General features: G+C 38.7%; 3 protein-coding genes across 17 annotated transcripts; 1 reads left to right on the forward strand and 2 right to left on the reverse strand.

Annotated features, from left to right (window-relative positions):
• Nucleotides 1-4,027: 4,027 nt before the first annotated feature.
• On the reverse strand, nt 4,028-122,182 carry CCNY (cyclin Y). Of its 4 annotated transcripts, none has more exons than XM_071559897.1 (10): nt 121,584-122,182; nt 51,492-51,566; nt 45,756-45,790; nt 34,961-35,061; nt 32,275-32,310; nt 28,446-28,503; nt 28,223-28,342; nt 17,081-17,247; nt 12,471-12,633; nt 4,028-6,974 (listed from the first exon to the last, which is right to left on the reverse strand). In XM_071559897.1, the coding sequence occupies exons 1-10, from the start codon at nt 121,735-121,737 to the stop codon at nt 6,858-6,860; spliced, it is 1,026 nt and encodes a 341-aa protein (XP_071415998.1). In that variant the 5' UTR covers nt 121,738-122,182; the 3' UTR covers nt 4,028-6,857. The 4 variants fall into 4 exon arrangements, with proteins under 4 accessions (XP_071415998.1, XP_071415999.1, XP_071416001.1 ...); XM_071559898.1 differs by lacking the exon at nt 121,584-122,182 and adding an exon at nt 110,641-110,709; XM_071559900.1 differs by lacking the exon at nt 45,756-45,790 and having other exon boundaries at nt 121,584-121,597.
• Nucleotides 122,183-135,400: 13,218 nt separating this feature from the next.
• Nucleotides 135,401-181,331, reverse strand: CREM (cAMP responsive element modulator). Of its 10 annotated transcripts, XR_011698243.1 has the most exons (9): nt 176,265-176,372; nt 175,510-175,627; nt 168,007-168,153; nt 164,098-164,189; nt 163,810-163,955; nt 157,735-157,878; nt 148,782-148,938; nt 145,631-146,745; nt 135,401-145,162 (listed from the first exon to the last, which is right to left on the reverse strand). XR_011698243.1 is itself a non-coding variant. In XM_071559902.1 (8 exons), exons 1-8 carry the CDS (start codon nt 176,303-176,305, stop codon nt 146,601-146,603), a joined length of 990 nt encoding a protein of 329 aa, XP_071416003.1. In that variant the 5' UTR covers nt 176,306-176,372; the 3' UTR covers nt 135,401-146,600. The 10 variants fall into 10 exon arrangements, 9 of the variants coding, with proteins under 9 accessions (XP_071416003.1, XP_071416008.1, XP_071416010.1 ...); XM_071559902.1 differs by having other exon boundaries at nt 135,401-146,745; XM_071559904.1 differs by lacking the exons at nt 135,401-145,162; nt 176,265-176,372 and adding an exon at nt 181,187-181,331 and having other exon boundaries at nt 146,658-147,145; nt 175,510-175,623.
• An 11,876-nt stretch (nt 181,332-193,207) lies between these two features.
• CUL2 (cullin 2) lies at nt 193,208-233,023 on the forward strand. Of its 3 annotated transcripts, none has more exons than XM_071559912.1 (22): nt 193,208-193,312; nt 195,992-196,130; nt 201,439-201,541; nt 203,410-203,504; nt 207,240-207,345; nt 209,400-209,482; nt 212,222-212,308; nt 215,283-215,379; nt 215,472-215,582; nt 216,708-216,870; nt 217,913-218,037; nt 219,600-219,707; nt 221,598-221,657; nt 222,025-222,153; nt 222,262-222,348; nt 222,831-222,983; nt 223,369-223,446; nt 224,065-224,131; nt 225,262-225,464; nt 227,955-228,056; nt 228,748-228,864; nt 232,411-233,023. In XM_071559912.1, exons 2-22 carry the CDS (start codon nt 196,012-196,014, stop codon nt 232,540-232,542), a joined length of 2,325 nt encoding a protein of 774 aa, XP_071416013.1. In that variant the 5' UTR covers nt 193,208-193,312; nt 195,992-196,011; the 3' UTR covers nt 232,543-233,023. The 3 variants fall into 3 exon arrangements, with proteins under 3 accessions (XP_071416013.1, XP_071416012.1, XP_071416014.1); XM_071559911.1 differs by lacking the exon at nt 193,208-193,312 and adding an exon at nt 193,406-193,524; XM_071559913.1 differs by lacking the exons at nt 193,208-193,312; nt 212,222-212,308 and adding an exon at nt 193,406-193,524.
• Nucleotides 233,024-247,522: the final 14,499 nt, after the last annotated feature.

Raw genomic sequence — 247,522 nt, forward strand, 5'->3', positions numbered from 1 at the left:
GAAGGAATCATTGACCCAAAGTCAAATCCAAGCAAACCTGGGAGATCACTTTATCTGACAGTATTCAAAAGTATCAAGATACACCCAAATATTTTCCTAGGTTACAAGAATTATTTGTCTAGTTTCTCAGAGGACAGATTTAGAATAGATGCCCTATAAAACACCACTGAGCACTCATTCAAACTGTGGACTCATTCCTATGGTAAAATATAAGATACATACATTTTGACACTAATAAGGAAGTTAAATATTTAATGTTACAAATGCTGGTGGTGATTTGGACATTTAAACCATTTTCACTTTTGTGCAAAGCAACTACATAAGCTGGAAGACAATTTCCCTCTTCTGTTCAAAATTATTTAACTACAATGGACTTGGGTGTGGGTTGTTTTTATTTTGGGGGGGGTGTTATCTACAATTCTTCTCACCTTTCCACCCTGTGACTTCAAAAGTGTCACTGACATGTACTGGAAAGTGTCACAAACAGCTGATTCTCTTTACTGCTCCCTACCCAACGTTCATAATGATGAAGCCCCACAGCAGCACCAAGTTATGCCCCACACCGTTTTTTCTTAACAGGTGATCTTCTACCTTTTTTTTTTTTTTGTAAAGTCTACTCCAAATATTAGGCAGTTAAATGCCACCCTGACTCCCGATCCCGTCAGATCTTGGAAGCTAAGCAGGGTCAGCCCCGGTTAGTATTTGGATGGGAGATCTCCTGGGAACACTGGGGGCTGTAGGTTCTAGTCCTGAGGACTTCACTGTCACCATCCAAGCTCGCTCGGCCGCGGCAGATGAACCTGAGGAGTTAAAGTGTGGGGCCAGTTCTGCACACGCTGTGCCTCACCTAAAAAATCCACTGCACAGGCTCAAAGGACACACCCTTGTGGGGAGAGCCCTTCCCAAATCTTCGTTCATGAAGCCTGGCCATCATCACTCCAAATATTACTGATTATATTCTAGTACTTGACAAAGTGTACTAAGCTTTTGCGTACACAGGATGACCTTTTACTGTAAGGCCACAAAAGGAATAGGATGTTAATATGTAAGTACATTGACCACCAATACTTTCCAAATGCTGCTAGATTGTGTATCAACAGCAAGATAGTTCTGCCATTCCAATGCATGATGTTCATGTATGTTCATCATGTTACTTGGTGTATGTACTAGTGTGTTCTTCTATGCCATTTGGTCCCAGGATCTGTGGCAAAACAATCTGCATATCCTGTTCCACTGAAGGGAGACAATATCACCTTAAGATCTTTGCCCAAGGAATTTAACATTCACACCCTACTTCAGGTATCATCAATACCTTTTGCTATTGACAGCACAGAAGGTACAAATACATTTCCCTGTCTTTTTCTCCTGGATTATTTTAAAACAATGCACACCTAATTGTGCCTCATAACTCTTCTAACACACCAATCCCCATCTTTTTGGCCTTTCCTTTTTCTACAGAAGAATGCTTCACTTGTCTGAAGCACATGAAAGAGAAGTATGTGGCCACAGGATGATCTGTATGGTTTAAATATAAGACAACAAGTGTATTACAGCTGCCAGTTCCCAAGATACTGTTTCAAAGGAGAATAATTTTTATTAACATCTAAAATAAAGGGGCATGAAAACCCAGAGGCAGTGAAGCAAGAAAATACACAGAATTAGAATTAGCTCTAGACTTCAGTATGCTGTGGAATCTCTTACGTGAAGGTGATGTCTTACTCTAATGCCTGTTTAGTTAAGGCCTCATGAGCAAGTCTTCAACTGCTTTTTGAGGATTTGCTTCACTGCCAGTGAATTCAAAGGGGCAGCAGTGCTAGTTCCAGAGGTTTTCCAGCTGTAGAGTTTTACTGTATTAGTTACAAAGCACCCCAGTCTATGTGTCAGAGATGCAAGGAAAAAAGGTTTGAAACAATTATGTAAGTACATTAAGTAAATTATGTAAGTATATTGGGAAATTGTATTTTATAAAACACAATTTGTGACATTTTGTTATTTGCTGCCCTCCATCTATAGAGACTATTGATATCTTCCCAAAACATACTGCCCAGTGCCTTGAGTGAGCTTTACAAACTCTTTACAGAGATTACAGACAACTGATATGGGAAACACAGGTATACTGTCACCTATCACCACACCAAGGAGCTTACTCAGAATGTCATCACCAAAGAATATCTCCTGTAACAGCTGAAAGTCCACGCTGATAATGCTGAAACGTTACACATGGTATAAAGGGCATGAAAAAAACAACCCTCTTTTTAAATAACAAATTGTATCAGACCAAATACTCTAGAAGGAACAAAACAAATACAGTCTATTTGTACTGCTCTGTCACCTGCCTTTCTTCAACCTGCCATCCTGTTGGCTTCTTCCTTTAATGGGAAGAGGCCCAATGGTCCAGGCCAGGCAACAGAAGTAAACTCAGGCATGGCTTTCTTGGCTATAATCAGACAAATCATAGAAAAGCTTGAGTTGGAAAGGACCTTAAGGATTAAGGACACCTTCCACTAGATTAGGTTGCTCAGGGCTTCATACAAATTGGCCTTGAACACTGCCATGGATGGGGCACCAACAACTTATCTGAGCAACCTGTTTCAGTGTCTCTCACTGCCCTCAGTGCATTCAGTCATTTTCAAGCTGTGGTTCTGCAATTCATCAGCTACTTTTTGTGGATTCCTGTAAGAAGATCCAGAAAAGCAGGTTCACACACACAGTGAAAACAATCCTTTTCAGTATCTAACCCATGTCTGCTATCACTATTGGTTTCCTTACAATCAGCAGCTTTTCTTCTGCATCTTGTTTCTCCTTTTAAAGTATTTTCTCTGAATGGCGGTTGTCACATATCTTCAATCATTACCTTTAGTTTATGCAACTGACAGTCTCATCAGTTCTATGGTTTCCTCAAGACAGAGTTCAGCTGAAGAGAAAAACAAACCAGCAGAAAGACATTTCCTGCACTTTGACTGTAGATACATTCCCATGTTCACACAGGTATGTTTGTGTTTATATTTGAGTTGGTTTCTCAGAACCTGTTTGAGACACTATGTGGGAGTTCCACTGCAGGGTAGGCAAATGTGGTCAACAAATAAAATGTGATCAATTGAAGTAAAAAAAATAAATTTTTTATTACAGAAAATGTGTTTGAAACAGAAAGGATGAAGGAGTTAAAAGTTAGGTTGAGTGCATTCCATATGAACACCAAGGAGGAGCAGGGAGCAATATGAGTCTGCAGTAGATGTGCAGCACTTCAGTTAGGAGCATAAACATGTAATTGGAAAATGCAATGTTCATTACCAACTAAGGATGACTGTAAATAATTTGTTGCTTCAGCTGTTAAGATTTTGGGGTTTTCCCTGTCCTTTCAATTTCTCTATCCCTTCACATATACTGTTATTTTTATATATAACCAACACTACCAGCTGTCATTTTGTCATCTGCCACCATTACACCATCACCCTTTTCTGATGAGGTTTTGCTACTTCTAATCTTTATATTATAGCTAAGGTTTCTGTCATTAGGAGAGCTGGAAAGTAGAGAAAGAGGTGTTAAAAAACAAAATCTTAGTTCACCCTGCATAAATGTAAACAGCAACTAAGCCATATATGCTGATCACTCTCTCAAAAAACCAAACCCAAACTCAATTAGTGAAACAGATACCATTACCCTGCTAGCAGGATTTTGTATGTTTTTAGCAATAGAAAATATGTATCATGTGAAAGACTGACTGGGTTTGTGGAAGGTGAAAAAAGGTGATTTCACTGTTTTATTTTTGCTCTCAGTCCCATAGAACAGTATCAGTCAGAATGATACATATCACTGACAAAAAATAAAATATAAACAGCAAATCAAATATAAACAAAGAAGATGGAAAGAGGAATTAGGGAAACACCTCTGGGTTGCATGATCTGGGATGCCTGATTAAAAGCCTTATAAGATGCCTTTTTCAAATACTGATCTAAATAACAATGCATAATGACCAAACAAGTGGCCCATTGACTCATCATATAAAAATAATTCATTAAGACAATGATGCTTGAAGGGACAGGTTTATTGTATCTCCCACACCTTTTAATTTCTGAGCCTGCGACCAAAGCAATAATGAAAACTTTTATCCAGAAAACATTTACAGCAAAACACAATGTATTTGTGCTGTTAATTAAAATGCTATATTGTTCTCCTCCCTTCTCACATCCCAGGTGATTCTCTAACTTTGCAATGGCATTTTCCATACAGTAATGCTTAAAAAAATACACTAAACACAACATAATCCTAAATAATAATTATTTTTAATTACCTGGTATAGAATACCTTGCAAACAAAAGACACTCATTCAGATTTAATGACAGGTACTGTATTTTTTGGCAACCCTGGAACAAACGAAAGAAAAGGCAAAGAATTATTCTATAACCATGAGGGAAAGAAACATCCATCTAAATGTAGAGGATTAATACAGCAAAACTAAAGAAAAAATCCACACTTACAGCAGATTTTTTTAATTCTTAGTGCAAGAAACATAACCAAGTTAATCACAGAGTCAGTACTAATTAAGAATATGGAAAATTCTCCTATACAGAGGTAGAGTCCAGTGCACAAGGCTAAAACGATATTCAATAGTCTAAACAAGACTAAGCCAGGTTTTACGGAATCCACTTTTTAAAGTATCAGACTGTATGTACATACATACAATAAATAGACTATACAATCTTTAAAGTAGTTTAATAAACTTCACAAAAATTATAGTAGATGCATTGATATCTTTACATAATCCAAAGTTCATATCTCTATCACCCAGAAATGGATAAAACCAATATTCCTGATATCAAGTTAAATGGAAAATAGTTTAGCAAAGTGTTGATAAATCAAAATACTTTACATATTTTAAAGCCTCAATTTATGCTTATAAAGGATGAATTTCAAATGCTCTGAAAATGTTCCTTTTGATACTATCTGTAAAGAGGTTTCAAATGCTGCAATTTGTTATAAACACTTGCCTTACATTCCACGTTCAAGGGAAAAATGGACTTAGACACTCACAGTTCTGATGCATTGGCACAACGAGAAGTGATGAGAATTAGATTATTCTAAAGGCCCAAAGAACATCAGGAGAATTTATGGACAAAATCTTCATGTCTCAAACTACACAAATCACGTTAGAAAGTTAACAGAAAACTGTTTGGTTTCACTGCTTCAATCCCGCTGGTGCCTCTCTGCCCGGAAGCACCTGATTAGCATCTCTCTGGGAGTCAAGTGTGCATCTCTGGGCCCCCAGCTTTGCTACAAGCCCATAGGGCTTAACAAAACAAACATGGAATCGTTATGGTGCATAAATCAGGGACGTCTGTTGCCATTCATTTCAGTGATAGTCACAAGGAAAGGATTTCAGGAAACTGAGAGGTTTAGCTCTATCTTTCGAAACTGTGCAAGAAAAAATTGGGAAAGAAAGAAAATCACCCTGGGGCGTTACGAAGCAAATACGCTTATACTGACAAGTGATTTTCTATAAAAGCTTCTTCCAATTATCAAGAGGGCAACAGCCACAGTAAGAGGGAAAGAGTAACAACAATAGTAAGAGCTTAATAATCAGAGTTGGAAATTATGTCCACTGTTCGGTTACTTTTAATTTCTGTAAGCACCTACGCTGAAAAACATGAGGGTTTGTATTTTAGCTTCCAAATCAGATCTCCTTGTGACAAATACCTTGTTAATATTTGAATTCTGCGCTTCTAAAGGCCTTCTCATTGGAACTTTTTTTTATTATTTTTTATTTTATATAAACAGACTTACTTTGATTTAAAGTAAACATATAAAAATTGAGTATATTGCTTGCAACAATGGACCTGGAGGTGAAGGAATGAACTAGTCAGGCCATACGAAAAAAAATTCTCCCTCAAAATAAATGAATTCTGCTAAACTTGTAATGCTATGAAAATCTGCAAAAAGGATCAAAAGATCTGTTGCAAATTTCAGAGATTTGGCCCAAGTCTTATCATCACCATCTCAAGACTTTCACAACTGTATCTTTATATGACGGAAAAATAAATGATTCCAAGAACTCAGGAAGGCACACGCACCCAAGTATACTATAAATAAAAGACATCATGAAATAACGAAGATCTTCTGATCCCAGTACACACTTTTGGTTCAGCACTATGGTCAAGTTCTCTTTTAGAAATACAATAAAAGGCATACAAGAAATGTAACATATGCATAATAATTAAGAAGAATAATGCTAATAAAACAGCTTACAGAGAAAAGTGCAGTGAAAAAACCCAATGCTATTTATTCAGGGGCTTGTGCTACTGTAAATACAGACTTTTTACTTCCTGCTGTGCAAAGGGAAGAATTTATCCTGGGAAGCAGCAATGAGGAACGCAAAACAACAACAACAACAACAACAACAAAAAGATATTAAGAGAAACCATTAAGATGTAAATCTCCCAACTTCATTCCTCTAGTGCACAGTCATCTGACTATACGGTTTGTTTTCATGCTGCCATTTCCCTTCATGAGTACAGTAAAATAGAAAATGGCACAGTTCTTAAATGTAGTTTTCTGCCTCTACTTCATTTTTTGTTTCTTCTTTCAAGCACCTGCTTTGCTGTTTCCTCATAAAAAGTGTAAAGCTGTTAGTGAAAGTGAGAAAAAAATTGTTGCTCGTCATCTGTCCCGAACACCCATTTCTCCTTCCACTGGGTTTTCTCTTGTGTGCTACACAATGGGGAGGCACTGTAAAGGCAGCTTGACAGATTTAAAAATAAAAAAATCAAAAGTCTTTTTTCTTTATCCCCCCGCCCCCAGCCCACTCCGAAAAAATGGATGGATGAAAGAGTACGTCCGTAGGAATATTCCAGACTCCTCTGTTAGGAGATAATCGCAGGGGACCATCTAACCACAGTCAGATTGTCAGCACTGACCGACCGTTTCTTTGCAGCTTTCCTGAAGTCCTTGTATTTATCTTCACACAAGCGAGAAATGGCCTGTAAGAGAAAAGATGAGAAATAGGCAGCTCTTAGTTTTTTATTTCCTAAAAAGTTCTGTAGTAATTTTATTTTTCTCTACTGAGCAATGGTCTGGCAGAACAGTTGTCCTACTTTGCTTCCAGAGCTGATGTTCACTTGCCTCTTGGAAGCAGGTGGTGATTTCTGTGTGATCAGGCTATCCTTTATAGTGGTAGAGGAAAACATAACTCATATTCAGAATACTTCAACTTACACTATAAACACATAACAATTTTAAAGACTTTAAAGAGAGAAACAAACATTATTCAAGCACTGACTCCTTTTATGCTATACTGGAGTTAATGTTTTATGTTTCTTCTACTGTTTTTAGTGAAGTCTAAAACAAGTACTTATTATGGACCTCAATGCATAAATATACTGTGCACTGTGCATTAAAATAACCTGTCTAATTAGTAGAGTTTATATAGCTGGGACAGGCTATGGTTGGCATCACTAGAGATGTTAACTCTGGTGATCAAACCTGCAGAGCTGCAGAGAAAGCTCCCTGCAAGGAGTACTCAAGGTTAAATCAAAACATAAGATGAACTAAAGCAGTATTTTTATTTACTAAGGAATGCTTTCAAGTGGTGTCTCAAGATAAGATGTTTAATAAAAAATGCTGTACAAACAAAACCAGTACAAGTGTTTGATTATAAAACAGGGCATTACAAATAATTAAACAGCCTGACTCTATGGATCATCATTTTCTTTCTTGACCTTTACTTCTACAGCATAGCAAGTTGTAGCAGTGAAGAGTCCTTTAATTTTAATAGTCCTGCAAAGACCAGAGGCAGGTATGACAGAAGTACACAACTCACATTCGAGAGCAAGTTCACCAAATGCTTTTATCAAGTCAGCCAGAAATCATCGTTAAAAAAAAAAAACTAAACAAACTCCTCCAAAACACACAAAGAACACCCCAAGCCTAAACAACATAAAAACTACCACCACTAAGAGACCAGTTTCTGCTTTTCAGCTGAAAACTGAACTTTCTTTTATTAAGACTACTCTCATACAGTTTTCTTTCATGGTGCACATGAAGAGAACAGAATAAAATAAAAGAAATATTCCTATTGCTTTTTAGACCTTAATTTAACAGACTTAAAACTGCCTAATAACAATTTATTTATTTAACCAGAAACTCAATGGACTGAGAGAGTTTATGCAATTCAATTGGATTTAAAATTCAATAGGTTAAAAGTGAAATACTACCATGAAATCATGTGCCAAGGTATGGCTTGACAAATAGACATACTGAGGTGGAACTCAGCTTCTTTCAGCTGCCAAATTAGACTATTACCTGAGGCATCAAACAGTCAGAGAAGGTAACCACTTCAAAACTGCCTCATTCACAGGGATATTTGTGTTCTGGCACTGGGTCAGACAAAATGAAATTTTGCCTGGAAGTAGCATTTAATATTTGGCATCTCTAGGAGATGCTGGTTGTTCATATGGATAAGAAACACAGTGACTCCCACTTAAAGCAGTTCTGTATCTAAAGATGCCTCTTCATTTTCAAGTAATTTACAAAGTTGATGTCTGGATCCTATTTGGCAAGGTAGTTAGTCAACTTTAGCATAACACATGGGGAAACAAGACAAAAGCAGAAAATTGTAAATATTTATTTTTGTCCTTCATTTAAAATATATCCAGATAGGTTATAAACATTCTTCTCTCATCTGGTATTTCTGTTGCTTTTTATTGTTAGGATAAAAAAATATTTTTGAGAGTTGCAAGGAACCATTTCTGATATGAAATCAAAATATTATTTAAAACAGCAACACTATTCCATCATGTGAAATTTTGTTGGACTTGATTACAATATATGTAATCAGCTAGAATGCATACATACATATTCTTCCATTATATATATGCTCACGGAACTAAAGCCAGTTCCTCTGCTGAGTTACATGATTCTAGATGAGACTTTTGTCACTGGAGAAGGGGATAAGTAAGGTGAAAGGAGGTGGGAGAATGGCAGTAGAAGAAGTAGTAAAAGTAGTAGTAAGTAGTAGTAGTAGTGTAAATTTTGGCTGCATGCACATTTCTGCAGGGCAGAAAAACAGCGTGGCTGGCTCTGGCTTCACTACCAGGAATGCACAAAGGACTGCTGTGACTGCTGCACACCCTCCAAAAACTGACACACAAGAGAAAACAGCAGAGACAGACAGCACCAAGTCTGGGAGGGTTGTATATGAGGAAAATGTAAAGTGATGGTGGTGGTTCTTCTTAATTTATAGAGCATGAAAGAAAAAGTAATTGTTTACTCCTAACAAAAGAGAAGGTGAGTTTTGCTCTGCTTTGCTCTCCCTTAGCTCCTTGGATAAGAGGGATCTGAACAGACAAAGCGTGCAGGACTGTAAACAGTTCCTGTGACGCTGGGAAGCTGAAGAGATACAAACACACTTCTCTACTTGTAACTTACATATTTTTCTCCTATTTGTTTTCTGTTTGATCTATAGGACTGTAACTCCCAGAGTCAGGAAAATTCAGCAAATATTTCAAAGGGTTTGAGCTATGTGCTCAAGTAACATCCTAACAATAAATAGCTCAGACAACATATAGTCATTTAAATTGGGAGTGCAAATGCTCCTACAAAACCCAGCCTTCAAACAAGCACAGGGCTAAGATCACAAGCAGCAGCAGGGTAGGCACGTTTTGTGTACTTACCCCAAAGAGGAGAATCTGACTCATATTTAGCTCAGCACACGAGAGAATAACCAGGTGTGAGAGTAGGAAATTACAAAATAGTGGGTTAAGGTTGGACATCCAACAACCTCCTTGGCTGAACAATCTCCCATATTAGAAAACAGTTCTCAGGAGAAGCAAAGGAAGCCTTGACATTTGACATAATTAAAAGGAAGAAGAAGACACACTACAACATATGCTGGTTGGAACAAACTGCATTGGCAGGTGGACAGACTGGATGATGTAATGAAACGTTATTTGCCATTTTTAACTTGCCTGATTCGATAAAACAGGGAAAATCCCAAGAGGGTTCATAAAACAGGTTTCTCACTACTAGGTGGGCTGTTGTAACAAATTCACAACACTTTAGTCCACTGATTAACGAAAGGTAAGAAAAAATTACTTAATCATTTAGTCATTTAAAAGACAAAGCTGGTTCTTAAGTGACAACTCTGAGAACAAGAAGGAAAAACACCCACTGCAGATGCTTGGGAAATCGATGGAATTTTAACAACCTCTCATAACACCTCCAAGCTGATGGATCTTGTCCAATGTTTCCAGTTCATGTGGAACAGTATTTACCACCCTTGCCCTTGGTCTTTTTAGGACAGCTTTTTTCATCACAAGTATGTCAGCCTCATGTTTTTTGCAGAAATAGCAATGCAGATTCTGCCATGTCAGATCTAATACTCCTGCTTTAGATATGTAAAATAGCATTAAAATGCAAAAGCATCAAAACTGCATTACAGTATTACCATTTCTCTGTGCAAGACCTTTCGTGATCTCCCATGCCAGTAAATAAGTTGCTTTAAATCTTCAAACTGAGCAAGGACCTTTCAGTTTATCAGACAAGACAAGTCCTTCCACTGCATGTGTACATTTGCCACGAGCCTGTTGTGCTTCATCACCAGCTGCAGCTTTTCCCTCAGTACCAAAAATATCACAACCTGTGTGGTACTACATCTACTCCACTTGACAATCCAGGCAACTATTTTAAAAACAGACAACTCTGGTCTGAACAGCACACAAGAGACCTAGAGAAGTGCTGCAAATGCATTTTGATAACTCTTGGCAAGCTAAATGCTTAACTGAGCTCAGGGAACTAGGCTATAAATTATGCTGTCAAGTAGTTTCAAGGGCACACTAATGACAACCAAGTACTGCCAGGGAACAAGGCAGTTCCCTTCCTTCTGGCCACAGAACAGAGGCAAGGAGGTGGCAGACCAAGCTGAATTTACAGCAAATACTCTTTCTCTGCCCTGAAGACATCCTCTGACTAGCAGGGTTATTTACAACCAGCTTCTGCTGTCAGCACAAAGCATCCCCAACATGAAAAATTTTTAATAATACAGATTTATTTAAAAAATATTTCATTAATTCTTTTTAAATATGTCTTTTCTTTAGTTAGTACAGAAGAATCACCAGTATTCTCTGGGTATTTAACATCATTTCCTATTTTCCTTTTCTTCTAAGGTTTTAGGAGCTGTCATTGTAACCTTAGTTTGCAACCTACAGTTATGTGCAATATAGATGAACAGAAACTGTTATGAAACTGTGTGCTAAATCAAAAAGTAATTAATTTAATTTTAAGATATGTAACAGCACTTATTAGCAAAGAGCTCTATAACTCAATAAACTACCTCTTTTCATTTAAGATTACAAATCAAAAGAATTTTTTTAATAGTCTCTTTAATCAAAACAAAATCAGATGCAAATTTAGATCACACTTGATACACAGATTTAAGTTACATTCTTATTGGAATTATCCATGAAATTTAGAAGACATATTTAGAAAGAATGAGAAATACACCTTTAGTGAAATTTGCTTTGATTTTTCCACCACTTTCTGTTCCCATTAAAGTCACAAACAAGCCAATTAAACTTCCCACACACCATTTCCCCCCACAAAAATGTGCATAGTACTGCCTGCCTGTTTTACAGGAGCACTAGGAATTTCAGAACATGCAAAGTTCACTCTAACCCTGAAGGCAAACAACCTTCAGTGCAAAGATGTTATGTAATTAAAGATGTGTTATGTTAAAAGCAGTCAGCATCGAATAAGAAATCTCCCAAATTAGTAACAAAATGTGTACACACGCATGCAATAATGCCCTTGTTTGAAAAACATATCAGAAAAATCAGAAAAAAATGTATTTCAGTCTTGCAAAGGGCCCACAATTAGGTGATGATTTAAATTCTTCCTGTGTCTGTGGGTATTCACAGTGCCCAGCATTTCACAGGTCCAGATCATCCAACACAGTGCTTTGGGCATATGGTATTTTCAGGTCTCATAAGCATTCATTACTTATTCACTAAAGGCATGTGCTCATTTCTGTTCTGCCATTGCTGAGAAAGACACCACAGGAGATAACAGACTTAGATCCACATGAAGTGAAGCAGCAGCAGGTAACAAGAACATGGAATAGCTGTTTTCAGCAAAACTTGTTAATATTTTGTCCTTTAAGGTGGATAAACAGTTTTAAGAAACCCAAATGAACACACAACAACAGACTGTACCTGTGTGTACTTCCACTAGGCCAACACAGACAACTGCAATTGAAAAAGAAATGGAAAGCAAGGCAAAGTATGAAGCAAATTGGGCCAAAAAGCTGTCCCCATAGCCACAAATACTCAAAGCACTAACAAAACCATTATGAAAATTGGGCACAAAATACTCTAGTATGTCATGGCAGTACCTGGGGAAAAGACAGAAGGGAGAAACAATGAAGAAATTCCAAATCCCTCTATATATTTAACACTGAGAATGCTAAAAAGAAAGTGTCTTACCTCAAGTTTATATGCCCTGTCTCTGCTGAGGGGCTCCAAAGGAAAGCTCAGGTTATTTGCTTCTGCCAGGGAACGCAAATCAAAATAATACTTGGCATAAACACTGGAGGGAACATTAATATTGAACTGCAACAGCTCAAGAAACTGGCGTTCCAGCTCATTCCTGTAGAAAGAAGATAAATGTGAAAATGTGTTTCAGACTAAGCATTCTGAATGTAACTTTACTTTAAATTGCAAATAGTCTAAACCAAGTTCATTTCTTATTCTTGCCAGATTATTCCAGCCTAAGGTTTGACCTACTCTACCGTTCTATCAGCATAGATAGGGCAGTGAAGAACATGAGATGCTGCATCCTGCAGCTGCAACTGTGATGCCAATCAAGTCCAGGCACAAAGTTTTGCTAGTGGAAGGGCACCTTTATCAGCTTAGCTAATGTAATTGGAAAAGAAAAGCTAGTAGAAAAAAAAAAGTTCTTGTAGTTTCTGCTGTACCTCCACTAGGTGGGTCTGCACACACAGCTATGCCAAAACAACACACACACATGCCCTAAATTTTTCAGATGTGTCTTATAAATGCTGCAAATTACTCTAACACCTAAATTACTGGAGAATTTATTTATTCTCTTCAGTCTTTCATAGTCAATCATTTAGAATTAGTCATGGGAAACCTGAATTTTTCAGCATGCTCTCTCTATGAACAGCATAAAGCAATTTTTCCCTTAGATGTGCAACCAAAATTCACAATAGTGATCATTTGTTTTCCAGCACCTAAAACAAATGTGTTTGTCCAAATATCTTACAGGAACAGAGCTTCTATTTGAGGTCCCACCTTGTAAAGCTTTGGTATAGCAATATGTTATTACCTACACCAGTACATTAAAAAGTAGGTTGAGAAACAAGCCAATCAACAAAATTAAAGTCTGGAAATTTTCATAAATTGTGCAGTGGCTAGATATCCTATGTAATATTTATACAGGGACATATGGTGTGTTCCAATCAGTGATTTCAAGATATGAGAAATAAAAACCATGAATAGCTGCTGAAAGCTGCAGATGTTTGCTGAAGAGCACAGGGACTGCCATGTTACCAGCAGGCACTGACTGTGACACTGCTTTTAAGTTACATTTTGACTGCTGTGTTAGTGTGCAAGGAATGTGCAATAGAGGTTGCACAGCTGGCAGTAGAAGAGAAAGGATTTGAGGATAAAAAGTACTGGTAACAGTACTTATCCTCACTCTCTCTCTGCCAAAATTCTATGTTTACATATTGATAAATATTAATTAACATTAAAAGACTAACTAAAAGCTAGATATGGACTCTTTGGCAAGAATTCACATTGTTGAAGATTCCAGCTTTTAAAAAAACAAATAAAAAATGACATTTTAAGATGTCTATGAAAAATCCAGGTCATTATCTTTTATACTGCCAAGATTTTACTTTCTGCAAGCTAAGCCTAAGGATCTATGTTAATGGATGATACAAAGCCTGTTTTAATGGCAAAAGATGTTGGCTGTACCTCTTTTGAAGAGCATCCTCAAAACTGTAAGAAAAATACTTAGCCTCAGACTCCTACAATGCCCCAGCTCCCAGCTCTGAAAGTTAGGTCAGCAGAATAACTACAGCTGAGAAAGGACAAAATCACACAAATGCTTTCTATTTGAACTAATGTAATTTACCTAACCACCATACCCTTCTTCTACCACACACCGACCTCAGACTGCTTTACATGTGCTTCCCTGGGGCACTCCCCAAACTCACACAGAAATTCAATGTAATGCTACATACAGGACTACAGATACCCACTGCACTTCAGTCCTCCCAAGTTTTCTACTAGGTTTTAGGGCACAGTTCACTGTAGTGATGCTGACTTATAAAACACTGAAAAGTCTGCAAGATGTTTTGCAAGATACACTTATGCTGAATGATTCACAGCAGCTGAAGATTCTGACCTAGAGCTCCTCTGCCTTACTAATACAATGAACAGCCCCCTCTTGCTTAGAGCTAGACATTTTGAACTCATCAGACTGTACTGTCCCAACTACCTGAAAAATAAGAAATAAGGAAAAATCCAACGCACAACAGATGGATGGGGAAAAAAATCTGGAAAAACTGGCAGCAGGAATCTAAGCACCATGTCAACAAGCAACAACATCTTTGCTGGGGGATTCACAAGGAGCCCTAAACACAAAGCCCATGAACCAGATCATCAAGTACCATATAGAGAACTCGGGCTCCCCAAAGACTTCTGGTTTTGCAGTTTATGAGAACCCCAAGATCTTTAAGAGAAGGTTAAGAAGCTAAAAAGCTTGAGAACAAGGACTCAACATAGCTTGGCTTAGGTACAGTGCAGAAAGAGGGCCGATGTTAACACAAGTCTGCCATGTGAGTAAATAGCTCCAGTGCAAATTCCAACAGTAGCACCATCACATGCGTTTGTCAAAAACAATAACGCCTTTTTTTGGTTTCCTTTCACACCACCACAATATGCTTCATCACCTGCCTTCAAGTAGAACCCTGAGAATGAGCCATTTCAAAACTCATGCTTATACCCATTTCTGATTAACACCCTCACACAGCATATTCAAACTTGTCACTCTACTTCCAGCTGTTCAGCACTTGAGGTCATGCCTCAGCTTCAGAAATACTTTAAAAAAGCACTGAGATTTGCCTTGGAGAATGAGTGAATGAAGGGAGACCCTTACTGCTACTAAATACTCAAAAGTATGAAAAGGATCAAGGAAAGAAGTAATTTAGCAAAATCATTTAGGAAACACTCCAACAGCCAACGAAGCATTATCAAATTATATTGCATGGAATAATACTGCACATAGAAATGTGACGGGCTTGATTTTGGTTCTTGTTCCTCTTATCTCTCTCCCTTTTATTCTGGAAACTTCATTCTGTCTGGGCTATGTCAGAAAACAACCATCATCAACCATTCTTTAAAGTAGCTTACATATTCGAAAACAGATACTGAAATGCCATTACGTGGTGTTTCCTACCTGTATTTTGAAGAAAACTTTCCCCAAAACTAATGAAAGTATCTACAGCCTGCCACAGCAATGCAAGCTTTGTGTTTTTCACTTTGATTCAGGTGAAAAAAACCCCCACCTTATTACAAATGGCTTGTTAATACAAGATTTAGAGATAACTTTTATAATGCCTGAGCAATGACAGCTACTCAAAATTTATAAGACTTATCTAGCAGTGCATGAACACGCTTAATTTAAAACAATCAGCTGACTCCTAACATTCAACCTTTCCCTTACAGATCATTTTCAGATCAGTTATAAAACTGACATACAGCAAAATATTAAGAAACTAAATTATGGCTCCTTTCACAAAAATGCTTGGCCTTTCACTGTTCTGAGATTGCGAACTGAGATTCAAAAACCATTCTGGCTGCCTAAAAATTTCTTCTCATCTACTTCCCTCCTTCCCTCCTCCCAGAGGGGTTATCCGCTCTCCAGTGGCTGTGATCCTGACTGAAGTGAGCAAAAGCAGGGACAAGTCTTTATACTTCTCATTACAGATACTTTGCTCTGCTTCAGAGAGCTCTGAAACATGCAGGCACTGTACTAGAACATATTTTCAATAATTTTATTGTTACTGGTTTTTATAAAAGAGGGGTGCACCAGTAGGCTAAAAATGTCACCCTCTGAATACACAAGCTGTAGATGAGGGATCTGGCCACCCCCAGCACCATCCCAGTGGCAATTCCAGCTGCATCCCTTCCAGCACTGCCCTCGCACACGCACCAGCTCAGGGAAGGGCAGCCCAGAAAGCGCACACTGTATGTCACTCAGCCCTGGACACGTGGGTGATACAGGCCCAGGGCACTTCAGACAATGTACATAACACCTGTTAACCCACCAAACAAAGGAAGTACTAGACTATTTAGTGAATGAAGACTCATTCTAGTATTTGTAAACATTATGATAATAATTGTGTTTATTCTTATGATAGTTATTTTTTACTGCTGTTTGAATGTACTCCTAATATGATTGGAGTATCCAGCCACATATCAGAATCGTTAAATTATGTACTTAAGAATGCCATCAAATTAAAAAATGGAAAAATGGAAATTTTTTTTCCATTTTCAAGTTAAAATACTAGATTTTTAACATCTTGCAAACTAATTTGTAAGGATACAGAGGGAAGAAACCTTAAACCCCAAAAGCACCAATTTAGAAAATGGCTAAATGATCTTAGGGTCATTAGGATCACAATTTTTTCCCTGCTTGTTTTACATGTTCATCTACTGTTGGTGTGGAGAATTAGCACAACAGTAAATAATGCTGAAGTGAATAAATGCAGGGTCACTGGATGTGGGGATTTTGGTCAAAGATTACATTAAATATTCTGCAAATCTGTTTTCATTATGGTGCATGAACATCCAGTGGCAAAATACACTTCAAGCAGAAATCAAAAATAATTCATGTCTTTTATATAAGCAATTGTCAAACAGATCTCATGCCATCTATCAGCATTTACCATGTTTAGATACAACACAAATATAAAAACTTCATAGAATTTATGGGAGAACTTCCTGTCACCCTCATACACATAGATCTTGGCATTCATTGACAAAGATAAACAAACTGTACTCACATGTCTTCGACCGTGATATCTTTCAGGATCTGGCAGTAATCCACATTCCACACTGCCTGGTCGTCCCAAACTTTGGATGCCAGTAGAATTGCCCCCAGTACAATTCGCTTCCAGTTTGCTGGACAAATATCTATCTCTGCATAAGTTAAAAGTCTTTCAAGATATACCTGTGGAAACACATTAAAATCAAGACTTGATCTATTTTGCTAATAGTTTAAATGAATAAGAAAACTGTTCTCACAAATCCATTCCAGTATATTTAAGACAGTAATCTGCTCTTAAGAAGCCTCTTGTATTATAGAAGTTGTACGTTTGAATATATATATTTATGCCAAGCTCAAAAACAGATGTGATAAATCCATTTTAGTTGGCCTTTGCCTTCTGATCCTATTACGAATTTCAAGAGGCCAGACAGCAGACTCCTGAATACACCATTTCTTCTCCAGCTGTGCTTTGTCCCTGCCTGCCCCCCTAATGCTGAAGAAAACCTTAGCATTATCTTGTAATACTGTAAAACAAAATATCGCTAATCATTCAAAAATTCACTTTCCTTCATAAGGAAGGCAAAGCCTTATTTAAGCACAAAATTAAAAATTCCAAATTATGAGTCAAGCCCATTATTAAAAGTGGAGGTTTGACCTTTTTTTTAAGAGCATCACTCTGAGAAGATTTTGATGTATAAAATTTGGTACTGGGAAACCAGAGAAACACAAAGCTCAGTAAAAAGATGGCACATGGATCTCCCCAGCATCTGCATTACCTGAAGGTTCTGTGCAAATGGTTGCCTTTTGTTTTCTGGGCAGTCTGTGTAAAGAACCCCCTTACACTCTATATTGCACAAAAAAACTTGTCCACTTTGCAAGCAAAACTGCTCCTTGAATTATGAAGAAACAGCATTCCTTGGAATTGTACTTAGGAAGCAAAAAACTTCTTTAAAGCAATACACTGTGCTAATGCAGGCAGCTTCATAAACAGAAAGCCTATAGAAGCCATAATATCATGCCACTTAAATTAGGAAACTATATTAATTTTCTTCACATTAGTGCAGAACTTGACTCCTTACTGTTAATGCAAACCTTTTAAATTTCAACTTTTCACATCAAGTGTTAGTAGATTTTGAATAAATACTCCTCATCTATAGATACATAAAGCATACAAAAATCAGAAAATAGTATCCTTTCTTATGTGTACTTGAGCTTAGAAAGAGGTAATAGAGGGGAAAAAAAGAAAAAAAACTAAGCAAGGATTTTGTGTGGGTTCAAATTCAAAGGCATTTATAGAAGAATAAGTTAACAGATAAAAATCATATTGCAAATAAAGACATAGAATAGTTTGGGTTGAAGGGGCCTTTAAAGGCCATCTAATTCCAATGCCCCTGCTGTGGGGAGAGACACCTTCCACTAAACCAGGTTGCTCAGAGTCTCATCCAACCTGGCCTTGAACAATTCCAGGGATGGAGCATCCACAGCTTCTCTCAGCAACCTGTTCCAGTGTCTCACAACCCTTACAGCAAAGATTTTCTTCCTAAATATGTAATCTAACTCAACTCTGTTTCAGTTTAAAGCCAGTTATAGCCCTTGTATCACTACAAGCCCTCATAAAAAGTCCTTCTCCAGTTTTCCTGTAAACCCCCTTTAAGTGCTATAAGGTCTCCCTAGAGTCTTCTTTCCTCCAGGCTGAACAGCCCCAACTCTCTCAGCCTGTCTTCATAAGGAGAGGTGCTCCAGCCCTCTGATCAGCTTCATTACTGTTCTCTGGACTCGCTCCAGCAGATCCCACCATTCTTATACTGGAGACTTTAGAGCTGGATGCAGCACTCCAGGTGGGTCTCACCAGAGCAGGCCACAGGGACAGAATCACCTCCCTTGACATGCTGGTCACACCTCTTTCAATTCAACCCAGGACACATTTGGCTTTCTGAGCTGGGAGTGCACACTGGAGGTCATGTTGAGCTTCTCCTCAACCAACACTCCCAAGTCCTTCTCCTCAGGGCTGCTCTCCATCCATTCTGTGCCCAGTCTTTATTTGTACTTGGGATTGCCCTGACTCAGGGGCAGGACCTTGCACTTGGCCTTGTTGAATTTACTGAGATTGGCACAGGCCCACCTCTCAGGCCTGTCAAGGTCCCTCTGGATGGCAGATGAACTTATACCTGAGTAAAAAGGGAGCATAAACTTGGCACTATTTTCCCACCAGCAGGTACTTGTGAAATCAGCTTTAAAAATTAAATAGGCGCTTGATAAGACATTATGTGAATTACTACTCTTGCTTCCTTGGTGAGAACTTGGGCTTAACTCCAGATATACTGTTTGCTGGAATGAGGCTCTGTATCATCCTTGGATAAGACTGAAGATGATAAATGGCTCTCCAGGAGAAAGGTGCTTAGTGTAACTTTCAACTCCTTTCTTGAAAATGTCTTAAAAGAGAGCATTTGTTTTATTCACTTGCTGTGGCCTCCTTGACTCAGTCTTGGGTTTTAAGTATATGTGATCAAGCGAGAAAAGAAAAAACCCCAAGCCTTCTTCTTGCAGCAAACATTTGTAAAAGTTTATCAACGTCCTCAGCTAATATGGGAGTTCACTGTAATCTAGGATTTGTGACAGCATCAGCATATTTTTGAGAGACACTAGTTAGTTCTTCAACTTTCAAACAAACTCACTCAGCTACACGGGCAATTTTTGCTCTAGCTCTCTCTCTTTAGTTTGGAGAGGACACACTGACTGCAGATAGGAAACTTAGGCAGAGGAAAGGCTCGTACATACTTGAACTGATTTAGAGCAACCTCCTAACAGCAGCATACACACAGCCAAGTGATCTCTGTCCTCGATGCAAATGTGCCAAAGTTCACTATTCCTGAAACATGGAGGTCTTGACTGCTGGTTTAATCTCAGAGCATTTCAATGCATGAGGCCCTAGTGGGATGTAGTACCAGTCCAAGCCCCAGTGATGGGACATCAGAATAGGACAGGCAGAGTCTGTCATGCACTGACTACTGAGGGGGATGCTTCTGGCTGCTGCAAAGATGTGCTGAATCAGTACAGACTTTTGGAGAAGGGCCAGGTGGCTCTCAGCCCATTTGAAGAGGAAGGCTGGTGGGGTGGTTAGTCACTACGCTACTCATCCCAAACAAATTCGTGGCTGGTGGGAGAACACCACCTGCTTTTGCTGGCAAAAGCCAGCCAGTCTTCCCACACACACAGGCAGACATGCTCTACATCATTTAAAAAAAAAATCACTGAAAATGTTGGCCCCATAATGGTAAATGTAAGATATGAAAATACAATTTGTATGCAATTATGACTACACATTGAATAGTATCTTAAACACAGGGGTCATTTTCTTAAATATGAGGTTTGTGTCAGACTGGGATTCTGAGTGTACCACATGGTTTAGTATATTTGCTTGTTGTAATGATTTTCACTGGCTTAATTTTCAAAAGCAAAACACTTTCTACATTATCCTTAGAACTAGCTGCTGTGAAGTCATATAATAAAATGAATTTTAAAAGATTACAGGAGAAAGGAATATTAGAACTTGCATCCCAGAATGCTCGAAGAAATTTAATTTTATGTCAAAAGACAAAAAAAAAAGGCAGGAAAAACAATGTAAGAATGATTATTTTGGCAGGTGTTCCTTTAAACTAGAACTAATCAGCTTTTAGTATCTAGAAGTAAGTAAATATTATTTGTCTACACCCACATCCAACAGCTGTATCCATGCTCAAAAAATGGAACTAAAGCTTAAAACAAATTGAAGCTGTTACACCATTGTTACTTTTCTTCAATTTACATCATCCTTTGCAGGACCTCAAAGTAAGCTTTTGTGGCAACACTTTTCAGTACTTCTTTATTAAACATTCAAAAGTTTAATTCCTAAAAACACAAAGATTTATTCTGATTTAATTCAACATCTAGTTCTGCTCAAACACTTTAACAGCATCCAAGACCCATCTTATCATACTTATCATTGCCCACTTAGTTCTATGACTATATGTTTATGTATTTTTTACAGAATGATAACAAGACTACTTATATAGACTAAAGTTACTGATGTGACATTAGCAAAAACTTTCAGTGGCTTCAGTCAAATAATATATCGTTCTAAATTTTTCCCAGCTTGCAAAGAACAAATACAACTCAGTGTTAATACCAATAATACTAAAATATTCGAAACTCATTTGTACCATAATTCAATTCCTAGCTGAAATGAAAACACAATTCTGATTGGGAAAATGCCAGTGGACATTGGTCTATCAATATATTTTGCTTACGAACTCAGTATCTCAGAGTCTGATACCTCCATTATTAATCTATTGCACTTGGGAAAAAACCACGAGGTTTTACATGACTCTCAGTCTACCAAGCTTTGATGGACAACAGTTGCACCTCTTTGGAGACATTTTAATAACCGAGCACGGGTCATTACACTGTACAGAATTAAGATTTCAGAAGAGCAATACTAGATTATTATTTTTCATCTCTTCCCACAGACTCACACCAAGATTTCTCAATGAATGACCTTTATATTTGGAGTATCAGCAAATTATTATTTAATCATAAGAGAAACTAATTTGGTGATTTGCCTTTGTTAAGAATTCATTTATCTGAATGAAAAAGAATTTATTTCTACTAATTAAATAAAATTACCACTCCATGAGTATAGATAATCTCAAACTGGTTCTGAGGTCAGTGAACTCTGGAGAGGTCCATTCACTTAGATGAGGCAGCACAGGAATGTAGTTAAATGGCTTCCAAAGCCACTTCAGTTCCAGAGGTACAGAAGTGATTTGTTTCAGTACATACCTTGAGCTCAAAAATCTGGCAGACCTGAAACAGCTCCAGGCTGACCTAGTTTAGATGCCTCTGATCTTGACTCCCAGGACCTGCACTTGCAATGGCATGATGGAGAATGGCATTTAGCCATCCATTATAACCACCAGACCTGGGAGGCTTTTTTTATCCAAGCACAGAACTGTAACATGGCACAAACTAAAAGGATCAGCAACTGCATCCAAGCTCCAGCAGTGCTGCTCCAGCAGGGCCACTGCTAAGCCTGAACTAATCCCCTGGGTGATTATTTGCAGATGGGTGAATCCATCCTGGACTAATAACATCTAATAGTAACTAACCACAGTATCCAGTGCCGTCCCACTTATCTAGGATGTCAGGCTCCCCATGATACTGGATAGCAGAGTGCTGGTTACACAACATCCCAATCAACAGAACATAAATCATTTGAAGAAAATGAAAAATAAAGTTAGCACTGAAGAGCTCAGTTTTAATTAATGTGAAAAACAGCATCTCATGTTTCCCATCTAAGAAGACATTATAGCAGACTTTCAATATTATATAATACACTCAAGGAGAAAGAAAACTTAAAATACTGGAGGTTTCTTCTTTCCCCTTCAGGAGGCTATATACCAAATATGAAAGTGTCAAATCATTTCACTTCGATACTTTATAATCACAAAAACCTCTCAAATTTTATTAAAAACTATAGAAGTTTTGCATCTCTTTGCTACTTCATTTTGGAGCTGTTCAACATTAACTTCCAATATCCTACTGATACCTCTTATAACACTGGAATTGCTATTTACCCACCCAAAATATCATAGTTCTTTTTTTAGGTTTTCCTAAAACAATGGAGAAGGTTTTCTGTGAAGGTTATGAAATTTCCATCCTCAGAGAAACTCAGAACTCAACTGGTCAGGCCCTGATCAGCTGGACCCAGCCTGTTTGTGCTTCAGGAAAAGACCAAACCAGACATGACCCCCCAGAAGTCCCTTTCAACCTAAATTATTCTGCGATTATATCTGTCTGCAGTACTAGAATTTCCTGTAGTGCCATACAGAGAGGTCAGAAGTTGCGTGTTGCCTCCAAGGAAGCTGACAGGGAGTCTCAGCACACTGAAGAAGTGGGCAATCACTCAAGGATGTCCCTGACATTTCTAGAATAATTCTGAATTTTGAGGCAGCAACAAGAACAAAGCATTATCTTCTCTCATGTGGTTTTGATATGGCTTTATGTCAAATTCTATCTCTGTTTTACCAATAAAACTCTGGTGGCTTTAATTATTTCTCACTTGATTTACACTAATGGAAAGGAGACAACATTTTTAGTATTTTAATTACCATAACTTAGAATCTACAAGTGAGACTGTATTTACAAAAACCTCATTCCCTCCCTCACTAGGTAACCCACATTGTAAGTTGCAGGAGCACAGAGCAACTAATGAAGCTATTTCCATCCCAACATATCATGGAGAAATACACAGTTCTGTCTCTTTAATGAGAAAACTTCAGTGTGTCACAATGCCTTGAAACTAAAACGATCTCTATATAGAAAAGATTGTAATTGGTGGTGGGTCTCATACAGTCAAACCACGGCTCTAATCCAATTACTAAATTGCCATATGCTCTGTTCTAAGCAATCAGCCAGTTCCCTACCACGACTCTCCAGAAATAACTGTGCTTTGCAATTGCCCAGATGGGCATTTAGAATGTTCCACAAAGGTCTGGTGCCACCCATTTGGTGGAAAGGGACATCATATCTTCATGGTTCTTGCTAATTCACCCCATTTTTATTTTTAAGACCAAGTGGTAAAAAGAAGTAATAAAAGCAGTCACACAACACTGAAAAAATGCAAACTGCAAAGTACCATTGCAGGTATTAGAAACACTAATGGAACTGAAAGTCACACATCTACTACAGGTTTGCCCTGTAATTTGCTCATTTTAAGACAAATATCTGTAATACATATAAAATGCACTCTAATTGTTAGACAACATTGACTTTTTAGTCTAGAATTGTGATTACTATTTGTTCCTTGCCCACACTCTAGGAGCCCTGGGGAGGCACCAGCAAACAGACACCCATTCTTTGACTGAATGTCCTCTTCTCATGCAGATTTAAGAATTCCATCCCTATCCTTGCTTTGAACATTCTCTTTTCATATCCCAGTGGGCCTAAAGCAAGAACTGACCAAATCCATGTGTAAATATTAACTGAAAATCATTCATGTGTTGTGTGTTAGAGTGTAGTCAAAAGATGAGAATAGCCCTAAAACCAGGGACCAGTCTCCAAATCCCACCAGAGCACAGTTCCCAGAGCACAGTTACAAAGCTCTTGTTACTGTTGACCTTCTCCAGAATGTACCCTGACACATGTCCAGCTGCCAAGGGGCTCAGGAGTGACAGCACAGATGGAGTGACCTTCTCCAGGGGTGGCCAAGTGCTGGGCTTTAGCCACCTCCCAGGGAATGCTTGAAGCCCAGGACAGAGGTAGACACCAACAATATTGGGTACACACAATTCTACCTATGGATTTCTCACACAAGATGGAGGCCAGTTTCATAGCTTTGCTTTGCTCACTACCCAGCTGCACCCATGACCCCCTTACAGTCACTGGATGGAGAATGACAGCATCACATCAGGCAACGAGCATTACCTTGCTCCAAGGTCTTTGGAGGAACCTGCATCTTCCATCAGCTGTATAAGGCTTGGCAATTATACTGGGGCAGCTGCAAAGGACCTCTGCTGCAGATCAAATATCTCTATGGACTCTGATAACTTTATTTGTGTTTTTGTTTTCTTTTAGACAAGCATTAGAATTTTTGATTGAAATACGTATTTTTAAAGAAGGTCTTTTATCACCATTTCAAAGTAAAAATATCCCACTGAAAGGAAATCAATACAAAACTTTACCCATTTCCTCCAAAACTTGAAAAAACAAAATTCTCCTTAGCACACTACTTTTCACAATACAGTTCAAGAGCGTTCTCTTTTTACCTAGTTGCTGAAAATGTGACCAAAGGGTCAGTAAGAACTCAGGAACATCTGGGTGGATTAATTAAATCCCAATTTTGCATTAGGAGAATTTATTCTTACATACTTCAAATTTCAAATTTCCCAAGATCAAATCCCCTCAGCACAATATAAACTTTTTAAAATATTTTAAAAGCATTCTGCTCTAAACTTCACAGAGTAATTCAGTTCCTGTACTATATGTATTTACCTATCACTGTATCTGATCAGTCTACAGTCTACATAATGTGTCCTCTCTGAAACTACTATGGGCACAGAAGTATATTAAAAGAACCTTAAATTTAGCCTATTTGCAAAAAACTGAGAAAGCCATGTCAAGGCAAAACAGAAAAAACGGATCATAGTGCTCTTCAGCTCTAGTTCATAGGATTGTTTTCACAGAACAAAAGAACAAAGCATAAATATTTAATTCCCCTGACATGCAAACACTGTACTGTTTTCCTGTTGGTATGGGTAACACTCTTGTTCATATTTTAATTTGCCATTCAATTAGTAGATTAACATAAATACAACTTGCCACCTCTGCACTTGGGGAGATGGTGAAGAGGAGAGGCATTTCTATTTTGGCAAAGGTGGGAATACTCTGGGGTCAGGGAGACACATGTGCATTACTTTCCTCACAAAGTCAGGTCACAGTGTAGTTCAGTTGTTCATGGGGATTAACAACACACTATTTGCAACGCTTTAAATCAGCAATATGATTCTTAAAACTAATTTTATTCTTATGGTATTGTTTTATAAATAAATAATAGGAATTAGTACTTAATTGTTTCAACCTGAGATTTTAATTTTCTACCTATCAGTATGGGAAATCTCTTGGCAGCTCTGGAAGCTGTGTGGAAATTAAATTTTTTGTTTAATTATGAATTGGTTTTGCTGTAATAGTGGAGGCTTTAATTGAAATATTTTAATTAAATGCTTGAAGCAACACAATGCCAGCTTTTTGCTGGAGTCTAGCTTATCTCATAGTCTGGAGTTTCACATTTCCCCAGCGCCTGTGCTGAACACAAACTGCTACAGAACTATCTGTTCCCGCTGCTTCTACCTGGATAATGGCAGGTACCATGACAAACAACAAGTGCACTGAAGTACACACCACATTAATAGTGTGGGCAGTAAAAAGGATTTAGGACTGTTTAAAATAATTAGAGTGAGCGAAAGAAAGATAAAGCTGTAGCATCTTGTTCAAAATGTACTGTGATCCCCACAGATACACTTCCTGCCTTCTGGCAACCCTCCCAGGGGGAACGAGTGGCAGACAGGGCTATCAGATTGCTCTCCAACGGGCAGCCAGACTATGGCAAAACATAAGCTCCAGCAGGGAATGCTGATCACTTCTGCTCCAGACAGGAGATCAAAACTGAAAGCACATGCAAGGTTCATGAATAGCAGTATCAACACTATCAAGATTTCAGGAGTGTGGGGAGGGGGGACGGGTTGATTGCTTTTTCACAGATTAACTTCCACATTTGAATATTTCAGAAACAACACAGTCTGTGTCTGGGGCCACTCCTAAAGACACAAACAAAAAAATGAAATGGAATCTGCAAGTACAGAGGAAACTGAGAACAACAGCAAAAGAATTTCATACTTGTAAAACACAACCCAAAACACTTGAAGGTTTCTGGAGAGATGGGTCTGGCAGGTGCTATTATCCTGAAAACATGGACAACAACAGCAGAACAGTAAACTCTGATGACCTGCACCAAATCTATCTGTAAACATCTGCATGGCTGCTTTGAGAACCAGGCTATAATACATTTTCCTGTTACTACTGTGCTGGGTAAAAAAACCCCAAGTCACCAGAGTTTTCAAGCACTAACAACTATGGAAACTGCCTCTGCATTGTAGCAAAAGTTAAAACCACCTTTACTTCATTGGAGGTCACACCAAAAGAGTTACTTGCATGGAATCCACAAGAGAACCAGAAGAGGCAAGGGAAAAGGTAAAATGAAAGATATTGAAATATATGCCTAGGTTTACAAGATCTATGGGAAAGAACTTTCCAAGCACTGCAGTAACAGGAAGATACTGCTGGTTAACCAAAAAAAAAAAAAAGTCCCTTCCTTTCTACTAAACAGTGCCCTCATTGATTAAATAACCTAAGATTGAATAATAGATAACTACAACAAGGTTCCACTGTATCTGACAGTGGATTAATTAAATTACAGAAGAACATACTGATTCACACAACATATCTTTTCTCCAGCAGAAAACACTTAAGAAGAAAAGGAAGAAGGACAAGCACTTAGTGCAATTATGTAAAAGAGACAGGCAAAATGTCATTTCAGAAAAAAAGTAATGGCTTGGTCAAGTCACTAGGTAGAGTAATACTACAAAATACAAGGGTGGAGCACTGCAGTGTGTTTCTTGCCCTATTTCTCTCATATTCCTGTTCTGTACTGGCTAGTGCAATTCATTTTGACTGTCTGAGAGAAAAGTCTGCCAACTAATCTTAGAAGCCAAGGGAAATAGATTAAGAGAGGAAATGAGTAGGCCTGGGCTTCAAAATCCACCTTCTCCAATTTCCCCCTCTTCCATCTAAAATGCATAACAAAGCTGTTATGAAACCACATGTTGTAGTGCTAAAATCTCTAAGTCAAGAACATGGCCAAAATTGTGCCTGAAAGCTGAAGAGACTTGTCAGAGCTGGCAGGATAAAAATTTCAAGAAAATTAAGAAATTCCCAGCTGGTGGAGATCATTTTATCTCCTCTAATCCACATTGCTATGCTGATCCACACCAGCTGAAAATTTGAACCTTCTTTTGTGTTGTGCTATTTTTAAGTAGCTAAACTTCAGACTTGAGTACAATTGTTAATCCCATGTCAAGTATAGTAGAAGTAAAAAAAAGCCATTACCAACATGTCCCAGTCACTCATCGAATCCTTCCTGTGCCTGTCAATTCTTACTAGTGCTATCAAATTACCTACAGCTGTTCCTGAGTCTCTGCTGGGAGCTCCAGTGATTCACATCAAATCCCCCCAAAGTGGAAGCCTTTGTGTTTTTAACATTCCCTCCTGTTCTGACCACCTATGCCACCTGCATTTTTTATTAGTCACCTTGGTGGCCTGTAATATTATCACCCTGAGAGGGCAGGACCCTGGGTTTTGTGTCACATGTTACCCAATCTCTTCTTCCATCACTTACTCTCCCCAAGAAAATTAACTGCAGTATCTCTTCCCATCAAGAAATATCCTTGGTCTCTATGGTGAGATAAAATTCCCTGGCAGCACCTAGATCTATTAAATCATACAAACCCAAGCTCTGAGAACAAAATGGGGTCTGTCAGATGGCTGATGTCATCTCTCAGACACTCACCAGGGTGACAATGGCACATTCAGCAGTCAGTTGAGCAGCACTGAACAACGTACGAACAAAGCGGTAAATCTGTTTCTGCTCTGGGTCATGTTTGTCATAGTCTGGTGGCACTTCGGATTTCTAAGGAAGAAATACTTCCAAATAGGTGACTGAAACAAAATGAAGCAGACAGAAAAAAAAAAGACAGTTCATGTGAAAGGGAAGGAGAGGCAGAAGAACTTACCGAAAGGGGATGAAGGTTTTCATCAAAAATATCTAAGAGCATTCTTCCGTCTGTGTCCCTAAAAAAGCATTAAAACCAAAGTAGTGTCATTATCTGAACACAACAGCACACAGCTCTCATACACACACGTGTATTGTTAAAACTACAACACTTCTCATGCTGCTGGGTGCTTAGAAACAGACAAAACATGATTTCCAAATAGAAGCTGGACTTATTCTGCTGTAAAGTTTTTGTGTAAAATGAAATTCATATTACAAAGTATGCTAAAACATTCAGCTTTCAATGCCCATGATACAAAACTTTTGTGCTCTTTCCTGTGAGGATTAAGAAGTATTACTACAAACTTGTGATAAAATTAGCCCAGCTTACTCTCCTTTTTTTGAATTTCATCATGTCCACCCCTGCAATCTCTTAACTCCTCCCTTACTGCCAACATTGTGAGTACTTACAAATATGCAATGCTATTTTTACAGTAATCCTGTAGTTAATACATACATACTTCACTTTTTATTTATTTGGAAAGCCCTATCATACTAATGATTTCTGAAAGCAAAAAGGAGCACATACAAAAAAAATCAGACAAAATAACATTCCTATTCATTGGTTTTATTAGCTATTTCTCTCTCTCAGATCCTTGTAGCTCAACATTGGCATGCAAGTTGATGCAACTTCTCAAGTCTAACATCCAGAATGCAATGTAAGAGTTTTGCTGTGTGTAATTTTGGCAGGAACACTAACAATCACAAAAGCAAGTGGTATAACAGTACCAGTTAGAACTGGCACTTTCTGGACAGATGCATCCATGTGACCTACTTATTACAATCCCATCTTTATTTTTAGCATCTCTGGTACTCTGGTCATAGAGGTCTTAAGAGAGAAACCACTGAATATGTCTTCTATCTTTACGCAGCAGCACATGTCTTTCAGAGCATCCAAATCACAAGTTTTACAGTGTATTCAAGTCTCCAAAATACATTTATTACAGGTAACATTTAACCCTCAACATCCAGAGATGGCTTTTTTCCCCTAATAAAAAGAAAGCTAACACTGAAAATATACACTTAAAACAAAGTAAAAAAAAAGTACCTAAATTAAAACAGACAAACAAAAAACTACCACAGACTGGGATAATTACTAGAAAATTCCTAATCCAAGGATTTCAGGACACACTCTTCTACCACTCTTATACCCCCCACATAAAAAAGGGAGTATCTTTAATGCAGAGGTAGTCTCCCTGGAATCACTGAGGTGCTACAGTAAACTATGGCCCTTCAAAATGAGAAGAGAGAAAGAATATTCCATTTTTAGGTTAGCTGCTGCATGTAGCTATGAAGGCACATTTGACTGCTCTCAAAAATCTATTAAAAGAAAGTTGAGATGTTTTAATCTTCACTACAATTCACATTGTGCTCTTTCAAAAATAGACCATTACTAATTGATCTAAGCATTCTTCATGGTTAAGTTTGCTGGGGTTTATTTTGTTTATTTATTTAGAAAATTCACCCATACTTATGTATTCCTTTAAAAACAAGATGGGTACAGTTTTTTACCACGTGTTGAATAGCTAAGCACAACAAAAGCTGCAGAAAACTGGTCAGTATAACCACGATAGGGAGGCACTGGAAAAAGAAAGAATGATAACGAGAATGATACAATCAGATGAAATGTGTGAAACATATGAAGAAATAACACATTTCACACAGAGTTTCTCAAAAAACCCTGAGACTGGTTAGAGTTAGAAATATTAGGAAATACTTTTGTTTTAAGTCCCCTGTGCAGAAGAAAAGGAACAACTAAATACTGTCTGAAAAGAATTCTCTGGCACAGCAGATGCTTGATTCATTTTCTGTCAAAATCAACCTTGAGTCTCTGTCAGAGCTACACACTCCCCACCCCCCACAATCTACCACATACGTCAACAACTTCCTTTTCGCCTATAATAGCAGGAAACAGAACATATGTTTTGTTCTTGCTGTTTCAGCAGTAAGTACAACTGAGTGCTGTTATCACGTTGTCCCTCCATTCCTAAATCACAGACAACCAAAGACAGAGCAGTCACTTCACACCCTTCATTTCAGAGCTGCTAATTGACATGCACGTCCTGCTCCAGCATCACTGCGGAGACTGTCACAAGTGTGTGTGCAGCACCTCCTCAGCCCAGGCACGTTCTGGAGGAAGCAGAAGTAACCAGCTTCCTGAATAAATCACCTCTCCATGCCAAAAGTGAAAGGGCAGATAGCAACTTTCCTAAGAAGGTAACATTCATGAGGCCTTCGTTGTCAAGATGCTGACATGAGACTCTTCATTTTGTAAAGGCTTAGTCTCCCTGTCTATTTGTTGTATGTATCGGTTCTGCAAGCCCACAAATGGGCATTTGTTACTGCAGGCAGAAATCAGCTCCATGGCAGTCAGCATGAGATGCCTCGGGATCTGGATGTCTTTGGCTCTGGATTCTTCCTGCTCTTACTGAGTTTTCTCACCTTTCATAGTTCCCAGTGTGCCCCATTCTCCTGAGCCTTTTACCCAGTTGGCATGATACTCAACAAAGCATTTAACTTATTTGTACAAAACTTTGGAGTCTGATTACCTTTGAGATCTCTATTATTTAGATGGGCATAGCAAAAATTGACTAGTTAACCAAATTAATCCAGGGACCATGAAGAAAAGGGGGAAAAGGAGCCACAGATGGATAAAGAAGTAATCCAAGCATGACCACTCATGCCTCATTTCCTAAGAAATGAGATTAGAAAGTCTGAGAGATGATTTCACTCCAACTTTTGCTTTATATATTGCCATGTTTCTGTCCAAGCCCCACTGATGTCTTGGAAAGCCTTCTAAGAGCTTTCATCAGGAATCAAGCCCTAAGCCTTTCTGCCCTTTTGCACTTTTAAAGATTTTTCTTGAGATGTCATCCTTGTTTTAAGAAGTGTGATGGGTTCCAGTGACCTGAAACATGGTCCCAAATGATGTGCCAGCTGAACTTTAAACTCATGAGTAACTCCTTTTGTTCTAGTTGGACTTCTTATAGTCCACAAGAAAAAAAGGTCTAAGTGGCTTGTTAGATCAAGATCTGAGCCAAGTTTTCTGAAAAGGCCAATTGAAAAGCCATGGACACAAAAGTCACTTAAGTATTTATACAATCTCTCATTAGAAATGTCAGGAAATATTATTTTAGGATACTGTGACATATCATGAGGACAGGGAATTTAAGATACAAAAGCACAATTCAACATGAAGAAAACTCATTTATGTGCCAAGTTACGTTTTAGGGAACCTTTTTTCTATTCAATTACAATCAACTTGACCGAGCAGCGATCTAAAACATACTACAGCAGAAAAGATAAGCCAGAACCTGCTCTGTTTCTGAGGAATCTTCAATTACATCTCTTCACAATGTCCCTTTCACTTTATAATTCATGTTTCATATTTCAAAATCCATTAACTAACTGAACACTGATAAACACAGTTAACTTTACAAAGGTGTAGCTAAAAGTAGAAAACTGAAAGACACTCTTCAGATTTTTCTGTTGTAACTGCAACATATGGAATAATGCAGAAGTGTCCAGTGTGTGGCAAACCCCACAGTGAATCAAAGTTTTTCAATGCTGAAGGGTACTTCCAGACTTTTATGAGGCTTAATCCTCTAACTTTTTAATGTAAAATAATATACAGAAAAAATACATATGTTTCTTATTTCCAGCATGGGAATCAAGGAAACTACTACCCAAAAACATCTTGAAAAAAAAAAAAGCATGGATCTTTAGGGTTTGGACAGTTAATTTCTTTCAATAAAAGATATTTTCAGGACAATATTCCATTATTCACATACCTGTTTTTGATGTGGTAATATATTGCAAGAGCTACACTGTAAAGAAAAACACAGAGTTAATATCTCAGAACTTTCAAATTATATTATGTCATATTAACATGTACTTTTAAAACCTAGTACAATGCATGAGAAACAGTATGCTCAACAGTCTGCTTTCTTTTGTTTACTGTTAGGGAAAACTGCTGTAAACGGACAATTTTGTAACATTTGTTCAGCACACTTCAAGTGTCTCCTTTTTACTGGTATTTAAGTACCTTACAAAAATACTCATATTCCACATATCAAGTTGCACATACTTTCCATTTAATGCCCTACTCCAATAAAGTTAATGATAAAACTCCTACTGACTTCCAAGGTTGAAGGTAAAGCATCACAGGTATTGGACTCTTAGTGTTTGCTAAAGCTGCCAGGCTAACATGAAATGTTTTAATCACCATTGGCTTATGATTTTATATTTATAGCCATTAACTTTTGTCTATGTATTTATTCACTAGCAGACTCAAATAACAGGTTTCTGCAGTTTTATGGCATCAAGTTACTTATTTTAACCCAGGAAAGATGACTCCCTGAATAACTTGGTGCATTATGCATTTCTTGTGTTCTCAAGCATGCACCAAAGCACTTCTGCTTATCTTCTGCACACAAAGTGTCCTTATATTCTCAGAAAGTTAAGATGCTGATGACATACACGACTAACTGATCTCATTCATGTGTGAGATGGAAGAAAATTAAGGCATAGATCTCATGGTTATCCTCCAGTTTCCAACTCATGACTCAGCTTTACTCTCAAAATAGCTTTATTGAAGGGCAAAGCCAAGCCAGGACCCTCCCTGCTTGTTCCAGTAGCACAAAACCCAGTCAAAGCTAAAGGGGAAAGAGGACAGAGGAGGGACTTCACCAATTCTATCTGTTGACAATTTGTTTTGTCAGTCATTCACTGTAAGATGCTTATGCTTTATAATGATGCAAAATTCCCCCCTTTTCCATAAAAGGCCTTTTAAAAGAAGAGTCAAATGGTTGCTTTGTAATTTTATTCCAGAATTTCGACATGGAAATTGAGATACTGCATGTTAGGAAAACAATATATTTGAGATACCTCATTAGCAGAATTTTAAATTATTTCAGGTTTAGTTGTTGTTTGGTTGGTTTTTTTTAAACAGCCATATAATGCCAAATATTTTTCTCAGTTGAAAGTAAATATATTTTGCTAAACTTGTATGAGCTGTTATCTCACTGCATTAGAAGATTTTAGATCATAAATGCCTCTTAAATTTTACTTTTTTCCTATAGATACATATTTAAGGAATTAAGATATATTGAGTACCACGTGGATTTAAAGGACACAGTTGTTACTGAACACAAGAAAACCCCACATTTGTGAATGAGTTTAATTTGACCGAAAGCTATTCACAAAGTGAATTAGTCCTAAAATTTTTCAAGCTCCCACACCCCTTGGGACTCCCTGAAAGTGCTTCTTGGCTTCTGCAGCCAGCTGAAGCCACCTCTTTCTCCCAAGAGCAGGCTCAGTTCTGATGCGAAAACGATCCCAAAACACATGGAAAAAGCTGCACTGACAAAAATGTGCACACAAAGGATTTTAGACAGGAAAAGTATGAGATTCCAGGATGAAAAAACAACAACAAAGAAACAAAAACCCAACCAACTAAAAAACACCAGCTCAAAAATGAGAAACCTTTTTTCAGTATTCATCTGAACTATTTTTAAGTTACTAATTATAGAAACTTGATTAAAAGCAAGACTATATTTCAGGCAGATATAGCTGACAAAGAATCAGTCAGTTTGACTGTAAAGCCCTTCTCCCTTTCTCCTCCTTTTTCCTTACACAGAAAACTTAAGAACTGTTTTACAAACTCCTTTGTATGTGTTAGCCTGAATATATCTGTCTGTCATATAAGTATCTCTGCAGCACAAATATTGACTTAATAAATTTCTGCACTGGAGTACACCAAGGTAACCAGCCCACAGACAACTCAAGAGAGGCTCTCAGCAACCATGAACAAATAGCATAAAACGTCTGAGCATTCGGTCTCTCTCTTTTTTCCCCTTACTGTACAAAAATGTAAAGAACAACATCCTACAAGTATCAATTTAATTTCTCTCCAAATGTAAAAAGGCTTCAGAGAAACCTCAAATGCTCATCTGAGACATCACCCAAGGGTAAACCCATGTGCACACACACCACATACAAAGCTCCCACTGCTGTGTAATAGATGTCCAGTGCCCTTGTATTTAATAAGGAAAGGATTACAGAGGCAAACAACTCCCATTTCAAACAGAAAACTGAAAGGAAGGCTAAGCAAATGAGCATTTCCTCATGAACAGAAAAGAGCTCTTCAATTTTAAATAATTCCAAAATTCTGAATAAACAAGCATGCAAGCAAGTTTTTAGGACTCATCCAAATCAAGTACCCCATCGAATGCTGAAGCACAAGGATTTCAGCTGCTGAAATATGAGATCCTTAACTGCTGCTTTCTGACCTACAATATGAGTAACATCTATTGCTTATATTATCCACTGACTCTGGAGCATGACCGATTAAGTAAATTTACTACTTCAAAAACTAAAAACTTATAACCTTGCTTAGTAGTGGTTCAGAAATATGTACACATAAATACTCATGTAAAATGTAGGTTCTGGCAAGAATAAATAAATTGCAAAACCCACCATTTGATGGTGTACTTGAGGTTTGGTTGACTGACTGTGCTGTCATCCAGGAAAATAGTGGAGCAGGAACTGTACTTCCTTCTCAACTGCCCAGGAGGATGCTATGAAAAACATGCAAAAGAACAATGGCAATTATGTAATACCAAAGCATTTTTGTGGGGAGATGTAAGACTTTAAAAAAGACAAATTTCTGTCTCTCACAATGACACACAGTAACGTGATCACATTTTGAAGCAGTTCAGAAAGTTCAGAAAGAATTACCAGTGCAAAAGTCACAACAATCCCTGCCTGAGACTTGACTAACACTTCCAAGTCCCAAACGCCTCTCCACCCCTCCTTCCCCAAAACCATGCAAAATTTTTGGTGCAGAATTATTCAAATACATACATACACTTGGAAAGAAAAAATGAACAAGACCTATGTTTCTGCGCTCATTCCAAAAGAGTAAGTGGAAGAGTGAAAGAGAAATTGTGTTAGCAATGAAGACTGATTTAACAATGGATATAAAACCATGGCTGGAGAAAGAAAAAGCGTAAACCCCTCAAAGAAACAAGTCCTATGGAGAATTCAGAAAAAAATAACCGAGAATAGATCATTATTGGAAAGAAAATAAACTGATTGAAGGACATAAAAGAAAGGACACAAGCAAACTAAAAAAGAAACATATCTCTTAATAGAAAAGGCTTTCAATGTATTTGAATTCTTTTTCTGTAGTACCATAGGAAAACATCGGAAAATTCAGCCAAAAATTGACATTTGACAACACTACTTATTTCTGAAGACTTTTTTTGCTGAGGGCTTCTCCTTTAGCTGTTTAGAGCAGCCAGCACTCCATCAGTCTAACGAGAGCTATTTCATTACATCAGCTAATACTTATCACAGTCATTAACTCTCTTTGATTTTATCCTTGCTTATTCTATCTACACTAGTGAATAACTTGACCAAGAACCTGTGTCAGGAATGCCAAGATCAGTCAAATTACATATTTAACTTGTAACAGGAGAGGTTCAAAATTCAGTTGGCACATCAACATGGAAATTTTAATTTGCAGTGTTTCAGTGGAGACACCGATGTCAATACCATCAGTGGAACTCACAGACTTCTTTCTACCAGCTGAGAGCAACTGAGTATCCAGGATACAGTCCTGTGACTCCTACCTCAGCACATCTTCCCCTGCCCAGTTTCCAAAACAGGTATTATACAAGTGCCAGCACCCACCATCTCACTAATTTTCCATAGCAGCAGACGTCCTAACCACACCCATTATTATATAGAGACACAGGCTCCTGGTAAAACCTACATGAATCAAAGTCATCTTTCTGTATTTCCCAGCTATGAGTGAAAAAACATACAAAGTCTCCAATTAATTGAAAAAATCATTATCTGAAGTTGTCACAACAGTAGAAACATTAAATTCGAATTATATGAAAGCTCACCAACAAATTCTATCAAAGTCCTCATATGACCAATAAAATCATAGGTTAAACTTTTTTTCTTGGAAATGAAAAAGTTTATTAAGAAAATGAAAATGATTCCCTTTCAAAATTTCTCCAGGAATTTGGAAAGATAGTTTGTAATAATTTGGAAGCTGAAAATCCATCTACCTTCCAAGTTACTATATGTTAAGCAAGGCAATAAAGAGAAAATGTAGAAGCACTGGGAATATTAATGACATAAAATGTATTATCTAGCACTGATGCATACAGAGAGAATTACTACAGCACTGCTGATCTATAGCTTTTATTCTACCACAGTTCAGTTCAAATTGCTGGATTAGTCTGTTGAGTATCTTTCACAGGTATGATAAAGGCAAAGCAACTTAAAACCAGGTGAAAATGAGACTCTAGAGGTTGGAAAGAGAAGCAGAGGCACAGACATTTCAGCACTGTTAATAAAAAAAAAAAGCATATGGAAAGTTTTCATTCTACATTTTACCTGTCAACATGTTTTAAAGGTTTAGATAAAATTTAAGATAAATGGACTGGATTCACTGAAGGGAAACATGAGTAGAAAACAAAACTGTAGAAGCATCACTATCAGATTTAAATTTTCTTATGTAAACAGCACTCTAACATTTGACACACGTCAAATTAAAGTCACACACCTTATTTCTGAAACAAAACTGTTCACGGGTTTTCAGCCCACATCACACTTCATTAGGCTTTAGAAGTTTTCACACTTCAGGAAATACGTGGTGTCTTATGCCTCACTTTCTGTGCTACCAAGCTGGCAGGAAGGAGCACCTCTCCCAGTCTGAAGGATGGTGCCAAATGTAAACCTGCTCTCTCAGGTACATATACACACATCTGTGCCATGCAAATAACTAACCTATCGATAGATCAACATTCCCAGCTACTCCTCTGGTGCCCAACTGCAGCCATATGGTGAACCAGGTAGCAGACTTTCTGCCTTTTCCAAATTACTGGAAAGCATCCTCAGTTCCATATTCTAGCTTGACTAAGCTGGGAGACATCTGAAGTCCCACAGTTCAGTCAAATAGGCTTTTCTGAACCTTCCTAAAATGCTGCACAGGAACCTTCTCCATTCTTGCAAAGGACTAAAGAGGTTGCTGAGCATCACCTTAGTATTCAGCACTGTCCTAGAGACAAAATCCCTTCTGTGGCTGTTTCAATGGGATAAACCCAAAGTCAGAATTGTTCAGGAGCTTAATGCCTCTGCATTTCAAATCCATCACGGCTGACCACAAAAATCTTCCATTTAGATAATCAGAGAATCTAATTGAGAACAATCAGACGAGTTGAGAAGGACTACAGAGCCTTCGAAGAAATTAGCCAAACCCTCTAACACTGATGGGATTCTTCTCAGGTTCTATCCCACCACAGGGGTTACATGGGGAAAAGAAAGAACTGGTACAACTCCTTTCGTAAATCTTACACACAAACATGAACAGAGGACACATGTGGAGCCTTGACAATCTCTGCTATTATAAATATTCACAGATTAAAAGCACTTCATTGATTATGAAGCAGGATTCAACTTATTTGTACTTTAAGTTGCAGTAGTACTATTTTTGTATTCAAGCTGCAATTCAATACATGTCATACTTCTCAACTTCAGCAAGACTTCCAACTTCACCACGCATAAATTTCCAAAGGGCAAGCCAAGGAAAATATGGCAGGTAAAAACTACTCGGAAAATTATACCCTGGCTACCCAGGATCACTTTCAAGTTGGAAAGGTGAACTAAGGGACACTCCACAAACATCTGGTCTACTCAGTGTAAGATATTGAGTAATAACTTTGATAACAATATCCAGGTATTTTTTACTGAATTTGCAGCTGGCATTAACTTTCAGAGAACACTTTTCTAAAAAAAAGGAAAACATAATACTCATAATAGAGTTACCACATATACAACAGGGTAAAGGGCATATCCACTCTGCTCAGCTGGAATTTTATGTCCAGTTTAGAACACTGTATTTCAAGAAAGATAAATTGATTTCACAGTCAGGAGGACAGAGAAGCAAGATTAATCAGAGATTGGAAAAACTCGATTTAGGAGGGAAAGCTGACAGACTGGAAAGGTTTCCTCCAGGAATAAAGCAACAATAAAGGCTTTAAGTCACTCAACTCAAGGGATTTCCAAAGAAGAGAACACTGTTCTCCATGACCACTGTGGATGGGATAAGATAGAGCAGGTTCATATGAGACGATGAAAAATTAAGAGTGGTCATGAAAGAGTGAGAGGAGCAAATGGCAAGAAAAATCCCTAACTACCACCTTTTTCTAATAGCAGGGATAGCTTGAGTGATAGAATCTCCATACTGAAAGTTGTAAAGAACACGTAAAACACACATATGCCAGAAATAGTTTAGACACAGGGTTGTGCTCTTAGACAAGAAACCAGACTGAACAACCTCTTCAGATGAATTCTGGACCAATTTTCTATCATTGGTGATTTCTTTTGGTGGAAAGGATTTGTAGCTCTTTATTCCAGAACCAGTCATTATTTTTCTGATTTCAACCAAAGAGATTCACTAAGAAATGCTGATATTACAGACTAATACCAGCATAAATAGGTGTTGTGGAATTACTTTCTTACTAGGAAAAGACATGTAACAGAAAAAGTTGCTTTACAACTTGCTAAGCTTTTGAATGGGATACAGAAAAAGCCCTAAGAGATCAAGATTGAATGTATTTCCATTAATGCCAAGTATTTCTAGCTCTTAAAACTAGAATTTTTTCGCTCTTGGACACTTAGCACTAAGTAAGTATCACTGCTTTATTTTTCTTCCAGCTTCATCACAAAACTTACCAATTTTCCAAATCCTGGTTATTTTAAGATGTTTGAACAACAGGTGTTACTTGAAGTTTACATAAAACACATCTTACCAGAAATCAAATGGCTGGCTTAGTTTGCAATCAAAATTATACAAGCTTTGCAGAACTGCTTCTATTGTATCTGCTGCGAAAGAAATCACAACAAATTCCTAATTCACAATGAGAACACACCAAAGCACAAATTTCTCTCAGAAAGCAACCCTCAGAAATTAAATCTCAATTTGGTGGGGTAAGAGGAAATGTTACTATTTCCTTTGTTAAAACAGTCACTTAACAGGGGGGGTTAGGTAGAAACATCTAACAAACAGGTGCATGCTGACCAAAACCAGCACTCAAGAATTGACCTGAAGGGGTAGTGGCCAGCCCTGTACTCTTTAGCAGCACTAGGGTGGTTGTGGCTCTCTGCCCTGATGCTCAGCAGGATTTGTTCATTTGGGCACAACACTTCCCTAATGAAGCTTTTGTACCAGTGCTGGCCTGCAGCCAGTCAGCTTCCAGTTTGGCAGGGGAGCTCCAGCCTTTTTCAGTGCTCTTTTGCACTTGTCCATCAAATGATAATTTGGAGCTTCTGTACTAAATAATGATAGCACTGTCCCTTCTTCCAGCAAACCAGGTGTAAGTTACTGCATGATTTTAAAAGGTATATTAAATAATATTTTCTCCATGGAACAATTGAGGCTTGCTTGCACCCATCTGTGGAGACATGCCCATGAGCTGCCGGGCAGCAGAGCCTGGCCAACATGCTACAAGGCAAAACTGGCATGTAAAGTATACATGAAGCCAAATTACAACGACAAGCAAAAATACCAGGATTGCTTCTAACTTGGAAAAGGGAGGTTCCTATCTCGGAGATCTTCTGTTGCTTCAGGACATGATTTAGTTCTGACAATATTTTTCACAGAAGAAACATGATTTTACAGGCCATCGAAGTGCTTCTGAAATCAAGCAAGCCATGAAACACAATTCCCTGCATGGCTCTGCAAAGCACTGCACTTATTTTCATCTCATCTAATGTCAATATAGCCAAATTATCTGAATTTGGTGTAGATATATTCACCTGAAAAAAAGTAATAGGAAACTTGTAAGCTCACCTGCCTCTGTTAATAACTATAACTAAAATAGATCCCATCCAACTATCTTGAGTAATACCCTTTGTAACTCATGATTCAACTTTGTCCTCAGTTGATTAGTTTCACCAATGTTTGATAATGTCCAAAACTGATGGCTTAAACTAGATCTGTACTTGCAGGTTTTTTGTTCTCAAAGCTTGTTTGTACTCATGTCAGCTACAGAAAACTATGTCAGTGAATGGCTGAGCTCTTGGAGGGCTCAGGAACCACTGGTACACTCTCCTGCAACACATGCAGGCTGCACTTAACCACCGATAAAATGCCCTGCTTTACAAACCTGAAAGATTAAATATTTCTTTGAACACTAAAATCAGCTCAAAGGCTCATATTTACAAAGCATGTAATTGCCAGTGTTGAGCAATTTGACCAGAGGAACTTTACTATGCTCCCTGCAAAGCAAGTATTACGTAGCACCTTCTAAAAGAACTCCCCTGCATGTTCTCATTCTACCTTAAAAGTTATATTTTGTTTCTCTCCCTAAAAAGCTTGTCAAATCATATAACTTATTGCCATGTGACTGACAGGACAGGTAAAATTCTTCACCCTAGAGGACAGGAATAGAAGTGAGGGGCTGAAAGACATTAGAAAAACACATTTCAGACATTATGTTTAGGTAAGCCATTAAAGAAAACCTGTTAATTCCAGCTTACTAGATGCCAGAGAAAGAATCTTAAACAGCATCTACTAGGAATGGCATCAGCACAGGGAATCTGTGACCAGGCAGCCATAAAGGCCCCCTCCAGACCTGTTTTTCAGTGATCTTGCAATGGAGAGAGGCAAAAGACCTCAGTACGCAATCTCTTCAAGAACACCTGAGAAGCCTCTAATCTATCTTCCAGTTGATCTTGTTCTTCTCTTTAAGTAAGGAATGTTAATTAAAATATCTTAAGGAATTTGGACAGCAATTACAAGCCTTTACAATAGCCAGCCTCGGGCAGTCTACTTGAAAAAAACATTTCACATTTTATGTCGTGTTTTGCATTTTCCGTGGATTAAACTACTCCTCAGACTATGTTCCCATTTCAGCATGTATTTATTTACTCTTTAATTGCTAGTTGAAAGTGTTTGATTATCAGTCACATGCCTAGTAGTTTTACAACAGGGAAGCAGAACAGTCTCTTTATCCAGTCTGACAAGAAAATTTGGGGGTTACACAGGAGCAAGTGCCATACATCATTTCAAGCATGCAAAAAGGCTCACAGAAATTGCTTGTGCCACACCATGTACAGCAACAACCCTCTGTTCTCTGCCAGTCCCTATCACCAGTACTGCCTCTGGGAAGAAGCTTCCCCTGATGTGAATCACCACAGGGTTACTCACAAGGACCAGGGCTGTGACGTGAGTGATGCCCAGGAACCTTTCCCCAGGATGCTGAAAAAGAATGTTGCTCCACACACAGATGTTAATTTTTCTACTTGGAACGATAAAAATAGTATTAGCATGTTGGAATTTGAACATCCAGTTGCCAGACACCAGACAGTGGAAGTCATGTCCAGATCCCTAAAAAAGACAATGCTGAAAAGACACGGTTGCTACCAGGCTGGTGAAGAGTCTCCGGAATAAAAAAAAATATGTAGAAGTGAGATATTACTTCCCTTTATCTTATATCCCCTTTCCTAATCTTTATCTTCCTTCAGAAATATTTCAACATGCAAAAAATATCCCTTCTTTTGACTGGATATTACTGCTCATAAACACAGATTCAATATTAAGAGTGTATCTTGTCAAAAGGAGAATAAATTACTTGGGCTAATGGAACATTTTCACTTTGTCTGAAAGGGAAAATTTCCAGAAAAACTTGAAGGAGAAAACAACCTTTTTTCTCCTCTGCAAAAACAACAATCACCCAATACAAAGAACTAGATCTTGCAAACAATAAGAAAAGCTTCACTCTTTCAGCACCACCTCCTCAGAAAACATAAAAAACGTCTTCCTGTTTGCTTTCCTTGTACAAGCAGAGATACTGATGCAAACTCTCTTCTCTCAAAAAGGAAAAGCCCTATCTCAGCCTGCATCTTTATTCCCTCAGCAGCTTGACTAAGCAGATTAAAAGACATGTGCACACTGAAGCAGCGTGAAAGCTGTAACAAAAAACAGTGACTGCCAATGCAACGGGAAAGGGAAGCAGAGTCTGCTGCAGCTGCTCAGAAATGAAAATAGTCTGGAAGAAAGCAAACAGGTCAGGTACACTGTAACTAGGGAACTTCCAGCGCCTCGAATGGTGCAAAGGATCCGGCACCATCCCCAAGCTGTCATCTGTCTCCTTGGGCTCCGTGGGAAGACTGAGAGATGACAGCTTCTCCACAGCACTCTGTCACTCCCTACTTTCATTCCTTCCCCACCCCCCAAAAAAAAAGAACAGCTGCTGCCTTCTTCCATCACACCTCCTGACAAGGTGAACCCGAAACATGGCAACTGTCAGCCCTTGATAAAATGTAACAAACCAAAGTAGGAACCCATGATTTGTACTTGTGGATAAACTATTCAGCCAAATAAAATATTCTACCAACAAAACAAAGTAGGAAAGGAAAAGAACAGTAGTGCATTTTTAAATGAGAAAGAGTCAATATTAATTCCTTTTTTATATATAATACTTCAAAACTGCATTTGTATAAACTACTATTCTTACCTGTTACTACACAGAATTTGATAGACAGTTAAAAAAGAAATAGCACAGCTTTTATTGACAAGCTTCTCTTGCTAGCCAGTCATCCTGATCACTTGGGAGAAGTTCAGCTCTGCCTGCAAAATAACCAGTTGTGCAGACATTGCACAAAAGGATAAAAATATAGTGTTGCTTATCTTGGTTATTTATCACAAAAGGAGAATAAGTATAAAAAATAACAACAACAAAAAAGATGACGTTATGGAAAAGGCACAAAAGAGGAAAGTGCTGCATTATGATGAGATGTTCTTGTAAAAGAAAGACAAAACAACACTCCAGAATTTATGTCCTTTGGCATGTTTCCTCCAGAGCAGATGTGGGGACCCAGCACTTCACATCAACAGGGAAATAGATGAGTAGCAAAAGCTCCTGTTAGAAATGCATTTGCACACACTTAGAGAAACAGCGGAAAAGAACTGATCAATCAATAGAGTATTATCATAAACTCCCCACATAAATACAACCTATCATTTGTCACACACAATTGTTAAATCCAACTGATTCCTTAAATTTCTCCCAGCAAGGTAGTCTAGGAAAATCATGATGGCTCCCTGCAGTCTGAAAACCTAAACACAGTTGCCAGTTACAACGCACATCTACCCCTTCAAAAATGATCACCAGTTTGTCCACCAACTTTAGAAGACTGAAAGTTTAGGAGGTGCTGAATGAATAGTCACAGGTGTGCTGAAGGAACAACTTAAATATCACAGACCACATTTGAAAACACAATTTATCTGTGAATGTTGTCTAAAAAACTTAACTCACTTGAAAGGACACACGGAGAAAGGACTTCAGGATCATAAAAGTTATGTTTAGCTTTGTAATTCAGAAGAAGTCCTTTATAAGTACAAAGGAGTCAGACTTGAGGGAGCAGTAAACCAGACTACTGAAGGAAGTTTACAGTACTGCAACCTCAGCCAATGCTTTGAATGACACTCCGGGTTAAAAAAAACCAAAGCAAAACAGAAACTAAGAAGAGGTCCAGTGTTTAGGGTGTCAGCTGCATAAGCTGCTACACAGAGCTCCCAAGAACACAGCCCCTCAGTGATATGATCATCCTTGCCTTTTCGGTAACATGCCCAGCATTGTTTAAAACCACTTCATACCAGAGTTTGCAATAATGTGGTTTCAGCAGCATCTGCAACAGTCATCTTTGTTCAGTCTGCCAGGGGAATCCACTTGCAGTCTGCCTAACACAGACCACATCTTTTACATATGAAATGATTCAGGACATGTGAGAATTTCATCCACGACACGTGGACTGTCACAGAAACTCAGTTAATACCTTGCTGTGCAGTGTCTAAATATTCTTTTTTTTTTTTTTTGCATTTAAACCTTCAAGTTTGAGGCTAAAAAGCATGCTGGAAGTTACTGAGCACACACATATCGTTTACAGGAACCCAGTGCATTAGCTGTACAAGACAATTTTTATAACAAGACAATTGCTCTGCAAACCACCCTCACATGCACTGTAAACAATGGAAATGTTTTACAGGGAAAGAGAAGATAAGCACCAAGAATATTTGCTAACCCAGTAGGGCCAACTTTAAGGCTTTTATAAGCCTCACAGTATCTCATGACTTCTCAGAATCTTAACTCTTGGGAAACTGAAAATCTCAGCTTGCTTTTGAAGCCAGGCTGTAGTTTCAGAAACACTCAACACAAACCTGTTCTGTCAACAAATGAAGAAATCCTGCCTTCTCACTCCACCCAGCAGTTCATTCCTGCCCTTTTGGCTCCTTCCCTTTCTGCAGGTGCAAGCCCTGGGCTGAATCTCATTTAAGAGCTCCATTTTAGCTTTTAGCTGAGTCTATCTGTATTTGTGCTCCAACCCAGTTTACCTGGAGCTAGACAAACATTTGCCCCAGCATAAAAGGCTGAAGAGGTTATAAACCACACCTGTGTGTTTCAGCAGCTGCAGTGGCTTAAAAATTAAGACAGTCGGTATTTCCAGATTGAAAAAAACTTGAGAACCTCTCCCCGTGCCACCTCAAAGACAAATAGCATCCTTCATACAATTAGTTCTTTCCCTTCTCCGTTTTACTGAGCCATGACTCCAGGTATTTCAGCATAAGGTTTTACATACTTGGCACGACACTTTTCCACCAGGTGCTTCAGCAGTACAAACAATACTTACTGAGGCAAAGAGCCTGGTCCTGCACCCAAAGCAGCTGCAGGGAATTTGCTCTCAGCTTCACCAAGAATTTTATTCAAACAGAAGAGAATTGAACTGAAAAATGCCCAGGGGTACATAAGCATATCAGACGCCCATCTTCATTCCCAGCATGTACCACATGTCAATCCACATTTACATTGCATCAACACTGGTCAGGCACTTCAGAACAACCGTGTAAATATCAAATGCTGCAGCTCTCTGCCAATGCAAACTTGCATACAAATGTAATCTAAACTTTCAAAAGTTTCTGTAATATTTTTAAAAATCATACTAACGTGTGCAGCTCTTTTTCCCATGTACCAGTTACTTATGTACACTGGTTGTGAGAGTGATACTGTCTTCAAACAAACAGATTTGTTCCACTACCTCAAAAGTCGAGACCTATACTTCTGGATCCTGATGCAGAACAAACGTGAAGCATCAGCACCCTCTCACCGATATGGAAATCATGTGTAGTAACTCTTATTTACTGTATAATATAGACAACAAGGAGAAAGCTGCATAGCGAGGCATTTTCACTTACGTGGTTTATATAGAGACTCTTGCGTTTTTCTCTCACTGCAAAAACACAAAATATGATAGAAATATTACATGACTATTTTTCCCCATTAAGCTTCTTATACACCATTTATAATAAAAAAAACAGGAGACTGTCTATGTGCAACATTATAATTGCTTTTGCACTAACCAAGTATATTTATATAGCAAACACAGAAGGAACATATATATTTGTATGCATAAAGGCATTTATGCTCACTAGTGTGGTGATGGGTCAGAATTCTCATCCGATTGGGTACTTCACCAGGCGCTGGTCCACATGGGCAAGTTAATATGCGGTAAGCTACAGTCCAAGTTGGCAATGGATTAGCCATCCTTCACCAGCTCCCAGTGTGGGTACTCCTGAGCCACCAGTGCCTTCGTGTAAGGTACCTTGCTGCAAAGTGGCCTACACTCCTTTGCAGGTATGGAAGCACCTAAACAGCTACACCGCAGAGTTAGCGAGTTCTCATCACAGCTTACTGTGCACTAACTCCCACAGAGGGGCCATGAAACCATATGTATTACACCACTGCCTTCTATAATGATCAGGTGCAACCCTGAAACTATCACTCATGTCGGATGTAACAATGAAAATTTATTACTTTGGAGAGTATGAACCAGTCACCACAAGCAATGGTTGCAAGTGAAAGCCACAATTAGCCAAAACAGTCAGAAAGTAAACAGCAACAGCAAGGGAGATAGATGTATAGAGTCTTAATTGTCAGGCAAATGCTTATTACAGCTGATTAAATATAGTATATTTAATTTTTTTAAAGCACTTCCCCAATTAACTCACCCCACAGAGGGCCTGCAGAGCTCTGTTTCAGTGAAAACACCACAGCATTTAGGATACAGGTCTGGAGGCAACTAACACATAAATCAAACTGCAGGATTAAAATAATAATGGTTTCATGCTGTAGGTGATTAAATGCACTTTGGTGCACCATGATTTGAAAGCTATGGAACCCAATACACTTAGCAAAATAAGAGTGTTCATAATGGTGCCATAGCCTGTCCATTCCCTGTTGGATGCGAAGCCATTATTTGTGATTTATTATAAGCAAGCAATCTCACATAAACAAGGCTGTATGTGCGAATACTGTGAAATAATTGTGTTTAATGCAGACATAAAATTAAAATAAAAAAAAATAAGAGAAAACTTTTAAAAATCCTTACATAATTTTCCTCCCAGGGAGCAGAAAGGAGAATCACACATGACAGATGTTAGCCATGTCACTTAGAATATGCTCAGATCCACAATTATGGACATTGTATAAGAAACAGAATTAAAAAGGAACAGTGGAAAAATTCTGATCATCTAGTTAATAGTTAAACTACTTGAAATCCTGCTGAAACACTGCACTACAGTTAAGTACCACACACTGCATTTATCACCAGCAAGAGACATAAGTCATCTAAAGGGAGACAACACAATGATGGTAGATAGTCTAAGAATAGCCAAAGTATTTCTCTAGAATCATATATTGCAATGTACAGGCAGTAAACATTTTGATAAGCTGTGTGTAAACCTAGTATAGCACATAACTCAAAGTTAACACCTATTAACTGCAAGATTTTGAACACAGTTAAGTATTTAACAGTGTTTTAATAATAAGTAATTACACTGTATACAAAGTTCTTATGGGCAAAATAAGCCCACAATACAAAGACAGCCAAGTTTCACTTTAATCACCTTTTCTTCCCCTTTGTTTTTTTCTTCTATATTTTATCTTGTATCAATTATTCAATTCTCCATGAAAGTACAATCATCTATTTCCCAAAGCAAGCATATTACTTACAGCTCAATCCCATTTGCTATTTCCAGTCTCCAGAAGAATTATGTTAACATATTTATATACATCCCTCACTTCTCCCTGCTCAAGCACTTCTTGTACTGCACATCCTTCCAAGCACCACGCTGACCTCCTTTCCCTATTTTCCTTATATAAGAGAAAGTCAGTTAGCCTGGACTCTTGGATGAGGGACTACAAGAAGGCAGCTGTGCTCCTGGCTCACTCTGCCATAGCATAAGGCTCAGCTCTCTTCAGAACATTTGCCAATGGGGAATTGGACATAGTCAAAACCTGTTTGGTTACAACCACTCTCTTTTGTGATAATAACCCCCACTTCAAACAAGGGGAACCCAATTGTTGCTCAAGACAAAAGGTTATTCCTCCCAACCTAAAATGTCTGCAAAGAGGTAATTCCATCACTTGGGCTTCAGTCAATTTAAAAATGCTTTGCACTGTTTACATAGCTCAGTATGGTCTGCAGCAGAACAGAATGTCGTGTCAGAATTAACCAGCATTTTGCAGCATAAACTCCCAACTGAAATTCCAGGCTTTTGGGGTTTAGGCACAGGGTTTTGATGACGTGGAGCTCCACAGATCTGGACAGTTTAAACAACTAAACTGCTACTTTGTTTTTAACATTTTAAAACTTGAAAGTCAGAATGGAACTCTTGAAGTGGAACTTGAGACATTGCCAAATTATCTTAGTTTTCCTCACTCTGAGGTCGATGACCTGATCCTATTGCTGCAAGCACTTTCAACTGTTATTGTTGAACCTTCACAATAGTAGGGAAGTATCCTGAAATTAAAGGGAGTGAGGGAATACACACATACATGCACATGTGTGTATACGTACGTATGTATTTATTTTTCGTTAAGCTGTACTAAAAGCTTTCACTGTGCAATTTCTATAGACTATTATTTTAATGTTAACCTTATCAGGATCAAAGACAAAATTCTCAAGAATTACAACAATAAGAATGTCTTGCATTTTGGAGTTGGTAACTCATTTCTTTTTGTTTTGTCCAAGGAGACTGCTCCTAGTTGACATTAAAGACTAAGTGCAGCTTACTCCACTTCTATCCACATATATAAACACAATTTCAAAATCCTCTTTGTCTGAAGCCCATTGCTGCACTGATACTGCAAAATTTAGCCAGTACATTGAATGTGTAAAGCCCAGTCTAAGTTAGGAGAGGTGAATGGCTGGAACCCACCAACAGGAAAGATTATCAGCACACTGAAGGAGCAACCATTGCTGCCTTGCCATCATAAAGGAGTTACCTTGCTGGAGTGCTAAGGTTTAGAGACCATGGCTTCATCACAGTCACACACTGAATAGTGCATGGCTTTCCAGTCCTCTAGACCATCCAGCTTACTGGCCAAGCTCAGCAAGCAAGGGAGAACTTGCATAAAGCACTCACAGAAGTTAAGACATAAAAGCTCATATTCTTTACTAGCTCTCTAAACAGGGAAAATTCCTCCTGTATGATTCAGCATCTAGAAAGATTCAGCACTCAAAGAGATGGAAACATTTAGAAAAGCTACTTTAGTTAGGAATGGAATTAATATTTACTGTGACTAACTGTACTACATATTCATTGAATGCCCAGGTAATTAAGGATGCATTCAGACTACTAATAGGGACAGGATAGTTTGATGCTTAGTATGGCAACCAAGCTTCACAGAAAAAAGGGAACTGGAGACCATGTAATAAATAGAGATGCCATGTCCTGTCTCATTGTACTTGGGGCAGTCTGTTGCTCTTCACTCACGTGTTGACCTCAGCAGGTCAAGCACAGCTCTCATGCCAGGACACACTGAAAGACTACCAGTGAGGTTGAAAGAGTACAGGGTTATTAGAAAGACAAACATGGAACTGCCTGAAGATAACGTTGCCAAGTCACTCTAGCATATAGTGATGGACTTGGCCATTTCCCACTGTAAAATCATGTGATGTATGCTCACAGTCACAGCCAGATCTTGGATGAAACCTGGAATCCTGATGTCATTTGACTCTCTGGTATGTGTATTTTAGATGTCTGCAGGTCGTATCTATAGAAATATTTTCACTTACAGTCAACAGGAAGGTTTACCAGCCCAATACTATACAAGTAATGGAGCATGCCCAAGTTAAGTGTTGGCAACATTGCCAGCTCAGCTCTCCTCTTCTACACTGTCTTAAGAAGTCTTGAGGGTCCCATAGACTCCACAGCAGGCTGTCAGATTACAACCCTACACACCCTAAAAAAATTCTTCTATTTTCCCCTTTACAAGGGGGAATTGCATTTTGGCATTAGGCAACATCCTTGAACAGTGCAGTAACTCCTACAACTCACTTGGTTCAACAAGGGGCCCAAGGTACAGCAAAGCAAAATGCTTACAACTTAGTTGTCCCACCAGAACAGGACGGTTTTTGGCAATACATCAGTAGATAAATGTTTGCAGAATCCTTTTTCTTTTGCACAAACAAAATAACCTTTGTAATTTTTCGAACGTGACAAAGCACAGCTGAACAGATCTTACACTCCCGTTTGTAACGTTTCTACAGTGCTTTGCTAAATTCATTGTTCTTACTCAAAAATGTGTTCTTCATATTACTTAAACTACAACAAAGCTTCATACATAGACCAACTCTAGCAGGGGTGTAAACTGTATTTTTTATAAAATGCTTAACTCCATATTGCAACAAATTAACCACTATTACTACAAGAAAGAATAATCATCTGATCTGGTCAAAATTTTAGTTGCTGGACTTGGTCTATCTTGTCCTTTCTTTCAATAAGCTGTAACAAGAAACAAGTAGCATCCATGTGGGATTAAAGAGTTTCAGAATACTGCAAAATCACTCTAACATAGACATCAATCTTCATAACATAATGTACTATGGAAATATTATCATACTTGCTTTACAGACTACCAAACTAGATTAGTATGGGAAATCACATCCAAAATGATGCAACATGGCATTGACAGAACCAAGGTTGAATTCAAAAGGACAGTCTGAAGGGTAGATGAGGTACTCACATAATCAACTCTTCAATTAGGGCCTAACTGTATATCGTCTTTGTTCTAGTCATGCTCAAAAATTAGCAAAAAATATACAGTAAGTGAAAACTACATTTTTCAAGTGATGCATTTGACACTGCAATTTACTATGTAAATCAAAACCAGCATTTACAGGCAGCAGAAAGGAGGACAAAAAATTCATACTGAACAGTCAGAATTACAATGTAGAAACTGCTTTGAAAGTCTTGGTAGAAAATAATGTATTTTGCATCAATTATTCATCTACTTCTAAAACAACATGTCATACATGTCCAACAGGGAACAAAAGAGCCAGAGTAAATGGCTTCTATTCTGCTAAGTCTATCAAGAGGCTTGTTTGCAATTTCAGAGAGATCATTTTGTCTATCTATAAAAAAACCTCAATCGAACTCCATAGGATTATATCAAATCCACAATGAAAGGAGAAGAGAGAATGTTTGGGTAGGATAGGAGTTATTTTGTTATTAAAATATACTACTGAGCTCATTTGCAGTATCACTTAAACCAGAGAAACTCTGGGCTGTCTTCTTAGCTAATGTAAATGGGCATTTTCTCAAAAAAAGACTTTCCACACATTCTCCTGAAGCTTGACCTAATGTTCAGAGTTTAAAAAAAAACCAAAACCAAACAAAAAAATAAGAAACAGTTTAGGGGAAATATTTTTAAAATATAATTGCATTAGGCTTTATCCATATTTGTACTACCAGTCTGAAAAAACAATTAACTAAGGGTGTGACTACTTAAGCTCTAATATGATGCCTCTAAATGCCTCTTTTTTGGGGAAAAGGGGCAACTATATATTAAAAGACTATCACATGCATTCTAAAAAGGGTTTAGAGATAACAGCAATAGCAAATACTGTAATAAATTCAGTAACCTACCATCTGTTTGTGATTTACTGAGAAATATTGTACTGGCCCGTGGATGATCTGATGGGTTGAATTCCATGTTCAAATCTGGAAAGAAAGAACAGCACAAAACCATTTATGATTATCCAACAGCATACACAGATTTTCTTGTTCTTTTTAGTAAGACCAAGTTTACATAGTTAGGCAGCTACTGTAAAACAAAATCCATCTTGAGGCATGTTTTTTTATCCTTCTTCACACACATGGTTCTTTTTGGCATGTAAATCATTTGCATCAACACAGTTTTAGGATCAGAGTTCAGTTCTAAGGGCTGCTTTTGGATTAAGACAGATAAAGCAGCTTGAGAAATTTGTACACAAGAAATCAGGAATTTCCCATTTACCATCACTTTCTTCCCACCCTGCCCCAAAGCCACAGCTTAGGACAGGAACACAGCTTGTTGTATATAATTACAGAATAATTAAGCACTACAAACAAATGCACAACCCTCTAAAGATAGACAGTTTCCAAGATTAGACATGATTAAAGAAAGTAGTTATTGCAGCTGAATGTAAAGAAGTCTAGGTTGGGGTATTTTAAATGGTCAAGATTAGAAAGACTTGTAACTTTCACAGATTAACACATTCCTTGCTGTAACAACCAGGAAAAAAACAAACCACACCATGAGCAAACAAAATAAAACAAGAAAAATACAAAAAAACCCCACAAACAACTCTCCCTTCCCAAAAAATCCCAAACTAGTCCTAAAAAATATTTAGCAGGCTAAAAATTCAAATCTGTTATACATTGAACAAACTGCTGTGAATGCTGTTTTCCCTTCCAAGGATACAATCCACTTGATTTACTTGTTCCCTAACTCAGTTCCTGTACCATTTTGTCAAAGCTCACATGCCTATATCCAGTGGAAAACATGGTGCTAAAACAGTACACAAACTTTTTGCATTTCCTTTCTCTCCCAGTGTGGCTGTCTCAGCTTTAGTGCTCTGACATTCTCTTCATCTCCAAATACACATTCTCTTACATTTGATACAGGCATTTATGTAAGACCACACATGAGCACTGATACATTTCTCTTCTGTGGTTATCCCAGGCTTTCTACAATTCTCTCACTCCCCTTTCACATCTCTGAGAAAGTTCAACAAAACCAGCAATTAAGCCTCAGGTCTTAAGAAAACAAAGTCTTTTCATCCAGGGGTCGAATTCTTTTCTCTACAGCTTTCTCTGTTCCTTCACCATCCATCATCATATTCTGCTCTTCTTTTCCCTTTTATTTAATAATTTACTAGGTCTTCCAGTTCCCTGCTTTTTTTCTCCTGACCACACACCTCTCTAAAATGTACTTTCTATCTGTACTTTTCCCTTTTTTGCTCTCTTGGTTTCCTTTTTATGTCCCCGCATTCTGCAAGCCCATGAGATGAGCAGCCCAACATGCTGCTGCTACCTGAGCATAACTTCTGGAAAAAACATGATCTCCTTTCCTACATGGAAGAACCCAAAAACAAAGAAGTGCAATTCCTCAGTTGCAGAAGGATATTATTATTATTATTATTATTATTATTATTATCATCATCATCATCATCAGTGCCACAAAAGAAAAGATATCTAGGAATTTCAGAGGAAAACCATTTTGATACTCCCAGAAACCACAGACAAGTTTGGAGATCCTAGGAATGTCATCTTATGCTACGAATTCTGACTTCAAAGGGCTGTGAATTAGAATGTTTCCATGTTACCCTCTGCATCTCATTTATATATACAGAATAAAAAATAATCACCAATTGTGATAGTTGTGGTAAAGATGCTTTCAATTCAGGCCAGTTCTTGCATTAAGCAGAATTCAAGATGCTTTTCATTAAGTGAAGAGTAATCAGCATTTAAAAATGCAGAATACATTGTCCTTTATCATCTTGTCTTCCAACAAGCACATCACCAAAAAAAAAAACCCAGCTCTTTTCTTTTTTAAACCACTACAGATACTTTTTTTGCAAATATTTCCAAGTACAACAGTGCAAATACAGTCAATAAAATAGGACCAGCCACATGAAATTGAATCCATCTTACAAAACAATGGACAACAGAAGAGCACTTTGTTCCTTCAAGCCTAGAAAATTATCTGCTCAAGGAGTAATAACAACCTGGTACAGGCTCTCGGTTTGTTTGCAGGACTGAAAAGAAAGAAAAAACAATTACCACATCTTGCAGTCAAGTTGAATCTCTAAGATTCCTGTGCTACAAGAGGCTATTTTGCAGAAGCAATAAACCAACAGAGGACTTAAAAGTCTTTCTGAAATAAACCCCACGAACTACCAAAAAGCACTGGCTCTCAGAAAAACTTGTTCTTCTGAGAGGAGCTGAAAGGTGGCCAGCAAAACCCCATCTCAGCAGTTGCAGAGGCCAGTCCAGGGATTCTGAACCATCTTGGAAGAGGGAGCTGCCCACAGACAGGGAACCAGTGGCTCCTTCCCACTGCTGAACCCCACAAAGCACCTCATGTCCTCTTCCCTCCACATCCCTTCTCTCACATCCTCCCCAGCAACAGCAACCTCCTAACACATCATCTGTCTTTCTCAAACTGTCTGCACAAAAATCAGAGGAGAACACGGGTATGGGGAAGGATAAATCCTGTTTTACCCAGCCCAAGCTGACCAAAAGAGGACAGGTGCTGCTGCGAGAGGCTGGCTCCCCACCTCCTCTGAGGAACAGCACAGGTCTCATGGGCTTGCAGGCAGAAGAAAGGACTGTTTGGGATGTACCTGCAACTTGGCCACTCCCAGCTCCTCCAGGGAAAAGTATTAGGCAAATCTAAGCATCCCACAGGCCACCTGTGGGACCACATCACTGCAGGCCCCCACTGCTGGCACACAGGAGTATTGGCATGGATGAAGTTTCATAATATGTGAGTAAGATTTCAGTCTCTGGTTGTTCTTAGGTGTCTTAAGTCATTGTACAGCTTGAAAACAAATGTCTTTTAGACTATGACAACAGATTCTTACAGACCTGTCACTAGAAACTGTGTTACAGAGGAAAAGAGATCAAACTGCAGATATACAAATACCTGAAGCCAGTACCTCATCACCAAAGGGCGTTTTCCATCATAAGATTAATTCCATCAAACATACACATAAACAAAATAATACTCATACTGCTTTAGTGTTACTAGTAGCTCTTTCTAGCGTTTGAAAAGTACCATGAAAACCAGCCATAACTGGAAAGATTTACCCATTTTGTAATGAAATAGTCAAAGACAGAGATTTAAACTCACACAAGCAACACTCAATTATTCAAAAGAAAGGAAAATGAAAGACAGAATTTCAATTATTGAAATCAGCACAAAAATGTTCTTCAGTCTGCTCTGTAACTCATTATAGCTCTCAAAGGAAAGACTTACAGTGGGTACTTCTTCCAAGAGTTACCCAGCACACCAAAAGCAGCTTTTTAGAAAAAGCCACTGTTTCATAGACAGTCCAAAACAGAAATCTTTCACAGTAGATGTTCTTTCCAGTTAAACAGGTTTGGAATATTTTTCTACATCTTGTACAAGTTCAAAGATCAAGTTGTTAGTTTTTTTTTTTTGTTACTAAAGGACTAAGTTTATGCAAAATACAACTCACTATCTGTAAATACCTAAACAGTTTGATACCCCATGAAAATTTCAGGGGTTTTGTCTTCTCAGGATTAGGAACCAAAGACTTGTGTCTATAAATACACGTATACATACACATGCATATATCTATAGATAGATAGATTTATATTTAAATGCAAGCCAATGTTTGGTTAGCCAAGGCAAAGTCAGACTCAGGTACGCTTCAGCTAAGAGATCATGAGTCTAAGAGAATTCAAAAAATTTTGAAGAATTTGGGCAAGAAGTTACAAATGCATGCAAATATACTTAAGGTTGTCATCCTCTTATTTGCTTAACAGCAGCCAGAATAATTTATTATAATGGCCATTATGATTTACCACATCAAAATAGATTCACTCTCCAAGAAAAACAAAAAAGGAGTAGATTTTGCATATAACTTAATTTGGTATGTAACTGTGCTGAAGTTTCAGATAACCACCAGAAGAGCACAATGAGATTCATCCTAAACACCATGAGAAACTTAGTTCCTAAACCTACAGCAGCTGCTTTCAAATATGGCCATACAAAGAAGCAAACTGTAAAATAGTTTGCTTTCAGACTTGGACTAAAGCCCAGGCAAGATTTTAAATCTTAAAACAAGATCTTAAAAAGCATTACTGAGACCAAAAATACTAAATACAGCTTCAGTTTGCACTTTTTAAAGAACAAAAAGGGTAAGAATAAAGTTTAGATGAGTGTAAAGGCCAAGCTACAAGAATGGCAGGCTGCTGAAAATGCCTTCAAATGAGACTCTGAGTTGAAACTCTTTAGCAGATGAAAAAGGAAAACTAGGAGGGATCTGCAGTTCACATGTAACTTCATAAGTACTAAAAGCTCTCTCTCATCTACCACACAGGATAACAAAAAAAGTGGAGAACAAAAGCAGAGGAAAAGATCTTAATTATGACCTTTGATGAAAAAAGAGGGAGGATAATTAGGTACTGAAGCTCCACACCCAAGGAACATGCACTCAACTTATCTGGATGTTTTCCCTTTCTAGAAGACTGCTCCAGCCAAACATCTTTGGGCTTTAGTCCAGCATGAGTATTCAGGGTCAATTTAAGAATAACTTATGCAAGTTACTGACTTATGATTCATATGCAGGTCAGATCAGATGATCCCATGGGCCTCAAGTGTAAGTTCTATAAAATCTTCAAAAATAGCAATATTTAAATTATTAAGTACAAAACCTCTGCAAATCCCAGTGGAACATCTGTAAACTTTCTAAAACTGCATGAAACTCTACTGCAATTCTTCAGAAAGAGCTAAATTTTCAGACTTGTGGTCAGAATACATTATGCAAGATAAAAACAGTCAAGGATGAGACTAAACCTCTCATGGCAGAATTTTAATTGAAAAACAACTGCTTCTTCAGCTCATGAGTCTATTGCAATAGAAACAGGCATGACAAGAGGATGAAGGATGGGTGCTGTAGCAACCAACTTCCGAGCAACACACATCAAAGCTTCTGCCGTGACACAAACAGGAAAAACCAACACAGTCGCTGCTTTTCCAACAGTGCACGTGGGCTGTGTCAGGTCTGAAAATGTGTTTATTCTGTCAGAAAAATAAGATGTTATTTCCTTTCTTGTGAACAATGAAAGGTAAGCTTGCACTGCCAAAGCTCTGATGCTGATTTGATAACAGACTAAAGGCTAAAATGAGTAAAACACTGGCTTTAGGCTTACACAGTTCTGAAGTAATCTGGTGAAATTACTTTCTTTCCTTCCCTTCACCCCTGGGACCACAGTCTATCACTGCCACTGCACAGCCACCACTATCATTAGAGACAGTGCCTGTATTAATGACCTATCATATGCTTAAAAAGAAGAAACCAATCCGTGTTTCTTCCTCCTGTAAGGTTTACTTCTTTTTTTTTTTCCAGTTATTTAAAGGGACTTTGGGTAAGAAAAGAACATCCTTGTCCAGGGCATGTTGCAGAGGAAACTGAGCTGACCAGCTACTAGACAAATTTCTTTTTTTCTTTGCCATCTTTTCTCCCTGCCCTGAGCCTGACATTACAGTGTGACTGCCTGGTATCGTCTGGTGGCTGGAAAACAAGCAAAGCACCACAAAGGTGCTTATCAAGCAATTACAGGAATGCAAGCCAGGAGCAGTGTGTAAGCCCTACACGTTTCCAGGAAGTGTGTCGAAACAAGAGAAAACAATCACCACAGGAGCAAAGGGAAAGGGAAGCACAGGTGACCCAAGGGAATGGAACAGTTTCATAGAGATGTCAAGGACGTGGCTTTCCATGTACCCTGATGTGGGTGGGAATCAGCATGGCTGTGCCTCCCTTGCCTATGCCACGCAGCACCTGAGATGTTATTTGTCCAGCTGGCAGAAAGAGCAAAGTTGTTGCTCCATCCAGCTCTCAGTGTACCAGCCTGTATGAACCAGCTGATGTCATCTGCAGGAAGAGAAACAGAAACAGTATTCTCCAGGGACAGACAGGGAAAGAAGTTTCCTCAACACTGAGCCTAGAAAAAACTGCTGAAATAAATTTCAGGAGTCTCATGAAAATCTCATTACATCTTATGCCTTTCTGCTTCTTTCTTACTCTGGTGGGCTCCTCCCCTCTATTAACAGCAATTAACCACATGTACACTAATGAAAATACTCCCTCAAACATTACTATGTTATTATCATTCCCTCAGGAGTTGGTAAGAGTTAAAGGACTCCTCAGCTAAGAGGATCTCCCTCATCTATCTCCAGTCAAACGAAGCCAAAAATAAAGACTGAAACAGAACAGAGAGCAAAGAAACTAGACTGAAAAAAGCAATCTCTCACAATTATTATCCATTATCTTCGATAATGTTTTAAATCACCATAATTTATGCAAAAGAGGCCGATACAGTCTTACATTCAGAACACCCTATGACTAAACCAAGTAGCAAAGTTTCCATCTGAGATGTCTGTACATCACTCTCTCTGAAACTGGAATGCACCAGATACTGGGACTAAAATAATTCACTGGGACAAATAGATAAAGCACTGGGATGCTTTCTATTCAGCGGTTTTATAACTTTCAAGACAAAATAAGACTGAATGGTATAGGTGGATTTCGCTGGCTAAGAACCATAACTGCACCTGCTTTTACACTAAAGCTTCCAAGATGCGAGATCCACTACTAAAAGTTTCAGCTCATGTCATTCAAACATGACACAACCACGGCACGAAGATTTACCAGTATCAGACCGTAAAATTTATCTGTTCCTTTTTACAGTACCTCATGTCCAACGTTAGCAGTAACTAAGCTACCACAAGTGAAAATGCCTCTCGGCTGCTTGCAGTATCCTTGTAAGAACGAATGTTACTGATCGTGTTCCAGTACAATTTAACAGGGATTATGAAAGAAAAGAAAGTTGGAAATTGGAAGGCTTTCAAGAGCCAGTTGGCTGGAAGGGTAAACTCCTTCAGGTTTGGCTAGGTCACTGGAAAAACTTGGATATGATCTTTGCTACCCTGGAGCTATGGTATTCTCTGCCTTCCATTCCAAGCAAACATTGGCACGACATTTCTCAGCAAGCTCCAATTACACGGTGACTCTGTTCCAGGCTCTGCTCTGATCTTGGTTTTCGAGGGAGACAGAGATAGTTCACCAACAAAAGGAGCCCTCTGTGGCAAATAATACTCGTTTCTGTACAGTTATTCCTGACCAACCAGCCAAGTAAGAACACAAAGCAGTTATCATGGGCACAGCTGTATTTATTTTCTCTTCTACAAGCAAAATCACAGATATAACTTCCCACAGGCAGAACAATATTTGTATCCAGGATTTTAAGTTTTGTATCATTTTTCAGGATTTGCTTTCCCTTACACAGCAGTCTCTCCCAAATAACTAGACATATCTCAAAAGCAAATTAAATTATTTGACATTACGTGATACGTAAGTCTCCGTTTTAAATGTCCCCTTGTATTAGAACATGAAAGATACCAATTAAATCTTCTTCCTCTCAAGTTCATCTCATGAAAGCTTTTCAGATAATCCAGTACTACAGTTATAGTTTTTGCTTTACCTCTAACCAAAATTAATTTTTGAAGTTTGATTGATATATAAGACAGAATATAAGAAAAAAATAATAATGCAAACATTTACCCATTTCCTCTCCCTCAGGAAAACAAATGGCAATAGACAATTTCACCACACTACATGAAGAGTTCAGCATGGACTGAAGAGAGCAACAATTCAGTGCTATTATTCTGTGAGATTCAGAGAGGGACAATTCTGTGCTTTTATTAGCTGAGGAGCATCCCCCTTTAAACCCAACTGGCCACTGTAAAAAGTGCCCAACACAACATATAAGGCTTTGCATACTTGTATTTCCATCATACTCAAATACAGCTCCTCTGGCTTTTTGAGTGTAACATAGAATCATTGAATTACAGAATTATTTAGGTTGGAAAATACCTCTAAGACTACTGAGTTCATCCACTACCCCAACACTGCTGAGTTCACCACTAAACCACATCCCTAAGTGCCATATCTACATGTCTTTAAAATACCTCCAGGGATGGTATTATCAGTGACAGGCTACACAGTTCAATGATGCCTACAAAGACAATGCTTCAAATGCAGAAGCATGACTTTCTGGCAACCTTATTTCCATAGCAAACATCCAAGCAGAAAGTTGAAATAAAACCACTTTTTAAATGTCAATGTTTTAAGATTGAAACATTATATACTGTTTCTGGTAGAAGTTAAAATCAAGGAGAAAATCTAAGTAAAAGTAGTCCAAAATTAATAGTGTGTAAACAAATATCAACTGGAAGAATATACTCTACTACTTTTTAAGATGTCTAAATATGCTTTTAAATTTTTCTTTTGCCTTTTCATGATCAATTTCTTCAATTACCCAATCTAAATTTATCTTGACCAAATTTACTGCTAAGGTATTAGAACAGGTTGGAAGATGGGAAAAATTTTAAGTTCACTACTCAGTCCTTTTTCACATTGTAACAAAAAAGAACTAGTAGTCAAAACAGAGATCCTACTTAAAAACACTGCAATTTATTAAGTTATTTTAAAAAGTTAGCTATATGATTAATGGAATGTAAATATTTGAGCAGGTTTAGATAAGGATTGAAAGGAGAAAAAAATTTTTGAAATTTTCAAGTTTTTCCTTTAGTGCTCTTTCAAGTCTTTGGAACATGTTCATGATGTGGACACTGCAGAAATTGAGGGCCACTCCTTAGAACCTACACCTGAAGACAGCTGAGGACATAATGCAGGCTGGAGTCAGGCTAACAGATTGACCTTTTTCTTCAAACCTATAGCTCAAGGGAGGACTTCACTGTTACTGCTGAGGGTGGTTGTGGATGTCCCAACCTTGGAAGTGTCCAAGGCCATGTTGAGTTAGGGCTTGAGTAACCTGGTCTACTGGAAGTTGTCCTTGCCCATGGCAGAAGGGTTTGGGACTAGATGATCTTTAACGTTCCTTTCAACCCTTACCATTCCATGGTGACTCAACCACCTCCCTGGGCAGCCTGTTCCAGAGCTTGATAACCCTTTGCAGCGAAGAAGTGTTTCCTAATGTCCAATTTAAACTCCCCTGGCACAACTTGAGGCCATTTTCTCTCGTCCTATCACTTCTTACTTGGGAGAAGACACTGCCCCCCACTTGGCTACAGCCTCCTGTATGCCAGTTGCATAAAGCATAAGGTTGCCCCTGAGGCCTCTGTTCTACAGGCTAAACAATGACAGTTCCCTCAGACACTCCTCCTAACACTTATGTATGCTCCAGACCCTTCACCAGCTTCACTGTCCTCCTTTGGACATGCCCCAGCACCTCACTGCCATAAAGCATGATTCTTCTGACAGTACCCTAAAACACCTGAAGAGTAGACCAAATAAAATATAACAATAGAATGCAGCACAGTCTATTCAAAAAAGCCCGTTCTTTGGATCAAAGTATCTTGACATAAAAGTGTATCACTTCATCAGGAAAATCTAAGTCCAGCAAAGCAGAACAACTTCTCAAAGGTACCTCTAAGACTTTCCAGTTAAAATTAGCAAGAATGACGACAAGCAGGTGTGTGTGCACGTCTCCTTTCCTGCCTGCCAGCCAAAGACATGCTACAGCACAAAGGACATCAACAAACATTCAGTTGAAAACTGTCCTCCCAGAAAGCCTCCACTCTTCTAAACAATATTTTTTTTAATTTTTTTTCAACAGAACCTAGCCCAAGAATCACAACTGGACCCAAAACTTGTTCATATGCAGGATATTCGGGGACATCAAGCAGGCATGTGCTGAAATACAGACAAACTGACTCCAGAATGGGGAAAAACATTTCCTAAGACATACATTACTGGTTTTCATGGACAAAAATTCATTCTGAAACACCAGTTTCATTATACTGAGATTATTACCAGAATTTTGGAATGAAAAAATTACACTGGGACAGCAAGAGGAGCCCGGTGAGACCACCACATATGAGACCTCACGTCGCTTTTGGCACCGAGGACGAAGCAGGTTTCAGCCCAGCAGACACAGGCAGTCTGAGAGAGATGCAGTAGATGCAGCAGCCTCCCTCAGGGGTCTCAGAATGCAAACAACCACCTGCCTCACTCATCTGGATGAACACACTTTTAGTGGCACACAGGTGAAGCCAAGTGAAGCTGGTTTAACACTTCTCATCAAAAGGCAAGGAAAGACTCTTGACATTTCAGTTCTGCTATTGAAGTTCAAAGATGGGGTAAGGTTTGCCATCATTTTTTCAGAACAGTCTGCTCTGAACATTTTAAGTAATATAAACAATAACATGAAGACATTATTCTCAGAAAATCTTTTTTTTCCCAATAATTATACATGATGTGGGTGCACCAAGTAATACAAGACGGTGAAAGAAACTCCAGTGCAGATTTTAACAGCATCTTGCTTTGCACCTCTGCTTTGCTGTGCATCCCCCATCACTACTCATTTTCTCACAGGTGACCTTTCCATTTTGTAACTAAACAACACCTTGAGGCACTTGACAACACAGTACTCAAGTTTCCCAGTTCCACCTTCTCTCTTAATCACCTTCCTTGATTAAATGCCAGAGCCAGCTAACACATACCAGAAGTGACTGTATCACCAGGCATCCCCTCAGGAGCATCTCCCCATTCCAACGGCATTTCTGCATAAGGCAGCAGAATGTCACCACATGAATAACTTCATCAACTGCTTCCAGTGGTATTATTAGCACCTTAACCACTGCCTACTTTTGTCAGAGTCACTCATGGCCCACTTAGGGCACACGTAGAACAAAAGGAGCTAAGCCACTGTCCTAATAACCTCAAACTGAAAGTCACACATTTCTCTAATGCCCCTGTGACACTAAGCACCAAAAATGCTCTCTCCCTAATGCACTTTTACTTAATTTCTACACCATTTTACAATGAATTTACGCTGCCCTGTTCGATCCAAAGGTAGACAAAACGGAATATAAAAGGTTGTGACATTTGATTTTTTTTTATCTTATTTTTCTCCACATAAATGTATCAGAAAAAATTACATTATGATCACTTACTACTCACTATAATTACTTTACATGATACATGTAAAATCTTCTAGATATAAACACGGTATCATTACAGACCTGAAAAAATTACATCAGCTGTTACCATACCAAATTCCTTTACTTTTTGTGTCAAACAGTAGTACCATGCTCTGCACCAAGAGACATCAAGCCATCCATGCCCCAGGTGAGGCTGGCTGTGAACCCAGCCGCTCTTGCCACAGATTTAACCCAGAGGTTGGCAGCTGGCAGGGAATTATTTGTCACTGAGCCAAACATGCAATACCAGTCAGCAGAAGTGTTGGCTTAACCTACAGCAAAGTGAAGCAACTTTACTTGAAGAAACGGATCAATACAAAGTCATCAGCATAATCATCATCATTTCACAGCTGAGCTGACATAAGCCTGAATCTTACATTGAAGCATTATCTGCAGTTTTGCACCAGGGTGTACACATTTCACCATTCTTAAAACAGACATTACTGCCACACAAATCAGTAAGAAAGTGAATGACCTCAAGGATGCATTATGTTCTGAAAATCAGGACACAGGAGCTTGAGTTGCAGCTCAACTCTACAACTTGAAAAAGGCACCTCATAATAGTGATTCAAGTTCTGAGGAGCCCTCACACCAGCCCAGCAGGGTAGGATGAGTTTACCCTTGCTCATTCCTTTACAGAAATTATTTTTTAAAATGCCAGGGAAAATGGCATCTTTCCAGGCCCTCTTCTTTTTTCTTTTGCTTCCCTACTGAGCTGTGTGACCTAAAGTTAAAGTAAGTAGGTAATCTGTGAAATACAAAGAGGAAAATATCAATCCTGGTTTCTCAGAAAATTTAGTGCAAGTGTATTATACAACACTTACAAAGGTACATCTGTGACCTCAAGGGCAGCAGCTGCTTTTTTAATATGCAAAACCATAATTTGCTATCTTTTCTGAGGGGCGCCACAGGATACTTGGTAAACTACAATAACAGGCTTTCAATTTTCCACCTGCGGATTTGTATTCACATGGCAAACAAATTACCATGAAACCAAGATACAGTGTTAAAATCAAACATACACATTGCCATCTAAAACTGGAAGTAAATAATATCAAAAACCTCTCTAATGAATGAATCTCTACATCTGGGCATGTGTGCAAAATCCCACAAACACACACAGCTGAAGCACGTGTGCATGTACATGCACACACCTGAGCCTCTGAGCGCTTCCACTGCTCAGGTGTCCTGCTGTCCCGACACCCAGGGGGCTCAGCCTCATTAAAGGCTGATGGCAGAACATGTACAATACAGCTTGCTGAACATCCATCCACATCATCAGCACACAGAATTCAGACACTAAAGCTTCTAAACCCCTGTGACTTCCACACTCACACATCCCATATACCAGGCAAAAAAAATGGAGCAAGAAGAGGGAAAACAATAAATAAACTCTAAAGAAAAGGTATACAGCTCTTTAACTGACATTTATTCTCAGTCTATAAGTTCTTTAATTGACATTTGTTCTCAGAAGATCCAGCTCAGTCATTAAGTGCTGATCTTGGAGAACAACAGAGTATGTTGCAAAATTGTCACTGTAAGAGTTACCGTTTCCAGTGTGATAAAAAGCAGTATATTGATATTTTGCTATTTCCTGGGAATTTACAACAATCTAAAACACCTTCATCTACCTTCATTGTGATTTACGATATTAATCTCAATATTTGTATAGCTTTTAACAACAACAGAAAAGTCTTAAATTTACTTTTAAATCAAAACCATACAGAAATGTTCTTTTCTCCTAAATATGAAATGATTCCTAAGATTATATTGGCTCAATGCCCAGGACAAGTAACAATTCAGTCCCAGAGCAGCAACTAGTTTCAGATCCAGTACCTTGCAACTATCCAGCCCTTAGTAAGAGCCCTGGGCAACTGGAAAAGGGATAAAAGCAACTTCCAGTTTTCTCTTTTTCCAAGTCAGGTAGACACAGAGACTGCATATAATATTCAGGTCTTGAGGCTGACCTGATCAGCCACAACCAGTGCAGCCATTCTAAATTCAGGCAGACAAATCCTTACCAACTCAAATCCAGAACAGGGATACCAGGGCCACTGGTAAAAAGGGGGAAGGTCCCTGTGAAAAAGCAATCCAAAGACAAGTCTCAGAGAACACATGCAAGGTTAAATTATGCGCAGTAGGGACAAAAAAGTTGACAAGGGTACTGCTATTTCCACTACAGATGAGGAACTGAGGCAAAGGAACAAAGTCAATGCAGCTTTAAAATCCCAGTGCCATTTTGCACTTAGTCCACAGCTCTCTAGATCAGATCCCAAGCCTTGAAGAAGAGCACATACTTACGGGATCACAGGACTGTCTTGCCCAAACTTTGAAGTTACTTTTAGATGTCTAACTCAGAGCTAATCATCCAGTTGCCCTTCAATCCGCAAAGTATGCACTTTTAGAAGTGCCTTTTTTAGTGGGTATTTTACAGAATCCTAAAACAAATGTTTGGGATAGAACAGACATGTCATACTCTGGACATACAGACTCTTTTCCACTGATTGTACATGGAATCAGTGGTGACAAATTCAGACTAAACCAAAATTCATTCACCTAAAGTTAAACCAAATTAACCTTCTCTTGGTTATGACATTTCTTATTCGACTGTGTCACCGAGGACAGGCCACTGACTGGTCACTCTGCATTGTGAATGAAGCTTGGACTCCTTGCCCTCACATCACTCTCTCCTTTGATATCCTACATACACAATCTTTCATTTCACAGACAAGTCAGTCTGGATTCCTAGAGACCATCTTTCCTTCCCTGCACTGCCTGATGCATTGCTTGGACCAGTCCAGTCTTGATACAGGATAAGGCAGGAGTCTTCAGAAACAGCACATGGTCATGTAATTTAAGAAAACAGGGAAAGACAGAGCAAATTTCCTTGATTCTGTCTAATCTTGAAAGTTCCAGAATCAGTTTTCCTTCCTTAATCTTTCAAGTCTTTACTCAAAACCATGAGTACACAGGAAGCTTGCTTCAACATCGAAGCAAAACCTGTTGTCCTGAGAAGCTTTCCTGATTCAGAAGATGACCTTTGAATGTGTCAAGTAACGTCATCAAACAACTTGGTCTCTCTTGTTTCTCAGGCACATCAGAGACAGACAAAGTTGGACTTCCCTTATCTTTCTTGATACATTTATTGATAAACATAACAGAGAATTAATTAAAATATACATAAAATAATGTACCACACTAACCCAGTCATCATTCTAATCATTCACATTGACACTATGTACTGCTTTTTTATTAAACAGTAGCTTATTTCCAGATTATGGGAACTGTTCCATGTACCAAGGCTACTGGAAAGATACATGCAAATGTCAGACCAAATGTAATGTAACATTTTTGAACAAACACTCCCTATTATTGCCTGGCAGGGAAATGCTAATTTAACTCACCAAGTTCAGTTCTTCTGAGTTTTTTTTTTCCTTAAATAGCTCAACACATTCAAATGTTCACTGCCAAATTCAGACCTGTGGTCAACCCATTAGACAGATATACTGCAAGCAGCAACAGTGAACTGGTACCACAGAGCAGCTAAAATCCCCTTGTGTGACTTTAGAACACTGCTTTCAGAGTTGCTATGAGAAAAGAGAACTAGAAAGAAGATATATTAAATCAGAAAAGATAATACCTAATGCAGCATGCTAATCAGAATGATTTCATCAAGTCTTCTCTAAGACAATCTACTGAGGGAATCTACTGACAGGGAAGAACAACCACATCATTAGCAATTTGTACTGCTGTCAGGAATGCATTTAGTCACACCATAGATTAAATGTTTAAGCAATTGCTAAGCAGACATGAAATTTTCCAATATGAATGCAAATGTCTAATCTGCCAATAAAAAATTAAATGCAGTGAGTCATTTTAGTCAGGATAGCAATTCCTCATCTCAAATATCATCACAGGGTTTTTTCGTTAAAACGTGGTAGTTGACATCACAGGAGAGGTTTTACTGGCACATGGTCTCTGTATAGAAGCAGACAACCAGTGGAACTCTGACTGGCCTTAAAAAGTGAAAACAAAAATACAATTTCATACATTCAGGAGTCACCACCTAAAACGAACATGTGGCATTTACTTCTGAACAACTTAGTTTTAACAATGGTGTCCTCACATTGAAATTATCTGGATACAGAGAGGGCAAGTCGATCATGTTTTTGTAACGGAAGGTTATGTCTCTCAGATTTTCTGAAGTTCCTTAATGGGATGAAAAACATAAGGGAGAAAAGCATAAGGGAGATGTGGCAAATACATAGAATCAAGGAATCAGTCAGGTTGGAAAAGACCTCTGAGATGATAAGTCCAGCCTACGACTGAACACCACAATGTCAACTAGACCATGGCACTGACTGCCATGTCCAGTTCTCCTTAAATACCTCTAGGGACGGGGACTTCATCACCTCCCTGGGCAGCCCATTCCAATGTCTGATCACCTTTTCTGGGAGAAATTCTTACTAATGTCCAACCTAAACCTGCTCTGGCCAACCTGTCTGAGGTTTGAAAGGCTTTAATAAGGTCACCTGCGTCTGAAACTAAGCAAATATTCATTGCTCAGAAAGGCCAGGCACAAATTGCAAAAAAGATGGGAAAGGAAATATAGGATGAAAGGGTCACTTTTCAACAACTTTTCCCTGTTGTTTTTTCAATACATTCAGAACCATGAAGTGATTTTAGTAAGATGGCAAAGTTTGCACTTGATAGGCCATAACATCACAAACCAGCATCAGCTATGAAGAATGTCTTAGTTATGGTCAGCAATATGGCAGATGTAGGTGAATGCAAAAAACTGGAGCATATAGAGAAAAAAATTCAAAATTCATCTTCAAAATTATAAAGCTTTGAATATTTCTACTCAGGAAATATGTTGTAGGAATTGGGAAAAAATGCAGTTACTACAGATACACTCAAATCATAGAGAAGGAGGAGGCTCCTCAGGAACATTAATGCTGTGGAACTACTTTCCACACAATACCAAAGTTTTACAGTATCAAAGGGTTCAAAAGGGATTAGATAAGTTCTAGAGAACAAACTCACTAAGAATTGGAAAGTACGTAGTAACTGCTCAGGGAATTCCCAGTGTGCAATCTTAGGGCAAATATTGTTATGTTCCTGGTTTACCATGCTGGTACCGACTCAGAACAAGACAGGAGACAAGGCCAGTCAGAACTCCTAAATAACCAAGGCTGATCACATTAAAATCCTGTTACATTGTCATCTGATAAAAGAGCCAAACAAACAGCTTAAATTAAACAAAATTTAAGCTCTGTCTTTGAAGTGGTACTAAAATATCTGAATTAACTAAACCCCAAGCAGGGAATTTACTAGACCAACGTGTACTTTTTAAGCAAGGAACAAAGCTGTCACTGCCTCATAGTTTAACATTAACTAACTTGTCTCCACTGCTGTAGTTTTGTCAACTTTCCAGTGTCAGATTTATGGCAGCATATGGACTTTTATCCTCAGAAGCATTTGTCATTCTGGTAGCTGATGTTTTGGTAAGCAGCACAAAAGGGAGGTACATGGACCACAAGAACCAAAATACATGAGTCAGAAGTGAAAAAAGTCCAAATCAAATTTTCAGTAAGGCTTAATTAGTGATCAGCTACAGGCCATGTTACCACTCCAGTCAACTCTGAGGTCAGTGGACTGCCGTACTGCAGTTTTTCTGGTTAGAATAATGCTCATGTACCATCTAACACTATATACATGCTCATCCACTGCAAACTGCCTAAAGATGTAGACAAGTCCAGGAAGAACTCATGATGAACCATCCTCTTCCTACTAGTATGGATCTAGACTGGACCCATATACTAAAAAACATCTCCAATTCGTAAAATAGTGACTAGATTTTCTAGTTCTGCATTAAAAATTTACCGTACTTTTTGTGTACAGAGGAAGAGAGGCTTTAGATTTTGTGTTTGGTGTTTTGAATAATTTTCTTTTTCCTTCCTGAAAATGGATTAAATGCAGAGGATCTTGCAGGCCTTCCTATCTATGAAAGAAATACAAGAGGGATTTCAGTTTCCACCTGGGTTGTGTTCCTTATTATGGTCCCTGTATTTTTGCAGTGGGCAGTGGCTTCAGGTATGGGGAATAAAAGCACAGTATCATAGAATGGCCTGGGTTGGAAAGGACCTCAAAGATCATCTAGTTCCAATCCCCTTGCCATGGTCAGGGACATCTGTCACTAGATCAAGTCGCTCAGAGCCCCATTCAACCTGGCCTTAAAGCACTTCCAGGGACAGAGCACCCACAACTGCCCTGGGCAACGTGTTCAAGTGTCCCACCACCCTGACAGTAAAAAGTTTTTTCCCTAATATCTAATCTAAACCTACTCTCCTTTAGGTTGAAACTATTCCTCCTTGTCCTGTCACTACATGCTCTTGTAAAAAGTCCTTACCCAGATTTCTTGTAGGCTCCATTCAGGCACTGAAAAGCCACAATTAGGTCAACACAAAGCTTTCTCTTTTCCAGGCTCAACAAACACAATTCTCTCAGCCTTTCCTCACAGGAGAGATGCTCCATCCCTCTCTACTCAACTTGGTGGCCTCCTCTGGACTTGCTCCAACAGGTGTATGTCCTTTCTGTGCTGGGGACCCCAGAGCTGGATGCAGCATTCCAGGTGGGGTCTCAGTGCCCTCTCTTGAGCTGTTGGCCATGCTGCTTTGGATGCAGCCCACAACACATTTGGCTTTCCGGGCTGCAAGTGCACGCGCCGTGTCACGTCCAGCCTCTCATCACCAGTTCCCCCAAACCCTTCTCTGCAAGCTTGCTCTTGATCTGTTCATCCCCCAGCCTGTATTGATACCAGAGGTTGCCCTGACTCAGGTGCAGCACCTTCCACTTGGTCTTATTAAACCTCAGGAGATTCTTAGGCACCCATTTCTTCAGCTTATCCAGGGCCCTCTGGATGGTACCCCATCCTTCAGGTGTGTCAAATGTATCACTCACTTTGGTGTCATCTCCAAATCTGCTGAGGGTGCATTTGATCACTTCACCTATGTCATTAGTGAAGATAATAAATAGCACGAGAAACAGGAAAACAGAGTATGAAATACACTGAAGAACAGCTAGAGAGGCAAATTAGAAATGGAAGATCACAAAACAGACAGAATCCTCTTAAAACTGTGATGTTTAAATATTCCCTCACTGCCTTAAATTTCTTCAAAACTGTGTAAGATGCAATGCTGTATTATGATTTGAATGACCCAACTGGCCTCTCAGCATCTGCAAAAAGACAACAGAGTTGACCTTCTCTGCCTGCCACTCATTAACATCTAAGTTTTCCAGAAAAATGGCTTGACTGACCAGCTTCACCCACTGTCTGATCCGTCTGGATCTAATCTGTACTTCATCCTTGCTAACTCTCCCAAAAAATTCCCTACTACTTTTGCTGTAATAATGCTGCAAAATTTGGCACCTCACAGCCTCATTAAATAAAAGAAGAATTAACTTCACTTTGCTGTTTGTACTTTGTCCTAGCAACATGAAACACACAGAATTTGATTATATAATCTCCAGATATGTGGGAGGGATTTGGAGGGTTGCCTGAAAACCTGTCACTTCTCATGCATTCAAACGCTCAACAGTATGTTTTTCCAAAGTACACATCCATGTAAGCTGAAATCACAATTGAGGTCCTTCACCCTACATGATCAAAAAAAATTACCAAAAAACCCAAAAACCACAAAGGATAAAATAAAATTAAAACATGCAAGACATCTATGCACTAACCTGAGCTGGGTCCTGCCACAAAAAAGAACTTTGAAACAGTTAATGGATTTACATCAATTTATACTATCCAATAACTTCAGCGGTTTCAATCCAAATACCAGCAGATCAGTCACTGTAAAATACAGTCACCAGAACTGACATTGACGTCACTTTAGTTGGCAGCTTTTTCTGAGAATCTGTGGCCTGGCTGAACCTTTGCCTTTTTTTCAATAAACACTCAGGCATGTAACACATCAGTACTTCCAGTGACAGCAGTGTTAGGTCTTCCCTGTTCACTGTATTTCCCTTTATCTATCAATCTTCAGTGTGCCTTGGTCTTTAGGCAACTGGAAGTCTTCCAGTTATCAATGAAGTCAGTCTGTTTTCATTTCCAGGCTAGAATTTTCAAAAACACCACAAAAAAGTTTTAAAATGCACTTTTGTATGTTAAGAAAAGTTCCAATTATTCTATTTGAAGATTCACAGAACTGAAGAAAAGCATAGAAAAGAGACAAGGTTCAACTCGACACACTTTTACAACACAAGTACTAGCAAGTTGAATCTACCTGAAATGTATCAGCCTTTGAAAAATCATTAGCATCATCTTCCTTTTCTCTTTTTCAACCTTTAAAACTTGATGCTGTCTCCAACCTGTCTGACTTCAAAAGTAGAAAATTATTTGTCCTCAATATGATTATCTCTGCATACTGAAAAACACTTTATGAATGTTTTAATCACGGCCTTTTTTATCTTACATTTCCTCTTTGAGATATGCAGATGGAACTTCACATCTGGACACCAATTTGCTCCCATACAAATAAGTGGATAAGAGGTGATCTATTTCTGAACTATTTTTGAAATCTTTGACACTTTTCACCAACACTGACAAGAGATGCTCTAAATTACTTTGGTTAACATGGAAATATATTCTGAAAGTTCACAGGACTTCATTTCTTCAAAACACCGTGATGATTGAAGAAACAGAAAAAATTTTTAAGACACCCATGTCAAAACTCTGCCACAGGCCTTCACCTTGGCTGCATTGTGTTCCATGCCTGCAAGCCATCACTTACCAGCACTCCTGGTATTGTCTCTTCCTCAGCATGGTAAAGGAAGGTTGTCACTGCATTCAAGGCAAAAGGCTGGGAGTCTCGAGATTCAGAGTAAGCATTCAACTCTGTCAGAGATTCCTAAAATTGATATATTGATCTCTGACAGTTTTAAGCCTTTCCAAAGAACAGTTGTCTCTAATTTTGCCACACAGCACTGCAGGGCTCATGCAGCACTCGGTAAGGGATTGTCCACACTAAAGCGGCACAAGTTAATTTCAAATCAATAGCTGAGTGTAATGATTCAGAGGAAAAGTTTACATAAAGCTTAGGAAAACATTCAGATGTTCAGAAGTTCCTACAAAGAAAGGTGCCATATCTTGAACATGCCCTTTAATCTATCCTTTCTAAAGCAGACTTGACTATGCATCCACCAAAATAAGATGACTGACTAAAACATTCATACTGAAACCGAATTTTTGAAGAAGTAATGAGAATGGTTAAAAAAGCTACTTTTCTTACCTAAGAAAATGAATTTGGGAACTGGAAAACACCAAATGCATCAAGAGGACAGAGCTTACACAGGCAGGCTTTGGGCAGGTTTGAGATGGGGAAGGGATGAACACAAGTGCTCTTAGAAAAGGATCCTGGATTTTCATACTGAGCCAAAGCAGAGTTCCAGAGGGGGAAACAGATGAGAGGGTACAGACTTTTGCCTAATCTATGTGTAATTTATACTCCTAAGTAAATAGCACTGATGACTTAAAATCATTCAAAAGTATAGGGTGACACATGACACACCTATACATGCAGAGATGTCCCAGAAAGCCAATATGGCTGGAGATCTGGGACACTGTTGTGTTTAGGTCCCAAATACGCTGGAAGTTGGGACAGATCTGAGAGTCGAAGGCAGTCAGGATGCTCCCTATTCATTTTGTGACAGGGTAACAATAAGCCTAAAGTCATGAAATCTTTCAGACATGCCAGGAAAGAAACAATATGAAGGTCCCCGTGATACACAAAGCATAGCAGATGCCACGGCACTGCCAAAATCCTGAAACGGGGAGCAGGGTGAGGACTGTTCAAAAAGACTGGGATCAGTTCCACCGATCTGACCAGTCAGATCAGCTTTGGAAAAGACAGGACACTACAAATCAGACTTCCTGCACTTCTACCATCAGGTGAGTATGTCTTCTCATAAGTAAGTTTCCATTTTTTGACACTACAAAGAACAAGGTTTAGGTAACTATAGAGGCAATCCATGTTGGCCTACTCCAGTTTTTTTAAACCTGGGAGACTGGAACACAGCAGAAAACTCTTATGTATTTTCCTAAATATTGAACAGGGTTACACTTTTTTCTTCTGTTAAGCTATAAGCTTTTTTTTTTCACTTTTGTTCCAAGTTTGTCACATTAGTGTCAGAAGAATCATATTTTTGCAGGGGACATCCTTTCCAAACCACCGTCTTGTTCACTTCTGCCTCCAAGGTGATGGAAACAAACATTCTGGCAAAGACAAGCAAAGCTGGTCTCAAAAAGCTGTAAGAAATATCTGCTGAAATGCTTTTTTTCATAAAATTTTCTCATTATTTTTAACTGCCATAAAAAAATCTTTCTTTCTTTTCTTCCTCCTACTTCTCATCACTAGAAAAATTTCATATCCATTCTGTAATAAATTAGTATGTCTTCAACTGTCATAGAGTAACACATACACAAAAGGGATATAGGGTCCCTTCAATCCACCCTAAAATTGTTCTCCTTAATCCAACACAGAAAGCAACAAGCAATAATTTTTTTTTTTTAATTTAAAAATATTATTAGAACAGAACAGGAGCGTTCAAAACATCTCTCTTTACTTCTCTTTCTTTTATAAACATTATAAACATAAAAGTGCTACTGTCCAGTTCTATATAGAAGTCTAGAAACCGAGCTGTTAATACAGCTCTAAAGCCAGGGGCGGGTGCTTAGTGGGAACAAGTCTCATACTTCTGTTTCCAAAAGTCTGTGAATAGTATTATCCTACAGTCTCCTCCTGCCAAAGGTCTGTTCCACAGTAAACTCCTGTGTTGCTGTTCCCAGTCAAAGCTGAGGCAGAAATCAATGCAAGCTGAATGGGAGGGGAAGTGAGGGTCTGTTGTAGTTTGGGATTATTATGTAAATTCTCTCCCCTGCCACTTAACTGCCCAGGCCAGCGGTTAACAAAAGAGGCAGTTAACTGTGATCGCTGGGGTGGGGGCAGGTTTGTCTCTTTTGGGTTTTTTTTTTGGATATTCTCCTCAGTCTTGGCTCGGCGGAACGGGGGAGTGGGGGCTCCAAGGAGGCAGGCTGCCCTGCTGGTTACTGCTGGGGTTTTCCCTGGCTGTCTTGCCGCTGCCTACTTCGGATTACTTTTTCCTGCCGTGCTGCTACCTGCCTTGGATTTGCTGCTGGTTGCTCGTACCTTTTCTGCTTCTTGGACGGGGAACACAGGGGGAAGAGACTGAGTCCATCTGAAAGCCCACTGCTCGTCTGTTTCGCTGGAGAGGGACTGAAACTCACCCTGCAGCCAGCGGGCTGTGACAAGGACACTTAAGTATAACCTTTCCTCCCGGAGGAAAACCTGCTGGGTTTTGTTGTTGTTGTTTTTTTTTTTTTGTTTTGTTTTTTGTTTTTTGTTTTTTTTCTTCTTTTCTCTTATGGTGTTGGGGAAGTGGGTTGCACTAGTCTGTTTACATATATATATATATATAGCAGTTATCCTTCTTGTATTAAAATTCCTTTTCTTAAATTTGATAAAGAGTGGGGTGATTATTGTGGAGGAGGCCCCTCCCCTGCTTGTGGGTAAAACATTTTGGTTTTTCCCCTCAAACCGAGACATTTCTTGGCGCCCAACGTGTGGGGCTTGTAAACAAAGAAGGATAACTGCTATTTTGTGGCACCATGTGGGTCTTGAGCTTAGGGTTCATCAGGACCATCCTGTATAATATATTGGCTTTTTGTTGGTACAAATTCATGCCAAAAGGAGCGGCAGGTTTAAGTCTTATCAACAAATCAATGAGCAAAACTCAAATAGCCGCAATTATTATTGAGTTCTTACTCTGGATTTATGGTGCCATGAATTCGATGCCTTTGGATGTCATGTGGGTGATGCAGGAAGATGGAGAGACACGATGTGTACCTCAAGGGGAACTTATCTCTGGGTAAACGACTCATATTACTGTATTTGTAAACACTTAATTATTTGAAAGAAAATTTAAGTTTAATGTAGAGTATCGGCATGGAAGAGAATTTAGGGGTGGATAATGTTGTAGTTTGGGATTATTATGTAAATTCTCTCCCCTGCCACTTAACTGCCCAGGCCAGCGGTTAACAAAAGAGGCAGTTAACTGTGATCGCTGGGGTGGGGGCAGGTTTGTCTCTTTTGGGTTTTTTTTTTGGATATTCTCCTCAGTCTTGGCTCGGCGGAACGGGGGAGTGGGGGCTCCAAGGAGGCAGGCTGCCCTGCTGGTTACTGCTGGGGTTTTCCCTGGCTGTCTTGCCGCTGCCTACTTCGGATTACTTTTTCCTGCCGTGCTGCTACCTGCCTTGGATTTTGCTGCTGGTTGCTCGTACCTTTCGGCTTCTTGGACGGGGAACACAGGGGAAAGAGACTGAGTCCATCTGAAAGCCCACTGCTCGTCTGTTTCGCTGGAGAGGGACTGAAACTCACTCTGCAGCCAGCGGGCTGTGACAAGGACACTTAAGTATAACCTTTTCTCCCGGAGGAAAACCTGCTGGGTTTTGTTGTTGTTGGTTTTTTTTTTTTTTTTTTTTCTTCTTTTCTCTTATGGTGTTGGGGAAGTGGGTTGCACTAGTCTGTTTACATATATATATATATATATATATAGCAGTTATCCTTCTTGTATTAAAATTCCTTTTCTTAAATTTGATAAAGAGTGGGGTGATTATTGTGGAGGAGGCCCCTCCCCTGCTTGTGGGTAAAACATTTTGGTTTTTCCCCTCAAACCGAGACAGGGTCAAAGGAAGGGATTTCAATTAACTCATTTCCCTCACGCAAACTGCCCCTTCCTCCATGACGTGTGACTTTTGGTTTGGGCAACAGGAGAAGAGTGGCCCAAAAAGAAACCCTGACTGCCTCAAGTTCTTGAATCCTTGGTGGAAACTCCTACACCAGCCTATGTGCAAGAGGGGACGTGCGGTATGAAAAAAACCCAGCTATTAAATAATGGGGACGTTTTACTTGTCCTAGGCTGAGACATCAGGGTGTTTGCATAATTTTTCCCCTATATTTTCAATTGATGCTTTAAAATGCTTCAATTGATGTGAGTTGCTGGCCAAACATTCGATCAGTTTGTGTCAGTAATGGCTTCTCCTCCAAGGGCAGGATCTATTTTCCTAAATATAACTGAGTGAAGAAGTCAAGTTCAATTTGAAACAGGAAAGTCTACCTACTCTATGAATAAAACCAGTAGAGATCAAACCATTAGTTCTAGATTTCAAAAGGATAAAGGGTCTAGAAACAATACAAGAATAATTGTGAGATCTTCCTCCTTAATTAGTGTAAGAAATATATCAATACTTTCCTGACATTCTTAGCATATGGGTTAATTTATTCACTAAGACAATTTTAACTAGATTTGTGCATTTCTTTTAAATCCTAAATTCCTTTCACATAAAGCTTGACATACATGACATTTAAAAGTGAGTTATGTGTTAGCACCGTTTCAAGTATATACTTGTATTTTTATCAAGCACAACTATCACTACAGACATCTTTGAAAGACAGCACGAAATATCACTAGAAGTCATCCCTGATATAGATCAGACAGCTTAACATTCTGAAGAAGTTTGCATACTCTTAGTGACAACATATTTGGGGAACCTTATCATGTAAATAAAAAATACTGTTTAGCATCTCCTAACAAATAAAAATATTCCCTCTGTATCATTTCATCTTTAATTGAATATAATTTTTTATCTACCCTGTAGATCTTTCCTCTGTGATCAACAAAAAAATTACTATATAAAAGAGATTCAATCTATTCTACAGTTGCTGCTGGAATAGAAATTTTTCTGCTAAACTGCTTCAAAATCACATTTCTATTAATAAACAGTTCAAAATATAAAGTAAAGCTTGCCATTTAGTCTCATTTATTGTTCTGCACCTTTAAGTACTACACAGTTAAGTTCCTTGTTATTAATCATATGAACTGATTTTCTATCATTCTGCCACCCTACAACATTGGCTGGAGAATTGCTGTCAGTTCTGAGATACAACGATCAATGTCAGCAGACTGACAAAAAGATCCAGTTTCAAATCACAAAAACATTATGCTGTGGCTTTAATATTTCGAAAGGAGTCATCACCAAACATTAGTGAAAGTGAATAGGAATATCATGCTCTACTTCCAGCTTCAACATCTTGCTGTTCTCATTTGTTTCCTTGGAAGAATGTTTTAGACACTTTAGGTCTTTGTGAAAGACGTTCCTTCTTCTTCGTTTTTTTTTCCTTACAGGACTATACTTAGATCTTGGAGTTAGTTCAGGAAGCTTTTTAATTAAAAATGACATAGGCCTCCTGTAGCTGTTCTCTTTTTCATCTTGCCAGAATTCCCACAAGTCTCGCCTCCCCCAAAGACAGCTCGAGAGGAAAATTATGACAAGTGCCTCCAATGTACAGAAACAGCAGGAGGAACAAAATCAGCAGGGAGCAGGGACTATGGAGCATGTGAAGAAAAAGAGAACATTTCTCTAATAACTGATTTTTAACATTGTCCCTATAGCTGGTGATAGGCTGCAGTGGCTGAAAACGCAAATGAAAAACTGTTGTCCATTTTCCTGGAGCAATTAAAACCTTTGCTCTTGGCCCACTCTGTGCCAGGTCAAACAGTAACAGAAAGATTAAAATACTCCCTATGGGACACGGCACTGGAATACTCCTGAGTCATCCTTTCAGTTCTGCCAGTGACTCTCACTACATGTAAGGCTCTCCATGTCTCTTGTCAGTGCCATGAGAATTAAAACTTTCCCTTTTTATCCCATGAAGGCTAAGAAAATCTTGCACCATGCAGCTCTGCTTCTAATGAAATGCAACTTTGGAACACAAATTCAAAGAAAACTGTGGGCCACCAAAGCTCACGTTCCCTCCCTCCCATTTTACACAGCGGAAAACAGCAAATGGTGCACCAGAGAAAAAATGCCAGAGGACCAAGACAGTAGAATTTACAGGTAAATTAGCAATTGGGACAGTCAGCCACTGAGGAAAGGGGTTAAACTCGAAAGTCCATGACCATGCCTTCCCATCCTTATTTACATTCTTCCTCAATTTTTTGTATATGATATGGTGATAGATAGCTATAGTGAAGCTGATTTAACCTGATTATTTCTAACAGTAAAAGAAACAAAATGTTGAAGATGCTAATAAAGAAATAAGGTATGACAAAAGTGAGAGGAAAAGATACTACAAATTGCCACTCTAATGGACATAGCACAAAAAACCATAATATGATTTCATTTTCTTATTGTGAGGTTGTTTGTTTTGAAAAAAAAGAGAGAACAAAAAAACCTTTGGCCATCAGAAAAATATTACTGAACAATTTCAGCACTTGGTCATTCTAGATTTATACAGATTTGATGGATTAGCTGGAAGATCAAAAGACCAAAAGTACATCAGGGAAAACAGTTACAAACTAGGTTTCATAAAAATAACAGATCAGGCATTCAAAGATATACTGGCTCTTATTTCTCACAATCATCCTTTCTGGAGCTTGAATGTGTATAAATAGAAACTTTTCACTAAGAGGTTTATTATATTTCATTTTGAAACAGCAGGAAGTCTGACACTTCAGACAATGAAGGACTTCACATGTACGTATTCTTCATGAATAATTAATAATCAGTCAGCTGGTTTTGCTGCTTTTAAAGCAGCTTGGTTCTTTTCTTTCTTTAATTGCTACCCTCCTACTTGCAACTGTAGGACAGGTAACAACACTTACTCCTTCCTGCCAAGACAGGAAAATACTCCTCAAATACATAGGCTAAAACAACTTTCTAGATTACAGAAATACGTCACTATTCTCTCTGTAACTTTTTAACTCCTTAAGTGAGTTGAAGTTCAGCAGGTTGACTTAAAAATATTCTGAATAACCACTCAGAATTTTTTTTGTTCTCCCTATTGCTAAAATATTTTAAGGCAATATAAACTGATAATTAATATTAAGACTAATTTTAATACCTTAAGATGCTTAACACAGCATAAGGCAAACTGTATTTTATTTTGTGTTCCGTAATATAGCAAATAAACATTACTGGTAAAGCACATCAGACCAGACCAAACCATATACAATTGTACTAAAAGGTGTAATACCACAAAAGTTCTGTTCTGCAATGGGAGATACAGTTGATTTACTATGGGAAATTCTTCATTTTCCTTTTCTATGTTTTTAGAGAACCAGGATCCTTTCTGCCTTTAGAGTAAGAAATACCTATGGCATTATTTGAGAGTTCTCTGTATATATTCTGTATTCACTCTGAGTAAGTATTAGGACACTACATCAAAAGCAACTTCACTGGTAAAAAAAAAAAGTAAGCTTGTCTGTCATTTTCATAGAATCACAGAAGTTTGAGAATAGGTTGAGATCGTTTCGGCTCCAAGACCGATATAGCTCAAAAGGGTAATTTCACAGTCACATTTAATATCTGCTGCTGTAACAAAATTTGAAACACCATCTATCCTACTAATGCATGACATAATCACTACATGGGCATATTTTCTATTTAAACTAAATGAATGCAGCACACAACTCAGGCAGATGGAATACTTTGAATGCTAATAACAAGTTTTGAATGTTATGCTAGAAATGTAAACCCCATCCTACAGGACATTAATCAGGAGAGTGCTCCTCTTGATCTGGCAGACATTCTAGCAAGAAGACTATTTACTTATTTTGTTCTGAACCCTGAAGTACTAAGTAGATGCTGAAAAAAAAGAGTTTCCAAGCTGGCAGACTGATGGTATGATGCAGCAACTTTTGCTTACAAACGTTTCACTCAGGGGGCAAGTGATACATTAATGAAGTCACAGGACAACGCCAAGAATCACACCATGTGTCTGAGAACATTGTCCAACACCTCTGGAACTCTAGCAGGCTTGGTGCTGTGCTCACTTCCCTGGGGAGCCTAACCCAGAGCCCAACCCACCCTCTTCAAAAGGGTGAGAACCTTTTCCTAATAACCAACCCAAATCTCCCCTGACATAGGTTCATGCCACTCCCTTGAGTCCTATCACACTGGTCGCCAGAGAGAAGAGATCAGCGTCTGCCTTTCCACTTCCTCATGAACTACCTCTCTGAGGCTGTTCTTCACATGGTTCTTCTGTGTGTTTGCGTATCAAAATATATGGCACTATAGGCTTCTCTCTCCAAAGAGAGCCAAGAAAATCTAAGGTAATGGGACTAGAAATAATAGGCATATGAAACTACAAATGAAAGATGTTAAGTACATATCACAGAATTACACAGTCATGGAAACAATTAGAGTGAAAAAGACCTCTGAGATCTTCAAGTCCAACCTCTGGCTGAACACCACCATGGCACCAAGTGGCACATCCAATCCTTCCTTAGGCACCTCCAGGAAGGGTGATTTCACCACCTCCTTGGGTACCCCATTCCAATGTCTAACCACCCTTTCTGTAAAACTTTCCTCCTAATGTCCAATCTGAGCCAGGCACAGCTTGAGACCACACCCTCTCATCCTGTCACCAGTTGCTTGGGAGAACTGGCTGAACCCCACCTTGCTCCACCATTCTTGCAGGTAGCTTTAAAGAGCCATAAAGTCACCCCTGGGCTTCCTCTTCTCCAGGCTAAACAACTCCAGCTCCCTCAGCTGGTCCTTATATGACTCACTCTCTAGACCCTAAATCAGCTTTGTTGCCCTTCTCTAGAATCATTCCAGCACCTCAATGTCTTTCGTAACATAAGAGGGCCAGAACTGGACCCAGGTCTCAAGGTGCAGCCAATTTCTATTTCCTTGAAATATTCTGAATCATTACCCTTATTTTTACAATCTAAATTATTACCCTAAATATCCTGAGAGCTTCTGATATCTCCTATTTGTAAGGAAACTTTCACCACTAATTGAGCCGAAGGTACAGTCTCACAACTGAAATAAATACATAAGGAAATGTTTATGTATGAATATTTTATTGTACTGTATTCTGAAAAATTTATATTTGGCTAGGCTAGTAGTCTCCACAACACTCCCAGCCGATCAGCTTATGTTTTCAATATGTAGGTTTTGACCTATTACTTACAGCTTTGGAAAACTTCAGAAAAGGTGATCAGAAACCTTACAGCACAGTTCTCAGACTTGGGGAGTTCAGCCAAAGTAGTTTGGTCTGTGTGCAACTTTTCATCAGGCCTCCTTCATTTTGAGAACCTTTACTCACACAAAGAACACACTTTCCTCTCCCCTGTGGCTACAGAGGCAATAGACACAATGAACAAACTAGGCCAGCTGTAGGAACAATCTGCAGCACTGAATGAAGACAGCAGTTATTTGAAGGACCTCTTCCTCTCATCACAGAAAACAAGGTGTGCAGTGGACTGTATAAAGAGAAACCAGTCACTCATGCTGGCAGAAAAAATGGTTCCTCTGCCTCCAGACAATGCTTGTTTGCTGCTAGGCAAAGCCCAAACTTTCCAGAGGCAATCCATAGCTGCAAGTTCCTCATATTCTGCATGTCTGGACTTGGCATCATTATGTTACTGGCTGGACTCAATGATCCTACAGGTCTTTTCCAAACTAAATGATTCTCTAATGCTATGTCAAATTATTCCTGATAAAAAGACTGTCAGAGTTAAAATTCGCAACCAAGAACAGCAGCTTTGCTAAGAACATGAACTGCTACATAATGCTCAGAACCTGTAAACTGAGTTCCTGGGCACTCAAAAATGAGATTAAATTAGCAGGCCTTTCTAAAATTACTCTGTATATTAACTCACCATCTGCAGTGTAAGAATAAACCTCCTAAAACTCTTGAAAGACTAGGAAAAATGCTTGTGTCCACAAGCACTACAGTGTAACTTGCCTTGGAACAAGATTTTATTAGTATAAAATCTGGGCCCACAAAGTGACAAAAAGATGAGAAAGACGCTGAAAACCCTTCCATTAGGTGGCCAATGCTACTGAATAAGGCAGGAAAGTGTTTGGTTCTGAATGTGCATATAACAAGAGGGGAATGGCAAGATGAATTGTTTGAAAGGCAGCTTTAACTCTGGAATTTCCTACTTTTCAAATGTTTGATTTTCAGCTCAATGATTTTTGAATGCATCTTTTATAAAACAATTCATACAAAGAGTGCCCACTGCCCATCTGTTCATAACATGTTCATGAAATGTTATACTGTGCTTCCTTTAAACAAAAAAATTTAGAGGAACAGGAACTATGCTTCACAGTTGGCCACTATACAATTTTAAAAGCAGGTTCTTGTTTTGGTTTTGCAGCTGGGCAACTTCTTCTATTAAAAGTAGCCACATGAAGTAAAAATCCCTTATGAAACCTTATGAAAAAAATTGGTACATATATTATTAACAAATTGGATTTTAATAACTCTGAATTTTTTTAATACCCTAAATCTGAATTTTTTCATTATGAACACAACCCTGAAATAAGTTTTTAATACTATTTTATTCTAGATTATTCACTGGCTTCAGAGGACAAGAATTAGGAGAGAAGTACATATATTTTTTATTGTCAGGTGCAATAAGTTTTTGAAGAGAATAAGTGAGTCCTGCTTTGGAATTCAGGTGTAGATCATCACAACAAAAGCTACTTGGCTGTCAGCTTCCCAAGCATGAGATAAATGACATAGTTCTTTAAAACAGCTGTGAATTACTTGTTTCTAAATGATAAAACACTGTGCTATCGATAACTACACAGACCTTTATTCTGAATAAACACTAAGTAAGTCACGTCTTAGCATCAGCTGAGAGGCAAATGTTTGTCCATTGCCATTTGGTCTGAAACTGAGAACAAAAACCATGAAGCTTTCAGAAAGTCTCAATGCAGTATTTTCAAATCTATTAATGTGTGCTTTTCTACACTGACTGGGTGTTTAACCAGTAAATAAAGTAGCTGAGCTGTTAGCCTCATTAATCTCCAGTTCTTCATTAAATATGAATCAGTACTCTTTTCTGAGTTCTGTTACACAAAAATCGTGCTTGTACCTACATAGAAAAGATAGTGGAAAAAACAGGGAAATTGGAGCAACAAATGAAGACAATAATGAGGGTACAAAAACAAGCAGCCAAATTACAATCCTGCCTCTGACACAGTATTTCATTAGTGCTTGCTGCACTAAGTGCTGCATTTCACACCAGTAAACTGCTGTTGAAGAGACCAATTTTTTCATTGTTTGTTAACTGGAATACATGTAATACAAAATATTAGACAAAAAGTCTAATTACACAAAAATCTAGGCATTTGTATGAGGACCATTGCTCAGACAGCAATTGTCTTCATCCGCCCTGGCAACAGAGCAGGTACAGACACAAAGAGGCTCTGGATTTGAGCAAAACAGACAAGGAGAGGTATGAATTACCTGCAGACAGAGCTTTCATGATTTATTATTATGATGCTGCTAAATCCAGCTGCCAAAGAAAAACTTTTTTCAAAAGTCAGGTCTCTTGGCAAAGTATTTCTTGGCACACAGAGTACCCTACATAACCCAAAGGCCCAAGAAGTCTACCAAATAATAAAACAATGGTTACAGGGTATTTATATATGCAACAATTCTTTCATGTATTCGACTACATCGAAAAAGTTATAACATATTAAAAGGAAAAAAAAAAGAGGGGACCAAACAAAGAGGAAAAAGAAGAGAAAAGGGTCAAAAAAACCCAAACAACCAAGGAAAAAGAAAATAAATCACCACAAAACAAAGCAACACACCTCTCCCCCGCCAAAAAAAAATAGTGAGAGACTGCATTTGGGTAAAAAACTAAGTAGGAAAGTACTGAGCATCTTACTACCTGTGTTAGGAAATTTCAGCTCTCTCTTTTCTAAATTGGCACTTACAGAATTTTCATACTTGTTATTCACAAACAGGGTTTGCAGACAATAGATGATGTCAGTGTCTTGGCTTGCAGATAAATATTAAAGCATAATCCTATTTTTAGCTAACTTCCTAAGGAAATCAGGCACATGCAACTGTGCTAATACTCAGCTCTCTCTCCTCATACTTTCTGAACAAAAAACCAACTTTGGCAAATTTATAAAAGCCCATATCTCAAATGAACAACCCGCCTGTGTATTTCTGGAGAGATGGCAGGTTGGTGTAAGAAAGGCACTGTATCCAAGACCTTGCTAAAAGAAAGGAGGAATTGATAGTTCATCCCAAGGGGTGGTAGCTGGCCAGCAACTTGCCGTTTCCAGCCCAGACACAGCACTTGTATCCAAAGGCATAAGAAAATGGAAGACAGGGCACAGCAGCACAGCATAGGAGTAGTAAGCATCTATGAAGAGGAGAAGAAAATAAAATTTAAAAAAGAGAGAAACTTCATTAGACTTGCTACTCATGGAACACTACATATAGACCTGCATACAGCATGCTATGCACTGTCTTGGCAGGAAGATTACCTCAATTGTTTAATGGGACTTATCCATCCCTGATTAAAATGATCCTAAGTGCTCCTCACAATCTTTAAAACAAGCCCCCTGGCTCTAATAATTTTATGATGAAGGCTAAATTATGTTCAGATTGAATTAAAAAAATTGAGGCAAATTGCATTAGGCTATTTAATACAAATGTTCATTCTGAACAGCAATTACATGTTTATTCTCATGTCCTGTGGAAACAAGGACATAAAGGTGATCTGTCTTAACAAAATCTCCAGATGCAATGAGAAGCAAAGACATGGATCTTAACTAGTGGCATCTGGTTTTCCGGTGTCGGTGGCCCTATTGCTGGTAAGCACCATAAATCACTTTTGTATCATCAACTAGGACATCACACCACCATGTGTCTCTTCTCATTAACTTGCTCTTGGTGCTGCGAATTTGGAAAATGAATTTTCCTTTACTTTCCAGATGTTCTATTTTCTTCCACAACAAACTCTAATGTTACAGTAACACACAGCATCATCTATTTGTACATCTCTCCCCTTGAATTTAGGTTTCCCGTTCTGTGGTCCCAGAGTTCAATTTTTTCCTTTCCTAGATACATCCTTTTTCAAAGTTACATTACGTATCTTCTCCCTCTTTTGGATTTATTTCTCTTGCCCCGGGGCTTTGTCTTTTATATTTACTACATTTTCTTTCCTCTTCCTTAGCAGAAGAGAAACTGAAGAAAGACTGCTATGTAGGGGAACTGTGCTGTAGCAGAAAGCAGCTTAAAGGAGGGCTGTGGCCTAGGAAAATGGAAGATGCAAGAGGTTTGCATGAGAACAGAGATCACACTATAATACTAAATTCCATTTAAATATCACTAATTTTCCCCCAAAAAAAGAAAAAAATCTTTTGCTAAGCTCACACTCAAGCCATCTTGCTAAATAAATCCTGAATTATGGGCTAATCACCTCAGCCTCCCTGCACAGCTGACAGAGATGAAAACAATGTCTCTGTGTTATTCTGTGCACATCTGAACATGAAGATACAGAACAGAAATTTACTCCATTTGGAGAAGAATGACCTCAAAAAAATCCCAAACTAACACCAAAACATTCACGACCATGCAATGAAACCCCTACAGTCTTTCTTTTGGTGTGCTTGTAGAACAGCAAGAAGGCAGCAAGTTAATTTGTTAAAATTGTACGTTGGAAGACCGAGATAGAGTGTGGTTGGGAAAGGGATTTGGTCCCAGACCTTCCTAAGCACATTGTTCTCTCTGACATTTGGTCCTCAGCTTCCCTTACCTCCCCATGCTCACTGCCCTTCCAAAGGCTGAATTCCTCCTAGACAGACAGCAGCATCTTCGCTTTTCTTCCCAGCAGATCGGACTGATCCTTGCTTCCTCCATCTCTGATTTCTCTTGCAAGCTCCCAGTCTTCCCACACTGCCTGCACTCCTACCATGGATACCTGGCAACTTAGAACACACCTACACATGTATATCTCTTTCACATGTTCTGCACTGTAACTCAAACAAAAGCACATAACTTTACGTAAAAGAGACAGAGTGATGCTTCATTTATAAAAGGTGACAGCACACTGCATATCTGATATAATAATGTGTCTGTTACACATATGTACTTTATATAATTCGTATCTCACACCAATGGAGACAGGCATCAAAATTACTATAAATTGATAATATAAATTTTATTATCAGGCTCCTGTCTTGGCCAGAACTTCACACAGGTGGTTGAGGAAATATTTCAGGTGCTTTTCCCCTCCCTGCATATCTGAGCCTACTGATGGGAGCTGCTACACACCATCAGATACACTCCCACTTAGCCAAGACTTTCACCTTTTAGATATTAGCATTAAAAATTTGAGGGGAAAGTGAAAAAAAAAGGCATACAAAAGAGAGAAGAAATAAATAAAAGAGTAGGCAGATGTAGGTTTTCACCTCCACAGGCATCGCTCAAGTTAAAAATTAAGTCAAACATCAAACCACTAGAACTTTTTCCTGTCCAAATCTTTATCAGTTTTCAGTTCACTACTACTTTGTTACCTTATTCGAACCCTCCCAATTTTCTTGGCACTAAGCCAAAGCAATGGTATTTCCCAGAGGTCTATATTCAACATGCATGCACAAATGTCAGGATAAACTAAAGGTGTTTATAAGCACTGCACAAGCAGAACTATGGCCATGATTCTATGATTCTAAATGGTTTTCTGAATGATAAGCACTTTTGCAGAATACCTATCCATATTTCTAAGGCATTTATCACTGTAGGATCTTCTGACAAAAAAGCTTTGTTCTATTTACGTCTCCAAAGACTTCCTTTTTCAGTGCTGGAACACAGTGCACAGAAGGTGAAAAAAAAAAGTTGCCACATAAATGTAGGCATAGAAAAATCCTGCAAGTCCCACATTATGTTACTGATGCCTTCTTTGCTCTGGGCACAAATGAGTGGTACAAACAAGACAGAATCACAGGCACACAGCAGACAGCCTGTGAACTCATCGGGGGCGCATTCAAAAAGGCATGTACTCAACAACTGATTGCTTTGGGAAAGAAAACAGCACAGAGCGTTACACCTACAAGGCTTCTAAACTAATTGTAGGGCAAGCAACACTCAGCCCTGATTTACAACAGGCCGAGGTTTATTACAAAGCTCCAGAAACTGTTTCCTGGTCAGTACCACAAAAATATGCAGAATTAAAACTAAGGCTTGGGCAGAACACTTCAGCTGTGTATTATAACGCCAAACTTCCAGCTAGAAAAGCAAATCTAGCGACACCAGTCTTGCAGAAGAGATGGCAAAAAGTTCATCCCTATGCTACACATACATCATCCAATCTTAACCCAAGGGATTAAGCATCACACATGTCACCCATGAACTCACAACTACTCTGTAATGTGTGTGCTTGTGAAAAAAATACATTCACAGGAGCTCATCAAACATCACTATAAAGACAGGAAAACTTACTTTTTTTTAACCTTATTTACCTTAGGTTTAAAGCTCTGCTGGGGACAGACCCTATAATCGCTGATGAAATAACCACTGCAATACAGAGATCCAGTTGTTCAAATTTTATTTTCCCTTTAAGAGTATACTGACATCCCTCAAAATGACTAAAATGGGTCACAATACCTTTACTCAAAAAGGCACACATCTTTATAAGGCAATATTCACTATTAAATCAAGAGTTAAGTTTTTAAGAGATGTACATAGATGCCATATAACAGATGTCATATAATTCTTTGTTACTTATAAAAACAGTAAAGGTTCTGCATATTGAAATGGTTGCTCATCATTATAAAGGGAGTGAAGAAAGATTCCCTGAGCAAGACAGATGTGCATTTAAAAATAAATAACTCTAGGGATGACAGAGGCCCCTGTGCAACCTCATTAGGTGGGAATGAATTCAGGACTGAGTCTTTGCAATGATATTTTCTATAACTTATTTTTAACAGACAGCTATAAATTTTGATCTGAATGCAATACAGTCATGGCTTTCTGCTACAGAAGAGCAGCTAAAACAATGTTCAACACTGTATTAAAAGAGGTGAGCTTCAAACCTGCAAAAGAAATTAGTGTTCTAAACCATTTTTGGCCTATGAATCCCTCCTACTGCTAGCCAAAGGACACTTGCATTATGATGAGTATATACAGGCATAAAATTAAAGATTTACCTGCTGTTAATTTCAAAATAATAAGTTTAAAAAATGTATCTGCAAGCACATAAATGTCCACTGCATTTCTGCACTAAGTAGGACAGAACTTTGGCTATAAAGAAAACAAAACAATCATCAAATAAAATCCAGCCTTTACAGATTTTCTTCTAAAATAAGAAGAAAATCTATATTGTCTTACTCATTTATGAAGGAAATGAAGACTAGCCTTTCATTCCCATTGAATCCCAGTCACTAGCTCTGTAGCAGCTGCTCAGCAGCTTGGATGAAACTAAAGCACCCACAGTAGAAGGAACACTGCTATGTCATATACACCACAAAGGAGGCTGCTTACTCAGCCAAAGGGCTAAAATGGAGTGGCACAGGGAACTGCAAGAATAAAGTATCCCTATAGAAAGGATCACAGAAGTAGCCATGAAGTCATCCCTGAACTGTCTCAGGACAGTTTTGGACCAATTGAAAAATCACTGAGTGGCTACTCTGAACCATCAGCCTGTACCAGGCCACTGACAGAGGTGGTGAGTGAGCAACAGTGCTGTCCCTCAGGTATTCTCCCACACAGACGTGGAATCCATTAAGGGAAAAATGCAGAGCAAGCCTGAAGTGACCCTGAGACTGTGTTGAAGAGCTGACAGCTCCAAAGTCCCTCAGTTAATTTTCCTCTAGAGATGTACTTATGTACTTTATAAAATACATCCAGGAGCCCAAGATCAGCCTTATTCTACATTCTTCCTCCTGGGCTGCAAAAGATTATGTCAGAAGTCATGCCTGCTTATCCAGGGATTTTACATAACTGCCCTCGACAGGCACACAAACAGCATGTCAGCACACATGATGTTCCCACACCAGCCCTCACTACTTGACCTCACCTGGACAGCACCACTGGTGGAAAACTGCAAAAAGAGAATTAGCTGGAAACCTAAGACCCAAATATCCTACAGCAGTTCAAGGCACTGGATCTAGACCCAAGTTTATCCAGAACACATACTGCTCAGGAAATAAAGAAAACTAGAAATGTCATTGTATTTACTTGTTGGCAAATCAATTATGTGCATTAACAGGTTATCATGGCCAAATAAGGGAAATGGAATGTCTCATTCCTCCTCATGCCTAACACTGTGGTTTAACTGTTCCCTTCTACAGCACAAGGAGACTCTTCCATAAGCCACTCCTAGTCTCTGCTGCTTCTGGAGGAAGTTATAATCCAACAAAAAGACTTAAGGAAATTTAAAATTGCATTTTCACTTAAATAGGAGGCAGTACACACACAGACATGGCTTGCAATAAATACTCTCTACAACAGGGAGGAAACCTAGCAGAAGAACACCACCACACAGGTAACCACAGGGATGATCAGTCATGGGCACCAGGACCTTCCACTGCCGGAGGACACCCTGGGGCCTGCACGGTGCACTCAAATCAGACATTTCATAGAATCATAGAATGGAGTTAGGGTTGGAACACAAGGCCTGTAAACCAGAAACTTGTACTCCTACAAACCCAGCCCATACGCAAACCAAGGAGAATGTGGAGGGCTCTGCACCAACACCACTACACCACCTGGAGATGGGCATACAGGGATGCCTGTCCACAGTTGGGAATTTGCACAAATTGGAGGTGAAAGGGGAAAAAAGCAAGGAAAAGCATTCACAGGACAGATGAAGGTCATATTAGGAAAGGAAATGCTGGATAAAGACAGTAGCCTACTTTCAGAAAATGAAAATGCAGTGCTGTAAGCCAGTGTCACTACTGTCATAAGTTTGGTTACTGTTGTCGTTTGCCTTGAACAGCACCCAAGGACATTTTAATAAACTGACCAAAGTTCCCTAGTTTACCTAGTTCTGCAAGGATTTCCACCAGACACAGAATACTATTTGGCAGCAACAAATACATTTTTCAGCAACTTCAATACAACTTTTTACCTTCCAGAGCAGCAATTCAGCATGCTAAGATTAAATAATGTCACCTCTCCAGTGGAGGTGACAAAGCACTTTAGTGACAGCTGTGTCCCATAAACAGAGCTAAAAACTTCATCTCACAAAACACTTCAAGAAGACTATTATAATAAACATAGAAAAAAACAGAAGCCTGAAAAGTAGGCGCTTTACAGATCACATTTTTTTAAAAAAAGTTTCTATTAATACTTCTAGTTTGAACTGTTCTGACTTAATTCTTTCCATCATGTTACTATTTTGCACATGAAACCAATATTTAATCTTCAGTTTGCCTTACAAAACCCAGGCTGCCTGTTGTCAATGCTGACCAAGTAGTAAAAAACATGAGCAGGGGACATATTTACTGCTTGAGAGAGCTCATCTTTGAAGACTCAAGCTTTGAGTGCACTAAAGTTCAGTCAAGTCCTTTTTGAAGTATTTTTCAAAAAATCACTTCTACTGCTGCATTCAACAAACGAAAACAACCTAGTTTTATCTCATTTAATCTGCTTTTAACTTAGCCTTATACCAAGCTTCATTTATATTTGAAATGGGAAATTTGTCATTCATTGGAGAATAACTATCAAACCACAAAACATGCTCTTCTGTGAAGGTAAGAACAAATGTCACTCCAAATGCACACTGTATATTCTGGCTGCTTAAAACAGGGCAAGACAACAAAATTAGTCCCTATGTGAAATCCCTGAAAAATATCTCTAATGAGCAAAGAAAGCCTCTAAAGTTGAGCAAAACCAAATTTAATTAGCTCAGTTGTTTCATGATGTCAAAAAAAACTATCAAAGTTTTTCAGCAGAAAATGTAATATACTTACACAAAAATTAGATACTGAGTTTAAAAGACAGGAAGGAAACAATTCATACCAGATACAAAAAGGGATGACAAATTTTAAATAATTAACTGGACCCGTCCTGTCCCTCTGCAGTACTTCAGCCAGCACTTCAAATGGCTTTGGTTTGATCTATACTGACCAAAGAAAAGGCAAAAATCAAAGAAAACCTAAGGTATATGTTCCATGCAGTTCATGCAGCAGGCACAAACTCCAAGGACAAGCCCTTGCTTCAAAGGCAAACTAAGGAAAAAGATCTGTTACTCCACCAGCAATTCTTCTTGTTCTAGTTCTGTCATTTTCCCTCCTAGGAGCAGAAGCATTTATTTTTTTAAATATTTAATATGTTGTAATATATTCCATCGTAAGTAGCACTGAACGTGTATATGTTTCTGTCACCTTACAAGCACCATGGGCCATTCTACAGAACACCACAGCCTGTGCAAAGCAAACAGATCTTTGTCACAAATATATGTTTAAGCTAATTTTCCTGTAGGTAAAAGACTCAGAATAAGCAGAATAGGAAGAAAATCATCCTTGAATACAAGAATAAGACATGTGAAATACACAATATTTGCCTGATAAGTTTTCTAAGTAAAATATTGAGCCTTGTACAACTGAAATTATAAAATGTAACAAAAGAGAATGATAACACTACAACACACCATTGTGGAATTACTGCTGATAGCAAGAAATAAACAAATCCGTCCACAGAATGTGGTGCTTTTTAGGAATAAAGTTCAGACAAAACCCAAGACTCCTTTCTCAAAGAAATAAATGTAGATGAAAACATCTGGGGCTATTGGCAAGAGACATCAGTTTCCAACTAAAATGGAGGTACATTACCAAAATGAAGGAGCAAACGGAAGCAATGGGAAATCTAAGGAAAAGCAGAGAAAGGCAGCAGAGAAAATTTTATTAAGCAGCACAGTGTAAGCGAGTTGAAAGCTTTCATTAAGAAAACCTAAAGAAGGAAAGACGTGTACAGCTTCAAGATATACCAATTTCACCAGGAGAGGACAGGAACTGTTTCCCATTACCATTCTAATAATGGAAAAATGCCCAAGGGAGGCAAACCTATAACGCAGCAGCAGAAAGCAAACGTTTCAAAAAGTGTTTGTGGCAACAAGCTGCACAAAGCCAACACCCACACTGCTCCCTGCAGCCAGCTCTGCTAAGCCCCACAGAACAGAGAACACCTGCAGAAAAGCGGAGAACATGAGACAGAAAGAACAGTCCACTGATACTAAAAAAGGCAGCTGAGAAAAAAAAAAGGACTGGAACAGGGACACCCCTTCTAAAACTGCTGGAAGATGTGAGCACAGATGGACAATTGGAGACAAATGTCCCAGAAGCTTTGTGCTGCCCTGAAGGAACCCTTCTATCATGTGGTCTTCTGCTGCTGGAAATGACAATAAATACACTCCAAGGACTTCAGAACAACAATGGCAAAAACACTGTGGGTGGTTTCATTGTTTTGGTTTTTTTTGTTTAAAAATTTTCAGATAACTGGCATCAATAAGAAACCTGAGTGTTTTGTCTCATTCTGTCAGCAGAGTCAATTAACAAATTGTGCAGCCTCTCCCTAAAACTGAGTGCCTTCTGAAGCAGTGCCCAAAGACAGCCCCTCTGGGAGGACACCTTCCCAGAAACACTTCTACAGGGAACCCACACTGAAGAGAAACATCTCCAGCACCCCGAATTCAGAGTCTCAAGGGATAGCCTACCCAAATCTATCAATACCTCTTAATTAATTTTTCAAGGCTCAGAAGATATGGGGTCAAGTAACAAAACAAGGGCAAGATAGAGATTAGTAGGTTTTTATCACAGTCAAAGAATGAAGAGTAGCTATAAAAAGGGCACAGCTTGCACACAGCACTTTTCAAGTATTTATATGAAACAGTTGTTGGAAACCCACAACAGGCACACCTCTCTCCGGAACAGAGGTGGAGACGGAAAGGAAACCCAAAACCCACACCCCAAACCCCAAAGGGCATTACTGGAGAATGACCACCACTCCTTCCCCCACTGCTGCCAAGGCCAGACGAGTAAAGCAGTCTGTGCCAGCACGCACTGGCTCTGGCACAAGGCATCACCTACACTTGGGTTCACAGGCACACACGACACACTTGCCACTGTACAGCCCAATTCTCTGCCTGTTTTTGAAAACTGAAGGGCAGAAATAAAGATTCAGGAAGCCATTGAGTCCTCACACTTTTTTCTTTTTCTATGAAACAAGACCTCAACCATAATCCTAAAAGGACAGAAAGCAACAGTTCACAGGAAAAATACACAAGTAAGGTCAGGACACCCTCAGCTCCACTTTGTCCCCTGGAAGTTTGGTGACAACAACCAACAAAACTCAAGCCCAACTACTACTAATGCACAAAGGCCAATGGGATTATCTACTCAGATCCCTATTTAATATATAAAATATTTATTTATAGATGTCAGGTAAAAAACACCTTTGTTTTGGGGAAAAAATACTTCACAAAATTATATAGTCAGGGAGAACTAAACTAAACATAAAATTACAACATAGCTAGAAATAAACAACTTTGAACTTAGCTGTCCAAAAAGGTGTAACAAAGAGAAAGAAAGTGAAGAGTAATTATTTTGATTGTTGCCACTGCAAATTAATTTTTCTAAATATCAAGGATTTAATATCATTATCTGCTATTAAGTCAATTTTCTTCAGAACAGCAGATTCCATACCCAAATAAACATGTGTTTCTAATTCTCCAATCCCTGTTCTTTCTTTACAATAATAATAACAACAACAACCACCACCCAATGAGAAGAGTGGGTTCAAGTAAGCCCCGGGATGCACAGGCAGCCCATGACACAGTGTGATTCACCCAGCATTAGATTCATTTTTGAACAGGAAGGAGGAAAGGAAGATTAGTTACCTGAATAATCCTTACGGAAGGGGAAAATAATCAGACTGCAAAATACAGAACTAAGATTTGTCTTACAGAAACAAATATAATGTTTATGTTTACCTGCAGTTCCTGATGAAGCACAGGAAGCCACAAAACCTTATAGGTTTTAAAGACTATTTAAAGATCTCATTAAAGGTATGTGGAAATTTAAAAAAAAACACTGAAAGTCTTGAAGAATACCCCTGGTCTACAAATTGAGATGCTGCATATTTGGTTACCTCGTGCTGATTTTTCTTCACAATTCAGTATTTTAAAACAAAAGCAGCTCACTTAGGATGAAGACTTACTGAAGATTTTGTGTAACCCAGCTAAAACAGATAAATCTCCACATCAAGAGTACTCACATGATTCAGTATTTCTGGAGGCCTAAGATAAATACAATGGCAGTATTCACAGACTGAGACTTTATCAGCAGATGTCAAGGTCCAACACAAAGCTGCTGTAAAAGGCTGCAGCTCTCTGGCAGAGCAGGCAGGGCACCACGGCAGGATGCATATCACAACACTGTTGTGTACTGTTGCATCAGAAAGATTTCCACTGACTGTAATCTCTGTCTCTCTCTTTGGCCATGAACTATAAATAGCATCAACTCCAAAGCATTAGGAAATACAACATGGCAAGTGGAATCTCCGCTGAAAGAAATCAATTCAACCAGAAGTCCGTATTTTGGGGTTGGTAAATAGTTTCTTATGACATAAGACACAAAAGATGACTGCCTAATGCAGTGCATGCCAGCAGCTCAAATAATCCAAGCCTGAAGATGCAGGAAGCATGAAGCTTCCTAAGGAAGTAAATACAGATTTCAGCTGCAAGACTAAAAAGCAGTAACAAGCAAGTAGTACCTGTTCACTTGGTCTCATTCTGTAGTGGAGAAGCCCCCTTCATTCATTTTCAAAACCAAGTTTCCACCTACACAAGCCTCTACGTTAAATCTTTGTCTAAGCTGGTGGCCAATGAGGATTATAATACATTATAATCTGCTATAAAATTTGTTACTAGCTATAATTTTTTACTAGGCATAGAAGGAAGCATAGAGTTAGCACTGGGGTAAAAATTCAAGTCACACGACCTTAGAAGCCCATGGAACATCCACCCAAATCTTTAAACTGCTTCATTATTGGTGTTCATGCCATGGTTAGTATTTTTCATCTGGGAAAAGGCTTGCAGTAGCTGATTGAGGTGAAGAGATCCCTACTGACATAGTATGTAATTCCACAACAATTTCAATCATGAAACTGCATTATAAAAATGGATAAATTACAATAATAAAAGCAGGTGTGAGAGTAGGAGAGGAACTCTAAGAAATATTTTCGCCATATAATAAAGAATGCATCTAATATCCCATTGGATTTATTTTTTGCAAGTTTAATCATGTTAAAAGTATCTTACTGTGCAATTTTTTTGTACCAAATAAAGTATATAAGCTAAATAAAAGTTATAGTTATTGAGATAGTGAATTATTCAACAAGAGTCGGAGTGGCAGATTTATCAACCTTGCAAAGGAAAAATGTATTTTAAAATGTATTATATACCTACACTGCTAAATATTTCACACACACACAAAAAAATCACAAACACAGTAAGTGCACTCCTAATGAGAACATTACTTTGATGTGCATCTAAGCTATGGAAACAAAGAAATGTCATCTAAGAATAAATCGCGCGCACACACACACCAGTCCACGCCCCCCAAACTGCCCACCATTGCCTTGTCGGCATTTCACTGGACCAATCAACCTAAAAGCAAAAAAAATTAACAATTAGTGTAGTATCTTCTCAGGCTCTGAAATCACATCCTGCAGTATTTCCTATACCATTAAAAACATACAGTGATGCCGTAATTTGCAGGAGTTCAGTTCCTCCTACAATGTGCCCAAAAATATTTAAAACAACTCCTAACACTATTTAAATTACAGAATATGTATATAGAGGGGCAAAGCCGAAGAGCATGTTGGGGGCAATCTTTAAAAAAATGTAACACTAATTACACTTCAGAATTCTGACGAGAATCTCCCAAGGAAACAGGAGTGTATCAGTGCCCGAAAGACTGAAGATCCTGCACTGGAGGAGAAGTTCAGGGAGAAAAACCCAACACCAAAACCCTTTCGGAAAAACACTAGTGGTAGGCTGCATATTTGATAATCTGAAAATATGCAAAGTAGACATTTAGCAGTTAATAATATTCTCTACAAAAGCCTTTTGGTGTTTCATTCTTTTAAATAAACTTCAGCCATTAGAGGCTGTCAATCATTCCTTATGTCAACTATTCTCCATGTAAATCACCCCAGGTTTCAAAAAAATTAGAAATTTCAGACATTATATTTTTCTTAAAATAAATCCACAGTTTATTATGGAGGAGAAAGAAAACAAAAAAGAGAAATCAACTATTGCTTAGTCAGATGAAGAGTACCTCTCTTGCCAGCAAAAAAAGCTGAGAAGGAAAGCTAGTTTGAATTCTTTCAGTGAATATCATTAAAGCTAAAAGCTGAAGTCTATACATGCTAAAGAAAATAAAGATCCAGGCCTCCCTTAGCCAGCTATTAATGTGAACAAGCTTCTGAAGTGTGGGGTTATGCAATAATTGAAATAAAACAGTCAAGACCTCCCAGCAAGATCTAAAGCAACGCCATATGGTAAGTAACGGGGAAATTTTATTTATTTATTTATTTCCAAGAACACTTAGAAGCATTTGTTCAGATACTAATGGAATTTATGATAGCTTTTGTCCTCCTCGGGAATCACTGCTTATTTTATTTATCAGAAAGACAACTGCTGTAAGAACATTATGTATTAGAGTCTAACATTTTCAGAAGAGGAGACAAAACGTTTTTCAAAAACTACGTAATTCCTTAGTCTCAGGTATAGTCATAAATATTTAAAGAACTAAGACACTGAATATTGACTCTGAGGATAAAACTACCTTTCAATGACCTAACCCATAACCGTAACACATGTGCAAATGTTTCACAAATCAGGACACTATGCAAACTCAGGATACTCAAAACAGAATACACTTTACAAATACTTTCTAAGGCTGTTACTATTTCACAGTCTTTGTATGGTGATAATTTCCTCTTTTCCAAGCTCTAAAAACATTTGCTTCAGATTAATAAGTAAAGAATAGTCTGGAGTGAAGAGGCTGTAAGGAAAAAGTATTCTGTAACAGAGAGAAAAACCGACAGTTGACTTTATCTTTGTACATTTTACAAATGCAAACTCACAGATTAACAAATCACTAAAGATTTGAGCTCCACCTTGGGTTTTTTGTATATGAAAGTTTTTAATAAACATTAAAAATGTAAGTGAATTTAGAACTAGTTTCATTTACAAACTTCCCAAAACATTTTTTTTTAAATTTCCAGAGCCAAAGAGAAAGAAAGGCTGAAGAATTGCAAACAGCATTTGGATTTCTTACACACTGCCATGAACATTAACAATTATAAGGCACGAGTCTCCTCCCCAGGGCACTGCAGCGCACCCAAACCAATTCTCTCCTGTTTTCTATCACACGCATTTCTGAACATACCAAAAATATTCTGAAGACAACAGTTAACATAAACATCCACCACAAGCAAAAGGAATTGCTATATTGATGTGGTTCCTTTCATCCTGACTTGAAACCATGCTGAGATCTAACGACAACAAGAAACACAGAAGGCAGAGTTTGTCACTGCTCTCACTGCAATTTTGACATCTGTTTCACAGCTCTTGAAAACCCCATTTCTATTAATCTATCATGAGAAAGGACAGGAGAAAAATTTCCCAGGCTGCAGAGGGCATTAGGAGACCTTTCTAGCTGACTGTACCTTAAGAAAGAACTGTTACAGCCAAATTATGTTTCTGTGAATAGACGGAAGATGCTGTAATTCTATTCCTCCTTTTGTCTTAATGGAGTTATTTATGTTGCAATCCTGAGGGCAGACCACTTACCAAAGACATTGCCAACCACCTGACATACTGAGAGAACAGACTAAGAACAGAAGGTGACATCCTGGTCCCATTCAGCAGACGCTGCCTCCCCTTCCCTGACTTAGCCTGCAAATTATCATTCATAACAGTTTATGTATCTTCTTGTTCCTGCTGCACACCATTATTTAAGCAGATTCCACCAAACAACAGAGATTCATTATTAAATTTAGGTAAAGGGAAATGACTGAAGGCCTCACCACAGAGAGTTTTAAATTGCTTAAAAGCATAGCTTTTGTTGTGTTTGTGCATTTTAAGAACAAAAGTATGTTTGCCATTCAGTATCATTAAAACATAATCAGTTACTTTAAAGTTGAACCTTCCTCAGATTAACAGTATCCTAAATCAAAGAGTGATAGAATGCTGGTCATACGCAGTTTCCACAGAAATTATGTACACTCAGTATGCCATTAATAACTAGACTTCTTCTATTTAAAAAATTAATTTCAAGCACCTGGCCTTGAAAGATCTCTATTTTTATTACAAGATACCAAACTGGCCTCCCTCATACACAAGCAAAAGCAATACAAAAAGTAAATACAGTATCTGACAACAAAAGAAGTTTGTGGAGAAGAAGGAATGAAACAAGGAGAAAGAAATTAACTAAATTAAACCATTCATCTTATATATGTCACAGGTTTTCTAATTTCCTGAAGGATACTAACACTCTGTACTCATCATATTTGCTACTGAGAAATAAAAAGAGGACACTAAAGAGAACTTACCTCCTTTATGCAACTTTGACTTACTAACCCCAAATTCTAAGTTTACAGAAGTAAATGTTAGAAATGCTTCTTCAAACATGAAGAACAGTCTGTGATATTAAAGTATGTTAGTACTCAGTTTGCAATCCTAAATACAGAAACACAGTGGCTCAGCCATTTGAAAGAGAAAAGTAATTGGAAATAGCTCCTCTGCATTAACCTAATAACCAAAAAGTCCAATGATACTGATCCATATGGTGGGAGCTGTGTGGGTTGAAAGATATTTCACTTTTAAGAGTTTACTTTGAAGTCTAAAATAAAATAAACATGGTGGTCTCAGCCCAAGTCCAAACACCACCAAAACTCATCTCATTTAATCTGGACCAGCTGATTTCCTGGTAGGATGCATAATAAGAAATTATGTTTCTCTGAATAAGACTGGCAGTAGGAAAACAAAGCACCGACAATTTCACAGCACAGCTAAAGGATCTCTCTGCATTGGCTTAAGGAACAGAGAACAACCACCCCATTGCCCGAAGGATGTTTGTTATCTAGAGTCATAATTAAGGCCATTTCAGTTAAACTGCATATGGGAAAGCAGCAGGAATGAAAAGTAAATACCAAAACTCCTGTCAAATGGAAAATTATTTCAACAAGCTATGAATACTTGTCATTATCTCTGTGACTGTACTTACTGGGCTTTGACTCCCTTTTAAACACTCTTTTCATTCAATCTCAGCATGGAAAAAAATGCAAGACTTCAGGTTTGTTCAGTCTTCCTATTCGAGATGGGGCAGGAAACATTGATGTTTGTACGGATTTACAGAAATCTCTATTTTTCAGACAGGATTTAAACATAATCCTACAAAATACTTTTCATTTGAAGGAAAAGTTTGGGGAGTCACACATCTCCTGACTTGCAGGCTACTTTTTATGCAGTAAAACACTCACAGCACATTTCCTTAAGTATGAAGGAAACCAAGAGATACTAGTCCAGTTTACCACACATTTTGTGGTTAAACCACAAGAAAAAAAAAGTAGTTAGTCCATGGGAGAATGTCTGCATGCAGCAGGGCCATGCTTGAACCAAAACTATCCCTAGCACTGCTTTAGCTACAACAAAGCAGGAAACAGAAGACCCTGCTTTATGCATTACATAATACATTCAGCATTCTACTTCTGATGTTGTGCGACAGATTTTCACTAGTTGGCATCCACTGAAAAATATATTTATGTTGAATTATGCTATATACAGCCCTCAAGCTACAGGCATGCTTATCAGTAAGATAACCTTACATCATCTATAAAGATTTAAGTCCTCTCTTCCACCTCCTCGTACAAATTTATTCCTTTGTTTTCAACTTTACCACCCTAGAAAATTATAAACCTTAGTTTACTCATTTCTGTTCCTCTGTTTTGTCAAGCTACCCTGACTAAGGAGGTCTTCATTCACTGTCAACAGTGAGTTCAACCAGAGAACCAAAGGACAAAAGAAAAGGCCAAGGAGGGATGGGGAGCTTCAGATGCTTGAATCCAAGCTGCAATCTTAGACACAAAAATGCAAGAAATGTTTTACTGTTGTCTCTTTCCTCCAACATCACACTACTGCTGGAAATAGCATACAAAAAACGGGATAGAACAAACCCAAAAAAACCTGTAATGAAAAGACAGCCAGGGCCAAACCAACACTTGGCTTTATTTCAACCCAGAAAGAAAACAAACTTCAACACAGGGAAGAGCAAACATTGAGAAGGGTGACCATTTGCAGGCAAGAAAGGTCAGACATCTGAACAAACTTGCTGGAGCAAGGGAGCTCTCCAGACAAACACTTCCTTTTGGTAAACATCTTCTCTCTTACAAGACACTTTTCCCCCATGAACACACAATGCATTCACAACCTTCTCAGTGTATGCAGCATGCCACTGGGCACGTCCCTGTGATGTTACCAAAGTTAGTCTGGAACAGAAGTCTCCAGGGTTTGCATCAGCAGTGAGCATATCCCTGAGAAAAAGGAGAATATGGATTGCTCAGGTCACGGGTCCACTTTGCACTTGATCAGGCATAGACACAAAGGTTTGCTTTCCCATCACAAAGGGCTCAGCCAAGGGAAGTATGACCAGTAAGTTACAATATAACAGTACTGCCACTGTAGCATTGACATTAGCATTATTACTTACAAACTGATAGCAGCAAAAATGAAACTAAAATGAACCAAGTTTGCAAAAGGTGTTATCTGGGGACAGGGAGAGAAGGAGGAAGTTTATTCAAAATCATCTGGTGGAATGTTCCACTAACTTACAGAAAGAAGGTAAGCATTTCTGCAAACAGAAAATAATTTTAAATTATTCTTCCCTAGTGACATAAACATGTAGAACACATAGATTCAACAAAGAGGCTGGAAGTGGATCACCTTCCTTCCAACATTACCCATCTCCGGGAAACAGATCCTAGCTTCAAATTGCTCATTCTTAAAAATTACAACCCAGTCAAATCTAAAGAATAAGCTATGCAGAGCTCTCCACTGGCTGAATTCTGAAGTCCAATTATGTAGCACTCCTGACTTCAGAAGACAAAATGACTGGGGGAAAAATTACTTTAAAAAATTGCAACATACATGTAAGTCAGAATCAGAATTTAAAGGTATTCCTCGTGCATTGGTTACATTTCAGTGCAACAGCAAAAGGATCAGCATAACTTTTTTACTTCAGCTTTACTTGACCTGTTAATCTGAGGGAAAAAAAGGAACCCTTGTCAATCAAATTTGTTCAGAGAATATTAAATGTTCTTAATTTTCAGTAAAACTCAGTGAGTACATAAACATGTTAGTGCAATGCAATTTAACTGAAGCATCAGGTTTGTAACAAAATCTTGTTTCAAATCATTGAGCACACATACAGTATTTCTTATTCCTCTCTGCAGGTGCAGTTCAATGGTTCTACATCTGGAACACCCTGTCTGAGAAACTCAACAGCACAGACAACTCGTGTGCCCTCAACCACTACCTAATTAAAACAAGGTGGAAATCCGGCAGGACTTTGCAAATGCTCAGAAAAGAGAAGAGCCAAAGGCAACCAAAAGTTAATACAACCTGTCCCCTAAAGCCTGATGTAACTTGACAGGCCAAGTTATGCACCTCCAATACCAACACATCAATGTCCAAGAAAAACACAGAAGTAAGTTAAAATCCCCAAATCAGAAGACAAGCTTCAGGAAGATACGGTAAAATAAAAGCAATTATTAACTTCATTACCATCAATTAAGGCAATATTTTACACCTCTGATTTAGACAGCTTTTTTACCAGTTCAGTAGCTTCCTGTGCTTATTTGCAGACACTTGCACCAAGCTGAAAAGCAGATTGTTACACAGCTCCAACATTTCCATTTAGTGCCAGCTACACTCAGGTCTATTTTACAGCAGCCTCTGTTATAACAAGAATTACCTCAAAAAACTTCTTTCTCACAGTCAATTTTCTGATGCCAGTTTTCAGGATACTCCAATTCCCCTCTATCTGAAAGCTGTTTGAAAATTTGTTCACCCTCTGGTTGACAAGTGTTGTTTTACAAAACAAAATACAGACTATAAAATACAGCTCCTGCTAGTTATCCATTCAGCCTTCTGAAAAGACAGAACTAGTTTAGGATCTGTTCTTGTTTCACATGAACTTTAGGACCTATCTAGTTCCCTTATGATAGAGCTTCAGATACAGGAGATTCTAAAGGTGGAGATCCATAGTGTCTCCAAGTTCACCCCCAAAGGGTTAGGGTTAGGATTCCCCAAAGGGTTAGGGGTAGGATTAGTAACTCAGCAGTAACTCAGCATTTAGTGGTAAAAAACAAACATAATAGCTCTTTTCCTACAGCAGCAACACAGTGACTTCACAGACAAGCATGAAGGAGCTTTCAACTGCAAAGTAAGGAAAGATTATCCAGTGTCTCTCCTAAACCATGCCAGAATCCCCAGGCCATTGAGCCAAGACCCTAAGGCCAGCTCTGATCATTAATATTTCTAGGGACTGAAAGATCCTTAAATCTCCAAGAAGCAGGACTAACATGCACAAAGGATGCAAGTTTGCTGCATTCTATCCTACAGGCTTTGGGGCAAGGAACTCTCCATGGAGCAGTCGACTCTGAGTTCACTGTCTCATTCACTTGTAAAACTCTGGAACCAAATACACAACCTGCCAGCACCCTCCCAGGGCAAAACCAAGGCATGCTGCATCCTATATGGCCCACAGACCTGCTGCTTGATAAACAGCACAGTCATTTCACAAATGTTATAAAATCCGAAGTCTTTCACACATTTTCTAAAGTCCTGTATTTACACAGCAGCTTTGTATCAACCGCACGAGAAACGTTATTTTAAAATTATAGTTCTGTATTGGTTACCTATTGGTTAATTGCATTTGCGCCACTGAAATTAAATCACTGGCACAGGACTTTTAGAATACAAAAATAAAATGATTATACCTGAAACTGTGCCTACTATAGGCCCATTATGGCAGACAGAGATAAAATTCCCCAGGCTGCAGCCTGCTACAGCCTCACATGGTATCAGCGATCAGCTTCAGAGCACACATGAGTGGCTTTGAAAGGAGACTTTGTGATGTAAGCCTGCAGATTAGAAAGGAAAATTCAAGCCCTTAAAAGGGATTGCATGGTTGAGATAAATGAGCACAGGTGTCACTGCTGTAGCTGGAATTGGCACCAGAACTTGGGACTCTCGAGAATTTAGAATGTTTAGAAGTCTGTAAATAAATTAATTTAGTGAAGGAAAATGATCTGTTAAAAGAGAACTTCATTACTTGGGGGTTAAGTTTCTCCACCGCAGAAGCAAGGATTAGAGGTAGACAAAACACACAAAGACACTCCTTCCAAGGGATCAATGTGCCCACAGAGACCAGGGTTACCCTTGAAGCTTTTTTGCTCTCGGCACACTTGCAATTCTGTTCTGACCAGTTTTGCTAGAAAATTAACCATCTCTGCATTACAGCATCCAGGAACATGCTAAAGCACCCGTAAAAAGATAAACTCAACTTCTCTGTGATGGAAAAAATACTTTCCAGGGATTTTGTTAACCAATACAAAACTAATATTTTAAACATTTAAATGCTAAGGCATACAGATGGGATTTGGTGTTTCCCTAAAAATAACACGTCTCAAATTCCCTGAAAAAAAGGCCATTCAACTATACGCCTGAAGCCTACTGAATCATTTGCTTTCTTTAAAGGGGACAAGAAAATAACCCAGTCAAATCTTTTACAACTTAAATGCTGTTAACAGAGGTTTTAAAGTTTGGGTTCCTGTGTCTTAATTTCACAGTGTCCCATCAAGTTATTTAAACTGAATAATAAGCACGTTTCTTAAGGCAGCAGGTCCTCTCTGACTTCTGAGCACAATTCAGACTGGTATTGTTCTTGCTGATAATGCACACTCCTTTCAGGGAGATTTTTGAAATATAATTTACTTATTTTTAGAACTTTCAGTTTTAGGTAATTAATAATGTCAAAATTATGATAACAAAAAATAGCATGGGCACGTTTGTGAAAAAAAGTTATTTTGCATGATTAGGCATCAACTCTTTAGTCAAAACTAAAATGAAAATACATATTTCTTAGTTTGGTTCAGTTTAAGAAACATTGAAACATTAACCAAACATTGCTCATCTCACTTACTTGCACACTTACATTTCAAGGTGATGCATCTATTTTGTAAATATTCACCCATGTTAACTTTCCACACCAACATTTAGTAAGCAATGAGTAACACAGAAAGGGAGAGGGAGGGACAGAGATGCTGTATTTGCTTAGAACCCCTACAACAAAGTTTCTGTACCACCTGGCTGTATTTGTGTGTATTCTGTAATTTTCAATATCCTGCAGTGTACAATCAGAAGTTCCAAACCATTCTCCATTATTTTAAGAATATACACACATATATGCAAGCAGGAATATGCTGGAATTGTCACTGTTACTAGAAGAATTATTACATTTAAAAAAAAAAAAAGAATGAGCATAGTAATTAAGCTGTGAAATTACCCTGTGCAAAAGGGCATTTTTCACAATGCAACAGAGAAAAGAGGAACAGAAAATACTGTCAGGAAGACTAAAAAGGGTCATTTGAAATGGAAAACATTGGAAGTAAATTGAAACAAACTGCAACAAGAAAATATATTGATTTCAAAACAAGAATATTTTAACTACTCAGAACAAGAAAGAAACAACATACACCCAAAAAGCAGACAATGCTTTAGTGGTCTACAGGGCTTTCTACACATCAGTCAGAAGGAGGTATGGCAGTCCAACTGAAACAGAAAACAAGCAGTGCTTGCAAAAAACAGCATACTTTCTTTTAAGCATGAAAACTGGTAGTGAACACATCAAACATATTTCAAGGGCAATACAAATAAAACTGGAATCACTTACTAATAGTCTAAAAGCTAACTTAATCTTATCAAAATGACAGAAGAGCAGCCTCACAAAGAAAATGCTTATTTATCTTTGTTAGCAGATAACAGTTGAAAGGATAAACACAAAACAGTATTAAAAATATTAACACCTGCTTGCAATTATTTTTTTCTTTAATTAAAGCAACATTCTTCCACTCCTTAATGACAAAGTTAAAACAGAAGAAAGAACTGAGACAGGCTTGACAAAGCAAGGACTTGAACTTTGTTAAATCTAAAAGCCTTCTGCTGCCTTTCCATCTGCCTAGCTGGAGTATCAGTGCCCATCACTGAACAATTTCCAGTTAAAAAACAAAACCAGGATTAGTGCCGATAGTGGACTCTGTTCATCCACCAATTAAATAAAGCCCCCTCCAGGCAGAAGCACAACATGTGCTTGCTGTACCTTCTCCCCAGCACAGCTGCCCCTGCTGCTGCTCACACCCAATGAAAGCAAGGACAGAATTCAACCCAGAGAGCAACACTGGGCAGGGGATACTCCACTGAAATGCCCATTTCCCATATAATACTCCATGTTGCACTCTACACAGCACTTACCAGCTGGTTTCTCTTATCTTTGGATACACGAAAGGGCAGAACACCAAATGGCTGTTTATCACATGTGACTTGTAAGAAACAAAACTAAGGGAGCGTCTGAGACATCAGTGAAGCCACAGGCAGTGGCTGGGAGTAGGTAACTGCAAGCAATAACAGAGACAACAGAATAATATCACCTTCTGTCTACTTACTTTTATGTTCAGACTTTGTAAAGTAACACAGACAATGTAGAGACTTTATTGCAACTTGAGAAATGACTGGGGATGGCTTTGTAATGGTGATAGAAGCAATATTAAAAATGGACAAGATTTCAAACCTCAGAAATTGAACTGGATAAGGGGTAGTTTTGAAAACACTAACAGTATAACACCTCACAGTTTTTATCTGTTGGGTTCCTCATTAGGTTTCAAACGAAGATATGCAAAGACATGTAGAGAAATTAAATATTTTCTTTTTCTTTTTTTAACTCGATGAAAATAGTTCATGTTAAAGTATTTTCTTAATCAGTGTTCTGGCTAGGCTTTAGATAAAATACATAAAATTATGGTCTAGAATGTCACCTGTTGACTATCATAAATGGAATATTCTGAACACTAACCTTCTGTGAAATGCAATCTTTGCAAAGGTTTTTCTATCCATTGGAATGAAGGGGAACTGAAACAATAACACCACAAATGCATGAGCACTTGACTGTGGTTTCAAATTGCAATATTGCTTCCTCCTTGAATATCCATCTTGTGAATACAATGCAGTACAGAATTCAGCAGGAGGGATGTTAGAATTTTTTTCCGCTTAATCTACTGCTTAAGGCACCAGCAGACTTGATATGCACATTCACTTTCCCAGCCACTCTGTGGCTAGTCCCCTCAACTTTAGTTTAGCCTCTGAATTTTACTTACCTTTCAAGTATGTAATTCTTGCAATGACTAAAGATGCCTATATATTCAAATGCAGTATCTGGAATACACCCTTTCTAACAAAAGCACTTCGTTTTATCCAGTAGTAATACATTTTCCAATATAAATATACTTTTCTTTGCAGTGCATGCTAACAATGCCCTCCAATACACAGAGCAGCAAAAAGGTAACTGTTAACAGAAGTTTCATTATTTTAATTTGGTTTTCCCCTCTCACACTGCTTAGGCAAGGAAATGCCAGACCAGGAAGCACAGCTAATGGTTCCACTGTATTTCTAACAAAGTATAAGATATGTAATACTCAAATACTCCCAGCATTCTATGCAGAAAAGTTAAGAACTACAGACACCAGAAGGTAGTTCTATTTCTTACCTCTGTCTTTTACACATTTGCAGGTATGCTTTAGTTCTGTACAGATCTTTTAGTACACCACAATATAGATGTTCTGTGCACTTTCTCTGAGCAGCTGCTTCTGTCAGAGACACTGTCTTGACCAGCTTCTCGAATTCTCTGCTACATGCTAATAGAACACTTCTAGACAAGTATGTAAGACACTTTTTGTAAGGAAGTAAAATTTAATAAAGGCTTATTTTGCAATTGTTTTTTAACTTTACAGAGTAATGGAGTGGTTTGCCTTTCTGAAAGTCAGTCTTATACTGTGAGTATTTTAGCATAATATATAAATAGCAAATAGCCATCAGAAAACAAAACAGGCAGTAACAGACGGTTAGTCTGAAGGAAGGGAGGGAGATGGAAGAGCAGTCAGTCAGGTACTTTTTAAGTACACTTTCACAGAGAAAATATTAGAGATAGGAAAAAATCTGTCCTTTGCAAAAACCACAAGGGAGTTGAAAAGGTAAGAAAGGATTTTCACAGCTCAAGGCTTGTAACCACCATCAAAATAGCTATAAATTAATCTCCAAGTAGAGACAGTGCTGAACTTCACTCAAAAAGAAAACAGCAAGTCAAATGTATAATTGAAAGCTAAATGAATCTTTAACAGGAGACCAAAGTTGCGAATCTTGTCTTGGGTAAATCCCAGCCAAGTACCCAAACAAACACACTACATGCTTGTTCACCTTGCAGGTCCCATAAGGCACTTCTCAGTGTATGTCCTTCTCATCTTAACAGTCAGCACAGAGGAGAACAGTTTTCTGCCAGGATTGGTGGGAATGAAAAACTCCTATGTGAGCCAAGAACTAAGTACCAAACCCCAAAAGGATACCTTAGTTTTGACAGCAAACAGGAAGGTCATTTTTCACTTTTTTTTTTTTTGAGAACAAACAATAGAAGTCAAGAAGACCTATTGTACAGAAGTGTAAAGGAATTAGCAAAGTCAGTCTTTGGCTGTTACCAGCTCTATTTGATTTACATATTCCTGGCAGGAACCTATGTTTCAATAGCTTCTACTTTCACACAGAACCCTGGATCTTCTTTTCTAAAATGTTTCAGTTGCTGGGGGTTTTATATAAATGTACACAAGTATACATACACACATACAAATACACACACAAAAGTATAAAAAACAAACAATCCCACAACTAAAACAAAATCTATTCCATAACTCTTACAGCATTATTTGACTTTCAAGGAAACAATTTTACTACAAGAACTTTTTATTTGGTCTAAACTGGCAGAAAATCTCTCTCTTTTCCTACAGGCTTCTGAAAAATTACACAGCCTGAAGGAACTGTCAAACATTGGATCTGATCTACCTTCAAGAGCTGCCTCAATACATGACCTTGGAAAATAAAGAGATAAATCTTCTTAAGTGTGGTTCTACTGAGTTCAGTTAAGCTTATTCACAACAGATCAGTATTTAACCATTCACGACTTAAAAAGCCAAGAGAAGGGTATTGAACAAGCAATTTGGGGATGCTGCAATTCCTACCACAGTCTGCAGTACCAATGAATAGGACAGTATTTCCCACCCATTCACCATATGTCTTCTAACGTGTTTCAAGGGCTTTTAATTCTCTCACAAATATTACTTGTTGACATGGAGATTGCTTTGCTTGAAAGATGCCTCCTGTTATTTTTATTGCTAGCTTGCAGCATCAAGATACTGTCTTTACAAAATAAAAATCTTTTATAACAGGGAAATAAAAGAACTTCCATTAAGAGGAAGAGGACATATATTAACTTAAAAATAAATTCTGCTATGAAAAGACAGACACAGTATTTCACAGATTATTTAATATCCAAACTGGTTTTTGTACATCTCATCAATCCATCTTTCTAGTAAACAGAGAGTCATGGACATTTCTTTACTGCTGTCTGAGCTTGAAAACACAGTAACTTAACCATTATTAATATATTATACTAATAAGCACAAGCATGAATACATAAAGTGTGTTGTTCATCACAGAAATCCTCATTTGCAAGTAATTTCTGATTCTCCATTCTTCACTAGGTCCATGTACCATCATGGTGATGATAATGACCCTGTTTAATGAAAGGTGCGAAACTAATGGAAATAATTAACTGTAACTACCAATGTATTAGCCATTTATTTAAGACACACAGGCATGTGCCTGAACAGAACTGCTACATAAAATCTGAAGGAAACTGTGACTTTTTCAGCCCATCTGTTTAAAACTCCATTAAAAAAATACACTCACCCCCAACTTTAGTTACGGGATCAAAAAATGCTGTCATGACCCAGTCCTGGATAATACCTTCAGCCTGCAGGATAAGAAAGCTTACCAGTGGCAAAACAATAAACTCTGCCACAAAGGGATAAACATAAGATGAAAGAGAAGGATACAAGAAAAATATAGAGGGTGAATAAAGACCACCAGACCCAAACAATAAGATAAACAGAGGTAATGCCATTTAACAGTGACACAAAACTGCTTTCTTGAACCAAGCCTTGGGTTTCTCTCCGAGCAATAAGTAAATATTGTCAAACTCTTACTTGAAAGATGCCACAGACATGTTTCCAGAGATAAGTTACTGGGTAAAATTACTTTCCAGGTTTACGGGTATATATTACCAACTCAATACTTGCCCTATTATTTTCTATCAGATAACAAGGAAAAAGTACCTGAGTTACTTGAGGAAAGAGAACTGTAGCAAGCAATAGGAAGCTATTAGGACTATTTGTAGATCACACACAATATCCTCTCTCACCAAGTGCATTGTTGAACAGACATCTGAATTCTAAGCAACTTGCAAGAGCAAGCTCCACATTCTGAATTACTTCAACAAGCCTAACGATCACACAGGCCCTGTTTAGCCAACTTCTCACAGGAATTAACTGCAACAATACACTCAGATGCTTTCATATCACTGCAAATAGAAGTGTTTCACAGTTAACAATGGACTCAGTACACACTTGACATGCACTGCTGAACTGAACTTCACACTTCATGATACACTGCTGTAGCCTTGCCAAAGCAGTTACATCAGGAGCTACCTCTCACCCCCATTTGATAGTTACCTTTAACAGCTTGTTTCTGGGATACCTGCATCAAAACTATTTTACCTCAATGAAAACCAGCATTAAAACCCCCATGTAAGAACTGAAAACGGCTCAAGCAACTCAGCATGTTCTCATCAGATCTTGGTGGTAAAATACACACTTTTAATCAGGTAAGACAAATCATAGAGCTACAGTGACATTTGGCAGTGTGCTGATTTAACATGTGACGCTCCCCACAGTTTTGGTTTAGCACAGCATGATCAGTGTGAAGGAACTGCAGGTGGAGATGTTGGGATGGGCAGCAAGGGGAGCACAGGGAGCACTCATGACCATTTCAGCAATCTGCAGAACACTTTCTAGGAGAAGTAGACAGCAGGGCTGGAGAGCTCTTCTGACCTATGGAGCCACCAGCTAAAACCTTCACATGGACAAGATCCACAGACTAAAAAAACCAAGAGAAGGAAGAGTACCAGACATGGGTCACACGTGGGAGATGAAAACTCCCTGAAGGTCCCACCATTTCCTGGCAGGACAGGGATGGGCTGGACTTCAGCAATCCAACAGACAGCACCACTGCTCTTCCTGCCCTGCCAACTCCCCAGGGCGCCACCTGATTTACCAGGCAACACTGCCCAGAAGAGGCCAGTCACTAATCCCACAGGCCACAACCGAGCTCAGAAGTCACACACACATTCCCACTCTTTCAAAAGAAAGAAAACCTTTTGCAGCACAAACTCTGCCTTTCAGTTACACAATTACCAAATGAATCATACTGGAGTCCCTGAAAGAAATCAAGAAGATTCCTTATTTGCATGAGGAAAGAAGTGTAAAAATTCATGGTTAGAGAAGATTTACATACAGCTGGACACATTGAATCATGGGCTGAGTATCAATTACAAAGATGGTAATTAGCAGGAAATTTCTTCCATGAACTACAAATCTTAAGATTACTATTAACTAAATTTCTTTCAGCTTTTATTTAGAAGAAAGCACTGTATATGCATTCCACTACTCTTTAAAAAGAAATATCCTATACAGCCTCACAACTTATTTTTAAAATTACAACTCATGCACCACTGTTTATTTGCAATCCCAAACTGCAATCCAGGATACACATTCATCATAAAGCACACATTTGCAAAAGACATAAAGAAAATTTAAAAATGTTACTTAGAAGCCCAAAGATACAGTGAAGAAATAACAGAAGCCTTACTAATTTGTGGGAAACCATCACAGAGATCCAAGAAAACAAGGACTGTTTCATTTGCTTGTCCGTAAAACACGTAGGAGAGGGAGGAAAGCAGGAATGTGCAGCAAATGTTGAAATGCGAACATGATGTAATATAAAATGGGGTTTTGAAATCAACATTTAAAGTTACAATGCCACCCTGGAGCCTTCACTGACCCTGCTCTAGAACACACTGTATGTGTTGTGCACTTTTCATCACTCAAAAAGAACTGCAAAACAGAAAGGGTCAAATAAGAAGAGACAGAAACATCTGTGTGTTGTGGGTAGAAAAAGGTTGAGCTGAGCACATGGGTAGAAGGCAAGTAAGGCAGATTATGACAGAGTGGTACAAAACAAAGGGGGAAAGGGGAAAGGAGATAAAAATCAGAAAATCCTGCTAAAGCTGCAGGGATGGAGGAATGATCAAAAACGAAAGTATTTGTCTTTTAGCTCAAAGCTGTTTTTACCATGGTACTAGCAGGATGACAAAAACCCCCAATAAACTAACTTTTTACTTTAAAAATGCTATTTTCCAATACCTTTGTTAAACATAAAATCTTAAGAACAAAGTTTTCATGCAGAAACACACAAACAAACACACCAAGAAAAAAATCGGGGCAGAATCTTCTACCTGTTCTTCCAACAAAGCCAGGAGAGCCCTCGCCTTCACTTCTGGAGCTTCTCGATGCTCACAGATATCCCAAGGACAAATGCCATGCTGGGTTTATATCCCAGTTATGCAGCAGAGGCTCTCAGGTAACCTCAGCCCCAGGAACAGAAGGAAACACAGACAGGAGGGGCATGGCCAGACCTCACTGCACTTGCCAGTTCCACCATGCAGGGGTTTACCCCAGTCAGCACCTTCTCCTTAGCTTGGCAGAAGTCACAATCCCAGACAGCATCAAACTTCACTTGAATAACCACTGTGTATAGTCAGTATAAGTACACCTTTTTTTTCCCCCCTAGAGTAACAACTACAATGATATCCATGTGAACCCATTTTGAGATAATCAACACAAAATCAGAGACAAAAGAACAGCTGAAGTGCTTTCTTAAGTTCTCTTCTCGTTTTCTACCCACACACATGCATAATTTCACTGCTCTTGAACTGCAAATTTATATTCAAAAATTAAACATGATGTAATGAGAAAAAGAAAGAAAAATATAAAGAAAGAACAAATCCCATAAGTAGATGCATGAAAAATATGAGAGCAGTTGAACAACACAAGTTGGGGTTCTCATGTAGTAACGTAAAACTTCAATGTTTGGAGTGCATGAACTCTGATTCAAATACTTGTTATAATTCTTTACCATCATATCTTTTAAAGAAATGTGACTTAATGTCGAGAGCTCACTTTTCACAAAAAATTCAATTCCATTTTGGTTTAACTTGGCAATGTCCCTTTCACTTAAATTTTTGTCAAGGGGAAACAAGTTTCTAGATTTAGAATTTACATCACTGCTTATATATGGAATTTTAATTTTTTTTCTTGTTTGCTTTATCTCTCAAAGGTGATGCTGGTTTCTTTGTCTCCACAAACAACCAATTAAGTCTCTCCTACTGCATACTATTTTTATCACAGACTGGATCTCTAGGACAACTCAGTTACAGGAATCCTCCTCATATCTAAACCATTGAAAAAGTACACAAAACCCTCCGTAAAATTACAATTCCAGTTTCTTTCTATATCTGAAACAGAGAGGATAACTGTGTATTGTCAATGCAGCATACTAAAGACTTATCCTAGTGAATTATCCTAGAAAGAACATTTAGCTGCAGGAAGCATGACTTGAAAGCTTAAAACACAATTGCATTTCCAAACTCCTCACCCCCTTTGAACCTCCAATGACTGCCTGAATAAAATGGATATGGATTTCTGCCAGCCAGGAACAGTCATAACATCAGCTGCAAGAAGCAAGTGCCACTAAGAACTGTGCATTCACAGGGAGCATCAGGTGGGATGGACACACAGCTGGAGTAGAGGAACATGCAAAAGATCCTGCTGTTCACCTGTGAAACTGGATTTTATCTTGATGCCTATTTTAACATCTGAACTTCAAAATCTACTATATATGACCATAACAAGAAATGCCAAAACACTAATCAGAAGAAAGCTCACATATCTTCATTTCAGAATCACTTTTCAGGAACTATTTGCTCTAAACACAAATAAATCAATCACTGATTACTGTTTAGTAATCTAAATACTAGGATTTCAAACTATATGCCTGAACAACTATGTCAAGTGGTTGATTACAGTCCTTATTTTAAAAGTGATAGTGAATAGGGCAGAGAATTTCAAATTAAAGATCATCCTCAACACATCCTACTGAATTTGGGGATCCAATAAATGTAGGATTCTGCCTATTGCTGCAGTTGAAACTTACTTAGCAACCAGAAATAAAATTCTTTCTAATAAGATCTGAAACTGTTTTTTCCCCTAGTTACAAACACAGCAGAATAATGCCCTGAATGATCAGGCAAAATATTCTGGCACTGGACTTACCATTATGAATTTTATCTCTGTCAATTTCAGTTACACAGTCTCATAAACTTAATAAGACCAAAATGAGTCCTTCAAAATTCTCTGAAATGAAAACAAAATTCACCACAAAACAAACAGGAATCAGAAGAGGTTATAAAGATCCCAACTCCTAACAGCTGTGGTTCTACTTCTCAAACACACAGGAGACTACAATCCTATAATAAGCAAACCAACCTGGAAATAAAAATTTCTATTAGGATTATCTCCATGTTCTTGATCCTAACTTCTTTTCCCAACCTATATTTCACACTGGCTATTTTAACAACATTCTTTGAGGAGGAGAGGGAAGTGGGGGAAACATGCCAAATTAGCAGAGGCTACAGTATGAAAACTGCATATCTGATGGTTTTACATTGAGACTACTTTGTTTCAAGCTAGAAAAACACATGAGATTAACACTCTGAACATGGGTTTAGGAATTACAGAATCACAGACTATTCTGAGTTGGAAGGGACCCACAAGGATCATCGAGTCCAACTCTTAAGTCAATGGCCCACACAGGGGACTGAACCCATGACCTTGGCATTACCACAACCAAGTTTTAACCAACTGAGCTAATGCTGACAAGGTCTTTACATCACTTGCATTCTTTTTCAGCATAGCACAGCTCACACAGTAAATCAGAGATGTAGTTACTGCTTGTAAAACTCACTGGCCACAAAGTTTCTTTTAGCCAAAGCAGGGAAGCACGGCCTGCCCTGTTCAGGACAAGCCACGACTCTCACACTTTGGATCTTCAACTAATGCAGTGTCCCAAACCAGGAAAGAGGATAAAGAAACCACTGTATACTTAGATGTAAAATGGAACTATTAATAAATAGCACAAAAGCATAACTACTGCCAGTCACTTCACAGACACAGCCTTATCCACGCACAATTCCTAAATTACCCCCTCCTTAGGGAGCTTGCACAGAAGTGAAAAAGTGTAGGACAGCAATTCAAAACATCTTTGCTGACCAAGCATGGCTTCTTTCCCAAGCAGTATTACTTTCAATATCTGAAATGAATATTTTTTTTTCAGGAACAAAGATGGTAATAAGTTTATCACCTGGAAGCATCTATTAAGATGTCACAACACAAACAACAAGGCAACAAAACGGAACATAGAATACTCATGTGCAAGGACAAAATGCAAACCAGAAACAATTTTAAGCATGTCCATGATTTGCTAATTCCAAATCTAGAAAAGAATTCCTGTATAATCAAGTCTTGCATCTTCATTTAGTAACACTACACCTTTATGAAGACACTTTGGGTAGCCTGGCTTTACAAAACCCTGATGTAATTAGCACTTCCTCCATACAGAAGGTAAGTTTTGTCTCCTTAGAATCCAATTTTTGGATTCAAGAATAACTCATCAATTCCCACTCTTAATGAAACATCAACACAGGAAAGAAAAGAATCTTTTAAAATTTCATCACAATCTCATATTTGTTTCAGTAGTGTTGAAAGTAATTATTTTCACTTCCCATCTGATATCTTCTGGATCTCAGCCACAGGTGTGTAAGAATCATACTGGAAACAAAAAAAATAAGCAAGCAAAAAGCCTGAGATACAATTTCTTTAATTTGAGTTGGATGGGGTTTCATTTAAAAGAAAAGTATGAATCAGTAATTAAAGGCTGACTCTTTTTATTGGAAAGAGACAAGGATATCACAGTGCAGACTCTTTCCCTCTAAAAATCACGACGGAGAAGAGTGTGGGAAATGTTACTCAAGGTACATGAAAATTCACTTTTAATCTTGGGATTAGCTCTACTCCATAAACTTGTTTGAGCATTCAACTTTTGCAGCATTCTGCAACATTTTCACATGGACAGAGACAGTAATAAAGTGCCACAAAAAGTGATTTTATTGATACATTTTGTTGAAATCACCATAAGCTACAGGAGGAGAGGACAAGTTTTGCAGTGTGAACTACATCTATGATGGCATTGCCAAGGTATTTCAGTAACATGGCTACAGCATTAGCCTGATTTAAAAGAAACAGTATTAATTTTCAAAGAAATCGGGAGAGAAGTATATAAATAGGAGTTGGACTTCAATGATCCTTGTGGGCCTCTTCCAACTCAAGATATTCTATTATTCTCTGATTGTAACGCCCATTAAAGGAAAATGTACATTCTTGATGATCTGAGATACTTGTCTTAGCTGAATGATCACTGGTCTAAAAAATCCTTTCCAGTTTGCAGGCCCAGAATAAGCATGATGAGAAAGGGAACAAACAAATGAAAACAAAGGGCAAAAAACAGGATTTCATGCAATTTACCCAACCAGCTTTCATTAGTAACTTTCCATTAATGCCAACCATACTTCCCTAGACAGCTTCTATATTAGCTGAGGATTAGAAGCAGGAGCATTGTCCTGAAGACTAAGCTCTTTCTCCACCCAATCCAGGCTAATAAGTGCTCCAAGTTTAAGCTAATCCTCCCAGAAGCAGCTCAAGAGCTGGTGATGCTCCAACAGCACTGTCTGAGGGGTGGATTACATATGGAGCCTACACAATCAGCAATAAAAGTAGTTTAAGTTGAGCTCAGTAAAACCATCTCTGAATTTTGGTCAACCTCTTCAAAAAGTTTCACTCATAAAACATGAAAATCCCAACAGTCCATTTCAGCAATTTTGAAATATTTGTTTTTAAAGCTGTGACAAAAATGTTACAGAAGATAACTGGTAACTATCCATGCATAGTACTGGGAGTATTCTACCCAAATAATAAATTGCTAGACTTATAAGGTTTTAAATATTCACTAGGTCTTCACATACATCTCAGAGATGTATGGCACATATATTAAATATTTTGCAGAACCAAGTAAAAAAGATCACTCCATATGTCAGAATGTGCACAGAAAATTAATAGATTTTAAAAGTTCTATTTATCCAAGTTCAAAGGAATGGAAAAAAACCCAAAAGTAATGTTGACTCAGACAAAGGCTATACATTCTGTGTGTTTTCAGTTTATAAAGTGTACTTCATATTCTTGTAAAGACGTTAAACAAGGAAGATATTTATACTGTGTCTGAGGTGCAGCTGGCTGGCAGGGCAAGGACAGCTATCAGGTAGTGCCAGGCACTGCTCACTTACTCCTCTTCCAGCCCCAGGATATATAAAAGGGAGCAGCTGGAAAAAGGCATTCACAGTGTCAGTAAGCTGCTATAGATACCAGCAAAGACCATCTCACGTGTTTCAGAAACTGGTGTCCCCCCATGTGAGTGCCAAACTTAGGACTCCTTTCTGTATCATCCGACCTGAGCAAGACCTGAAGATGCAGGAAACATACCCTGGAAGTCTGAAAAACCTTCAGTAAGCACATAAAATTAGATAAACCAGATATGACCACACAGCGGAGAGAGGTTCTCATTCCTTTTAATTACATTATTCTTATTACATGTAAAGCCCAAGGGGGACAAAAAACCCAAACAAACAAAACAACTGAAAATACAGTAGTCCTTCCATTTTCTGAGACCTATAATTTTAAGTCTTGCCACTCTGTTTCAAGTACCAATTTAATGAGCCGACACTGGTGATCTTGTGTAACTCACTTTCAAAGAAAATGTTAATCAGATAGCAGTGCACTAGCAAAATTTGTTAGAGGTAATTTCAAATATGACTAGTCTTACCCTGCATTCATCTGAAAGCTTCTAAAGCTAAATATAAAAATACCAACTTCATATATGGCATAAATTCAGTGATTTGGTGTGAACAGTGTGAAAAGGAGGTTTTAGGAAGGCTTCGCTTAACATAATGGTACCTCTCAGGAGAAGCAGGGCACAGATAGGATAACCAGATGAAGCTGATAGAAGAAGGAAAAACAAAGATCTGCAGGATGCATCATTAGCAGTGTGCAGTGCAGTTCAGTGATGCAGGCCACAGCAGGCTCTATTTTTAATTTTTTGATGCACCTTGATACATGACCTCTGACAAATGCTTGGGTAGGTAATGCAAACAGTAGTATTGAAAAGCCAACTAAGATTATTTTTTTAAAACAAACTCTGTCTTTTTACGATCCAATTTTTAGCAGGCATGTCTATGTGTAACACACTAGATGTTGAATTTGCTTTTGAAGTGCTTATATCTTGACTTTCGTGAATGTAGGTCAGCTCCTTCAAAACATGCAACCCATCATGTCCTACCCTTGAAAACACCACTATTCCCTTTCAGCAAAATTCCATTAGGTATGTGGGACAGACATTTTAAAACCTCCTTGTGTTCTGCTAAAATCTCTTCAGTCTTATAAAACCCAGTAAACAGAGATACACAAATATTAGCTAATCTCACATCACAGGCTCTCACATGCCAGTTCCAAGAAGAAAAAAATATGTAAATGAACAAATAAGTGGCTTTTTAAAAAGTAATCCATTCTTTAGAGCCTGTGCATTATGCAGCAAAAAATTAACATGATTGACTACACATGAAAAGGGCTGAAGACATTTATCAGTGATGCACAGTTGCACAGGTCATTATCTAGCAATGCATGACCCAGTGACATTAGCAGAAGTTTACAAAAAGGGGAGAGAAAAAAAATCAGATTTTTGCAGGGGGAGGGGAGGAGCTCATCATTAAGAGCTGTCTTTTCTTGAAATAGCCTAGGAACTCTCTACCTAGTCTCTATTTCAAGAACAGCCTTTGGGCCAATTTCATTGTATGGTATCAGCTTTGCTTCACACCATCATGTTTGTGTTAACACGTTCCCTTTTGCCTCCTCACCACAGCTCCATACTTGAAAAACTATAGAAATTATTTTTCAAAGAAATCCCATGCGAGTACATGGTGGTTTTGCACAAGGTAAACCACCACTGGGCCTGACTCTGTGAGTTGGTGATGCAATGAGCAAGTGGAGCCTGGGCCATGGTCAGCTCAGCCAGCAAGGACTTACACAGTGCACTCACCAAGACATTTACCCACCTTGCACAGACAAAAGATTGCAACCACTTTTACTTATTGTTGCCATTAAAAGTGCTGTAAAAAAGTCTTGATGACAAACAGACAGGTGTAGGAATCTGCAAGTCTTGAATCCACTGCCGTGATTTTCTTACACTAAACTTTTACAGGTGAAGCACTGAAAAATGTAGAAGCTCATCCTTGGCAATAAATCATCAGAAACAGATGGTAACCTCTCTATGTTACAATTACCCTCTTGCTCTTCCTCAAAAGAAAAAGACATAAACATCTTTTAGGTGTTCTTCATTATCATGAACCTGTACAAACAAACACATAAAGAACATATAAACATATAAACATAAACACATAAATATATAAACATAAACATATAAAGAAGTCAAGCATTCTGGTGACTGCACAATATTCAGAGAGACAATTTTGCATCTTCTTATAAATTTTGGAGGAAAAAAAGTTATAATAGGTCAATTCCACATGATTATGGTCCAAAACAAGTCACTTGATAAATTCTTCCTAATCAAAGCTCTGTCAAATTCCCTTCTCTTTCAGATACCAACTCATAAACAGTAGTGAAATATTACAGAAACTGAGATTTTTCTGACAAGGTACCCAGTGACATATAGGTAACATTTTGCCATAAAACCAGGTCTTACTGAAATAGAATTGCTGCAGCCATTCTTTGAAAAACTGCTAATGGAGTGGGTATGGAACTGGAATTAGAGGAGTCAATTCAAAGGCATGATTTTGAAGGCAGATTTGATGAGTATTTCTTTATGAAATATATAAGACAGGCAAACGTCAAACAGTTCCACTAATACTAAAACTTCCAGTTAAATCAGTCTTAAAGGTTTGACATCCCTCCCTCTTTTTCTTTCTCCTTCTCCTACTCAACAGGGCCTGCAACAGTGAAAACCACACATCTCTTTAAAGCTTAAAACAGCCCACAGCTTATTTAAAGGCTCTAAAAGTTGATTTATTCAAGCAGCTTTACTCATTTAAAAATGTTTCCTGAATTTCCATCCATATGATCATGAAAACAACTTCCACACAAAACATATTAGACACTGCATGGCATGATTTTTACAGTTCCCAAAAGTACCACTTACAAGGTAAACACTTATCAGAGACACAAATTTTCACTTTGAGACCTGTCACTGCCACAACACTTGAGTAGGATGGAAGGGCTCTCACTTAAAGAACAGTGAGAAATATAAATTTGAAGTGTCAAAAATGCTTCCTTTCAGTGCACCAGTCTTTGTAATCACTTATTTAATTAAAAAAAGAAAAAAGTACATTTGGCAATACTGCCAATTTGAGAAACTTCATGACTTGCAGGAATGCTAAGGAATCAACATCAAGCATTTTCTCTTTATGACACAGATAACCAGACTATTGTTCTTTCATTGTAAAATGGTAAGAATATCATTAGAGTTCTCTACTGTGAAGGGGTTTTCCCATCCCAGTGTCTCATCTGTAGACTGCTGTAATGACATACAATTTCAAACAATCTAACAATTAAAACATAATAGCTAGTCTAATAGGAAATAAATTTCAGAAATCCAGAATCATTTTATGACATTTAGTAACCAGTCTACTATCTAACCAAAACACCTTCAGTGAGTATGACTCTCGGGTAAAGGACCTGCCAACTAACCACTCTTCAGAGTTGTTTTATTCAAAGCCTGTCCAGTTGTTTTTTGTGAACAGACATTTATTATCTATCAGTTTCTTCAGTGAACACTTACTTCCCAGACTCTATCCATAAAAAGTGGCAAGACCAGAGTAAAACACAAAAAGGAAACTCAAAAGTGTTTGCTCTTTTTCAGATTTGAAGACAGCTTGTCCATTTGAAAATGTGTCATTGCACTGTAAGTGGCCCCAGACCAACACCAACAAAACCTAAAAATAAGTAATGCATGAGGTATTTTCTCTCTTCTAACAACAGGTTACAACTTTAGACTTGAAACATGCCACAGTTTAAAGGAAAAGAGACAGAACACACAGGTACCTTGACCCAATAAATGAAACAATCAACCAATAAATATTTTTTGATGAATAACTACTCAGGAACTTATCTGCATTACATGCACATTTTAGAAAGTACACATGCACTTACTATTTTCACCAATGTCCTTCTTCCTCTACATCAAAAAACAAAACAAAACCAAAAACAAACCTCAAACACAGAAAGAACAAGGCACAAACTCCACACATCTCTGACCAAAAGCTTTACGGCAGGCTGTGTTGGTAGAGCTGGAGAAATCCGTACCATCAGAGAGAGCCGCATCCTGCTACGCTGGACACCACTGATGTTAGAAGAATCAATCATTCTAGATCAACAATTGGTTCTTTCATCTCCCTGGCTTTCTCAGACCAAACCATTATGTATTTTTTCCACCTACTGATCCTGTTACAGTCTAATTTTTCAGCTGCATGTAGCAAAGACTTTGGAAAAATATCCATATTTCCAGAACACAACTCACTGAAAGAAACCAGTGAGGGTGCTGTCTGCTTCTACAGGCTTCACAACTTTACCACTCTCAAGAATTGACTCAACATAAAACTCTGTACTAAAATCACAATCAAATAAGCTATGGAAAAAATGTGGAAGGCAAATTGAAGTGGACTCAAGTCCCTCTTTCTGGCTTTCTACCAAAGGCAGTTCATGTGAATTAATCCATGAGATAGCTGACCTTTTACCAAGTTTTAGGACTAAATACTTCAGCTAATCAAAAACTAAATGACATGTATACATTAACTCAACCCACATCTTTAGAATTCAGCTGTGTTCTGGCTAGCTAAACCAGTGGCACATTCGGTCACTACTAAACCAACAGGAATACAGCTTTTCAATACCACTGCAGAGAAAGAGAGGAAAAGGTGGTATTCATGATTCCAGAGCACTGCGCCTCATCACGACAGTAACAGGGAAGAAAAAGTCACTGGAAGAGAAGGTTGTCATGGGAAACATCTCTCCCACTTTTATTGCCGGCTGGGTTTGTCCTTTAAAGGCTCACCCCTGCAGCGGCCTGGCAGGTGACATCCCGGCAGGTGACGTGAGCTCGGCACAGCCAACCCTGCCAAGGGCGAGGGACTTCCCTGGGCCAAGCCGAGCCCCAAGTGTCCGAGCCCGCCGGGTCTGTCCATAATCCCGCCTCGCAAGGCTTTGAAGGGCGAAGGGTCTCGGCAGCGCAGACCCGGGGCCAAACCCCGCTGCACGGTGCCAGAGGATGGGGGCGGGAGGATGCTCCGCAGCCCTCGCTAGAAGGGTCCCGCACAGCCGTCCCCGGGGACAGGCGCAGCTCTGGATCAGCATCCCGGCAGATGTACCGCGGCATCCCCGTGAGCCCCGCGGGGACGGGCAGGGGACCAGCCCGGCCGGGGAGCCGCGGTGTGCGGGTAGCGGGTCCCGCCGGGGCACCGCCGTGTCCGCGGGGAGAGGAGGAAAGGGATGGGGGGCTCCCGGGGCACCCATCGCACTCACCGTCGATGTTCTCCCGGTCGCTGATGTGCTGCAGGTTGCAGCCCGTGTCCTCCCGGCTCAGCTCGGCCTCGGGGCGGTAGGACTCCAGACGGGAGTGTGCATTCCGGCGCAGCTTGGGGCTGGAGGAGACGCAGCAGGACGTGGTGTTCCCCATCTTCTCCGCCCGGGCCCGGCCCCGGCCCCGGCCCGGCTCGGCAGGAGGCGAGGGGCGGCCGGTCAGCGGGGGCGGTGGGGAGCCATGGGCGGCAGCGGCGACGAGAGGGAGCGGCGGGGGAGGAGGCGGCGGCTGCGGCGCCCTGCGGCTGCTCTCGCCGGTGGGTCCCCCCGGCGGCTCATCCGCGGAGGCGGCCCCGCAGCGCGGCGTGGGCTGCGGCAGCTAAGCCGCCCTGCTGCGCGGGCGGGCGGTGCGGGGCCCGCGGGGGCGCAGCCCCAGCCTCAGCCCCAGCGCCAGCCCCATCTCCCGCCCCCGCCGGGCCCGCTCCGCGCACAACCCACGCGGCAGCGCCGCAGCCCCCGCGCCGGCGGCACCGCAACCGCGGCGGCAGCAGCAGCAGCAGCGACAGCCCGGGGCGGCCCCGCGAACCGGTTCCGGTTCAAGCGGGCGGTGCCACCTCCCGCCGGGCGCGCTGCGGGAGCGGCGGAGCTGCCGTGCCCGCTCCCGGGGGGCGGCGGAGGGGCCGCCCCGGAGTCCCGCCGGGTCCGCGGCCCTCCCGCCCCGCTCAGGGCGCTGTCCCGCAGCGGCGGAGCTCGGCAGGCTGGCGCTGAGCGGAGCGGGGGCTGCCGGCGCTCCCCTCGCCGCACCGCTGCCCCCCGGCCCGGGGCGATGCTCGGGACAGCCCCGGAGCCGCCCCCGGTCTAGGCCAGAGCCCGGAACGGCCCCGCCGCGAGGGGCCCGTGGGCAGCAGGGAACATTCCCCGCTGTCCCAGAGCTTTTTAGGGACTGTGAGCTATGTGAGGACTCGTTGGGATCTCCTGCAGAGTGACAGGGCCAAAGACAACTGGCCAGAGACGGGGAGTGTATTGCACCCCTTTTGTACCACCTTCCCTGCCATGAGGGCTTTCCCGGGCAAACTCCACTTTTGCTGTATCAGTGTAATGCTAAAGATAGATAGGCATTGTGCATGGTTTTCATTACTTGCCCCCCCCCCCTTTAAATCTCTCTAAGCGAATCTCATGACTGCTGGAGGTCTGAGTCATGGTAGTTGAATGGTTACACTGATGATTCGATAACACAAAAACACTTTTCTGTGTTTATAAAAAAATGCTTTTGACTTACAGCCCTGTGCCCAGGGAGGCATTAGTTGTTATTATACCAGGCATCTCATGATACTTGATTTTTCACAAGATCTGCTCAAGTCAGATGATTACATGAAAGACTTGTAAGTTTTCATCCTACTTCTTTTTTTCAGATCCCACATTGCAAAGAAAAATTAATTTTTAATTTTCAACTACCTTTGAATGTTTATTTAATGCAAAGGTACTGTAGTGGGGTACAAAGACCCAAGAAGAAAGAATAAGTGTGGGGTTTTTAAATACAACCATTTTGAGGATGTTTCCTGTAGCTAGTTTTGTGACACCCCCTCCCCAAGCATAGATTGGCAGCCCACTTTGAGTTACATCGTCCCTTTGTGTTGGAGTAACTCCAGACAAATAAGGATGGGTTTAGCATATTTTGTATAGCAGTGTCTTCAGTAGTTTGCACGCAGTCCAAAGGAAATTAGGTGTTTGCTGGAGTTCTGGGTTAGAAGTGTTGTCTTGTAGGATGTTAGGCTAACTAGTGCCTTCCAATGTCCTCACCTGCTGAGGGCACTTCAGCTCCTCCCTTGGAGCTCACACTGCTCTTCCACTGAGCCTGAGCCTGCAGCCAGCTTGGTCTGTGCTGACCAGGCCTGGGCTGAACCTGCTGGCAGGTTTGGTTAAATCTCCAATGCCCACAGGCAACAATCAGAAAATCTCAAACACGTTTTTTTTTTTTTTAAGAATCACATCATTCTAGTATATATACAATAGAATAGCAAGATGTTACTGAAACACCACATCTCACAAGAGGACCTCAACTGAGCTAGAGAGATCTCTGTGGTCGAAATGCCTGTTAGCTTGTTTGCCATGGCTCCCTGGCCTGCCCTGTTAAATTGTGCCTTCCTGCAGGAATCAGAGACATGTACTCATTAGTGACCTTCTTGACCTGTGGTCTCCCTGCATGACTGGGGCACTCAGGGCACCAGTGCCATTGTCATTTATGTACCTGCTTGGGTAGTGCTAACTGGGAAACCATTGTGTTGCCTTGCCCTGCTGTAACAATCCCACTACATTTTTGGATAAACATTTCATAACCCCTAACTATTTAGGAACTTTAATAGGTGTAAACCTATTGTAGCAAATTCTTAGACAAAACTTGCAGCTTGTACTTGTTCCACAATTTTCATAAGCTTTGAAACAAAACAGACAACCACATAATGATGGATAGGGGTTAATTACCAAGTTTACTTCTTTAAGTATGTAAGTAGAGCTTAAAATAACATTTTATTAGAAAAGAATTATTTAAACTTTGGTTTATATTTAAAACTAATATTCTAAAAATTAAACATTTAAAATATTTTAAAGTATTTAAAACTTGTGATCACCAGTTGCGACCATGTAATCACTATGTGATCAGTAGATGTATGATATCTAACGTCCTTTCCAACCCAAACTATTTTATGATTCTCTCCATTATTCTATGTAGCTACCTAATTTCTTACTTGCAGTTTTTCATTCTTTTTCGTATACCTATATTCCTCCTCTTCTCATTCCAAGAGCTTGCTGAAATACATTATAATGACAAAGGCACTACAATACATATTTAAAGTTGAAGAAGAGGGATGCTGCTCCAGGGTAATGGTCTCCCACTGGTATCTAAGAGCTGAGAATAGTACATATTCCAAATATACACCAGGAAAACGTATTTGGTTTTCAATTTTCATTACTTTGTTTCAGCTATCTCAAGTGTATGATGCAAATGTAATTGCATTATTGATAAATACTGGTACAGCAAAGCAAGACAGTTCCCTGTACCTCACTGAGATGCTTAGATGTCATGTGTATCTTTCTTTGCCTAGAGACTATTCTCTTCTAGAGGATTACCATTATGTATTTCAATGAGTTTGCCCTCCTGAGCAACTGCATGTGTCAGCTGAGGAACACTGAGAGCTCCTTACTCTAAGGCCAAGGCTTTCAAGATTGGTCAGTGCTGACTACCATGTTTACAAAGGGCTTATTACTCCAGAAAAATATTTAAAAATCTGTAGCATCTCCCCTATACGGAAAACATTCCACTATACAGAAGACAATGGATTTTAATAGGCTAAAATAAGAATGTGACCCATTAAGTCTTGTGTTTGAAATCTTCCTGGAACATTGTCGATAAATGTGTTTCAAATCAGCAGATGTAGGTCAGAGTTTTGCTTATATAAGCTTTTTATATGTTTTGAGTAGATAAAAACTGTAACAATTATTCAATCCAAAACTACTTTCTTCCAGCAAACCAAACAATTTGAGAAGCACAGTTAAAAGGCCTTCAGATAAATGATTGGTGACAACCAGGTCTTTTGATTCTGCTCAAATGCTGTCTGAGAAATTTGTGTCCCACAATACCTTCACCACCACTGCCATCTGATGTTTAGTGAGAGTCCTACTCGCAGTTTGGCTATACATTCACTCTAATGCCATGTTGTCAAATTTATCACAGAGTTAATCATTGTTTGGAGTTTAAGCTAAAGCTTGAAATTACCATTCTACATACAAAGTGATCTGGCTGGTCAACTGAACCATACCCTAAACTTTGTTGATTTTAATAGCCACATTTCTTTTGACCATAGTAATTAGTTCCAAATCAACTAAACCCAGTCATGAACACATCTGAGGAATGTTATTATCCCTCTGACTATTCTTATTGTTAATACTTTATTGTTCCAAGCTTAAATTCAGTAGCATTAATACTTCCTTCCTCAAGAAAAGATCCCACTTGATTCTGACCCAGCCTGCATGGCAAAACCTTTCACTGTGCTGCTCCTCAGGAGAGTGTATTCACAGATCTCCTCTTAAATTCCCACTCCCGTGGATTTGAATGGACTACTTCTGTGCCAGATTTCCCCATTTCTGAAGGTGTCGATTCTTCCAGCATTAAGGCAGTTATTTCTTTCTTGGAGGTAGAAATCCAGTGCTTGCCAGAAAACATCCTTTCAGCCTTGATAAGTTATCTGAAGTTCTGTCTATGCCAACCCAACCACTGTACTGTCATCTGAGGCGTTTGGAGGTTTCTGTGGTACACTGCAGGTAGCTGCAGCTACAGGAAACAGGAGAGACATCCAGCCCTAACAGGAAGTATGTAAGACAGGGGAGCTACTGCTCTAGTGTTACCTGACTTAAAAATACTCCAATGGTATCAGTGAAGTGCTTTACTTGAATCAGAGAGAAACAAGTAAAGGGTAAATCAAGACTCTTTTGGAGTTCAAGGGAGAAATGTGGACTACCTAGTTCATGTCTTTAACTTAGGTGCATAAATTGAGATATTAATCTTGTGATAGCCAATGAGGAGATACTACCGTAGGCACTAATGCAGAGCACAAAGTCATGCTCCTACTCTGAAGTGTGTGGCAACAAGAGGACCCTGCCTTTCCATTTACTATACAGGAGGAAATAGTTGCTTCTAGAATGAAGGTGACAGACCAGAGAGCAGGTGTTAGAAGGGTTCTGTAAAGATGAGTAGCCCAGATAAGTGCATATTATATTATGTTATCTTTTTTTACTATTGCCATGTTACCAGCTTGAAGTCACTGCAGAAAGATGCAGTTTCCCCTCAGCTGGGGAAAGATTGTTCATTGTTTTAGGGGAAACAATTCAAGAACAACTATGCTACAATATTAAAATAGACATATAACTGAGGTTTTTATTTTATTTCTTCAAAGATTGAACAAGTTAAGATCTGCACTTGGAAGCAGCCAGAAAACCACGCATTGCACATGAGGGAAGATCACCCACACTGCACAGATTTGCCATGAGCACTGGGAGGGGAAGAGGCAGCTCAGCCAAGTGTACCATGGATGCCCTTGCATTGTGGAGGAAGGCACAGGCAATTGGATTTAACCAGCTGGGTGGAATTTGATTTGATTAGCTTTGGCACAGTTTCACATACTCTCAATTCATCAGTGAATGGAGTAACTATATTGGAAAGCTACTGGGGAAAAACAACATTGCCCCTGATGCTACTGTCACAGGCAGATAGAGCACAATTCCATACAGTCTCGCTCTGTGTTTTTCTCTCTTTGCCTCTCCAGTTAGTTTTTCTGTGCCAGTGTGTGTCTTCCTGTATCAGGATTGGCTGCCTTTCCTTGGTCTGAGATCTTGGCATGTAAAAAGCAGTAATTACTCCATGGTATGACTCGATGACTATGAGCAAGGGTGGGAGTGCCCCCTCTTGAACAATAAAACCCCTTGTACAGAAAAGCATAACTAAACAAAACAAAATAATGTGTAAAACCAGGCAGTGCTGCCACAAAGCACTTTGCCAGCTAGAGAGTCTATATGGAGTATGAATAAGGGCCTACTGTGTTTTAGCCTGTTCTGCCTGTGAAAGATCCCATTCTATACAGAGGCATCTGTTAATCTGTTCTGATTTCATACAAGTCCAGACAAATGTAACTTAGTTTCAACCCAATTTACACTAAAAATGAGAACTGAACCAGGCCCAGCAATCTGGGATAGCATGTCCAGACAAACCCTTTTTTTCCTCAAATTCATCTTGAGAAAATAAAATCCCCCCCTTTTACCCAACTCTCACTACCTAGCAATTCTGAGTATCAGTCATGGCAGCTCACAGTTAGAAACATTTATGTGTAGTCCTGTAACATCAGCTAATAGAGGTTAATATTCAGGGGATTAAAGTCTTTAGAAACTTAGCTCACCAGAAAAGCACGTGTCTGCACGTACATTTGCTCAGGTTGAGCTGTCTATATGAAGAAGAACCTCAGGGAAGTTTATTGCTTTATCCTACAGCTCCCCAAAAGACCAGTCTTTTAAAGTAGAATAAAGAGGGCTTTGTTTGAGGAATGGATTTGAAGAAAAGTTAAAGGTTTCAGAGACAGAGAATGAAGCTAAATATGGTGAACTGTACAGACTCATCTCAAAAAATGTTCCTATGAAACACATTCTCAAACTGAGTAAAGTTCTCCTAAGTATTAATATCTGTATTGAGTGAAAATAGACTTTCCTTAGTTAATTTTCAAATCAAGAGGTGAAATTTAAAAGTGAGAAAATTGTCAGTATGAAAATGAAAGCTCTTGAAGCATCCAAGTTTTCAATAAAGAAGTGTCCAGGCATGATCCTTTTTGTTTTTTTAGCAAGGTACTACAATTGTAAATACCTGTAGGAACTCAGTTGGAATTGTAGAGAAGCCAAAAATCACCCTTGTCCAGACAAAACCCCCGTGTATATGCTTGGAAAACACAGAAAATGGAAATATAGATTTAGAGGTAAAGAAACAAAAATTAATTAATGTACTGAACAAATGAACAATAGATACATAACTGAATGTGTATTTCTTACAGATTTTTTTTCACTTTCTCAGGTCCTATATGGTATTAGGCAGTACTTTTTCCTTTGAAAAATAATGCAAGATGGAAAATTATACACCAAAATGGGCCAAAAGTAGGAAGGCTACAAAAGCAATAGAAGTAATGAAAACGTTACCCTTTTGTATTCTAATGAAAAAGCACCCAGAACATAAGCAAGTCTACAGAACTAAAACTGAGGCTTCCATGTGAACATGTAAAAATTTCCCCTCAAATACAGCAAAGGCTGGCATTATCCTTAGAATCAGTTTCCATTATTTTGGAGGGAAAAAAATCAACTTTTTGCTCCATTGCAGATTGTGTAAGACTTTTGCAAACCACTTAACCCCTGTATCTCAGGTCTTTCAGTGATTGGGAACCATATAATCTCACCATACAAAAGGGTATTTTTAAGACTAAACTCTTTAAAACAGCAAGTTGTTCATGTGTTACAGGAAAGGGGACCAAGTAAATAAAATGGAGAGATTACTCTGTAATTGTAGATGTGCTGTCCTACCACAGTATTTCTGACATGCACACCAACACTGCTGGATGCAGTGCCTGTAATGGCAATTAAATGTGAGACAAATTCCTGTCTGTTGTAATGCATTTTGCCACTTGTGTAGTTTATTAACTTTGCTGTCATCATCACTCTACAAGCAGATACATCAGCTAATAGAAGAAATGCCAACATGAAGATAGCAAGTTCATAGATTAAAAGAGTCATCTTTTCTCTATAAATAGAGTTGGTATAAATCACCAGAGTCTGCAAAATGGGCCTGGGAAAATTAGTCACTGACCTACAAACACTTCCTGCTGGATGTCTGGGAATCCATTTCACAGCGTTAAAAGTGACATGAACTAAAACAGCTAAAGAAGCAGGACTTTATGGAAAAAATAAAGAATAGAATGTCCTAGCAAACATGAAAATAGATCCAAGTCCAATTAATAAAAATACAGTTATACTACTGTGCAAGTGTACTAAATAATCAAAAGCCAAAATGAGCCATTTAAAGCTGTCATTTAATAAAAAATAAAAACTCGGGAATAGTTTTTAAATTCTTAGTGAGGAAATTACTAAATCTTTCCAGTGTCCTGCAGTCCTTAAGGCAGCTCTGGAACTTTAGCAGCTGACCAGCCAGCAGGCTCATGATCTGCTGCTGGATCTAGGAACATGTGGTTAAATAGCAAACCCAGAACAGCAATTTCTGTAGGAAACTGCTGACTAACTTTGGTAGAATCTAGTCAGTTTGAATTATACTTCAAATTAAAGAGCATATAATTAATAAAGACATTTTTATCTCAAGTAAGGAACTAGCTTGCTGTTCTTCCTTCAAAGTTAATGCTACCCTTCACTGCTGGAACTCTTCACCTAACATTTTACTGCTGTCACTCAAAAAATGCCCTTAGGGAGTGTTACAGGAAATAAAATATATGCATTAAACAAGGTATTTCCTTAGGCCCAGTTCATTGCATCACCAGGTTTACTGCAGCCTACTTTTGTTGCACTCATGATTGGACACTTTCAAACACTAATTCAGCAATGACTGTCCCTTTATTTTAAAGCTACTTAACTAGAAAGGATTTAGAGAGACCAGATTTTTACAATTCAGGAACTTTGAACTGTCACATAATTGGACAATTAAGTTCAAAAGAATAACATAAAAACATATTACAAGATATGACTATGAATTGCAACCCTCCTCGATAAGCTTGGCTCCAAGTAGAGAAGACAGGCCTCCCCAAATTCACTTTGAAAAATAGAAAAGTATCTTGTGTAACACAGGACAGACTATTTGCCCATAAATTATATGTATGTTTTCTTCAAATTTGTAGTAAAACTTTTAAAACAGCATTAAGACCTTTTAATAAATAGCAAAAGCACAATAAAATGTAATTATTTATTTCTGAAATCTTGGAGTTAAAATAATTTCTAATACTGGGTAAGTTATATGAATTGTAAAATTTAGTACAAGAATACAAAGCAACGTTCTTTGTTTGGAGTGCTTAGAAAATTCAGATCAAATGTTTGCAGCTGCCTCTAAGGATTTAAGGCCAATGAAATCCAGTCCATATTCAAGTTATACCAAGTCTCCAACCTCAATCTTCATTGCCTTTGTCCAAAATAAAGTTGCCAAAGATACATCTCAATGTTTAATATGGTGGTTTATCCATAAGGATAATATGGTATTTTCTCTTAGTCTGTTAACTGGTTTCATAATTTTCCCAGTAGTTCAGACTGAGATATGTTAAGAATTCACAGCTGCTATGGGACTGCCTGCATAGCTAAAATATGTGTCTTGATAATGACTAATATCTCTCATCATATATATGTTGGCAAAGTGTTTAAGTTCAGGATAAATGATGCTGCTGGCCACAGTGTAGCCAACAAAAGGATAAAAAATTATACATGATGTAATGCAAATAAGATTTCCATCATTCATCTAGAGTGTTAAGGCTCACAGACTCTTTGAGTTTGATCTGTACCTTTAATCATGCACAAGCCCATTGATAGAGTTAAAAAAGCCAAAACCAAAACACCTGAACCAGCTTTGCAGAACAAAACTCACCAGAACAACCACTGGGAGAAGCAGAAATACAATCACTGAGTTAACTGTCTCATTGCAAGCACTTGCACTTCAAAACATCCTGCTTTTAGATGTACTTAATATACAATTCTGCAGATGCCATCAAAGCAGTAAATGTGTCAGGAGCCCCTGCAGAATAAGAGCATCACTAAAAACTGCATGGGAGGGTCAGTCTTAGGGAGAGTCCCAACAACTCCAAGACCAGGCCTGACCATTCCTTCAGCCTGGCTCTACCAACCAATTTAGTCCATATTTAGTAAGAATATTCTGGTTTTGATTTTTTTGTTCTTCCATAGAGGACCAGTTATGTTGTAAAGTGTCTTTCCAGTGACATTGAATCAGATCTCTCAGATCCAATGACAGCAACACTTGCACATATGTACGAGGGTCATTTTAAAGCAGAGATTTGCCATCCTGAGCTTTGGAGGTAAATGCCTCCTTTCCATTGAAAGTAAATAAGAACCAACAGCCTAATTTTCAATTGCAAAACTGAAAATCTCAGCTACAACTGACACATCCAGTACACAGAACTTCCAGATCCTACTAATGCTACACAAAATATTTCAAAATGGCCAACTCTGAAAGATACAAAACTGTCCCTCTTTCCTTTCCCAGGGACAAGTACACTACCAGAGGAAGGAAAATCTTGGTGTGCTATTTATTCTGCAGGCACAGAAGTTGGGAACTTCTCCTGCCCCAACTTTTGCACCCATCTCCTTAGAAAGCTGTAATATATTGCCTGAAACTCACTCTAAATCACGTGTTCACTGTTATAAAAACGGCTGTCCTCATCTCCCACATGTATGACAATGTTCCCCCCACCAACACTATCCAGTTGTATGGCCATACAGGAAGATACATCAGGAGCCTATTCTGGTTGAAGCTAAATCAGCCAAAGGAGTTTTCAGCCAGTCCCTAACCCAGCTCACCATGTAATTGTGCTAACATTATTACTAGCTCGAGAGAAGCAGTGGAAATATGCGACAGGGGAAACATAGGACTGCTTTTCTGGGTCATGGTCTCACTCAAGGGGCTTAAGTGACTGAGACAGCAGCCTAAACTGGGAATCATGTCTGAGAGTAAATGTATTCTCATGAATCTTCTCTATCACTACTCCTATACTGCCATTTGCTTTTGCAGGACATTTCAACAGTTTTCCAAAGTAAGATGCTAAAATAAAAGCAGGACAGTATTTTTAATCATGTAAATTTGACTAGTGCCAGACAACTGTAGCTTCAGCAGTTTATTTAAAACCTTCTACCATCCTGTTCTCTCTGTATTGGTTGTACCATTTGCTTCCACTTCAAGAATCTGGAACACTGGACAGCATTGCTGAGCACAGACCAAGAATCAGAAATATATAATACAGATACTGAAACAAGCACCAGCTTTTTATTAATCTTGTTAAGTCTATCTATCGTGCTGCAAATAATAACTTTGAATTATCTCATCTCACAACTACAGTTGCTGGATCTCTGCTTGTGCAATACTGGAAATGTATTTTTAAGTAAAGGATGTAGAGTTCTTTGCTGTGCCAAAGGAAAATTAGAATTGTAATGTTCTTTCAAAGGAGGAGTTACATATGTTTTTACAAAAGAAAAAAGTTTGGGGAAATGAGAGGCTATATAATGAAGCCTAATCTCTTTTCATGCCACTTCTGAGAAAGAAAATATTAACAGCTACTGTGTAATCACCCACCCACTCCAAGTTATTGGTTAGACATGCAGAAATTGCAAGCTACTGGTTTCTACTTCCAAAGTTGTGATGTCATGCCAGACTTCTAGCAATCTACTTGAGCATAAAGGGAGCTGATGCAATAGACAAAAGTGAGAAGCATTTTATCTGACTGCTACCTTCACAAACCCAACAAAATATGTTACATAAAGAAACAAGCAATTATAATACATTTGAGGTGTTTTACCCTTTGAGGAAGGGCGTACAAATGCAAAGTCCTCTCACTTCCTTCTAACACTTTTGAGATTATATAGCATTATTTCTATGAGAACTGTTGGCATGAGCATCCTAGAAAACTAATTTTCACACACTCATAGAAGCATAGCCCAGAAGAATCAAACTTGGCTTCCTCACAGTTGTCTTCAAGTTTACTGAATTCCACATGAAATAAGACAAAATTTCTTCCTTCAGTTCTTGAAGTCTAGGTCCAGAGTGGGCAGTTTCAGTTCTGAGAATTTTTGAGATAAAGATACTTGTGGATTGTCCTGCATATCATTTTTACTTATAGAAATACTTGTTTTACTCTTTACTGTACACATCCAAGACTTCGCCTGGAAATATTTTTGTGGGCAGAAGTCAAGGTTTTTCAGATATTCTCCATGATTTCTAGACCCAAATATATTCAGATTGGACTAATGCATTGTCCATGTAATCTGCCTGTTAAGTCTACATGCAATAATTTTTCACATTTCTGGAAAGGTTCCACAGCATTGTATATTCACAGCTGTGTATACCAAGTGTACTTGCTTTTTCTTCCCCTGAGATCTGGGAAATATTACTTTTTTTCCCCTGTCAAGGCATTCCAGCAATTCTTTTCATTTTACAAAGGAGGGACATAGGCCATCTCTAGTACCTCTATTTTATTCACCTTAGCATCATTTACATGTTTGAAGCTTCTCTCATCCGCAGTAGAGTGGTGAGTAGTTGCTGCTTTGATTATCGCACCCTGTATATACATGAATAAAATCATCCATCTGCAGTTGTAATTCTGGAATACATAAATGTATTTTAATAGAGAAACAATTCCTGCCTCCAAAATCAGGTTTTTGCAGCAGAATTTGGAAGCTGCATAAGGCACAGGATGGTCAACAGCCCTGGGACAGAATTCCCAACTCAGGCATACTCCAATCCTTGTGAACGCACAGGAATCCATCACCTCCAGTCTTCATCCTGTTTTTAGGGCATGTTTCTGGGGAATACACATTTGAAGTGAACCTTGCCTCATTTGTGTAATTAGCTAACAAGTGTGTTGTGGTTGAACCCCAAGTGGCAGCTCAGCCCCACACAGCCGCTCACTCATTCCCTCCCCCCATTCTTGCACAATTTCCTTTGTAAGACTATCACCTCCAAGCACTGGACAGGAAGTTTAGGCAACAGACTAAGGCATCAGAACATGTGGTATTTAGACCTTACTTGTTATTCACACAAGAACTTGTTGGCTATAGTAGGAATAATTAACTTGGAAGGTCACAGATTTGAGATTTGAAGTCACAGAAGCAAACAACACAATAAGAGATGCATTATTAACTAAGCATTATAAAATACACATTTACACTAAGCTCCATTCCCAGCATTTAATGTATGTAGCACAGAGAGTTTCTGTTCTGTTAATTCTCTTACTTTGAAATGCATCCTAATTTCTTTGCCCTAGTCTTTCATCACATATCCAAGGAGAATGTAGAAATTGTCGTATCAGCACTGTAACCACCTTCCCTTCCTGTGTCATGGACATCGTGGATGTAAATTAAATGGCATTTGTGTTAGCAAAAGTTCCCAACAAAAGAATACCCTGCTCACCTCATTTTATAATTTCTGGAGTTCATTTATTAAAAGCCAGAAACCAGATGGCATCTTCACCACACGCACTGGTCTCTTCTGATCAAAAGAGACCAATGGAAGGTATCACAGGGAACTTTAATGTTCTTCTATTCATTCTGGCATTTCAAACTCATGAAATGTCAAGTCAGAAGCCTTCAGCGGCATTTTATGTTTGATTTTATTTTCTGTAAGAAAAGAGATGAAATATTATTCCATTGCAAACGAAGTATTTTTAGCCAGTCATAGCAGGAGGCAGCTGCCTTCATCACTAAGTACTTTCCTTTATATCATAAAGGGAAAAGTACTGCTGAAGAAAGTACCGAGGTGCTAATTGTTTGCCAGAAGAGACTAACTCAATATCTGCAGGATTTTCTGACAAAGGCGTGTATGTACATGTACCCATCTCTTTTTGGCAACTAAAGATCTCAGTTTCGTAACTCTAGACCACTGCTACTTTCACCATGGATCTAAGTATCCTGGAGTCAATTGTTACTGCACACATATGTTGGAACCCTATTATGTGTGTGATTTAACTATATGGACCAACCCCCCCCCCACACACACACACATTTTCAGAGACAACTATTCTGACAGTTTTATTTCAACAAGCTGAACTTTATTTCTCTATCCATATGTCCTGGGCATCACCAATTAAAAGCCTTTGCTATCCTACCTACTAAATGCAAATCAATTTCTGTAAATAGAAAGGTGAGGTGTACAGAAGCTGCAAGAGCATAAGACAACCACTGGTTTCCAGATGGGATTGATCGGGTCAGGAATACAGAATTGGAGAAGCAAAATCCATAACGGCTCAGTAAGTCAAGATTTTTTGTGAAGTAGGGGTTAAGACTGAAAGCGTAAATACAGGATTAGCAAATAGGTTTCTGTCTGCACAGAGGAGTAATCACGCATGTCCTGAAGCTGTCAGCATCAGTGGCAAGTGATACTGCAAATGAAGACAAAAATATCTTCAAACATTTTCAGATCTGCACAGATTATTAATTTATGTTGTTCACCTGAATAACATAACTCTTGAAGTTGACATCAGGAATCCACATAAACTAAATAACTATCTAGGTTAGACTAGAGATACAGGTTGGGGAACTTTATTGAAATATACAATTTGTACAATGTTAAACAAAGAAAAAAAATTGTGAGGAGTTTTGGGTTTTTATTCTGAGACTGTTCCTCAGGTAACAGTGAGTTCTCCTTTACATACCATTGCTGACAACTATTGACAAAAATACAACCCATTTTAACAAAATAGCTCAACAACACTCTAGAATATCCTCCTGAGACTGTGTATTTTCAATTCCAAACAAATAGTTCACTCATTCCCAAAACCCTCAGAGCCACACATTAGTTAAAGCCCTGCCTGCTTATGCAATTTTTTCAAGTCTGTAAATATCCATAAAATATTTCTAGAATACATTTGAAAGGTTAGGAAGCCCTCAGAAATAACTTTTTACTTAATGCTAAAAAAGTTAAAATATGTTAGCTGATAAAGAAGAGTAAAGAAAAGAGTAATAAAATAATCATTATCTAGTATTTAACAGTCATGGGTATCTTCGTACTTCAGGCTTAATTATATCTACATTCACCAAAGTAGAAATATTAATGAGAACATGATATTTGACTAAGCATACTGCAAGAGATTCAGATCTAAAGATCAATTACCATTGTTAGGTAAGACAAGTATTACTTCTGGCAATTAACAAACTTGTCCAGAAGCCTGGAGAAAGAATCTTGGACTCTCCATGCCTATTCCTACAAACTTTTCTGAATTTTAATATAAGTAGTCATGCATTGTGTAGAGAGCTTGTGCACACTGAGAGATCCAGTTACCACTCTCAGGACCAGCTATCAAGCATTTAGATGTGCAACAATTTACAGTACAACCTAATGTATGGCCCCTAAGATAACAGTTATTTCCACAGCACTCCTGGATACCATCAATATGGGATGCCCCTCTATCACTTTTGCAGTGATGAGGCACAAGTACATCTGCAGCTCAGGTTCTGGCTCTCAGGCGCTCTGTTCTTCAGGCAGGGCTGGTTCTCCCATCACTGGACACATCTGCCTTCACAAACACTGAAGGAGAACCAGGCATAGAACTCCAGACTCTTTCATACCACTCCTACCAAATACTGAGCTAGGACAGGAGGCACTAGTATCTTTTCCAATCTATTTGTTCCAGTAGATTCCTTCATTTTGCCTCATGTACCTACTGGATTTGCTGGGCTTTTTTTTTTTTTAAGCTTAGATGCTGCTTCTAGATACAACTGAGCTTTCTGCTGCAATTATTGACTAATTTGAACAAACAAATCATGCTGATTTGGGCTAAAGATCACATACCAAGTGTCACCCGGTCATGTATCAGCTACATTCCCTGCATTTTTGAATACCTTTAACTTATGTTATATTGCTAAAAATTCAAAGCGGATAAATTCATCAAGAATATAATCTTTAATCACATTTTAAATGCATTTAGTCATTATCCTTATGATCTTCTTAATTTTATATCCTTATGTCCTGATCAAGTATGTATTTTAAAACCAACCTGTTGTCTTTACACCACTTCTCTACATCATTGCAAAGTTAATGTTTGATTTTAATACGATTATTTTTGTATCAGCAATTCCATTAAGTGTGTTTCACTTTGCTGGGCATCTGCCCAAGATCCCAGATAACTAATCTCTAAAAAGTGACCTACATACTTAACCATTGTCCTCTCCATATGCAACATTAATTGACTCATATTTTGTTTGATCTATACAATATTCCTCTTGTGCAATTGCATAAATCATTATAAATTAGTAATTTTCTTCTGTATATGAAGACTTTTCAAAGCATCAATTCAGACAGATAAAATTGCCCCATATCTGAACTAAAGTTTATACAGACATGGTTAACCATGTTTTCCTCTGTCCTAAATATAGTCTTTCTGGAGTGCATAATAAACACATGTAAGCAGTAATTTATTTGCTTGGAATTTCAGCTGAGGTAGGCACTGGAATCAGATTTTTTACATAATGTGCTAGAAACTGATTCTTTCAGACTCTTTAGACTGGCTGTACAGCTGAAATTTTGCATTTTCAAAACCTTTGCAGAGGGCAGAGGGATGTGTTTAGAAATTCTTTGGCCAGATTTAAAGTCTTTTATGAATCTTTAGAGTTTTGATAATTTTACTACGGGGGTGCCTTCCTCTTGCTGGGAGAAAGCTTTGTCAACTTTTAAATTTGAGCATTGCCTTTATTTTACCTTACTACACATGAAAAAGCTCTTGGATATCTCTGTAGCCATTCCCTTAGTGCGAAGTGTGTATGAAAGAGAATATCAAGTTCCACTACCAAAGGTGGAAGCTGACTACCTTGCTAGAGAAGAATTCAAACTTCAACATTGTTATCTAAAGGCAAGTAAGTCAAACTCCACTGGAAGAGTCATCACGCTGAGAAGAGACTTTGAAAAACAAACTTAAAGGAGCTGATGGAAAGTGATACTTGGCAGAAATAACTTGAACAAGCTCTTATGTGTGTTTCTGGGCAAAAGTGCAGTAGAAAGCAGAGTTTTTCTTGTGAGTCCTTTACTAAGGGGATGTGCTACAAGTGTCACTAGAGGTGGCTCTGACCTGAGGCCTGCAGATATTGCGGTGTATATTTGGATGTTTCTCTTCTCCCCGTATACATTTCCAAGTCAGACAGTGAGACCTCTGCTGTTCATAAAAGTGCTCAACTATGTTATGAGGAAAAATCCATTTCTGATCCTTGGGGAGTTAATGGCAAATGCAGGAGACCAAACACAAGACTTAAGCATTTCCATGGCTGAAGAAATGTAGCATTTATTTCTTTCATTCTTGAAAGAGGTATGTGTGAAAACTGGAAACAGGAGGTCCTTGTCTGTGAAATCAACTGATCTACTAAAACAGCAACAGATAATGTTAGAGAGTGTTTGAGCATGGAATTTATAACCCTAGAAAACTGCAGTCTGAAGAAGAGATACCCACCCAGATCTAACACTGGCCAAACCAGCTACGCTGAAAACAGCTGGACAGCAAAGGAACTTCATAAGCTTTGCAGTCATACACTACAGTAAAAGTGGATACAACCCTCTTCAGACTGTATCAGTTGCAACACAAACTTTAAGAATTTAAACTATAACCAACATTACATTTTGCATGACATTAGAAACTGATTTAACTGTCAAATTATATAAATATTTAATCACTTATTCAGTAGCAATTCCCAAAGCATGTATTTGCATTTTTTCATTGAACAGGCCCATAAATTTACCATATGGAAATTATTTTGTTGTTCTAGATTTTGATATCACATCTCATGTATTTGACTAATTCTCCTGAATGAGCTAAAAAAAATGTTTACATGTTCAGTTCACTCCTCAGAAATACTGTGGAAAAACACTACACAGTCTTATGTCTGCATACAGACAGCCACTTGCAGATGTGACTGTGGAGGACAGAATACTATATAATCATGGTTGTAAAGCAGAAGTGAGCAATTTATTAGAAAAGTCAAATTTATCCAGCCTGAAGAATTATTTTCTTCATCACTGTGCCATTATCTCTTCCTGTGTTGTGCCTTCACTGTGTTTACCTCCCTCTCCTATTTGCAGAATGGTATTTCCAAATGCCTGGATTAAAACTGCACTATTTCATTTTCCCTTTGCACCATTACATTTCAAAAATACTTATTTTTTTATATTTAATTTTTATGACCCAGAACTAACAATTACTGTGCTTCAATAGCAGTATTTGTAATAACATGTAGGTATCATTTGTAATAGCATCTAGATAACATTTTATCATTATTATAATTTCTATAAATCAAGATTAAATAATTCTCATTTTGTCTTTCTTTAAGTGGGATTATTGGTCAGGAAGACTCCACAAATTGAAAATTTGTCAGTACTTTTTTCCTCTTAGAAGGCTATCAAATTATGAATCACTTATTTCTAACTACATATTAGAACAGGAACAGCAGGAAAAATGAGTTTGTGTCCTCAATAGCCACACAACACCCCACTCCCACATTTCCTCCCCAGAACACAAGAAATTCACTACTTCTAGAACATCCTTTGGCTGCCTAATCAGTTTGGAACTAAAGTGCAGACATTTATACTCCACAAGGTGTCACTCTAAAACAGCTGGGAAAAAAATCGTCTCTGCTTTGAACTTCACCCAAAAAGTCAGAAATTACCAGCATTTAAATTTAAGAGTGACCAACCAGACTCTACTGAAAGCTACTACGACAGTAAAGGCAGTGGGTATTTTTTCTTGGAAATAGTGTATTTCAAACCCAGTCTATTTTTATCTTATTTGCCTAGCTGAAGTGTGCAAAATTGTCACTAATTGTTTAAATGTGGGAGAGCATCCAGCAGCTATATCATCATGATACACTCCACTGTCCTTTAATCAAGTACTGCTGGCTTGGTGAAGGGGCAGAGAACAACACCAGACCCAACAGCTCAGGTCTACAAGGTATGTAAGCTTTTTAATAAAATACATTTTGTTTATCAACACACTGTCCTTTCAAACAAATATGGTATATTTCATAGGAATTTGAACATCCTCTAAAAATACAAATAATTGTCAGCAATAAAAGTAACAAAACTTTGCTTTCTATGGTTCAGCTGCAATCAGTGAACTAATTCTCTGGAATCTAACAGGAGAGAATTCCCAGGAAGTTTTCTTACATCTATCAAAGCTTACATTCCAACTTTTCCTTTATGCCTTCACTGCTAACCACCTATTTTCATGAACTTTTGAGAGATCTCTGACACATCAACTTTAATTGATGTTGACCGTCAGGTTGAAAACATAAAAGAAGGAATCAGACACAGACATGAGCAACTGTCATCTCATGGGAAATGAGATTAGTAATTCAAGAAAATGAAAATGATGTATGAAAAAGAACAAAAAATGTATGGAACAAGTCTGTTAGCTATAGGTGACAATTTACACAACAGAAACTGGAAGCAATTTTGAAATGTTAATGCTTTTCATTCAGTGCTCACTACTGGAGAGCTCTGATCCCTGCACAGACTAACAGGGTTCTTGCACAAAAAATACAGAAACAAGTCCTACATGCAAGCTCACAATACCTGCTTGTTTGTGTTACTCTGGAACAGTACAGCTTTCAAACACTTTGTTCACTCTATCCTGACTTCCTTCCCTGTTTCTGACTATCTTTCACGTTAGGCCCATTTCTAGTAGACACACCTCAGAACGGCTAATTAGGCCAGGCCTCAAATGAGAGAAGCAGAAGAATGTCTGCTTCAAAGACCTCAACACGAATGGGCTGTTCACTTGTGTCAAGAAAGTTGCTGTAGCAGGCCCATGTCTGGATCTTTGAAGTAACTGACAACTTCACTGTTAAAGATGCAGGGGTGTAAGAATTTAAGCATTTTCTTGTTTGTATGTCAGCTGACAGACTTCAGAAAGCTTTTAGTTTATACAACCAGGATCTTAGGAGGATCTAGTTGTTCAAAATCAACCTCATCACGCAAAATACCTCAGTATGCATTAAACTTAAAATTGTGTTTGCAGTTCTCTCACTTCCATAAGAATTAATGAAAGCTAGAAATGTGATTAATGTCTTGCTGAGGGAAAAACCCCAAAATCTTAGGAGAACTATTTTAGAGAAAGCAAACTCTGTGCTCCAGACTGAGGTTGTCAAACAGCTCTGCAGCAGCTTTTATCTGATGTAAGCACAAACACGTTGAGAAGGGGGAAGGCAGAATCATGAAAATAAGAACATTAGAAGCTTCATTCAAGGATGTTTGGAAATCATATTTTTGAAGTCACAAAACAAAAACAATTACTTGGCTAAGTAACCAGATTTCTGAATTGTGACATTTTTATAGCTATAATTCCATTCACAAGATGTGTTAATCACACTTGATTCCACTGATATTGGCTATTAAAGGAGAGGAAAAACCTCAGCAGTAACCATAACAAATACACTTCCTTCACTGTTTTTTCCACTCAAGTCACACAGAATACAATGAAGTTATTTTTTTTGTAGTCTACACAGAACACCAACTCTCACACTACTCTCTCTGTTCATGTACACAGCTTCTGCTTCATACTATGCCAAACAAGCCAGTTGCAAGAAAGAAGTTCTAACTCAGACACAGAAAAAAGCAGAAACCTGAAAAACTGGACCAGAAAAATTCATTAGACACAGAAGAAACTGATTTTTGCTACCTGTTATTGCCTGCCTGAATAAGATGCTATCAAATTGCCTTAGAACTTAACTCATTTTCTTCAGGTTTTAAATTAAGCAAATACTAGTACTAACATAATTTTTGCTGGAATAATGAAATCATTGTCATCCCTTGTCCAGAAGAGCCTCATTATGCCTTTAAAAAATCCCCCACTAAATTAAACCCCCTTCCCACACAACATTATTTTACACAAGAAGGCTGACAACCAAAAAGGCAGCTACTTTTGTCAGCTGCTTAACAGCTCAGCATTCACTGCAGTCTTGCCATGTACACACCCACACACTCAACACCAAGGGGATGAACAGAAAAAAAATGTGGGCAAAATGAGTCAATCCAAACCAGAAGCTGAGCAGACCCCTTTGTTTTCTCTGAAGTGATACTTCATTCAGAAAAAGATCACACTAAATTTAGCTATTACACTGATGCCTGCAGGGTAACAATAGAGATTAGCAATTATGTTTGTTAAGAATGGAAAGAAACCAAATGGGAGACAACTTGTACTCCTTAGGACTCTATCAATGCAGCCAAAAAAAAAATTCTATAATTATTCTTGCAAACAGCAAAATTCATGGGAAATAACTATCCAAAAAATTCCCCCAAAGAAACTAAATGCACACCTATTTACATCATATGCTTATTTAGATCCCTTTTTCCCCAGGTCACAACAGCTGGGGCTGTTTTAGAGAGTCAAGAGAGATCTGCCTGGATAGTCTAGAGATTTCTCTTTGCAAGTCTGCTTAAGAAACACTTATGACTCACAGCTGTATCTTAAGAGGAAGCTGACTATTACATTCCTCATCGCCCACAACTCTACAAGGTTGAAGACATTTTTCAAAGATCATCTTCACTGAGCTATATGCAAATCTATTTGAAATTTAAAAAATATTAAAAAATTCATGCAGTCTTGTGTGCACCTTCCTGTAAAGGCCAATTCTCCAGGTACCTGTCTTAAAGAAATCTGTTTGGTTTCAGCAAGAAAGAAAAGTTTCCTACCATAGGAATGCAGTTTTCTTACAGAAATCAAAAATAGTTATTTTGGCCTTTTTTCTGACAATGAGGAAACCAAATTCCTCACTCCGACAAATCCAAGCTTGGGCACTGCTCAAATTCTCTTGTAATAAACCAACTTGGATTCAATTAATAATTCTTTATTAAAAATAATACTGGGTTGAAAAGGTCTTTTTCCTGCACCATGTCAAGCAATCTGTTTCACAAATTTGAACTGGACTCAGGTTCCTGTGGAAATTATATTGGTATCCAAAGGTCAGAGCTATGTTTTTATTAGAAAAGTAGGTACTTTCCAGTCTTGTCAAGTGAGAGGGTGGCACAATCAAGCAGGAGAATTAAGACTGAACACCTCTTCAGTTACTGTTTCTACTCTCAGAGGTTGCTAAGATTGTACAAACAGTATCAAATTGTGGAAAAAGGCATTAAAACTAATACCACACACACAGTACAAAACAGAAAGTAGGTTTTGGTCTTGTGGTCAAGAAGTTCTTTGGAAAGAATACTGAACCCAAAGACCAGTTCAACTCAATTCAGATCCCAGTCAAATTTCAGACTTCTTCCATGATGAGTAAGTAACAATTAGTTCCAACCATTTCCACTTACTCTGCCCTTGGGAGGAGCACTAGGAAGAACAGGACCTGATGAACAGCCAAGTCAAAAGAAAAATTCCTGTTCGTAGCACATGTGCTCCTACTCTGGATACCCAGCAAAGACAACACATTCAGGAACATTCAGTACATTGATGTAGAACAAATTGAGCCCCACAAGTGATCTAAAACATGGAAGGCCTAAATTGACATTTTGAAGAGAAAAAATAAACTCAAAGAAACTTTATATATTTTCTTTTATAATCTAAACTAATTTGTATATCCTACCATATATATCCTATTTATTGCTTTAATCCTCTGACACACTGCTTGAATAGAGACCCGGGCTCCAGAATTTCCATCTCAATTTTTGGAACCTATGTTTTTTGGTATTATTTCTCAAACAACCCCCCTGTTGTATATAGACTTTTCCTTGAAATCTTTTAATCTCAATGAAGTATCTCACAAAGCTTTCAGTGCATATTTCTCAATCCAATTCAGAACTTTTCGGGGTTTATTGTTTTAAGTAGCAATTTTTGTGGTACCAATCTGACAAGGGATTCCTGTCATTTGTGCACACCTGCCTTTGCCCATTTTAAAGTAAGTTATTTCTTTCATCACAAAATACATCTTGGTTCTAGTTTACCAACTGTAATTTACCAACTGTCTTAAATGTTCTTATTCAATAACAAATTCAGTCATTCTTATTTTAAAATACAGAATTGTGAGTTGGTAATTCTTTCAAAAGTTGTTATACCAAACAATTACTGAGAATGGTAGAATCATAATCAATTGTTTTTCCTAGTCTTAGCCTAAATGAGCTAGCTTTTGTGCAGTTGCTTTTCTGAAGAAGGATATTTCTCCCTGGTGCAGATAAACAGATCAAATGGAATTTTCCAAAATGACCAAACACATGCCAAGAGCATTTGGGTTTAGCTCTCATTATTAACAAAGCACACTCCCACACACAAGTAACCATTTAAATACAAAATAAACCTTAATCAAATGTTTTAAAAACAGGGTGTACTACTCTGCACATAAGGAATTGCTGGGATGGACACAGCAAGAGTTTCAGTCAATGGCTCTATGCCCAGGTCAAGGCTGGTGACAAGTGGTGTCCCACAGGACTCTGTCTTGAACCAGTGCCCTTTAGTGTCTTTATCAATGACAGAGACACTAAGGTCAAGTACTCCCTCAGCAAGTTTGTGGGTGACACAAAGCTGAGCATTGTAGTTGACACAAGAGAAGGACAGGTTGTCATCCAGGGGAACCTGGACAGGCTTGAGAGGTGGGCCCATGAGAACCTCATGACATTCAGTAAGGCCAAGTGTAAGGTGTTGCAGAGGAGGGCATGGATGAAAAAGGTTATCATGACCCAAAATGTGCACTTACTGCAAAGGAGGTCAACCCCATGCGGGGCTACATTAAAAGCAGCAAGGCCAGCAGGGGGAGAGGGAATTTTGCCCCTCTGCTCTGTCCTCATGAGACCCTGCCTGGAGTGCTGCATCCAGCTCTGGGGTCCTTCGCACTAGAAAGACATGGACCTGTTAGAGCAAGTCTGGAGGACAGCTATGAACACAAGCACAGGGCTGGAGCATCTCTCCTGTGAAAGTGGGCTGAGGTGGCTGGGTTGTTCATACTGGAAAACAGAAAGCTTCAGGGAGACCTCATTGGGGCCTTTCAGTACTTAAAAGAGGGCTTACTTTTTTACACAGGCGCACAGTAACAGGACAAGGGTGGACGATTTTAAAGTAAAAGACCAAAGATTCCTATTAGATGTTGGCAATAAATTCTATACTCAAGAGGGTGAGGTGGCACTGAACGGGTTGCCCAGCAAAGCTGTGGATATTATCCCATACCTTGAAGTGTTCAAGTGAAGAGGTATTTCAAAGTTTCCTTTTGTTCCAGACCTCCATCAGAGCCTTAGGGGCCAAAAACAGCTTGTTGCCTCCTTAAATCAACTGCTGTGGCTGCTGGGAGTGAATAGCTCTTCTTACAAACACTCTCACATACATCTAATGGAATTTTCAAAAGATTCAAGAAAATTATCATGTGTATTTCAAGCAATTGGGGAAAAAGGAAAAAATATATATACAAACAAACCCGCTTCAACAGAGTGAAATGGGTTAAATACAAATGGAGTTTAAATTAAGAAGTGTCAGTGACTTCAGTATGATTCCATCCCTCCTGGCCTCACACACACTCCCCTCAGTAAAGCCAGTAATGTAGGAACCAAGCCTTTATTCCTACCACATCAGTAAGGCAATGGTGCTATTAGTTCCAGCAAAGCTCCTGAATACTCTGCTCATAGACTGTACTGGCCAACAAACAATTAGATCACTCCTGAATTAAAGAAATACTCAGAAGGCAACTTTGCATAAGCACTATTTTCTTTCAAAGCAAAATGGAAAGTGGCACATACTGCATTTTATGAGAACTGTAATCTTCTTTAAACATTTATTTTAAAGATCTTCAGCTCTCACCTATGGGCTACTCCAGAACTCAGTGAATCAGCAGTTACGGTTTATTGGAAAGTTTCCTTCTTTAGGATGCCGTTATCAACTCAGTAGTTTGTTGAAATTGTGAAAAGAACTGCACCATCAGTCTTCGCTATAGGCAACTGCACACAGGTGTACAGAATCTAGAATATGAAGTATTCAGAATGCAAATTTAAATTTTCATATACAGATCTCTCACATATCAAGTATTCTGCAGACTACAGAAAGTTTAGAGCAGCCATAACAGAGAGTTTCTTGCAGGTATTTACAATATACTTAGCATCATGTCACAAGCTTAGGTGTGTTTTTTCTTTGTCCTCTTCCAGATACTCATGGATTTTAAAGCAGCTCAACCAGGTGTTTAAAGGAAATCAGACACTACACAGGTTAAACAACATGGTTCTATTAAAAACTATCTTTAACCATGGCACTCAGTGACAGCAATACAATACTTTTTTTTCACAAAGCAACTAATATAAAAATATGCCATAAAATCATCTGTAGACTAGTATGCTAGTACATACATATAATCATAACATTCTTTTACAAACTCTTTCCTGAGATACCTTGGGTTGTTTGATTTTCTTGTATTACTGGATGCATTATCTTTATGATTCTTCAAAAACAATTGTAAAATATTTTCTATGTGCAGGACACTCAGTAACATGTAAAAAGTAGTACGTAAATACATGGCAAAGAAAGCTCTTAGAAATTATGCGCTTCTTTACTTGGTTATTTTTTTTAACATTTGGCTCCTTGGGAGACAGAAGGGAGGAGCATGAAAAACCTGAAATTAGAGCTATGAATTGACAAAAAGCAGGAAAGCATTCAGGAATGTTAGGAGTTGGAATATAATATAAATGACACGAAGAGAAAGCCATAATGCACACTGCCTTTGTATTGTCTTATAAAGCAACTGGACATATCTTAGTTCACAGTATAATAAATATTTTTACTAATCTGTTTTGGAAGAGCAAATGTCTTTTAGGGTTTCAAGCTCCTGTATAAGTTTCTTGTTCTGAACTTCTAGCACTGCAACACGACTCTCCAGACATTTTATGTATTCTTTCTTCCGACGTCGACATTCTTTAGCAGCTTCCCTGCAAAAAGCAGAAGTAAAAAGTGCAAAAAAAAAGCCATTTGCATGCCATTAGAAAGCTCAGCAGAGTATGGAGGCTATGACAGAATTCCAAATTTTGGAATATCTCCCAAATCAGTCTGAAAACACTAAGCAAAACTGGGTTCCACAAGGGCCTCAAGTGTCTCTTTCTCAAGTTCATATGGCAATCTGTAGAATTGCTTCCTCTCATGCCTTGATTAAAGTTCATTATAAACGAGGTCCAAATGAAAGACAGTTATTCTGCTTTATGACAATAAAGATCTTTGAGGGCCTTGAGTTCCTCAATGAGAGTCTTGTTTTGGTTTTCAAGCACAGCCACACGATTTTCAAGACATTTGACATATTCTTTCTTCTTTCTGCGACATTCTCTGGCAGCTTCCCTGGAACCAATACAAGGCAAATGACTACAGGAACAGCCACAACATGGCAAAGACTGGATAAATGCAATTACCTGCAACCCCTGTGGTAGTAACAAGAACAACCACCAACCAACTGCTGGATTGCACAAACAGAACGTCAGGTAACAGCCAAAAGCAGTAACATAGTTAAAATACAATTTGAAAAAAACTAGAACTTGAAACTAATTCAGCATCATCAAATACAAGATGGAACTAAAAGAGAAGAACTGAGTAAAATAGTGAGTAAATGATAACATATCTACTTGAATTGTACTAAACATTAGGACAGAAAGCAGTATTTCTTCTTACAGTCACATCTCATTTTGTGTGATTATTGGGAGCATTGTCTTCTGCCATCTTAAAACCAAACCAAATGAATTTACTTTCAGAAAACACAAGCATAACACTACTCTCTTCAGATAAAAAGCTGGATGCCAAGCTTACAACATGCTCTAAGTTTTTACCTTGTAAACAATGCACAATAAAATTTAACTCCAAGCAAATACAATTTATTAGCATTTTAGAACTGGCCACCTTGAGCACATTCACATGCATCTGTGTTTTTTGTTGGTGGCAAATGATAGCCTGAAGCCATTCTCACAGTTCTGCTCACATGTCTGTTATAGTAAAGCTAAACACTTGTCAGAGCATGTGACTAAACAAGCATTCAATTCCAGAAGAAATACTGGAAGTACTGGGAGTCAACTCCTTTACCACCTTAGAACATGATTAACTGTCAGATTGTGAGAGTAACATTTCAGCAAGTAATGAGCTTTAGCAGAGGCACTAGTTTTAAAACTGAAGAGAAGAGCAACAAAGGGAGGCACAACAATGCAGTGATCCTCATGAGTAATTTAAAATAAAGGACAGGCATGAGAGCAAAGCAATACCATTAATTCAGTTGTAAGGCAAGTGGTTAGTCAGTGTAATAGAGATCTGCACAACAGAGCATTTCTTCTATTAATCTGCCAATGATAGAGGTGGCTACATATTTTAAAAAAGACAGACTCCCTTAAGAATAGCAAGAAGAATGTACAGAGAAAGACGGATACTTACAATGTTCTGCCAAGTCCATGCTGACTAATTAAAAAATATACAGCCACTTCACACAATATGCCTAACAAAATGACAGGGGCACTGCAAAGTAACTTATCCCAGCAGCCAAGTACTTAAGAAAGTCTGTAATTATCATTCCATTCTAGAGTAAGTCCTCTTCACAGCATCATTAATGGACAGCTGTTAATGAGCTACTCAGATATTTTCCTAACCAATTTTTTGCTGGGATGTTTTGAAATGCAAAAGCCCATCCTGGTCATTTTACTGTCAGTAGTGGAGGAGGAAGTGAATTAAAATTCAACAAAAAAATATAACGTCACAAAAATTATCTGATAAATTCTTTTGAATTACCATAATATTTTCAAACTAAAAATCTATGGGGATAAGATTGACTCTAACTCTGCAGTTAACAGCCAACACTCTGTGCCGTAGGGACATGGAATGACTGACAAAGAATTTCCTGCCTTCCCTTCATCAATTACAGGCAGTGCTCATGACCTTTAGAAGAAAATTTCTTTAGAATGTTTTGGGGGTTTTTTGAACACTGATTATGATATCTTACCTATTTTTCAAGAGTCTCAGCTCTCTCTTGCGTGTTGCCTCTTCTGCCATTTGCTGAGGACTATGCAAAGTCCCTGGTGAGGCTGCCATAACCACTCCCTGAGGTAAGGTAGTAGTGGGAGTTCGAATCTGGTAAGCTGGCATGTCTCCAGTGGCAGCTATATAAAACAAACATATTTAAATTTTATGGCAAAAAAGAACTATGCATAAGTTTTCTCTCTGAAAATAACAGATTTCTGTCAATGAGTTATCCAGGATCCCTGATACATAAAATATTTCACAGGTCTGTAATGTCACAAATGTATTTTTTACCTTAATACCACTTATTCCACACTGTAAAATATCTAAATAGCTCTAGCATCTAGGCCCACCAGCCAGCTGGACTGAACCCTGTGAAAGCTTCCACATGGCTCTCTTCAGAAAATCAATGAGAGCTGATTTTAGCTGTTGCTAAAATGAAAAGGAACAGACAGGTAGTCATGATGCACAGGAGCATGATGACCACGGAGAGGATGCTGTGGCATTAGCAAAAGGAGGTGGAAGTGGTTGCACAGGAAGGGGTGTAGCTGTACACTAAGTCAGAGGGCAAAAGTTCAGATTGAGCACCTGAGCCTACCAGTTTTGAGCTCTCCCCAAACTAAATGCAGATCTAACATATTACTTGAACCTGGTTCCTTTCTGATAGTCTCACCTCATTTCCTTATTTCTGATGTATTTTGTTCCTACTTGATGTATCTAAACTTTAAAACACTGTGAAAGTCCTAAACACTTGTGTCTTGTCTCACGTAGAAAAAAAGAACCAAGCAAAAAATGTATCTTTCTTCAAATTCTAAGCAAGTACTTACCTACTCCTTTCCATCAATATTTTGTTATCACAGAACAAAACTTCAAATTTTGTCATTAAAATAGCTAAATATAAAAGATGGTGTTTCAAAGGCTACTATGTTACACTTAACTTATACTTTAATTCTTAAAAGTACTTTTTGAATAATACAAAAACTTGTGTGTCACAGTTTAACCCCAGCCTGCTCCTAAGCACCACACAACTCCTTGCTCACTCCACCCACCAACCCCCCTCCAGTGGGATGGAGTAAGAAAACTCATAGGTTGAGATGGGAACAGTTTAATAATGAAAATAAAATCAACTAATAATAAATGAAAAGAAAAGGAAAATAACAAAAATAAAGAGAAATAAAAGCCAAGAAAAACAAGTGATGCAAATGAAAAGCAATTGCTCACTGCCCACCAATTTCCTGACATGCTGGGCAGCAGTTCCCTGGCTAGCTTTCCCTACAGTTTATGTGCTGAGCATGATGCCTTATGGTATGGAATAATCCTTTGGCTAGTTGGAGTCATCTGTCCCAGCTGTAATCCCTCCCAGCTTCTTGTGCGCCCCAGCCTATATACTGGCAGAACATGAGAAGCTGGAAAGTCTTTGACTTAGTGCAAGCACTGATCAGCAACAACTAAAACATTGGTGTGCTCTCAGCATCACTCTAATCTTAAATCCAAAACACAGCAGTGTACCAGCTACTAGAAGAAAATTAACTCAATTCCAGATGAAACTCAGACAACTTGGAAAAATAAAATGTAGACAAAAACATTTTGGGGAGGCTGGCAGGTACAGAAGTAAAGGAACATCAACTACAGGGGGAAAAAACTAAAAAATATACTATTATTCTTATTATATTAGTGCAGTTACTTCACTCATTAAATAAAAAAACCAGGATGAAGTTGTGTTTAGGCTACAATTCCACAGCCATGTCCTGGAATCATTATCAGCTTAAACCTCTTGCACCTCCCCCAGCTCTCCATCCTGTGGGTAAAAGTGTTTGTGGAATTACAAGATGAACTGGACCAGTGAACTGACCTGGATAATCCCCTGGGGAGGGAGGGGGAGAAGGAGGGAGGGAAAGAGAAAGCAATCCAGAACAGCCCTGTGAGCACTGACAGGCAGCTACCATGAATACAGAGGACATGTTCATCTTGTACATCTACAGGGGAATTACTGAACCCTTCCTTTAAGTTCTCCACATTTCTTAGCAGTCCGAGTCACGTCAATGGAACAATATTTCAGCTTACTATTTGTAAAAATGGAATTTTAGCAACTCTTCAGGCTCACCTTTATGCTGACCACATCACATGCATTTTACAGATTCTATGGTATTAACTACTTTTTTCTATCTCATCACTAGGCATAAAATGTCTTAGCTTACATTACCTATAATGAATTAGAAATCCAAACAAGCCATTTTGCATATCAAGTCACAGGGAAAGCCCCATAAGCCAGGTCACTTCAGCCTGGCAAGACCAACTACATTGTTGTCTTTGTTTGTTCACACTCAGATGGCAGCAAACAGGAACAGGACTTGGTGCGATCATGTACCTGCAGCAAGGCTTAACACAGTGATTCCCTATCTTAGCTGGGATCAGCAAACACCACTGTAACTAAGGACATGTTGCAGTGAATAGTCACAGAAGGTCCCACAGTGGCTGTCCCTGCCCAGCAGCTGTGTTACTTACAAACCTGCCAGGATGGTAACACCGATAAATAACCCTTCTGGTGGTACAGAACTTGCAAACTCAGACTTTGGTATTTAAAAAAAAAACAACAGCCAAACAAACAAACAAAAAAAAAACCAGAAGAAAAGAAAAAAAACATAGGATAGCATTGACAAAGTATCGTTTAGCTGGGCAGTCACAGGTACTTTATGATAGATCATTGCAAATCAGTAATTTCAGACTGCAAATTATTTTGTATAGTGTCTCAAAAAGTTATAATGTTACTGATCTCCCTGGAAAAATACCTTGGGAAAGATGAAACAGCCTTTAAGCAGGGAGGAATAAACTCATTTTTCAAGGGTATTTTAAATCTAGTAATGTATCTATAAAAAAAAGAAGCACACATTTCTGCATCTGAGACAAAAATCCCACACACCTTATCTAAGCTGACAAACCTCTGTGGCCATTTCTAACGAAACTTCACAAAGGAGTAAAGTAATTCCTAAGGCACCAGAGGTTGGACCAAAGATTATTAACAAAGCAACAAACCTAGAGCTGGCACATTTCCCTAACAAACTGCCTAGGTCAAGTTGGTTTTTTTCCAGCTCCTTGAAATTGCAAGGGAGTAAAAAGTCACTGAAAACCTGAGGCTTTCAATTGGGACTTACAAAAAGAAAATTATTAACAGGAAGAGAAACAGACAAAAAACCCAGACCACATCCAGAAGAGCACAATGAACCTTGTAAATCAAACTCTGACAATTTAAAAAAAAAAAAAGGCAACATCTGCTTGGAAAAAGTAGCTTGGTCAACACTAGAGAGCATCCCTGCACTCTTTCAGTGCCTATCCAGGAGAAAAACAGCCTGATGTATTTGTATGTCTGTTCTCCCCTTCTGTGAGTCATAATGGTGTGATTTGATTATCAAAGGGTTTTTAACTTCACCACTAAACTAGCTATACAAGGCATGAATCATTATCCCTTTGAGCATTAAAAGCATCGACTCCAAGAAGAAGATACTTATCTTTGGGTTAATCAAACAGTGAGCACCAGCTCTGAGCAGTAGCACGTAGGTGCCCGTGCCGGCTGCGAAGTAGTTAAAGTTACTGAGCTGCCGGAGGCAATTGACGAAGCAGAAAGGAACTGACTAAATCGCAGCATGACTTGGAGCTGACGTCAATGTGTATCTTGTTTGGAGTTTAACTTTTCCAGTTCCCTACTGCAACACGATTCCAGGAAATCTAATGACGTCAGCCTTTTGAACTCAATTAGCTGAGGAACAGACCATTTTAACAGTGGAGGAGAAACAAACAGGCGCTACAATACTTAGAATTATTGCTCTCAAATTTGTTTGCATTCAGTATTTTTTAGTAACGCGAGCATAGGGTTTATTTACACTGCTGAAACAATGAACACATTTTCTTTACAGCTAGGCTTAAGCCCACAGCTATCAAATCTGTTGTGTTTATTGCTAAGCAAAAAAAAGCAGTGTCATTTTTACAAAACAAAAAGCAACTATAAACATAGTAACATATATGACTATCTCCACAATAAAGAAGAATGCAAAAATAGAGTGGTGGATTTTTTTCAGCAAAATTCTGCATCGAGTAGTAAAGATTAGTTATTTGAATCAATCTCTGCAAGAACTCGTGCATTAACACTGGGTTTTTTTGTTTTTCCTCTCTAATGAAACAGTTGAAACTGCCCTGAAATCCTACACTAACTAGATAGAATCAGAAGCTATTTGTACGAGCTTTGAGAGATTAAAGAGTTACAGCAACAGGTTCAAAAGAAAATGTCACAAATAGTAACTAAATGCTGCTTAGACATACAATACACCAAGTAAAAAGCTAACATTTTTACCTGTTTCATCTCCTGTTACAGCCATGATCAGCCTCTGCACACAGGATTCTTCTGTTCCTCTACCAGAGCTCAGCATGAACTGTTCCAAACTAGCAAGCATGTGCAGGATTACAAGCAAGAGCACTGACATCACAGTGACCTCACTTGCTTACCACTGTCATTAATATGCTCTCTCACTGGAACAGCTCACTGAAACTGCAGCCCGAAGAATTCCTTTTCCACTAAACCTGTTTCAATTTTTTTCCTCTGCCATATTTCTATAATCCTGGCTTTGTTCTTTTTTCCCTGAATTATTCATAAAGCTACAGAAAGCACCCACCACAAAGCTGGCTGTAAAGTGCGACCTGAAAATTCACAGCATTGACTGACAGAAATTAAAACGTAGCTCTGGCATTCATGAATAAATCAGAGTGATAAAGCCATGATGGGATAGAAAATAAGGACATTTTAAACAGACATGCAATTGTTTTGATTGAAGTAGTTCCACTAAAAGGCTGAGAACTCTGCTGGACAGATATACAAGACAGGAGAGCTAACAAGCTATTACAAATAGGTAAATTAAAGGCTAGAGCTCCTTGTTTTATGGGGTACCAATAACCCACTCATTTAATTTCAGTTAAAAGCTTCTGAAATTATTAAAGAATGCTTCAACCAAGTAAGTCAACCTAATGCTATTGATTTTAGATGCTGTAACTGGCAAAAAAATAATTCCGGATAATGGCTACTTTGTTCCCCTTCACTCCTTTTTGAAAATATGTCCAAGAAATATGATTGACTTAGTTTAAAAAAAAATAAATTCTAAAAAAGCTCAGGTCTAAGAGAGTTACTCCTTATTTGCATCAATTTAAATAAAATTAAGTTTCAGACCAACAGTACAAGCACTGGTCCACATGTAGCAGAGCACAGCAAATTGATAAGGTCTTTGTCTGTAATAAAGAAATTCAGACTGATAATTCATCAGCTGTGAAACTCTGCTGGATGACAAGAGTGAAAGTATCAATGCAAAAAGGGAGTGTTTTGTGATTACAGGACCACTTCAGGATCAGATGAGCAGAAGATCAGAACTGAAGCACACAAGAAATTCAAACCACAGATCTCAAATATCAGTGACCATATAATGAAAACACACATAGATCCCAACAGAATGATTTTTATACTTTTCTACACTCATTTTCATAAATAATAAAACACTTTCTTCTTCAGCTAGCTAAAAACCCCTTAACCTGTATTAAGAAATTGTCCAGACATTAGAGCTGCCTCTTACTGTGCCTACAAATGTAAACTTGTAGCACATACAATGCCACTCAGTTGGATCAACACTTTTGGCACCTTTCTTCTAATATTTTTTCCCACCACAGGTTATCAGAAAATATCAAGCAGAGGGTTTATGTGATGCCATCCATTATTATACGAGATTCATCAACAAATGCTTTAGAGAAAAATACCAATACACATGCTAACTGAAAGATTCTGAAACAGGTATTTTCTGCCCTGGGACTAATATTTGTTGTATTTTTTCTTTCCTTTACTTCTGCGATTATGACCAAAACATTTATACGCTACCTACCCAAAATCATTATAAATGATTACCATATAAGTAAGTGGAAGGATACTAAGCACAAAGTTTTTTCCTATTATAATCTCTGCTATCACAATATAACGTGACCAGTCAACTACAAAGTGTACATAAATGACAAATGTTCATAAACTATATTCTTACAGACCTTCTAGCACAGGCAAGATGACCTGTACTTAGGACGCATCAAACACTTGTATATTCATCTAATTCCATCATCTCACTCCATCCTGAATAACTCAGGTTTTTGGACTACATGCAATTGCATTCCTGTAAACTTCCTCAGATACTTTCACGCTCTTTTTATATGCCCTTTTTTAATTAAAGATTTTTTTTAAGAACCATTTCCCGGTGTCAATAGCATGTATAATAAGTTGAAGCCTTTTATCTCCAAGTTCATGCTCACTTAGTGTTTGTTTGTACTTTTCCCTGTATGTATTATGTAGCACTTTTCTTCTGTGCCAACAGCTATGAGCCTCACTAAAACACTGGACTTTGAGCCAAAGGAACAGAGAATTCCAGGAAGTCAACTTCTCCGAGCATAGACAGAGAACACATCAATGTAGTTAAAAGTATCTCGAAGCCTCCAGAAACATGATACGGCAGGTATTCAGTACTGTCTCTGAATCCATTGTGAAGGTTTCCATCACAGGTAAGACACTTAATGAGCTATTCCATCTTACTGAGCCCATCACTGAGACTGAGTAGCCCTGTCTGAAGACAACTCTTTAATGGAGAGTCTGTAAAGAAAGGTTGGTCGAATGATGTTCCCAAGGACTGAAATGCTGTGAGATACAATCCTTAAATGCTGTGCCTTCTTCACAGAACTTGGGAAGTTTTTTGAAACAGGTGAGGAGTTACTCTCTCTGCCTTGACCCCAAAGCTCTGAAGAATCAAAGCAATATATATATATAATACTACAGTCAGGCTGGTGAGATGAAGAAGTCCTCTGATTTAAGAGATGTGTAGGCTCATGCATAGAAAACACTCAGAAAACATATACTACCAGAGTGGGAAATTTGGTTGCAGGACAGCCAACTTTGGATCTGAAGGCTTTGCTAAGAATGTATTCATAATAACATTGAAGGAATTTATTAAAGTACTCTCTGCACAATAAAACCTAACATTTGGGTAAGGGTTTTTCATACAGTCTTAATACTTACTTGAAATGCTTCTGAGAAGTCTTGGCACAACAATGTATTTCAACAAAGAAGTAACCAGAGGCAATGGAAGAACTCAAATTTGGTATCCCTATTTCACATTGTCTAAACAAGTTCAGGTATCTGCAAGTTCTTAGTTTTATTGACACTCTTGGCTGCCTTTACACCAAAGGGAGAGAAACAGCCACCCAAACCCAGAACTTATTTCAAACACTCATAGCAGGTTAATAAAAAGGCACCTCAACCTGGACTTCATTCAGATATCTGTGCCTACATCTATTTGATTACTCTCATGCACTCCATGAATACTTACTTGTCCTAGGTTCAGCAGCCAGGACCAGTTTATCACTGTGTGGGTGTGACCAAAACTGTGTATTCCACAACCTCTATATCATTTCTAAGGAACTGTTAGCAATGGACCATTTGCAGCAGCTGCCCAGGGCACACCTGACCCCTCAGGCTACAAGCTGGGTGTTTGAGCACCCTGGGAGACAGAGTATTGACACCAACGACTCAGGTGTGGTAATTCCCCTTTGGGGAGACATCAGCACCTTCACACCGAACCTTGAGGGGTCATGCCTGCTCATGGGCCATCAAGGATTACAAAAATATCCCATGATTTGGAGAGTAGATTACCCATTGTGAAACTCCTGGGCCTGGGGGAAGTACTGGGCATTCCCATCTGAACCTAAGCATATATAACCTTGGGGTTGGGAGACTTCTGGTACCACTCCGGATCCCAAGGAGGACCAGAAGCTCGCCAGGACTGCAACCACCTCTCTCAACCAGACTGTGACCATCATTTGCATCAACAGGTTTTCCTTTGCTTTTACTTCAGACTCAGGGAGACCATGTGGTGCTCAGCACAGGGGCTAATGAACATCACTTTGTGCCTGAGAGTGCTGAGTTATACTTGTTTTTCTGTGGGTTAAACCAATTTCTCTTTGAATCATTGCATTTATTGTATATTATTAAATTGTAACTGTGACATAATCTCTTTTGAGTTGGGTTCATTTTTCCTGCTGGTTTACCTTTGAACCAGCAAACATATTTGAAGCCTTCCTAGCTCTTCCCATAGTTTATTTCAGAGAGCTGTTTTGGCTTAAGAAAAGTATTCATACAGCCCTCTCTCCTTACTTCTCTGTATCAATTAAAAAGAAAATGTATTTCCCTATATCCTCCATAGCTACTAATTTGGTGTCTCCATAGAGAAATCTCTTCCCCATTTTCAAAGGTTTTCATCGATTTCCCTGGTTAACGATAAGAATTTGAGACACACCTTTGATTATCCAACACCCTCGGCATTACCAAAAGGCTGAGAAAACAGTGGAAGGGCAAAAAACCCGACATGCATAAATGACAGTAAGTCTCAAGAATTCACTACTCTAAGTTCAGTTTATGGTGCATTATATAGGACCTTCAAAGTGTTCTGTGAGAAAACCAGCTTCTAATAATGACAAGAATTGTAAGTTGCAAAGAAATTCTGCCATAAACATATCCAAAGAAATTCAGAATTTGTGTTTTAATCAGATTACCTGCTGAAAAAACCCAAGTTAGTTTCACACATTGAGGTCCAGCATCCAATTAAACACTCCAATAAACATATATATCAAAAATCTGAACAAGAGAATTCAAAGCAGAAAGTGATTTTATATTATTTCCTTCCTTTTAATCAAAAGTAGTAGCTGGCTTGCTGAGCACAGAACCCCCCTAACCCTAACCTCTTGACTTTCCTCTTGCTATGCATAAGTATTTTATTTTATAGTACAATAATGTCAACACAAAATAAAAAGCCTTTTAGGAAAAATTACTTAATATGAAAGAAACTAAAATGCAGTAGAATAATAAAATATACCTTGAACAACAACTTGGCTTCCAGGAACAAAAAATTGCTGTGTGCCATCAGATGACTGTCCTGCATATTGCACAATGGTAGCACCTGGCTGAGGAGCTCCTGAATTTGTCACTGTCTGGATTGTACCAGCTTGAGATATAGTAACTAAACAGAAAAGAAAAGGATCAGTTAGGCAATAGGAAGAGAACGCATGCTAAAAAAGCACATAGCCCTTTTTGAAATAAACATTGGTCTTCTCCTTGCTTAAAGATCAACTGTACAATAAAACTTAGATAATATTAATACTGATTTCCACAAATATAAAGCCTGTTTTGTACTACATGCCATATGTAAAACAGATAAACAGGCATGTTCAACACATTTTATCTCTCTTTCCAGAAATACTAACTTCCCTAAAACAGTTTTAATGTAAGGGAAAAAAATAGTAGCTCCTAGCCATATACAATCATTGTCATTTTAACCATTAATGTAAAAGTTATTTAAAAAATAAAAATAAAAGCTATCCTTACTGACTTCCACAAAACAAAACCCAAGACATCTAGACAAAGGGTGAGAGAAAGTTTAGCAATAATAATATTTATCCAAGTTGTACAAAGTTGCAAAGAGTCCAATACTTAGGTAAAAACAATAGAACAAAGTGGGGGTTTGTCATCCATGTAATCAGCAATATGAAAAATACAACAAATACTTGCCCAATCAAAAGAATCATGTTGTATTCCTTGCCATAATTAAATATTCAGAAAAAATGCAATCACCTAGAGACACTGGTAACTATACTCCTTTTGAAATCAGCACTGCCTTTCTTAAACACAGAAATATCACAGAACCATAGAATAGTTTGAATTGGAAGGAATCTTCAAGATCATCTAGATCCAACTCCCCTACCATGGGCAGGAGCACCTTCCACTACATCAGGTTGTTCAGAGCCCCATCCAACCTGGCCTTGAACACTTGCATGGGTGGGGCATCCACAAGTTCTCTGAGTAACCTGTTCCTGTGTCTCACCACCCCCACAGTAAAGATTTTATCCTAATACCTAAGTCTACTCTCTCTGTTTAGGACTGTTACTCTCTCATTTTATCGCCACACTCCCTGATAAAGAGTCCCTCCCCATCTTTCCTGCAGGCCCCCCAAGTACTGGAAGACCACTGCAAGGTCTCCTTAGAGCCTCCCAACTCTCTCAGCCTGTCTTTATAGTGAAGACCTCCAGTCCCTCATCATGGGCATGGCCCTCCTCTGGATCTGCTCAAGCAGGTCCACATCTGTCTTGTGCTGGGCACCCCAGAGCTGGATGCAGAGGAGGAGAATCACCTCTCTTGACCTGCTGGCCAAGCTGCTTTTGATGTAGCTCAGGAGATGATTGGCTCCTGGGCTGCAAGTGCACATGGCTGGCTCAAACTGAGTTTTTCATCCACTAGCACATCCAAGTCCTTCATGGCAAAGCTGCTCTCCATCTACTCATTGCCCAGCTTGTACCCATGTTTTGGATTGCCCTGACCCACATGCACTTGGCCTTGAACTTCAAGGGGTTTGCATGGGTCCACCTTAATTATGTCAAAGTGTGACTATCCAGCCAGTTCCTTATCTACCAAAGTGGTCCACCAGCCAAATCCATGTCTCTCATGTCAATTAAAACAAATCCTAAAACTTTTAGCTGAGAACCCAATTCCCAAAAAGTAACAAACTCCTTTCTCCCCTAAAAGTTATTTAAAGTGATCTGAGGTACTACACGAGTCAGACATAAGTACATATTCAGGCTTGTCAACTTCTCTGAATTCACTGTCAGATTCACAGTATCTGATGACTTTCTTGAAGGTCCAGCTTGGCCTATCTGATTTACGTGAATTTTGGAGATACCAGATTTCAAATGTTCTGTTTTAACAGTAGGGCATCTGAAAGAGCAACTTCAGATGTAAACATTTCAAAGCGCACTGAGACTGCTGAATCCCAGCAGCTGAATTAGCTTCTTTTTGGGAAAAATGTGAATGTGGAATTCCTCCCATGTCGAATGAAGTTCAGAGCCCTCTCTGTAATACTGCAACAGGGTTCAGGACCTCCAGTCCTGCCCTTGGAATGGGGAACACATAATGCAGGAACTAGCTGGGTACTGCACACAGTCTCCATAAGGCACTGAGGAGGAGGGGAAGGGGGTAACAGTGTGAAGAGAGCGAGATGTTGTTTTGGTATGGCCTTCAAAGCAGAAAGTGCCCCATTCTGGGGCAGGACGTAAGAGAGAGAAGCAAGATAAATACATCTGTTCTCCACAAGATTCAGGACAAGAGCAGCAGGATTTGTCAACTCTACCTCCCAGAAAAGTTACAGTGCCAATTCTGCCTCTCAAGAGTTAGCACCAAAAATCTTATCTCTAAACCACCACAGAACTATACCACATAAAACCCAGTCAGTTTGCCTTCATAAGCAGTAAAACATCAGCACAGAATGATACAAAGCTCTTGGCTCCACAGTGAGTCTGGGTAAAGAATTATGTCACAAAAGTCCTGCAATTATTCATTCACAACCCAGATCACAATCCAGGATTTTCTAAACAAAAGTGAATTAACTCCAGTAACAGTCCCCCTACAGGACTGTCAGTCCTGCCATATTCCCAGAACCACACACTGCTGGCCCCCTCATTCACTGTCCTGATTCCAACATACTTAGTTGTGCTGGAGCTCTGCTGATAACTGAGCTTTCTATGAAGACCATAGGACTTTCCTGGACAGTCCCTGCAAGTGGATAGATATAAGTGGCATCTTCTCTTCTAGCTAGGACTGAACACAATACTAATACCACCCTCTGATCATGATCAAGAGCTCTAAACCAGGAAAAAAAAATCAGGACTTTCCCTTCCTTCCAAAATAGGAAAAGGAACTAAAGTTGGTCTTTACCAAAAGATTTCTTAATTCTCCAATTGTTAAAACGCTGCCCTAAGACAGCAAGTAACCCAAACAGATGGCAAAAGAACTAATAATTTTCACTTTCCCTGCATCTTTTCAGTCTGATCATCATGATGTGCACAAGTAGGCAGGGGAGTGGGGAGGTTGATTTCACATGCTCCAACTGAACAAAACATTCTTGCACATTAGACCACCACAACAGGTGAGGAAAAAATATTTTCCCAATATTAAATAACCAACATGACAGAACTGCAGCCAACACAACAGGTTTGTAGCTGGATGAGGGAACAAGGCTCCTACACAAGACAGTGCCTGGTGCAAAACCACTCACTCCCCTGACAGGAAGATAACACACATGTTAATGGAGGTAACTGGCAAAGACATGTTATCTGGTCAGGCCTGTCAGTCTGTCTGCTTCCATAAGCCAAAGCCAAGAAGCTTTAAGGAAAAAAGATATTTGGAAACCATGGCAACATCCCATTTTAGCTGCTAAAAAGTAAGTGGAGAACAGCCATCACTGCTGCTAATAGAAAAAATACACGTTTTCCAGAAAAAATTACTTATCAAATTCTTCCAAAAATAGTCATCCCAGACATCGAGACACCAACATATAGTCAAAACTATCTTTTCACCTAAAGTGCCTTTCCTAGGCAGGAATAGAGACAACAGGAGAGAAAATAAGAAACCAGCAAATGTAGTAACACATGACATCTCCTCTCGACCTCGGCACAGTACAGATGTCCACAGTGACAGTGCAGGATCAGTCCTTCATTGCCATGGACACTACAGAAGCTTAATGCACAAACTGCTGGGTGCCTGCACAGATTGCCTGTGCAGACAATGCTGCCAGGAAGAGAGGAGCACTCAGGCACAAAAACGATAGGCAGAAGTAAAGAGCTCTTGACAGGAGACGTAAAGTAGATACATGTAGTGACCCACATCATATCCAGTTTAGTATCAACACACAAGTTCCTGCATTCCCACACAGTGTTCCTTGTTTTAGCTAACAGCAGTTCCTGAGGATCACAGGCAGACAACAGGACAGCTCAGAAACACTCCAGATCTGTGCTTTATACATGTAAGGACTAGAACCCAACAGTTAAGCTCTTTGGTAAATTCCAAATTAGGATCCACACTACTACAAGGAAATGACCGTTCTTGCTACCACCTGGTCCCAATTGTTTCTAACCAGAATTAGAACACACAGACTTCATTGAAGCAAAAGGATGAACTTAACAAAAATGAACAAAGATGAAGTTTAAAAAAACAAAAACAAAAACCAAATTAAGGAACAAATAGAATGGGTCAAAAAACCATTTCCAGGAAAACAAAGCTCTCAAAACAAGGTTTTTGACCCCGAATCAAGTCCACGAAGGCTAACATTGCATCCTGAAGCAATGTCTCATTATAATGAGAACCTTAAATAATACAGGACATGGTTTAGGCTATAACTTACTCAAACTAAAAGCAGCAAAACCCAGAAATCTTCCAACCTTGGCTTATAAACAAGTTTAAATTAAGAGAAATGAGATGTAAGTAAATTTTTGCAGATTCTGCTGTTCAAGCACATTGTTGGTGTTGCTCTCTGTTGCCTAATTTTCACAAAAAAAGTCTGATTGAATAAGAAAATAAAACCAGTGAATTTCATTATTTATTTATACACTTCCCTATCCCTATTACAGCTGGACAGGGATAGCTGTGTTCAAATGAAAATATACTCTACTAAGAATCACCTGCTGCAAGACATTGCTAGTCGAAGTACGACTCTGGTTTCCCAAGGGAAACTACGATTAAGAAACACCAACTCTAAAATTTTTTAGAAATCCTAAAGGTTTGCAAGCTCACTAGACAATAGTACAGATGTTACAGTGCCTCTTTTTAAGCCTTGAAATGGCAAATTAATTTTTTTAGTTAAACTTAAGGAAAACAAAAAATATTATTCAAAAATTGAAAAAAATTATTTAACTTGGTCATGAATACCTGTCAGATTCTGTACTGGATAACTGTAATTTAGCAAGAACGTAAGTCCACAGAAAAGTATACTTCATATGCTGGACATCATAAAGCAAACATTTATCTATGTCTGTAGCTTACAGAAAGGGTAAAAAAAATTCCTAGGAGCACAAGCAAAATTACTTATCTATGCTGAAAGGATAAATAATATTATAGGCAAATTCTGCCTTCTCAGAGTTTATAATTAGTTTAGTTGCATAAAATAAAAATAACTGAAGAACTCTAAGAGTGACTAGAATACAACCAGAGAGCCATTCTGTCGTCTTTTATATGCCACTGCAATGTTTTAACAGATTTCCTCTGTTCTCTCATTTCAGGAAAAACCCCCACAACATTTTTCATGCAATCTTCCTGTTATTATATAAAAGGAAAAAACCTGCACTTTAGTGTGTCTTGTTTATGAACAGACATGAAAAACTCTATGAACAGTAGGGGTGAAGCTTTACCTAACACATAATTGAAAAAACAAAGTTATTATATAGTTATCCCTTAGATTAAATGTGACTAAGTAAACGAAGCCATAGAAAGCAGATTATGCAACACTTTTACCATAAATACAGGAATCAAAATATAAAAAACCAAATCTACAGAACACAACTGTGAATCTAACTTCTGACTTGTATTTGGATGAAGTATCAAATGTTGGAAACTCCAATTTAGGTTAATTCTGCAGTTAAAGTGTTCATATGTGACAACTGGAGACAAAGAGACATCATTCTTTTAAGAACAAAAATTGAAAGTTAACAAATAATTTCACACTCCAACTTTACATTTCAAAAAAGTCTAACTAATTGTCATTTCATATACTAGCACTAATACATAGCAAATCACAGGAATTTGAAATAGCAATGATTTGTAACACTGAACATTCACATAAAAGTGTCAACATTTTTTCATTTCATCTGAGCTTCACCTCCACATTTTAATGCACAGAAGCTCTAGAAGAACTAAATGTAGCAGCCAACAAACTTTACAAGAAACAGACTGAAAGCCTATAATGACCATGTTAAGAAAAATTAAATATAATAATTGAAATTATTTAGAAATACGGAAGCTCTTATTCTTCTTCATCAAAATCCAACATCCTATTTCATTATGGAACTTTTAGAAAGAAATTTGTGCTATGTATGTTCTGCAACATCACATAGTACACGTGCAAACATACGGTATTGCCCCGTGTTAGTATGATACAGGCTGGTTGGCATGGCCATGGCAGAAATACCAGAAGGCGTTCCTTCATCTTCAGACTTCTCTTCTTCTTCAATCTTCGCTACTGCGGGAACATCTGAGGAGAGTTCATTCAAAATTTTTCTAAAAAAGAAGGTTAAGTAATTATATGTATTTGAAAATCCATATCCATAAAAAACCTAAATAACTGGCTTTTATCAGACGGTTTTGCTGTAATATATAAGCTGCCTTTAAAACCAGCAAAACCAAAATAAGAAGTTCTTACCGGTATGAAGGCCTTCTTGAAAGTATTTCCCTACGTTTTTGAGAATCAATTATCACTTCTGATACTGCAGCTTCATCTGCAATCGATGCTACCTGTAATAGCAAAGTTCCTGAAATTCATAACTTCATAATAAAAAGATAGCAATAGAGAAAAATACTATTTAAAAAATTCCTTCCATGTTTGGATTTGGGAAATTTATTTGGTTATTCATCTCTAATCATGTGATTTCAGACTTTTTTCCAAAGTAAATAACAAATTATGAGATTTTTCCAGACATGGCTACTTAGATGACATCTTCCATTTGAAAAAGAAAAAGGTCAAAATAATCCAGGTTGGTTTTTTTTGTGACTGACACTTTAAAAAAGTCCTGAAGACAGAGTTTTTAAAATAGAAAAATATTATACAATTTAATTAGCTCTTAAATGAAGTCAAACATCTGAAACACAATATTGCATTAATGTGCCTTAAATCATAGTATACAATATAAAAAAGTCTCTCCACACCACACCAAAGCTATTTAGAAAATAACTTTATTTAAATGTACACATTTATTACACTTACTAACACACATGCATAAATACAAAGACATTGCTTAGCAATGTTGTGTGAGCTTTGGAAACGTCTGACATATCCACAATGTCTCATTTTCTCAGACCTTTAGTATTAGTATTCTCACAAGTTCTTCTCTTAAAATGACCCAAGGGAACATGAGGGCCTGTGGCTGAATCACACTTTTGACCACCAACTATATTATTACACAGAACAAAAAGTCATTATTGAACAAGGAAAACACACTATTTTCTTGGATTCATTTAACTGCTCAGAACTATCGATGTGTTAAGGTTTCCAAACTGAAACAGTTTGATACAAAACCTTTTGACATACAGATAGACCAGACTGCAGTTTCAGACTAAGCACTGTGTTAAGCACTGAACAAACATGATGTGACTAAAAGGCTCAACTGTCTGACCTGGGAGCAGAAGAAGCTCTGAAGTCAAGGGAGAGCTCTAGAATTCACACATCTGCCAGGCTTCAGTGTTAGAAACAAAACCTGCCTGACCTCAACAGAAAATTACCATCTGGAAGGTTCTGGAAATCTACAGGCGTGGGTCACCTCAACTTAAACCTGTAAAACTACACCTTGAAGGAACTATAGATTATTGCAGAATAAAATTGTCTCTTCTTCTACTCATCACATTCCAATCCTGTGTAAAAATATTTAATGTTGCCTCATTTTGCTGGGTAAGATGCAGCAAACATCATCGAATCACTCTGTGTCTGCCACCCAGAAGAAGAGAGGTATTTCTGCACATGTACAGACATGCAGCTCCAAGCCAGACATCAAAGCTGACTGGCAGAGATACAGGCACTTTAAGAAGTTTCTATTCCTCCTTTTGCAGGATGGACCAATGCTGAGAGGCAGAGTGAGGTCCTGAAAGGCATTTCCCTCCCAGTGTGCCCTTCAGCAATCTGCTTATGGGTCGACCTTCAAGCCTCTGGCATAATCCTTCCAAACTAAGCCAGTATTGCACAGCCAAGAGCCTGGGCATCTTAACCCAAAATAGAATTTTCACTCTGCTGGGGAGTGGGAGGTAATAAATCATCATTTGTCTCAGTACAAACAGCAGAAAAACAAGACCTTAGTTGCTTTTCAACCTTCACATTTCACTAAGGGTTTTCAATAGCCCTTCCTAGTTTGTGAAGTCGGCCGAGGAAGTGGGGAACAGTCACACTTTTGGGAAGAAGGTAAAGAAATCACAAGATGACTTAAGCATTTTAATGTGGAATTATTATAAATGTGGAAGACATTTTCTGGCAGAAATTGCAGAAGTTTTAATTTCTCTCATTGTCATGATGAAAATTAACATTTCAGATCACTCTAACAGCAAGCAACCATGTCCACAATGTCAACAAACAGAAACCATTGTCATTTGTTCCTGGACATCATTCAGACTTCAACTTTACCTACTTCAACTTTATCTGCATTGGAAGAAATTTAACTTCAAACTCACATTACCCTGCCAAGACCTAATATACTATAGGAGGAGCAAGCAGTAAGTCAAATAACAATCTGAACTTCCAATCTTCTTACAAATAAAACAATAAGGAATGCTATATAGATAAGCATTTTTTTCATACAAAACACAACAGCACTACGAGAAAAAATTTTGAACACCTTCCGGCTGGGAGCTGCAGATGTTTGAGGGAGAGGTCACACAAGCTCCAACATCAACCTTCTGCATACTTTTTTTTAATTAAACTGATACAATTTCCTAAGTTTCCCACTGTCTGGCAGAGAGAAGACACCAAGTTAATGCCAAGTGATCTGGAGGAAATGTCAGGTGGCAGGATAAAGTACTGAAGAGGAACACAGAAGGGCTGAACAAGCTCAGTAATTGAGTCCTTTGCAGAACCTTCAAGCCCTTCTTCTGGAGTCATTTCATTTGCCATTAGCACAACCAAATGAAACCAAAGAAAAAACCTGGAACTAACTAGTCAGTATTAATTGAGACAAAACTTTCTTGATTCTACTCCTTTGTGAAAGACAGCCAGAAATAGTTGACTTCCACTCCCCTAAGACAACACAGAAGCAGCTGGCAAGAGATTCCTGAGAAATTGCTCCTTTTGAGCTTTGAAGAAAGTCCTCTACCTATGCATGCAAATACTGACTATAATGATTTGAAGAAAAGCAGTGACAGAAACTGGGAATGACTAAAATGCTTATCAAATAAAGGTTACTTTGGTAAACTACAGTTAGAAAGCATTCCAATTAAAAAAGGTAATTACTTTGAATACTCTGATTTGACTTCAAGTTTGATCAAACCCAAGTCTCTTGACATTTACTGCACCTCTTTCAAAAGTAATCTAGAATTTCAAAACCTTACAAGATTCCATCATCTACACCTACTCCTCAAAAATAAAGCATTCATTAGTTGGCCAAGGTTTTATTCCTTTTGTCTAAAATAAATCATACTTACATTATGTCTTTTTATTTATCATATTTGAAAGCTACTAAGAAGTCTCTAACATTAAAGGCAGCTTCTCCAGAAGACTGCAACATGTTAAAGAAAAGTTATTATGTTGTCAATGGTCACAAGTAAAACTGTTCCCACATAACAGTGTCTCGTGTCTCTTACCGGAGATGTCAACCAAATAGCTTTTTGCAAAGAGAATTGATTATTTTCCAATCAGATTTTAATACAACTAAAGCAAAGGCCTTCCTAGCTACAACAAAAACACCAATGGAAAGCTGAGTCATTTCCAAAACACTGTAAAGTCATTCTCTCTAATCTTTTTCACTATTTAAAACCTCTGAAAAGTCTTATGCATTTTACACTGGTCCCTGTTTTCCAATACCAGTAACGCTAAACATGTGAACATTTGTCACATAAAAGTTTATTTTGAGGCCGCCTGTATTTTTGGTCTCTACATATCCACATCCACAAAAAGCAATACTTGATGCTCTAACAGGGCTTCCTACAGACAAGGAACCACTTGACTGCATGTTTAGTTTCATCACATCCACACTCTGCAAAAATAAAATATGAGATACTTGAAAATTTATGAGTTCGTAGCCTCATTAGAAACATGATGTTTGTAGAACTTAACAAAACAAAAAAACTGAAAGATACACTGAAGTAAGACTATGTTATTACAGAAATGTGCTGTTGTATGAGTGCAGAGTTCCAAGACGCCATTTTTTAAAAGATAAACAGGAAGCATTAAGGAATTGCTACACAATGCTTGTAGAGCTGCTATGCATGTTTGTCACCTTTCCCTCCGCTGTTTCCTGTGCCATATGAGTAAATCCTGCAGCACTGGTAGGAATGAAAAGAAACTGAAGATGGGTTGGGAAAAGAGATATGAGGTACCAAATATTCATGAAAATGTAAGAATAAAAGAGCTAACCTGAACAGCTTGCATATGTGGTGACTGAATGACTGAGGGCTGTGTGGCTTGAATGACACCCTGGACATGAACAGTTTGACCAGAAGGCAACTGCACTACAGTTACAGCTGGAGATCCTCTTCCAGCACTTGAAGCAGCTACAGAAACCTGCAAAAATTACAATCATCATGTTTAAGTAACATGCCTTAAGACTTCAGCAAATGCTTTTAGAAGTGACATTAAAACAAACTGATTTTGTTGCCATATTCAAAATAGCTTAGATGTGTATAATTATCACACACAAAAATAAACATGTTTTACTAGCAGAAGTTTGATGTGTACCTTTCCAAACAGTATGGAAAGCTGAAAACTGTTCTCTAATAAATTGCAACTCTTTCTTCCTTTTTTTATCTCTAAAGACAACATGTTTTCTTTTCAATTAAAAAAAAAAACAAACAACCCTAGGCCATCACATGCCAAATGTGCTGTTGCTAGCATGAAAGTTAGGAAGAAACTAAAAATGTAACAAAAAATAGGCATATTCAGTGAAGTGGTATGTTGCTGCAACAACATAATGGATAGAACGTTCTAATAAGGAAAAAATATTTCAGAACTGCTTCAGTTGTGCTTTTCAGATCAATGTCTCAAGAGATGAGAATTTCTCAGATAGTAAAAAAACACCCTGTTAAATAAAACAATAAAAGGATCCATAAATTGATTTAGTTTAATGAAATTTTGGGTTATATGTATTTATATATCAAGAAAAACAGAGTTGGAGTGTATCAGGGCTTCAAAACAGCAACAAAAATAAAGAACAGCTGAATCTTTAAGCCCAGCACAGCTGAAGAGAATGTTCTGCTTAGGAATAATCTGGTCCCCTTTTCTGATGACTTTTTAGAGGACACACAGCTTTCCCCGGCCTTTGGCTCCCAACCCTCAGTGTTGAGGATGAACGGGTTAAGAACCAGTTTAACACTTACGGGCTAAGAAATAGTTCAGTATTTCTGCTATTACTGTTAAGTCTATTAACAAAGACAATTACTGATGCAAAGGGAAAACAACTACACTTGATCTCAAGTGCTGTGTGATGAAACATCTCTAAACTCAGAAGAGAATGACAAGCATAAACCATATGATGAAAAAAACCCCTGTGTTTCTTAAAGTAAACATGCACTGAAAAGTCATTTCTAGAATCTGCACATCCAACAAGCCCAGTCTCATATAAAATTCAGCTATTATTTCCTTCCTAGCTTTGTACTCAGCCACAAAACATTTCTGCATTAGTAAAGCTAAAATGTAGATCACAGAATCACAGAATATGCCAAGTTGGAAGGGACCCACATGGACCATCCCCAAGAGACACACCATGTGCCTGAGAGTGCCACCCAAACACTTCTTGAGCTCTGGCAGGCCTTGGTGCTGTGACCACTTCCCTGGGGAGCCTGTTCCAGTACCCAACAACACCTCTGGGTGAAGAACCTTTTTCCAATATCCAACCTAAACCTCCCCTGGCACAACCTCAGGCCATTCCCTTGGGTCCTGTCACTGGTCACCACAGAGAAGAGATCAGTGCCTGGCCCTTTTCTACCCCTCACAAGGAAGTTGTAGACTGTGATGTGTGATAAGATGACAGAAAAAATCCCCATGATAAATGCAGAGTATTAAAAAAAAGTTAAAAGAAAGTTTTGTAGTTTTTCTGTATTTGCACTGAAGAGGGGTTTAATTTTCAACTATGAAAGAAGTTTTTGTTCCTGATCCATAAGCCACTTCTTGCCTGGGAAATTCTCTTTCTTGAAGCAAGAGAAATATTTTAACTACTATTAAGACACATTACTATTGAAAAGACCTGATGTTGGTTCAAATTATCTTGAAAAAACACTTTTTCTAGGAAACAGAGACAGGAACTTGTCCACATTGACTATGCAAGTGTTCGCTGTTATAGGAACCTGGACTGCTTTTCAGGAAATAGAACAATTGAGGGCATTTATAACCCTAAAATGGAAAAAATTCCTTAAAGGGCATGAAATGACATGTAAATAGGACAGATAAACCTTTTTCCCAATCTACAGAATAAATATTAATGTTATGAGAAATTTATCAGAAATAGGTATTTGAGGTTGAGCGCCAGAAGGTCTCAAAGGTCTGAAGAGTAAAATCTATTTCGTGGCAAAACTGACATCCTAAACCCTTCAAGGAGATAGCACAGAGCAGTCCACATGTTTACAAAGCATGCTAACTTTCCAAAACATCATAAAGGCAATTTTAGTAAACCTTTCGACTTACTGCTATCTTTGTAAGAGTTAGAATTTGACACAATACTCTGTGTATCAGAAAGAACTTTCTGAGTACAACACACACAAAACAGTACCAAGTGAAGAGTTTAAGAGTTTCTTTTTCTACACACTGGGTCAGGGACACACAATCAGGAACTAATCCAGTACTCAGGATTAAGAAACTACATTCACTTAAAAGCTTATCTAGTATAACCTCAGAAGAAAAAAGAAGAACCGACACTCAGCTAATACTCTTTTAGACTAAAGTTTACAATATCACAGGAGAAATTGTTTTGTTCCCATTAATTCAGATAGGAGATTAAACGCAGGGGGGTTGGGTTGAACGAAGAGGAGATGGTATTATTATAAATCTTTCAAACATCATATTCTGCATAATTTTTATAAATATTTGAAATTATTAAACCAACTTCAATTCACATTTCCCTTGGCAGTTTTCAAACTGAATATTCCTGTGGTAACTGAAATAGGAGAACTTTTTGATGCTATCCTGTGTAAATGCTGACTGAAACAGTTGGCAAAAAAAATCCTTTCTGACATCAGTGATGAGCAATGCTATCTTTATCGTCATTACTTCAAGGGCTGTCTGGCACAGCGACTGAAAACAATCCACAGAAGCAACTCAGGAACACAGTGGGTGAGGGGAAGCTTAACACATTCTATGGATTCTGTGCTCCTTGGCGTACAACAGTAAAGTGCAATCACTTCAACAAACACCAACCACGCAATCCACAATAGCACTATGGTACTACACTTCATGTCCTTCAGAATATAAGTGCTGTCTCTTCCACAGCAGCCAACAAAGATCACACACTACCTTCATACCAAGGCAGAGAGAGAGGTTACTCATCAGTTATGTGACTTCAAGATGTACTATCCATCTGAGCAGTCACTCTGTGGATGTGCACACCCTCACTCACAAGGTCAGATGACTTCTCCCTCAGAGTAATAGAGAGGGTACGTTCACCTTCAACCCTTCGTACCTTCAACATGGCCAGTATAAAGTAAGCAGTACAAAGGTCCATCTGATTTCTGCCCCTGCTACAGGATCTAAACACTGCAATTCTGGAAAAGGAAAAGTCAAGACAAACCCATCCAGGACGTGCCACACTCAGGGACTGATCAGCCTCTAGAGGGAAAAGCTAGAGACAGGGAATTTTTGATCAATTCCAAAGCTGATGTCAAAATAGAAACACATATTTTAAGGAAAACATGATTAGGCTGATTTCAGACATTTGGTGACAGCATACCCTTCAAGAAAGCACCAAATGGTGACAAAGCTGCATGTTTAATCTTCTAACATCAACTTTCTTATTGGTCTGCAGTTGCATTTAGCAGGCTGGTTTTACGGCCAAATTTTTAACAGTCTGGCAAATTCCTACAGGGCTCAATCTACAAGATTTAACATAGTTTGATGTTGGGAGCCCACAAGACAACACTCCTGAAATGCTAAACCTGAGAAGTCTCAGCTTGCAATGGCTATGCATTCCAGGCCCTGAAAATCTCTCTCTGCTCTCTGACAGCAGTTCACACGTTGTAAACCCTGACTTACGTCTAACTCAGGGCCAGCCCCAAGAGGTCAACTCAAACAAGGACAGCAGACAGCTCTACCGATAAGACAACATGATAAAGTCAACAAAAAGTAAATCAAAGAAGAATTATCAAGATGTAGGATTTAAAAAAGAGGAAAGATAACATCACAACTGAAAGCATTTTTTAAACATGAAAAAGGCTGAGATACATTCATCTTACATTTTCAGATTTATGTGTAACTGAGCACAGGGCAACACAACACAAAACGCAGTATGGCTTCTAGAAATCCTTCTGCAGAAACAACATCTAATTCTGACTATCATCAACACTATCAGAATATTCCAATACAAATTGACTTCCTTTTAAGAACAGCTCTATATGTATCAATAGATCTGTGCATGTGAGACAACCCATGGAGCCCATCTCAAAACAGGTTGAGAAATTTTCCATCTTGCACCTTTGCTCCTTCCTCAAAGCATAAAGCTTCTTTACAGATGTTCTTTTCACTTTCAGCAGTGTCTAAAGAAAAGGACCAAGACTTTGACCAATTAATATTTTCTTACTTATTTCTTTTGGTGGCTATGTCAATTCATTAACTGGCTGAAAGTGAGGGATGCAAGAAAATAAACTATAAATGCAATCCTATTCTACATTGAGTCATTTTATTAAAAAAATAAGCCTTTAATGGACAAAAAATGCACCTCACGTTTTGCTAGTTTCAAATTGACTCATTTTTGCTTCTGAAGAATAAGTAATTTTACTTTCATCAGCAAAAAATTGCAGGACTATATAGCAGTATCTATGATACAAGCCACTATCTTTTCCCTATTAATAACGTATAGTAGGCCCTTCTTAGCATTGGAGGTTATCCCATAATACCATGGAGCTCCACCTCAGACATTTTTATGTCTCCTCTGCCTCCCAACAGGGGACACATTAAAAATGCTTCATCACAAAACAATCTCTGAACTCCAGAGATTATCATCTTATGGAATACCTTGTACCTTTTTAAAACTAAATGGCAGGTATTTCTTTAAAAAGCCTGAACTTCAGAGGAAGGAAAAACAAACACGCACACAAAAAAAAACACCAAACCAAAACAGAATTCCACACCAACTCCCCCTCCAAAACAAACCAAAAAAGCCCACCTCCTATGTAGTTGTATCCCTCAGCATTTTGCTAGTCATTTCTCACTCAAACTCATACCAAAACCATTAAATTCCATCCAGACATAAAACCCCCCACCTTTTTACTGGAAGGGCAGTCACCTGCTGGCACAGAAACCCAGAGAGGTTCTAGAGACACCATCCTTGGAGACATTTACAACCCAAGAAGACACAGTCCTTGGCAACCTGCTCTCACTGGCACTGCTTGAGCAGAGGGGTCAGACCAGATAATCCCAAAAGGTCCTTCCAAACTCGACCCTTCTACAATACTTTGTTAATACACCAAAAGCCACAAATTGAGTATTAAAAGATAGTGTATTAAAATGTTTTACTTCTGACTGAAAAAAAAACAGGTAGAACAAATAGTTTGCTAAAATACCAAACATCAGCCCCACTCCCCCATACCTGCTTTTGAGACGTCTGAAAAGGAGCCCCCAGTTTCAGCGACCAGGCATTTTAGCTCTTGGTGAGAATTAAGTCATTCTTTCCTCTATTTCTGCATGTTTGCAACAAAATTAGTAGGAGGGATGGTTGGAACTTGGCACGAGATACATTTCAGTCTCTTTTAGGGGCTGGCTTCTCTTGACTGCACTCCTCCTGAGGCCAAAGAGGGAGAAGGGATCTGTGGCCCTCTGTGACACTCAAAACACACAGACACTGGACCAGCAGCACAGCCATGAATTCACCAGGAACACCCTGAGCTTCCCATCTGGTACCACCAGCAAAACCAGTCAGGTGTCCCACATGAACCTCTCTCTCCACATGCACCCCTGACTTTTGCCACAACAAAGCACCTCACCTTCCAATGCGGCCAGGTAGGAACATAAACCAATGAAATTCTACTCCTGTTAAGCCAAAGGAGTGTCACGACAGGGCCTGTCAGCAATAAGTGTCCTGTCCAGGGCTGTTTTACCCAAGCAAACCCCACGGCAGTGCAGGCTCCGGGAACTGCCCAGCGGCCGAGGACACAGACCTGTCCCCGCAGCCCTTCCAGCTCCGCTCTTTGTCAGTGGCACCAACACCCTTCTCTGCAAACACCATGAGAGGGATGTCGGCTCCAGCTCCGTGCACCAAGAAGCCCTGACAGGTCCAGGACAGCTCTCTGGGCCATCTGACCAGAAAAAGGGGCTCCAAAGGTCAACTCCAGACTGTTATCCTCAGCCTTCAAACTCAAGTACATGTTTTGGTTTAGTGCTAACTGAACTAAATTCATCACTACTTCAGAGTTATTGGTTTTAACTGAAAGAGATAAGGCCCATACCCAGATGGCCAAACCTTCACACACAGTATTCATGCATTAAACGCAGGCAAACATAAAAAGCACTTTTCCCTGGGGACCCAGTAGAAGCTCTCCCACAGCAGTAGTGACAGCTTTGTCTCTAGATCAACATTAAAAATCCCAAGTGACAAAATTCACAGGTATCTTCTTCACAGACTATTGCACAAGCCAACAGATTTTACATATAAATCATCCTATGAAGTTTAATGAATAAAATTTGAACTGTACTAAAGAAAGAAGAAATGGGGGGATGACATCAACTGAACAACCCAAACAAAATTCTTGGTTTCATGCTCCATTCTTAAGGCAAAAAAAGAAGAAAAAACACAACAAACAATATTCCCAATGCTGCATGTATTAAAACCAAGAAAAAAAATGTTGATAAATGGTTTGCAGATTTTGTGTCTGAAGATGTGAGAAAAAGAGCAGCTGTCTTCAGTTTTTAAAACAGACCTATAATGTAAATCAAGTATCTAACATACCAAACACATGGGAACAAATCATACCAGTGAATAAACTCAGTAAGACATATTTTTACATCAGTCCCTTTATTTCACAAAGGGGTTGTGAAGATCCTTCTAAGTGGTCCATACAGTTTTCTGAAGCTATAAATCTTAGTAAGGTCAAGAGCCTTATCTCTCTCCAGTGTCAAATGTTTCATACTTTAACATGCATATATTTTTAAGGTTTGTATCCATTAACTACCAAAGAATAATCCAGGCAGAGCAACCATACAGAACATGTGAAGTGTGGTTTTAGAACTCCAGACACTGTCATTGGATACATTGAAAAACTACTTGCAGTTAGATGAGATAGATATGTTCTGTACAAAATCTGAAACTAGGAGAGAATCATGGTTGGTTTTATTCATGTTTTCATTTTTGTTATACAACACATTTTCAAGATACACGTTTCAGATATGTTTGATGTTGCAGCCACCTCAATTCTTTAAGACCCTCTTCCCACCTCTATAAAAATCACCTTGTAAAAGTGAAAGAAAAAACCCCACATGTCTACCAATCACTCTGCTCTCAAACTGACCTCCTCAAAGTGTTACCTTTTAACAGACCTGATGTTATACTGGTACCTTGTTAACTACTGCAGACAGTTTCCAACATACCTTTGCTATATTTTCCCTATTTAATAGCAACACTTACGAAACATGAGAATGGCATACAAATTGGTAATGTTAAAATCATAGAGGCTCTGAATATCACTTTTTCAATTCTTCTCAACTTTCCACATTTCAGCTTACCTCAGATCCTGAGGAAATCTGACTTCGGCTTGGCTGATTCTGAAGGTGACCAGCATTTCTCTCTGCCATAGAATCCACTGCACTGTCATCCTGTTCAACCATTTCCATGGTCATCTGTCTAAAAATAAATACATACACATTTAAATAATGCAGTACATGGAGCTATATAATGCAGTACATGGAGGAGAGCAATTCCAAACTACTTTATATTTGGAGCAGACAACTAACAGAGAACATATAAAGTTTTGTCAAAACAATTAGATAAACTGAAGGCCTTTCTTCCCATTCCCCTGTATTAAAATATTCATTCATATAGCCAGGAGCTCTAAAACAAGTATTTTGGAAAGCTGCAGAGGCAGTTCTGGAAATGGTTGTTGGGGAGGGACAAGCACAGGGTCCCAGGGTCCCATGCAGTGCTGCCAGTGGGGCTGGGAGCACAGAGCTCCAGAGCAGCCCAGCAGTCCCTCGGGCCTCATGTCTCCCACTGGACATGGCCCAAGTTGCCCAGCAGCCCGCCCTGTGCTGCCACAGCCCCTGGAAACTTCCAAGGTGCTGATTCCCAGGTGGGATCCATATTTGAATTGTATGTAAACTACTCGTGGCTCAAGACCCACGATTGTTGTCATTTTGCAGGATTAAAAGTAAGGTAAGTTTCATAGGAAAATAACTAACTTGCTGATCCTCAATTTAAACTAAGAGTTTCAACTTCATACAGAAAGCTTCCAAATATATCTACTATATAAAAATGCAATTACCTGACAGCTCCTTTTCGATATTTCTTGGCACACTTAGTCATAATGGAAGGTGTGAGTTTTAAAACAAGAGCTTGGTTATCTTCGGCTCCCTTTCTCTCCTACCAAACCCTGCACTGAAGGTGCAACATTGAACAGGTGATGTCAAACATTGCCATGGCAACAGGTCAGTGTACAAACAGAACAGACAGGAGAGGGTCAGGCAGAGGCAGGCAGGGTGCCCTCAGGCACTCTCCCACCTACACCCTATTTAACAACCAATTGAGGCCGCAAAAGGAAGACATGATAAAGCTGAGGGATCTAAGAGGCAGTAAATCTCAGTTCCTTGGGTTCAGCTGCTGTAACCAGGGGGTGGCAGGCCCGTCTGAACTCAGAGTTCAACTATTTCAACTGGCTGACAGTTACTTCCGTTTCTTCTCAGGTCTTACACAGAGATGGCAGAGGCGGGGGAGGAAAAGTGCCTTCTGCCTCACCCTGAGACTCCAGACTTCTGTCCCAAGTGTTAAAAGTTAACTACATTGAGCCAAATTAAATGTAAACTGAACTCCTTTTGCGGCACTGTCTTAGAGAACATCCCACAATCTTTGAGAAGAATAAATTTTACTGTTATTTTTTAAAGTCACCCTTTTCACCCAGAGTAAAGGCATGAAAATATGAAAAGGTATCCAGTCAAATGATGCAGAGAAGCAGCTGTAGCTCATCTGCCTCCAGTGGATTTCTGCTGACCAGACTTTACAGTCCATACCTAGTGGTACCCAAGCTGAACACAATTTAACATTTTATGAGTTAACATTAGTATTTCTGCCTACAGGATTTACAGACCCCGTGCCAGTATCAATTCAGATTAGAATCATAAGAAGCTATTTTACACCTAAGTTAGATTTTTCTACATTTTTGTCTTGCTAGTAACCACTACCTACCTTTTTCTCTAGACGCTATCTAATTAAGGATCTACTGAAATTCACCGAAGTCAAACAATTCTGCAGAGAATAATTTTACCAAGCTTTCAACCATAATCTTCCATACACAGTACCTTATTAAACCATTCTGGGTTTATACATATATGCAATATAATAACAATAATAAAGTAAAAAAATAAGTTCCTTGTTCATAAACTAGGGCCATCCATAGAGTCTTAACCATGAAAGCTCATGGTTCATGTAAGAATGCCTCTATAAGCTGCAGAACAGCTCACACACCAAGGAAGATAAAACAGTGCATAGGTACTGGCAACATATTCATTGCAATCTCTTTCTAAAGATGGGGATATAGTCAGAATTAATTCACTTTATGAAGGCCCTTAAGTATTTTTGTATCCAGAGCCATCTGTCACAGAAAGCTTACTGTTGGGGGGGGGGAACAAAACAAAACCCAAACAAGTACTTTTAATTCCCACTAAATGTATTTCATAGACATTTTACCAGGAAAGAGATCTTTTTGATCGGGGCGGGGGGGGGAGGATTTAGATCCTAATTTTTACCTTAGTTCCTCTGACTGCAGAATTCCTCGCCCTGTAATAATTTCTTTATTTTTACTACTTCATCAGATTTTTTTCCCCCAAATCTCTTCTTCTGCATTGCTCTAGTAACTGATTTAGCAAATAATTGCTAGTGGAGAAGAAAGTCTAACAAAGTTATTCCCCATATTTTACAAAATAAAATACAGAGGAAGGGGTATATTTTTAGATCATTTATGTTTAATTAGAAACACAACAGTAAGCAATATACACCTCAGTGAAATTACAAATATAACTAAGATATATGACATACAGAAAACATTCTAAATTTATATAGATTTTCCATCTATAACAGTGTATGTTCTGACTCTAAATACAAATAATCGCTTAACTTAAAACTTTAGCAAGGTAGGGCAAAGACAGAAAATCTGACTGCCACAAAATCCAACTGTTACCACCAAACTACTCTTCCTAGATAAGGTCAAACCCAAAACTCTTTGTGACAACCTCTGTTTGTAAACACTTGACTAGAAACAACATTCAAACAAAGATCCAACTACAGCCTAAAAGGTACAAAAATAATGAAGTATGTATATAATTGTAAAAGATGCACTAGTTATCTTGGCATAAAACTTCAATGAGAAAAATGACTAAAGACAAAATGCAGCACACCAGTATCATAATTCAGACATGTTAAAAGATTAGCAACGTCTGACAGACATAAGTATGGGGGATCACTACACTTGCAGGAGCAGGTCAGGCAGTTGCAGTCACTGGAGCCCACGGTGTCAGCAGTGAACGGTCAACACAGAGCTGTCACCTCACATGGGCCTGTGCACAGCTCAAGGCCAGGTGTGCTGAGGAACTCCTGAATTTCACATCCAGTCTAAATTGTCACAGTCTTTGCAGCACTCTCATAAACTGTCAGATTTCTATAACCCGAATTTCAGAGGGTTTGTATTTCATGTATTATGTATCATTCTAATATGAATACATCAAAATGTTCTTAATAAATACACAGGAAAAATACTGAGCAGGATCATAATTATGCTTTTTCTAAAACATCACTAATACAGACTGTGGCATGAAACAGTTACTAATCACATCCAGAAACCACCAACATAAACAGTTTCCACATGTATCAGTCTACACTGCAAGCAAATTCTAACATTTGCATTGCTTTTAAGTTTCAGAGAAAGAAAAGAAGAATTTTCTGCCAAGCACTTAAATTCCTTTATAAAAATCTACCAGTAGTAGTACATATCACACTTTAAAGTTAACATCCTTCTACTTTTAAAGGAAAACTAAGCAAACAGATTTAAAGTATGTGGTCTCAGGTTCTGTTCAAAATTCTGTTTTTTTTCGTTGCATGATTAACTATACACAAGTTTTAGTCTTATACTCAGTATTAACACATTATTTTCTTACATTTTCTACCTTAGTTGCTCACAATCACTGAACAGCAGTTTTAAAGTCTGGATTAACTTAAAATCTGGATTTTTTAATTATTAAACAAATTATACCTCTGTACTCCCATAAAAAAACAGGCAAAAATGGTTTTCTATAATGTAAACAAAGATACCTGCTTCTTCCTACAACTTAGCAAAGAAGTCTTCAGGATCTGGCAGAAAGTTTAGCTGTTACCAAAGCCAGTAACACTGCAATGTGCATAAGCACATGTTTACTCCAGTCACTGAGAGGAATGTACAGCAGGTCAGCAGCCGATACACACTAAGATGATACACACAGTGAACATCAAAAGCTGCTAAAACTGCCATCAGTTGAAGCATTCCTGGCAGGATAAGTCTGGCAGACAGCACTAGCTAGAGGAAAACACTGCCAGGTTTCCTACAAAACTGAGAGTAATTTACAGCTAAAGGTATTAACTTTTGCCCATAGGTAAAAGATGAAGGAGAACATCTCCATCAAGATAGGCTCTTCTGTAAAAAAGAGCACCAAAAAACCCCTTTCACTCCCCTCAATACCGCTGTTTGTTTTACATCACCGAATATTAATATAAATACTTAATGTCTGTTGATGAAATTAAACTGCAAAAGCAAAGTGGTACAATATTTTGCATATCCGGAAATGTGTGACTGTCTAATGAAATATCCAGAGACATTTTAAAAAAGAACTTTTTTATTTCAATCATAATTTATACATCAGAGGCTGCTTACAAAGGAGGTTCATTACAAACAAACTTCTAAGAGACTAAGAAATAATTTTCGGCCCTTGCTCCAAGTTACTTTTAAGGCTTTTATTCACAAGGGAGCTACTAGAAAGCAAGGATGTGAATTTACAAACACCTGTTTTGCATTTATTGATGATCCCACACTGGGTGTAAAAACTCTCAGAATGCACTCGTTTCAGAAGGGCATTGTGTTTTCAAATATAAAATAACTCTGTAATAACCTATTTCTGGCGTTCAGCCAGATGAAATGTGCAACAGCACAACAGACTAGATTTTGAGAGCATAAACTTCCAGTTTTCGGTATCATCAAAAGCTTCATCACTAAGCTTCCTATGCCTCCTAAACCCTCAGCGTTTTCTTTTTCTTCCCCATCCTTTTCGTCCTTGAACACTTTAGCAAAAAAACCAAATTTTAAAAGCCCAACCTGCCATTCTTGTGTGCACAAGCAACGCTACGCGGCCACTCTGCATCCGCCACCTCAAAAGGCAGTGCCGAGCCTGCTGTGAATTGGACACACGGTCCTCCTTTGGAAGGTTCCAGCCAGCCCCTGGACAAGCCACAGGCTCATTTCAGCATCAATCTGTCTGGAATCACCTCGCACTTACCACCACGGCAGTGGGCGATGCAGACCAAACCCTCAAACTTAAAGCAGGACCTCGGAATCAACGAAGCCCACTGTGATCCGCACCCACCTATTATTCTGACACAGCTCAGAAAGCCCTATGGCAAGGATGTAACGGGGCGCACCGGACTAAGGGGGAAAGGACACGGGGCACCCGCTCTGCCCGCGGCCGGGACAGCCCCGCGGGGCCCCAGGACGAGCCGGCCGGGGCGCTCCGCCCGCACTCCCCGCGCTGTGCTGGGCGACCCGACCCGCTCGCGGAGGCAGGGCCGGAGCCGCCTGTGCCAGAGCCCGGCGAGCACGGCGTCCCCCGGCCGGTAACGGAGCCGGCGCCCCGCGCGTCCCTTCTGAAATTGCGGGGCAGCGCCGTCCGGGCTCCGCGCGGCGGTCCCTGAGCTGAGCAGGGCGCGCTCCCGGCCCGCGGCGGGGACGCGCCTCGGCCGCGTCCTGCGCGCTCCCTGCGGCGGGGCTGGGCTGGGCTGAGCCGAGCGCGGCACAGCGCCCCCCGCCTGCCCTGCCCGTCCTGCTCTGCCCTGTCCGCCCGCCTCTGCCCTCCGCGCCACCGGCGCCGCCCGCTGCCCTCCGCGCTGCCCCGCTCCGGGCCCGCGGGGGGTCGGGCTGCGCGCACACGTGTCCCCGCCCCCTCCCGCACTCACCCGCCGCCCTGTACGTGCTGCCCCCGTCACAGGGGGTGGGGGGGACCGGGCCGGGCGGAGCCGCGCGTCGGCCTCACGTCAGCGCTGATGCAGCCGCGCCGCCGCGGGGGCGCCGAGGAAATGGCGTCTGCGGGGCCTGCGAGCGCAGCGGCCGCGGCGGGAGGGCGGGGCGGCGGCGCGGGGCGCTAACGGCGGCCACGCTGACCAACCGCCGCCCGCGGCCGCCGCCGGCACCGCCCATGGCCGGGGCGGGACGGGACGGGACGGGACGCGCCGCCGAGGGGGGGCGGGGGCGGCCGGTAACGGCCCTGCGGGCGCGGCGGCCTCGCGGCGATAGCGGCGATACTGGCGATTGCGGCGATAGCGCCCGCCCGCCGGGCCCGCCGATAAAGGCGGTTAGCAGGGCCCCCCAGCCCCGCGCACCCCCCGAGTGTCCCCTGGGCGGGGCCGCAGCGCCGAGGGACGCGCCCTGGGGCCCGCGGCGCGTTTCGTAATTTGGCTGCTTGGTGAAAGCACGACCATTACATCGCTGATTCGTAGTGTGTGACATAGTAGTTTGTATTTATTCAGACAAATAAATCATAAATTGCCGGTAGGGAGCGACGTGCGGGTTTTCCCGCTCGCTGCCCCGGGATACGTGCCCAGTCCCGCGGCTGGTGCTGGGGGTGAGCGCGGCCTATGCCAGGGACCGCCCCTGCCCTGGGCGTTAGTAAATGTTATAAATGCAGGAGCCGTGAGCTTTGTTAGTAATGGTGTTTTAACAGCATATGTCTTAATACTGCTCAGTATTTACAATGCACTGTAATGGATTATAATGCAATATATTTTACATTACATGCCTATACAGCCATTCACTTACATTTTGAAGTTATGTCATGTACTTACCCGTTTTTACTTTTTTTTTTACTGTGAGAAACCATTCAGCACTGTTCTAAATAAACACCAAAAACTTAAGTTAATGTCACATAACTCATTGTGACTGAAGAATTGGAGGATGTGTGTGTCAGGATTGGTGATATGTCCGTACAGTCCAAACACTCAGCCTTATTCATGGCATGAAGAGAACCTGGGTATTGCTTTCCTGTGTTTAAAAAAAGCCAAATAACTCTTATCTCTGAATTCATAAAAGATCAATCGTATTGACTTGCAAAGATTTTTGCCTTTAAGAATTTAGTTCATTAATTTGCTTCACAGAAGTTATTTAGCACAGATACCAAAATTGCAATCTAGTGGAAATAATACAAAATCTTCAATGTCCCTATTGCTTGTGCAAGTTTTCAGTTTTCATCCTACATTTCCTTTGTTGAAATACGGAGCAACACCCCCTTCCTGTTTTGAGTTCTGTTTCCCTCCGTTTGTTTGTTGCATTATATTTTATGTGTCTAGTCAGGATTTTAAATAGGAATTTCTCTTCTCATGATTAATAACCTTCTCGTTTGACAGCTCACCCATTAGGTACACTATAGTTATGCTCATTCATTGAAAGATACACTTGACTAGAAAATCTCTGATCAATTAGCAAATCGTTGATAGAACAATAAGATAATCAAATGAACAGGCAAGTGTGAAACTGCTGAGAATTACAATGCAGAAACCTTTTGGAAGAAATTCCAGCTTTGGTTAGTATACTCAGAAAACCAAAAGTAGCTTGAGATCCTAGTAATACCTCAAAAATGTTTTTGAAGGTAGAAGTCTTTTTACAAACAGGAAGAAATATCAAAAGAGTGTGTTAAATAACGGAAACTGCTGGAGTGAGTTACTTATAAACAAGCTGAGGATTTCCATGAACTTTTTAAGCATGAATTTGGAGCTACTGTTTTTTAGTAGTTTTCAAGTAAGTCTTAAGCAGCTTTGAAATGTTTAACTAAGAATTTACTACTATTTATACCTCTTCTCTCTGATAATTTAATGATGTATATTAGAGGAATGAGTGAACTGCCAGAGGAGTTTAGATCTTGGTGATACAAAGATGACTAACTAGTTTTGGCTCTTAATACAGCTCACTGAAGTTGGTGGGCTGGAAAAGGAAGGCAATGAAGAGCAAGAGTTGTGTTCCTACTGTGGCATGTTTGGGGTACCGTGTTTGTTACTTGAGGCCAGAATGGCCTTTGCCACAAAAGTGCTCACGTAAGCTAAATCAGTTCTTGTTGGTATCAATCCCTGATACAAACCCATTTAATTTCAATTGCTAAAACCAGAAGCAATTCATGAGCAGGCTGCACAGGTCAGGATTCTTTATGGTTGTCATAATTTAGCAAGATGGTTCTGAACATAAATTTGAAAGCCAGACTCTCTGCTGCTGTCCAAATAAGCACTGAGTCATCTTTTCTCTCTAACCTGAAATGTCCAAGGAGATGTTTTGTCCTGAAAGTTTAACAAAGTATCAGTGATTCAGTAGCCATTACTTTAAATTGTTTGAGGGTTTTTTCTTTGGTGGGCAAAGCCAGAAATACTCTTTCAACCTAGATCAAGTGTGATCCACTGCACCCTCACACAGAGAGAACTACCTCAACCAAGGTGGGGTAATAAATGAGCAGGGAGTTGGAACAACTTCATTTGGCACCAAAAGAAACATGATGCTCTTTGCAGAGAACTTAAATATTTTCACCAGTGCATATTATATCTTTAGGAATGACATCTATGCAATCTTCAGACAAATGATTTTACATATTGGCTCTCATAGCTATCATTTAATGAGATTTTTTGAAAGGAATGGGATTTTTAAAAAATGGTGCATTTCAGTTATAAGCTCATGAAACACCTACTTCATTTTCATGCAAAGAAGTTCATAGATTGTCGTGGTGTAAGCAAAGAGTGAAAGGGAAATGCTACCTAGATTGGCTGATAATGTCTATTTAATTAGAATTTGGACATTTGAAGATAATAGTGGTGAGAGTGACAGAAAAATAGACTGACATCCTATTTGAAGTAATACTGATACTTAATGATTTTTCTTGATTGGGCATTATAGAAATGATCCAACTATTGCCATCTTGACTGACATTTTAATACTTGTTGTTCTGTGATTTTCTTCCATCATGGAGACATTTAGCGTGTCACACATATCTCTTTTCAGCCTGTTCCACAATTACACATCCTAAACATTTAGAAATGATAAATATCTTTTAGATCGAAGAAAAACCTTTAGTTAAATTTTGTCTAAAATGCCCTTAATGTTATTTATATAAAGAAAATGATAACATATAGGTAGTTTATTACACCAGAAATAATTCCCATTGAAGGCTTAGCTAAAAGATGTCCAGCAAATGTGGTCTCACATAACATTTAATAAAGTTCATTGTTGGGCTTTTTTAACAATGCTCTGTTTTTCTTCACTTAACTGTTATTTGGTGTCTGTATCTTCATACCCTTAACCACTGCATGTTTATAATTATTGTCATAGGTAATAAATTAATTCCTTACTGGGTATATGAACCTAGAGGAGACTGAATTACCATATAATAATTTCACCACAGGACTCCTTGCGAACCACTTCAGTTTTATCTGGTCATTGAATAACCCTGCCCTTACCCTTTCCTTGCCTCTAAGGGAACAGGACAAGTGCAGAACTTGTAGAGTGGTCACAGGAAAGTGCAGTCAACACACAGCCACTGTTTTCGCAATTTATATTGTCAAAGTGATGAAAGTCAGAAGTAACCAACATCCACATGGTGCAACAGAATCCTGCATCTGAAACAGGGAGCAGATGAGGCAAGAAGTACACTTTAATGAGTATAAAATATAAAATACAGTAAGGAGTATAAAACATAGGACTAATAATTTATTTTACTTATTTTGTTTTAATGAAATGCTAGCAATGCTTTCCTAAACTGTGTTAAATTGGAAGGGAGACTGTGTGGCTGTATGAGTAGTATAAAAACAAATTACTGATCCTTTTATTCTTATTTTTTGCCACTGCCCATCACTGGAACCTCTGAAAATCAATAACTGCCTAAATTACTGCTGTGCTAAGGCACTGCCTTGACTTTTGTGGGTTGCAGAAGTCAGAAGCGCTGGAAGGAATAGTCTTGAGGAGTCCCAGGTCTGGCTTAGGGAGAAGCCTGGCCTAAGAGCTGTGAGGCTTTGCAGTGCCTCAGCTAGCTCGACTCTGCCTTGTGTCATGTAAATAATATGATATTATTTACAAGGCTTGGAGGTTGTTATTGGTGAGGGAGTGTCAAGCAGTATTCTAAGTCCATTTTTAAAAATGTCTTTACTTTGATTTTCTTGGGTTTGTAGTGATTTCATTTTGGATAATAATTTGCAGTACTGCAAAAAATTATCCACAATTAAATCACTACAAATGAATACATTTGAGGATGAAATGCATTTCAGAGTGGTTTGTTTGTCTTTGCGGTTTTTTTACTTTTTTAGGATTTGTCATAACAAATTCCATAAATACTAAACAGATATCACAAGTGATATGCTCCTGTCTGGTATGTCCTGCAGTTTGAAAGAACAGGTACTTACTGATGCACCAAAACATACCAAAGCAAACCAGAGTGCACTAGCAGCTAAACTGTGATCACATAATTAATCCTTTCTTGAACAACAACACAAACAACCAAATGTCATTTGTGAATATGTAGTTAGATACTTGATGTGGTGTTTGTAAGTAAAGCTTTATGTGAAGGAGAATTGACAGGATTCAGTGTCTGTTTTCTCATCTGCCACTCCTAGATCAGGTCTCCAGAGCTGTTGTCCCCACATGCATTGGAGACACAACAAAGAAAACAATGGAGAAACCTATAGTTTGATAAATAACTTGACATTCTGTAAACTGCTGTGTACTCATTTGTCACTCATTTCATAAGAGAAATTATTATAGTAGAAGAATAATATTCTGATGATGTAACAGTGTAAGGTGTGTTAAATGTTTAAAGGATTGATTGGTAAGTTCAAGATATATGCATGATGCTATTTCTGTTGCAGCAGATCAAAACAATGGTAACTGAGGTCTACTACATGAAATTTTCTCATTTCCTCTGCTGAATAATGAACTTTCCTTATATAATAATTTCCTCATAACATGAACATAACAGCATTCATAACCATTTACAATTCATTACTGTTTATAGAGATCTTTGAACTTTTCAGGTGAAAAGCACAAGGTTTATATAAAACATTATTTTGTACTTATAGCATGAATATTAACTGATGACACTTTCCAAACAATTGCTTGAGCTCTGTTTAAAATTTAGATACATAAAACTTTACTATTAAAAGTCTGAATCGGCTGTTTAAAGAAGGGCACATAAAACACTGTAGCTTAATTTGAACACACTGTACCACAGGAATGTGATACGACAAACTGTTTGCATATGCTAATTCTCTGCAAAAGATGTATCCTGTGAAGCAAGATGAGCCAGTGCAGTAACATGGCTGGCACTAATAACACACTGAGAAACTGCCTCACACAAAGGTGAATGACATCAACCATGCAGATAATGTAGGAAAAGACAAACATATATAAAGATCTCATATTTACTAAAAAATATGCAATGAAAATATGAAAAAATACTAATAATTGTTTGCATTTGCTTAGCAGTGTGGCTGTAGACTAGATTTTCTAGCCAACTGTAGGTTGTTTTCAATGGGGGAGCATATTTTTTTTGTTGGTGGTAGATGGTTGTAAATGACATCGAAGAGCAAGAAGATAGAATATAAAATGAAAAACAAAAGCTGCTGAATAAATGGAGCTCACTAGACAAAAAATAAAGGTGTGGGAACTATAAAGAGCAGGAAGAGATATAAGTGAAAAATAACTAAATGGAATAGCATTCAGTATAACAGAAGATTATCAGGCTATTTGCAGTGTGTTTATTTGACAGAGCTTCTCCATTTCTTTCATGTCAAGATTTGTTAGTTCTTAACCTAGCAGTGATACAGATGAATGGCTAAAGCAACATATTTTTCTGAAAAAGATATATCTTTCATCAAATGCTACCTCAACTAATCTATCTCTTTGATGATGCTATTTTGCCAGCTGGCTTATTTATGAACAGTGGTTTTTTTTCTCATTCTATTTATCTAGCATTTTTGCACATTACAGAAAGTTTTCAACTCCATTAAGTGTGAAAAATGTGTTTTACTGAATTATTTGAGAGACAAATACATGTATTTTTATAATATATTTTCTCAAAAAACCCAAGGAAACTGTTAGTGGAATGATGTTTATTTTTGGAAAATGATGTTTTAGAAAAGAGCACTAAACATTTCCTATATATCATTTCCTATATATCATATTGTAGTGAAGATAGATGGTATTTACTCCTTCTCCATCAACCTCTTTGTCTTTTTTTTTTGTAGACAACAGCTCTGCAAATTCAGCCTTGACTCAAAGCTGTGTTGTCTAAAATTCATCATCAGTAAGAGCTGTGTAATCACTGAGTTCAGAAGTTTTTCTTCTATGTGTATACATACCACACACACAGATGTCAAAGAGCTGCGTGCTGGGGTTTACATTTTTAGTATAGGGGAGGAACCACTCAAGATTTACAATTGGGACAATTTTCTCCCAAACATTGTCTAGCAAACAGAAAGCAGTAGCTGTCTTCCTCTCACCGTATCTGTTTATAGAATCATAGAGAATCCTACAATCATTTTGGTGGGAAAAGACCTCCAAGATCATTGAGTTCAACCTTTCACTGAACACCACCTTGACAATTAAATCATATCATGAAGTGCCACATCCAGCCATTTCTTGAAGCACCTTCAGGGATGGTGACTTCCCCCCACTGCCCCAGGCAGCCCATTTCAATGTCTGACAAACCTTTCAGTACAGAAATTCTTCCAGATGTCCAACCAGAACCTCTCCTAGATCATCTTGAGGCCATTTCCTCTTGTCCTGTTACTAATTTCCTGGGAGAAGAGGCTGATCCCCACCTGGCTACAACCTCCTTTCAGGTTGTTGTAGAGATAGATAAAGTCCCTCCTGAGCCTCCTTTTCTCCAGGCTAAACTCCCCCAGCTTCCTCAGCTGCCCCTTATCAGACTTGTACCACAGACCTTTCAACAGCTTCCTTGCTCTTCTCTGAACTTGCTCCAGCACCTCAATGCCTTTTGTAAAATTAGGGGCCCAGAACTGGACACAATACTCAAGATAATGAGCAGTATCTTTTCACTGGGCTAGAGTAGCTCTGTGAAGGGATTATTTCACTAGGATTTTTGATGATTGTACAGCAGTGCACATGATCTATATGCCTTTTATAAAAAGTGGTAGTACTGCTAAAAAGGGATTTGAATCACATTTTAATGGCAATTACACAATTTCTGAATTAAAGGGGAAGGAGAGGTATTTAGCATAATATTGGCCTGGCAGTGATGCTTTGCTTGGTTCACTTCTGACGCTACAGACAAATGTGTTTCTGGCTCATGACCAGGTAAAGGTAACTGAACTGCAGTGCCATTATGTGCAGCATCCTCTCAGGGCTCTTTCCCTCTCTCTCATTTCCCAAGCACAGCAGACAGGGATGCACGATGTGATGTTTGAACAGTTGTGTGTGCGCTCAGCTCTGTTACCACACTTCCCTAACGGATACTAGCTTAGGGTTTTCATGAATATAAGCTAAAGCACGAAAACTACAAGCAATAGCTTGTTTATTATAATAAACTTCAGGAGTATTTTCATATTCAAATTAAAGCCATGAAAGCAAAATCCCAATAATTAACTCAAACCCAGCCAGATGATGACCCAGCCAGGACTCCTCCATTTTCAACAAGTCAGAAAAAAACACCACCTAAAAGCCTTATTAGAATCTTCTAGAATTCTTTTTCCAGGTCTCCTTAGCAATGTGATAAATAGAAACACTGAAATCTCTTGTCAGATTGATTGTTTGATGGTATATTATCATATGCAATTTCACTCAGCCCATAACAAGTAACTACCTGAGCTGTCTGCTTTTGATGCACTCACTGAACATGAAGGATTTACAACCTTGTGATTGAAAACAACAAAACTGCAAAAGTTGTTACTGTTTTGATACCTCACACATAAAGCTATTTTGTATCTGAAAATAATTTAGTTCAAGAATTACTGCATTATAAACATTTTACAGCTCATTGATCTTTAAATACACAATTTTATTTGACACTAATGCTGGAGAACACTTTTTGAGCAGTATTTCTTTTTGACAAAAAATACAAGAAAAATTACCTAGGTTTGGTCATACAGATAGTTTAACTGCTTAGCTACGATGACTTGAAAATAAATTGGTGTCCCTTTTTGACAATGGATGGGGGGGAAATGACATTTGCAAATTTTTTGCTAAGCAATCTCAGATCCTGGGAAAGGACAAAATAAATTTGGGAGCTGAAAGAAGCACTAGATGGCTAACTAATAAATGTTGTTTGGGATAGCTTATCTTCTGTTTATATTCCTATTTCATTAATAAAAAGATGTGGATTTTGGTAGTCTTAGTGTAAGTTGTGCAAGTTTAAACCTTTAAACTTATTTTTATATATCCAGCACTGCCATCTCGTGGCCAGGAGTGCAGTGAGAGTCCTTTTCTTAACAAGAGTTAAAACGGTTTTAGCAGAGAAAATAATCAAACATTTTAAAAGTGGGAGCTATTAAAATAGTACTTTAATACTGTGTATTTTTAAAATCACAAAAGGTATGCTTACTTTATACTTGCATCCTCATAGAATCACAGAATATGCCAGGTTGGAAGGAACCCACAAAGATCATCAAGTCCAACTCCTGGTGCTGCACAGGAGCATCACTAAGAAACACATCACGTGCCTGAGAGTGCCACCCAAATGCTTCTTGAGCTCTGGCAGGTTTGGTGCTGTCACCACTTCCCTGGGGAGCCTGTTCCAGTACCCAATAACACCTCTGGGTGAAGAACCTTTTTCCAATATCCAACCAAAACCTCCCCTGGTACAATTTCAGGCCATTCCCTCGGGTTCTGTCACTGGTCACCACAGAGAAAACAGTGTCTGCCCCTCCTCTTTCCCTCATGAGAAGGCTCTAGACTGCAATGAGGTCTCCCCTCATTCTCCTCCAGGCTGAACCACATGAAAGACAAATACTCACAATAAAAATCTAGATTAAAAATATCTGTAATGAAATAAAGGCTCACTCCTGCTTTTGTTTATCTTGCTTTTTTAAAAGTTTCAAATTATTTTCCTATTATTATCTGTATCAATAATGCAGAATGAGTAACTCATCTAGTGAAAAGTGAATCTAATATGAATACAACATAAATAATCCAGTCCAAATTCTCATTTTCTGCATGAAAAAGGCTAAAGAATCTGTTACTTTAAAATAGGATTTTAAATCAAAGGCAAAAAGAGCAGATAGTAAGATAGAAGGCATTCACAAATTAAATGGTGGTGGTGGTGAATGAAGACTATTCACTATCAGTTCAGATTGTAGTCTGAAACTGCTTTTAAATAAAGCGGCAGATTGTATAGTGGCACATTTCATATAGTGTTTGTATTATCATAGGCCTGTGGGATTCTTAATTCTTGACCAGAATAATACAGTGTCAGATGAAGCATAAACAAAATAGACGGCTCCTTCCAAAAGACTTTATTAGATATGAGAAAATAAAACAAGTTAATGCAAAGAAACATAAGTATCAGACAAGAGAAAACAAATGCCTCTAAACAACAGGGGTAACTCAGGCAATACTGCTTAGAATGGTGAACAGAGTTGATAGTAGATGTAATCACAGAAACATAAAATTTCCATATGCAGTGGCAAAGTTTTAAGGTGGCATATCCATGTAGCACATATTAACCTGTGTCACTCACTCCTGTAACCAACAATTGATAAAGAACTGATAGGAATTTACTGAGAAGTTGACTTTCCATGAGATCATCCTACAAAAACTTCCAGAATTTCCATTTATCATCCATCCGGACTCCCCTGGCTACAACTGCTGAAAGACACCACAGAGCCTTGGTCAACCAGGATTTACAGCAGGTCTGCACATTTGCTGTCATCAAGAAATGCATCAAGACATGGCTAAAGTAGCTGAGCACTCCATTAATTGGTCAAGCTTGGTCATATGGCAACTTTCTTTGCTGGCATTCTTGGGCACATCTGCACAGCAAGTAAATTCACCTGATCAACATCTGGCCTTCAGCAAGTAGGAGGAGCCCCACCATTGAGTTAACACTGAAATAAACTCCCTGCTGCATAGATCGTGTATCCACTTACATAAAGCACTGGTGCATACACACAAGTTTTAGTCTTCCTCTTGGCAGATACATTAGAATTATGTCTTAATGGACTGGAGTAGAACATGTCTGTTCTTCTGGAAATGCAGGCAGCACTGTGAGAGTGATGGGCTGACCTTAGCAGCACACACAGTAATGCTCACAGCTTGCTCATCTCAGACTGCTGCAATAACCTGTTCTGTATTTTCATGTGGTAATTCTCTTGACAGCCTTCACAAAGAAGCTTGATGAACAGGATATCCAGATTTTATAAAGTTTTGGGACTTAGAAATTTTTATTTCCTAAATACATTTGCACCCAAGAACAATTTTTAAATACCTTACATAAAAAGCAGTAATGAATGTTCATGTTCTTCCTCGTAATTGTGATTGCCTAATTGTACTTCGTCAGCTGCAGTCTTTCAGAACAGTGTTTGCAGAATAGTTCAGGATCTGGTACCTAAGGTAATGTCTGTGGAATTTCATAATTTCAGAAAATCAGCACATGATTATCCCTTGATGAACACCTGGAATTACTAGTTTTGAAAATACCTCCCTTCCCGTATCTGTGTTTCCAGTTCACAACAGTTAACTCAGGGCAACACTTCTGCTTATAACAGAAATTTAGAAAATATGTGCTGAGTTATGTTTGGTACTGTAGAGATAAGGATGTTTTTCATTAACTGCCGTCTAACTTGTGATATCTAATACAATCTTGTACAATTGATACATTCACACAACATGGCTAAATAGCATAATTTAATTATGCCAGCATGTATCTTAACTTTCAGGAGTTTAACTCACAAGTTTGTGGCTAACATGACCACTAAAAAAGAGCCTTCAGTCCTACAAAAGGTGAAACTGCTGCAGATACAATCTAAGACTTGCAGAAAATAACAAGCAACCAAAAGCAGGGTACAACCTCCCTCGTTCCCCCCAGCAAATGGGAGAGTTAAGAGAAAAAGAAAGGGGTTTAGGCTGAAAATAGAGAAAGGTGCAATGGTGTTTAAAATGTCTAGGAGTTAATAATTTTAAAAAGGAAAAAAAAACAGCAGCAAAAACATTAAGGCTTAATGAAAAAGCAGTAAGCACTGGAAACGAAATAGGCAAGGGCCTGATTGAAAACAGGAAAAGCAATTATTTCTACATGAGTTTTGAGTCATTTGAAAAAGTTTTCCAAAATAAATGCCTCTTGTTTTCCAGATAACTGGCTCTGTAGACACTTGCACCGTATCGGGTCATTTTCTCAGGGTTTTTTTTTTTGGTTTTTTTTTTTTTTTTGTTTGTTTGTTTTTTAAAGAACGAGTATTTTCGGGGGGAGCGCTGCGAGGGGCCGGTTCGCGCTCGTTGGGCTCGGTCAGTGGCGGGGCCAGCCCCGCTGTCGGCGCTGCCGGGGCCGCTTGGTGTGGGCAGCGCCTTCCCTGTCACTGCCAGCGAACAACTCCGTGTCGCCCCTTCCCGCAGGGAGCCCGAGGGGGCGGCGGGCCCGGCCGTGCCAGCCGGGGCGGTGCGCGGGGCCTCCGGCACTTCAGCACGTGCTGGGAGCGGGGGGAATTCCCGTTGGGAGCCAGCGGCGCCCAGGCACGGGGAGACACTTCCGCCTTCTGGGCGTGGAAACGGCGAGCTCCTCGCACGGGGCCGCGTGGAGGGCGCTGCTCCACCGCGCCGGGTCCCGCCTGCCCTCCCTGCCTCCCTCCTGGGCTCCATTCGGGGCGCGCGCCCGGCAACCATTCCCGCCCGGAGGAGGAGCAGGAACAGCGGCGCGTGCGCGGGAGTCGCCCCGCCGCCAGGAAGTGCGGCCGCCCGCGCTCGCCGTACCGTGCGGGCCGTACCAAGCGGCGCTGCTCTGCGGGGGGGAGCCCAATCGGAAGGTGGCAGAGAGCCGGGACCCGGCGGCCCCAGCCCGACCCACGGCCGGCGGGGGCAGCGCGGCGGGCTCAGCCCGGGCCGGCGGTGTTGCGGTGGGTGAGACGGCGCGGGAGGCGGCGGCAGCTCCGAGCGGGATCGAGGGGCCGCGCCCCGGCCCGGCAGTGGCGGCGCCGGCGGAGGGGCGGGGCGCGGGCGGCTTTGGGTAATGGCAGCGCTGTGAGGACGGAGCGGGGCAGCGACCGCGGCCGAGGGCAGGAGCGAGGGAGGCCGGGCGGGGGCCGCTGACTCGGGCCCCGGGCCGCAGGTAACGCCCCGGCCCGGCCGCCGCGCTGAGAGGAGGGATCGCCGCGCTCGGCAGGAGGCGGCGGTCCCGGTCCCGGTCCCGACCCCGCCGGGGGTGCGCGGGGGCGATCGGGCCCCTCCGCCCTGCCCGGCCCCGCTGCTCCCCTCGGCCCGGCCCGGCAGTGTCAGGGCCGCAGCGCCCGCGCCCGCCTCGGGTCCTGCCCTTGCCCCGCGGGGAGGGCGCGGCGGGGCCGGTCATTATCGCCCGGTTGCGTCCTCGGCCGGTTTCGCTTTTGTTTTGGAGGAGGGAAAGGTGGGGAGCTCAAGGCCGGGCACGGGGCAGGCAGAGCTGGGCACCTGTTAGACGCGAGTGCTCCTGCCCTTGGCTGTGCACCCACTGTTGGCTTATAATGCTATTTATCGTGGTGGCTAAACAGGTTGGAAATTCGGGGAATGCTTTGATGCTTGACGAAACCCTACATTTGATTGTGTGAACAAATATATGCCGTGTGACAGCGGTATGTTTTAAAAGATAGGGCGATAGAAGCAACATCCTTTCATTATCCTTATGTGTAAATATGTTTCAGCAGTATCTGCTTACCTTAGGGCTTGTCAAACAAGTATGGTTTCCCACCCCCCTGAATAGTATAAACCCAAGGGTAGATATTCTGCCCTGCCGTAATTCTTCCCGAGGAGGTTATTTGCATTAGTACAAGACATTTAATATTCAAAGCTGCTGAGCTTGTGCACTGCAAACACTGGAGCACAGCAAACCCCCAAACCCCAGCATCTTACACAGAAAGCTATACTCTGTTTGTTAACATGCCTGTAAAACACGTTTAAATTCATAGGTTTTGATGATACTGAATATGGTGTTACTGATTCTATGTGATGTACTGTGGGCAGGAGTTTCTCTTCACCCTTCCTTCCTCCCCTGGGTTTTGTTTATCTGTGAAGAAATTGTTCTTTTACCTTGGAGGTACCATGGGTTTCCAAGTCAGTGACCTATAATGTAGCACTCAGCTAAGTACAGCTTCATTACCACAAGCAGTTCTTATGATTGTTAACATTTTTGTGAATGAACCATGATTATTTTTACTTGGGGTCAGCTGAAAATACTCTCATATTTTCCAGAAGAATGGTATTGGAGCTTTTTGAAGACTACCACTTTCCCCCCCACCACCCATTTGTCAGTTCTTACTGGTTTTCTGTAAAGCTGCTACTGACATACAGGAATTGAAGTAACAACCATGTTGCAAATGTAACAACACTCACAGCAGTTGAGCTTGGTTAGTCACTCAAGGGGGTGTTTTGCATGCATGCAGGATACAAGTTACATCTGATTTCATTTTTTTTTCTTAAATTGAGAAGTTCTATATCCTGCAAGAGCCAGTAGTGATTAAGGTAGTAAGCTGGTTGCTAAATAGTTTTCTAGCATGACATTTGATTTTTTTCCCTTACAGAAGTCTGCCTCTTGTGCTCAAAGTTTGTCACAAGCTTTCTATTTTCCCTTCTGACCTTGAACATTTGGGAAGACCAAGTTAAAAGGCACTTGTCCATATATTTAAAATGAAAAATGAAGTATTCTTTCCCCTTTTTATTGTAGTCTTACAATGTTGTGTTTCTGAGCAGAAGCCAGACTTGCTTTGTGCATGGAATGTCACACATCAGGTCCTTTCTAGATTAGGTGCATAGAACAGAGACTAGTGGAAACAAAGAAGAGGCCTTCACAGTTGTGTCTCTTTTTTAAATCACCTTACATTTTCCCTATTTTATTTTGATTTAATGCTGAGGATTTCTTTTTCCAATAAATCTCTTACAGTATTTTTATATGAAATTACTAACACAGCTTCTGTATTTTCGTGCCATGTATTATGTGAAAAAATTCACTCTTTGTCCTACTGCATAGTGCAATAAGCTGCATAAGCTCTGCATATTGCTCTGTGTTTGGATATATTGCCTTTTTGCCATTCTGATCAAAGCTTTCAGGTTTTGTGGTTTTCTAAATGTAACACCAAAAATGTCTCATGAAAACCTGAGATGAACGTAGGCTTCAAACTGACAGTAGTAATTACTGATACTGTGATAATAGTTCAGTGTGTTCCTGCCCCAAATTTTCTGGTACAGCTGAAACAGGTTTTGCATGAAAGTGAACAAATAAAGATTTACAGGAAAGTTGTTACCTTCAAATGGCACCATTATAAATGGACAGGTTGGTGAGACAATGAACTTCATGAGGCATAATGTTCGATTAATTGGTGTTACACTGTCAGCTACTTATGCAATGGGAATGTTCCATTCCATAACATTAAAAACAAGGGCTTGTGTGCCTAATTTTGGGGGACAGGGAAGCAGGGATGGGTGTTCTTCGTGTTGCTCTATCATGGTGGTACAACAGTGTACACTGTTTAAATTGAAACACTCAAAGGAAATGTAATTTTTTTTAAATGATTGTGCAGAGTTGTCTGACAAGTCTAATTCTTCTGCAGATTAACACTAAAGCCCCACAATGTCCTTGAAACCACGAGTAGTTGACTTTGATGAAACATGGAACAAACTTCTAACGACGATTAAAGCTGTTGTTATGTTGGATTATGTTGAAAGAGCAACGTGGAATGATCGCTTCTCGTATCCTTTAAGTGAAAAATCTGACTTAATGTGTTCATATGATGTGCTTTGCACAGAGTAAGCCTGTTGTGTTACACAACAATTCCAGTGGTCTTGATCAAGAAGCTCATTGTAAGGCTGTACCTGTTACTAAGCCTGTGGATCAGTGAATGTCTTGAAAGGGATGGGAAATCCTGCATTTTTGGGAAAATCACCATATTGACAAAAAGTAAATCAGTCTCAGTTTTAGCCACTGTTGGTAGCTCTATTACTTAGCTTATGCTATGGCTGGTCGCAATAGTGCAGGCATTGAATGGCCTCTATTCTGATAATGAATTTTTCTTGTGTGTTTGAGTGTGTGTAGCAGGGAAAACACCTAAGACAGAGAATGCACATTTTTGGGAGAATGAGTGAATTTGGGGGGTGGAGGGTGGTTGTTGGGTGTAAAGATTTCTACCTCTCCTTTGCACTTCTGTCTGTACTGATGACTATCATATTAGACATTTCTATAGCAAGGGTTAATTAAAAAGCCTTATTTTCTCTCCACTGTTACAGCTTATCTATTCTTGACAGTTAAGCTATGTTTAAAAATATTTACTCTTTTTGTGAGCATATGGTCTTGCTGTTCAAGTCACAGCTGTACATACATTGTTGTAGTGAAAGGTTTGCATTTCCTCTGTAAAATGGACTTTTTTACAAGATTTCAGTGAACTTCTTTTAAAATAAGTGTAACTGTTCTAACCAGTTATGCTATGCCCTTGTGTATGTATTCATTAGCCATTACAGGGTAGTGAATAGTTAGAGAATTTTTAGGAGTCTTTGCAGCAATTATGCAGACTTTGGTTTAATTATAAGGGGGAAGAATGGTTTAGACTTTTTTATTGATTTGTTAATTCTTGTGGGTGGAAGAAGTAGTTCCTGAGAAGATTCTCATACACGGATATTTTTACTACACAAGCTTATTCGGTGTGCAGGAGCTTGACTTGAAAGTCTCTTGTTCTGAACATGTTACCATTTCTTAGAATTGCTTTCCTATCTGGCTGTGTTAAAGTGTGTGCATACATATATATATACATAGAGAAAAATTTAGTTACTTGTAGTCCTTGGGGAACCTTATTGTGGTGCAATAATTTTTAAGGAGCTCTGTCACTTTAAAACTTTGTAATTAATTTCTGGGGGCATGCCTTGTCACCTCCTCTTGGTGACAAGTTCAAGTGACTGCAGAATTTTCAGTCACTTCGAGTTAATTAGCTGTGCACTTATGTGCTGACAAGTTGTGCTGCAGTCATTCAGTTTTTCAGGATTGAGTATTTCAGCCTTCAACAAGTGGTTAAATTCTGTGGCTTAAAATTCTAAACATTTCAACAAGGGCACCTAAAATAAATTTAAATCTAAAATAATAGTTGTTACATGAGATGTTGGGTTGATTCCTGTTGTCACACTGTTTCACTTAGAACTTCTTATGTGGAGACCTTGCACACAAGTCTGTTGATCCTCTTTTGGGATTTACTCCAGTTGATTGAACATCAGAAAAGGAATGTTTATGAATAGTAGACTCAGGAAGCAATCTTAGAAGAATCATTAGGCATGTAATTCTTAAGGCCTTCCTTACTGTCATCTTTTAACTATGTTTCTTGGAAGGTGGCACTGTTAGTGCTTGATTTGGCACAGGCATGAGCCTTTTGGCTTATTGTCTATGGCCAAATGGCCTGAGGAGTTTGTGTGACTTGTAACTTCCACTTTGAATGTTGATTGTTTTGTACTTCAGCTTCCCATGTCCCAGCTCTGGGTTTTAACACAAAACTGCTCTGGGTGTTCAACAACTGAGTGAAACTCAGTTCTATACAGCTGGTGTGAAAGCTTTTTCCAGGTTTTATATCTGACAAGAACTAAAGTATTAATGATACATTTTAAGGAGATTTAGCCTTTAAAAATATGTAATCTTGTTCTTTGTTAATTTCTTATTCTCTGTTAAATTCAATTAGTAGGAGTAATCTGTTTCTATACATCTGCAGGGATTTTAAAGGAAAAGTCATATTAACTCTATTTTTCTTGTTGCTTAATAAGCACAATAGAAAGGTGACAGATTATTGGAACTGTGTTTTAATGAAACCCATAGAACCCATTATCGTACCAGTTGTTCTTTGTACTGCATAGTTGAAACAGAGATGTAGAAACAGAGGATAAGCTACAGCAAAGAGTTGCAGTTTTGGGCTGCAGTAGTGTATTCTAAGAAGTATTTGCTTTCTCTTGTGCTGCTTGAGACAGCTGAGATCAAATGGAGTATGGAGGCTAATAGTATTTTAGGGATGAGAGGCTTGTACAGTGCATATTTCTCTTCTAGAACTAATTTTTGCCTCATTAGTTCCCCAGAACTTGTTTGTCTTGAATGTAGTGTTTCCTTTGTAACTTACGGTAATTTTATTGTTTAATGTGGCGTATCTTTAAATAAACCTTTTATCTCAAACTTGAAATGCTCTAATGGCAATGAGCTGGGAACGACAACTATGTAAGAGTTAAAATCTTCTGGAAAAGATCACTTGAAAGACCATATGTCACTTTATTTAAACTGTGAGTCATCTCGAGCCACCTTTGACCTTCAGATTTCCTTTAAGGTTCTCTGCAAAAAGAAACGTCTGTGGAGTTGTTTCATTGTCTACAAGACGAGTGACAGTTATGTCTCTATTTGGGATATTGTTTACGGTAATTTGGTTATTGTGAATTTGTTGTATAACTTTTTCAGGACTTTGCTTCTAACTGTTCAGTAGATCTGGGAGTGCTCTTTAAGTTGAGAGACTACACAAGCTTGGTTAGAGAGGGGTAGGTACTTCTCTATGCTTTGATAACTACCTTTTACCTAGAGCTTTTTTGAACAGGTAGAACATCAGGCTCTTCCTGTTGTTGTCTTGGGTTTTCCACCACCAAATAAACAAGATGAACAGTACCTAGGGAGGATGAGAGCTGTACTACAAATAAAATTATTTTAAAAGTATGCAGAATTACCACCTGGTTTTTTTCACCATTTTTTCTACATGTTTTTTCTCCCTCCCCTTAATTCCCTGCTTTGCAAGGGTTCTACGATGAAGTAGAAACTTAAACATGTATTTATAACAAAACAACTTGCCCAGAGAAGTGTAGTTGTGGATCTAATGAGAAAAAAGCCATGTCCCCTTTGCTTGTGAGTGGCTTATGAAGATTTCCAATTCTGGAGTTTACTTTTTTTTAAAATATCTTTGCATAGTGAACAGGCTTGTGGTCTGAATTACATTAAGGATGCATTTGACTATCAAATGTCCTTAGGCTGAGAAATTTGTTGTGGAGGGGAAAGTGTAAAACACAATTGTTCTTTACAATCTCTTTTAAGAAAACATTTAATTCTTCACTGTTAATTCAATAACTGTTTTTTATATTTCATTGGTCACAAATTTTTAAGTTTGTGTAGCACAATGGTAGATGCTGTTACAAAGCAGTGAATGTTGCCTGTTTTCATTGTTGGAGTTTTCATTTAATGTTTCTTGCCTTTTCAAGGAGAATTCTGATAAAGATGATCTGTATTGATGGCGTAACTGCACAAGATTAGATTCTGATTAGATTCTCTGAGATTCCAGTTACCAGATAAAGGCTTTTCTTTCTAACAAGTTATCCTGCACCAGTATCTTCTTTGTTTTGAGTAGTATGTATTTGTTTTGAATATGTAACAAATGAAACGTTCCTTTGGGGAAAGCTGTGTGGGAAGAACTTGACACTGTTCTGTAGACTAAGCTGTCAACTGTCTGTGTCTTCTACGTCCTTTTACATAGGCATGTGCTTTTTAGGGTGGACTAGAGGAAAGCAGATCTTGTGTCTTCCCTTAATTAGTCTACCAAATCATTATTTCTAGCATGGCTGATTTCATAAAGTGCATGTCTGTATGGCTGGTTTTATAAAGTGCCTTCTCTTAGTGGGTAAGTGTGATGTTGCAAAGAAGTTTTTACAGAACTAGTTTATTTCCCCACAGTTGATCACATGAAGCTTGACCTAATCCTTGTTTGACTTTTCTGAAAGCAAAGTTTTTAATCATAAATTCTCCTCCTGGCAAAGCATCAAGTAACTCTTAAAACTTGATTCAAACATAGCAAACCAAAGGTGTAGCTCTGCAAGGTACTTCAGGGAGAAAACCACCCTAAGAAATTTAAGAGTGTTTGCTGCTGCCCATTTAGGTTGGCAGTACAACTATTCTGTGTGGCTGTGATCTTAACAGGGTTACTGAAATGATAATAATGATCAAAAATAAAACTGGGGGACTTTTTATCCACACCACCATTGGGATTACTTAATTTTCAGTGTTCTCCAAAACTATTTTTGTAGGGGAAGGGGAACATTGCAAGAGGGTTCTTCGTGTCCTCGCCAGCCAGCCCCGACGTGACCCCAGGTTTGGGCTTCTAGTCGCATGTGCGTATTCTCATAGAGATAGAGCCAGGCGCTAAGGTTAAAATCAGGAACGTTCCAACTTTATTCAGGGGTGAACAAGTTATACAGGGTTTTGGGGTAAACACGAGGACAATAACAAGTTCTCATAGGCTAGAAGTCTTTGTTCACGCAGCAGTGCTGTTCTCCCATTGGTGGGAGACTGGTGTTCACGAGGCAGCCACGACCCCCCTGACGCCAGCAAGACGATGTTTTTCTCGGGCTGTGAGGTTGTTTACCTGCTTTCAGGTTGGCTCAAGGTCAGACTGACCTTGCCTGCCTGTCAGCCCCTGAATCATGGGTTGTGCATAGAGAGTCAGACCAAACCTCCCCAACATATTTTACCTGTGGAGTTGGGAGCAAAATGCAGGGACAGTTTTGGACTCCAGGAAGGAAAACTTGAAGTTGGCCTCCTCACCTGATGTTTGCTCTGCTCTGTACTTGGCTAAGCACATTCTTAACCTAATTAAGGCTTCTTTGCATTATGTGAGAAGAGTCGGTTCATGGTGGCTGCAAAGACAGGGGAAGAATTGTGTGTGAAAGCTGCTTTTTCACTGTTTAGGTAATTGTATATTATTCATGGGTGGCAAATAAGTGGTGGAAGCCACATCAGTATAGGGCTGCCAAAAGTTCGAGTATCTTGGCTCTAATGTTACCTCATCATCCGCTATTTAAAATTTTATATTGATGCTGTCAACTTAGATTCTTTACAAACCAATACTTAACTCTAATTTCAGAAAATGATCTATTTTGTCTTTTTTGCTTTACTGTAGAAGAAAAAAATACCTAAACTGCATGTGTGTGAAAATAAAAGGGTTCTGTAAATCGTGAATTTTGTTGATATTTTTTCAAACTTTAGTACAAACCTTGACTTTGAGTCCAGAGACATTTATGCTTTGTGTGTGGCCTATCCTGAACCTCTTGGAGAGAGACTTTATACGGAGACTAAAATTTTTTTGGAAAATCACGTGCGCCATTTGCACAAGGTAACCTGTACAGTTACTGTTGTCCATGTAGGGGTTGTTTGTCTTTTTTTGACTTTAGGAAGGGGCTTTGTTAGTATGTTTTTCTGAGACTCAGTGACACAGTGACAATTCCAGAGACACAATGTTTATATATATGATATATGTAACACATATTGCACAACACAATATTATACATATCTATTTACATGAACTACAAAAGAAAGTATTTTCTTTCTTAAGCCAACATTATGGTTTATGTAATATATTCATTGACCTGAAAAGATGGTTCTTTTTTTTGAGTGCTTGTTATCAAGCAATTTACAGAAATGTCTTCAGTATCCAAATACTGTAGTTGTTACTTTTCCATTGAAACAGAAGGCTATCTAATGCAGTGTCTTGGAAACTGATGGTATATACTCTGCTAAAAAAACCCAAAACCAAAAAAGCAACTTCTTAAATATGTGGGAAATAACATAAATGCTTGGGAGGGGAGGAAGTAATGGCAAATTATTTATTACGACAAATAACAATATTTGTATACCTATATAGCTGTGAGTTAATTTCTCTTTCATCAGCTAAGACAGCAAATTTCATCAAAATCATGATTTATCATGTTGAATAGATAGGATGGATGAAGAGTGTCTCCTTGTATATCAATAAAAAGAGAAGTAGATTTAAATAGGATGCCTGCCTTTAGTGACTTTGTAGGGGATAAAGCAATGCAGATTCTGGATAGTGCTACTAAATGACTGGTGCTGGTTTTTGAGCTCATGTACCTGAGTATTTCACAAGACAGGCTGGATGTCTTAGTGGGAAGTTCCACTGGTTACAGAGAGGATAATTCTGACACTACTACTCTAAGTCAGTTCACTAAACTAGCAGAGAGCTCTGCCAAAAAAGTTCTTCCTCATTTATTTAGTGAGCTGAATGAGCTCACTGAGGATAATCAGGCAGGTGCCAGCACAGTGGAAGTGATGGGAAGTAGCACAAAGAACACACCTGTGTTTTTAAATTGGCTGTTCACCACTCATCTTTGAAATCATGTTGGAATTGGCTGTTCACCACTCGTCTTTTAAATCATTTTGGAAAACCTTAGCAAAATGCAGTTTTGCAGCAGAAAGCATTCTCAATTCTGTTTTCTCTACCAGCTTTCTCTTTTACATTTTTTTTTAATTTTTTGCATAGGCTTCTTTGCTGCTTGAGCCAGATTTTAGAATTATAAACTCTAGAGAGAATTATAGTTGAATTCCTAGGATTATATCCTGCCTCATAAATCATACTAATTAGTTTAAATTGTTGAACTTATTTCTTTGAAATATAAATATTTTGAGAAGCTCAATACATTAGCAATTTTTCAGTCGATGATTACCTTAAATGTCAAAGATTTTTCAGCAGAACTTCAGATGTGTTTTATGTTTATATATTGTATCTGTGCCTTATTAAACTTGCTTTATTCCATGATTCTTGGTAAGTATAAGTCCTTGTCTGTTCAGTAAGCATATTGATTTTAAATGGTTATCGTTAGGCAATTCCTCCAGTGTGCATGTGGCATGTATTTAAAATTGATGTGTCAGTGAAAGAATAATTATGCAAGTTATCCCACCAATGATGTGAAAATATGAACTGTTCTTATTCAAGCAGGTACTTCAGAAAGATAAATAAAAAGTAAGACAGTAGAGAGAATGTTATTTTTAAATGCAAAATAAAGCAACTCCAGGGGGTGTAGCTGGTTTACCAAAACTTGGTAGCATGAAGATGTGTTAGTTTTCTGGTCATTGCAACATTTCTGAATATGCAACTGCTGCTTCAAAATAATGGTCCCATTATAACTTTCTAAGCACGCATGTTATTTCCATACTAATTTTAGTGAGGGGTGTTTGCCTTCACAGAGAGTTCTGGAAGCTGAAGAACAAGTGCTGGTTATGTATCACAGATACTGGGAAGAGTATAGCAAAGGGGCAGACTATATGGACTGTTTATACAGGTAAGCTTTGCAAAAGAATTGTTAAACCTTTGAAATTATTACAGCGATCTGCAGATTAAGTTGAAGAATGTTGATTAAAAAGGGCAGTAGATCAATATGACTTAGACCAGTTTTGGAGAGAATATAGTTATGGTAGCAGAACATGAGCAAAAGGGAATAATGCCTCAGCAGATAAGTTATCTAAGATTGTTCCTACTGTTCTTTTGTTACTAATATATTCTACCTGATGTTGCTGTGCCAAATGAACCCTGCAGTGAATTAGTCCATAATCCTAGGGGTTCTTCTGCAAGTATGGCATTGTACTGCAGTATGCATTTGAACCTGCATGGTTTGATTCGAAGCTTTGCAATGTACCTTGGCAAAACCACAACTCTCCCTCTAGAAGAGCCTTTCAGACAAGGCAATGTGCTCCTTGGGCCCTTTCTTTTTGGCTGAATGTTTGAACTGCAGGAATTGGAGAGGGAGTGAAAATTTCTCCTTAGTCCTTTTCTGAGAACTTCAGAAACTAACAGACTATATAACAGCCAAGTCTATAAAAGCACAACTAACCACTGTTATTTTTATAGTTTGACTCTTTCCTGAGTTGCAAATGTATTTTGGTGCTACTGGTGATAGTTTAAGCACATAAAACTTACCTATTTATGAGTTGCTCAAATTATAACTGTATTGAGATGGCTTTGGATTTACTAGGATTTGAATTTCAATTCCACTGGCACTGTAGGTTGAACATTGTAGTGTCCATTAGGCATGTAAATTTACCCAGCTTGTAAATACAATTTATGAGGCACTTACTATTGTACTTAAATGATGGTATGATGTGAGCATTTATGAAGGATTTCGGGACCTTTACTATTACATTGAGAGATGTGCATTTGATCTTGTAGGCTCTATTAAATTATCACTAGCAGGCTGGGAACAAATGTGGTAGAGTCCATCCTGGGCTTACAAACTTTAGTTCCCTGTGTCACTGACTTAACTGGAGAGTTGATACAGGGAAAAAACTCAGCAATTATTTAGTGTGTATGAATCTCACTGACTCTGCTTTGTGTAAGAGCTTTTTGAGTTTTCATCAGGTCATAAACCAGCAAATTAAAATACTTCTCCAGCAGTGGAACTTTGCCCAGAAAATGTACTTGTTAGATGTCCTTTTCAGAAGTATTTTCACCTCAAAGTTACAGCTTCTTCCATTATATTGAAATTCTGAATTTTCTTACAAACTGTCTTCTAAAAGTCTCTAAAAGGTATGACTTTGTTAAAGTATGATTTTCCTCTTCAACAGTAAAATGTGCATTGTAATGGAAACTAGAAGACCCCACATGAAGACAAGAAATGACTCAATGCTTGATTAGTAGAGTCATAATGACTTCCATGCAGTGGAAGCACTTCATTAAGTGTTATGTCACTGTTTTGTTTTTTAAAAGAATGTTTTGGGTCAAAGTACTTTTGAAGACCTTAAGAAGTTATGCCGCTTTTTATAAAGCAGCTGGAGTTCTTTTGTTACTTGCACACCTGCTCTCAAAACAGTGCCATAAATTAGTTGACTCTCTTATAATCCAGGTTCTAATTTGTGTAATACTTCCAGTGATGAAAACTGATTGACCTTTACTAGCTAGTAATCTTAATGCTATTTTAAAATATATTCCTTTAAAGTTTAAGTAGGTTTGCATCTTTGCTTCTAACCAGATAGGCACTATTTGAAACAGTACTAAAATACAAGACACTTTTGTGCAAAACACATAAAATGCAAGACTAATCATGTGATTGACAAATGAGTCAACTGTTTTCTTCCTTTGGTGTTGATTTTGGTTTGGGGTTTTTTCCCCACCCTCCAGGATGCATTTTCCTAGGAAAACAAACTTGGATTCAGTTTGAAAACTGAAATCCCATATTTGCTTGACTAAACAAAGGTGATGAAACTGATGGAATAAGGAATACTTGATATTAAAGAAACAGCTTTAGTTATTATTTTAATGGTCATAACTAAAAGATAAAATCAATGCTGGACATTAGGGCTTATCAGTGTCTTGGTGCTGTTACTGTTTTCATAGGTCCTTGTAAAAATTCTGATCTGTGTACTTTTATTTTAGTTAATTAGAGAGTTTTCTTGTCCAGCAAATCGTAATTAATGTAAGTGATTTAAAGAAAAAAAAACAGAAGTTTTAAAATCTTCTCATAATAAAATCCTGAAAACTAAACACACATAGTGCAGCTTTTTGTTTTGTTGCATTTTGTCTTTTTTAAAACACTTGTAGTAATACCAGTATATCAACGTATAGCAATTTTTGGTTCTCCTTCCATATGTACTCATGGAAGGGAGAGGGTTTGAGTGAGGGGAGCATAGGGCTTTCCTTTTTAGCAAGTTCAATAAGAAAGACTAGACTGGCAGCTGTTGGCTTTGTTCACGTGGGGGAGGCTGGGAGAATACCATCAAGGAGCATGGCTGCTTCAGGCTGGTGTTCCAACTGTTCTGGATGTCCTTACAAGTTTTATATGAAATGATGGGCCTGTAGCCCCTCACAGATCTGCGCTGCCAGTCTGTGGTTGCTGCCCATGGTAGCAGAAGGGCTTTACAGTACTCTGGAATCCAGAGTCTGAAAGGAGCTTGGGCCACTGTATCCCAGTTTGTCACCACTGCAGTATCTCAAGTCTTCCTTCTTTGAACTCTGCGGTATCCTAAATTCTTCCAACTTCACAGGTTTTCACAGCATGTTTCCCCTTTTCTCCTTTGCTTGGCTTTTGCCTCCCTGTCCAGAGTGTTCAGACATCACTAGTCTGGTGCAGCCTCTGAACACGTGATTTCTTCAAGTGCTGGCTCTTTTCAGAGCGTGAAACTGGGCATCTCAAAACTACTGGTTAGGTCAGACATTAAAAAAACATTCTCAGTTGCCTCATTTAATCACTAACATGTAAGCATAGTTATAAAATACATTAGATTTTTTTCCCCAATTATCTGGGAAAGAAAAGGAGAATAGTTCAGTTTAAAATGTTAATATCTGTTTTATGGAATTACTGAGAATGAAGAGGGGTGTTTTAACAGGTCTTGCACAGAAACCATTTTCTGTTATTTGTAAAAACTATGCATGCAATAGGAAATACTGAATACAAAATAAAAAAAGCATTTTTAACATTTCTTCCTTATAAATGTTAATTAAAATAATTTCTGCAAATTTTTCTCTATAAAATTTGTAATCTGTTTGCTAGTTATCATGACCTGAGTAAGGGATCATAACTGACAAAAGTTTGTGCTCTTAAAATTGACAGTACTTCTGTTTTTCAGTCTGAGAGAAATGCAAAATAATAGATACTAGAGGTAGAAGAAAATACTTCTAACTTAAAAATATCTGACACTGGAGTGTTTTTATATCAATAATAAATAAACTATCACTAATACTAGTCAACTGCTCAGAATTTAGCAGAATTTTGCTTATAGATGTATGAGTAATATGACAGTGCATGTAGTTGGGTTGGACTCTTACACAAGCATATTGCTCACCAAGAAAGTGCTGACTGATATATCAGGCTTGTCTGATCTCTCAGTTATAACACCATAATGTTTCAATATGATGTAAGGTCTTTTAAATTGAAGCAATTTATATTTTAAGATTTTCCTACAAATAGCAATGGCATTGCTTAAAGGAGGTTATATTTTGTAATGTGGAAAGCATTCCACAACTCTGAATTTATTGAAAAAAAGAACATTTGCCTGTTTTGATTACAACATCTCTATTTATATAGGTACCTCAACACACAGTTTATTAAGAAGAACAAATTGACTGAAGCTGATCTTCAGTATGGTTATGGAGGGGTGGATATGAATGAACCTTTGATGGAAATTGGAGAGGTAGGTACCTCTGAAAGTGGGATGGGATATAAACTGCATTCAGAAGTGCTGCAAGTTCAGCTTTGTCCTTTTAAATTTTTACTTTTCTGTGTCACAGAGTGGAAGTAGTTTAATATTGTAGAAGAGGTAGGCACTGAAGCCTTTGTAAAATGAGTCGACAGTTTTGATGTACAAAAATATAGTGACGTGGCAGGGGAAAAAAGCAAATAGGGAAACCAATTATTGGAGAATTTCAGTTGAAAATGTGATAATAGAACCACTTCGCAAACAAACTTTGGATTATTAAGTGACCCTACTGTCTAGAAAACATTTTGAGGAAGCAGTACTTTTGCTTTTGGAAACACTGGAAATATTACCTTTAGGCTTCTATTTCTCCATGTCACAAAGTACAAAAGCTTTTTTTGAGATTAGTTTTTTGCCATCTTATTTTCTAATGCAAGCTTGTTTTGAACTTCCATTGTAGCAACTCAGATTTTGAAAAAAAAGGAGGCATTCTGTGCACAAAAGTGTCATGTAGGGATGTCTTATCTTTGAAAAAAAGTAATTTGTGGCAAGCACGAGAGTGTTGTCACAGTTGCTAGTGGAGAGGCTGAGAGTAATTTTTAAATATCTACAAAAATGAAAAATCCTGTCAGCAGCAGAACTACGTTCTGAGACTTCACCTTGTGCACTGCAGCTATGTAGAAGTGGATTTTGTGGTGTTTGTCACTTTATGGCTACTCCTACAATGAAGTATAAGCAAGTGAAGCTAAAAGACAATTTTACAGTTAAGAAAAAAGAAATTCTTTCAAATTCTTCAAAATACAGTGTTTCAGTGTCTCTTTGAAAAGATTTTGAAGACATCTTTTCAGTTTGCATTGGTATAAAATCACAGTCCTGAATACAGTTGAGTACAAACTTGTCTTTTGAGTGCTTGTTTATGTATCTGTTTGCTTTGGGTCTGTATGTACACATACTGCTAGCTGGAGAATTTATTTTGTTCTGTGATTTTCTGGTTTGATGTATTGGTTTTTTTCGTTTCCTCTCTGTATTTGCCTTTTTTTTCTATAGTGGAAGTGAATTCTTCTTCCCTTTTGGTTTAGAAGGCTAGAGAAAATGTTTCTCTCTTCCATAATGTCAGTGACCTGTCAGTGATTACTGTTCTGGCTCTTTGATTTCATTGCTTTTAAGTAGGAGATCTCTGCTGCCTTTAGTTAAGAGTAAGGAGAGATTGTGATACGTGAGGAAGTACCTTCTGTACTTCTGACCCAGCTGATGAAGAGGGCACTGCCCGCTGAAATTGCTAATCCTCTGACAGGTTGGGAGAGGGCAGAAACAAACACCACAAACATTATATGCTTTAAGTCAAGGAATTTCAAAAAAGGAAATTCTTCTCTTTTCCATCTATGCTATCTCCAAGGCTTGCTAGTCACTGGCATTGATCAAGGCTTATAAGAGCTTGGAAGTGCTTAATTCTGCACTGTTTGTGGTATCTACAAAATGGCATAAATGTTACTCCTTATTTCCTCAGACTGAGATTTAGTCCAGTGTGTTCCCACGGTTGTCAGAGGTAAACCTTAGTTCTGTGGAAATGACTGTTCATTACCTGCTTTGGAAACTGGGAGTGTAGGTTCCTGGGAGACGCTGATGTGTTACTGAATTCTCCCATTTGGGTCCTGCTCTGAGGTATTGCCCAAAGGATAGTACTGGCAGCTTTTGTCCATGGTTTTCTGCCCTTTCTTTACAGAGAGAGTAATCAGACATTGGAATGGCCTGCCCAGAAAAGGGGTGGATTCACCATCCCTGAAGGTTTTTAAACTGAGATTGGACGTGGCACTGAGTGCCATGATCTGGTAAACAGACTGGAGTTGGACCAAGGGTTGGACTTGATGATCTTGGAGGTCTTATCCAACCCAATCGATTCTATGATTCTATGAAATAGTGCGGTTTGTGCACATTCAGTGGGAAATTGTGTTGTCTTTGGTATTGTTATGGGTTTCAATGGAGATTTTTTTGCTTGATTTGGTTTGGTTTTGTACTTTTTATTGATGTAAACTTGTATTGTGTCCTGACAGCTAGCTCTTGATATGTGGAGAAAACTAATGATTGAGCCACTTCAGGCCATCCTTATTCGGATGCTCCTCCGAGAAATAAAAAAGTGAGTGCACGATTGGTCTTTGTTTTAACTCAGCGTGGGGGAGGGATATTGCACTGTTTTTATTTTGAAAAGTCTGTGGACTTTGAGTAGATTCTTTTATGTTTGTTTTTTTTTAAGGTAACTTCTTACCTGATGATGATGATGGTCTGTCAGGTTTTCTCATTGTAGCTATATTTGTCACTTGCATGTGTAGAAGAAGGCTCTGAAAAGGAAGTTCTCAATTCCCTGTAACCTCAAGGTAGTGATCTCTGTTTCAGCAAGCTCTCCTACCAATGGGATTGGGGAGGAGTTAGAATAATTCTCCAGGTCCCATAACATGCCTTTTGCCTTCTTCACCGTCTGATGCTGTTTATGGCTTCTGTGCTGGCAGTAAACTGAAGGACCAGGCCTTGGGCAGGGATTTGGCAAAGCCACTGAAGCAGTTTCTTTGCATGGGAACCAGAACAATTCTTGATTATCTGCCAGGAAGACTAAGCTTCTGGGTTTCTGTTGTTCAGATGAGTGCCCTCACTTAACATTCCGGCTGCCTTACTTGAGTGAAATGAAAATATTGCACTTTGAGGAAAATTATTACTTTATTTCTGAATTTATTTTTTTTGCCCTGGCAGCTACAGGGCTTGGGATTTCTAAAGTTTTCAAATAAAGCCCTACTGAACTCCTGATCTTTTTATTTATGAATAAACAGAAAATTTGAGATGTACTACTGATCTTGTGTTTTGTTGTAAGTTCCTTCAGTTTCTACACTTCTGCTACTATTTAGGATAGATCTGGAGTTGCCTAATGACAGGGGCATTTTTAAGTGATTACCCAGGGGACAAGACCATATATTGTAGGTAAACTGATGGAATGAAGTAATTTGGGTGAATGAGGTTCCTTGGATACGCACTTAGTCAGAAAAAAATATTTATAAAGCAATAAAAACCTAAGTTCAATTTTTAATTTTTCTTTCCTGAATGAAATATTTGACAACAAAGAAACTGATATGATGTCTCTCTTGGATGGCATTTCTGAAGCCAGGAACTATTTATTTCCTTTCAGGTGTTGAACCATGGTTCCTTTGTAACCAGAGCTAATACTGCTTTATCCATACGTTTATACAGTAACAATTTATTTTTACTAAGTAAAAATTCCTTAATTCATGGGGAAGGAAATTCTCCGTTGTTACATCAGACACAGTGATGTTGAAGGCTTGATTTAATCTATGTGTGTATTTCATTGGTGGGTGTGAGTGGAAATCTGTGCAAAAACTTTTATTAACAGAGATCTGATGCCTCTTAAGAGTAATGGTATGTGTAACTTTGAGGCTGACTGCAGACCTCACAAGGGTGTTTAGATTGAGGCTGTCACTGGCTGCAGCAGGTGGCTTCAAACTGTAACAAGTTGACATTATTTGTTATTAAACTATTTGAAAAGTTTTAAACGAAACTTAAGTCATCATCTCTAATGACTGGACCTGGATTTTTTTCCCTCTCCTTTATTAAGGAGTGCTATTAATTATGTGTTATCTCAAGGAAGTTAATTCAGTTCTGCTTCTCAAAATATACATATAACAATTCATATTAAGTTTCTTCTAGCCACTTTGTGATCTGGGTGTTGTTCAGTGAATTATATAAGAGAGAACTACTTCTTGTAGCTGTTTTCCCTGCTATCCTGAAATGCAGGGCTTGCTATGGGGATTCTGTGGGTGGCCTTTGCATGTAACTGTAGGCCAGTTGCTCTTCTCTGCTGTGATTTCAGGGGTCAGTACAGTTTTTAAAAGGCAGTTTTAAAGACACTGCTGCAAACGACTATTAAGTACTTTTAACATTGAGTTCAGCAGCTCAAGGATTAAACAAGGTCTTTGAAGAAAAGAATGTTCATATATTACATCTATCAGAGGTGCAAGAATATGCATGGGAATAATATTACCTAAAAATTTTAATAAAATTACTAATACGTGTATGTGCTTCAAACCTCCTCTGTTATATACCTTCTTAATAGTACTTGTCTATGCATGGTTCTATTTATTACAACATTTTTAAAAAAATAAAGTTTATTTAGGTAGTACAACTGAACTACTTCTAGCCAGAGGATTTTGCATAGCATATGTGGAATTGACAACCAATACTGTAGTTCATTGCTTGCATATAAATGTATGTTCATTACTGTCCTGGAAAAAGTTGGGGAGCAGAGCCACAAACTTTTCTTTCAGGTGTATTTATCTGAAATCTATGTATTTAACTGGAATTTTAAAAAGACTTCTCACTAAAATCTTGAGCACATCAATTTTTTAGAAGCTATAAGCTTGTGCAATACAGTACACATTAAAACTAGCAATAAATTTTTTTTTGGTACATAAAAATAAAGAAATGGAAGTAATGTCTTGGGGTTCAGCTAAACCAGATAGCTAAAATGATCCAAGTTTACTGATGCCAAAAAGGAGCAGGTTGTGCTCTGCTAACTGTCATGTGCTGTATTTGGTGCACATCCAGTCCCTAAGTGAACCAGCTCAACTGCTAATATGACAGAAAACCATCTTGGCTAATGTTTCTCCAGATTGGCACAATGAGTCAATTCAGCAAAGAATTTGATGAGTGCCAAAGCAATGCAAGAGAGGTAGATAGGCCTGTGATCAAAAGGGAGCAGGATTAGCCTCCTTGAACAGCAGAGAATTCTTAAATTACCTAAGCCTGTCTTGTTTGACTGCAGTAGTTAATATAGAGTTCTGAATATAACACACTTTCTTCCCCCTCCCTCTAGCCCAAGCACTCCTCCTACAAGGCAAGCTGAATATCAACTTAAGCATTTTTGTTTCAACACAACAGGAAGCCGACAAGATCTTGAATTGTGAGAAAATTCATCTATGAAATTCTTAAACAAATAATTTGGAAGTTATTCAGGTGCTATCTCAAATGACAGTGTGATTAGTACAGACTAACCAGAAGAGGCTTCTCTGCTAAAGATAACTAATGCTTTATAACTAACTGAACTATTCCTGTCTAAGCTGATGCATTACTTATACCATTTGTTTGAAATTAAGGCTATTGGAAGTTAACTTCTTAAGAAGTATTCAGAGGAGGCTCTTCTAATTCACAGTGAATTCTGTAGTTAACTGGCTGTGAAAGACCTTTAGTCTGACACAGCAGAGCACTTCTTTTGAATGATGGAATCTTCTTTTAATGAATTTTATTATTGTACCTTAAATTTTAAAAATGTTCTTTGGGACTGTAGTAGTAGTACACTGTTCAATAAATGTTGAGCTTCCACTGTTAGCTTTAGTCTTAAGACAGGAACAATATGGAGTTAATACAAACCAGCACAACTTCCTTGAGCTTGTGGTTTGTAGCTTTCTCCATTCCTTTTGAAATAAGAAACTCGTCATCACCTGAATTAGCGGAACTGATGTTGACTGCATTTTGGTTTTATCCATATTCCTCACCAAACAGCATCATTCCCTTGTATCCTCCCAAGATACCCTGTGACAGCCCTGCTTCAAACTGTGCAGCAGCTGCTGTGTAGCTCTATGTATTTTTATTGCTTGCTGACCACTGCCTAGAGGGAAAATGCACATCTGATAGACTTCTACCTTAGTGGGATCACTTAGTTCATTTTAGCTTGGCGGTTGCTCTTACTACTGTGACTTCCATGAAAGTCATCCTTGAAACTTCCATCAAGTTCTGTTGAAACGAGTCATTTGCATTACAAACTCCGGGGAGCAGAGCACCACTGGTCTAAATAAAAACCTGAAGCTGCTGCCAGAGCAGGCACAGCCTGTTCCATACTCTGCTAGTTTCCGTTTATCACCTTCATGCCATCTGACCTCTGCTTTGAAAGCTTGTTTCCTCTCTTCCAGCATTTCCATGAAGCATGTGTCCTCTACTTTTACAACTTTTTCTTAATGGTACATTGTCCTTCGAAACCCCTGGGTCTGATCATGGCTGTGCCCTCCCCACCCACATCTGCATGAACTCAGGTCTGAAGTGGCCTGTGAACCGTGCAGAGGGGTGCTGAGACTGGAGCTTCTTGTGTTTGTGTCGCCTGTGCCTTTCCAGGTCCAGAACCCTGGCTGTCAGAGCTGGACTGGACTGTGTCTTGCCAGAACCTTGCTTTGTAATATGCTTAACTCTTAGTTCTGTGGCTTCTTGTGCTCGATGACACAGCACTGTGTTCACAGGCTGCATGCCCCCTGCGGCTTTCCATGCTGCTGGGCCGCCTCCAGGATGGAATTGCATCTAGGCCCAGGGGAGATGTTTCACTTTTTCCCTTCTATGATTCTGTGCTGCTACCCCTACCATCATAAACCAGACCCTGCAGAGGGATGTTGGCAAGGATGCAGGGTGTGATTACATATACCCCAACTCAGAATTACTCCATTGGTTCAACTACCACAATCAGAGGAACTCTTTCTGTTCCCTGGGCAGAAAAGTGAGACCATCCCTGATGGAATCCATTAGTTCAGTCATTTATGATGGGTGATGAAGCTGCATAAACCGTACAGTCACTGCTCATAAATTGTTAGAGAACTAGTTCTTTGCACCCATCATGAGCCTAAGTTTTCAGATCCTAAAAGCTAGTAGTGTTTGAAATAATGCCCATAATTAACAGTGCTGTGAGCAGATGAAGATGGTCTATTGTGCATAATATGATGAATGCTGGTGTGGCTGTCCTGGTAAACCTCCCCAGCTCATGGGCCTCCTCTGAAGGTTTTGAAACAAACCGAAACAAATGACATGAGCAAAATTACTTCTGCCCCATTCCACCCCAGCTGAGATGGGTTTATGGTAATGTTTGGGGTTTAAGTATTTTTATTGGCTTTCCTTATTTTTTTTAATCAGTCATGTAAATTAATCTCCTATACCAACATAAGTTTCTAATAGAGATATTTTGTCTTTTTAGTGCAGTCTATGTTAATTAGAAGTTCTTATTCTATATACATGTGTACATATGTATTTTAAAAAGAAATGCCTTTGAAATTACCAGTGCTTATGCTTAAGCATAAATATATTTGTAAACAATATTTTAGTCCTATTTAACACCTTAGGAGTTAGGCAATATTCTTTTATTTTCTTGCAAAGTGCATATGAAAAGTGGTCATTTTTAAAACTTTCCATGTCTTACGAGAAAGTCTCTGCTGTTCTGAGTGTGAGTCTGTTGTTTCCAGTCTTTGCAAAGGACTGAACACTAATGTTTTTAGCATGCAAAACACTTGTTTTAATTACTTTTGTTTTCAACTGAATGGAACTAAAGATAACATTTTCTTCAACTCCCTGATTTGAAGCTAAGAACTTGACTGAAAGATGTAAGGTTTTCCATTTCTCATATATGATTAAGTAATGTGAAAATGCGCCGGGTGTGTTATTTATTCCACTAGAAATCTACATATTGAATAATAGATATTCAGAAAAGAAAATAGCATGTTTTTTGCTCTGATGCTGGTGAAAACAATGGGGGTTTTGGCAGGGGCAAGAGTATGCAGGTAGTCTATATAATAAAGGGTACAAATAGAAGATGGAACTTCCTGTATATTTCAAACTACTTGCACAGAGTATGTAATTTGGAATACTTATATCCTTAGCAAACACTCAGAAACTTCGTAACTTGTTAATGCTTTTGAACAGTTTATGAATTACTATCTCAATTTAAAAGTACATGAGAGAAAGAAGAGAGCTTTTTTATTTTAAGATTAATCTTCTTCAATTCTGCCAATTTAAGCAGAGGAGTTTACTGGAAAATGTTTTCATCCTATTTTATTTCATTCAGCTATCAGATGAGTTACACAAGATACCTGCATTCTCATAAATGTTTACTTTGCCTATTTCAGTGATCGCTGTGGAGAAGACCCAAACCAGAAAGTAATCCATGGGGTTATTAACTCCTTTGTTCATGTTGAACAGTATAAGAAAAAATTCCCCCTAAAGGTAGATACACATTTCTGATTCTGTGTTTTTAATTTTGAATGTTGATCTAGTAGATGTATTATTTGTCCTTTTAAAAAAATTCTCCCTTTTAGTTTTATCAGGAAATTTTTGAGTGTCCTTTTCTGAATGAAACAGGGGAGTATTATAAACAAGAAGCTTCAAATTTATTGCAAGAGTCAAATTGCTCACAGTACATGGAGAAGGTAAGAGATTCTTCGGTAGACATGCAATAACTAAAGTCTATATTGTCATTTTACTTATGATACATGTTTTCCTCTGTAGTTATAGTTTTTCCTTGTGTTTTGCTTTCATGCAATTGAAACAATACTTTTTGGTGACATGGTTAATCAGAACATTAGCTACAAACCTGGGTTTCATAATCACGGCTCAAGTAGATCGGTATTATTTCCCCATGTCCTTATTTTCTTTAATTTTGGAGTGGCATAAGATGATAGTTTTAGCATCATAGTGATTAAAGAAGACTTAAGTTGTTACAGAGCATTATGAAAAAATTACATGCTGAGATGGATTTTCTTTTGTTTCGTTTTGTGGTGTATAAAGTCAAGTAATTTGACTTGTAATTCTTATAAGATTAATACAAGGCTATGAGTGAGTCCCTGGTGCTATACTGTCCACACTACCAAGATAGAAGAGTTGAGGAGAAGGCTGTGAAAGTGCTTTTAAGCAAAAGGAACATAAGCCAATGGTTGCACACCTTTGATGAAATTTGAGACATGATAAGACTTCAACTAAACCAAAAGCAATGCAGAGTCTGCCCATCATTAACAGTCTGCAGCTGCACTACTCTCCCTAGACTCCCCTCATATTCACAGGATGTAAGTGCTTTGATATCAGCATTCATATGACTTATTTTATGATGCCTATTTCCTTCATTAAGTTATAAAAAGTTTCATTAATAGCTCAGATGTACTCCTGTACCTATTGAGCAGATGTCTATGTATAAGGAGATGGATTTGGAGTAGTAAAGTGATTTGTGTAGTCTCTTACAGTTAGGTATTGTGGTAAACTTTCTCAGAAGGAGTAAAAAGTGTGGTAAGAAGTTGGGGAAGACTGGTCACAAAGTTGAAGGGAAAAAGAAATTTTGAGAAGTACTGGAAGTTGCTCGCCAATATTTAGAGTAGATTATATTAATTGAGCAATAGACTGATTCAAAAGAGCAAATTTAATTTTTTGGCATCCCGGACAAGTTCTTTTGTAATTTTTGCTTATTCTTGTGTCTCATTCTACATACATATACTGCTGTATATTCTGGTTCTATGTTGGTTATTAGTATTTCTTCAACTCTCAGTTGAACCACTTGTCTGCAGGTTTTAGGTAGATTAAAAGATGAAGAAATGCGGTGTCGGAAGTATTTGCATCCCAGCTCATATGGCAAAGTGATTCATGAATGCCAACAGAGGATGGTGGCTGATCACTTGCAGTTTCTACATGCAGAATGTCACAACATTATCAGACAAGAGAAAAGAAGTGGTAAGTCTCAGTGGTCACAAGAAGTGTGAAATGGTTTTTGTTTTATTCATTTAGCATTGTGATTTCCTATATTTTTTCAGTGACTTTCTGTGCACTTAAGCACTTCCAGCTAATGTTACTTACCTGGAAAGCTCAGTTCAACCCTGAATGACATTTTTCTTTTACCATTCCTCCAAATACATAGTCAAAACCTTTTTACTTTTAACAACCTTCTTTCAGCCAATGCTCTCTCTCTCTCCTTGTCTTAGTCAGCTTAAAAACACACTGAAGTCCTGTGTCCCGTGGAATTAATCATATTTTATGCTTGTGTTTTCATTTGTAAACCAATGGCTCGGTCTTTACAGATTTCTTCATCATGAATTGACATGTCAGGATTATAGAATATTTTGGTTTCTTTTCATAGCCACTTTTTATTGTCCTGAATCTTTTGTGACTTCTCTTCCCAAAACCTTTTTAAAGAAGATGCTCTTATAGTTATATTCCCTCCCTGACAAAAAAAAATATGCTTCCTGATACATGCTTCTTACCCTTGAAAAAATGCTTATTCTTACATGGAAGATGGTATCTATTATGTGCAACAAATTGTTTTTCACAGCCAAACTCAAAGTGTATGTAATAACAGTGTTCAGTTTCCAGGGAGTTTTCCAAGTTTGAGCTGTGCTTGGATATGTTTTTTGGGACGTGGGGGGTAAACCATAAAAATAGCAGTTACTTATTTGTAGCTTTTCTAACTTGAGAAAAATTTCAAGCCACCACTGGCACAGCGTTTCTCCATACTAGCCCATCTCTCTTCTTGGAATCTCTCCTAAAGAAGCCGTATTGGAAGAGTGAGTTAGTCACAATGGCAGAGGTCAGTAAATAGTGATATTAGTTCTACTCTTCCATTTTTCTCTTTTGTCAGTGATCCAGTGTATTTTAATTTTTTTTCAAAACAGTTGGTCTTGTTTCAGTCTTTGATAAGTTCTATGTGAAATTATGTTACTATATTGTGTCAATTGTTAGTGTTCTAATCATATCCTATAAAAATGTATCTCTGTTACAGACATGGCAAATATGTATACTCTACTTCGGGCTGTGTCAAGTGGTTTACCTCATATGATTCAGGAACTACAAAACCATATCCATGATGAGGGCCTTAGAGCAACCAGCAATCTTTCTCAGGAAAATGTGAGTTTCCTCAGGCAGCTGAAATTACCTATTTGATTAATCATTCTTGAATAAATGTTTGCTCTTTTCCTGTTAGTCTATTTTTTTCCTAGTTTTTTTTTTTAACTTTGTCTATTTTGGTCTGGAACATGATGGATAAATTGTAACTTCTGATTAGCCTGGTGATCTATCCTGAGAGTTGGTTGTTGTGGTCCGACCAGAAACAACTGCAGCTAGATATTTCTGGTTGTTTGTTTAATGCTGTCAGGGTAAGTAGGTCCTTTTGTTCCGTGTATGTATTTTTTCCGAGTTTCTCTTAAGTCAGTGGTATTTGCTGTTCTGGTTTATTAGGAACCAATGATTCCATTTGGTTTAACTATATGTTATTTGTAAAGACCTGACATCCTGTTCTGATTTCAGTGTGGTGTTTCTCACTAAGAGCTTTGTTAGTCTCATATTTTCATGTAAGTTCTGAAAATACTCTGGCTCAATTATTTTGCTGAAGTTTGTTAAACTTTTATTGAGTTCATATATATTTAAATTACTCAATTCCATTTTTGTTCCTCTAGCATTGCTGTTCAAAGACAAACAACAAGCTTTCATTTGACATTATATTTGTACGTGTGTGTACATCTTGCTGTCTAGTTCTATGCTCACTTTAGGATGGTTACTTTAATCATCCAGTGTTTCTGTCTGTAATAATACTTAAACAGAAGCTGGTGTGAATTCACTCTTTTATTGTCTGCACAGGAATGCTTACTCTTCTGTGACTCCTGTGTGCATACTGAAAATGGACTGAAATCTTCAGTAGTATAGTTCACTTTCAAATTATTTATAATTTTAGTCTTTCAAACTAATAGTGTCTACTTGGGGAAATAAATACAGAGCCATGAAGGTGATTAAAATAATTAACATAAGGTTGTGAATTTTCAAGTGTGAAATACTTACTCCATTGTGTAAATTTGGTACTTTGTCAATTAAACATTTTTAATGTGTGACCTGAGAATGCACCTGGGGAGTTGTGATGTGCAGTCAGTGCCTTGCACGCTCTTGCACTGCTGCCTGACACCTTCTCTGTGCAGAGGCTCCTCCAGCTTGTGACAGTCATTTCTATACAGAATGTGGTGCTGACATGTCATGCAGAAAAGTCAATTGGATCATTCAGATTTTCTGTCTTTGAAGTCAATGTGTAGGAGAAGCAGCTGTTTAATTACTTCAGTTGCTTTTTGGCTTGGTAGCTGTATGTACATGTTAGCATTAATGATTTTGGAAAGACTAATAAAGGATATGGTGTGATTGGGTATGATTAGGGTATGATTGGAAAAATTCAACAGTATGAGACCAGTATAGACCCAAATCTATGTTGGATAGCAGGACTGTAAATGTAACCTAGACTTTTTATTTCCAGTCATGTGAGTACAACAATGCAGAACCAATTCTTCTCAAAGACTTAATCACTGTGGTATTAACTTTTATAAAAAAGAGTAATTAGGAAAAAATCCACAACTAATGTAGATATGTTTATATGTGGCTAATACAACTTTTCTCATTAACTTGCTTTCTGTTTTATCTACTTCCTTTAGATGCCAACTCAGTTTGTGGAATCAGTTTTGGAAGTACATAGTAAATTTGTTCAACTCATCAACACTGTTTTGAATGGTGACCAACACTTTATGAGTGCCCTTGACAAGGTAACTTTTTTACTTTCCATTGCCTTGTTTACTTAAGTAATTTGGACTTCGTTTCAGGCTCACCAAAATTCTTCAGGGCATCAACAGATGTTCAAAGATAGGGTTCTTATACAGATTTTCTGGTTTAGAAATGCAGTGGAAAAAAGGCCACTCTAATACTTAAATGTTTTCTGAAATAAAAGCCTTTATTTTCATCATATTTCAAAACATAAAAAGGGTGCTGACCTATTTAGTGTTAATGTAAGTGCAGATGATAAATAGACATTTGTGGGGTGTGGGAAGTTTGGTAATTCTTACATGCATTTGAACTTGAATTTGCTTCTTGACATAATGTTTAACTCCAAATGCTCTTAATATTACTTACATTGAATCTTGGTTTAGATTTTTCAAGTTGACTACAAAGAGTGTCCAGAAACTAAACTTACTGCAATTGCTGTCACGATTCTAACAGTTCTAATTGTTATAAATTTTAATAATAGTCATTATTAATTATAGCTATTAGCTATAAGTATCTTTCTTTTCTATAATTTCCTCTCATGGGATGCAGACATACAGTTAATTGCTCTCTTGTGGTGTTTACAGTAATTAGAGTTTGTAGTTAGGGCCGTAGTTTAAGCTTTGATAATTTTCAGCCAAGGTTCATCTGAAAAGGCAAAGTGAAGAAGGTACCAGTGATAGTACTAGCAGTAGTTACATGTCTGTTATTTCTGATTTTGAGAAAATAATTATTTAACATTTGAAAACAAATACTTATCTCAGTACCAAACACATTTCCATGTCTACTGCAATTAATGCCATGTACCAGAAGGTGGAGTAACACGAGATGAACAACCTTGGGCACATCGCAACAGTTTTTTGTAAAATACATCAGTTCTTCACTTCAATGATCATTCTTACAATAAACATCTAAAATATTAACCTGCTGCTAATTTTTCATGAATATCCAAACTGCTGTTGCTGCCTCCAGTTTCACGGCAAACGAGTGCTCCACGCTTCAAAGTTTCCTTCTTGTCAAGTCATGCATTCCTTTCTCACAGGGATTCTAGAGAGATATTACCAAGTTTTGCAATGTTGAGGTATTGTACGAACGAGTTGCTTGTCAGTTCATCTTGATAATAGTAATATTTTCTTTCATAAAGGAACTGCAATTTGTAGGAACTATGGTCATGCAGTGTTTTGGTTCAATGTTAGTTTAAAATGTGAATTTAAATGATATGTAAGTTAGAAACTTGGTTGTTCTAACATCTTTTTTTCAATTCTAACTTGCCATTATCTCATTCCTTTTCTTTTTTGTCATATTCAGGTTTTCTTCAGCCACCACATTGCTTGTAATGTACTGCTTCAAATTTCCACTTTCAACAATATTTTTTCTCCTCTTTAGTCCATCAAAAGCTCTCAACAACCAAAAGAACTTTCATTTTTCGCTGTTGTGAGCACACCCTATATGCTTTTCAGCTCAAGATACATGCAGTTGATACAAGCTGCTGTTGCTGTGCCACTTCTGAAATCTGATTTTATCTGCAATTACTTCTAAGTTTCTTTCCATCCATACTTTTGGATCATAATATTGCTGTATACCAAAATGTTCATTCTTTTGCAAAGTTTCTAATCAGAACTTAATTTGTTCTCCCGTTTTCTGTAATTAGCTTCTGTTCCTCTGCTCTTTCCACTTTTTCTTAACTCTCAGCTTAGAAATGTTTAACAACCAAATTCTCACATGACATTAAACCTCTTTATGTAGTGTTTCTTTTTTGATTCTCTTTTGTGTGGTTCAGTTTTATAGTGTCTCAGATGGTCTTTGCCCTGAGCATCATTTTACTTCTTCAAATGTCATAAAAGAAAAAGGCTTGTCATTTACAATTTTTCTCTGTGCTCTGTGTTCCTATGTAGGCTTTGACATCAGTAGTTAACTATAGGGAGCCCAAGTCAATCTGCAAAGCACCTGAGTTGGTAAGTGAGACAAGTAGAAAGTAATAATTCTTGTTTATAACTGTCAAATGAATTGTCATAGGGTCCATCACATCCACTTCTCACACTGGGTCACACTCATGTGTGTTTTTCAGTAGTAACAGCTTATCTTGCACACACATTTTGTGGGTGTAGAGAATTGCTACAGTTCCTATTTTTTATATAAATTGTATTTTCTGTGGATTTAGAATGTATAGTTTTCCCATGAATATAGCCCTTGTAATAGAACCGTAGACTGTGATTTATTTCATGTTTGAACTTTGTGTAGAAGTTTGGAGTACCTTGGCATACATTTGTTCTCAAGCTTGACAAGTAGATTTGGGTTTGATTTTTCTTTTTTTAATTTGAGCTGGCCAAGTACTGTGACAACTTGTTGAAGAAATCAGCAAAAGGAATGACAGAGAATGAAGTAGAAGACAAACTTACAAGTTTCATTACTGTTTTCAAATACATTGATGACAAAGATGTATTCCAAAAGGTAACTGTTTATATTCAGTAAAGGTTAAAATGTTACACTTAAAGCACACTTGAAGAATGGAATTATGCTTCTTAAAATCCACATGTCTGGTTTGTTTTTTTTATGCAGTTCTATGCCAGAATGTTGGCAAAAAGATTAATTCATGGTTTGTCAATGTCTATGGATTCTGAAGAAGCCATGATAAATAAACTAAAGGTAATGTAATATTCTTCTAACACAGAATAAACAAAGGAGTGTGTAGTGTTGAGAGGGAGCAGCAGAGGGTGCCAGAGGTAACTTAGGATTCAGTGGGTCTGTTTGCAATAGCTAAGATGAAAAACCAATTGGTCATGTATCACCAAGATATGTGAGATTTTTATTTAATTTTGGGTAGTTTTTTTAGGTGGGTTAAATAATTCATATTAACATTATAAAAGTACTTAGGACTTTCACAGACCATGTCTGTCTTTAAATTTTACAAATTAACATTGTTCATATAGATCATTGTGTATAAAATGAAACTAAGGTTAACTTGATAATTTTATTTTGCTGTGTTTATTTTCAATTGTAACTAGTGCTTTCTGTAAATGTACCAACACTTCTGCTGACTAGATTTTCATATTGTAGTAATGAGTGGGCATAATTTATATGATAAGGACTGTTTTCATTGTGAAACCTGTTGTAATATTTCTTCACAGCAAGCCTGTGGTTATGAATTTACCAGCAAGCTCCATCGAATGTATACAGACATGAGTGTTAGTGCCGATCTCAACAACAAATTCAACAACTTTATCAAAAACCAGGACACGATTATAGATTTGGGAATTAGTTTTCAGATATATGTTCTACAGGTACTAATGTATGTTTATTACTACTGAGTTATTTGTACTTATTTTTTTATGCTTTGATAACAAGTGAACAATTTTTCTATCTAGGAATATTTTGTCTGGAAACTGATGCCTTGTGATCATTGTGGAGCAATTTATTTTCCTAGTGATGCTTTTTAAAATTAACCCAATAGCTCCCTAAACAACAGGGATATACCTTGTGCTTTTAACTTTAATTAATACCTCACTGGGATGTGCATAAAAAACAGTAAAAAATGGGCAGTAAAAACTCTGGGATCAGTTGATTGTCCTTATGACATAACAGGGCATTATAGATCTGCTTAAGAGTGTTATTTTTTATTATTGTATGAAAATGTTAATGCTTTTATTTTTTCCCCAATACCTTTAGGCTGGTGCATGGCCTCTAACTCAGGCTCCTTCTTCTACATTTGCAATTCCTCAGGAACTGGAAAAAAGTGTACAGATGGTAGGTTAGTAGGAGGCTTCTTGTGAACATGTGGAAAATGTAAAATAACTCCAAATAAGAGCATCACGCTTGACAGAGAAAAACCTGAGTGGCTTAATTTTGTTTGTAAATAGTGGGTGTCCTGTTTCCAGTCCACAGGAAGTGTGGAAGGGTCACACAAATACCTTAATGAATTTATGTATGTATTTGCATATCTTTATTTTTCACATCTCTCTTCTACACTTTGTGATTGCTGAGAGAAATGTTTAATAAATATACTTAAACAAACTGGGTTGGTTCTTCCTTTAGAACCAATTCCAAATATTTAAAGAAAAGAGGATGCTGTTACTAGTATTAAATCTGAACAGATTTAGTAGCAGATTAAGATGCAAATAGAGGTTTCTTTGTCTTGTATTTCATAGAAGCCATTCAAAATCAAGCTTTGTGCAAACTTCTTTAAAGCTAATTTGATGATTTCTCTAAGCAGTAAAGGTTTTACTTTGGCCAAATACTCTTTTCTTATTTGATTATTTCTCCTTTGTGTTTCTCCTAGTGTTTCTTCACTAGGGTGGTAGAGTGATAATAAACTATTGTAAGTAGTTATGTGTGTGCCTAATTGAAGTTCATTTTGTTTTGCAGTTTGAATTATTTTACAGTCAGCATTTTAGTGGAAGGAAGCTTACTTGGTTACATTATCTTTGTACAGGTAAAAATAAGTGCTTTGCTAAACTTATGATCTATACAACTGACAGTTATTTGCTAAAAGTCCTTTTCAAATGGCATCAGACTATGGAGTTGAAACATTGTGTTGCATGTAAAGTCAATACATTATTTTGCATTATAAATTAGTTTAATTTTTACTGCTTAGTATTTCCAAAGTTTTATGTTTTGTAAACTTGTATATGTTGCCTGCGGTTTATTAAATCCAAATAAAACTAGAGTTGTATGTTCCTAAATACAAAACAGCACTACATAACTGCCGAGTTAATAAAAATTACCCTGGAATTGTTTCTGTAGTATAGATGAGTATTAAATAATTTCAGGAATGCATATTATACTGTTTTAATCAGGTGTGTATCGAAATAAATACATATTTATATTTATTGCATAGGAGTATATGTTAAAAACATCTTAGAAGATATATATTGTGTTATAGTTTCTTTTGGTGAGTATTAGTCAATCATGTTGTATTCAAGTGCTTTCAGTATCAGGTTTTAACAGCTGAGCACCACAACATACTACGTGGAGGTGCAAACCAGACTAGCATGCAATACAATGTAATGAAGATCTAGTTCTGATAATAGAAGGGTGCTGTTAACTCACACTCACCTTTACACAGAAAATCTAAATCTGCTTTCAGGCAGATTTCTTCAGTGCTTTTTGTTTTTCCTGGCAATTTAAGGAATGTAAGAATATGAAAAATTTTGCGTGGACAAATCCTGTATTTTGTTTTTAAATCTTTCCATAGAACAACTTGCTCGTAATCACTGTTCTTTGATTCTTTGTAAGACATTATAAATTGAAGTTTAAGCATTTTGAAGGTTATGCACTGCAGTGTATTGAGGCTATTTGGAATTTTTATTTTTATTATTATGTTATATTGCATTGTTCAAAACCACTGACGTTCTAGTATTCATAGTTAGTCAGAGGAGTTTTTTTGTTGTAGACCACATTCTATATGTGTAAATTCACATCAGTTGCCATCATCCCATTTGAAGTGTTGAATGCAAACTTGAATTGAATGTCTGGAAATGTATGAGGAGCTCTAGTAGTTAAGCTTTAGATGATTTTTCATCACTTTCCATCAGTTTATTAAATACTATTGTATCATTACAGGTGAAGTAAAAATGAATTATTTGTGCAAACCTTATGTAGCCATGGTCACAACATACCAAATGGCAGTGTTGCTTGCCTTCAACAACAGTGAGACTGTCAGTTACAAGGAGCTTCAGGACAGCACACAAATGAATGAGAAGGAACTGACAAAAACCATCAAATCTCTGCTGGATGTCAAAATGATAAACCATGACTCAGACAAGGTATGCCATAAAGATATAAAAAAGTTTCATATTTTCAGTCTCGTCGTTATGGTATTTGTCAAGTGCTTTTTTTAATATAAAATAATCCATTGTTTACTGTTGAAACTGTTTATTATTGACCCTTGTGAACAGTTACAAATTAATAAGGAGGAGCTTGGAGGAAGTAGACTGTCATATAGGCTTTCCGTCCCTATATCAGCATAGTCTGCTGAAAAGGTAATAAAGCTGAGACTGTTTATTGCTTCTGTTGCATTTCACCCTTGTGGCTTTGGACTCACCACTGTTTGAGGCGAATACACCCCTTTTCAAGTTGTACTGAATCATAGGAAGGAGCCTGAGTTGTCAGAGTCTCACAGCGATCCTAAAAAAATGTTTGTGGGATTAAGAGACTGAAAACAACAGCAACCAGGTTTTTCCTTGCTGACAGACTACAGGAGGAGGAGAGAGTGAAAGGAAAGTTTGTTTGAGAGGATTTTTGCTGCAATTTGCCAAACTTGAATTTCATGGAATTTCAGTAATATCTGAGATTTGTTTGTGGTTAAGGCAATGGTTGGTACAGGTTCTGTTTCTGACTCTCTCATCCTTCTGTATGACCTATGTGAAACCAATTACCCTTTTTCCCATACAGCAGAGGACTCAGAGGTCTATTAAGTAATAAACACTACCAAAGTGCCTGTGCATCCCATACAGACATTAGCATGTGCTTCCAGCTAGCCCAGTAAGCTCACTATTGAGACAGTATCAGACAAGAGATTCTGAGATAAGGTGTTCAGCTGGCTTACAAGAAGAATTCTAAAGCTGTTCTGATAGCTGCTTTTGTTTTTAACCAGGAAAATGTTAAGAAATGGAAAGTGAGATAACAAGGAAGATCTGATGCTTGGCTGAAGCATAGGACATGCTTCCAATATCTAGAAATGAGCTCAGGTTGGAACAATGGCTGGAAAGATGTCTGTTAAACTATGGGTCAAATAAAACACTGGGAGCTATTACAGAAAACAGTGAGACCTTTCATAATCTTAGAAAATTGTCCATTATTTAAAGGATTTGCCTTTATTTATGTCTGTTGTATAAGGTTTACCCAGTTCCTTTAAGTATATGTTATTGAAGAGGGAATGATACAGCTTTCCAACCCATTTACCACTGCATTTTCCAGTTCTTTGCCTTCCAGACTATTGTATTCAAGCATCTTTGGTATTTCTGTTTTCTTTGCACTCCATTCAGCAATGTGATAGCAGATCTGTAGACAGTCTATCAGATTACTTATTAAATACACAAGTGACCTTCAGTGGCTTAAGCAGTGGAATCCAATACACAAACTTCTCTTTACCTGTGTCTGAGTGTTGTGGTTTCACCCCAGGTGGGACCCAAGCCCCAACAGCCTCTTGCTCATTCCCCCACCAGCAGCATCAGGGAGAGAAGGCAGGGGGTAGAGATGAAGAACACAAGCAGCTTTTGGCAAAATATTTATTGGTTCATTAGAATCATGCTTTTTGATTTCATGCTCAATACACAATTTATTTTGGCTTATATTCAACTGTGTAAGCAGAATAATGCTAAAACTTATTGTTAGCCTGTGTTTTTTGTTATCTGTTGGTCTCTCCCCTTTCATGTTAAATTTTCTATATTATACCTGGTGACCTGGTTTTTATTTTTATTGTAACAGAATTATTTGTTGCAGAATACAAAATTAGAATTAATATTGTTTTGAGTGCATATTTAGTTAAATATTGACTGCGTTTACTGAAATATTTGCTCTTCAGACAGTTTGCCAAGATTCTAAGGTCTCAGAAGCCCAGTAACTTTATTCTGCTGGAAACTGGTAATACTTGTACAGACTTTTGCCTGGAAAGTGCAAAGATGGGTCCAGTCATCCTGTTAGTTGAAAGTAAAGGTGTTTTGACTGCAGGGAATAGTTAGCATTTATTGAAAGAAATGGACTTTTACATGTGGAAAAAATCAAGATTCTGACAGGGAAAAATTAGAATCGTACAGATAGATGTGGAACTGTGGAAGTTACAGTTTGTCAGCTGTTTCTGCTATAACATAGCAAAATGCTTAGATGTTTTCCCTTAAATTCTGGAAGGTAACATTAGTAATAATTGTGAAAGCAAGAGCTCCCTCTTGAGGTTCTGCCATAAATAAATGCAAATCCTACTTTCTTTGCAGGAAGAAAATGAGTTTAAATGGAGAGTGTTTGCAATTAAAATAAGCTGTCAAAGTATTAAAAGAGAAATTGCTTTAATCATATTGACTTGTTAGAAAAATTTATGTATCATACAGTTCTTCAGAGTGTTTTCTGAAATAGAGTTGATTTTGATGTTAGTTAAACTATAGCATAAAAAATTGACCTGGTTCAAGTGGCATTTTGGAATTTCCAACTACAAATCTGAAATTGTTCTTATGTGTGTGAGATCCTAACTGACTTTTCAAAAAAATTGTTACCATTTTCTGATTCCATTTCTGATTTTTAAAAAAGTTTCTTCATTGCAGGAAGATATAGAGGCAGAGTCTACCTTTTCATTAAATATGAACTTCAGCAGTAAACGAACAAAATTTAAAATTACTACATCAATGCAGAAAGACACACCACAGGCAAGTATTCTTTGGTGTTTCCAGCTTGAACAGCTTACAATATTTATTTTTCTAAAATGGAATTCATATGTGTTATTTTGGTGTAAGCAGATGTAAGATTTACATTGCCATAAAGAAATGTTGTAAATTTAAAGCTTAAGCACTGCAATTTTTTTTGTACTTAAAATATAGGCAGGAGAAGATGAAGTAGGGGACAAGCAGGTAGAAGGAAAAGATAAACAAAATATACCTAAAGAAATTGATGTTTAGGTTGTCTTGTCTCATGAGACTTGTTTGTTGGTGGTTTTTATAAAGGCAACTTATTCCGGGAGCAGCAGAGCCAATCAACTTTTCTTATGGTTTTATGTCTTTTGACAAGTAAAATTAACTCTTCTGTTGATAATCTGTGTTCCCTCTGTATCTCCTAAGACTCAGGATTTTGTACAAGATACGTATGTGCTGCCAAACCGAATACATCATAGTACATTCTGTCTGCCTTTCTCCTTAGCAAAGATGTTTTGGATGCCTCTTTCCAACCTTCCTACTGACTTTCTTGACATCTGGTATTCTTGATTTATGGAAGTGCTTTACCTGCATTTTTCTATTAGCTGGCCACTTTTAGCAAAGTAAAAAGTATTGGTTCTAAATCTTTTTATGAAGTGTTTATTTGTCTTACTATATTTTAAACGTTACTGTTCTTCCTATGTCACAGGAGATGGAGCAGACCAGAAGCGCTGTAGATGAAGACAGGAAGATGTACCTGCAAGCTGCTATAGTCCGTATCATGAAAGCACGTAAAGTGTTGCGACATAACGCTCTTATTCAGGAGGTAAGAGGAAGTCCTGCTTTTGAGCATGGTTTGATACAAATCCTCCAGATAGCTGGGTAAAACATCTGACCACAGAACTCTTCCATGTCAAAGCTAATACCCCAGGGAAATTAGTGAGAATTTCCTTGGGATCTACTTTGAACTGCACTACTGAAGCACTAGCTGGGATCCCTCAATCCTGTAAATGTGTGTTAGCACTAGAACATGAAGTGCTTGCTCTCTCCTGCTGGTTGGCTCTATGCTAACAGATGCTGTATCCTATAGGAGTCAGTGCCAGAGCAATAGACTTTGTTGAAAACCTGAGTACGGATATTCTTGGTATGGAATTTTCACTGAAGCACCTAGCCAATCTTTAATCATTATTATAACTCATGGCTTAAAATTTAAGAGTTATCTGAGTAGGGAGACGTGCACTTCTTAATCTCCCTTTTCCACTAAATGGTACAATTTTCTAGATTTTTTAGATTCTACATTAGTAGTCTGTGAACTGTCACAGACTGGCTAAGAAGAGAGTGCTATTTCTTTAGTTTTTCTCCCACTTACCCATCTGCTGGCTGCCTGCCTAATTGTATTTCTCATTCCAGCCTAACCTTTGCTCCCACCAACCAGTTTTTCAGCCTTCCAAGGCGTTCTTTCTTCAGTCTAATTCACTCTTGTGTCCCAGAGCCTTGCTGGGTAGCCTCAGAGTAGAGTGGTGGGAGGGGGAATAAAGATTCCTGCTTTATTTGACCATTTTGAGCATGCAGGTGGAGAGGCATTGCATAATTTGTGGTATGGAAGAAACAGTTTACCACACCCACCACTTAATTTTTATTTCTTAAAAAATATAAGGAGCTACAGAGAGTTTGTAAGCTCAGAGCTTGCAATGTGAGATATCTTAAAGGTTTTGGATATTGAAATAGTTCTTTTTTAAACAAATACAGTGAAAGAAAGCTTAATTTAAGAAATCTGATTCTGAATATCTGAAAGGTGAGACAGTGTAGGTCATGATTCTTCTCAAAATCTTTGGCTATTTGGTTTCCAGTTATTTAAATCATCCATGCAATTATGATGAAATCTTGTAAGAATGTACAATTAAAGCTAGAAAACAGTAGGCAAGCCCTGTTTCATCTTTTTATTCTCCTCACTCTGAAATTATTGGAAAAAGATTTCAAAATGTCCTTTGCCTCACACTAGTTTATAAAGGTGAAATAGATTACAAATTTTTCTTTTTGGAAGCATATCCTTTCTGTTGCTTCTTCCTTTGTTTAACAGAAAGGCCACTATCTTATAGGCCTCTGCTGTCTTTTGCTCTTGCAGTGATCTTGCAGAATAGTCTTACTAACATCAGGAGCTTTTTCTTCAGCTTTCCAAAAAAGGTGGATATTTTGATGGTTACGCAGTTAGAAACTAATTAAACAGTGCAGTTGTGATATTGCTACTAATTCTGGTGACATTGTTACTGTCATCATGCTGTTTATATACATATATAATTTATTCATTTAAATTTTGCTGTCTGACTTCTTGAGTAGCAATGTCTCTGTTTAAAAAGAGTGTTTCCTATGAATAGTTAGTATTTTCTCACTTCATTAATATTTTTTTCTTAGCTATAAGATCAGGATTATACTGTTAGAGATATGATTGAAAGACTCCTAGCCTTAATGTAGTTAGCTCTGCTTCTAATAGTTGGACTACAGCCCTACACATTTCTTTTAGGGTGAGGTGTCCAAGAAAATACTCCAGGCCCTTGGTAGACCTGTGTTGTCAACATGTGGTCTTTGCCGAATTGTTAGTTGTGTTAGATACGCCCTGATAATTTCAATTCTCTTTCTGTGCTGCAGTCACCTGCAGGACGAGGTAGCATTTCCCATAAAATGAATAAATCCATGGGAGTAGTGGAGGGGAAAGGTCAGTGCAGTCATTCCCAGAACTTTTTTATTCTTACCTTCAGGTATTTGTATGCATCCTTCTTATTTTTATTACCTTTGATAAAACAACAACAAACCAGAAAAACCCTCTTACCAATACAAAATTCTGTCTTTTGCTCTCTCTGTCCTAAGTAAATACATGAAGTATGATGATGACAACCAGTTTGAGTGTAGGGCTGAAGTTAGGTGAAATCTGAGCAGATCTATTAGCTTGTTAGCACCCAGTTTCTCCCCATTTGTGCTGCTGTGGAATGTACCAGACCCTTGGCTGCAAGCCCAACAAAACTCGCTCTTTTGAGCTTTTTGTTTGCTTTGCTGGGTGAGTTCCACCTGGTGACTTTTGTTGGCTCACTCAGGGCCCCAGCAAATTCCAGAGCTGGGACAAAGCCAGCCATGAAAAGTTGTAGAGAAACAGGAAATCCAGCTGAAATAAAAATCACTTTCTTTACAGAATAAATTAAAAACTACAGGCAAAATATGTTATGACATTTGAGTAGTAAGATATTTTCTTTGAAAAATTGTCCAAGTTCTAGTTTTGCATGTTCTTTTACTACATAAAATTTCCTATTCTTCTCTACAAGAGAATGGGCAAAACTGAGAACCTAGTAAAGAGACATCTAAAATTTTGCCTGCAGTGGCAATTTCTCCCACAATGCAAATATAGATTTGTTTTTACAATAAATAACTTAATGCATGTATTACAAAGTTCCACCATAGGCAGATGAAACTTAGAATCATAGAACCATAGAATCGATTGGGTTGGAAAAGACCTCTGAGATCATCAAGTCCAACCCTTGGTTCAACTCCAGTCTGTTTACTAGATCATGGCACTCAGTGCCACATTCAATCTCAGTTTAAAAACCTCCAGGGATGGGGAATCCACCACCTCTCTCTGGGCAGGCCATTCCCATGCCTGATTACTCTCTCTGTAAAGAATTTTTTCCGTCTCCAACTTAAATTTCCCCTGGCAGAGCTTGAGCCCATGCCCTCTTGTCCTATTGCTGAGTGCCTGGGAGAAGAGACCAACCCCCACCTGGCTAGAACTTCCCTTTAAGTAGTTATAGACAATGATGAGGTCACCTCTGAGCCTTCTCTTCTCCAGGCTAAACAACCCCAGGTGCCTCAGCCTCTCTCCACAGGACTTGTGCTCCAGTCCCTTCACCAGCCTTGTTGCTCTTGCCAAATCGTGAGTCTGTCTTCAGTGACTGAAGAAAGAGAGGTTCATCCTGATTGTCTCAAATTATATAGGAAAGAAGATCAGTGTTATAGGAACTCCACTGTGATAATGGTGAAGAAATGTGTTAATATTAGGTTGATTTTTAACATGGGTATTTGTCTTCATCTGTACTGTTACAAATGAGGCAACCAAGAGGAATGAAGCAGTGTGGGTAACATGCAGCCAAACCAAGCAGTGAGCTCAGCAGTCAGTTTCAGTTCCAGCAGACAGTTTCAGTGTCCTGACACTAATGCATAAAAATGGGTTCTTCATTGTTATAAATTAACTATTCCAGAGTTATTGAATCCTGTGTTTAAAAGAAAAATATACCAAATTTACCTGAAAGCCCTTAGGAAATATTTAGATGGCATTTTTGATTGTGAAAAATAAAACTAACACAAAAACTGTGTCTGTCTCTTGCAGGTAATTAGCCAATCAAGAGCAAGGTTTAACCCAAGTATCAGCATGATTAAGAAGTGTATTGAAGTTCTGATAGACAAACAGTACATAGAGCGAAGCCAGGCCTCTGCAGACGAGTACAGTTATGTAGCATGATGTTGCTATCCTGCAGGTATGATTGTAAGGAGATCATTGCTGTCACTGTTTGGTGTGTTCCTGTGGGAAGAGGCAGGCCTGTGCCTCCATAATTGGTCACTTGGCAGCCCCTGTTTTTCTGCTGTTTACAACATCACCAGTGCCATGTCATGAGCGTCAATGAAAATGCCTATAGATATTTCAAGCTCATGTCACTATGACATTTCTTAAAACTTTACTAAGAGAATGAGTGAAGTATTGCTGAAATGTGGATAATTGGTTGGGTACCATGCTTTTTTTTCCCCCCTCCCCTTTCACGTTTGCAGTTGATGTTTTTTAATGTATCTTAAGACAAAGTAAAAAAAATCACACAAAAAACCTAAATATTGTAATATGACAGATAACCTAATAATTGTATCTACATTAAAATGTAAAAAAAAATGACGAACATGATACTGCTGCTTGTCAAATAAAAAAATAAAGTTATATAATGTGTCTCGAATGATTGTAGAGCTGGATATAGCATTAATGTCTGTAAATATTATTCAGGTTTGAAGAGTAAAAAATAGTGTTATGTGTTTGGGGTTTGGATAACCTCAGAAGTAGATCTGACGTAAGAGCTAATTTATATAAAACTGAATACCAGGTATGTCATGTTTGATGTGATTATAAAAAAATATTTATGGTAAAGTGCACATCTTGTTTTCTTGAGATTAGGCTGATTTACTTTCTTAGTGCCTGAAGGCCTACTGTGTCTTAATCTCACACTGTAGGAATATGTTACAAGAGAAAATAAACTGACATTTGAGGGAATTTAAGTAGTCTAGTTCACAAACAGTGAGGAATAGTTATCGCGAACATCAAAGATAGAGTTCAGTGGCTTGTGAAACCACCATCTTAATGGGAGAACAGTACCAGACTGGTAATTGAAACATGTTTTTTCACTAATGTATTGGGCAGAAACACTACATGGGTTGGTACCCATGTTTGTTTCCACATAAGCCTTACTGGCTTGTTTTTTGTTTTCCCTCTTGACTCATATGGTTGTTTTTATCATGTTTTGTTTTCCTCTGCCCCAATTAGATTTCCAGTTATTTGGGCGGGACAAGAGTTTTCCACGGGCTATTTCATGTCCTGTGTTGTTCATCAGGGTTGGTATGGTGACTGTTCACTCTCACATAAGAAAAGTATAATTTTAAAAGGTACTAACTCTACCACTGGAAGTAACTGGAGTTTAAGAGCATTGAGAGTTTGAACACGCTGAATCCCTGCTGCAGAGAAGAGTTTCCTCATGGCTATGCCTGCAATTATGACTGACAGCATAAATATTAAGTTAAATTTAAATGTTCTATTTTTGCCAAATTTTATTTGTGTGCATATAAAAATATATATGTAGATATGTACTATTTGCAATATTTTTTTAGATTGTGTGATAACATCTACTAAAAGTCCAGAGATCAAGAATTAATTTTAAGGGAAGAGATGCTTTGGAGGGAGCTTTTTCCTTTATTTTTCTTTTTCAAGTTCTTCACTGTATGAAAGGTTTCTCTCCAACTCTTAGATTATTGCTGTCTCTTATTAAGTGGCATTCATATGTTATCTGGAGAGTATAGGAAGCTTTCTGAAGTTAACTAGAAAATACATTAAGAAGTCGTAGTATGATTTTCTGATGTGAATTTTTCTGAGGATGAATAAAGGGCAATAAACAATGAAGGTCAGTAAACATTTCTTCCATATTTATGGTATTTTATCCCACTACACTAAGATACAGATTTTTTACATGGATTTATGTCTTAAAGAACTGAGGTTTTTTAACTGATTGTGGTATGGTGCAGTAGATCCTTGTCTCAAGTGTTAGTTTAGAGTTGTCTGTGTGTGTTGGGAGACATCAAAGGTGCTTATAGTGTCACCAAGTGTAGTAAACAGGAGACACATTAGCACAAATTTTGACAGGAGTGACTTTTAATCTGTTTCAGCGTGAAGCATATCTGTGCTTTATAAAAATAATTAATTGGTTATGACAAAAACAGGGGCATGTTCTATGACACAATACAAAAATTAGAAGAAATATTGCCTGAGTGTTTAATCATCAGGTCCTTTCTCCAGAAAACAAACTAACAGTAAGACCAAAGCATCTGGAAACAAATGTGTTTTGTCTTGTAACTTGTGTGTAAGTCAACAGATTTGAAGCTTGTTTCTGCATAAAAGGGTTAATAAAAGCTTTATTTAAATATAGATTGCAGTAGCAAAATTCTGAGGCTGAGTTTGAAAAAGGCTTGACAAATTTCTTTTCAGAATCGTTTCACAGACAACACAAGAACTTCACTGCTCTAGCCCAAACGTGCAAGGTTTTAGCAATACCTTATCTCTGAATTTTTGCATAGCTAAACCACCAAAAGTAGTATTTTGGGTTTTAGATAAGCATGCTGCTGAGTTGAGACATGTTTAGGGAGTTAAAAACATTCATATATTTCACTGCAGTTGGCATCCCCAGATAATGTGTTTCATAATTACACACAAACTCGGAATTTTTCTTGGGAAATGTGGCTATAGCTGGGAAACATTTTGAATTCTATCTTATAACTCACACCTTCCCCCTAAGGAAAAAAGTAGTACAAAGATTCAGAACTCTGTAGCTGGATTATGTCACTGAAATCATTGTTGGCACACAGGGACACAGCTTACAGTGTCGTGCTTCAGCCTGCAACCAATATATCTGGTGAGTGTCAGTTCCAAATACCAAGTGCTAATGGGGATAAACAGAGAGGGCAAATTGTAATAAAAAATATATCAAAAATGCTGTACAGTTTTAATTTTTCACTACAAGAAACTGGTATAATTGTACATTTTGTTTGTCATAAGCCTATTGACATGTATGACCTAGTTTATACGAAGCCATACAGCTGGTTCTGGAGACATAATGATTTCATACATCTCATACATGTCTAATATCAAAATGCATTTTACCCCTAGTACTGAGTGTTACTGATCATTCTTACACTAATTGAAAATATATTTCTATGATGTTTTAATTTGTCTTCAGATTCATTGCCTTGTTCTAGGAAAGTGTGTATCTGCATTTCAGTGTGTTCGTACACACAGGGCTGCTGGAGCTATGAGAGGTAATTAAATCACCATTACATAAGGAACTGTTTGCAAAGCAGATACTATCATTACTTTCTAAGAAACCTTTCAATGAGTACATCACTTTTTCAAATAAGCAGAGTGTGAACCCTTTCTAGGGCTTCCGAACCAGCCAGAAATCTGTGGTATTTTATACTAAGGAGGGCTATTGTAGCTTTGTGTGTCCTTCCTTCCACTCTTCCACTGGTGTTCTAAAAATTTTGGTCTCCTAATCTTTGATGTACTATTGCATACCTGGAACAGAAAATGGTGGATTTTAGGACTACGGAAGTAAGGTAGTATGGACAAAACACTTTCCATTGTCTGTATAACCAAGGCATCGGTTCTTTCAGTCTGACTTATCCAAAGAAATATTTGATATATTTGTGCTCAGTGGATACTTAAGGAGATTGTTAGGCATGTTCTCATGTGAAAGAGGCCTTGTTCTTGACATAATCATTGAATGACAAACACTGTAATTATCACCTTTTGGTGGGAGCTGGTGGTTCTCGTGTGTCAAACGGGGTTTTTCCAGCAGCTGACAACAGTAGCCATGTAGCTATCAACAGTTAGTGAAGAGGAGTGGTTTGAGGGCAGTCTTGAAACTTGGCAGGTCACTGTCGCCTGTCTTCTAGTGTTGGTTATAGAATCTACAACTTACTAGGTATATATGATAAGTGTAGTACTTCTCTGTTGGTTTTCCCCATTATGTTGAACAGTTTCAGTTGAGATTCATAAGATATACTCAGTCTTTTTTCTTAAAACTCTGCACATTGGTCCATTTTCCTTTCTTCTTTTCAGCCACCAGCTAAACAGAATTCATGGTCATCAAAATTTGAATTTGAGAGAATAAAAAAGTATGTCTGACACCCATGATATTGTGTAGACACATCTGTATGTTTGAAGCCAGTTCAGAATGTTTTATAGGATTTAGTTTAAGCAGTGCCAGGCATTTGGCCTCTTCACACTGATGACATACATGGAGTGAGGTGCTGCCTAGAGCTAATCAAGAGGAAACTGTCAGTGGAAGGGTATGAATGATCTGCTCACACTTATGCTTTGGAAGCTGCTCTAGAATGTAGCACGTCACTTGTTCTCTTCAGGGTTTTCTGTTTTAGAGAGGCCATAAGCGGTAATGCCAGTGGGCATTCAAGAAACAGAGGCCTGGCCTTTTTGTGTCTGCCCTTATTCTTTCCTTGATCAGAAGAGCGCCCTAGTCTTACCCAATAAGGCAAAGAAGGCCTGTTGCCTCTCTTGGATGTGTACAAACTCAAATTTCCTTGAAGGTAAATCAAAACAAAAAGCAAGAGCTCTTACCTGCTTCCCAAGGCTATTTGTGTATTTTTCATTGCAGTATTTGAGGGACTACAAAACAGTTGAGACTGTAATTTAGTCATTAAGGTATTGCTGCTGGTGTGGGTTCCCATCACTGGGCTGTTACAGTGAAGATGAGCCATCTGCTTCTAAGTGCTGAAGGAAAGCAGCAGTGGCCAGAATTCTGTATGCAAACATCATCCTTTGTGCTTGTAGATGTCCATAATAGATTTAAAGTGACAGTATTTTAGATACCAGTAAAGAATGAGTGTGAACATTTTAGTTTAAGGGTCATCTCACTATCTGGTGACTCAAAAAGACTTGGAAATTGGGCTTTTAGAACTACCTTTATGTGTTTCCACTTATGTTCTGCCTGACTGCCATCCAAAGCCATGAAAAGAAGTCACGTGAACCTCAGCTGTAGCTTTGTGTCAGCGATTCCGGGTGAAGTTCTCTCTCCCTTCCCCCAAGTAGGTGTCTGCTGCCACATGTTTTAGTGTACTGGTAATGATGTACCTAAGCCTTACTGTAGCCACAAACTGAAGGGAAAGATGTACACCCACAAAGCATTCAGTGCTTAAAATCTGAGTCATGGCTGTGAATCAGAGATGTGCCCGTTGCAGCAGGTGAAAGAGATTTGGAAAGATGTAACATTCCTGTTGGGAACAACCATAGTCTGATTTTTGGCTAAGTAGACCTCCTATCTGCATGAATGTAGACTCTAGCCTTAAGAAACCTCTATGCACGGAGAAGACTTGCCCCAAATTAATACCTGTCATCCATTCTGGAAGTGTTCAAGGCCATGCTGGATGGAGCCCTGGTCAGCTTGGTCTAGTGGAGGGTGTCGCTGCCCATGGCAGTGGGATCTAGAGAGAGCTAAATGATCTTTAAGTTCTCTTCCAACCCAAACCATTCTATGATTCTTATGATTTTTGAGTCAAGTGAGAAATTGCACTGGTTGCTCCTCAGGCCTCTTTCCTCAAGGCAGTAGCCTTGCCTGTTTTGGATGCCCTCCTTCCTTAAGAGCACTGATCATTTAATTTTTGAAAATGTGTATTTAAAGGATGTGTATGGTTTAACTAATAAGGTGGGAGAGAAATGGAGATTGTGTCACTGAGTGTGACTGGTATGAACTCAGTGGGAAGGGGCAAGTGGGGGCGTGCTCAGGTCCTGCATGACAGCCTGGCAGTTGGGGCAGAAGAGTGTGGGGTTTTGCATGTGGACTGACAGACCCTCTTTATTCTTTCCCACACCCAGGCACAACCTTTGAAATACAGACTTGACAGGCAGAGCTGGAATATCTGCTCCTTCCCTTCCTGGTGCAGCTCCTCTGCGCGTAAGGGCTGCGTGCTTGGGCAAGCCCTGCTTTGCCAGCCAGGTTCATAAGGGAGAGGCGTCGCCCCTTTCGCAGGGGAGGGAGCGAGCGCGGCGGAAGGGGGCTGCAAGTGGCAGTGGGACATGGCTGTGAGGATCTGCAGAGCGCAAGGGAGTGTGCTGTCTGCAAAGACTTAATTTTAATATAGAGACAAAGATCAGAAACTCTATGCTTAAAAATGCCAAGAAGCACGGGATAAACGTCCTAAGAGTGTATTATCTGAGGTGACTCAGGAAACTGTAGATTATGTGGATCATATGCAATGACAAACATGAAAATGCAACAAGTGAAATAGCAACTTTATGCTCAGATTTGTTTTTTTGCCTTTTTCTTTTTTCCCCCCATTTACAAATCCTTTTGTAAAATAAAATACAGACTTTGGAAAAGTACATCTTCAAGAAGTTCATCTTGGAGGGTTTTTTTGTGGAGTGTTTAATTCACACTTCTTCTTGATGTGGATGCTGGGCTTTGCATGCTTCAGAATTTCCTTCCACACTGTCCCAGCTGGCCATCATGCTATTGCACGTCTCTAGCAGTGTTTGGCTGAACTCCAGACACAGCAGAGTTGTTTCTCTTTGGGGGCTGTTCTTGCTGTGCACTCCTCACTGTGACTAGCTCTTTCTTGCCGTACCCTTTTAGGTTTTGGTGCCTACCTAGTACATGTTGTATATGGCAATTGTACATAGCACCTTAAAACTTTTTTATTTTAAATCTATGCTTATAAATATATGTCACAAGTTTCTACTTCTCTATCTGCTTCTGTAGCAAGCAGTTTGGTCTAGCCTGCCTTAGAATGTGATTTTGTTACTGTCATGTGAGCCTGGGATACCTAAACAAGGTTTTCTTCAGGAGTTTACTATTGGTTGTGGCTGGTTTTAACACCAATTATTAAGCTAAAAATCACATTAAGTCCTGTCCATGCAGACTAGATACCACTCCTACAGAGCACCGCAAACCCTCAACTAGTGCTCCCACGTGCTAGAGAATAAAATTTTGCAATAACTATTTTTTGTCCTGAGAAATCCTTTGGGGGTTATATTGTTCATTTTTCTGTGTATAAAATGCTTTTGAAAACCTTCACGTAGCTACATATTAGTTAGAGTATGGACAACATAAATACAAACTTCTTTTCAAGCCATCACCTGCAGTGATGGAGGAAGCAACTGTGACAAGACATCTTCATATTCAGACTCTGCTGGAGGTTTACAAAGGCTTTCAGAAATTTTAGAGCAGTTATGTTCAGTAACAACTACTCTAAAATCAGTATGTGGAAGGTAGACATCTTTCCACTGGTTTTACACAATGAAATTGTTAATTTCTTTAGTCAACAGAATCATTGGCTGATTGGGAAAATTTGGGGAAGGTGGTAGAAAATTATCAAACCTTCTTGGGGTAATTACCATTAGTGGGTTGTTCTCATCCTCCCTGGAGCCACTAATGCGATGTGATTCCCCTGTTAGCTCTGCAGGAGTAAAATTAATTGTGGCTGTGTGGAAATGTGGGTGCTTTCCCTAAAGTGTTGCAGCAGAATGTCTGCTGTTATTAGAGACTTTCCAGCCCTGCTGACATGAGCGAGGGGTAGCAGTGTGACCATACATTCCACTGAAAAGAAGACAATTATGTAGAAATGGATATGTATCGCTTCTCGGTCAGGACAAGGCATTCGCGGTGCCTGAGCCTGTTGCAGAGCAGAGGCCCCTCTGCAGTCAGTCTCCTGCCAGCAGAGGTAGCTGCGGCAGCTCTGCAGGGCACAGGGAGCCTCACTCGGTGCTGCAGGTCCCAAAGCCAACTTTCTAGAGCAGCAGGGAGCTTTTCCTGACAGTATGTTTTAGGAGAAGAAACAGTCTGCTGTGGAGTCAAAATTTAGCAGATGCTACAGCAAGGCGAGCTGTCTGTGGCCCAGCAAGGAGAGCAGGAGAGCTTGGAGGGCTCAAGACATAAACTGAATAAAACTTGTACGCACACACACTTGAGAGCTGGGAAGAGATGGTCCCACTGCTGCCATGCTCTTTAAGATTTTGGGAAATGGTCTTGGTGTTCTTCGGGCTCTCCTATGCAGGGCCAGGAACTGGACTTCAATGATCCTTGTGGGCCTCTTCCAACTCATCATATTCTATGAACATTCAGAGCCTGCTGGGATGCATTTCTGCTGACACAGCTGTAACCTTTCAGCACATTTGGGTGGGAGGGTAAAAAGGTGAAATGCTTTATATCTCAGTCATGCCCTTTTGGAAGAAGGATACACACATCTTGCAGAAAAATGTTCTTTTCCACTAGAATCTTTCTCAGTGGAGATGACCATCGTTCTCATAGGAAGGGGGTGCTTGGGCGGCACTGCAGTTTTGAAGGTATTGATTGACCTCTTGCCAGAACAAAGAAGAAGAGCTGAGAAACAGGATGGTTATAGTAGAAGAGGTCTCTACTAGAAGAGGTCTAGAAAGATGGGGAAAGATACAATTCAAGAGTTTAAGGGTATATGAAATAGAAGAATGGACAGATGCAGAGTTAGGAGTGTGGGAATACATCCTGTGTTTTGGTGTGTGGTGCATCAGGAGAAAACCCTAACCTGCCATTCATCAGCCAGGCAGTTTGTAAGCACAAGTCCAGGTAATGCATGAGAAACTTCATATTTGATTCCCCATAATTTACTCCTCTTTTAATATCCTCATTCCTTGTATTCCTGACAGCTGCTTCCTCCATCCCAAACCTTCTTTCTTTGAGTTCTGTGTATCTGATGGATGTGAGTTTTTAAAGCCTTGTTGAAAATAAAGAAATCCTCAGTTGAGGGTGTTGCATTTGAGTGAAATGAAGGATCTAAACATGGTTTGGGGAAGAAGCTAGAAATATTAAAAACAATGCGAGTTACAGAGCCAGATACCAAACTTTTTTTCAGATGTTTTGAAATGGGTTAGTAGAATTTATATGTGGTTTCCTAGTGAGCAGGAGAGAATGGGAGAAGCCCTGAAGCAGAGAAACAGATTGGGAGTGGAGCCAGGGAATCTATACTTGTCTCACCATTTGAAATAGGCTGTGGCTAATCAGCGATGGGGGAAAGAGGTGGCAGCAGAAAATGGGTAAAATACATCCTATCATTTGGAGGCTGGTGCAGCACTGCTTAATGCCTCCTTACTGCTTTGAGCTTTCTGTCTGAAAGCTGTTTGCCCTTTCCTCCCCCCCTCCCCCCCCCAGGTCGTTATGGGTTTGGGGTTTTTCCTATTTTTCTCTTGTGTCAGAAATACGTATTAAGAAAGAATTTTTAGATGCCTAGATATAGTAATCTGTTTGGAATAGATTGAGCATCCCCATGATAAGAAAATCTAGATATCCTAATAATTTATGTTACAGAACACTTGTTTTCATAGATTCATCACTGTGGTGGGCAGTGCTGTGTATCTGGAGAAAAATGGGGACTCATCTGGGAGCAGAAGCCAAGACTTGCCCCAGGTAGCCAAGAAATGGGAGTGTGCTTTCAGTCTGGCCTGGTGAGCTCCTGAATTTCCTTGTTCTCGGCAGCTTCAGTACCAGGACTGGGGAGGGCTGGCTCCCAGGTGAACCTTTAGCAGGGTGCCCCTATGAGTCTGCTTCAGATTACCTCAGGCTCAGTGTAGGGAACTGAGCCTGGGTCTTCTCCTTCCTGGGTGTGCACTCTAATCCCCAAGGTATTAAGTAAAAGGGATAGGTGAGAAGGTTGCTGGCTTCCTTTGACTCTATTTTAAAAGGAAGTGTCTGCCATCAGTGCACTTCGTGGGGCGCCTAATCTTTTTGTGTGTTCTGAAACCACCCTTCAGACAGAGCCCCTCAGGGGATGTGAGGAAGTTCTGGAGCCTGCTCAGACTGCAGTGCTGAGCTGTTCAGCCCTGCTGAGACTGAAGCAGTTCTGGGCACGCACAGAGGTGAGACGTCACCTATCCGGAACGTTGGGAAATTAAAAAAAGGAAGGTGCCTCTGTGTGAGAAATTTCAGGATCACAGTTTTTGTCACTACTTGGTTTAGCTTGATAATATAACACAACATTTAAATTTTGAATAAACCTTGACCTAATAAAATCAATCTCCATCTCTGTGAGAAGCAGAGACTTTTTTTCTTGATAACACGTAGCAGAGGTCTTGAACAAATATTCCTGGGCAACCCCACTCTTGGATTAGTGCCCTCATTCAATCAGAGCATGCAAAACTACAAAGTGGAGGAGATTTTCACAATGCTAAATGGAGTGAAAGCACCAGGGGAAAAATGTCTGAAATCCTCTTACATGATTATTAAAACAAAAACACACACACACACATGAAACCAGTAAAGTCTTAGACTGAGGTGCCACAGCGAACTGTCAAGAGAACAGCCTGTTCTTGTTGGATGCTTTGCTTGATATTAGTTGGAATCTGTAACAAAACAAATATTCCAGGGCTCCTTGTAGCTCTCTGTGCATGAGTGCACTGGCCCCTTTCTCCTTCCACTGCCAATCCCAGCTACCTGGCAGCTCTTGTCACTGCCTTTCTCTAGTCACCTGTTCTCTCTTTTCTCCCTTCAGGTTATTAGGAAACTTCAAGCTCATCTCTTTCCAGCCCCCATGTGAGGAACTTCTTGGCCTTTCCACCCAAATACACTTTTTCATCTACAATTGCACCCATGTCACTGCTGTAGATTTCCCTGGATTAGCATTCCTCCTCAGGCATCTTGTTAGCTTGCACTGGCCTTCTGCACACACATGTTTTTAGCACCACCAAGGGACAACAGTCTGTGTATCTTCACTGGAGTCTAGTCTGTGCCAGAATTACTGCAAACTATTAGAAATAGATTAAAAAATCTTTACGAGTGCAACCTTGTCTTCTTTCTTTGACAGCTATTCAATGGCACCTGCATCCCTTTACAGCAAAAATGGTAATGTTAGTAACAGCAGGTTCCCCAGTGGGAGACGAGATTGCTGAAGTTGTGTGAAATTGTCATTGGGATGGGACAGCGTAGTTTATATTTCAGACAGTTCCAATTAATGTTACCCTCCACTGTGCTGTATCGAACCTTACTGGTAAGGAATTACTTTAATTATGGGCACACTGCACCTAGTTCATGGGACTGAGGCAAGTGATTATACTCAGGAGATGAAATAAACATGCATAAAGTTGCATGAGAATATTAATCCTGTGTGAGAGGAGCTAAAGGGAAAAAAGAATGAAGCTGGATGGCAGAATGAATACTATTAGATTTGCCAGGCCAAGTTCATATTGCATTCTCTTTACCAAAGAAAACAGATAAGTAGAGGATAGAATTTGGCCTATAGGCTTTAATCCAAAACTAATTAGGCAAATCATAAAGGTTTGATAAGAAACATCTACCAGGTACTGCAATAATGAATGACCTTGCTCTGCCACACACCTGTGGGTGGCTTGAAACATGGTGGCAACTCCTGAGTGTCTTTACTCATCAGGATGTTTCCATTAGCAGAGGGAAGCCTTGGTGGCTGCCCTAGCAGCTGGAGAGGGTGACAATGAGTCAGGCTTGGCCTCTGGTATCAGCGGCTGGCATGCGAAAAAAATGAGTGTGTGAGTTCTTGCTGTGGATGAAGACTCCATGATGGTGCTTGAACCCATCCTGTTTCTGGAACTGCTAATAACGTATCATTGACATGAGCCAGAGCTCTCTGCCTGGCTTAGGTGCTGGTAGGATTTCTCCCTTGGTGCAGCCCTGCCAGGAAGAGTTCCCCGCTCAGAGCAGCTCTGCTGCCGTGACTGTCGGCTGCAGGAACATATAAGGTTGGCACCTGAGCCCAGAACAACTTGATAGGAGAGGTGTAGGACTATAGATGGTCTCTTTGGGGGTTTCATGGTTTTGAGGGATGTGCTTTGGTTTAAAAATATTTCAAGGATAAATTTAAGCAAGCGGTGAGATAGTCAAAGGGCATAAAAAGGCTACCATAAAGGATGGTTCTGTGACTCTAAAGAAATTTCAAGCTGAACATTAGGAAAACTTTCCCTACCATGATTTCTAACTATTTAGCAACATCTCAATATTTTGAGTATTTAAAACTAGAATGTAACAAACAAGAAGAAATACAACTCAGGAGAGGCATTTGTCAAGTTCCGAGTTCAGTGAAGTAGACTTCTACCATTTCTAATATATTTTGACTGAGATGCTGGGGGAGAACATCCACAGAGCTCTGAGAAGCTTTATTCTCTGTTTTGCAGATATTAAATGTGAGATCAAAAAGAATTTAGATGAGTCGTTCTAAATGAAATTATCCTTGTTTGTGCCTTTCTAAATAGGCTGCAGAATAGTTGCAGTTGTTTCAGAACACTCAATTATTTTCTAAATCTCTGCTGAAAGCAAAGGCCTCTCATTTAATGATTTATGTTTTGTTTTATTGAGTAGACAGTTTATAATCATAAGCAGTTTTGCATATAATAATACACCTTGAAACTCAATGTGTAGGAATTGTTAGGTTTGTGTTTGTTGAATTAATATATCCTTTTATCTGGAAAAAAATTTCCATCTTTGAACAGCGTATATAATCCTTTTTTGATGTCATGAGATGTCTAACTTTAGAAGTCTAGAGTGTAAATGTTTGCACCTGAGCTACTCATTTTCTGTTCTTCTACAGTCAATAGGAAAAAGTAGGTACTTTGTGGTTTCTGCTGAGCTATTCTGGCTCCTTTCAGAGAAGAAATGCTCCAGAAATGCTACTTGACTGGATATCTACCACTGTGAAAGAAGTGTGGAGTTACTGGGTTACACATGGATACTGACATTTATGTAGGTGGATGCTGTGCTAGGAGCTTGGCCATGAGGAAAGCTACAAGGGGCAAAACAAGGCTGGGCCCAAACCTTTCCAGGAAAAGACCTTGCAATTTCTCTGAACATTCAGGAATAGTCAGGGTTTGAACAAAACCTGGGAGCAGCTGTGGGAAATCAATTACTCATGATGCTGTAAGAAGAGGGGGCTTATTGTGATTGGCTTTGGTTGTGGGGGTTGGACATCTCTGAAGAGGATGTTGAGCTGACAGACGTAACCTGTTCCTCCCAGAGCTAAGGGCAGTAATCCTTCACAAAGCTCAGGCTGCTGCCGCCTCGATTACTGCGAGATAAAGCTCTCTTCTTTCAGCTAATGAAATAATGCAATTAGGATGAGGCAGTGCTCATAAATTCTTATCCTTTAAAGGGCTAGTCTTAATGAAACAGTGACACCCGCTGTGCCAGGCACAAAAACCTGCCTTGGCCAAGCCTTGCTGTGCTGGAGAACCATGTTGTACCTGCTCGTGGCTCTGGAGTGGGATGGACAGATTGGAGGCAGGGATTAGGGAAGAGGTGGGAGCAGAGGATAAAGGTTGTAGATGTGAATGCAAACTTGATAAGGGTTGTAGATGTGAATGGTGTGGAAACAACAAGCAAGGATTAAATTCACTGTCTCTTTTCATAAAAACTATGAGACACCAAACAAAGCTAACAGGAGCCAGGCTAAAACCAGTAAATAATAAAACAAAGTGGATTTTCATAGAATGGGTAATTGAGTGGTTAGACACTTTGCCTAAAAGTTGTTGTGACAGCTAAAAGTTTTTGTGGCTCAGGAGGAGACCAGACAAGCTCTTGGAAATGTTAAGGGCTACTAATACCAAAGAAGTCACGTCCAGCCCAAGAAATCCCTGAAAAGGGCTAGAGACAGGGAGATTATTGGCAGAAGTACAGCATGTTCTTACAGTCTGATCTGGGCTAATGCTTAAAGACTGAAGATACTGGGTTAGAGGCATCTTAGTGCTAACTTTTGCAACCACTCTTAGGTGTTCTTTCACCTCCAGAAACCATTTAATCTTCCTTTAAGTTAGTAGCTTTTTTTCCAGAGCAACTTTGCATGTTCTTCATAGCATAGAACCATGTTTTCTTTTCCTGTCATGTTATAATAGTGATTTGTTTTGTTGGCTTTACTTATATTTATTTTTAAAATGAGATATTCATCTCAGGGGAAAAAAACTCATTAAAAAAAAAAAGCAAAACAACAAAACCTTATTCATGCCAAAGCACTTCTGGGAGATCTGTTTTTGTACTTTAGAAGATGCAAAAGTAAATTTAACTTGCTGAGGTCAGACTTTCATCTTACTTTCCAAAATAAGCTACAAAGAGCTGTTTGCGTTGTTATTACAAAGCAATGTGTGCATCGACAGCCTTCAGCTTTCTGTCCTGCCTGCTAGCACTCCTGCTGTCATCTCCATGGGGAAAACAGTGTAGAGATGGACACAGGTGCATGGAAGGTGAGGGCTGATAGCATGGCTACAGCACACTGCCCAGGCTGAAGGAAGAATCTGTCAAATCAGTATCATTAATCTGGTTTCACAATGGAAAGAGCTGAGTTGGAAGATCTTTTTTCGTTATTTCTAATATGGTGTGTAATTGTTGTCACTCAACTACAATTGTAAAATCATGGACAATTGTCTGAAAATCAAACTGTTTCTGAAGAGATGTTGGGTGCTCACACAAAGCATTGCAGTTCCCTGGCGAGTGTGCTTTGGATGTGCAAATCCTCTGTAGAGCATAGAATTCACTGGCAAGTGAGATTCTTGAATCTCTGATCAGGAATCTGAAAATCAGCATACTCTCAGCATTTTTGTCCTTCGTCATCCTCTGCTTCACAGAGTCATTGCGAAATGGGTAATGTTGTCTGCTCAGCTCAAGGTTATTGAGAAGAAAAGCAAATATTCATAACATTTTTAATAAATAAATGGCTAATACTGCACCTGATGGAAAAACTGGGTAATGCCCCACAAGGAAGGCTTGTGACTGTACAATGGATGTCTCTCTAGTGAGATAATAAGCATTTGATGCCACAGGAATCCTGTGACAAGATCACCATGTGGTTGCTCAGTCTCAACTCTACTTGCTTATGGTTTGTTTTTTGGTGATGTTACAACTATATTTTACTCACTCTGCCATCTTTACAGAATGAAGATTGTACAGGCGCTTGAAAATGGCACCATCTTTCCCATGGGCATGGATACAAGGAAGGCTTTGCTCATTGAATCCTTTAAGGATTTTAAATACCTCTTTAATGTGAATGATGGTGCTCATACTGCTGCAATGGTATTGATTTTAGCAACAAGGGGAGCTGGATAAACACACAGGCAGTGCAAGTACATCCAAGTCAGAAAGAAATAAACCACAGAAAGCCAAGCCAAACATATACTTGTTAGGAGTTAAAAGTTATCCTCAGAG

Source organism: Pithys albifrons, chromosome 7 (assembly GCF_047495875.1).
Source record: "Pithys albifrons albifrons isolate INPA30051 chromosome 7, PitAlb_v1, whole genome shotgun sequence".
NCBI classification, from domain to species: Eukaryota; Metazoa; Chordata; class Aves; order Passeriformes; family Thamnophilidae; genus Pithys; species Pithys albifrons.

Coding starts and splice junctions, on each gene's coding strand:
- CCNY (XM_071559897.1), bottom strand. CDS start 121,737: ATGGGGAACACCACGTCCTGCTGCGTCTCCTCCAGCCCCAAGCTGCGC. Junction 28,504..32,274: donor TATTACCACATCAAAAACAG/GTATGTGAATAA, acceptor ATGCTTTTTTAG/GGACACAGACGGAAGAATGC. Junction 12,634..17,080: donor GATATCACGGTCGAAGACAT/GTGAGTACAGTT, acceptor TTCTTTCTACAG/GAATGAGCTGGAACGCCAGT.
- CREM (XM_071559902.1), bottom strand. CDS start 176,305: ATGACTAAGTGTGCCAAGAAATATCGAAAAGGAGCTGTCAG. Junction 168,154..175,509: donor AGATTTCCTCAGGATCTGAG/GTAAGCTGAAAT, acceptor TAATTTTTGCAG/GTTTCTGTAGCTGCTTCAAG. Junction 164,190..168,006: donor CACATATGCAAGCTGTTCAG/GTTAGCTCTTTT, acceptor TTGCTATTACAG/GTAGCATCGATTGCAGATGA.
- CUL2 (XM_071559912.1), top strand. CDS start 196,012: ATGTCCTTGAAACCACGAGTAGTTGACTTTGATGAAACATGGAACAAA. Junction 201,542..203,409: donor ACGTGCGCCATTTGCACAAG/GTAACCTGTACA, acceptor TTGCCTTCACAG/AGAGTTCTGGAAGCTGAAGA. Junction 222,984..223,368: donor TTCAGATATATGTTCTACAG/GTACTAATGTAT, acceptor CAATACCTTTAG/GCTGGTGCATGGCCTCTAAC.